Source organism: Dysidea avara, chromosome 5, assembly GCF_963678975.1.
Source record: "Dysidea avara chromosome 5, odDysAvar1.4, whole genome shotgun sequence".
Lineage (NCBI taxonomy): Eukaryota > Metazoa > Porifera > Demospongiae > Dictyoceratida > Dysideidae > Dysidea > Dysidea avara.
The window spans coordinates 36484699-36760290 of record NC_089276.1 but is presented as its reverse complement, the minus strand read 5'-3'; the positions used below and the strand labels follow the sequence as shown (position 1 = coordinate 36760290).

The 275592-nt window shown below is 37.5% G+C and overlaps 13 protein-coding genes, 1 long non-coding RNA gene and 1 pseudogene across 19 annotated transcripts; 7 read left to right on the top strand and 8 right to left on the bottom strand.

Moving 5' to 3' along the window:
• Nucleotides 1-15806: 15806 nt before the first annotated feature.
• Nucleotides 15807-25579, bottom strand: LOC136255237 (uncharacterized; annotated as a pseudogene).
• LOC136256375 (uncharacterized) lies at nucleotides 22032-24326 on the top strand. 5 transcript variants are annotated; one of them, XM_066049313.1, is made up of 8 exons: nucleotides 22234-22551; nucleotides 22600-22698; nucleotides 22889-22993; nucleotides 23246-23310; nucleotides 23371-23399; nucleotides 23490-23582; nucleotides 24028-24092; nucleotides 24152-24326. In XM_066049313.1, exons 3-8 carry the CDS (start codon nucleotides 22983-22985, stop codon nucleotides 24225-24227), a joined length of 339 nt encoding a protein of 112 aa, XP_065905385.1. In that variant the 5' UTR covers nucleotides 22234-22551; nucleotides 22600-22698; nucleotides 22889-22982; the 3' UTR covers nucleotides 24228-24326. The 5 variants fall into 5 exon arrangements, with proteins under 5 accessions (XP_065905386.1, XP_065905385.1, XP_065905383.1 ...); XM_066049311.1 differs by having other exon boundaries at nucleotides 22600-22766; XM_066049315.1 differs by having other exon boundaries at nucleotides 22238-22551; nucleotides 22600-22766; nucleotides 23450-23582.
• Nucleotides 25580-49115: 23536 nt separating the features above from the next.
• On the top strand, nucleotides 49116-54342 carry LOC136256374 (uncharacterized). Of its 2 annotated transcripts, none has more exons than XM_066049309.1 (4): nucleotides 49116-49251; nucleotides 52284-52347; nucleotides 53621-53894; nucleotides 53945-54342. In XM_066049309.1, the coding sequence occupies exons 2-4, from the start codon at nucleotides 52327-52329 to the stop codon at nucleotides 54169-54171; spliced, it is 522 nt and encodes a 173-aa protein (XP_065905381.1). In that variant the 5' UTR covers nucleotides 49116-49251; nucleotides 52284-52326; the 3' UTR covers nucleotides 54172-54342. The 2 variants fall into 2 exon arrangements, with proteins under 2 accessions (XP_065905381.1, XP_065905382.1); XM_066049310.1 differs by having other exon boundaries at nucleotides 52284-52394.
• A 4005-nt stretch (nucleotides 54343-58347) lies between these two features.
• On the bottom strand, nucleotides 58348-62391 carry LOC136256215 (uncharacterized). The gene is made up of 5 exons (XM_066049153.1): nucleotides 62358-62391; nucleotides 60481-60828; nucleotides 60276-60429; nucleotides 58975-59069; nucleotides 58348-58918 (listed from the first exon to the last, which is right to left on the bottom strand). The coding sequence occupies exons 1-5, from the start codon at nucleotides 62382-62384 to the stop codon at nucleotides 58604-58606; spliced, it is 939 nt and encodes a 312-aa protein (XP_065905225.1). The 5' UTR covers nucleotides 62385-62391; the 3' UTR covers nucleotides 58348-58603.
• A 3683-nt stretch (nucleotides 62392-66074) lies between these two features.
• LOC136256214 (uncharacterized) lies at nucleotides 66075-68194 on the top strand. The gene has a single exon (XM_066049151.1). The coding sequence runs from the start codon at nucleotides 66596-66598 to the stop codon at nucleotides 67961-67963; it is 1368 nt and encodes a 455-aa protein (XP_065905223.1). The 5' UTR covers nucleotides 66075-66595; the 3' UTR covers nucleotides 67964-68194.
• A 14693-nt stretch (nucleotides 68195-82887) lies between these two features.
• On the bottom strand, nucleotides 82888-86231 carry LOC136255236 (tyrosine-protein kinase HCK-like). The gene is made up of 4 exons (XM_066047964.1): nucleotides 86207-86231; nucleotides 83901-84063; nucleotides 83025-83857; nucleotides 82888-82983 (listed from the first exon to the last, which is right to left on the bottom strand). Exons 2-4 carry the CDS (start codon nucleotides 83998-84000, stop codon nucleotides 82888-82890), a joined length of 1029 nt encoding a protein of 342 aa, XP_065904036.1. The 5' UTR covers nucleotides 84001-84063; nucleotides 86207-86231.
• Nucleotides 86232-87161: 930 nt separating this feature from the next.
• On the top strand, nucleotides 87162-88749 carry LOC136255235 (uncharacterized). The gene is made up of 2 exons (XM_066047962.1): nucleotides 87162-87381; nucleotides 87505-88749. The coding sequence occupies exons 1-2, from the start codon at nucleotides 87162-87164 to the stop codon at nucleotides 88092-88094; spliced, it is 810 nt and encodes a 269-aa protein (XP_065904034.1). The 3' UTR covers nucleotides 88095-88749.
• Nucleotides 88484-92946, top strand: LOC136255234 (uncharacterized). The gene is made up of 3 exons (XM_066047961.1): nucleotides 88484-88713; nucleotides 91493-92885; nucleotides 92938-92946. Exons 1-3 carry the CDS (start codon nucleotides 88484-88486, stop codon nucleotides 92944-92946), a joined length of 1632 nt encoding a protein of 543 aa, XP_065904033.1.
• An 18703-nt stretch (nucleotides 92947-111649) lies between these two features.
• Nucleotides 111650-210053, bottom strand: LOC136255302 (uncharacterized). Its single transcript, XM_066048029.1, has 23 exons — nucleotides 209785-210053; nucleotides 183977-184261; nucleotides 181974-182258; nucleotides 166486-166752; nucleotides 165089-165355; nucleotides 164780-165040; nucleotides 163971-164237; nucleotides 151434-151700; nucleotides 148539-148637; nucleotides 145188-145919; nucleotides 144890-145138; nucleotides 143999-144798; nucleotides 143738-143788; nucleotides 143361-143684; nucleotides 142066-142212; nucleotides 133840-133950; nucleotides 123537-123758; nucleotides 123283-123450; nucleotides 114489-114573; nucleotides 112667-114437; nucleotides 112245-112618; nucleotides 112144-112194; nucleotides 111650-112091 (listed from the first exon to the last, which is right to left on the bottom strand). The coding sequence occupies exons 1-23, from the start codon at nucleotides 209858-209860 to the stop codon at nucleotides 111799-111801; spliced, it is 7452 nt and encodes a 2483-aa protein (XP_065904101.1). The 5' UTR covers nucleotides 209861-210053; the 3' UTR covers nucleotides 111650-111798.
• A 401-nt stretch (nucleotides 210054-210454) lies between these two features.
• On the bottom strand, nucleotides 210455-223015 carry LOC136255303 (nucleolar protein dao-5-like). The gene is made up of 10 exons (XM_066048031.1): nucleotides 222763-223015; nucleotides 221898-221977; nucleotides 220542-220743; nucleotides 219811-219846; nucleotides 217384-218888; nucleotides 216498-216979; nucleotides 216236-216317; nucleotides 214430-214605; nucleotides 213262-213352; nucleotides 210455-210640 (listed from the first exon to the last, which is right to left on the bottom strand). Exons 1-10 carry the CDS (start codon nucleotides 222786-222788, stop codon nucleotides 210558-210560), a joined length of 2763 nt encoding a protein of 920 aa, XP_065904103.1. The 5' UTR covers nucleotides 222789-223015; the 3' UTR covers nucleotides 210455-210557.
• On the top strand, nucleotides 222951-225107 carry LOC136255305 (ATP synthase subunit delta, mitochondrial-like). The gene is made up of 4 exons (XM_066048033.1): nucleotides 222951-223113; nucleotides 223184-223331; nucleotides 224024-224112; nucleotides 224898-225107. The coding sequence occupies exons 1-4, from the start codon at nucleotides 223003-223005 to the stop codon at nucleotides 225021-225023; spliced, it is 474 nt and encodes a 157-aa protein (XP_065904105.1). The 5' UTR covers nucleotides 222951-223002; the 3' UTR covers nucleotides 225024-225107.
• Nucleotides 225108-225488: 381 nt separating this feature from the next.
• Nucleotides 225489-230595, bottom strand: LOC136255304 (store-operated calcium entry-associated regulatory factor-like). Its single transcript, XM_066048032.1, has 9 exons — nucleotides 230430-230595; nucleotides 228699-228796; nucleotides 227939-228031; nucleotides 227155-227265; nucleotides 226781-226875; nucleotides 226309-226526; nucleotides 226103-226148; nucleotides 225893-226056; nucleotides 225489-225639 (listed from the first exon to the last, which is right to left on the bottom strand). The coding sequence occupies exons 1-9, from the start codon at nucleotides 230491-230493 to the stop codon at nucleotides 225614-225616; spliced, it is 915 nt and encodes a 304-aa protein (XP_065904104.1). The 5' UTR covers nucleotides 230494-230595; the 3' UTR covers nucleotides 225489-225613.
• Nucleotides 230596-239712: 9117 nt separating this feature from the next.
• LOC136256737 (uncharacterized) lies at nucleotides 239713-240640 on the top strand. The gene is made up of 3 exons (XR_010701629.1): nucleotides 239713-239846; nucleotides 240246-240347; nucleotides 240399-240640. It is a non-coding gene; the product is annotated as an uncharacterized lncRNA (long non-coding RNA).
• A 4442-nt stretch (nucleotides 240641-245082) lies between these two features.
• Nucleotides 245083-263008, bottom strand: LOC136256679 (nucleotide-binding oligomerization domain-containing protein 2-like). The gene is made up of 4 exons (XM_066049658.1): nucleotides 262769-263008; nucleotides 247623-247883; nucleotides 247496-247537; nucleotides 245083-247437 (listed from the first exon to the last, which is right to left on the bottom strand). Exons 1-4 carry the CDS (start codon nucleotides 262845-262847, stop codon nucleotides 245183-245185), a joined length of 2637 nt encoding a protein of 878 aa, XP_065905730.1. The 5' UTR covers nucleotides 262848-263008; the 3' UTR covers nucleotides 245083-245182.
• Nucleotides 263009-265035: 2027 nt separating this feature from the next.
• Nucleotides 265036-268436, bottom strand: LOC136255411 (disks large homolog 2-like). The gene is made up of 4 exons (XM_066048164.1): nucleotides 268072-268436; nucleotides 266610-266829; nucleotides 266088-266283; nucleotides 265036-265421 (listed from the first exon to the last, which is right to left on the bottom strand). Exons 1-4 carry the CDS (start codon nucleotides 268105-268107, stop codon nucleotides 265178-265180), a joined length of 696 nt encoding a protein of 231 aa, XP_065904236.1. The 5' UTR covers nucleotides 268108-268436; the 3' UTR covers nucleotides 265036-265177.
• Between the last annotated feature and the right edge of the window lie 7156 nt (nucleotides 268437-275592).

Here is a 275592-nt window from a genome sequence, read left to right as displayed (position 1 = left end):
TATAATACGAAATCCAACTTGGTGTAGCAAGTGCGAGATCGAGATACTCTAATAGAGCAGTCATCCTAATAGAGCAGTCACCCTGAACAGAATTCAAGAGATAAGTTAGAAATAAGTAACCTGTATAGAGATCAGCTACAAACAAATCACCCTGTAGAGAGTTCAGCTACAAACAATTCACCCTGTTCAGACATCAGTTAGAAGAAGTTTTCTTGTAGAGAGTTCAGTTACAAACAAATCACCCTGTTGAAAGATCAGCTAGAAGATGTCACCTTGTGGATAGTTCAGTTACAAAGAAACCACCATGTAGAGAATTCAGCTACAAACTAGTGACCCTGTAGATACATCAGCTAGAAGAAGTTACCTTGTAGAGAGTTCAGCTACAAAGAAACCATTCTGTAAAGAGCTCAGCTGCAAACAAATCACCTATACAGAATTCAGCTGCAAACAAATCACCTGTAGAGAGTTCAGTTACAAACCAATCTCCCTGTAGAGAGATCAGCTAGAAGAAGTTACCTTGTAGATAGTTCAGCTACAAACAAATCATCCTGTAGAGAGATCAGCTAGAAGAAGTTACCTTGTAGAGAGTTCAGCTACAAAGAAACCATCATGTAGAGAATTCAGCTGCAAACAAATCATTTATAGAGAGTTCAGCTACAAACAAATCTCCCTGTAGAGAGATCAGCTAGAAGAAGGTTCCTTGTAGAGAGTTCTGCTACAAACAAATCACCCTGTAGAAAGATCAGCTAGAAGAAATCACCCTGTAGAGAGTTCAGCTTCAAAGAAACAATCATGTGAGAGTTCAGGTACAAACAAATTGTCCTGTAGAGAGATCAGCTAGAAGAAGTTACCTTGTAGAGAGTTCTGCTACAAACAAATCACCCTGTAGAAAGATCAGCTATAGAAGAAATCACCTTGTAGAGAGTTCAGCTACAAAGAATCTATCATGTAGAGAGTTCAACTACAAACAAATCACCCTGTAGAAAGATCAGCTATAGAAGAAATCACCTTGTAGAGAGTTCAGCTACAAAGAAACCATCATGTAGAGAGTTAAGCTACAAACAAATCTCCCTGTAGGGAGATCAGCTAGAAGAAGTCACCTTGCAGGGAGTTCAGTTACAAAGAAATAAACCATGTAGAGAGTTCAGCTGCAAACAAATCACCTGTAGAGAGTTCAGCTAGAAACAAGTCACCCTGTAGAGAGATCAGCTAGAAACAAGTCACCTTGTAGAGAGTTCAGCTATAAGAAGTCACATTGTAGAGCTACAAAGAAACTACCATGTAGAGTTCAGCTGCAAACAAATCACCCTGTAGAGAACTCAGCTACAAACAAATCACCCTGTAGAAAGATTAGCTAGAAGAAGTTACCTTATAGGGAGTTCAGCTATGAACAGATCACCCTGTAGAGAGTTCAGCTACAAACAAATCACCCTGTAGAGAGTTAAGTTACAAAGAAACCACCATGTAGAGAGTTCAGCTGCAAAAAAAATCAATCACTCTGTAGAGAGTTCAGCTAGAAGAAGTCACCTTGTAGAGAGTTAAGCTGCAAATAAATCACCCTGTAGAGAATTCAGCTACAAACAAATCACCCTGTAGAAAGATCAGCTATAGAAGAAATCACCTTGTAGAGAGTTCAGCTACAAAGAAACCATCATGTAGAGAGTTAAGCTACAAACAAATCTCCCTGTAGGGAGATCAGCTAGAAGAAGTCACCTTGCAGGGAGTTCAGTTACAAAGAAATAAACCATGTAGAGAGTTCAGCTGCAAACAAATCACCTGTAGAGAGTTCAGCTAGAAACAAGTCACCCTGTAGAGAGATCAGCTAGAAACAAGTCACCTTGTAGAGAGTTCAGCTATAAGAAGTCACATTGTAGAGCTACAAAGAAACTACCATGTAGAGTTCAGCTGCAAACAAATCACCCTGTAGAGAACTCAGCTACAAACAAATCACCCTGTAGAAAGATTAGCTAGAAGAAGTTACCTTATAGGGAGTTCAGCTATGAACAGATCACCCTGTAGAGAGTTCAGCTACAAACAAATCACCCTGTAGAGAGTTAAGTTACAAAGAAACCACCATGTAGAGAGTTCAGCTGCAAAAAAAATCAATCACTCTGTAGAGAGTTCAGCTAGAAGAAGTCACCTTGTAGAGAGTTAAGCTGCAAATAAATCACCCTGTAGAGAATTCAGCTACAAACAAATCACCCTGTAGAAAGATCAGCTAGAAGAAGTTACCTTGTAGAGAGTTCAGCTACAAAGAAACCACCATGTAGAGAGTTCAGCTGCAAAAAAAATCACCTGTAGAGAGTTCAGCTAGAAACAAGTCACCCTGTAGAAAGATCAGCTAAAAACAAGTCACCCTGTAGAGAGTTCAGCTAGAAGAAGTCACATTGTAGAGAGTTCAGCTACAAAGAAACTACCACGTAGATAGTTTAGCTGCAAACAAATCATCCTGTAGAGAGTTCAGCTAGAAGAAGTCACCTTTTAGAGAGTTCAGCTACAAAGCAACCACCATGTAAAGAGTTCAGCTGCAAAAAACTCAATCACCTTGTAGAAAGATCGGCTAGAAGAAGTTACCTTGTAGAGAGTTCAGCTACAAAGAAACCACCATGTAGAGAGTTCAGCTGCAAACAAATCACCTGTAGAGAGTTCAGCTAGAAACAAGTCACCCTGTAGAGAGTTCAGCTAGAAGAAGTCACACTGTAGAGAGTTCAGCTACAATGAAACTCCCATGTAGAGAGTTCAGCTGCAAACAAATCACCCTGTAGAGAACTCAGCTACAAACAAATATGCAGTGTAAAAAGATCAGCTAGAAGAAGTTACCTTGTAGAGAGTTCAGCTACAACGAAACCACCATGTAGAGAGTTCAGCTACAAACAAGTCACCCTGTAGAGAGATCAGCTAAAAACAAGTCACCTTGTAGAGAGTTCAGCTAGAAGAACTCACATTGTAGAGAGTTCAGCTACAAAGAAACCACCATTTAGAGAGTTCAGCTGCAAACAAATCACCTGTAGAGAGTTCAGCTACAAAGAAACCATTCTGTAAAGAGCTCAGCTGCAAACAAATCACTTGTACAGAATTCAGCTACAAACAAATCACCCTGTAGAGAGATCAGCAAGAAGAAATTACCTTGTAGATAGTTCAGTTACAAACAAATCACCCTGTAGAAAGATCAGTTAGAAGAAGTTACCTTGGAGAAAGTTCAGCTACAAAGAAACCATTTTATAAAGAGCTCAGCTGCAAACAAATCACCTGTACAGAATTCAACTACGAACAAATCTCCCTGTAGAGAGATCAGCTAGAAGAAATTACCTTGTAGAGAGTTCAGCTACAAAGAAACCACCATGTAGAGAGTTCAGCTGCAAAGAAATCACCCTGTAGAAAATTCTGCCAGAAACAAATTGCCCTGTAGAAAGATCAGTTAGAAGAAGTTACCTTTTAGAGAGTTCAGCTACAAAGAAACCATTCTGTAAAGAGCTCGGCTGCAAACAAATCACCTATACAAAATTCAACTACAAACACATCACCCTGTAGAGAGATCAGCTAGAAGAAGTTACCTTGTAGATCGTTCAGCTACAAACAATTCACCCTGTAGAGAGAGCAATTAGAAGAAGTCACCTTGTAGAGTGTTCAGTTACAAAGAAACCACCATGGAGATTTCTGTAATCAATACGTATATGTGACCGGATTTGCGAAAAGGGGTCTTCCACACACATCCAATTCCGTAAACGTTGGAGACCATAACTCAGTGTTCAAGTAACATATTAACCTGAAAATTTCACCATGTATACAGCTATAGTGGTGCTCACCACTGCCCAAATATCAAGGCAATAGCTCTTTCCAATCTGAAGTTATCAATTGTCAAAGTTGGCAAATTGGATGTGTGTGGAAGACCCCTTTTCGCAAATGCAGTCAAATATGTATTATACAGTATATATAATTTGTACATTTCCTGATAAAATATTTAAAGTACATCTACTTCATCTTTTCTTCTTCCTGTAGTAAAGAAAAAAACATAGGTTAAAAAAGTCCCAAAGCTGGTATACAAATACAAAAAGAAATGAAATCTAATCCAAAACAGCCAAGCTGTAAAAAACAGTGTGCGGCCCTCAGAAAGGCTATGGTGAAAAAAGATGTGAAATCCAAGGTGGCGGCCAAGAAATGGCTGTGATGGTAGGTTAATGGTAAAAATTTTAATAAAGACAATTCAGGTGAATTTTTGTGCTGCTTCACAAAATTTACCTAAATTGTCATTATTAAAATTTTTACCATTAACCTACCATCACAGCCATTTCTTGGCCGCCACCTTGGATTTCACATCTTTTTTCACCATAGCCTTTCTGAGGGCCGCACACTTTTTTTTACAGCTTGGCTGTTTTGGATTAGATAATATAGTTACTTATTGTTTTGTTGAACAAGAATGACTAGACTAAAACATGTACTAACTGTTTGTAAGTATTCTATTTAGTTTTATGATGCTGTAAAGTCAATTTATGGTTTTAGCAATGATTTTATTAAATACTATTTTATGTGTTGCAACACCCTAGATCAGGAAATACAGTAGCTAATGAAATAATGAGCTTATTTATTGATTTATTTTTGTATTTATTAAGGTTTTACAGCACAAGTGCTGTTGGACACCTAGTCCTACATTTAGAGACAGGCCATTTGGATGTTTCAGAACTTTACGCTTTGGAGAACTGAATATATCTTCTTTGAACAGCTACCATGATATACATAGGTATAATGTAAAGTGCAGAACTGATTTGCTGGTTCCATGTCCTTAAGCGTCTTAAGTGTGCATATTAACATAAAATTGATATCTTACAAACTAAAGGTATCATACAGTATGGTAGTACTGTATATTATATTATGATGATTCATGAAGAACTGGGCTTTTTCATTCAAAAAAATATCACTGTAAATCACCCTCAATTTCCCTTCACGACAGGCTAGTAGTATTGGTTAGGCACAGCCAAGTCTAAAAAATGTCTTCAGACCAACCCCAAACCCTTCCAAAAGGTTTCTATGAAATTTTTAAAATTTCTGAATTTTATGCTGACTGCATGACTTTCTAACTTATGAGCACAACTACGGGCTTGATTTCTTCACTGTTTGACATTGCTTTGTCCTGAGATGTGCCTTATTGCCAAATGCAGTGCATACAATACACACATCATGGACTTGTCTTTGTCCTCTTTTGTGTTCCAGTTCTTTTCACTGACAACACAAAGTGTTGATTCGCATTAGGACGATGCCACTTCCCTGTATATCTGTGTTGGCTATTGCTTATTTCCTGTATTTTCCATAGGAGCTGGATTGATTACAGAGATGCTTCTTGTACTGTTCTTTATTTGTAACACCATGTAACAGGTGAAGCTTAGCTGGTAATGGCTAATTTCTTTTCCGTTACATAATTGATTGATGTTGTGATGCAGAATTACTTTTATGGCATATCTGCCACCATTAATTCTTTCTTTTAATGTTATAAAAAGGTAAACGAACAAGTAGCATAAGTTATGAATTATCATCATGAACTTAGTGCATTTTGCACCCTTTATTGATATTCAAACTTTTTTTATTCCACTGTGCTTCAAATTTATTGTATCTTCAAGCTTTCGATTTGCTTGATGTCATTCTACACTGTTTCAATTGTGTGTTGATGAACATGAGGCAATGTAAGTAATTATTTATCATCACCATGTATGTAGTAATAGTTCTTGTACATCTCTCAGCATCAATTATCGGCACCTCAGCTACATTTGGGCTTGTAGACGCTACCAAGCAGTGCTCGAATTGAGGGTATACGGGGGTATACGAAGTATACCTTTGATAACAATTTTTGTAACTTAGTGTACCTTGATAACCTAGCTAAGTATAAGGTAGCTACAGTGCAGCTATACTATAGTACCCCTCAACAAAGAATATCCATGAAACATTAGTTACTACATAGTAATACATATTCTTACTTGGTGTAATGTGATTCTTGAGCCAAATGATCCCCCAGAGGAAGCTAATCCCACTATCCTCACAGATTCCTTTTGTGGGGTGTGCATTAAGTAGAATTAAATAAGTGATAGTTAATTCTGCAAGTATGCAATCCACATTAGCCAGATTTATATGTAGAACTGCCCCTCTTGTAAACTGCATGTGTCTACCGAGGAAGTAATTGGTGATGAATCAGCTGATGATGATGAAAGGCAGCAAATTAAAGCAGTAAAGAAGAGTCGTATAATGATGGTAGTGTATATACAGAGCAAGTACCAACTAACAGTGACACATTTACCTAGTTGGAACCGGAAATGTGGCTGGATAAATAACATTCCCACCTTGGCTTATTTGTCTAAATCATAAATTGGGTTACAATCTTTAGGTGTGGCTAAATGCTGCTGAGTACGAGGGGTCACCAACTGACTCGAAATCTCGTACACCTTCAATGAAATCCTGCCTGAAATATGAAAATCTTATGTTCTTATCGTGATTCTGATTATATACTCGTTCTGGTACCGTTACGTAGCTTGCACTCAACTGCTCCTGCACAAAAGTAAAAATGAAATCCGATGTTCCGCTCCGCTTCGGATTTGTATTAAGCGAGTTGTGGAAGCTGCACAAAAACAGGAGCTGTGGGAAAGAAGCCATACAAAACCAGGAGATAATTGCAAACTGCTCAAAAAATAATGGAATCCGATGTTCCGCTCCGCTTCGGATTTGTATTAAGCGAGTTGTGGAAGCCAAACAAAACCAGGAGCTGTGGGAAAGAAGCCATACAAAACCAGGAGAATCCATGCTAACTGCTCGAAGGTTGAAATCCGATGTTTCGCTCCACTTCAGATTTGTATTAAGCGAGTTGTGGAAGCCAAACAAAACCAGGAGCTGTGGGAAAGAAGCCATACAAACCAGGAGATAATTGCAAACTGCTCAAAAGTAAGAATGGAATCCGATGTTCCGTTCCGCTTCGGATTTTCATTAAGCGAGTTGTGGAAGCCAAACAAAACCAGGAGCTGGGGAGGAGGCCATACAAAACCAGGAGATAATCCATTCTGAGTAAGAATGGAATCCGATGTTCCGTTCCGCTTCAGATTTACTTAGCAAACTACACAAACTTAGGCCACTCCAAATAAATTCCGCTTCAGATTTACTTAGCAAACTACACAAACTTAGGCCACTCCAAATAAATTCCAAATAAACTTAGGCCACTCCAAATAAATTCCGCTCCCGCTCCCCTCCCGGTTTTACCAATTCCCATAAATTCTCTGTTTCCCGTCCACCGCCCGCATCTAGTTACTGCCAGCTCTAAATATTCCATTTTTCCGTATTCTTCCATTATTTCCGGTTATTCTTGCATACTGATAGGCTCAGTAAAAGCCATCTTGAAACAGTGTCAGCTCACGTGTCAACAGTGCTGTCAAGTCAGTACAAACTTCACGTTTGTGTTGTTTTTTGCAACTTAGAAAGGAAGGAACAAGCTTAAGCATGCTTTTATGCAGCCTTTTTGGCTGTGCCAGGCAAAATTATGGAACCAACTAGATGATCATATTATACAAGCTCCATCTTTTGATTTATTTAACAATTATATAAATTTGTAAATAAGTAGCTAACTACATATATATGTACGAATATACTCATGATTGAGTTTGTACATTAACATATATATATAATAATGGCTTGAAAAGCTAGCCAATCTTATAATGAAATAATGGAAATGGACCGCCCGCCCGCATGCAAATATGCCCTAGTCCAGGACGGGAAGCAGAGAATTTATTTGGAGTGGCCTTAGCAAAACTTCATAAACTTAGCAACACACAAATTACAAAAGCAACTTTAGCGTACAGATGCTCCTGGTTTTGTGGGATTTCACACCAGATAGGGCTTCAACAGTTGCTCCTGGTTTTGAGGGATTAATCACGGGATTTCCTCTGAATGATTGGCCTTGTATCCTGAGGGCTTCAGCTGCAAGTCACTCTTGGTTTTGTATGGTTTCCTTTAATGGTTATGTCTTCGCTTTCTTCCTGGTTTTATATGGCTTCACAATTCTTCCCAATTTCGTGAGGCTTTGCTCCTGTATGGCTTTCTCCCACTATTTTTTGGTGTTTCAGAACTTGTCACTCTACGCCAACTTGTAATTTAAAATCAGATTTTGCAGCTCTCGTTCGATTTTGTGAAATCCTTTGAAATCTGTGAAATCTTGAGAAATTTGTTCAAAATTTTAAAATCCGTACCCCTTTTTTGTGAGTTAGTGACCCCTCGGCTGAGTATTCATATTACTCATGAATGGCAGTCGAAATTACTATCAATATCATTCTCAAAAAGTAAAATTTTCAAAATTTCCTTGTAGGCTTTATTATAGTATTCATGCTTCCTGCATTGAATTTTCATAAACTTTTATTCAAAATCACTACTAAATTCAATCTCTAAAAGTTGATTATTCAAAATTTTATTGAGAAAATCTTATACTATACAAACTAATTCTGTTATGTAGAGTCAGTATTTTTAAACCAGGCGCACGCCCACAGCCGGCCTTCGGCCGGCTGTGGGCGTGCGCTAAGGTAGATGAGAGCCGGCTGTGGGCGTGCGCCTGGTTTACTGAAATTGTTTCCGTAAAAGTGTGTGTGTGTACCTATCTATCTACCTATCTACCTATGTTTGTCCGTACGCACCTACGTGAGCAAAATCGTTTAATAACGGTAAAAGCAGCTTTTACGTAAGAAGTAAAAGTGAAATGAAGTCTGTATTAAACTTCTGCACAGGTGAACTTTGCTCTGAGGTGGTTTCTTTTCGGCGGACTGAAATACGGGTGTGGTGACTTTCCTCAGACTACCTTCCCCTTGAGGTTTTCAGGCATTTAGCAACTGAAAAACAACGGTGCAGGCCTCGTACACTGCCAGGAATAGCCTATCGCTTCGAGTTGAAAGGGGTTTTACTCTTTTCACCACCTTTCATAACCCTTACGTAATATTAAGCTCAAAAGCATCCAGACTTCCTACTGTAGTTGTTGCTCTCTTTCTTCGACTTTAGGGCACGCATCTAGTAATTGCCGCGAGTAGTCGACTTTAGGGGATGCGTCCAGTAGTTGCCGCGAGTAGTAGACTTTAGGGGAAGCGTCCAGTAGTTGCCACGAGTAGTAGACTTTAGGGGAAGCGTCTAGTAGTGTTAGCGTTAGGGTTAGGGTTAGAGTTCAGCTTTGGTTTCTTCTTCACCTTTAGGGTTAGGTTCTTCTTACTATATACAGCTTATTTCGTTAGTCACATTTATAAGATACAAAAAGAAGGGAAACAAGAGAGCTAGCAGCGGTAGCATAATCGGTAGCACACTGGCCCATCACACTGGGATCCTGGGTTCGATCCCCCTTCAATACTGCACTTTTTTTTCGCCTTTTTGGTTCACCGTTTTTTGTCTAAGTTCTGTAGGGTTATGAAATAGGGTGAAAAGAGTAATACCCGAGTTGAAAGGGGACGTATCCCTTACGTACGCGAACGAGAATGAAGAGCAGCCCTGAGGCCCTGTCGAGAGAATTTGTGGGAAAAAACACGTTAGTCACACTATAAAACAGTTTAGAAGATAGTTTTGTGCGTAATATGTTGGTAAAAGCGGCTTATTTAACAAACGCTTCCTTAGCAGTGCATAGCAACGTAATTGAACGAATTACGAATATTTCATGAATTACGAAATACGAGAAATAGCTAATTATATTATTGCACAACCCAAACTACCCTATTGTAAAGTAGTAATACATAGTTGGTTAATTCATAGTAGTATATACTGTCTATAGTTATTCCAGATGAGTTAGCTAGCTGCATGGCGCCTGATTTTTAGTAGCACAACATCAACTTGTTCATTATTATTATTATTTGTTTACTGTACAGAAACCTCCATATGGAGTATATAGTACAACAGATCAAATTGAGAATAAATTGTAGTGATTGTACTTAGCTATAATTAATACATTGTTTAAATGTGCTTAAGGTAGGTGATTCCACAGTACTGCTAGATAGTATACAGCTACTATTAGCATTCATACTTCTTCCAGCATTGAACTCAGCAAATTTCAGTCACTATTGCCACCAAATTCAATCTCAGAATGTTATCATGATATTTTCAAAATTTTCTGGAGGAGTATGCTCCCAGATCCCCCTACAAAGCTCATGCTTCGCTGTGACATTTCGCAGACTCGAAGCACACTGTGGAATGGCTTCTACCTGTGTGCCCTCCCTTCTCCCAACAAAATTCTGGGTCTGCCCTTGATAGTATACCCTTATGGGGTGCCGTTTGGAACAAAATATATTTACTATACAAAGACAGTCTATTTTTTAGAAAAGCCATGCATTCCATCTTCTAACTAGCTGTAATATCCTATTTTACTAAATAAGACATCCTATTTATTATATAGGACATCCTATTTATTATATAGGACATCCTATTTATTATATAGGACATCATATTTATTATATAGGACATCATATTTACTATATAGGACATCATATTTATTATATAGGACATCATATTTATTATATAGGACATCATATTTATTATATAGGACATCCTATTTATTATATAGGACATCATATTTATTAATTAGGACATCATATTTATTATATAGGACATCATATTTATTATATAAGACATCATAAATATTATATACGACATCCTATTTATTATATAGGACATCCTATTTATTATATAGGACATCCTATTTATTATATAAGACATCATAAATATTATATACTACATCCTATTTATTATATAGGACATTCTATTTAGCAATATGGGGGGGAGGGTTGGGACCCCAATGATTTTCTAATTTTAGCTTGCAAAATATAATCAAGATACTCTAATAAAATAGTCAGTTGTTCTAATAGAGCAGTCGGTGCATGAAATTTCCTTCAGAAGTCATGCATCTTAGAATATAATTTCAAAAATCTCCTGTGGGGACATGCACCCAGACCTCCTCCATAAATTTACTGATAATTGTGTTTTGCACACTGTTGTACCTATACCTCTGCAACCATGCACCTGGGAACAGAGCTCCCCAATCTAAAAATATTTTGCTACACCTATATGTATTTATTATATAGCACATGCATCCTATATAGGTTTCTGGTGAAACCATATGAGTGAAAGTGCAATTGTATGTGAATGCCTCCATTTGATTGTTTTTGTTAATTTTCTGTACCTATTAATCTATGCTGCAGTATGTGCTACCTTATCAATAATTATGCTCGTTACATAATACATTGCAGCATGCTTTATAAAAAAGCAGCACTAAGTTACATAATTTGCAAAATTGGTTTATAAGTCTATGGAAGGTGCTTGGTAGCTTTGGCAACAAAATGTAAATTTATTGTTCCTCAAAAGTTGACTGTTTTATTATATTAGACTGCGTCAGTTAATTGTTTGTACAAGGGTAAGTGACTGCTCTGTTAAAGTGAAGATATGATTATATAATTTTATAATCTTGCATATATTTGCAAAGTAAAGGACATTACATTGCTTATTGAAAATTAATGTAACTGCATTAGTGTCATACGTATAATTGTATCTGCACACACTAAGCCAAGAGAGGCATGTATGCATTTCATCACATAGTTAGTGTAAGAGGTATTTTATGTTACCCAATTCACATGATTATTTTTTTAATGTTAGAACTGAGTCTTTGCCAGTGTATAAACACCATGATGTTTATATGTTAGTTAAGAGCCCCCACACAACCAAACATCGATCTCAATCATGCATCATCGCTATTTGACTGCTTTATTAGAGTATGTCAATCGCTTTCATGAAATGGAGGCAAAGATATAATGTTACTGGGGTATTTAATGGATGTTAGTTAGATGCACGCTGCTAAAAATTAACACTGTATAGCTAGTGATATTATCATAATGAATTGTCAACACAGCAAGAATACAGCTTGCTAGACTGCCACTTTGCTAAATTCGTAGGGGTTTCCGTCAAAACCACATGCAGAAACCTGTCGAGATCTGCACTGATTGAAAATTTGCCGTATATACATACTATACTAGCTATTATACTGATATTATATTTTCAAACAATTTCACGATGCCTTATATGCTATAAAGCCTTATAGCTTTGTAAAAGCTATACTGTACGTATGTGTTGGTTTAAAGTATACAGTAAACAGCAGACCATGCAAACAGATTGAGAGAGACCATATGCATGTTATGTGCACACAGATCAGATGATTACAATGTATGTATATATACCTACAAAAGGTCTACCCATGTATGAACATTGGTAACACGCAGTTGAGAAGCAATGTATTCAATCCAACAGATGGTTTGCAACAGCCTTTTGCAAGTAACGTAATAAGGCTACAGAGTCTCTTGTGGGTGTGTACTGATGACAATGGCAATGTAAAGTTAGTGTACAAGCAGAGATAATAATACCATTAGCAATCATATTAGCTATACTCATCTAGATGTTTTAATAGAATATATGCGACCAGATTTGCAAAAAGGTACCTTTTTGAACTTTGCTACTTCATAAATTATTCTATGTAATTGTGTAAACTTTTCCATGAGAGTAGCTATACAGTATCTGGCTATCATTTGATACAAAGAGCAACTTAATCAGTTTAAGAAGTGATCTGTTATGACATTTTGTTTGCTCAGATGCATGTAAAAATATAATGTGTGAAAAGGTATACCTTTTGACAAATCTGGTCACATAATAAGTTAATTATCATGTTGGCATAATGAGCTTAAAAGACTATAGAAGAAAGTTTAAGTTAAGTACCTTCAAAACTTCTTACCGGTTAGGCTGCATATGTTAATTATACGTAGTTACTAAGCAAACTATTACTTTATCACTGCATGCATGTAATGCATTATCATGGAGTCTTTGATCTATCAAAATTAAGCCATGAATCGTTTGCTTTGAAACTATAACTATGCTCTTTGTGCTCTCCTCAATTTGCAACAATTGCCATCATTATGAGGAATTGAGGAGAACACAAAGATGAGGAATTGGTAGTTGATTGTAGTGGTACAAAGGACAAAGAACATGCTGCACAAGAATTCACATAGTGAGATAACTTCAGAGAAAAGTGCCAACATACCATGAAAGATGTCATACAACAAAAGTATACATATTAGTATCTTGAATGTAAGAAGAATTTTTGAAAAGGCATCATTGCTAATATACATGCAGGGATCGTCACTAATCTGAAGTCCATTAATCCAAACATTACAAGTGACTGTTCTATTAGAGTATTTTGCAGGTGCATGATTTATTAGTATAGGCTCAATGAGTCCATTATAACAAACTCACTAACCAAACACTTTTTGAGAACAGAGCTGTTCGGATTAGTAAGGATCCACTGTATAGCTATGTAACTCTACACACATGCACATGAATTTAATTTTTTGTTGTTGTTGACACTATTATTATTCTATCCCAAAATTATACGTTAATCATTCTACATGCAGTGTCTATACCACAAGGTGATTACCAATTAATGTACAATGCAGAAACACATCTATCAGTTGTACTTTGTCTATAGTTGCCATCTGACAAAATTTTGAGTCAAACTAATTAGTTGTCATCTTAATTCCTAATCAGTAACATTGCAGTTCCTGAATATTTATTGTGACCAGGTACCGTCACCGGTAGCTACTGTATTATTACTAGTACATACAGTACCTGCATGTATACAATTGCTATAAAACTTGATGTGCACTTTTAATGTAGCTCATAACACATATACATGTTGGATCGTAGCTAGCCTAGAAATGTTTACAAATAATGCCTAAATAAGTTAAAATAGGGTAGTTTACAAAGCAATTAATTCATTATAATAAATAGGGTTTAGGTATCCCTTAAGAATGTGAGGCCCCTAGCTATGACATATACACAAGCACACCTCTTTCAGAGAAATTTTGTTACACCCTCTGAGATTGAGTATGGGAGTAGTCTTCACAGTGTAATTATTAATGTTAATTGGACTCTGGTATTAAGGTGACAGCTCCATTAGAATGTCTCAAGCTTGAACTTTATAGTCAGCTTTCTACCAAATATATACCACCTAGAAAATGAAATTAAATATGAGACTTATTCTAGACTGAGAAGTTAGTACTAGTAATTTTTTCTGACTAGTGTATAAGGGTGACTGTTCTATTAGATACTTTCATAGTATATGTGGAAGGTATAGCTATATGAGGCCTCAACAAAGGGAAAAATTGCCCTCTTGGTTGCCCTGATAATAAACAAATGATTGGGTTTTGGGTCTATGAGATTTTATTTCCTTCGCCTGCACAGAAAGTGATGTCATTGTACTACACATAGAGCACATTAGTATTATGCTCATGTATGATGCATAAAAGTCCTACCCACCAATTACAAGGCTTTTACATTCTACCTTACATAACAGTATAAAAGCTTATAATTATGTAAACTATAAGCTTTCATAAATACCCATGCATACTAATTATATAAGTAGTGATCTTTTGATAATATTGGGTGTACAAGAATAGTGAAGGGTAGTTAGGCTTGTGGGAATTATGCTCAAAATTTTCATCATTATTCTATTCCGAAATTCTTTTAAAACCTTATCATTATGCTTTTTATTATTCCCAAAAATACTCATTATTCCCAAAATTATTCCTAATTTTTTAACTTTTTCTTCATTTTAGTAATTAAATTGTACAGCAAGACTTTGAAACAGTAAAAAGTACTAAATCCAGCTGTGTCAATTCATCAGAAAAGCTTTTTTGTTAGCAAGATGCTTACTTACCAGTAGTATTAGTAATGAATTATTCCGCATTGATCGTTCTATTAGAGTAATTGATCGTTCTATTAGAGTAAGTGACTGTTCTATTAGAGTATCTCGATCTTAATTTATTTTTATGCCGATTATGCTCCAAAACTGCATCAAAATGCTGGAATAATGCTCTATTCTATTACCCCATCATTATTCCCAAAATTATTCAGGCATAATTCCCGCATCCCTAAGGGTAGTACAAGTTAGAAGTAATGAGGCTCATTTACATTGGCTACCTTTTACATCCAGTAGATAGTTATATACAATGATACTTTCTTGCTAAAATTCTTCAGGTACATATGTATGTGCTGCATGTGTACTATTAGAATTTGGTGAAAACTTAGACACCTTATGATTGATTAATGTGCTGAGAGATTTTGATAGCAAACAACCTCTGCAAACTGGCACCTTAATTCTTTGAACAACTGCATCAGACTGCAGAACAGCCAATTACACTTAGTACAAAGCAGATATATATATATATATATATATATAACTTTCCAAGTTAAAATCAAGCAAACTTTAAAGTCTCACACTGTGAAAAATGTGGGATATAAGATGGTATTTCCAGTGGCTTATTGAATACAAATAAGCCTTAATATAAACCCTGTATTATACTCATGTTATACTTTAGTATGATGCATACTATACCATTACATATGGTTTCAGTTTATTTACTACAATACCTGAAATAGCTTATATTGAATATAATACCCACACTATACCATCACATATATGGTTTCAGTATGTTTAACACATTAACTAAAGCCTTACATGAGACTGTTAGTATAATACAGGTTATATCAAGCTTTTTTGTATTCAATAAGCCACTGGAAATACCATCTTATATCCCTCTTTTTTCACATTGTCATTACTGACTAAACTTCAAGACAATAGCCTTTTCTAATCTTAAGTAATGAGTTGTCAAAGTTGGTAAACCAGATGTGTGTGGAAGACTCTTTCGCAAATCTGGTCACAAATACAGTAAATCAGCTGGCTATATCAATTATATATAAAATTCATATTTCCACATACACATTAGATCATAATGGTTACACAAGCTACATGATATATTTACAGTTCAGCTAAAGCAGTCCATCATTAGTCATTAAATCAAATAATTTGTGAACTGTGTTTAAATACAACTGTTTTCCAAAATCGTCTGCATCTTGCAATGGATTAATAGTGGCAGCAAGATCTTCTAAACTGGCTTCACTAAGTGGTATCCTAACTTGTGGCACAACTATGGTGTCACTATCTTCATAACCATAGTTAGTAATGTCATCTTCCAAATTCTCTGAGCTTGAATCATTTTCATATCATGATGTACGTCATTATTATTAAACAGTGAGCTGCCTTGTGAGTAAGCAGTATACAACTGCAAAGGTGTCAAGTTATTTTCTGTAGACAATGAGTGGCTATTCCATGCTTCCTTAAATGCACTAAGTGACTCATTGATTCTTGGAACAAAAATGTAATGCAATGAGAATAAATCTGCTTTATTTTCAACATTTAATGCACCATCGTTCTCAAGTTCATGGAACACAGAAACGTATGAAGCAGATACAGATTCATACACATCACGCCAAAGTCTTTCTATTCTGGTATTGTGTACACTCTTACCAGCAATGAAAGACCCTCTTCCTGTGCCTCTGTTTTCTTCCATAAATTGCCATACTGCCACATTTTCACCTCCATGGTCAGTTCTCACTCTTGAAGGCACTCCAAAATCTTATGTGGCACGTGTAAAACAATTCAAAACAGTTTTTGCCCAATTTTTACTGGCACAATGAAGGTATGTAATTACTCGACTAAAACCATCAATTGCTCCATGAATTACAAGGCCCCATCTGATCATTTTGTGATTACCATCCAAGTGCCATAAAGCATTGGGGCCAGGGACGCAATAAACGCGGCGTTGAATTGGTGGATTCCGAGACTGTGAACCACATACTCTTGCAATAGATTTTCTTACACGCTCCCGTTGCACAAATATCTGTATAAACATCAAATAATGCAAATAATGCAAATAATTACGTACACTTGTCAAATTAATAATAGGACTGAAATAATCACGAGTTTTAGTATTCAAGTATAATCATGTACTACCTACTTGTAGTCATGCCTTTTATACCAAAATTGTGACCCAGTCTGGGAAAACTGGTCTTATCCCCCATGTCAGCAGATTTGAATTTTAACCAGAACACAATGCTACATGAATAAACTATCACCAATTTCACTATCAAAATTGAGTGGTCTAGTTTTGCTGGCTGCTATTCCCAAGCCCAGTAGCAATCCATATGTGCGATGTGGGGCCTTAATGGAGCTCTGGTAAGCCTGGGGATGGCTGTATGTGGCTGTATAGCTCGGTGGTATTGAATAAATACCTCTGCTATGAATTTCCTTTCAGTTTTGAGACCTGAATGGCCCACAACTTGGCCTTCATCCCTACACCTTCCTTTTCAATTTTTGAACAGCCTCTTGCCCTCTTGCTGGGTCCCCGCCTCCCTCCCCTTTTGGAGATCACCTGATGCAATCAATCTCGATTCAAAAACTATCTAAAATGGCAGGAAACTTAGTTGTTGGTTACTTGCACAGTGTATGCTCTGGAAGGTAAGGAATTGATGTAAAACATGTGAAAATTGGTACACATACACTGTGAAAAAGGTGGGATATAATATGATATTTCCAGTGGCTTATTGAATACAAATAAGCCTTAATATAAACCCTGTATTATACTCATGTTATACTTTAGTATAATGCATACTATACTATTACATATATGGTTTCAGTTTATTTACCACATTACCTAAAATAGCTTATATCAAATATAGTGTCCACACTATACCATCACATATATGGTTTCAGTATGTTTAACACATTAACTAAAGCCTTACATGTGACTGTTAGTATACTATAGGTTATATCAAGCTTTTTTGTATTCAATAAGCCACTGGAAATACCATCTTATATCCCTCATTTTTCACAGTGATAGCTTCAACCATTGGTGAGCTACAACACACTTAATATTTATAACCAGTGTTTCTTGATACTTTCTTGATACTGGCGATAAGACCGGTTTTCGCAGACTGGGTCACAATTTAGGAGTTCATAGTTTTTTCTTTTTAATAACACACACTGTATTAAAGTACTGATGTTATTGTTCCTAATGTCAATCAAATTCTAGTTTTCATAGTATTATGCCCTGATGACAGTGCATCATGTGAGCTGGGTTACGTGATCTTAACAAGTACTACACTGTATACAAATACCAAAATCCTTAAGTATTTCACTCAAGTATTTCTCTCAGCCCTAATTAATAGCTATACATATTAAAACTTAAGTTTTAGGGTAATGTCAAGCACTAATTCCCAATTTGAATGTCAAAAGGATGAATGGAGCATTTCATGATCACTTCTTGACAGTCTAGAGATGTGTGGTTTACATTACCACCCCATGCATCTTTCTATCTTAGCTCTATTGCTGGATTTCACTGATATGTAGCCACTTTTGCACAGAAATTTAGTGGTGCATGAACAAAAATGTTCAAGATTAATGTCAATATAGTTACAAGCCATAGGCATAACAACCAAGGGGGGATGGAGTCCCCCTTGTGATTTTGTGATTATAAATTTCAAAAAAATATCAAGATACTCTAATAGAGCAGTCAGTTACTCGAATAAAGCAGTCACAGTATTCGGAGAAGCAGTGTAGCAAACTATGAAGTTGTGAATAAGGATTTTAATGTGCTTTATCAATGATACTATCTATATTATTTAGTGGAGGGCAGCCATTTTTAGCAGGTGTTGACCTTTTTTTCTCTTCAACACCAAACTAGAGCCCCCCTATCTAAAAATATCTTGCTACACCTATCCAAGCAAAGATACTGTTGTAATAGGCTATCAGTAACAAGGCAACTTTATGTCAAGAACAATGCCAGTATGACCAAGGGATGACTTCTTCAAGTGGCTGATTGTAAGAGCACGTTGAAACTTTAAATTGTGAGGGTTAAATCATTTTTTTTTTAAATTTATTAATGCTTTACAGCACAAGTGCTGAAGGTCTGTAGGACACCTGGTCCTACAGCCTGCTCAAAGACTTTAGCTACTTAGACTTTAACTACTTAAGGTGTGTTTGAAAAGTTGGAGAAAGGAGAAAAAATCCATGACTGGACCCAGGTAGCCTCGAACCTGCAGCCATCCGATTTACGCTCATTGTTTATCCGAATAAGATGGTTGATTTTACAGAAAGTTACTAGCATCATTACATTCTTTTGATGTTGCATGCACCATTTCAAGCCATATGGGCTCCAGGCTGTGCAGGCATAATCCGAAATCGGTCAGACTATAGTAAGGTAACATTTTTTGATTGCCAAGGTGCAGGACTTGAAAATTCATTAATAGTGGTGCTTTACTTTAATTGGTATCCATATGATTAGTCTTAATTGTTCATCGATAGTCACTGCAAGGTATGTTGCAATATACCTTGGCAACATCACATTCAAAAACGGGCAAAAGATTGTGGAAGTACAATATGATTTTAATTATAATCACAGTCTACAAGATTGATTGATATGTGATTGACAGAATGTACAATTACTATTTAGCTGTGAATTTTTACCCTTCAGGCTTACACCAACAAAGCAATACAACAAAAAGGAAAAGTAACTGCAATTGGTATATAATTATATCTCTGGTCCTTTGAAATTCAGTTTTACATGTAGGCAGGTGGCTATTCAACAACAAAGCAACAATAAGGTGACCGTTCTATTAAAGTACTGTAATGATTTGTTGCTACAATGTGACATATTTGCAGGGTCTTCGGTCAACAACTGGCTGCCCTTTAACATCAAATGTCAAACTGGTCTACTCTGAGGGTCACCTTGACTCAGGCACTCTTGAACAAATTATTCATGCAGTTGCTGGTGTTATCCAGCTGTCCAGCACTGGATGCCCGGTGTTGAGGGTGGTGTCAAGGACGGTCCATCTGACCAGGAAAAAATGATTTACCGACTGTTCTATTAGAGCATATTCATCCGTGCAATGGACTATACCCATTTCTAGCAGGATTATGAAAAGTAAAAATTAGGTTCTGTATACTTAGTTTAGGCATTCGGCCCAATATGAATCTTTGAAATGCCTTTTTTTCAAAAATTTGATGAAGGGATTTTCTCATGTGGCTACTTCTCAGATTTTTTTTTTGGTTAAGCTAAGTACATGGCTAGTAATAAGTATCCACCCCAAAAACACCTTCGCTGTAAAAAAGGCACGCCCAAGAAACTACAAGTACCTGGAACCCAATGTAAAAAAAACAAAAACAAAAATCAGCTTAGCTGAAGTGAAAAGTAACTGGTAACTTAAAGAGCTGATATCTGAAGCGGCCAAGAATACAATTACTAAAGTTTAATCCATGCAAGAACACCTTGGCTATAAAACAGGCGTATACATGAAAGTAACTGGCAACTGAAATGGCTGATATCTGAAGCGGCCAAGAATGAATGGTCATATACAACTAATTCAAAAATTTAACACTGAACCTTTATAATTCAGCTGTGTTCTATATTCACTCTTGCTGCATCGTAAAGTAATTTCTTTTAACTCTAATTGGCTGGTAATTTGGCCGCCTTTTTTAATAGTCAGTATAATAGAGCAAAAAAAGGCGGCCAAATTACCAGCCAATTAGAGTTAAAAGAAATTACTTTACGATGCAGCAAGAGTGAATATAGAACACAGCTGAATTATAAAGGTTCAGTGTTAAATTTTCGAATTAGTTGTATATGACCATTCATTTTTGGCCGCTTCAGATATTAGCCATTTCAGTTGCCAGTTACTTTCATGTATACACCTGTTTTATAGCCAAGGTGTTCTTGCATGAATTAAACTTTAGTAATTGTATTCTTGGCCGCTTCAGATATCAGCTCTTTAAGTTACCAGTTACTTTTCACTTCAGCTAAGCTGATTTTTCTTTTTGTTTTTTACATTGGGTTCCAGGTACTTGTAGTTTCTTGGGCGAGCCTTTTTTACAGCGAAGGTGTTTTTGGGGTGGATATCACTCATTTTTGTCAGTGATAGGCTCTGTACATTTGGTTTAAAAGGTAATTGTTTTGGAAATGAGCAATTAACATTAATGCAGAATATTATCTTGGAGAGTCAGTAAAATCCATACATAATAATGATTGTTTCATAACATCGTAAATTCGGAAGTATGAATTTACGGTGTAGTATGACTGTTCTATTAGAGTAAATTTATCTCTACTGCCTGCACGTCATGAATATATCTCATATCTGTGCATGTTAAATGCTTCAGACACCTAATTAAACTTGCAAGTGCCTAATTAGTTCACAGTTGCTACACAGCTATAAATACATTTGTAATTGTTATCATCATAATCATTTATCATGTCAGTTATAACCATTTTTTAATATTTTGGTCACAACTTCAGGATTAGAGCAGCAGAGAAAGGAATAGAGGACTCAACCATCAAGACTTGTATATGGGAGATGGAACAGTATTGCAATGGACAATGCCGGTACTAACCCCTCAAGGGTGTTGCAGTACAGTATAGATGCAAGACCAGAGCCCCGATCGTCACCTTTTGACTGTGGTCACAACTTCAGGATTGGAGCAGCAGAGAAAGGAATGGAGGACTCAATCATCAAGACTCGGGGAGATGGAATAGTATTGCCATGGACAATGCCAGCACTAACCCCTCAAGGATGTCACAGTGCAGTATCGATACAACCACTCCAACCAGTGCATAAGACCAGAGCTCGATCATCACCTTTTGACTGAAATTTTTATACTTGATGAAGCAATTAAAACAAAAAAGTTGTAGTACTTGTACTTTCCTGAGAGAACATGTCCCCAGAGTCCCAGACTCCCTTGCCTGTTCAGCAGAATAATAGGATTGAGCCTTACTACCACTTTCACGTTATTCTTGGCCTGAATGTACATATCAGCAACATAATACAGTAGCTGTAGATAATGCTAGTTAATGCCCCTAGGCAGAGCTATAGGGGTGGGAATTTTTCCCTACTATCATACTATCATAGTAGTTCTTCTCGCAGTTCTTTGCCTGGCCATCATCAACTGCTGTCCATCAACTGCTGTCAAAACATTAGTCTCGTCCCCCAGACCCTTCCTCAAGCATGCTTATCACACAAAAATAACTTAGTTTAGCAGTGCACAAACAATTATTCATTGACAGCTTATACTACACTTACCGCATTGTTGAACCATGTATACCACCAGAATGACAACTAACACGTGATCTATTTAGGGGAAATCTCGTGGAAAGTCCCTAATTACCTTAAGCCGACACTCATGATACGTGGTTTTAAATTGAATGGTTTAAGAATGTAACTGGATGGTGAGGCGTACTTTAATCGGCTCGACTTTACTGAGAAACTCGAGCCCCTCGTGAGAAACTACATCGCTTGAGCAACGCTTGAAAAAGTAAGAGTCAAGAATACTGACTCTATGATATATTCCGATCTTGAATGCTAACGAAACGAGGAGTGAAGTTTGTGCAACGTGTCACATCGCCACACACTGATTCACCGTGTTAGTGCGATAAGGTTTTTGGACCTGTCCACCAGATGTTGAAAGGAAATTCATTCCATCACATGTTGAAAGGAAATTCATTCCAACTTGTGAAGTTATTGATATACTCATTGTGGTCCATGGGGACATCAATGATCATTTACCAGTCAGCTGTAAGTAATGTCACAACAGAAGGAAAGGAACCATTTCCATACCCCTATGGCATACTGATTTTCCAGGTCAGTTTATGTACACCCAACCACAGAAATGTAGAACTTTGGTTGCAGGTGGAAATTAAACACCTTTTTACTCAGTTACAAGAGATTCACCCAGCTGAGATAAAATGTTGAAGTGAATGTCATTAGTACCTACTTGTGGTTCATCAGGTACGTATTGGACAATTCCAAGTGTCCAGATTATGCAGTTGTCCTCATGTTCAAGTTTACACGTTTAGGCAAGTTCCACAACATCCTATAATCTATTACTATATCAGTGTGGAATAATGCTTATATAATATTTTTCATATTCCAGGCTTTAGGTGTATTGTATTTAACACCTGCTTGTTGGTTTTTGCAGGCCATCTGGTCATACTGGTTTATCCACTAGCAGTTGAATGTGATCATGGTACATATGTAAGTTGAGACCATGCAGGAACAAAGATACAGGTGTCATGAATTTCAGGTCAGTTGACATTCAGAGGAATTGTATTATTGCAATTGTTCTTTTTGTAGTTATCAATTATCAGTGACCAGTTTGTGATAGCGTACTTTTTTTTGACTAATGACCAAATGTTCTGGTTTACATGCTTACTCAACAGTTATGTTACTCACTTAACCTGCATATGGGATATATATTTTAGTTTATTTTGATTATTCATCTTTTATTGGTACAGCCTGGCATATTGATTTCTTGCACATTCTCTTTTTAATTCAGTGCCTGCTGGATTGTTTTGTCAGATATCGAAACAGATGTCTTTGGTGTTGCGACCGATGTTCCAGGTCAGTTTGCATGTGTGTTTAATTTAAGGTTGACTTCAGTGCCTGCTTATTCTTTTACAGGTCTCGGTATTGAGTGTCATGAATTTCAGGTCAGTTGACGTACAGAAGAATTGTATTATTGCAATTGTTGTTTTTGCAGTTATCAATTATCACTGTATACTAGTGATGTGAATTTGCAGGTCAGTCTACTCAGATGTATCAGGCATAGTGTTGATGGGTTCGAACAAGTATCCTGTGTAGACTGTAGTGGCATCAAGGGTGTTAATTTCCAGGTCAGTTTACATGTTGTGATGTTAGTGATTTTTTCCTAGTACCCAGATATTAAGTGTATTGTATTTAATGCCCACCTGTTATGTTTTTAAATTATGGTATATCAGTGTAGACAGTGCAACAGTAAGCCTTCTGTGTTGTAGTAACTATTTGTTTCATAATATTATGCTGTTGTCCCGGAATGGCACAATTTTTGGGCAATCAGTGTGAAGTACAGTGGTACAAACATTGTATTATGACCAAGTTGTGATAGCGTACTTTTGTTTGACTAATGTCCTAATGTTCTGGTTTGACTAATGTCCTAATGTTCTGGTTTAACATGCTTACCCAACAGTTATGTTATTCATTCACTTAGCCTGGGATATAATTTTTGTTCATTTTGATTATCCATGCTATTATTGACACAGCCCGGCATATTGATTTTTTGTACATTCTCTTTTAATTCAGTGCCTGCTGGATTGTGTCATCAGATATCGAAACAAGTGTTTTTGGTGTTGCGACCGATGTTCCAGGTCAGTTGCATGAGTGTTTAATTTAAGGTTAACTTCAGTGCCTGCTTATTCTTTTACAGGTCTCAGTATCGTCATGCTGACATACAAAAAATCATCACTATTGTTGGAACTATTTTTAGTCAAGTCTTGATGTGATGTTAATTAACGTTGTTACACATTGTTGTATGTTTACCATATGGCAAGAAATTATCATGGCCATCATGAAATTTGAATATTGTGTAAGTTGTGTGGACCAACCCCAACTCATACATGGTCCCTGGCAAACCACAAACCACATTCAAGCCACAACACCACCAACTACATTCGAGCAATCCATTACAAAATTTTGTTGCACCATTTGTGTGTGCATAATACTTAATGAAAGCCACAACACAAGCTACATGGTACACACTACATAGAGGTGGTAACCCCTAAAGGCTTGTTACCTTTTGTATTCACCTTATCGGCCTTTGTGGTTAATCTATTAAAAATTACATGTAAATAGAGAATTGAAGAGTATGCTTAAAGCACCTTCGCTAGTGATTTTGTTATAAGACAACTGGCGATTTATAAACGCTCGCATGGGGTGGTACTACATGGAATTTAAAAGATTTCTGCTTAAAACGCCATCCCTAGGGAACTTACGGTTCAGCACGCTGTCACAACTTGTTTATCAGGCATTAGAGTTTGTGTCCACGTCGTGTCTTTAAAAGTTATTGTAGGGATTAGAGGTTGATTGAAGAAAATACGCGTATAGGCAAACCAGGATTGGATAATGTCAGTGCTAGACGGACTATACAAACACGGCTATGTTGACTGGTATAACGTGACAGTAGTTATAACATAAGTTAGAGAAATAAAGTGAAATACGCCTATTTTTTATTTTGCGATGGTTACTTTTTTATTATAGCGAGGTCGCAAGAAAACTATAACGACTCCTAAAGATTTTTTATCACGTAACGCAATACAAATCTATTGAGAGATGTTGCGTAATTTAGGACTAATATTGCGAAACCGGCCCTACACGTAAATAACTCACAGTAGTGGCCGCGCGTCTTTTAATTGGGCGTGCGCTTTGTAGTTTCTTGGCCGCGCGACTCACTACCGTGAGTCTTGATAATATAGGAGTAGTTAGTTGCCTATTATAGTTTCACATTTTTTAGAACGAATTGCTAGATGCTGGCGGTGGACCAGACACATAATTACCAATTGCATGCAGTGGCCTGCTTAGCTACCTTCTGGGAGTTTAAATGGCCACGAATCATCACTTCTCCTGATCTTGGAAATCGAGATTTAATTTCTTGAACTATCTGATCTAAAGAGTCATCACCTATATTTGAATATTTTTCAATATTCCACTCCTTTGCCCTCCTCTGCAACGTTTTTGAAGAAACGGCAACGAGTGATTCGATTTCATTCCATGTGAATCGTAGCGAACGCAAGTACTTTATTTGCTCCTTGTCAATAATCCTTTTTGGCCGCCCTGGTGACCCAGTACCGGTTGCCATCTCTACACATGAGAACTTACTACTTGCACAGGAAGTGATGTGCTGGTTACCCCGGGGAAAAAAAAACAAAAAAAAACAAAACAGGAAGTGATGTACAGCATATACGTAATGGATGCGGTTTCTACTAGACATATCACGTGATCTAGCCTTTGCAATCCTCTCATTCCCAACACTTTACTTGATTTTATCGTCAGCTATATATTACTGCGATATAATAATAATTATTATTATTATTATTATTATTTTCCAAAAATGTGCAGCCTCAGTTTGAGGATTAACACACATATGAAACATGCATACAAAATGTTTTACAATATGATTGATTATGGGATTACTGATTGGTAGGGGAAAGTAATAATAATTTCAGTTGGTACTTAAAAATTTGTAATGATTGTTGTTGGATTAGGTCAGGTGGGAGTGAATTCCACAGTCTAATTGATCTAGGGAAGAATGAATTACTGTACTGATTGGTCCTTGCATAGATATGATGAAATCTTTGATCATGTCCTCTGGTGTTAGAAGTGACAGGGATTAAATCAACTGGGGATATATCAATAAGATTATGAACAATTTTGTAGAGGAGGGTGATACTAGATACTTGTCTGCGGTGTTCTAAGCTGGGAATGTTAAGGTCAATGAGCATGTTAGTTACGCTGCTGAAACGCGAGAAGTCAGCCATAATGAATCTGGCAGATTGCCTCTGTACTCGTTCAAGCTTATCAATGTCTCTTCTTATGTGAGGGGACCAGACAGGATTGGCGTATTCTAAGATTGGTCTTATCATGGCATTATAACATTTCAATTTGATTTGAGTTGGGCAGGACTTAAGATTTCTCTGTAAGAATGCTTTGACTGATAGAGCTTTGGATGTGATGGATATAGCTTTGGATGGATGGATGGATGGATGGATGTGATATAGCTTTGGATGGATGGATGGATGGATATAGCTTTGGATGGATGGATGGATGGATGGATGTGATGGATATAGCTGACTGATAGAGCTTTGGATATAATACCGACATTTGGCAGCAGGCGAAGAAGAAATGTCCAGGAAGCAGCAAAGATGGACAGATGATAGAGATATCGGAAACCGCAACTTACAGCGGACGGCTACACCAGAGCAAGCACCCGATATAAACGCATTAGCAGGAGCTGTTGCAGATGCTTTACAGCCTTTACTGCAGTCGCTGTCATCTACCGGCCAGGGCTCAATTTGTAGTAACCGAGGTAGTAACAGTTCCTTGAGTAGTTCTATTTCTAACGCTGGATTTGGTGGGTCCGCGGCTTATCATGGAGGTGAAATTAGGTCATCTACTACTGGTCGTTCCGAGCACGTCGTTGAATCGTCGCCGCGTGGTGAAGTACAGCGGGATATCCGGCTAAATCAAGCACCTTTTCAAGCTGCATCACAATTTCAACTAGCTGCAAACTTAGGAGGTCTACCTGAACAAAAGCGAACTAAATTCTCTTTTGAGCCTCCTAGTTTATTTGAAAGCGTAAGAAGACGCCGGCTAACCGCCAGCAGTGGAAAACAAAGTGGGAGCAAACAAAGTCGACCAGAGGTCATCAAAGTGACTACATATACAAGAGATATCTTTTTACTTCCCCACGTGTATAAGTCTGATCCGGGGGAAGTGTTCATTCCCAGAGGAAGCCATCGGAGTTTCCTGGGAAGAGCTGCGGGTCTGATGGGGAAGATAGAAATTAACAGTGCCATGTCAGAATCAGATGTGCGCAAAGAAGTTTGCGAAGTATTTGCTACACCAATGGGGCTGACTCAGGAAGATTTGAAACATGGTCGTTATTTCCCTTTCAGTTATTTGCAGAAAGCCGGATCAGGTTCGAGGAGTCTTTGTATACCCTCTGTTGCACCATCCTTTGAGTGGAATGGAAAGCAAGTCGCCACTTTAGGCAAAGCAGGAACATTTATATATGTATTAGCAGAAGCAGTCCTACCAGGATATGAAGCATTGGTAAGTTTATTCTGCATATACTTACATGGAGCACGCATTGCAAATGGAATAAGTACAGTGCTCAATATCTAACTGATTACCTTCATGTTTTTTTTATGAATTGCATTGCATCATACACCTACAACTTTCCCCAGGTATTTTGATTCATCTCCATTCCAGAGTGAATTTTCCCCCCATGTGGACATGTTAGGCAGTTGAGGAGATGATGTGGCAAGCTTCAATAGTAGTTGTACCTTTTTAGCAGATCTCATTCATGGCTTCCTAGAAATATATCAAGTCAGATTTAGATACATTTACTTTTTCTGTGCTTTTTAGTAAACGTGCAAGTCATTTTAATGTTATAATGTTTTTGGTACAGTGTAAATATGCATGCCGTATGCTGGTATTGTCCATGCACTAAAGGAACCTCTTTAAGGAGTGCAATGTCATTTGGTACATGGAGGATCCTTCTTTATGTCAGTTACAGCATTTGAGCTAGTCAATATTTCTGACCCAGTCTGGAAAACCGGTCTTATCACCTATCGAGAAATGCTGGTTTTAAGTATTTAGTGTGTTGTAGTTTGTCGATGGTTGAAGCTATATGTACCAAATTTTCACACGTTTTGTACCAATTCTTGACTTCCAGAGCATTCACTGTGCAAGTAGCCAACAACTAAGTTTCCCATCATTTTAGATAGTTTTTAAACCGTGGTTGACTGTATAAGGCGAGCTCCAAAAAGGGTAGGAGGCAGGGGGCCTGGAAGGTGGGTAAGATGGTATTCAAAAATTGAAAAGGAAGGTGTAGGGATGAATTAGGCCAAGTTTAGGGCCATTCATGTATCAAAATTTGCTAAAATAAAAGGAACTTCACAGCAGAGGTACTTACTTATTCAACACCACAGAGCTGTACAGCCACATACAGCCATCTCCAGGCTCTATTAAGGCCCCACTCTGCACATATGGATCGCCACTGCATAGGCTTGGGAAAAGCAGCCAGGAAAACCAGACCACTCATGTCTAGCTGATGGAATTAGATAGTTTATTCATGTAGCTTTGTGTCCTGGGTGAAAAATCGAATCTGCTGACATGGGCGATAAGACTGGTTTTCCCAGACTGGGTCACATTTAGCCAACTTGCTGTAAAAAGTATGTATAAGCTTGGCAAGCTACAAACTTTTAAATTTGTTTATAATGCTGTATACTTTTCTTGACAGACTATTGAAAGTGATACTCAGGATAATGAGGAGGTATGTATATGGCAGTGAAAAGCTTCATGCTGACATGTTATAAACAATTGGTGTGACATGTAGCAAGTTACATGTTGCAGTTTTGGCATACAAAAGTATGATTTGTGTATACAACTACTGTCAAGTTACTCTATAGTACATCCATGCAGTGGCATTCCTATTATGCATTTCAACTAGTTGTGTGTACATCACTTCAGTAGAGAAAGTCTTGGCTTAATCCGGGACATTGGAAACAGTGGAAATTGAAAACTGAAAGACTGAAACGGAAAAATTGAAAAACTAAAATTGGTCAAAACTTCATATTAACAGCTACCTCTTAACAAAGACCACCTCTATAATAAGACCACCTCATTACAGTAGTTATGTCAAGTAGGTCCAAAAATATAGCTAAGGTGTACTCATAATGTAATAAAGTATCAATCAATCAGACAGTACTTAAAAATTGAAATGACAGCTGCAGGGTTGTACAAAAGGATATACTATCTTATCATGCCAAGACCTAAAGTCCATGGTCATGTCACAAATGAAAATGGAGCAATTGCATGTATAATTGAATTTGATAATGGATTTCTCATGAATATTATTGTGCATGATTTAGGAGTTACATAGTTACAAAATCAACATTAATGATTCTTGACTTTGTGTCTTAATAATTGTTAGGCACACGTAATAAGCATCCTCAAAGATTTAAAAACCTGAGGTGACATCAGTAATTACCGAGGCGTAGGTAATTATTGACAGGTTTTTAAATCCTCGAAGACACCTATCACGATTGTCTAACTATTACCAAGACACAAAGTCCAAGATCATTAATTTAACTATGCAACTCTTAAATCATGCACAATTCATGAGAAATCCATTATCAAATCCAGTATCAGCAGAGTAATTGTGCATACAATTACCCCTTTTTCATTGTGACATGACCATGGACTTTAGGTTTTGGTATGGTAAGATAGTATATCCTTATGTACAACCCTGCAGCTGTCGTTTTAACTTCTAAGTACTGTCTGATTGATTGATTACATTATGAGTACACCTAATGGCCTTTTTGTTGGACCTACTTGACATGACTACTATAATGAGGTGGTCTTATTAGAGGCAGTCTTATTATACGGGTGGTCTTATTACAGAGGTGGTCTTTGTTAAGAGGTACCTGTTAATATGAAGTTTTGACCAATTTTAGTTTTTAAGTTTCAGTTTTTCCGTTTCAGTTTTTCAGTTTCAGTTATCAATTTCCACTGTTTCCAATGTCCCGCTTGATCCACCTTGTTTATCCATTAAAATATTTAAGTGTGAGAATGATGTAAAAGAAACCTGGGCTCCACCTTGTTTATGCTATTGGTTTGATGAATGTTATTTGGTAGACAACCAGACTGTTGGTGGGGCCATTTCCAGTTAATTAGAGTAGATGTGGCAGCTAAGCACCTGCCATCAAACACCTGGTGATGTCAGAAAATTTACCCTTAACACCCCAGTATCAATGCAAAGTATTCTAATGTATAAAACCATATTGACATGTAAACTGTGTATGGAGTAATTCTTAGTCAGCATTTGTTTGTATCTCTGTTTATAGACTGACACTCCAGTTCAATGTCATCATGTTATGCAATAATTTAGTTTCATATAGAGATTCTTACTGGTCGGGTACTTGGGAAGTATCGCACATAATAATGTATTAAGAAACACAATAGCTAGTTAGAAATCAAAGTTTTATTTGAATATCTTGCATATAGATAGTGTAGTTTGAGTGAATAGGTAGTGATGCACACATGTCTTGAAACACAATAATGGCATTTCTGTGAAGGTGGGAATGTGTTGCTTGCCTTTCCTGTTCCATGCCAAGGAAAATGTCTGGCTAATCACTTGGTATACCTTAATTATGTTCGATAAGTAGCTGTGTACTTGTAATCTCTTGATGTGTATAATAAGTTTTACTGAATGTGTCATTTTAATGGTATATGTAGCTACGTACATTCACAACTTACTGGTAACTAGACTAGTGCTCATACATGCAGAGCTATACCTTGAAAAGGTCTTGTGGGTGATCTATGGCTGATTTGTAATACTGGTTGATCCACTAAGTTAATTAATATTTTCTCAACGTTTTGACCAATCAAAGTAATGTGTTATGTATTGATTCCCTAACTTGTCTTGTAAGCTGGACAGTATAATGGAGCACATGTTTACTTTTCACACTTTCTTGTCGTCAGGTTGGCTGAAATGTTCTTGAAAAACTCCATTTTTTTTTACTTGGTTGAAGAGGTTCTGTCACTGTGCAGGGAAGTATATAATAGTATATACAGTACCAAACTGATACTGTCAGGTTGTTACAAAGGAAAGGCAAATAATGTTTAAACAAAGAACAGCCTACAGCCAGCTGCCTGAAATTGGTTTCAAAAGGCATGCGTATGTGTATGTTTGCATGCTTGTCTCTCAGCACTAGGGATGCCACGATATAGAAATTTTTGTCAATTGTCATAGAGAGGTTTCTGTCACGACATATGCAATTCTTAAAATTTCACAACTAAAGCTGTTACTTATGTAACTGTATAGCTATTTTGATTCAAACATGAAAAAATATCAACTTAAACATCAGCAAATATTAACATCAACAACCAACATTGCTCATACTTATTTGTCAAATTTTCTCATATTTAAATTTTATTGTATCAAAATGAATGGAATAGTGTGCATTATTAGGAGATATTTATGTCACGATGTGAAGCCTATATCATATCATGGAGCTTTATGTCACGACATGTTGCATGTCCTGACTATCGTGGCATCCATACTCAGCACCCATAATTTTATACACTTAAACCAGTGACACATAATTAAAGTCCACAGAGATCCTGTACTACACTTCCAGACATGTAAGCTTTAAAGCTTAATTCATACCAGTTTGAAATACAGGTGAAGTGAGTTTGCAAGGATGTTGTGAAAGCCTAACCAAATAACCTCTATGGTTCACAAAACAGCTGATAAAACAACAGAGCTGGCCTCTTTGGTAATCAGGAATACAAAAATGTACATATATTTATTGGATGTATGCAATAATACAAAGTGAAAGCAGTTGGTTAATTCCAGCAAGCTTGATGATCTTTGCAGTACACTATTACAATTTGCATGAATATAGCTAGTAATATTACAAATATATTTAACAAACTTTTACTAGTTTTCGATTTATGTTCCACAGGCAAATAAAGTTTTAGAAGACGAGAGTCAGGATAATAAGGTATGTATATTGTCGTGTATGTGAGTGTGACCCAATGAGTGAAAACTCAACTAGTTAGCTTCTTTTTTTCATACTCCCTTTGGTGGCTTCTTTGTTCAGAAAGAAAACCCAATGGGCTGTTAGCCTTGTTGTGACTAAGTCTTGTTTTACTGTTTACTGGAGCAATTAAAATATATTCAAATTTTTACAGTGTTAATGCAAAAACATAAGTATATCCAAACTGTTTGATATGAGTGCATGTGTAATAACTACCTATAAATATATACCGTATAGCATCTTTTTTAGGGTGAATATTTTGACCATCCAAAATTTTAAGAATAATTTTTGGGATGCTACTGTAGGGCGACTTATTTTTGAAGATATAATTTTCAAATTTTTTTCTTTAAACAAAAAAAATTCAAGGTTATAGGCAAACAGGGAAATTTACAAATTGCTTGATCAACACACACAGTGCATGCGATCTACTTTCTGGAGATGTGTGATCAATTTTAGTAATTACTTGTCAGTGATCTGAGGGCAGCAGTTTCAACTGTAGAACAGAATTTTGAGGATATTATTTTCACAATTTACTCAAAATCCTCAAAGCTTTTCATCCTCAAAAGTAATTATCCCTACACTATTGCCCAAAACTTCAAAAATGCCAGTTTTGACGGCTGCACTGAAATTCAAGAGGAAAATTTCTACCAACAGCTGCCAATTCATGAAAATCATAAAAATTTTCTTGGAAAACCCTATTATGCAGTATAATTATGCTATTAAATTTTTTTGAAAGGAAGTAGGCTAGGGATCAATATAATGCACATGTTATAAAAACTAAGGAAACAAGCTAAAAAATGTTACAACCAAAATAAGAATGATCCACGCAACAAAAACTAAGGAAACAAGTCGAACAAGATTAGATGGGCTACTTGCAAAAAACGAGACACATTTTAATTCCTACTTTTGGCCTATAATAGTCTCATTTCAAGATGTTAGCTGAAAGTAGGCAATAAAAATGTATCTCATTTTAGCTGGTAGCCCCCATCTAATCAAACTTGTTTCCTTACTTTTTGTTGCATGGATCATTCTCATTTCAGCTGTAATATTTTTGAGCTTGTTTCCTTACTTTTTATGGCATGTATATTATATTGACCTACTTCCTTTAAGCTAGTTTGTTTACTTTTTGTGTCTAGCTAGCTATATAGCTATTTTACAAGATCATATCTTTTTACAAGAATTTCAGCACTAGCAAATATTAGTTCATTGAATATTAATTGTGGAATGAAATGGTATGGCTAATAATAGAATAATGTCTACCAAAATAATTCTCTATTCTAATGTACAGTTTTCAGGATGTTGGCCTTCTCACAACAGTGACAGTGTTCATAAAGGCTAAGATAGTGACTCCTTAACTACTACCCGTCTTAGAGTAAACTTTAAAGTACAAAAATTTATTGAAGCCATATGATTTCTTACCGATCCCTACTTATTAAGTACTACTGTATTTAATGATAATGACATGCCACTTATGCAACTCAGAGGTGACTTTGAGGAGGTGTTAGAATTATGTAAAGAAACCTCTTGTTAAAGCATATATCTTAACCCAAGAACATATGTTATAATTTATAGTAAATAACGCATTTCCGTTTTCCAATTATTATATATAAACGTTTCTATTAAAATGATTGCATCCACACTAAACACACCACTTGTGATAGAATGCATTGTATATAGGATGATGACGATAGCTCTGATGATGACTTACCTGATTTTTCTCAAGTTGTTGGAACTTTTTCAGTGTAAGTACTTTTACCCTGCATCGTAATATAGTAGGTTGAGTAATCATCTGTGTGATGTTTTGTGTGTGTTCAAAACTAAGCATGCATACTGTAAATGTGACCGAATTTAGGAAAACTGTCAATATACGCACAATAGTACTTTTGTAATAAAACGCATTTAATGTTGTCACTAACCTTGCCTGGGACAACTGTATTCTGTGATTCTCTGCCACAATCCGTAGCCTCACTTGTCTCCCGAAATCATCTAGCTCAACCACGATCTGTAGTTGATTGTGGTGAGTTGGTAGGTGTGCAAGGCCTCGACTGCTTTGGGTCACGACTTTTTACTTTTGATTAAAGGCCAAGAGTAACATTACAAATTAGGCGACAAATACTTGGGCAGGCAAGAATGTTGGAGCAGGGCCAGCAAAATTGACCGTCCAAATTCTTGCTGCAGAAGCCATCCTATGAATGTGCTTATCAAGCAGTCATCCTAAGTGAGACCTTGCACTATCACACTCCCTCTAGAGGGAATGGAGGTGCTGCATATGCAGCAAATGAAGAGCCTTGGTAAGTGCGATGTATTGGTTAGTAAATAAAGCCTTTTGTTTAAGTATGAAGCAGACTTTGTCCTAAATTGGCTCTTCTTAGTAGGCATACCCGAAGTGGGTGGACCTATATTTACCCTAGTGGTAGCGGTATAGGCCTTGGATAACCAACAAATAGCAACCATCTGCATAAGTGTGAACCAATATTTGCCTTAGTGGCAGCAACATTGGCTCAGTAACCAAGATTGTGCATGTAGTAACAATGAACCAATATTTTCCTTATTGGCAGCAGTATTGGCTTGGTTATCAACAGTGCATATTACAGTAACGGACCAATATTTGCCTTAGTGGCAGCAACATTGGTTCAGTAACCAAGATTGTGCATGTAATAGCAATGAACCAATATTTGCCTTATTGGCAGCAACATTGACTCAGTAACCACAAGTAATAACAATGAACCAATATTTGCTTTATTGGCAGCAGTATTGGCTTGGTTACCAACAGTACATATGACAGTAACGAACCAATATTTGCCTTAGTGGCAGCAACATTGGCTCAGTAACCAAGATTGTGCATGTAATAACAATGAACCAATATTTGCCTTAGTGGCAGCGGTATTGGCCCAGTAACAACAGTGTATACATGTATAAATTAATGAATGTTGCCTTAGAGGCAGCAGCTTTGACATAGATATCAAACAGTATGCATGTAAATACATAATATTATTTGTCTTAAAGTTACCATGTGAAAATATTGAACCCAACATCCATTTTAAAGTTACCATATGACAGCAATGACCAACATACAGTATGTCTTAGAATTACCATGCAAGAATAATGATTCAACACTGAAGCAGCGTCTATCTTAGTCCAGTAGCATTATTATTAGTCTGTGATGCAGAGCATAGACATTGTGACAGAAGCATGATTGGGAGGGGAGGGGATTGGGAAGAGCAATTGCCAACTCGTTTGATTAGTTGCACGTGTTACTGCGCATGCATCAGTATTCTAATTATAGCACTGATACTCTTATTGATGCCCTACTCTGATAGCCATTGGATACTAGCATTTCTTTACCTGCATCACGGTTAGTATTACATCTGTTAGTTTCCAACATTAACTCGTTTTAAATGCTTTAAACTTCATTTAATGTTGTCACTAACCTTGCCTGGGACAACTGTATTCTGTGATTCTCAGCCACAATCCGTAGCCTCACTTGTCTCCCGAATCATCTAGCTCAACCATGATCTGTAGTTGATTGTGGTGAGTTGGTAGGTGTGCAAGGCCTCGACTGCTTTGGGTCACGACTTTTTACTTTTGATTAAAGGCCAAGAGTAACATTACAAATTAGGCGACAAATACTTGGGCAGGCAAGAATGTTGGAGCAGGGCCAGCAAAATTGACCGTCCAAATTCTTGCTGCAGAAGCCATAGAAAGGAGACCATGTGTACATGGGAATCTTTCACCCCAAGAATTCTGGCGCTTGAACTCGATGATGCTTATTGTTATACATGAATGCATAATACAATGTTTACAATTGAACAGTGCAAATTTGAGTTACTTTCTATAAGCTGGGTGCTGTGTAGATGATGTCACTGAAGTGGAGGAAGGTGTTACACACTTGTGTATTATCACCAGGTGAGTTCTTGGACATGCTCTGTGAGGAGTAGAGGGCCAGTTTGCATTCCTCCTCATGCCAGATATGGAAGCATCCCTAGTATGGGGCATACAGGGGTGTCAGTTGCTCCCAAGTAAATTTGTACACCCTGTCGAACAGGTTAGCGTTTGATTGTTTGATAGTGATTTTTTAAAAAAGATTTTTTATTTTTTTTGTTAGGACTCGAGGATATTTCTATACGAGTAGGGTTGATTGGATAGTGTCTGCTTGATACTTAGCATTATTTGGAGAGTGATCGGCAGTCTGACTCTCTGTGGGGAGTCCAATGCTTGAGACTTTTTTGATGCCATGTACAACTAGCTGAAGTCGAGGTGTGAGCTGCTCACTGAAAGATACACTTAGATAGTGGTGCGAGAGATGTTGACCTCAGCTAGGATTTGTGACAAATAAAATTACTGTTGATTCTGATGATGGCATTCGGGAGGTCCTAGATGTTTGCAGAAATGGATGTACTTTTTCTTTCCTGCAGAGTACGTTGTTATAGATGATGAGGTTAGTTTTTTTGTTTTTTTTTTGTTTTGTTTTAGCAAGGAAGTGATCAGCTTTGCTGCTGAGATCGGCTAAATGTGTAACATCCAGGGTAGTGGTACACATATACAGAAGGAGATGATGGTGGTAAACGATAAGGATAACAACATGATTACAGTGCTTGTGGAAAGGTGGGCAGTTGCAATATATACAGCTCGGAGCAAACACGCCAGTATGAGATTCTTGGTCAACTTGCCAGGCCTGCATGTTACTGGTGAGAAATATACATATAAGCAGCTAGGCCAGTGATTATATAGGGCCTTGTCACATATGCAATGTGCATGACATATATCCCATAAATATTATGAATAGGCTCATGCGTGCCCACACACTCGTTATTTGTACATACATCATGATTACTACATATACAGCTATATATAGAAATAAAATAGTACATGGATACCAAGTGCACTAGCGACATAGGTCCTGTTTGAAAAAAATGTGGTATATTCAGTGCAGTGTAATGCAGTTGTGACTAGTAGCAGAGGTTACTGGGGCATCTGGATGACTAGGGAGTGTCGGAGGAACTGAGGCGACATCTAGTTGAGCTGTCTTAGTGACACAATTTGAGCAAGGCAAAGTGGAATTGGCGGTTGGTAAGCAAGTGGCTGTTGGATGAGGAATTGTTGAAGCCTGTTTCTTGACAGCAGGTCTGCTGCCATGTTTTGGACTCCCGGAAGGTGTGAAACTGTGATGTGAATGTCATAGTGGGCTGTGAAAAAACAAAACCTGAGACATCTGAGAAAGTGCATTATTATGTTGTCTTTAGATGCACCTTTCCGAATGGGCTCTACAAGGCCAAGATGGTCACAAAAGAGCTGTACCCTTTTTCTACTCAGGAATCTGCCCCATACGGAACAGCTGAAGACGATAGCAACACATTCCTTGGCCATTATGGTAATTGGCTTCACTCAGGGGGCCAGGGGGGAACTGGAAGCATTGATCTCCAAATCGTACACCACAGCCCCATGTGCCAGAGGCATCTGTCCGTATCCAGTAATCCAACAAAGTTTCCTGAGAGTGGTACAGAAAACTGATGCCATTTCAGGATGTAATGAACAGCGTAAGTCGGATTTGAACTCAGTGGTGAGTCTGATCCGGTGAGACGACTGCTTTACCTTATTTATTATTTTTAAAGCAAGTGTTAATGGCCAACTCTGCTGCAGTTAATGTGCACTTGTAACCGAACTGCAGAAACCAACCTCATGATCTCTAGCCCTCATATGTTGTTACGCCTATGCCTTTATTAATGTAATGGGGAGAGCTGTTGATTTGGAGCTCCACTGGTAAATAGTAACTGTTGATTAGTGATGATGACAGATGTGAGGTGCTAACAATATATATATATATATATATATAGTTGTTAAAGTATTGTCATTTGTTGTTCATAATGTTTGTTTTTGTTTTTGTATCAGCAGAAGGGGTGCAACCTGAACACTTAGTGAAGCATGATGAAATTAACACACTTTGCATGCTTGACAACCGTTAGGGTTTGAACTATTCTCAGCTAACTAAGTATTTAGCAAGTAAATATTACAGTGGTGGAAAGTTAATATGTTTACCACAGTATGTATGTGTGTCTGCATCACCTTTAGGTTATCTGTGTAATAATACAAATAGACTGTAACACAACATAATACCATACCATGGCTAAGCTGTTACTGTGTAGACTTTGTGAGCATGTGTAATGTAATGCTGAATGGTATAACGCTATTATCAGAATTCTGTTATTTTATTTATAAATTAATTTTATTTACACAATTGGAATTTGAAACTAGCATGGTACTGTTAATCGCAGAAAACACTTTTCAAATATTTCTAAAATTTTCCTTGTAATTCAAGGTTTATCGCTCCCCTTAATGGGTGGGAATTTTTACCTATAATGCTGTGTTCAGAGCTTAATTTTAATGTGCCGAATGCACCCGTAAGGGAAAATTCGGTCACATATGTCTTTGCTATTACTTACAGTCACTACTGTGTGGCAAAGGATGATAATAGCATGACCTTGAAATGGGAAATAGGCGGAAAACATCAGCTGTGCATCATTGCATTGTTATTCAGGAAATACACTACTGAATTCTAGGTTAGCAACTCTGCGGCCAATAATATTTGGCAAGCAAGATCCAAGATAATTATCACGAGAAACTTTAGTTTAGGTTGGTTAGAGGCCGAGTGATATCAATAGTTTACTATCAAGATGTGTAATCAGTTTAGATCTTGTAATAAAATGTTTGGTAAGCAAGCTGCATTGACTACCACCCAGCACTACTTATTGTTTAAATTGTCTACACAGAATGACAATCATTTTTTTTGGCATAAAGTTAGCATGTGATCTGCAGACAGTGATTAGCTACTGGGACTAAGCACATTAACAGTATACCTGGGGATTTACATTTAACCATTCAATTAGGTTTCTGTGATCATGTAGCCCCAATAGACAATTACTCAAACCCACAGTTAGTACAATAAGCATGACTGATTATTTAAACCCACAATCGATTATTTTATGCCACCATGTGGCAATGCTGTATCTCTAGGGATGGCAGTTCTAAGATTACACAGGTAAGTGTGTGTACTTATTTGTTTTGATCTGCCTGTATCCTGGGGTTACCATTCTAGTAAGTGACTCAGGCTATCTACATTAGGAATTTACTAGAAAATATGCTAGGGTAGCCATAACAGTTAATACCCTTTTATGAAAATAAAATAAACACATTGCATCAAGGTGAAAGTAGGTATTACTTCAACACTAACTTATGTATGTATGGAGCCCTTTTAGGGGGAGACACTCGTTGTTGTCCTTCATTAATGAGTGGAAGTCAACTCTTCCTTTGGCTGTCGCTCTGAGTTTATTTGCCTGTCTGGTGGGATGTTGTTCGTTGATAACAAATCAATTCATTGCTGTTCCATTTAGTCACTCTCGCTCTACTATCCTTCTGGTGGAGGTCTTAACTGTCAGCCACCTGTCGACACGTCTCCAGTGTTCTGGTAGCGACGTCATCCTGAAGTCACTGCTATCGATTTCAGTAAAGCACGTGGTCTGTTGATTCTTCATGAATCACTATCGCCATCAGCAGGTCGGTACTAATTTCACTGAGGCGTCTAGTTGCCAGGTCGCAATTGAGTCACTCTCTTGATCTGGAGGCTGTGTCAGCAAGTCGATGTCTCTTGCACCTCTAATTTTACAGCGTCTCCGTGACTTTCGTGAACAGCACTCCCCATCTGGCCTTGAGTCTCACAAGAGGTTATGGCAGTGACAGCTGTGGTCGTCGTTGGGGTGGTGGCAGCAATGGTAGGGGGACGCGGCGATGGTGATCCGCCCGACGTAGACGCCACGGTGGTAATAGTGGTTAATCCTTCCGACGTCAATCAAGAGGGTGGTGCCCGAATAGCCGCTATGATTGCGGGGATATCATTCATTGTTAAGGAGCGAGGCGTAGTCGTGGAACGTTGGCTTCGCTTCAGAGGCAGCTCCAGTGTGTCCTGGCTCTCTCCAGAAGTTCAGGTGTTTGAAGGGGATTGGCGAGAAGCTGTAGCTTTCTTCCTCGCAATGGAATTACGAAGAGCAATTGCCAACTCGTTTGATCAGTTGCACGTGTTAGCTACTGCGCATGCATCAGTATTCTAATTATAGCACTGATACTCTTATTGATTCCCTACGAGTCTGATAGCCATTGGATACTAGCATTTCTTTACCTGCATCACGGTTAGTATTACATCTGTTAGTTTCCAACATTAACTCGTTTTAAATGCTTTAAACTTCATTTAAAAGCTATGGGTAAAAACGCAAGCTTCAGAAAAAAATTATGCAAGTTTCTATTGCCTCACTGGTGGGTGAATTAAGCCTCCAGTGGATAAATCCTGAGCATCATCGTGTTCGCCTGTTCATGGAGAGTACAAAAATCTTTGTTTCATCTCCATGCAGGAAACGATTTCAAAAGTTACAAACGTTTGTTTACACTGTGGTTACGAAAGAATATAGCTACCGACAATCGTTTTTCAGTGAATTTTCCTTCCTTCTCGAACACAGAAGCATGCCTGGGGCAAAAACTATACCGTGATGGATGCACAAATTCATGGCGAACACAATGAGCAAAGATTCAATTCCGTACGCCGTTGTATCAGTAAGTTATGATGGTTTATGTAAGCACCTGTAGATTCTTTTCTCGATAGCTTCTGTACATATCAATTTATTTGCTCGTCTGGCTGTCTAGTTCTGTATTTCCAACGCTGCTTTTTTATGAAGCTGAAACTCGGCCAGTCCATTCCTCTGTCCCTGTAGAAAACAAAGAACAAATAAAATGCGTTTTGAAAACTGTGTGGATATCGACTGTTTTCTAATATTAGGTCACAAATATTGAAGCTTACAAGATGTAACATCAAAATCATGAGGTTATGGGAAAATGTCATGGGTGTTGTTAAGCAAGCATGCAAGTAGTTGGTTTATGCTCACCTTCACACCCCAAGTACAGTTTGTAACTGGAGCAGATATCAGCTTGTAAGTTGTTCTATCATAACACCAAATGAAACTTTTATAGGGATTCAGAAAACGTATGGGTTAGCTACATTTGTAAGGTCTAAATTCAAACAGGGAATCAGGCAACCACGAGCAAACTGTCTATACTTGGCTTGTAACAATGGTTGATGTCCTAGTATGTTCACATAAACAGCTTAAATTTTGAACCACCACTGTACCAAATCAGCTGAACAAATTAAGCTTACCTGTGTACAAACTCACGGCACAGTGCTGAACAACTGGAAAAAAATGGCTGGCATGACAAGGGAATTTAATGCAGCTATACTGGCCTGAGTACAGTAAGCAACCTGAATCTTTAGTGCTAGCATAATACAATAACATCATTTATCTATCAGTTATGCACCAGTTATATAGCTACAGTAGTATTGCAAGTCACTGAAAGTACATGTGTAACTAAAGATCAGAAATTTTACATTAGAATAGGGATGATAGGAATAGAAAACAATGAAATAGGGGGATCGGAGGTGATCTATACCTGCAGCTATACTAGTAGATATTTAATTCTTACTTTTTAATACCTAGCCTGCAAAAGTCACTACTGGTATTGTTGCTAGCCAACAAGTATTTCTAGGAGCAGCTATAGCTACTCCGCTACATATTGTACCAGTCCACTGTTATCAGGCCTTCATCTAGGAAATTACTCAATGGGGGATAAGGTTTTATGAAAATAAGGGGAAGCAATGGCTCTTCTGGTGCATTTCAGGTGCCTTAGAATGACTGACTAAGGTGATTACTGTAAGCAGGGGCGGATCTAGGATTTATAAAAGGGGGGGCTAACTCAAGGTACTAATTATAATCTCTTGAGTAGAGCACACTTCCCAGCATGCAAAGCATGCTGGAACTAGGGGGGTCTGGGGGCATGCCCCCCCAGGAAAATTTTGAAAAATAGATGTTAAAATACTGCAATTTGGAGACATTTCCACGTAAAATCCGTAATATTTTCTGCATGTAGATATTTTATATACTGCCTTTAGATTATAGGTATGGCTCGCTGAAGCATTTTACTAATGGAAAAGTTTGGGTAGGTACAGACAACCAAGTACATGATGCACCCCTCTCACAATTGCACAACACTGAATAGGTGCATGTTAGAATAATAATGTTGAAAGTGGAAAATTTTGAAATTTGAACAGTACAAGATTAAATCTGAAAGCATTTTCATTGGAAATTGTGTACCTGAATTAAGTATTGCCACACATATTAACTACGCAAGTAGATGAATGTAGCTCTTTAAACAGGCCATGCACTTCATTGTATGAGCAGATTTGGAAAAATTCCATAACAGAACCAACTACATGTTTTTAGTGAATGTTCTATTAGAATAGTTAGCTGACTGCTCTATTAGAGTATCTCGATCTTGTACAATTCCAATGCTGATCCGGGTCCTTGTTGCATAAACTTTAGCATAAATCCACTAATAATGCCTTGGAAAGATGTTTATAAGGTGGTTTTATGAGTATTTGTATTATTGGTGATCATATAATTATGCTAAGACAAAATTTCAATATAATACTCAGCATATTGATCAAGTGAAGCGTAAATATGAAGGGGGGGGGGCTTCAGCCCCCAAAGCCCCTCCCCTGGATCCGCCCCTGGTAAGTGTTCCTGAAGTATTCTCACAAGAGTTCTCAGCTAATGTGTATGCACAGCACTACAGTATAAACAATCATAATCCTTTAGATTATACTGATCATTCACTTAACTGGTGTTAAGTACTGGCTCCAACATTCTGGATAGGTAGCACTTAACACCACAGTAAGAACTTCAAGGCTTTTTGAAGTTACCACTTGAATGATACCAAGTGCTAGCACTATGAGTATCCAAAGGTACTCATGCTTGCATGTAACTTCATCAAATGGGGAAGCTGTAACCACAGAGAGGAAAACTTACTGTCGGTTGTTAGTGAGCAAGCCTGAAAGTGATATAAAGGCACAGCTAAAGCAACTTGCTTCTCATGCATGGCATGATAAAAACTCTTTTTTTCCTAAGTACACTTACTTGTTTTGTAAAGTCATAATGGCTAAATGTCCATTGGGTTCCACAAGAGGTACTTTAAGGTAATCAGCCACTCTCTAGAGTTCCTGTGAATATAAAGTACATAAAAATAGCAGGAAGAAAACATCTTGATTGCCTGCCAGATTCCTGTAAGCGTTCAAGTGCAAATTGGGTGGCTGTTATCTAGACTCAATCATGGATTTTTTCTCCTTTCTGTAACTTTTTAAACGTACTGTCTTGAACAACTTTAAACAGGCTGTAGAACCAGGTGTCCTACAGACCTTCAGTACCTGTGCTGTAAAGTCATAACAATTAAATAAATAGGTATAATTTGTCTTTACAAATGGGGGTTACTATTCAGTGGACTGGACTACTGGACTGGAACACTGGACTGGACTACTGGACTGACATATTTTTGATTTTTGCACATTCTATGGTTGGATTTATGGAGTCTTGCCAGTAAGTACCCTTAGGGCACCTGCAGCCCACTTCTAAATGCTGAAGACGAACAATGGAATATGCAAAAACTGTCTCTTATCTTGATAATTTCACTACTGTTCATTATGCCACTATACAACACTTATTTCTTACCCTGGTGTGTAGTAATGCTGCAGGCAGTGCAGGGAATTGATTGTGACACAATAGTTAATCAGCAATCAACTAGCCAGTAGATGGTATCCTTCGAGTTATATCCTTAGAGCAAGCAAACTAGTCTCGTTGCCAGACTTCTGTCTCAGTGCAGGGGCTTATCAATTAAAGATTATAAGTGCCCATACTGAAAAATCTCTAATTGGTAAGCCCCTGCACTGAGCTAGAGGTAAGTCTAGAGGTCTGGCCGTGCTGGCGAGATTAGCTTGCTCCTCAAACTTGCTCTAAGGATATCTCAAAAGATATTGTCTACTGGCTAGTTGATTGCTGGTTAACTATTGCTGTCACATTCAATTACTACACACCAGGGTAAGGAATAAGTGTTGTATAGTGGCATAATAAACAGCAGCGAAAATATTAAGAGACAGTTTTCGCATATTCCACGGTTCGTCTTCAGCATTTAGAAGTGGGTTGCAGGTGCCCTAAGGGTGCTTACTAGCAAGACTCCGTAAATCCAACCATAGAATGTGCAAAAACCAAAAACTTGTCAGTCCAGTAGTCCAGTCCAGTGTTCCAGTCCAGTAGTCCAGTCCACTGAATAGTAACCCCCTTTACAAATATAGGAATACAGGATGTTTTGGTACAACATGTGTGTTTCAGAATTTTATATTCACATGTTGTGGTTATGACATCAGTCAGGTAGACAGCAATAGTGTAGCAATGACTGAAGTAGGGATTAAAATTAATGCAGGTATAGATCATCTCCTCCTGTTTCATATTTATAGCTATCATTCCTATTCTAATGTGAATTTTCTAATTACTATTTACAATTGTTTTTCCTTTTTAAGCGTGCCTCTTCAGCGGTCTGAAATACAGGTATGGTGACTCTCCTTAGACATTGTGAATAACTTCCCTTCGGGTATTACAGGCGCTTAACAACTGAATAACAATGGTGTAGGCCTCGTAGACTACAAAGAATATTCTGTCCTTTCAAGTTGAAGGTGGGTGTATCATCTACATACATGAACAGAAATGAAGAGGAGCTTTGAGACTTTGTTGAGAGAATTTGTGCATGGGAAAACACAAAAGTTAAACTAATTCTGTGTTAAAGCTTATTTAACAAATACCTCCTTAGCAGTACATAGCAACATAATTGAAGAATTACAAAAAATTTCATAAATTATGAAATCTGGGAATTACAATAAATACCTAGTTGTTTAATTCCAGATGAATTAATTACCTGCATGGTGCCTGGTTATTAGAAGCAGCACAACATCAACTTGTTCTGTAATAATTCCAAACAATTGCCAATGTTGATGTTACCCTTTATTCTGCATAGCAATAAATGTTCCCTATTACCTCAGTTCAGCCATCTCATTTTGCACACCTTCATAGTTTTCAACAGAGCTCAAGTCAACTTTTCTTCAGACACTAATAGTTCCTTGCAGAGATGAGTGTGATGCTGCCACCCTTGCAACTGTTCCTCTGGTGGCTACTCCTTCCAGACCATCCTGTGACCATCTCTCTCCATCACATCCCTTGCCCTGTTCTCCACTTAACTTGCAATAATATAATTATCTATGTATGTAGACTGCATCAAAGGAACGAATGGGGCTTAACACATGGAGTGATTGCACACCTTGAATATTAATTGCTGGAATATAAAGTGACCATTTTTCACTTTGTTTTCAGCTATGTTCCAGCATTTATTTACTACCTAAGAACCATAAAATATGTACAAGGAAAAGCCTTTCAGAAATCTGCTGAAGTCATGATGCATACGGCAAATCAACACCTGCATAATAGTGTAGAAAGAAATAGGAAACAAAGGAGGCAGGGGCGGATCCAGGAGCTGGCAAGGGGAGGGGCACAAACAAGCTAATTTGTAAGTGGTGGGAAGGGCAGATTCTCTTTGTCAGTTGCTGCATTTTTGAAACCACATATAATCACCTTTTAGTAGTGTCACACTGTTGAGTTTTGCCATTTTGGCCTTTATAGATGGTTGTGAAATTTTAAAGCTGCTTAAAAGGCTGTTTAATGTTTTCGAAAGAATCAAGATGATAATTATTTTTAGAGGCGCTTGGTACACACAATGGTGCTGGGTGACAATTTCACTGCTAGTTTGACTGATTCACTTTGGTTTAGGCGAATTTGTAATAATGAAATGTATTTTCATGGCTTATAAATTGATCTTGGCCTGACATAAAGTTTAGTATTATAATCAAAAGGAGTAGCTAGCTAGCTAAGCTGAGTCCACAACTTTCCACAAGGAGGGGGCATTTGCCCCAAATACCCCATCCTGGATCCGCCATTGGGAGGAGATACATAACTCTATGATGCATGCATTGTAGCTGCTGCAGGTGGCAAAAAGGCACATCTTTGGACAAAACGACATCAGGCAATGAAGAAATCTAGCTCATAGCCTCCTTATCCACAGTTAAGTGATGCTTGGCTGAATGCATCAGTTAAGTCAGTCAGAAGAAAATTCAGTTGAATTAAAAATCTCATTTTTAGAGTGACATTTTTGGGCTTGTCTATGAATACTACCAAGATATTTGAGGCTGGTTTATGGGTGATAGTTTTTTGGGCAAGAAACCCTGGTACTGCCATACTGTATAAAAGCAAACAAGCTAGTGAAAGAAGCTTTTGGCTCAATTAGGGATCATAGAAATAAAAAGTAATGAACCAGGTATACTATTATATAGAGCATAACTATGTCGGATAACTTGTTTATTGGTACATTAGCACATTGCATGTTATCATCTGTTTAATGCTGAAGTAGTGATTTTCCCACATTATAATTATACTATTGATGGTGTCAGTAGTTAGTAACAAGACTGATTTGATTATAATGTGACAAACAGTAAACGTTACACAATGTGAAATTAGGTCAATGTTGTAAGTATAGTATGTATTCTAATGTTTTATTGAGTCCCTGTTAGGCACAGGTTAAGTTACAGTGTTGGGCCTACAAGCGCCCATGCTTTCAAGCAAGAAGGCTGCTCAAGCTAAGAAACAGCAACAGGTACATTACATTTTACCACATTGTGAGCAAACGTTCATAACTCATGTATGCTTAATGGCACTGAAATAAAACTCTTCAGCTTTAAAGATGTGAATCCATTGGTCTATCAAGCACCACACTGTGGTATATAACTGAATCAACTGATACACCATGGAAAACTGTGGTATATAACTGATACACCACAGCAAACTGTGGTATACAACTGATAAACCACGCTTTGTGGTTACGCTTACCATATATGGTGTGACTTCACACATTCCACAAAATCCTTATCTAAACGGTACATACGTCTCTAATGGCAAGCACGTATGTCAACCAAAACTTTTTCACCTGAGCAATTTTCGATGAACTCTTGCATCCTTCACTAACTCTTGTCTCCTCCACTAACTCCTGTTTCCTTCAATAATCGTGAGTAGATGGGAGTGACACCGCTAAAGAGTCTAAAACGTCTGACCCATCAAGGATTTCAAGTCTCTATAATACTGACAAGCGCCTAGAATCATTCACCTGAGTGAGCAAGGAGGATTTTTGATGAACTCTAGTCTCCTTCACTAATTGCGAGTAGATTGGTGTGGCACCGCTATAGAATCTAAAATGTTTGATCAATCAAGGATGTCTACTCATTTCAGTCTTCAACATGCAGATGCTGTTTTACTATAACTTGCTATTTATAATTGTTTCATCACTGGGGTGTAAAATATAGCAGTTATGTACAGTTACTCGGGATATGATTATTATAGGCACTCGCACTCTGCAGGAGCTTGTGCATATATTTTTGTCATATCCCTTGTAGGCGTGTTATATATATATATATATATATATATATATATATATATGTGAGTGGTTCAAGTAAAATCCAAGTATTATTGCTGTATTTTAAACCTTATTTTTTGAAATACAATTCATAATTTAGTCTGTGATGAATCTCATATCAACATAATGAATTATTTAGATAAATTTTGTGCATGGTGAAGTCATAATGATGACATCATAATGCAAAAGTTAAAGCTGCATTTTTTCATATTTGTTTAAAAGAAATAACATTTGGATTTTACTAATGTGAACCACTCACATATATATTATTGTACCTCTAATGTACTACTTTTTACTTGTTAACATACCGTTGCTATGATGAACGCATGTGCCGACTAAGGTTGCTTTATATATTAAAGTATTTTAATTTAGTTAAGGTGACATGGTTACAGATAAGCTGCAGCTGTTGTAGCAAAGAGAGGCAACGTGCTCTGACTGTTGAAGGCTGTGGTCACTATAAATGCTATTTATCTGGCCTTCTACAGCAGTGGAACCACTTGAAATAGTTTTGCATGTTTTCCTTGCATGAATCACCAAGTAATAAACCCTTAACTTGGACCTGCATAGAACATTTGTGTTGATTCACATTTCTGTAACCTAAAACTCTTGCCATGTGTATAGTTTTGATTGTGGGTTTAATCATGTGAGTTATATATATAGCCTGGTATAAAATTTATTGGCGAAGCAAGCGACATTTTACAAATTGTATGGGTCATTTTATAAATGTATTTAAGGGGTTTGTATGTTTCTTTACTGAAAAGTTGTTTGCACAGCAAAATTCAGCCTTACTTTTTAGGGTAATACCTTGGGTACCATTTTAATTATTTTGAGAATGGAAATTGTGTTGCCATGATTAAAGTTTAAGCCCTTCATTAAAGACATGCATATTTTATATCTTGTTAACTGTGTTCAGGCAGGCTAATATAACTGGAGGCTCTAAAGCTTTTGTTGTATGAATTGCATGTATTAGTGCAAGGGATTTTTAGTTATTGCAATGTATTACAATGCAGAAGTACAGAAGAGAGTGGTAATGGAGGAAATGATGCTGATGAAGGTATTGAAAGATCATCATCAATGTCTATAGAAGCTGTCACACCTGAGGAGTTGGGTACACATGCTTCTTCATCCAGCAGTGTCACTGCTATTACACCCTGTACCACATCAGAAGTTGATCACTTGATTAGCATGTTTGAAGAAACTTTCAAAGAAAAACAAATATTAGCTATTTACATAATTTCTGGAAAAAAATATGATCTGAGTCTCCAATGCCTTCTTGAAGGATGTAGCCTAAAAGCAATTCTTTCTTTAATAAAAAGTGATTTTGAAGAAAGACCTGTTGCAAGGTTGAATTTAGATGAAAGTTCTGTGTGGTCTGATATGCTTACCTACTATAAAAGTGGTAGGCCTGTAGACGTGCAAATTCGGGTTATTCAAGCAAATAGCATTGCTGTCGACACAGGAGGAATACGCCAACAAGCTTATTCAACTGTTTTCTATAAATTTGCTGAAAACAGGTACATCCACCTCTTTGATGGAGACAACACCTCCAGGCTGAGACCAGCCACATCAGCTATAGCTCGATCATCTGGTTTACTTGTTCTCCTAGGGAAAATGATCTCTCATGCAATTTATCAAGATGGAATAGGCTTTCCATATCTCTCTCCAGCCTGTTATTATTACCTAATTGGAAGTGAAGACATGGCTATTCCTCATATATATTTCAGTGGATCTAGAGGACTTACCGAGAGACTCAGCTGCATTGGTAAATCAGGTAATTCTTATTTTAGCACGTGCATTTATACAAGTAGTAGAAACTTTAAGCTGGATTAGGGATCAACGAACAAAAAGCAGAGAAGCAAGGGAACAGCTAAAAAGTTGTGGAACAAGAGAGGCTGCCTATACCTGCAGATATACTGGTGGACATGAATTCCCTAATTCAGTCATGGTTGGGATTTCATGTCCAACAGTATATCTGCAGGTATAGGCAACCTCTCTTGTTCCACAACTTTTTAGCTGTTCTCTTGTTTCTCTGCTTTTTTTGTTCTTTGATCCCTAATCCAGCTTAAACTTTCTAATTTTTCCTTCTATTTGTTTACTTTTTTTATAACACAATTATAACTACTAAATCCACGTGTACCACATTAAAAGAAAGAATGGTGCCAGGCATTCCATAAAATAATTTTGTGTGAATGCACACTCCAATAATCAATTACTCACTGAAAAGTGAGGTGGCTGTTAAGATTTATTTGTAGCTATGCTCCGTTCGTTACACAGCGTTACAAACGAAGAACAGTACAAGAAACTGCTGAGCAATGCATCCAATCACTACAGAAAATGCAGTCGAAAAACATGACAAAGCCATAGGGAAGCCATATCATGCTATTGCAAATCAACACCTTGCGTTGTTAATAAGGCTGAAACGGATAGCAACTTTTACTATCCGGATATCCTGAACAAAACCTATCCGGATATCCTACGGATAGTGACATCATCACATGCTATAATAGTTTATTGTAAGCATCCTTGTTTTACTAGTACTAGAAGCAAACAAACATTAACATGATAGCAAAAGGTTTGTGGTAATGTTACAGTGTTACTTTGCACCGTCTGTAACAAGATTGGCAGCTGGAGAAAACATGAATACAAGATGTAGCAGTTGCTACAAGACCTTTTCCAGGTACAACTAGTCGTAAAGAACTCTTTATAAGGCAATAACTATTTTGTTACAACTTCTTCAGCAACATTCACAGCCTCGCTTCGTAATTTATCGATGGACATGGTTGCGAGCAAGCTGATTAACTTACCAGGCTGCTGTTAACTTCACATAATGTAGCTTAGCTAACTCTCCATGATGAAAATTAATTCATCTAGTGATGAGAAGTTGGACAGATAAATGGCTTTAAGTTATTACTATCCGCTTGGCTTCAAAGTACTATCCGGATAGTAAATTATTATCCGGATATCCGGATCATATGGATATCTGTTTCAGCTCTAGTTGTTAACGAAAAGAACTGGAACACAAAGGATAACAAAGGTAAGTCCATGGCACGTGCACTGTACATACTGTGGTTGATGAAAAGACACGTCTCAGGACGAAATGATGCTGAGCAGTGAGAAAAGCAAGCACGTAGCCTTATCCACTGTCGAGTTATGCTTGGCTGAAGGCATCAGTTAGTTAGTTAGTCAGGATAAAAAGGATTTTTTTTAAAAAAATTCCATAGAAAGTTGTTGGAAGGTTTGGGGTCACTCTGAAGGCATTTTTGGGCTGGGCTATACCTAACCAATACTGCCAAGCTGTTATGAAGGAAATTTGAGGCTGGTTTTAGGGTGATATTTCTGGGCAAGCAAGTCCAAAAATACATGATCCCTAATATATGGTACTACCATACTGTATGATAGCTGGCTACAAACCATCCATGTGCTTATTTATGCTATGCTAATGTTGGCTTGTATCTGTACTGGGAAGTATGAACACCATTAATATGTACAGTCTTAAATCATGTTAAAAATAGTTGATTGCTAATGACTTTTGCTGCCATGTTTTACAAGCAAACTTACATTATTGGCTTTGGTGTTCATTAATACTGAGGTGAAGGGTCACAAGATGTGTGTAGTGCTTCCATGATACAGAAAAATGCTATTATCTTCTACCACCAAGGTTCATCTCATGATATGAACTAACAACATTTGCTAGAGAAACACACACATACATACAGCTCCATAAGCAAAAAGTATTCATGTTTTCAGTAAAAACCAGTGGCTGGTACTACGTAGGACCTTAGAACCTTGCTGTTTACTTTGTGCGGCCACCACTAAGCCAACCTAATGAAATGCATATGTCTGGCCTCCCCTACGTCTTTATACTACGTAGCACAACCACTGATATAACTGATTTGCTATAATATCACATCGTATCACCAACTCATCATATTAATATATCATGGAAGCACCAGATATGTGATTATTTGTACTATATGTTCAGACTTCAACAGTGTACTTCTGCATGAAGTCCATTGTGATCTATATTCTTAGCAGTAAGTAAGCAATGGCTGACATATTGGGCTCTTGAGTAGAATTGTTGGTCCATAAAAAAGTAGTAATCATTCAACTAATTGATGCTTTGGCAAGCCAGCATTCTCTTGCTGCACTAGCTGGATTTACATGACAACTGAAAGATAAGTCTAAGCAATTAACTGCAACTTTGTGTAGTAGGCAAATTTACAGAGACACATGACTGGACACATCACAATACATATTGCCTTCTAATCATTGTTATCAGGGGCGGTGGAGCAGGCCATTAAGTGAGGGGGGGAGCAACTTTGGTAAATAAAGTTACACAGTGGAGTTGCTTGCCATTTTAGAGGTCTAGGGGCATGCCCCCATGAAAGTTTGCTGAGATAGTATTTTAGGCTATTTCACAATATTATAACAGGTAAATTTAAATAGCTACTCACAGCTTCCAGTAGACATAAAAAGTGATTGTTCTATTAGAGTACACTGAAACCTCTCTAATCTGACACTTCTGTAATACCTCTATAATCTGACATTGTTTTGTATACCGAAAAGACTTTCTATGTAATACTACCTCAATAATCTGACATCCTTACTAATCCAATGCAATTTTCTTATCCCAATGAGCATTAGATTATAGAGGTTTTCACTGTATCTCAATCTTTTGTTTACAAGCATTGGACGAAAAAAAATAAGGGGCCATGGCCCTCCTTTTTCCACTGCCTATGATTGTTTTAATTGTATTAGTACACTTTTTATGTAACTGTCAAATTTTTTTTCTTTACTATATAGCTACGATGTGCTTCTTCAAATGAGCAAATAGCAGAGATCTTAAATGATGATGATACTAAAGGAGGTTATTTAGACGTGCTTCAGAGATGTGGCATAAGTGAATCCATAACGGTGTGTGTGGTGTGTATGTGTTCGTAGGTATATTAAATATGTACATAGATGAATAAATTCCTTCCACTGCTATATTTCCTGAGACAATACAGGCTTTATGTATACACTAAACTACTCACCATACCTAAATGATTGCAAGGGTCTCAGTTACATTGTTAACATTGTACTTGAAGCATGCATAAATTAATGCTTTTTTGAAACCTGGTAATTAGCTACAAATTGATTAAAACTACTGCATAAACGAATGCTAGAATTGAGCATTCGAATGTTTGAATGAAAACTGCAGATTATTCGAATGTTTCTAATATTTTAAAACCCACAATCAAAATTATTAATATATTGAATCTATAAGGAGTATGACCTATTGTTGTGAGGATTCTCTGCACTTGTTGAAATACTCTTTGATATAGACAGTAAAGCGAGTGTAAACAGTAGCAAAATAGTAGTTTTATCACTGTAATCAACCTCATGTTTTTGGCTTCACATACACCTGACTGTAGAGAACAGGCTGTTATCTAAGTGTAAACAATAGTGAAGTACATGTTGACACCTGGCACGCTTCGTGTCCTGTACCATTTTCAGCTGCACTTGACCTAATTATATACATTGGGCGCCCGCCCACAGGATTCAAATGTTATGAATTTGTATTTGAATACTCTCAAACAAACGAACATTTGAATTTCACGGTATTCATTTATGCACTAATAAAGACATAGCTAACTATACCCACGTACATGTGTGCTAGCATATCGTGTTGCTCTACAACTCACTGTACTGGAGACACTGTTATTAGTTAACCTTGCCCAAACACTCACAGTATTACTAGGCAAATGTATTTGAATAGTTTGGTGCAATACCAGAAGGTGGAAGCCCCACTATTTGGCAATCGTAGAAGTGAACATCAAAAAGGATGATAAGACAGACCTGGTCACATTCAAGATTGAACATAAAACTGTAGAAGTTTTTGTAATACAAACTGATCGAGCAACACAGTAGTACTGTTTAGTAGATATTGGTACAGCCTTCCATCTTTCACAGAAACATTTTAAATTTTCTTAAGAAGAAGCCTTTGGCAAAATCAAACACATACAATGTATGCACTGTTGTCTTATTGTTTTATCTTTGATTCAACATAATTAATTTGTTAATCTTAAAAGGTATTGTACACAATTCTGTAATAATTAGTAGTGATAGTAATTATGTGTGCTTTAATATTTGCATAATAGATGTCTAGCAAGGAAGTAATTGTTGAAGAAATTACCTCATTTGAAGGTATTGGCAGAGTATCAAAGATGCTAGACCAGTTGGTAGAAGGCCTAAAATCTTTAGGAGTCTTTCGCCTAATGAGGTTGTTTCCAGATCAATTTGTGAACTTGTTTGTTCACAGCTGTTTGACGGCACAAGATGTACTTGAGAATATGAAGTTTAGTAGGTTGAGGCAAGGAGATAAGGTCGCTGCAGAACATTTGCAGAAGTTCATAGTGGAGTCAACTGAGAAAGGTACTTTTGCATGTTGCTTTTATATTAATGGATTACATACTTCACTTTAGTGCTAAAAGATTTAATGTTATTTATCACTGGATCCTATCAACCCAGCCCATTTACAGTTTTATTTATAAGTAATGACGATGGTGGACATGTCACTGTGTCAGCACACGCCTGTCCCAAAGAGCTGCACTTGCCACGAGGAGTATTTGAAGAAGAGGATGAAGAGACGTATTCCAAGCTATCTGAAGCATTAGTGGCAGCCATGGATGCTACATATAACACTATTTAAGAGTTGGTCAAGTCTAAAAATTGTTCATATCTACATTTACACTGTTAACTGTCATCTAGTTGTTCATATACACTATCAAGTTGTTCTTATTGTTATCAAGTTCATACCCTACATACACCGTCAACTATCATCAAGTTAACTGTCATCAAGTTCATACCTTATTTAACTATCATTAAGTTCATATCTTTCTTAACTGTCATCAAGTTCATTATCTTACATACATTGTTAACTGTCATTAAAGTTCATATCTTACACATTCATTAAGTTTAGCCTAAAGCTGTTTGTATACTGCATATTACCAGTGTTGTAAGTGGATCAGGTCATAGGATAATCCAGATCATTTTGGTTGCATGTTGTGGGTTTCCTCTACAAATATGCAGGCCTGACCTGAATGAGATAAGCATGATTATTAATAAGCTATGTAATCACGTGCGTGTTTACATGGAACCATGTGCACGTCCAGGCACTATGTAACTACAATCGTCTAAGCTGCATGGTATCACATCCACTGTCAAGCTTGTATGCATCTAGTCAGACAACAAAGACCTGACATACTGCTGAAGCAAATATGCAACCACATCCACATTGATCATGTGTTAAAATACTCAAGCTCTTTACATAGCAGTTACTCATTTCATGCCACTTCTAGGAAATTCATTGTTTCTCATGTTTGCTTTTGATTATGCTGGCATAATTGGCCTGGGCCTACTCCACACACTGCCAATCTGCCCCCTACACCGTGACTAGCAGCACACAAACTGTCTGACTCCCGATAATATACACATTTTATTAACATTTATTACAAATTCAATGTCAAATTAGCTGTGAAATTGTCACCCTGCACCTCCATGTGTAGTAAGCGCTTCTAAAATAATTATCGTGTTGCTGTTCTGTAAGACATTCAGAGTCTTTTAAATTATATAGCTTTTAAGACTTTCCCCTTGCCAGGTCCTGGATCCGCCCCTGGGTATGCTGCCAGACCCCTTTGGTAGAGCATATTGTCTGGACCTGGTTGATCCATTAACCCAAACAGTAATCAGGATGAGACCCAAATCTGATCCTGAAACAGGCATGTCAAGAGCTAGATTTTAAATATCATGTCCTAAGTTCTGCTACTCGAGTAGTTGCTCCAAGAAAATTCATTGTTCTCATTTCCTGCCTACTGACAGGGGGGTTCCATGGAACCCCCTTTTTGAAAGAGCCTCTCTTACTCGAGATACTCTAATAGAGCAGTCAAATCGAGATACTCTAATTATAATGGAGCAGTCACAGTAGTCTTGAGGAGCGGTGTAGCAAACTATGTATACAGTTATAAATAAGGAAATGTAGTTGGTAAGGGGCAGCTATTGTCAGCGGGTGATGACCTTTTTTTTTTTTTTTTTTTTGTCTTCAACTTACAGTTAGACTGAAGTTGCAAATTCAAAGTGGAACTCCCCTTTTTAAAAGTCTGGACCCGCCCCTGCTACATGCAGATTCTCTTTATTCATTATGCTGTTTAATTAACACTTTATTTATTGTTTATCCAGTAATTGCATAATATAAAGGTAGTGTTGAGGTTATCCTTTTTAATGTTTGCAGGCTCAATAGAAATTGATTTGTGAAAAATTTAATTAAAATGTTCACTGGTTGTGCCAGAAAGAAAGGTTCAGTTCATAATGTTACTGCTGAAAGCATGTAAATAAGCTGTTTCTACACAGGCTGCAGAATTAAGATCATGATATTATTCTGAGCAGTTTCAATGCAAAATGCTAATATACTCTAATAAAGCAGTCACTTCTTAAGCATAGCCTTATTTGAATTTTTTACCACTGCTCAAAAGTACAATTGATAAAACTTGAATGTAATAGGCCAGGGCTTATACCTGGCATGCGTATCTTGGTCTTGAGTGCAACAAGTTCAATCAATGCTCACAACTGCAAACTGAATCAGACTATGTGTTGGGATTGTAGCAATTATGTAAAGCCAAGACGAAAAGATTATAATTGAATGACTGCTGGCATAAGTACATACAGAAGCATTTGCTTTGTATTCTTGAAAGGGTACAAGATGTCTGAAGTTTTGTAGTGTACTATTGATACACTTACACAAACCAACTACCCTAGTCATGGTCAGTGACCGACTTAGTACTCATATTAGAGATTCACTGATGGCAGCAATATATGTTTTGAATCATAGCGGATAGTCTGAGATAGATATATATAGCAAGGTTGGATGTGGTGACATTATTATAGCAAGAGTTCATAATGTAAAGAAAGGGGCTCATGATTATAGTATGCATGTGTGTTGAGATTAATAGGATCCAGTTGGAGAAGAACTGTATGGCTAAAGGGCTCCACCCTTACACTGTGATGGAATACTCCAGCCTGTTGCATGGGTTATTTTTGGATGCACATGTGTAGAATATCTCCCAATTAACGCTATAGCTCTCCTGTTATTCAGTGAGCTAAGTATTATATATACACTATAGAACATATTAGTAGACATTTTTTTGTTGGGTATAGTATTATATATCAATGTCAACAATTCATTGAGTTAGTATTACATATATTTCAATGATTGTAAACAAATCTTACAAAGTTTTTCTTTCTTACTTATTTGCAATTTGAATTAGTGGTGTGCTTATTAGGATTCTGACTTTGATATGATATCAATATGATAATGGGTGAAATTTAAACTTCAATTCGATCTCAATATATTTTATTGTGGAATAATTTGTTTATTATCAGGGCAGCCAATGCAAGAGGGTGGGCAACTGGGATAGTTTTTCCCTTAGTTGAGGGCCCTATAGCTACATTCCATACAAATTATGAAACATTTCTAATAGAACAGTCACCCTATTATACCACAGTCAGGGGAAAATTACTAATACTGACTTCTCAGTCTAGAATAAGTCTCGTATTTAATTTCATTTTCTAGGTGGTATATATTTGGCAGAAAGCTGACTATAAAGTTCAAGCTTGAGATATTCTAATGGAGCTTTCACCTTAATACAAGAGTCCAATTAATTACACTGTGATGAAGACTGGATCCTTACTAATCTGAACAGCTCTGTTCTCAAAAAGTGTTTGGTTAGTGAGTTTGTTATAATGGACTCATTGATCCTATACTAATAAATCATGCACCTGCAAAATACTCTAATAGAACAGTCACTTGTACTGTTTGGATTAATGGACTTCAGATTAGTGACGATCCCTGCATGTATATTAGCAATGATGCCTTTTCAAAAATTCTTCTTACATTCAAGATACTAATATGTATACTCTTGCTGTATGACATCTTTCATGGTATGTTGGCACTTTTCTCTGAAGTTATCTCACTATGTGAATTCTTGTGCAGCATGTTCTTTGTCCTTTGTACCACTACAATCAACTACCAATTCCTCATCTTTGTGTTCTCCTCAATTCCTCATAATGATGGCAATTGTTGCAAATTGAGGAGAGCACAAAGAGCATAGTTATAGTTTCAAAGCAAACGATTCATGACTTAATTTTGATAGATCAAAGACTCCATGATGATGCATTACATGCATGCAGTGATAAAGTAATAGTTTGCTTAGTAACTACGTATAATTAACATATGCAGCCTAACCGGTAAGAAGTTTTGAAGGTACTTAACTTAAACTTTCTTCTATAGTCTTTTAAGCTCATTATGCCAACATGATAATTAAATTATTATGTGACCACACTGTAAAAACTGAAAGGTAGATTTAACCCAAAAAAATGGGTAGTTTTACCAGAAACTCAGGTAACCAAAATTTTAGGTAGAAGCAACCATTTATTTTAAAGGTTATAGGAACCATCTATGTGAAGAGGTAACTTTAACCTAAGGTTGGTAACATCAACCAAGATCCAAAATGTTATAACAAATTTGTGTGGGTTGAAAGTACCTCCATCAAGGTAGGTAATAATAACCACCAGGTGTTGCTTTAACTATAGCAGGAATTAAAGTAACCACTTCAGTATTAGGTTAAAAAGCCTGCAGTTAGTGGTGGTGTTAACCACAATACCAGTGGTTAGTTACTACTTACAGAATGAACTATTTACCTTCCTTATAATTAGCTATGGTAACCATCCAGAAAGTTACTTATACCATATGGTTGGTAATAATGACTGTTACAATTGGTTGTGTTGTTGTTGTTTGTACCTAGATGATAACCTGCCTCACCACTGTTTGCTTTCTGTGAATTGGTAGCATATTATAAATCCTTTAGTATTTATCACACATAGTATACAAGTCACAAATCGTCATCAAGGATTAAACAACAGTCTTGTAATTGTTTACATAGTGACAACATAATATTATCTCTTAGTAACAGTAATCATGAACAAATATATAGACTTTTACAACATGGCATATACGTAACATAACTAGTACAGCCTGTAAAGATGTTATATATGGGTACAGTCTTGTTTGTCAATAGATATATTTATGTTCACAGGTTACGTTTAATATCTGACGTGACTGCCAAATATGATGCACTGCGGTCAGTACTATCAGGATAGGAGAAGATATAATCCTGAAGAAACCACATAAAGCTTTTGGTTTGGGTTGAGTACTCAAGGTAAAATGAATAGTATGCTGAAAACGTAAGAAAGATGGCATCTGGCAATGTTGAACACTGACAGAGAGTCATGTTTTCCACAAAAACAAAAAATTGGTCATCTGGACCTACACCAAGGTACCCTCCTATTCGTGGTGCTGCATATGATGTCTGTGACTTTGCTGCATCCTCTACTCTTGTGGATATCTACACAAGAAACAATAAATATCATAGTTGCAGTTTCATTATTCATAGAACCATACTTGATACTCCGTGTAAACAAATTTGATCGTCTCTTTGGCATTTTTCGGAGCTAACAACTCCACTAGTATGCTCAGAGCTAAAATATCATCACCATCTGAAAGTAGAAATAAAAATACATTAATGACAATGGTCATGTGCTTTAGAACATGGCATGCATAGTGTGCTTTGACCATTGGAAGACAAAGAGATCTTACCAGAGGATGGTGGACACGATATAAGCGCTATTGAAAATTATTACCGTTAATAGAATATTTCTAATACCAAGACTAAAATGAAGTGATAAAACCTGTTTAGCAACAGCCACACTAATTTATCTTGTGCTTCTTGTGACAAACGGAAGAAAATGAGTACAAAGATGTCCTATTTCCTGCTTGATTCTCCATGAGGACACGCTAGCGGCGTCCGCTTTCCTTTCTTTAATTCCATGGGAGCGAGCATAGGAGGCATATTGTATATCATAATACCTTCTTCAACGATTGTTGGGCTCGAATAGAAGCTTATAAGGTGTCTCTAGAGTGCAACGCATCGATTCCACCGACAAACTTACTGCACACGTGATCTTCTATAAATTCAAGGGCGATTTACGTGTTGGGAATAGTGGGGAAGAGTGGGGCAGACCAGCTAAATATACTAAACGTGAAGCACACTTTCGAATGGTACCCATTTAAACTTCGCTGAAGGCTTGGTTATACTTTTAATACAAATGTATGCACTCACGTGCGCTTGTCCATCCTCCTCTGAGATCTTACAATCCACAAAGAGACCTACTAGCTGGCCATAAAAATAGTTTGACACCTTCTGAGTAATTTTATTTAGACTTCAAACACATTCACTGTATACTATTTGCAAATTGTGTTTTAAACCTCATGTACCAAGTACCTATTAAAACTCTGTAAAACAACATGACTTCAACAAGAAATAAGACTTTGAATTGTACCAACAGATAGTGATGCACCGATTAATCGGTAAAGCATCAGAAATCGATTTATCGGCCAAATTTTGGAAATATCGGTAATTATTAGTAGATGTTTTGGCAGATTAATTTTGCTGACCCTAGCAACATTATATTTAAGAAATCAAGACAGAAATTAAGGAAATATATTGCAATATTGCATAAAACATGTAGAAATTGAGTAAATATAGACATCGGATCGGTTATCGGTATCGGCCAGTATGTAATTCAAGTATCAGATAATCGGTTAAATCTCTTATTGGTGGATCACTACCAACAGACATGGTCATAAGATATTACTTTAAATACAGACTTCTATGATATGCAATAATAGCAGTCACACTGTACCTTCTTCACGAGCAGTCTTCAGCACTTCTTTGACGTTCTTCTTAGAGCTTTTTTTGCCCAATGCAATGATAGCTGGAACATATCGAGCCCATTCCCTCAGAAAAGAATCTTTTACATTAGCTCTCCCTGTTATCATAGCTAATTCTTGCTCCAACTGTATACAATAACAACATAAACATTTAACAATATTACTGTACATGCTTACAATTGCTGGAAATTTGAGGCATGGATATTCAGTAATGATAGACTTAACACTGGTGGCATCTTTCCGTACATAAACCCATCGATTCTGAAAAGTGGTTTTCATTAATGGAAGCAATACCCGGTCACGAGGAGTACGATTTTTCATTTCTTCCACCATAGCCTTGTTGTGTTCTTCAAAAGTCTCCAAATCCACAATAGGTGAGTTCTGAGTTAGTGGGTACCTTCTTTGAAGTTTGTCCTTGTTATTACTTCTTTTTGGAGCAGGTGATTGATCAATGGAAGCTCCTCTCTTTCTGTCCAGTTTGATTAAATTTCGGATTCTTTCAATCATTTTGTCCACCCATGAAGTCTGCAGCAATAAAACTTTCACATAAGAGCAAATTCATACATCATACAAATACAAGAAGTATATATAATATAATTTTAAAAGATGCCATCAAATTTCAGAAAATTGTCAAAATAAGCATGAGATATGCTAAAGATTTAACTGTACATGGCCGAAGTACAAAGTTCTTACTATTAAAATTGTGTTTCTAGTAGGGGTGTACTGATACACCGATATCATATTGGTTGCTGGTACGGAGACTTTTGTCAATATCGGTAGGGATCAATATTACTGCCAAAACCGATACGATATACCGATATACAGTACAACTGGGCTGTCTTAAAGACAGTGTGCACTGACTATGCGATGTAATACAGCTAACAAGACTGGGAAACAGTGACTTTCTTGCTTATTGCAAAACACTATGCTACGAGAAGCCATCTAAGTGCACACACATGGCTACTGTTTTATTGTTATAATGTTTACCAATCATACAATCAACAATCAAATTAGTGAGTTTTAAAAGCAACCATGGAATGAACCAGAGAATACAACCTAGAACAACCAGCCATTAAAATGGAGAGTAATCTTAGCAGGAGTATCCATTAAAATATTTGTTGTCTGGGCCACATAATAGAGGCCACACCACCATAGGCAACGAAGCATTGCCAGTGATCTTACAGTGGTTATAAGTGCATAAATATAGTTTAATTTGACATCTCCATTTGGTTTCTAAATTTATATCGGTATATCAGATCAGTATCGGTGTTTAGATTCAACATATCGGAATATATCGGATAGGTTCAAAATTTCTGTATCAGTTGGCTAATTGCCACGTAAGAAGCCATACCATGCTCTATGCATTTTACTCTCCAATGTTGCAAGAAGCAACCAATCCACTGTAGCGTAAATCTGCAGTACATGTATACAGTCCACAGTACTTGTATTCTTGCTTATTATTTTAGCTCCAATATTCGGTATAGCTGTTCTTCCATACAAAAACGTACACAAACTAATTACAAAAAACGAAATACAAGTACAAATATAGTGGATGGAAACTTGGAGGACAAAACATCATCATCTAGTAATCATTCCACCAGTGTTCAGCTGAATATAACCATGTGGCAAATGCTATGCATTGCTAGAAAATGCCAGAATTTAATGCACTATAGCAACTTAGATTGCACACGTGAAGTTACAAAAATCACTACCATATTGTGTACTTTGCACGGGAGGGTCAACGGCGGCAGTTGTACTCCATTGGCCATACAATGACAAAATGTGTGTTGTTCTGTTAATATGGCAGTTATTCCATATATATGTGGTAAACAAACTGTTTTATCTCTGAATGAGTGCATACAATATGCACGAGTATTTATACCCATTGTTCCTCCCATGCAAAACCATCCAAGTATTAATTAAAGCACCACAAATTCGTGCTGTATGGAAAACACAGCACTCAGGATAGGAAAAATTAAAAATAGACAGTTATTGCTATTTAAATGTACAAATTATACTCTTTAATATGTGTACAATTGCATAACATAACTTACATAGCCATCACCTATATCATCCTTCATATATGGATATTTAGTCTGGCAACCTGCTCACAGTTGCTTCTGGATGGCTTCGAACCCACTTTAGAAATTGTAAGAGTAACCAAGGTTCTAACAATATCATTCCGACTTTCTCGTGTTAGCTCCTTTCTCTTAATACAGGCATCCGTCTCTGGTCTCCAGTGAGAAGGTATTTCAAAACTGCTTGTGGACAGACTTCCTGATGTACACGAAGCAACAGACTGTGTTGAACATGTCGAACCTTGATCACTACATGGAGTTGGACTGTACGTATCAACAGATGACAAAGCAGGAATATCATCCTATATAAAAATCATATTTACAATTACTGCAAACTTTTCATGAACACTACATACATAATATTATGTCAACAATTAAACTTCAAGCAATCAAATACAGCCTCAACTCACAATGTATATACGTAGCTATGTGGGATGCCTAAACATCATAAAATTATCATACATGAGTACCGTTTATAGCAAATACAGAGTACGGGTCAGTGCTAATTCTCAAGATCTTGCTAAGTAGTTGTGAAATACATGGTAGTGCAATGATTTTCCTATAAGAGTATTGGACTGCTCTATTAGAACATCTTGAAATCTCCCCTGGTGAAGACGATATTGGTTATAGCTAAAAATTTAACACTGAGAATAGCCATGTATCACCCACTATAGTATGTTCACGTTGAGCTGAATCCTCAAAAACATTAAATAATTCATGGATGCAATTACACATGATCTTGAAATTTGGCTCATTTGTAGTACTGCTTGACCCGCTAAAAATATTTCAAAATCTTTTTATTCAAATGTTTGACATAATATTTATGGCCAATCAAAATTTTCACAATACATTTCCTATGGGGAAGCCATATAAGTACAGTGTCCATTACAGTCCTTTCCCGAACTTGTAATGGAGCCAAAACGTATGTGTCTGTTGTTGACACCTTTGCTGTTACCAATAATCATCTGGTTGGCTGAAATGTTAACTCTGTTGAGAAAAAATCCACTTTTAATTTTTAGCTGTTTTTCAGGATTCAGCTCAACGTGAACATACTATATTACATGTGCTTTGCAAATATTCTAATAAATTAGTGCACATGCAATCTTTTTGATTTATACAAAAATTGTAAGTTAATAGTCTCTCCAGCTTTAGAAGAACCAGATAATGCCTGGTTTAGTATAGGTAAGACATGCAGTGCTAGGATTCTTCTGAATCAGTGGATAAACAACCCAAAGAATAATCACTGATGCAAGCCGAGGCTGATTATTACATCATTCCTGAGGGAGAATCCTAGCAATGCATGTCTTAGCTGTTTAGACAATGGCCCATGTGACTGAAATCTTAAACTTGTTAGGAATCTAGTATGTAATCTATGTGTCAAAGTTTGTGGCAAGGTGTCTTACCAGAGTAAAAACCCTGCATACCTCAAAGCATTCTCTGCATGCCATTGTCTAATTGTTGAGAGTCTGTTTCAAGCCTAGCCCATGAGACCAGTCACAGATGCAATAATTAGGTAACTTAAGTATGGCTTTACACTGGAATATAGTTTGTTTCTTTTTTCTGATACTGTAATTAATTTTATGGCTTTCAGTGAATACTTGTACTGTAAAACATTAATAAATAAATTTAAAAATATACCTATAAATAAGACGGCTACTACATACACCTAAAATACCTTTGAAATAAGCCTCAACAGCTTCTTTACGATGCCTATGGCAGGTATCATTTCCTTTAAGTCCTGCTGACTCAACTGTAAGAATTCTTTACCATCAATGTAATTCTCTACAAAAAAAAAAAAAAAATCACATTGCTGTATAATGCTGTACACATCAACAAGCTACATGTATACTGACAAAGTGGAAGACACTTGCCGTGAAAGATGGCAAGTTGTGTGAACAATTTTTAAAGCTATGTGACAAGACCGGGTACTGTACAATGTTTTTAGGCAATCCAGTCCGTTAATGAGACCTGGAGAGTACAGCCGGGGCATCCAACAGGGCTGCTAGTAAGTTTTGACTAAGTTTAGAACTGCTGTTGTCACTTCAACTAGACAGACATAGTCTGCAGCTACGCCGTTCCTCGCTGTGTACCAAATGAGTTAACCTTTAGTAGCTAGCTAGTTACGTACCTTTCAGAATTTCACAAAAAGACTCCGGAATGCCTTGGTTTACGTTCAGGTAAAACACAAGTTCGTCAACTGACATACTTTCGTTGAGTTCGTTCGGAATCTCGCTCTGAAGCTGGTCAACGTCAGTGGACGACATCGTCTCGGACATTATTGAGCTACCAACGAGGCCACCAAGCTTGAACAAATCTACCAAACTTGAAAGCACTAAACCAAAAAAGGCGGCAAACACCATATGAGCGCCAAGTTACACCGCCAATTTTTTTAGCTATCACGTGTGCATGGTAGCCTATAGTTACCTGAGAGCAGTGGTGATGATTGTCGTGTTACCGATAGAAACTCCAGATGGCGAGTAGTTCTAGCGCCGGTACCAGCGGGCAATATGCAAGGTTTAAGTGCCCCCTTTGTGTTTTCCAGGCACTTAATATACGACTAGTTTTAAGTCACCTACGACTAGTTCATTCTAGTGATCCACGCTTTTCAGTTGTGTGTGGAATCGGTGGTTGCAGTAATACTTCCAAGTCATATTCAGCTCTCTATCAACATATCTACAAAAAGCATAAAGATTCCGGCATAATTCAGTCTCGAGTTCATAGAGCATCGCAACAGTTGAATTGTTCCGATGAACCTGAGATATCCTCTTTCAATTTTCACGATGACGCTTTCCAACAAGGTTTGTGTATATAGTAGCTATACACTGTATGTCAGTCTCCCATGCAGTAACGGTGGTCTAATATGGTTCCTGCGATAGTGTACACACAATGCACATATATTATAATTTGTGCTTGCTGTACAGTACATTAATTGTGTCAAAGTTAATAGTGGAGTACATATGCATTGCAACTATTGCTTTATACTGTCATAGAGTTATAAAAGTGGGTCGAAAAGATGATCACATCATATAGTTTACTGTTCCAGTAGCTAGTGGATTTAATGATCCCTTGTGGCAAACCAACTTTTGTGAATACTTAGCAGCACTCATGCAACTTGTGATGCAGTAACTAATCCCAATTGCTTTAATAAAGGCATCACATTCTAATGAATCATTAATTAAATACCATTGTATATAGGAAATGAAGATTTCAATCCAGATCTGGAGCATTTGCTAGGCATTGATGCGATTCGTCAAAAGAAAGCCAGTGCCCTTTATTTGTTGAAATTAAAAGAAAACCATCATTTGTCTCAGACAGTGATCGATGATGTTATGGAAGGGTCAAAGACTGTTTTTTCCCACACAGTGCAAATTCTTCACAGTGGTATTCGTGCTAAGCTTGCTTCACTTGGAATAGATGATACACAAATTGACAGTGTGTTTAAAGACTTAGCCGATCCTTTTGTTGGCTTGGAAACAAGATATAAACAAGAGAAGTGTTTTGTAGAAGATCTTGGCTTAGTGGTAAGTTTGAACTAGTACATAATACTCTGTTGAAGCAGTAACTAAGATTACTATGGTAAATGCATTAATGCAAGTATTTGGTAAATTCACTTATAAACATAAAGTTTTAAGGACGGTGAATGAACGTACACCAATCTGTTATTTTACTATATGAAACCAGAGGAGATTTTAGTTGGTGAACCTTTTTATGCTGCAAGGTTTTCAGGAACTAAGAGATCGCTAGTAGAACAACGCGACTCTTTTCAATATATTCCTATTTTTAAGACGCTTGAAAGACTACTGGGAGATTCCAGTCTGTTGGAATTCATTGAGAATCCTCACAGGAGATCAGATGATAAACTTGAAGATTTTTGTGATGGAGAATTAGCTTGCAATCACCCATTATTTTCAAATGATCCACTTGCACTTCAAGTAATTGCCTACTTTGATGAGCTTGAAGTTTGTAACCCCCTAGGCACACATACCAAGAAACATAAATTAGGCATCATTTTATTCACTCTCGGTAACATTCCACCTAAATTTCGATCTACATTAAGGAGCATTAATTTAGTTGCTTGTGCAACACATCCTGTAATTCAGAAATATGGTATTGACACTATTCTTGAACCATTTATAAAAGATTTGAATACGTTAACTACGCATGGTATTAATGTTAACATCAGTGGCCATCAGCGCAACTTTAAAGGAGGTTTAATGTGTTTTCTGGCTGATAATCTAGCTAGTAATCTTTTGGGAGGATTCAAGGAGTCTTTTTCTTTTTCACATAGATTTTGTCGTACTTGTATGGTCAAAACTACATCAAATAAGGACAAGTTTTTGTCAAGTGATTTTTGTCAACGAACTGCTGAAATACACAAGAGACAATGTGATGAGTTGGATGCAGCTGAAGGAGATCTAAAAGATCATTACTCTAAAACATACGGAATCAATCGTCGTAGTAAGTTGATGTGTGCAAAAAAATTTTCCATGTTTGATGGTGGTTTACCACATGATGCTATGCATGATATCCTAGAAGGTGTTGCTCAACTTGAGGTCAAGCTACTGGTTAAACATTGTGTGAATGAGAAATATATTACTGTAGCTGAATATAATCACCGTATTGAGAATTTTGATTATGGCAAAAATGAGATGGACAGGCCAGGACTAATAACTAGAGAATTGCTGGGGTCTAATGATAAAAAATTTCATTTATCGGCTGCCCAAACATTACTTCTTTGTCAAATTATCCCTTTGATAATGGGAGATTGTGTTCCTGAAGGAGATGAACACTGGCAGTGTTTTCTTTTACTGCTAAAAATTTTTGATATTGTGTTTTCTCCTGTTGTACCCAAGGGATATTGTGCTGTCCTAAAACTACTGATTGCGGAGCATCATTCTCTTTTCAATTCATTACATTCAAGTTCAATGATTACACCCAAGTTTCATTTTCTTGTTCATTATCCTGACCAAATTGTTGCACTCGGACCAATGACCAGGTATTGGACTATGCGGCATGAAGCTAAACTTAGCTTGTTTAAAAAGGCTTCTCATTTGGGGAACTTTAAGAATATTGCTTACACATTAGCAAGTCGACATCAGCGATGGATGTGTTATCAGTTGGCTTCTGATAACATGCTTCAGTCTTGCTTTGAGTGTGGTCCGGGCAGTAGCCCTAGTACAATTGGACAACAGCCACACCAACTAGGAAGCATCATCCAGCGAGCCATACCTTCAATAAGCAACGATGCCACTGTTTTCCATCCTAAGTGGGTTAAGAAAAACAGTATAAACTATTGCAATAACAATTGCTATGTTATAATAGGGACAGATGGAACTGATCCCTTGTTTGGTCATTTAATTGATGTCTACGTTGTTGGGGGTGATTTGTTACTGCTACATGTGTACCATTGTCAGACTATTTACTTTGACGATCATTTTCATTCTTATGTCATCAGTGACACCACAAATATGTCGATTGTGTGTCTTCAAGATCTTTTAAGTCCTTTTGTACTTCATGGGCACAAACTCTTTGATGGAAGATCTGAAACTTACATAACCATGAAACATTTGATTTTTAGTTAACCTAACTATCATATGAACATAACTTTTAATTTGGTTATTTTGACATTTTTGTAGTTTGTTTTAACCTATTTACACAGTCAAATGTACCTAAGTTATAAGAAGGATAAACAACCAATCTGTTTGAAAGTTATTTCTACTAAGTATGGGTTGAAATTACTCAAATAGTTAAATATATCCAACAAAGTAGATTTAACTCACTTAATGTTGCATTAACCATATATTATCTAGGTAGTTTTTACCATTGTGGTTATTTCTACCTTGCAGTTTTTACAGTGCAGATTTGTCAAAAGGTATACCTTTTCACACATTATATTTTTACATGCATCTGAGCAAACAAAATGTCATAACAGATCACTTCTTAAACTGATTAAGTTGCTCTTTGTATCAAATGATAGCCAGATACTGTATAGCTACTCTCATGGAAAAGTTTACACAATTACATAGAATAATTTATGAAGTAGCAAAGTTCAAAAAGGTACCTTTTTGCAAATCTGGTCGCATATATTCTATTAAAACATCTAGATGAGTATAGCTAATATGATTGCTAATGGTATTATTATCTCTGCTTGTACACTAACTTTACATTGCCATTGTCATCAGTACACACCCACAAGAGACTCTGTAGCCTTATTACATTACTTGCAGAAGTCTGTTGCCAACCATCTGTTGGATTGAATACATTGCTTCTCAACTGCGTGTTACCAATGTTCATACATGGGTAGACCTTTTGTAGGCATATATACATACATTGTAATCATCTGATGTGTGTGCACATAACATGCATATGGTCTCTCTCAATCTGTTTGCATGGTCTGCTGTTTACTGTATACTTTAAACCAACACATACGTACAGTATAGCTTTTACAAAGCTATAAGGCTTTATAGCATATAAGGCATCGTGAAATTGTTTGAAAATATAATATCAGTGTAATAGCTAGTATGGTATGTATATACGGCAAATTTTCAATCAGTGCAGATCTCGACAGGTTTCTGCATGTGGTTTTGACGGAAACCCCCTACGAATTTAGCAAAGTGGCAGTCTAGCAAGCTGTATTCTTGCTGTGTTGACAATTCATTATGATAATATCACTAGCTATACAGTGTTAATTTTTAGCAGCGTGCATCTAACTAACATCCATTAAATACCCCAGTAACATTATATCTTTGCCTCCATTTCATGAAAGCGATTGAGATACTCTAATAAAGTAGTCAAATAGCGATGATGCATGATTGAGATCGATGTTTGGTTGTGTGGGGGCTCTTAACTAACATATAAACATCATGGTGTTTATACACTGGCAAAGACTCAGTTCTAACATTAAAAAAATAATCATGTGAATTGGGTAACATAAAATACCTCTTACACTAACTATAGTACGTTCACGTTGAGCTGAATCCTCAAAAACATTTAATAACTCATGGATGCACTTACACTCGATCTTGAAATTTGGCTCATTTGTAGTACTGCTTGATCCGCTAAAAATATTTCAAAATCTTTTTGTTCAAATGTTTGACATAATATTTACGGCTAATCAAAATTTTCACAATACATTTCCTATGGGGAAGCCATATAAGTACAGTGTCCATTACAGCCCTTTCCCGAACTTGTAATGGAGCCAAACCATACATGTCTGTTGTTGACACCTTTGCTGTTACCAATAATCATCTGGTTAGCTGAAACGTTAACTCAGGTGAGAAAAAATCCACTTTTAATTTTTAGCTGTTTTTCAGGATTCAGCTCAACGTGAACATCCTATATGTGATGAAATGCATACATGCCTCTCTTGGCTTAGTGTGTGCAGATACAATTATACGTATGACACTAATGCAGTTACATTAATTTTCAATAAGCAATGTAATGTCCTTTACTTTGCAAATATATGCAAGATTATAAAATTTTATAATCATATCTTCACTTTAACAGAGCAGTCACTTACCCTTGTACAAACAATTAACTGACGCAGTCTAATATAATAAAACAGTCAACTTTTGAGGAACAATAAATTTACATTTTGTTGCCAAAGCTACCAAGCACCTTCCATAGACTTATAAACCAATTTTGCAAATTATGTAACTTAGTGCTGCTTTTTTATAAAGCATGCTGCAATGTATTATGTAACGAGCATAATTATTGATAAGGTAGCACATACTGCAGCATAGATTAATAGGTACAGAAAATTAACAAAAACAATCAAATGGAGGCATTCACATACAATTGCACTTTCACTCATATGGTTTCACCAGAAACCTATATAGGATGCATGTGCTATATAATAAATACATATAGGTGTAGCAAAATATTTTTAGATTGGGGAGCTCTGTTCCCAGGTGCATGGTTGCAGAGGTATAGGTACAACAGTGTGCAAAACACAATTATCAGTAAATTTATGGAGGAGGTCTGGGTGCATGTCCCCACAGGAGATTTTTGAAATTATATTCTAAGATGCATGACTTCTGAAGGAAATTTCATGCACCGACTGCTCTATTAGAACAACTGACTATTTTATTAGAGTATCTTGATTATATTTTGCAAGCTAAAATTAGAAAATCATTGGGGTCCCAACCCTCCCCCCCATATTGCTAAATAGAATGTCCTATATAATAAATAGGATGTAGTATATAATATTTATGATGTCTTATATAATAAATAGGATGTCCTATATAATAAATAGGATGTCCGATATAATAAATATGATGTCCTATATAATAAATATGATGTCCTATATAATAAATAGGATGTCCTATATAATAAATATGATGTCCTATATAATAAATAGGATGTCCTATATAATAAATATGATGTCCTATATAATAAGTAGGATGTCCTATATAATAAATATGATGTCCTATATAATAAATATGATGTCCTATATAATAAATATGATGTCCTATATAATAAATATGATGTCCTATATAATAAATATGATGTCCTATATAATAAATGTGACCTGATCTTGGAAAACCTACCTTTTTGGCACATGGGTCAATTTTCTGTTTTATAGCTTAAATTAGGTACTAGGTGCTCATCTATCTTGTGTTAAAATTTCAGCTTAATATCTCTAAGCATTCCTGAGATATGGCCGATTTTCTGTCCTGTACATTACAAACTAACTTTTATGGTAATGTATTGAGTTATGTGAGTGATTAAGGGTGACTAATGGTGACAAATCACTTTGTTTACTAATAATTCCATTCTTACCATCTAAAATACTTTAAAAGACATTTCTGATAGTTTAATGAAGTATTCTTGGTATTTTTCTGCAATTAAATGGCATGTATCATTGTCTAAGACTAAGTTTTAGCTATTCCAGCACCTGAACAAATCACCCAATTTGTAAGTTACTTGTTGTCCCACGCATGTGAAATTACTACATGGTCTGATATAATCATCCATATTTCCTAGGAAAAAGAAGCTATGGGTATGAAACTTTACAGCAAGAAGGTTTAATAGTTGCTTTATCCAAATGTGCAAAAAAATTAATTTAAAAAATATTGTTGAAATTTTCATTCGAGTTTTCCCAAAAAGTTAGCTTGTGCCCAAAAGGTAGGTTTTCCAAGATCCGGTCACAAATATGATGTCCTATATAATAAATAGGATGTCCTATATAATAAATGAGTCATTCCATGTCAAATCAACAAGGAATTTAGGGTCACCTCTCGGATTTTGATGAAACTTGGTGTGTTTGTAGTACCTGTGGTGCTTATCACTCATGCAAATTTTTAGCTCCATACATTCCATAGTTTCTGATTTATGACCACAAATATTTTGAATATTTCATGAAAATTTGGTCCATCTCTGGTTACAAAATCAACTGTAACTTTGTACTGTGTAAATATTTTTAAACACAGTTTTCACTGATGGAAGACTGTTGATTGACCTTTCCAGTGATCCCTAAATTATGGGATATCTACTTAATTATGGTTCAACAGTACTTCATTGAAAACTTTAATCCTTTATATTTTGAAAAATGCTGCTTGAAATTTTTCAAATTCTTTTGTGAATAATGATTGGGTCATAGTCTATGTTTGATAAAATTTTTGTGGTGGGACCACAATGGTCTCAAGAGATATAATGAATTATGTTGTGGTATGCAGTGGAATTTGCAGGCTATTATTGCTGTATTGGAGTGTACACCTCCAATAACCACTCACAACAAAGCCATGCCAAGTTTGTCTTACAGAGTGAAGGTGTCTAGGTACATTGAAACCTGTATTAATGACCACCTGTATTGAAAGACCTTCTATAAGCTGCAGCTAATTTATACTTTAATTGGATCTTAATGAATAGCACCAAAGCATCAATCTTTTCTAGCAAATCCAAAAATGGTCCTTATTAGACAGGTTGACTATAAATGAGATCATCATGCGTCCATAAACACATTAATGTTGTACCATCTCTTCAGTTATACCTTATTTATTAAGTAAAATCTTGCCATAGTGCACTTACATACATATCCCCACTCTACACTATGTAAGTTACGTACATGGCTGCATAGGTACAACAGACCTCCTCAAAAAGGATATCTGGGTACCTTGATAGCCTCATGATCTCACTTTATAATTGTATGTACATTTTGGACCCAAGACAAGTCTGTGGTTTCTCAAAAATGAACACTTTATCAATGGTCCAGGGAATAGAAGAGTTACACTGTATATAGTAGATGCATTACTTGTACCAAGAGTTTTTATATTATTAACACTTGCTTGCACCTCAATGCGTGATTTATAGTACTGTAATTACTATAATTAATGGTTTTTCAAAGTATTTTGTGTTCATGTTTTTGAAGATCAGTACAGGTAAATGGTAAATATGTGGCCAACAGGTTTACTTCCTACATGAGTATGTGTATGAATTTATGACTTGATCTTCAAAGTGGTCTTGAATGTAAAGTAATGTAGTAATTAATTTCACACATTGAGGTACAATCAATGCATGTACGTATATGGTAAAACCCCTCCATTGTTAGGACCATAATAAAGTGCTCATATTACAGAAGCTACAGAAGTATCTTGGTCCAAATGTATGTGCACCGCTAGAGTGGGAGTACAGTGTATAAACAGGTGTCCTGGTTATCAAGGTATCCAGGTATCCCTTCTGAGGAGTCCTGTTGTATGTATCTATGCAGCCACGTACGGAACTTAAATATGGCTAAATCCACTACAGTGGGATTCAACTTAATAAAGAAGGTACTTGTGAAGAGATGGTACAACATTTACATGATGTTTAGGGACACATGGTGGTCAGATCTATAATTTATAGTCAACCTGTCTAATAAGGACCATTTTTGGATTTGCTAGAAAGGGTTGATGCTTTTGTGCTATACATTAAAGAAGTATAATTTAACTGCAGCATATAGGTGGCCTTTCAATACAGGTGGTCACTAATACAGGTTGCAATGTACCTAGACACCTTCACTCTGTAAGACAAACTTGGCATAGCCTTGTTGTGAGTGGTTATTGGAGGTGTACACTCCAATACAGCAATAATAGCCTGCAAATTCCACCACATACCACATCATAATTCATTATATCTCGTGAGCCCATTGTGGTCCCACCACAAACATTTTAACAAACATAGACTATGACCCAATCATTATTCACAAAAGAATTTGGAAAATTTCAAGCAACATTTTTCAAAATATAAAGGATTACAATTTTCAATGAAGTACTTTTGAACCATAATTAAGTAGATATCCCATAATTTAGGGATCACTGGAAAGGTCAATCAACAGTCTTCCATCAGTGAAAATTGTGTTTAAAACTATTTACACAGAACAAAGTTGCATTCAATTTTATAACTAGAAATTTTCATGAAATATTCAAAATATTTTTGGTCACAAATCAGAAACTATAGAATGTATTGAGCTAAAAATTTGCATGAGTGATAAGCACCACAGGTACTACAAACACATCAAGTTTCGTCAAAATCCGAGAGGTGATCCTAAATTCCTTGTTGATTTGACATGGAATGACCCAAATATTATGATGTCCTATATAATAAATATGATGTCCTATATAATAAATATGATGTCCTATATAATAAATATGATGTCCTATATAATAAATATGATGTCCTATATAATAAATATGATGTCCTATATAATAAATAGGATGTCCTACATAATAAATATGATGTCCTATATAATAAATATGTGACCGGGCCTACGAAAATAGGGCATGTGGGCACAAACTACACCCCATCACATAACATGTCATATTGCAGTATTGGGATAGAATATTTTCATTCTGTAACTTGTATTGTAAAGCCAACTAAATTGTTAATAAGTGCTGAAAATTTCATGGCTACCGAGTCATGGAATACAAAGTTATGACACGTCGAAGTTTGAAAAAGTAGGCAATTTTTATGTGCCCACATGCCCTATTTTCGCAGGCCCGGTCACATATGATGTCCTATATAATAAATATGATGTCCTATATAATAAATATGATGTCCTATATAATAAATATGATGTCCTATATAATAAATATGATGTCCTATATAATAAATATGATGTCCTATATAATAAATAGGATGTCCTATATAATAAATATGATGTCCTATATAATAAATATGATGTCCTATATAATAAATATGATGTCCTATATAATAAATATGATGTCCTATATAATAAATATGATGTCCTATATAATAAATATGATGTCCTATATAATAAATATGATGTCCTATATAATAAATAGGATGTCCTATATAATAAATAGGATGTCCTATATAATAAATAATATTATGATGTCCTATATAATAAATATGATGTCCTATATAATAAATATGATATCCTATATAATAAATAGGATGTCCTATATAATAAATATGATGTCCTATATAATAAATATGATGTCCTATATAATAAATATGATGTCCTATATAGTGTTGTTTCAGTTAACTGTAACTAAAACTAAAAGTACTTTTAGTAAGGTGAATATGTTTAAGTTAACTAAAACTATAACTAAAAACAAATGTATATAATCACTAAAACTACAACTATAACTAAAATCAAATCAAATCTATATTATTACTAAAACTGCTTACAATATAGCAAGTTGATCTTATTACTGAAACTGTAACTGCTTGTTAAATGTATTTGATACTACTTCTAAAACTATATGCAACTAAAATATTTATATCATATAGTTACGTACATACTATTAAATCTATAACTAATAAAAACTGTTTGACCAAAATTCACGAACTCAGTAATGTAGGTACTAGGTAGTAGTGATGGCCTATAGTATGCTAACCATTTTTGTTAATGGTCACTGTAATTTAATGCTTTTAGCTAATGGCTACATTTATGCATACCTGCATGCTTCAACAGCCCCTATTGAAAGAGTATTTGTCTACAAGTGGAGAATCGACATCTGGCAAACGCAACAGACTTACTAATAGTAACTTGGAAAGGGAAGTTCTGCTAAGAAAGAATGAGGAATACCTGTGACAGAGATTGCGTCAAATGCACTGTATTAAGTGTTGTATTAATCTATATTATAAAAAAATTGACAGGTCTTGTAATACAAAGATTTTGTATTACTAAGCTGGAAAAATGGTACTGAAATTATAACAAGAGTTTCATTCACATAAAATATAGCTTACTATTAAAGCTAAACAAGGTTTTCTTATGCACAACTAAAACTATAACTAAAAGGTTTTCAGATACATAACTAAAACTGTGTCTAAAACTAAAAGGTTTTCAAGTTTTTAACTAGAACTAGAACTAGAACTAAAACATTTTCATGTACATAACTAAAACTGTAACTAAAACTAAAAGGTTTTTATGTTTTTAACTATAACTATAACTAAAACTAAAAGGTTTTCATGTTTCTAACTATAACTAGAACTAGAACTAAAAGATTTCGATGTACATAACTAAAACTGTAACTAAAACTAAAAGGTTTTCATGTTTTTAACTGTAACTATAACTAAAACTAAAACATCAAAGAGTGAATAACCATAACAAAATCAATAACTAAAAAGAATTAAGAAAGATTACTATAACTAAAACTAAAACTAAAATTATTGATGAAACTAGCTACAACTATAACTAAAACTAAAACTAAAACTCCATACTAAAACAACACTAGTCCTATATAATAAATATGATGTCCTATATAATAAATATGATGTCCTATATAATAAATATGATGTCCTATATAATAAATATGATGTCCTATATAATAAATATGATGTCCTATATAGCTAATAAATAGGATGTCCTATGTAATAAATATGATGTCCTATATAATAAATAGGATGTCCTATATAATACATATGATGTCCTATATAATAAATATGATGTCCTATATAATAAATATGATGTCCTATATAATAAATAGGATGTCCTATATAATAAATAGGATGTCCTATATAATAAATAGGATGTCCTATATAATAAATATGATGTCCTATATAATAATTAGACTCTATTTAGGCTGTTTTGGGTGGGTAATAAATCTCATATACTCCAAATTGTTTTCTAATATACTCCACGCCAGCGGCGGAGGAAGTAGTTGATATGAGGGGGGGCTTCGCTGAGCTGACCCAGACTTATTTCTATAGCTAGTTTGGTAAGGTGAGACCAAAAAAAAAAAAAAAAAAAGGTCACAACCAACTGACAAGAGCTTTCCACCTCACCAGCTACCATTTCTAGCTGATAAACTACATAAAAATCCTTACATAGCTCGCTACACACTGACTACTTTATTAGAGTGATTGCTCTATTAGAGTATGTCGATCTTTATCACGGTTTTCAGCCCCACTCCAAGAAAGATAATTTCGGTGTGATATCATTCTGAGGGGGGGCTAAGCCCCCCCTCAGCAGACCGAGGGGGGCTTTAGCCCCCTAGCCCCCCCCCTTCCGCCGCCTATGCTCCACGCCTTTAAGCACAATATGACATATGCTCAAAATCGGATTTGTCCAATCGCTATGCGTTGTTCGCGTGCAGTGATTTAACGAGCGCGATTATTTAGTCACGTGAGGACACATAGTTGCCATGGCGCTAGTATTATCGTAAGAAAACCAGCCGCTTTTGCCGAGCCTACAGCAGATTATAACTAGCAATTATATGTATGTACTGTATGCTGTAACTTATTATTTATGAATAGTAATTGTAATCAACACATGCACTGTTTATTATTAGTAATTGTAACATACACATTGTAGCATACATACTTTAACTCATTGATTGTAATGTGTTCTGTGATTTACATCCTAGGCAAAACCAGCTGTGCTGCCTGCCTAGTAATTAATAATAAAGATAAATAAAGAAACAGCCATGGATGAGGTAAGTGATCTGAGTGTAATGTGAAATAGAGTCTAAAGCAGTTATACGGGCACAATGTGGAGTCTATGAAATTTATAAACCCTCAGGCCCTTAGTAGCGCCCTCGCTTCGCTCGTGCGCTACAGCCCGGGCCTGAGGGTTTATAAATTTCATAGACTCCACATTGTGCCCATATAACTATTATTTAGACTACAACAAGTTTGATACTGAAATTTGATTGGCTGAAAACGTGGTCTCTAAATCTCGTAGAGCCACGGTCATGTCCAATAGAGACCACGCTCTGAGACGATACGAAACACGATAATTACGCGCCTGTAACATTGGCAACGCATGGGCGTTTAAATGGCTAGTAATAGCCTTACTGAATTAGAGGGAGGTGTAATGGGCTTGTTTGTACTAATTAACACTACATTACTTGCTTACAAGCAGCTGTCGAGGTACAACAACAGCAACAATGAGTTGTAGTCCAGTCGCTGAGTCCAGTACTTCGATACATATCACGCGCCTGTAACATTGGCGACGCATGGGCGTTTAAACGGGTAGCAACAGACGCACTGAGGTCCCGCCATGTAGGGAGGTGTAGAGGGCTTGTTTCTAGTAATTAGCCATGCATTTCCCATTTACAAGCAGCTGTCAACTCAAGGTACAATAATGAGTTTTAGTCTAAATAAGTTAGACGTCAAGAACCACTGGGTCCTACGGGATTTAGAAAACCCTCGGCCCTTAGTAGCGCCCTCGCTGCGCTCGGGCGCTACAGCCCAGGGCCTTCAAGTTTTCTAAATCCCGTAGAACCCTGGTTCTTGACGTCTAACTATTATATAGGATGTCCTATATAATACATATGATGTCCTATATAATAAATAGGATGTCCTATATAATAAATAGGATGTCCTATATAATAAATAGGATGTCCTATATAATAAATAGGATGTCCTATATAATAAATATGATGTCCTATATAATAAATAGGATGTCCTATATAATAAATAGGATGTCCTATATAATTTCATTAAATTTGCAACTGGTCACACACGTCTAGCTTCTGGAAACAAGCTACTCCAAACAAGATCACCTGACAATTCCACTAGTAACTTTTATTTTAACCGGCTTCCTCGCATCTGGAATGCCCTTCCCGTTATCAACTACCAGGACAACCCACTCAAGATAAAGGCCAAACTTTTAGATTATCTGTGGAATCATTTCACTGCCAATTTCACCTCCAACAACACCTGCTCTTTTTCATTTCTATGTCCATGCTCAAAGTGTTCAAAGATCCCTCACCAACCTAACTTCAACTCCCTTTAACTGTTAACTTCCCCCCTTTTAAGTAATCTTAGACTAGTAAGTAAACTTTGTAGCTAATCACTACTACAATTTAGCTTCCGGCCACTGACACAGGATGTCAGTGGACCATCAGTGTGCTGCCATATGTCCCAATTGTATCATACCAACATCTGCAACTTGTATGTATGTAGGTATATGTACACTGTAAAGTTTATTATTATTATTATTATTATTATAATAAATAGGATGTCCTATATAATAAATAGGATGTCCTATATAATAAATATGATGTCCTATATAATAACTATGATGTCCTATATAATAAATATGATGTCCTATATAATACATATGATGTCCTATATAATAAATATGATGTCCTATATAATAAATATGATGTCCTATATAATAAATATGATGTCCTATATAATAAATAGGATGTCCTATATAATAAATATGATGTCCTATATAATAAATAGGATGTCCTATATAATAAATATGATGTCCTATATAATAAATATGATGTCCTATATAATAAATAGGATGTCCTATATAATAAATATGATGTCCTATATAATAAATAGGATGTCCTATATAATAAATAGGATGTCCTATATAATAAATAGGATGTCCTATATAATAAATAGGATGTCTTATTTAGTAAAATAGGATATTACAGCTAGTTAGAAGATGGAATGCATGGCTTTTCTAAAAAATAGACTGTCTTTGTATAGTAAATATATTTTGTCCCAAATGGCACCCATATACCCTCATATAAATTTACAATTCGAGCACTGCTACCAAGCATGGATGGTCACTCTGGTATCCATATAGGACTTTAGCCATGGTACCAAGGAATCTAAAATGATTTCTATAGTTGGGTGCAATTACAGCACACTTGCATAATAAAGATTTTAATCTGTAAATCAAGACACACAGTAGTGTGTCGTGCGGCCCAAGAAGCCAGCGCACCACACCATGAGTATATTAACAGGAAGACAGAAAACGCAATTTTCACACCTATGTAGCTCTTTGATCCCTAATCCTATTGGAACCAAATTTGCTACAAAAGTGCTGGCCAGCTAGGGGAGGCTACATACCAAATGTGAAGAAATTTGCTCAAGCAATTTCCGAGATACGAGCGAACAAACTTTCATTTAATTTCTTCGTTTTTTTCTTCTTCATTTCACACACTTTGCAAAATCCGCCATAAAACACGAATGCGTGCTCGGATCAGGCTGAATTTGGCTCACTTACAGGGCTCATTAAGGCAGATCTTAGTACCAACATTGGTAGGAATCCAATGAACATTCACGGAGTTATGACTGATTATTTGCGTAAAATAAGGTCAAAGGTCTGTCATGCCTACAGGGTAAACCCCTTGGTGGAATGAGTTGAGAATTGTTATGTAGATGGAACAACCATCGTAGGAGTGCCTTTTTGTGGTTTGAAAGGAATTGAGGTAAAGACCATGGATATATGACACAAAACCCAACCTGTGTCAAAATTATGCGATCAATTTTTATGAATAAAAAAACTATTAGTTTTCACGTCTACCAGGCAAACGCTTAGAGCAATCAGCTGGAAATCAGTATGTAGCTGGAATAATCATCATAGAAAATCATCCTTGCAGTAGTACAGAAGAATTGGAGTACAAACCACTGAGTTATGATTCGAAAGGCAACTACGTGTAGCCATAGATTATAATGCGAGATCGAGATACTCTAATAGAACAGTCACCCTAATACAGCATTCAGCTACGCTTATAAATTAAAATTATATTACATAAGTTATTCTGTAGGGAATTCAGCTACAAACAGTTAATCTGATAGACAATTCAGCTGCAGGAAAGTCACCCTGTAGAGAGTTCATCTAAAAACAAGTCACCCTGTAGAGGGATCAGTAAGAAGAAGTCAATGGTACAAGCAGGGTAAGTAAAAACTGAACTGCTACACAGTACAGAATGAGCAAAACTGTTGTTTGCTGACCTGTTGGTATGGAATGAATAGTCCATAGCTGGTTCTAAATCAATTAAACCAAGCTGAAAAAGAGGAGTTAAGTGAAACACAGAAGATGGGTTATTCAGTGTAGTAGAGAAAGGAATCTTTAAGCGGATAAGAAACCAACAGCTGCAAGAGGCTTCCCAGAATTGTTCTTGTGGAGGGAGATTATAGACACTTAATGGACAACAGACATTTCACTGCTGTGTTGAAGGTGTGAAAGAAGTACGGCCTGACAGAAAGACCAGGCCTATATACATTTGATGGAAACTGCTACTATATTGGCAATGCTGCATGTATCACAGACTACCACAGATTGTTAAAAGGTGTGTTATTATTCATCAGGTCTCATTCATTCTATGCACTGCTTCTCTCAAAGGAAAAATACACCTAGCAGCAGTCCATCACATATATTATTCACTGTTTTGCAACTCTAAGTGTTTGCATGTTATCGCTAGTATTCCAGCTTCCTTTTAGTGTACAACAAGCCTGTTAATTAGTGCAATAACTGTAAACCTCAATAATATTCTATGGACTAAGTTGCTGAATACTGAGTTCTGGGGATTATGTTGGCCATTCCTGAAGATTGTTGACAACAAACTGTATTTTAATTACTGCCATAACTGTACTTTATTAAGCACTGAAGTTTTATAAAGTACAGTTGGTGGGCAATAAAGTACGATTCACACCTCAACTGTACTTTATGCAAATGAATTTGTTATATGATCAAATTAGACAAGCCAGGCTTCAGTTTTATGGCTTTGAGTGATCATAACTTCATGTAGGAAAATGCCATCAGCTTCAAATTTTGAAATGTGATTTTTGTAATGTCATGGAAGCAATGCATGAAATTTGAGGTTGATAGCATGCTGGAAGGTGATGTTGCAGTTAGTCCAAGTCAAACAATTGAATGTGTGTGGAAGCCCGATTTGGTCAAATATGTGACCAGATTTGTAAAACGGGGTCTTCCACACACATTCAACTCTATGAACTTGGGAGACCTTAAGAACTAGCATATAAACCTGAAAGTTTCTCTATCCATTATACTATATCGGTACTCTCTACTGACCAAATTTCAAATCAATAGTTTTTTCCAATCTTAAGCTATTAATAGGGCTGGGCGGTATTGAAATTTTACTATCACGATATATCATGGAAAAATATCACGATATTACTAATTATCATGATATTCTTTTATTATTTTGACAGGTGCTCTACTATCAAACTACACCTGCCCACATAAGTGACATAATACAACAGCATGAATGGATTATATAATACATATGGCATGTACCATTCACTGAACTATGCATGGAGATACAGACATCAGGAAAACTTCAATTTTGCTACAATTAAGTGTAGTGAGGACATGTTTAAGTGCATGACATATATAAGTTCAGGAGTTCTATGGATTCTCATGCATTCTGCTGACTATAGCAATAGAAGGTCATACTCAGTTTTGCATCACCCGGTCACTTAATATTACTACAGTGTGTAGAAATCTTCCTTCCTTAATAGAAATCCAAGCAATAAAGCTGTGCCTTATTACAATGACAAATCTGTTATTGAATCATGATGTTCAACAAGCTATGGCAAATCTGCATCAGTAACAGCAATTATACCATCGACACAGGATTGGACATGAGTTTGCTTCTCTGCCCACAGTTTGAACAAGGAAAATACTTCTGTTTTCTTTTATTTAGCTATTTGAAATGCTGTATTTGTAAAAAAATAAACAAACAAAAAAAACCTGTTAGTAGCTACTATCATAATTCACATGACTGTTTATTAGAGAATTGGTGGCTGCTCTATTAGAGTATCTTGATCTATCCTTACCACCCTCCAATCTGGATCCGGATCCTCGATCCCTTTCCTACAGCAGTAGTGGCGTGATGCCCCACCATGTTTAGATGGATATAATTGGGGAGAACACCGTGGTAATCTTGATATCGCGATAATATCGTTTCTAAGAATTTTGTACGATACTGGTATCGTTTCAACAGAATATGGTTTTACGATATAACTGAGATACTGCCCACCCCTAGTTATTAATCGTCAAAATTGGTTAATTGGATATGTGTGGAAGACCCTTTTTGCAAATCCAGTCACATATGACAAAATACACTGTTTTTGGTTGACGTTGCCCATGCAAAATTCTACAGTAGTTACACTGATTTGTTCAAAGCTACAATATGCACTTTTAGTAGCAATTCAATTGTTGTTAAGTGCTAGTCATACTACTGTGGTAGACGTATTACTACTGTATCTACTCCCTCTTAGAGTAGTGCCTACTGGTGCTTCAAATATAATTACATTTCTATAAGGAGAGTGTCTATATGAAATTTTATCACCTTTGTGTAAGGGTTTTCAGCAAAGATGTTCGTTGTTGTACAACAAATGATTTTTTAGTGGCAGTATTTTGGGGGAACTCTTTTATTTGGATCTATACAGTACTGTATGATAATAATACATGTTCATACACACCTTAACATGATGTAGAGCACCAGACATCACATTCTGGGGACTGTGTTTAGCAATGTTGATACGACTGCACAATTGACCAATAGAGGGCCTGGCTAGTAGAATGCTAAGACATTGTATTATCACTGGTAGTAGAGGATTGCCAATAATGTCATCTAGTTGTGGTTTGTACCGCTGCACTTCAGTTAGTTCACCATCCTCTATCGGAGCAGGAGGAGTTTGAGTGGCTACTTGTAGGAAAAGTATTCCTAATGAATATATGTCAGAAGGTCTGGACCATACTAGAGTGTTCTTTATTGCTTCGGGTGACATATAAGCTTTAAATAGTGGAGTTGTTTTCTTGTTCAATTCAGTAATTTGTGGACAGACATAATCGGATATCTTGGGTTGTCCATCTGTTGTGATCAGCACATTTCCCCCATGGAGATTGTTGTGTATCACTCCATCATCATGCAAGAACTGTACGCCTCTAGCCATGCCATAACAGAGATCAAGTTGCACATGAACGGGTAACTTTCCTTTCATCTTTGCAGTAAAACTGTTGAGGTTATCAGGCAGTAGTTCAGTTAATAATATGGGAGGACTATCAGTAGCTGGTTGAGCTACTATGAAGAATTTCTCTAAATGAGGATGTTCATAAGAACTAAATGTGGCAGAGACACTCTCAATGTCAGCTACAAACTGGTTGATCTGGTCTACACTCATATCAAGATATCCTGGTAGGAGGGTCTTGTGGATGATCTTACCTGCATATGTCTTGTCACCATAACTCATCCTCCACACCTCCCCATATCTACCACTTCCTAGTAACTCCTGCTGGACCAGCTGGTCCTGTAGTTTACATGTTAATATTAATAGCTATTACCATTTTTACCTAAGGTATTGTCTCTCTCCTTTTCTTATCTTTCCTCTCTCTGAATTGCTTCACCAACAACTTGTTGTCCTCTTTGACTTTTGTTAGTTCATTCCCCTTCAGCATCAATTGTGAAGTTGTCTCAGATAACTCACTATTGAGTTGAGCAATTACAACTTTGTTTTCTTCCTGTTGTGTACATACAGTAACAGTGTTAAGACATTTATGATTGTTATATACAATGAAATGAATAGGTAAGTGCTTTACCTGTTGTAGTTTTATATCATTTTTAATTTGTTTAATTTCGGTGTATGATACAGTTAGCTTAGCTTCAGTGTCAAGGAGCCCTTTCTTCAGATGTGTAATTGTTTCTTTACTATCTAACAACTCAGTTTGTAACAATTTGTTGTCCTCCTAGACTTTTCAAAGTTCATTCTCTTTCATCACTAGCTGTGAAGCTTTTTCAGACAATTCACCAGTGAGTTGACTAATAGTAACTTTGTTTTTTTCCTATCAAAAATGTAGACATTTGAATATCCAGTTCTTTTGCAATTAGTTATATAGTGTAGTAGATAGGTCATTGAGTCGTACAGTTGTATAGCCACTAGCCTTGGTACATACCTTCTCTACGTGCAGGATAACTAAAATTCATAAATGGGAACTAAGCATTAAACACCAGCACAATTCATGGAGCCAGAGACACATACATGATGATGTCATGATGATGTCACTTTTTAAGAACACATACTAAAATGATCTACAATACCTGTAGTTAAACAGCAGAGCTGTGGGTAGCTAACTAAGCTAGTAGTATTGTGCAATCCTACATATATATGACCAGCTCTGAAACAAGTAGATGCTATGGTACTTCTAAAAACCAGGCACCCTTGCCGTTAACCATTCTAACTTAATAGGCAATTAATCAACCATGTATATGCTATTGCTATTATTAATTCTAGCTGGATTTGTAAATACTGTAATTGATATATTTTGTAATCGATTAATTATTTTGTAATTCTGTAATTATGTTGCTATGTGCTGCTAATGAAGAATAACTATAACAAAAAATTACACACAGAAGTATCTTCTTGACTGCTTTATGGCATGTCTATCATGTTTTCACACAAATTGTGTAGAGAAAGCCATACTCGTGCACTGAGCTAAACAGCTTCTTAACAGTTATCCAGGCATTATCTAGCTCCTGTACCACTGGAAACACCATTATCAAGCTAAAACTGCTGAAGCTGCTCTTCCTACAAAGTCAGAGTTCGCGAATGCACTAATTTAATAGAATGTTTACAAAACATGTGCACTTGTGCATACTAGCAGTGGTGGAGGCTATTGTAGTTGCGTAGGATTAATTCCTTTGCTGCTTTACTGCTTAGTACTAGCGGATAGGCTACTGTGAATGACCAGAAGTAAATACTTAGTGATGTAGTTAGTATTGCGCTATCCGCTTAATGCTGCCTGCTCAGCTAGTTTACACCGATCTACAAATATGTTGTCACTATATAGACCGTGTAGAAAAGGCTATGTGTAGCCTATAAACTACTATTTATGCACTATTATAATGTCTTGTAAATATTCTAATAAATTAGTACATACGCGATATTTGTGACGTTGTAGGAAGAGCAGCTTCAGTATTTTTAGCTTGACATTAGTGTCTACAGTGGTACAAGAACTAGAAAATGCCTGGATAATTGTTAAGAAGCTGTTTCTAGCTTAGTGTGAGTCCACTCCACAAAATACATTAGGCGTATTAGTAGCAGGTTGGCAGCTATTCTTGAAAACTAGCTCCTTAAGTGGCTGAAATACAGCAGAATCAATACCAAAATCTTTGGCTGACCGTTGAAGGCCATCCACCACTGATTCTCATGAAGCGAGGTCCTCATGTCAAAGCCAGAAAAGGTGACTAGAGCCTGACAGGGCACCCAGAAAACATAACCTCAAGAAACCAGTTTTGAGCATCAGGATTGCCGGATAGTTTGATAGTGTAGCTACCCACTAGAGGTGGTCGTTAAATTTCCCCTGGTGTATAATTTGGATCGCTTTCTAAAATCAAGTTACAAATAATGGTAAAGTACTGTGTGGTATTATGTTCAATCCAAATGCACCTGGGAATGCATACATACTACTCAAGGTACTACTTAGCACAATTACTGTAGGCAAGATATGAGCAATGTAGGACATAAGGTTACAAATATTTTGAACAGGATGTCTGTTTGTGACCTTGTTTAATGATATACAACAGAATAAACACATACTGTACTACAAACAAATAAACAAACACATAATTACAAACAAGACTTGTAATCACAAAAGAGAACCTCACCTACAGACCAGGTGACACATCAACGACATTCAGTAACAGCTCAAAACTCAGTTGTAGGTTGGCATCCTGAGGTCCGAGTGACTTTTTCAACAGGTGCTATAGTCTTAATGATGTTCACCATCTTGGCAAAGCTACCATTCTCTTAATACATCTGGTGATACATTCTACTGACGAGTAACACTATATTTATCTCCAGACATACTACTCTATTGATGAGTGCGATTTTGATAACCTGGATATAATAAATATTTGTGTACTGGACTAGGCGACTCTAAATGATGCCTACCTTGTTTTCCTACACCGAGTTGTAGTAAGAAGAGCTTGCTTGTTTCCTCACATTAGAAGCAGTGGCAATACCATTCCTTTTCACATACGCATATAGAATTATAGCTGTTAAGGTAGGCGGGTGATGTGCGAGTAGTGACTTGAGTCCAGAACCCCTCGAGTCGAGACGGCCGCTTCACTGGCATTTTTTTATTTCACCACTTGCTTACGGAGTCTTCTCTTTCTCTATGTCACAGAAGAACGCTTCGATTCTCTCCAACTTTCTGCCAGCACCTGCCAACGTCGCCATTTTTAATGTTCCCGTGCAGCATAACAAACGCCTCAACTTTTGTCAGAAAAAACTATTAAGTTGTGCGCTTAGTAAAATCGCGACTAAAATCGATCGGTTAAAATCGTTTGAGAAATTCTTGCTCTTTGCTAGGGTCCGCAATCCAAAAAATCAACTTTCACAAATCAATCCCCCTACCATTGTGGGATGTTCATTGTAGTATCCCATTGCCAGATCCACCATGAAACCAGAGGCACGATTGTTGTCTTCACAGAGCTATCGCTGTTGTACCGTGGCGTTTTTAACGGTACCACCAAAGGCCAGTTATTTGTTATAGCAGTACGTGCATTTGTCTCTGTCTTTAGTCATAGTGGGCATTAATCAGAATTGCGGCCGCTAAGCATGGATAATGGAGCTGTAAAACGAGGGAGACAGCCAACCGAGTCACCAGATAAAGGTAATAGTCAAAGTAAAGACGTTACTAAGAAAAGGAAACAAGGTGAGGAGTATATTTGTCCAATTTGTACTGATATCATTATTGAGAATACCAAAGAAGTGGATGGTCATGATGCTATCTTTTGTGAGGGTACTTGTAATTCTTGGCTGCATCGCCAATGTGCAGGTCTGTCTAAGTCTCTGTTTCAATCCCTTGCTAAGTCAGAGAAATCATATCATTGTCCTCACTGTCAACTAGCCAGTTATGAATCAGTAGTAGACAACATGAAATCTATCATTTCCTCCCTAGAACAACGAGTTAAAACTCTCGAGACTAAAAATTCAACCAATGCAAATATAAGCTATGCTTCTGCTACAGCTAGTAGCATAAGTTCTCAACCAATTCCTGCTCCTCCAAGCTCTGTGACCTCACCACCAAATGATCACATCACAACAACTGTTTCATCATACCTTAATGAGGAAAAAGAGAAGTCTAAAAGACGACTAAACCTTATTGTGCACAACTTGAAGGAGCCATCTTCTGAAGATGGTGCCACACGTAAGAAGGAAGACATCAAACAAATCAATGACTTACTTCAAAAACATGTGGAAGTGACTCCCTCTATAACTAATGCAATCAAGCTTGGGAAACGTGGAGATAGACCAAGGTTACTAAGAATCACTGTCTCCACTGAATCTGAGAAGGCTAATGTACTAAGGAACACATTCAAGTTGCGTAGAGAACAAGAAACCAAGAACATATTTATTTCACCTGATATGACACCTAGGGAACAGGAACTGAACAAGAAGTTGCGGCTTGACGTGAAAGAACTAAATGAAGACGGAAACCGATACCAGATAAAAAACGGCAAGATTGTGCAGCGGAAGGGGCAGTTTTAGCTCCCCTCCCTGCACGGATCCCCCATACCCTTGACTTTGATAACAATGTTGAGCACATATCTAATCAGGAAAATAATCCGAAACCCCTTTCCTTTGATTATGAAAATCACTGTACTCCCTCAGATGACCCATCCTGTTTAACTTCTCTAAAAGTAATCAGCTTAAATTGTTGTAGCTTAAGAAGTTTAGGAAAGAGAGCTGTATTGAAGGCCATGGTTGATGAACATAAGCCTGACATTATTATAGGTTGTGAAACTCACTTAGATGAAACATATACGAGTAGTGAAGTGTTCCCACAAAGTTATTCCATCATTAGAAAGGATTGATGTTGTGGAGGTGGAGGAGTGTTTCTGGCAATATCTCAAAGTATTCCTTTCCTTAATGTGTCAATGACTACTAATGCAGAAATGATCTGGGCAAAAGTTTCCCCAGTACATGGAGAACCCATAAGTATCTGCTCATTTTATAGACCACCTGACAATAATGTTAATCCTATGGAAGATCTCAAAACAGCCCTAAGTATGGTAACCAACGTTAACAATCTAATCCTAGCTGGAGATTTCAACCTACCAAGTATAATATGGAAAGACGGCATTGGACAAATTGGAGCAAACCCAGTGTATGGTAGAGAAGTAAATAGTATGTTTCTAGATATAGTAAATGAATTTGGACTTGAACAGCAAGTCTACGAATGTACTAGAGAAAATCACACATTAGATCTTGTGTTTGTATCCCAACCTATTATAATAAATAAAATAGATACAATTCCAGGTATGTCAGATCATGATGCTGTGAGCTTTGAAGTGCTCACTAGTTTAGAAAAGCACAAAATACAAAGAAGAAAAATATTCCAATTTCACAAAGTTGACAAAGATGGAATTATATCAGAAATGCATGAATTTTGTGAAAAATTCTTTGAACACGATCCATACCGTCGAACTATCCAAGATAATTGGCATCTCTTTAAAACTAATATTATTGATATCATCGAGAAATTTGTACCCACTAAAGTAATTAAGCCTCATAAAGATGTTCCTTGGCTAAATCAGTTTATCAAGCAAAGAATGAGACTCCGAAACAAATTATATGTTCATGCTAAACACACACAAGTAGGATCAGATTGGTCTGCATATAGGCATGTGAGAAACGAGGTTAATAACTTAATGAAAGATGCCTATCATAATTATTGTACACATCTATTTGATGATTCTCATACTAATAATCGTAAAAGATTTTGGTAACTGATTAAACATCAGCGGAAAGACTTCTCCAGCATAACATCCTTAGAAGCATGAGTTTATAATATATATATTTAGGAGAGTATCCAACGCCTGTATTACCCCTTCAAAACACACTGCATAATAATTGTGCAACATTGTGTAACATATCTGAATATTTTAGTATAATTTCAGTAAACTCCAACACATGGCTTCGCCATGAAAGACTTGTTGATAGGCGTTGATATACCAAAGGGAAGACCTGCAAGCACTTCAAGGCCCTTGTAGCTCTTGAAGCAAGTTAGCACCTTTGGTGATGATGACTATTGCATAACATTATTACGCAGTGCGTTTTGAAGGGGCAATACAGCGTTGGATACTCTCCTAAATATATATATTATGTACTCTTGTTAGAAGTTGATGGGCAATGCATTACCTCTCCACAAGAGAAAGCTGAAACATTGAACAACCAATTTTTTACTTTCTTTACAGATGAAAATACTTCATTCTCAAACTTAGAAACCACTTTTCCACTAATTGAAAGTCTTAGTTTTTCTACTGAAGGAATTGAAAACGTTTTAAACAATCTGTCTACTAATAAATCTCCTGGACCTGACTGTATCCCTAACTTTGTACTAAAACTCTGTAGCTCAATCATTGCTCCAGTACTACAGGTAATTTTCACTCAAAGCCTTAAAAATCAGACACTTCCTACAGACTGGCTATCTGCTAACATTGTACCGATCCACAAGAAGGGTAACAGAAACCTGGCATCCAACTATAGGCCTATTTCTCTTACATCTACATGTTGTAAAGTAATGGAGCATATTGTATTTCATTTCATAATGGAACATCTCAACAACAATAACATAATAAGCATCAACACGGTTTCAGGCCTTCTCATTCCTGTCAAAGCCAGCTACTGCTACTAACCCGTGATATTCTTAAAGCTATGGACGAAAAGAAGCAAGTAGATCTGATCTTTTTAGATTTTTGCAAAGCCTTTGATAAAGTGCCACATAGACGGCTATTAAACAAACTAAAGCACTATGGAATTACTGGTAACCTTGTTAAATGGATAGAGCAATGGCTGACTAAAAGAAACCAACAAGTAACTCTAGAAAATCATGTGTCAAGTAAACTACCCGTAAAGTCTGGAGTTCCACAAGGAACCGTATTGGGACCTCTCATGTTTTTGTTGTACATTAATGACATTGATGAAAATATTTCTTCAACTGTTCGGCTATTTGCTGATGATTGCGTTATGTATAGGATAATTGATTCCTTAGAAGATTCACTGTGCCTTCAAAGAGACCTCAGTATCATTCTTAACTGGACTAAAAAGTGGCAGATGCAATTGAACATTGACAAATGTGTAGTATTAAGGTGTACAAGATCAACATCTCCCATTAATTATGACTATAATTTAAATGACGAAACTCTTCAATTAACAGAACAACATCAATACCTGGGACTTATTTTTCATGAAAGCATGCAATGGTCGCATCATATTCAAGCTATGTGCATTAAAGCAAACAGATCCTTAAATTTTCTTCGGCACAACTTAAGTAAATGTAATAGTAATGTCAAGCAAAATGCCTACATTACCATCATAAGACCATTGTTAGAGTATGCAGCTTGTGTCTGGGACCCTTATCATGAATACTTAATATATGACATAGAAAAAATCCAACGACGTGCTGCAAGATGGGTCCTTTCTGATTTTAGTTGGTACAGTAGTGTGTCAGATATGTTGAACTTCCTTGAATGGCCAACCCTACAAGAGAGAAGACACATTAATAGGTTAAGCCAATTTCACAAAATCGTTCATCAGCTTACTCCTTCCATACAGCTACCATCTTATTTCTTACCAACTCAGTATCCAACTAGACAGCTCCATCAACATCGATTTATAATCCCAGTCAGTTCCACTGTATCATATCAGAAAAGCTTCTTTCCGAATACTTTAAGAGAATGGAACACTTTACCTAACAACTTTATTGAAGAGCAATCCACAGAAATTTTTACCAACCACCTTGTCATCACACAATAAATAATTTTATGTATGCATGTATATGTATATGTTAAATGTTTTTTTTGTCTGTAATTACCTGGGTCAATTATCAGCTGTGCTGTCTCGACCCAGTATATAATCATAATCATAATCATAATCGATTTTAGTAAATCAGAGCTTAAGACCGCTACATCTTCAGAACATTCTACCAAGGCATATGCCGATGATGCAACTTTAATCTCTACATCTAAAGAAGTTCACACTAAAGTGCTAACTGAAATAGACTCGAAAGCTGGTGATGTTGGCTTAAAACTGAAGCCATCTAAATGTGTTTCCTTATTGTTTGATGGCACAAAATTTTGTTCTTGTGGAATAACTCTATCTGGTGGTACTACCAAAACTATCTTAGATGGCCCGACCAAATTTTTGGGGAAGTTGATTGGAGTTTCTGCTCATGCTACCAAAAGTGCTTCTGGCAAAGCTATGTTTGCTAGGTTTTCTGACCTTATACAGAAAGTTGATAGTTTGCCATTAAGACCTGAGTACCAAGTATGGATTTATAGGAATTATGTTCTCTCAATCATCAGATTCCATCTCACTGTTGATAGTGTTGGACCATCCACTATCAATAAAATGGAAAATCTAGCTACTAAATACCTGAAACGTTGGCTCTGTTTACCTCGCAGTGCTACTCGTGTGATCTTGAACTATCCAGGTGTTTGCTGTCCTAGTGTGCGTTCAATTTCAAAGCAGTGTAAACTTAGTTTACTTGCCAACATCTCCTCCTCATCAGATCCGATGATTAAGGAGTTGGCCTTACAAGTGGATCTTTCCTCCAATTTCCTCCAGATTAACAGTTCTCATCAGGAGTTACTCAATGAAGCCAGAGCTCAACTGGACTCTATTCCTACGGCTCGCAAGCTCTACACAGCTAGCAAACACTTTGCCATTTCTAGAGAATTGACACTATGCAAAGAGAAGCTGGACACTCTCTCTGTTCAATGTAAATTTGAATCAAGTGCTGTTCTGGAAGCTGACTCTAAGCTGTGGAATCGACTCCTGTTGGGTTTTCATCCAGGCCAGCTTTCGTTTGTGCTGCGAGCTTCATCAGATACATTACCAACTCCGTTAAATTTACGTCGCTGGCATATACAAACTGGTGCAACTTGTTCACTTTGTTTGTCACCTCGTCCAACTTGTCACCATGTGCTAAATGGGTGTCCTGTGGCTTTGCAGCAAGGCAGGTTTACTTTTCGTCATGATGCTGTTTTATTATGTTTGATGTCTGAGTTGCAAGCTTGTTTGGATAATGTAGAAATATTTGCTGATTTGGATGGCAAACGTGCGTCTGACTCTCCTCCTGCCACCATTCCCCCTGCTGTACTAGTGTGTTCTCACCGACCTGACATTGTTATATATAATGCAGAAATGAAATCTGTTGTACTTCTGGAACTTACCTGCCCATTTAATTCTCGTGCTGACCTTTCTGCTGCACGAGAACGTAAGCAGGAGAAGCCAGAATATCTGCAAATTATTGCTGAGCTTGACCGCTTGGGTTTTGTTAGTCATTACCACACAGTTGAAATTGGTTGCCTTGGCCATTACCTTACAGAGACAGTAACATCTATGAAAAGAGTTTCAAATCTGAGTTTTTCCAAGACGAAAGCATTGCTTGATAGAGCAGCTGCTGTGGCTATAACTTCCTCTCAGAGAATCTTTTATGCACGTAGTAATCCAACCTGGACACTTTAAGTTAAGTTTTGTAGTTAATTATTTTTGTATGTATCCTTGCCATGCCTACGCGGATCTTATCTTTGTAGTCGCATGTGTCCGAGGCTCTGTATGTAATTTTGTCATTTCATCATTAGGCCACTCCAAGTCATACCTTAGTTTCTGGTCACTCCCTAGCCAACAAAAGGATGCGGGCGGGCGGATGATCAGGACTTCAGGACTATCATAGACTCTTACATATACACCAGTAATACTGTAATGTTATTAATTTTGCTCAATTTACCCATTTCATATTGAGTTTACAACCAAGCTTAACCAACATTCTTATAGCATAAGTATAGTTAATTATGCTTCTGCAAAGTGCACCAGGAAGATTGTTGATGGCTAGCTACACTGCTGAGCACAACAATGTGTAGCTAACACTAAGGAAAGGTCTGCTCATGTAGCTACTTTTGCTTTACAAATGAAATGTTTCATTAGCTATGTCAGGAAATTATTATTTATTAGCTAACTAATATATTAACACACCAGAAACTCTTTCAAATGTGAAGTCTTAGTCAACTATATATGCATGTGTTTCCAGCCTTCTATACAGTAAACCTTCAGTAAAGTAGCTGTCAAAGTTTTGAGTTGAGTTGTTGAGTGCTCCAGGCTAGTGTTTTTCAGTGATCATGTGGGAAAGCTAAGTTAATGTTTTAACTAAGGGATGCCATGCACTTGTTAATTTAGGATCATACTTGCAATTATTTAATCATGGAAAAGTTGAAGTTTGAGCTCACCAAATGTTACCAGATTTCTAGTCAGTATATCAGTGATCAGTGATAAGGAAGTCCAAGTTTAGATCCACTAGAAGAGTTACTAGATTAATCATTAGAGGACCACATCTGAATTGTTAGGAAAGTTTAAGCTATAGTATATCTGATCATTAGGCTACACTGTTAAAAATGAAGTGCTATGATAGCACCTAAAAATGCTATGGTAGCACCAAAAGTGCTAAATTTTGACTGCTCCGGTCAAAAAATAGCACCTAGAGGTGCTACCATAGCACTTCATTTTTAACAGTGTAGTGATCAATGCTACATACATATTGTACTGAAGTTACTTACTGGCAACAGAAGCATTACTAATAGCTATATAGCTAATCAAGGAGAAGTCAAAAACGTTATAGTAGTATCTAGTATTAAAGTTAAGGGTAGTGTGACTGCTCTATTAGAGTATCTCGATCTTTTGCAGTGTTTAAAAATCACTGTCCTTGGTCACGTACACTTAAACGCCTGTAATATTAATAATAGTCCTCATAAACTGGGGTTCCAGTTTTCCATGCGGGCGGGTGACCAGAAACTAAGGTTTGACTTGGTGTGGCCTTATTCTGATGGTTTCAAAAAAAAAAAAAAAAAATTCGTGAGATGCAAAAATTATTTTTAAAATTTCGTGCTCCACACAAAGAACAGGATAGAACTTGCTGCTTAGCTAGGTATTATCTAGAGTTAATGTAGTTCAAAAGTACGCACAGTAATAAGCAAATTATTCACTGGGTTTAATTACCGACACAGGGTTGCTTTCTCTCAAAAAGCAGAAAACAAAACACGAATTTTCAAATTCAAACTTCCCTACCAGCCAAGATAAGAAAAGCCAACTCTCCCTCATAGTGATGTGATAAGGTTGGATGCATAGTCTGTCTATGCTGTTAGTCTGGAAAGGATCTGAGACTTCTCACCATCTGGGTGAAGAACGTCAAAATTTTCGTGCGTCATTTCAAAGGATTCTCTCAATGGTACCAAAGTGCTTTCCAGTACTTCTGATGCCACACTAGCCACTTAAATTTGTTTAGAATGATGATAAAAGATGGTTCAAAACGTTTGGTAGTAGAGTAAAGTATCAATTATCGGACAATATGATGTTCGGACAGCTGCCATTCACTTCCTGGGAATCCTGCAGCTTTGGTTATTGTACCAAAAGGTAGGCTACAATAAGCAATAATTATCCTCCAATAATCAGCTTTGCATGATTAAAAGTTTAAGAGTTACAGCCAATAGTATGCTTAGTCCGATAAAATCTATGCTCGGATAAAACTATCAGTTGTCGGACTTTGATTTTTACTACCAGTAAACAATGTCCAATTTATTTCAAATTTGTATGCAAATATACCTGTACTCATTAGCTATTAATGGCCAAAAAATGGTTTCGTTATCTTTAGCATAGAGGGAGTACGAGCCTTCCGATTTTTAGCGGTATTGTCGGACGCCCTCCGCTTTAATTCAGCCATGCCCACTAACAGAGTTTGGATGCTTTTGCAACAAATGCACCAGTGCTAAACCACAGAAGAAGGTAAATAAATATCTTTCAAGAGTAGAGGTGTGTTTTAAAGTTGATATTCAGGATATTTCTATTGGAACGCAGTATTTTTGGCTCCTAAATGAAGGAGATGCACGCTAGGTGGAAAAATGAAATTACGAGGCACAACTTTCTTACCAACCACATTTGTTAGTCTTGGTGCCGCAATCGCGAATACCACCTAGAAATGAAAAGATGTTCCATTTTCTACCTTCTATGGATGCACAAAGCAACATTTTCGTCCTTTTTGTTTCACCCATACAAGGTAGAGAAAGAAAAGCTTTTCAATTTCCGTGACAGTATTTGTGATAGGACACCAAGACTAGCATATGTAGGTGGTCAGAAGGTGGTTTTGCATAACTTCATTTTTCCACCTTGCGCGCATCTCCTTCATTTAGGAGTCAAAAATACTGCGTTCCAATGGAAATATCCTGAGTATCAACTTTAAAGCACACCTCTACTCTTGAGAGATATTTATTTACCTTCTTCTGTGGTTTAGCTCTGGTGCATTTGTTGCAAAAGCATCCAAACTTTGTTGGTGGGCATGGCTAAATTAAAACGGAGGGCGTCCGACAATATCACTAAAAATTGGGAGGCCCGTACTCCCTCTATGCTAAAGATAACGAAACCATTTTTTGGCCATTAATAGCTAATGAGTACATGTATATTTGCATACAAATTTGAAATAAATTGGACATTGTTTACTGGTAATAAAAATCAAAGTCCGACAACTGATAGTTTTATCCGAGCATAGATTTTATCGGACTAAGCATACTATTGGCTGTAACTCTTAAGCTTTTAATCACACAAAGCTGATTGTTGGAGGATAATTTTTGCTTATTGTAGCCTACCTTTTGGTACAATAACTTAAGCTGCAGGATTTCCAGGAAGTGAGTGGCAGCTGTCCGAACATCATATTGTCCGATAATTGATACTTTACTCTAGTAGCTGTAGTTGGTATTCTGTGATTTCATATGATGCAGTGGCCCAGGACCGGAGCCGACCGGCCGAACCACTTTTCAGCCACTTGAATTTACAAAATATCGAGATACTCTAATACTCAGTTTAGCTTCACAAAGGGTTGTTCCACACTTCAACAGATGTTAATTCTAACTGACTTCATCACTAACACTTCTTTGCAAACTGATGTTATCTACCTTGACATCAGCAAGGCCTTTGACACAGTATCACACGTGATTTTACTTCAAAAGCTATGGTCAATTGGAATAACAGGCCCATTATGGTCCTGGTTCAAGATCTACCTGACTAACCGTTATCAAAGAGTCTCTATTAATAATGTCTACTCTGACTTGTTACCAGTAGTTTCAGGTGTTCCACAGAGGAGCATCCTCGGTCCGTTATTGTTTCTAGTATATATCAATGATATGTCTGCATATATCCATCAATGCCAGCTTCTAAAGTTTGCAGACGATTCCAAATGTTTTAATCACATTAAATCGGTTTCTGACAAGGAAGACCTTCAAGATAACATTACCGCTCTTTTCGCCTGGTCACAGGACAATGACTTAAATTTCAATATAAAGAAATTTATTCACTTATCATTCAAACGCAAATTCCACACAACATACTCAATGTCTGATTCCATTATACCTCATGCAGATTCTCACAAGGATCTTGGCGTGATACTATCTGAAGATCTGAGCTGGGAGAAACATCATAAAACCATCATTGCCCGTGCTTACAGAACACTTGGTCTAATTCGACGGACATTTGTCTGCAATCATTCACCTACTACCTTGGTTAGATTGTACGTATCCTTGGTAAGATCGCAATTACTTTACTGTACTCAGATCTGGCGACCACATTTGATGAAAGACATTGTTAACCTTGAGAGAATCCAACGCCGAGCCACTAAACACATCCTTAATGACTACACCAGCTGCTACAAAGATCGTCTAATTAACCTGAAGCTCCTTCCCCTCATATACATATTTGAACTGCAGGACATACTGTTTGCTATCAAGTCACTAAAGTCACCAACCTACCAGTTCAACATCAACAACTTTATCAGTTTCAACTCTTCTACTACTAGGGCTGGAGCAAGCAATAAACTCTTGATACCTCAACACCTTAACAACACAGCTCGACATTCTTATTTCCATCGGTTACCATCTTTGTGGAATGCCATGCCGATAATGGATATAAACACATCATATTCTACTCTCAAATCTAAGCTTAAATCATTCTTATGGAATCACTTTCTAACGAATTTTGACGAGAGCAACAACTGTACCTTTCACTTCCTTTGTCCTTGCAGAACCTGTCATCAATCCAGACCTCCAGTCACAAACTTCAAACATTTATAATTAATCAACATAACATTGTACAATTGTAGATAATTTTGTATTTAGGCAGGCTGATGGTGCAAGTTACCATCAGACCTTTGGTGTCACTTTTCACCATAAAGCATTAAATAAATAAAAAAATAAATAAATAAAAATAGAGCAGTCATTGCATTATACTCTAATAGAACAGTCACGGTGATAGTTAGAGCATTCGGTATAGAATATCAATACTCTTATTACACTGGTTGATCTAAGCCATTATATCCATTTTAATTGTTTTCAAATTACTTTCTAATGAACCATCTGCATAGAATTGCACAATAGGCTAATTGATAATACATGTTATGTATTAACAATTACAATCAAAATTGCTTCTGTATCTCAAAAGAACTAAACTCACTTTGTTTCGAAAGTAAAATTAGCTACTAGCTATATATTAAATTGAATTAATTGGTATACAGTAGCACAAAATTACCTGGATATATTCTTGGTGTAAAAAACAGAAAGAGTCCGTGTATGTAAAATAGCTTCCAGGTGCCATTTCAGAACATGTATTTTCAAAAATTTTCCCAGGGAGCATGTCCCCAGACTTCCTTAGCTTAGCATGTTAATACATGCTGTAGCTAGCACACACAAAATACATTACAGTAGATAATGTGATTTAAATTTCAAATCAATAAAATGTAGTGTGCATGACTATGACCTCCATTGTAGTCCATGAATGGCCTGACCACTCAAAATCTCTGGGCTCCGGCCCTGTGCAGTATACCAGCAGCTCACCAGGAGCTCCACCCAGCTCGAATCAAAAATGAAAGATTTTGTGCATTTTTCGGTTTGTTTTGGGATGTTTTGAAGCATAATGGTGATGTAGGTTGATCTAGTGAAGATTTGAAGCTGCTGTGGAGCGTGAGAGGTGAAGTCAAATTTGGACGATTTTGCTACCTGCCTTGATGCATAGCTTAGAGCGAGGCGTGGAAGCTGTGGATGAAACAATAATTGACAACCGCTATTACCAAACGTTCAGGGACATCTTTTGCCATAGTTTTAGTCTATAATTGATGATTGTTGTGGCTGCAAAAGCGCTGGAAATGGCTAGAAAGCGCGACACAATTCTTTGATGCTGCAGAAAATTTTGACGCTCGTCACCCAGATGGTGAGAAGTCTCAGATCTTCGCAGATCTTTTCCAAACTAACAGCATAGACAGACCATGCACCCAACCGTATCGAAACACTATGAGGAATAGTTGGCTTCTCTTGCCCTGGGTGGTAGCTAGGGCAGTTTGAATTCGAAACTTCGTATTTCTTTGTTTGTTTTTTCAAAGAAAGCAACCCTGTGCCGGGCACCCAGCAAATCATTTACTTATTTCTGTGCGTAGTTTTCAACTACAACAACTCTGGATACGATTTGGCTATGTAGCAAGTTTCATCCGGTCCTTTGTGTGGAGCACGAAATTTTAAAAATAAATCTTGCATCTTGTGAGATACTGAAAATGATATTTCCGTGAAGACAACAATCGTGCCTCCGGTTTCATGGTGGATCAAGCAATGGGATACTACAATGAACATCCCACAATGGTAGGGGGATTGATTTGTAGAAGTTGATTTTTCGGATTGCGGACCCTATCTTTGCGACCCACCCAACCCTTTACTCTAGAAGTATCTTCCCTCATATTATGTACAGCTAGCTAAATATTATACGTAGCTAGCTATACACAGGAAAAGTTGCTGATAAATAACATGCAAGATTTTACAACAAATATGACTATCCACATACTCTATGGAATTGTTGGCCAATTGAATACACTATAGCAAGTAATATCACCTAAGGAATCTATTGTGATACTTATTGTAGAATTGTTTATAGAATTTGCAATGCATTTTTCTGTGAATCTTATCACAAATCATCTGACAAACTTATTGTACTTCATTTGCTAAATTTTCTATAAAACCATTGAAGAATTCTCCATTGCAGTTTTACTACTAATTTTGTTATAATTTTTTATGACACAAAAAACTTACAAAATACAACCAAAACTAAAAGCATACAGTAATACAACATGTCCTGCATCAGTACATAGCTATAGTCCTGTCCTTTAGTAATCATATGTTCTGTCTGTTAAGTGATCAACAAATGTTCCATCTGTTTAGTGACAAATGTTCCGTCTGTTTAGTGATCAACAAATGTTCCGTCTGTTTAGAGATCACCAAAATAATGTTCCATCTGTTTAGTGATCAACAAATTTCCGTCTGTTTAGTATTCAACAAATGTTCCATCTGTTTAGTGATTAGCAAATGTTCTGTCTGTTTAGTGTTCAACAAATTTCCGTCTGTCTAGTGATCAACAAATGTGCTGTCTGTTTAGTAATCAACAAATGTTCCATCTGCTTAGTGATCAACAAATTTAGTGATCAACATAAAAATTAATTATGTTCCGTCTGTTTAGTGATCATCAACAAAGGGTTAGGGTGATGGCATCACTGAAGAACTATAACATCTCCTTTACTTATGCCATCAAAACGCCCAGACTTAAAAGAATACCCTCGTGAAGCTTAGGCCTTCTCTCAAACATCCTGCACGACGTCCACGTCTTCATCAGTTTGAACTGAGTTCCCGCCGTTTCTATCACGTGGTTACTGTCATGGTGACGATCACGTGAATTGCTCGACTCTCGGAAGTTCGTCGTTCTGGAAGCCTTTGGTGATGGTTTATGCAAACAGCAAAATGTTTTCAGTCCGTGCAGAGACATTTCAGAATGTTTGGAAATGAAAACAGGAAGAAGTTTCACAAGAATACATCTCGGAATACATGTATGCTCTGTGCGCATGCTTACAAATCATCTATGTCTATGACCTGATTATTAATATTTTTTTTTCCCGGGGTGCCTGCACCTCTTGCCACCACCCCCAGCACCAGATGGTAAAAGTGCTGGACAAAAAGACTGTAAACTCAAAAAATCAATGAGATGGCAACACTTGACCTTCCGAAATAGCAAGGTCAAGTGCTCCAATGGTCACAGGGCTGCCACGGTGTGACCTTGCTCCACGCAAGTAGGTCACTGCTGACCTGAGCAAAGAGAAGCTGGTGGAACATTTAATCCATGACACAACACTGCTGTAAGATTGGCCCCGTTGAGTAGATAGCATAGAAGTTAGAAGTTTATAAGCAACTGTAGCCGCACTACCCATCCCTCCAAACGTGGAGAAAACCAATGGAGTGAATGAGCCCATTTCAACATCTCTTATTCTCTGTTCATACATCCTTTGTTTATCTCTTTCAAACCTTCTGTACAAGGAAGAAACCACTGTGTTTCGATAACTGGGAGAAGTTGGATTGAAAATTCTAACATCAAAGAAAGCCTTCTGATGACGACTTCCCCAAAAACCATGTGCACTTACATCTAAACGTGCCTCATCCTCCACATTAGCTGTGGCATAGTGAAAGGACTCACCAGACAGGGGTTGCAGCACTGGTTCAATGGCCACATTATGACATACTTCGGACAAAGCAGCAGCAGTGAAGTCCTTAAGTTCATTATGACGTAGAGTAGGGAAACCACCTGTAGCACAATTCATTGCATGATCAACAGTAAAGCCATGACCACAGACACACTTAGCAGGTAGACCATTGGGCAACCAACCATATCATAGACACAGTGCATCCCTAAATGCACCTTTATGGAGTGCAAAACCATGTTCTGCAATAGGAAGCACTGATAACCATGATGAGGCACCTTTCTCACTAGATAAAGAAACAATACGACGTAAACTAACTGGCAACTGTGGTGTGAGTTCCGATTGCTTACAAACCAGCTGCCGATGTCTCAAAGCTATAACATCAGCCTTAGCTTGACGCTGGGCACTAACCACTGACATCCTAAAGCAAGTCTGTTGTTCAATGATCTCCTTGGTTAAAGATGAGGTAACTTGAATGAAAGAATCAAATTCAAAGTTAGCATTAGCAGAAGGGTTACACAGACCCAGGCCTCCCATTCGTGCTGGAAGAGAAAACAATTCTCGCTCTAAATCACTGACAAATTTTCCAGTAACAGCAGGAATAAATTCTGTAAAAATAGTTGTTTCAAGAGGTTGAAGATAGTCAGAAATTCTGGGCAGCGTTCGTAAAAAATATGTCCACTTACTAATAAGACCATGCATGAAAGCACAATAAGCAGCATGAGGGTGAGCCTTTGCAATCACACTTAACTTCCGCACACAAGACACCCAATACTCAACCTTCTCATTCACATAATGCCGGACAAAGGTAGGAGATCCTATAACAGCGCCAAGGTGACGCTTACCCTCCACTGTGATACCCACACCACATCCATCAAAAAGATTCTTAGCTAAATCTAGATGTTCTGCTTTCACAATCAGCCATGATTTAGATGGTTTTACATTATAGCCAAATGCAGGACCCAAAGACACAAGGGCAGACCACCACTTGCGCAACCCAGTCAAAGAGCCAGCAGCAGTATGATCATCAGCAAACCAGGCCTGTCTTATTTCACAATCACGTATTGCATCAATTAAAGGGACAACACTAATGGTGTACATTGCCATTGCTAATGGATCGCCTTGTGTTGTACCCTCAGAAGAAAATAAATGTTTACCATCAATAAACAGAGGAACTTTAGCCCTATAGGTGTTAATTAATATAACAGCTAAGGATGGACACAGTATAGATATGTTACGGAGGGCAACTTGACGGTTTAAACTATTAAAAGCGTTACTTGCATCAACTAGCAATACGGCCTCTGTATTCTCCTCAGCAAACAAAGAACGCGTTGCATGTATTGCAGCTTCACAGCCTGCATCCTGACCAGCACAGAGTTGAAGAGGCAAGTGGACATGGTGTGTGTAGGGATCACATCACTACAATACTAACACTAATAGAAAGTACTTTTACACGAGTCTTTATCACGATCCGTATAACAGTAATCACGCGATGGCAGCTGGTTCCCGTTCGCCAGTGAGTTAACCAGAGTTGTGACAAGCTAATAGTTTTAAAGCGTGAATAAAGTTAGTTGTATCAACAAAAGTAGCTGGGTGGTCTGACAGAGCTTGTTCTGTTAGTCAACTGAGACGCTTCGCTGTGGTCTATGAATTTCCGCGTTTGTTCGCGCATTACCACGAACATGCTGTACAATTAACTTTGTGCGGCTGCCCTTAATCGGTTCAGCACCACCTTAACTCTCTGCAAGGTAACTTCTTCTAGCTGATCTCTCTACAGGGTGACTTGTTTCTATCTGTTCTCTCTATAGGGTGATTTGTTTGCAGCTGAACTCTATACATGGTGGCTTCTTCGTAGTTGAACTCACTACAAGTAGGCATTCCAGTATCCGAGATTTTTTAATAAAAAAATTCTCCGTATATTCCCCAATAGAACCCTGGCACAAAATGACAACTCGTGTTGAACTTGGGATTGCTCCGTCGTCCGAGCTCCAATGAGGGTGAAAATCGCTGTGGGGTTTGTCCACACGCTGATCATCATGAAAATCTTAGTTTTATCGTGCGCGTTACCTATAAGTAAGTTTTGTGTTGTTTTGTAATCTTTTCAAGCCTTGTAATGTATGTAGAATACTTTAAAACTTTAAAAAACGTACGGTCGGGTGGAAGGTAGTCACTGGTGCTTACTTTAAAGTGCGTAGTTACTTCGCTTGGGTTAGCGATTTTCAGCTCCAGAGCAATTTTCTGATGGTTGTGTCATCAGCTCAAAAGTATAAACCACTTGAAAGTCGGCATAACAATGCCATAATTGAAACCACAACTCCACCTTAGGTATTGTTGCATCATTGTGGCACCTCCACTTTAGTTGTTTACCTTTATAAGTTGTTAACTTGATGTTTTTACCAACTTGAGATAGCCACTTGCCTATGGGCATACACCATTGTATTGAGAAGTGTGCAGTAGGTGAAACATATTTGCTCACCACAAAGCATACAAAGATCGCTGAGATCCAATAAGACCTGAAGTTACTCTCATTACATGTACAAACTTGCAGCTAGAAGCAACTGCAGTTTCAAGATAGTCCAGATTGCTAAATGGCTTCCTGATTCAATTGTGCCATCTTCCCCTGTAAAATGTATGGGGAGCCCTGGAGAAAAAATATACCTTTTTTCAGTTTTTAAGCAGTGTGCATGCCAAAGTAGCTAATTCCAACCCAACAAACTATATATTTCTGAGATCGGCAATCAATACTCTATCTATTGAGCATATAAAAAGCCCGTTTTTCCAAAATTTTAAAATCAGTCTGGAATGCCTACTACAAGGTAATTTCTTCTAGCTGATCTTTCTACAGGGTGATTTGTTTGTATACGTAGCTGAACAATCAGCAGGGTGATTTGTTTGTACCTGAACTCTCTACAAGGTGATGTCTTCTAGCTGACCTCTCTACAGCATGACTTGTTTCTAGCTGATTTCTCTATAGGGTGACACGTTTCTAGCTGAACTCTCTACAGTGTAATTTGTTAAGTTTGTAGCTGAGCTCTCTGTTGTTTCTAGCTTATCTCTCTATGGAGTTATAACTTGTTTGTATAGCTGAACTCTTTACAGAGTGGTTTTTTTTGATTGGTTGCTGAACATCTCTACGTGGTGACTTGTTTGTACTACAGAGTGACTTGTTTGTAGCTGACCTCTCTACAGAGTAACTTACTTGTAGCTTAACATTGTATAAAGTAAGTTGTTTGTAGCTGATCTCTATAGGGTAGCTAACTGGTTTATGTAGATGAACTCTTTTGTGGCTGAACTCTCTACACAGTGACTTGTTTGTAGCTGAATTCTCTACAGAGCAACTTGTTTTAGCTGAACACTCTACAGGGTGACTTGTTTATAGCTGAGCTCTGTTCTGAATCTCTACAGTGATATATTCGTAGCTAAACTCTCTTCGGGGTGACTTGTTGTAGCTGAATTATTTATAAGATTAACTGTTTGTATCTAAACTCCCTACAGAATAATATGCAATGTTATATAATTCTATAATGGAACAAGTTATGATTTAATACTTAGAAAAGTGTTTCTTATTTCTAGCAATTTAGTATGCTTATTTTCAGGTATTCATTCTAGCCTTAAGCGCATTAAAAATTTAGAATTAAACATCATGAGATAAAATTTAGCGTAGAAATTCTTACTGTTAGCAGTCTACAACCTTATATTTAGTAACCTAATTCAAAATACACTTAACCTACTAATTTTTGGTGCAGTGGTACCAGTTTTTAGTATGTTTTTCTTGTGTCTAGCAATCAAGGTACTTATATTCAGTATTTATACTACAACTAATTACTGACATGATGAAAACAAGAATAGTGTTTTTGCTGTGTTGATCTTTAAAGTTAAAATGGCTACATGTAGTTTCTAGTGAGCTGTGCCCCCTATACTCTACCACTTGCATCAAAAATTAATACCAAGGCTATACTTTGTGCTACCATTTATGTAGTATCTGTACATGTATGAATAGTATGAACTGGTCATGAAAGTGTTTAGTAACAAGTTACAATTACCTGTTTCCCCATCCTTATTATCAAGACATATGGTAGTGTGTCGTGCGGCCAAGAAAACTGGCGCACCACACCGTGAGTATATTTACAGGAAGAAACAAAATGCAGTTTTCACACATACGTAGTTCCATGCTCCCTTCTCGCATTGGAACCATTTTTATACTGCAAACGCCCTCCACCTTCTACCAAATTTGAGCAAGATAGCTTAACGCAATCGTGAAATATAAGCCTTCAAAATTTGGCTTAATTTCTTCGTTTTTTTCTTCGTTTAGGGGGCTCGGGGGGGCTTAGATTTTTCTTTTCGAACACTTTACAAAAACCATTATAAAACACAAATGTGTAGCTCAATTGTCTTGAGGTTTGGTGTACTTAAAGAACGTATTGCGGCACAGTCATGTACCAAGGTTGGTGCAAATCTCATTAATATTCATAGAACTATGGACAATTATTTGCGTTAAAATGATAACTTGTTGTCACACCTACAGGATAAACTACTTATGGGAACAACTTAAAAATCAGCGTGCACGTAGGTTAACCACCATAGCTCAAACCTTTTGTGGTTTAAAAGAAATCGCATTGACAGCTACAGAGTTACAAGGCAAAAACCAAACAACTGTAAGTCGCGGGGTCGAAATACTCTAATAGAACAGTCACCGCGGGGTAAAAAAAGGTGCATTAAAAATGTTGAAAAAAAAGTTACTTACCGGCGTTCGAACCAGAGACCTCCATACTGAACACCCAAATCCTTAACCACTGAGCCACTGCTATCACGGTTGATTACCTCACTTTATTTCTACTTTATAGATGAAAATTCTAGGTACAATCTACTCAATAATCAAGTTTCATAATTTCATAGATCTTTCATAGATCTACCAATGGATAATCTAGATTGTTCTAGAACATTCTACAAAAATTATGAAAGCAGCCTTGTCGTGCGGCCCGGCATGTACAGCCAGTGTGGGCGGACGACATACTCGTTTTACGGAACCAAGAAACACCGTTTTCATTTATTTTATTTATTTATTTATTTATTTAGGCTTTATGGTGTAAAAAACAAAAACACCAAAGGTCTGTTGGTGGAAACCAACAGCCATAAATACGTACAATTAATACTAACTACTTAAGTAATTACATAGTTACATGGTTAAGATTATAAGTGATTAACATTGGTAGTTGGAGGTTTAGTTTGGTGACTTCTGGAGCATGGACATAAGTAATGTAGAGTGCAGTTATTGTTTTCATCAAAGTTGGTCAGGAAATGGTCCCACAGATATGATTTCAGTTTAGATTTCAGCCAACAAACTGACATGTTTAGGTCCAGAATTGGTATGGCATTCCACAGGGATGGTAAACGATGGAAATAAGAATGTCGTGATATGTTGTTAAGATGTTGAGGTAACAAGAGTTTGTTGCTGGAGCCTGATCTAGTATTGGTAGAGTTGAAAGTGATGTAGTTATTGATGTTGAACTGATCAGTTGGTGATTTGATAGATTTAATAGCAAACAGTATGTCTTGAAGTTCAAATATGTACATTAAAGGGAGGAGCCTCAGATTTATCAAACGGTCTTTGTAACAACTAATGTAATCACTCAAGATGTATTTAGTGGCACGACATTGTATTCTTTCAAGGTTTAAAATGTCTTTCATTAAGTGAGGACGCCAAACTTGCGTACAGTAGAGTAACTGTGATCTTACCAATAATACATACAGTCTAACCAATGTAGAAGGTGAATGAGTGGGGGAAAAAGTACGGCGAATTAGTCCAAGCATTTTGTATGCTCGAGCAGTGATGTCTTTGTAATGTTTATCCCAACTTAGGTCTTCAGATAATGTTAATCCAAGATCTTTATGAGAATTGACATGAGGTATAATTGAATTGGACATAGAATAAGAGGTGTCGAGTTTACGTTTGAATGATAAATGAATAAATTTCATGCATCCTTTACAGGTGAGAGCCGGCCTTCGATACGCCACAGTTAATAATGAGGATGGAACTCGTTTAGACGTTTATGCTTCAGGATTCTGGGGAGGTAAGCAAACATCTGAAGGCGTTCTTTAATGTCAAGGTTAAGGCTACTGCACCTTCATATCGTGCCAAAGTATCCTCACCCGTGATACGGTTTATTCGGATGTTTTGAATATGAGAAGCAACGGAAATGAAGTTGAGAAGGGTTCTTTTACCCCACTTGTATTTTCAACATTAATGGGTGGTATGGGTCATGCTGCTCAGTGCTGTATTTTACAGAAGACTTGCACTCCTTGTCTCTCTTCAGAAGGAGTAGTTTCATATAGTCAGTCTGTGATGTCAGGGTGGAGGCAAGAGGTGCTGGTAACCCTGGGAATAATAAAAAATCTAAACAATATGTATCTGTAGCTCCAAAGTGCTAGAATGGTATAATTAACCATTTCTGCAATGGAAGCTTCCTCAAGGTAGGGCATCTCCCATTCTTAGTTTGAGTCATTGGGGGTATAGCTACGCATTTTCAAAATTCATCTTATTTCAGCCAAGCAGTCTTCAATGATATCTGTAGAAAAGGGGAAAAAAATTTAAATGAATTATCAAAGTCAACCGTAGGCTGGCTTTGGAACTTGCAATTACAAAAAGAAGTGATATCCGCACAAAAACAGCCAAGCTGTGAAAAAGGTGCGGCCTTAAAAAGCCTGGGTGAAAAAAGTTGTGAAATCAAAGGTGGCGGCCAACAAATGGCTACAATGATGTTAATACTAATAAATTTTAATAATGCGCACTTTTTAAGGCCGCACCTTTTTTCACAGCTTGGCTGTTTTTGTGCGGATATAGTTATATAACAGGCACAAGTGCTCTGCCTGATATAAACGCACGAGCCTGAGAGCCATCAGGCCTGAAGGCAAGTGCGTTTATACAGGCAGAGCATGAGTGCACATTGTATAACTTATGTACTACTCACCTAATAGGTTGGGAGAGTCTCACAAGACAGCTGTGACACTTATAAAGGCTAGGTTTCTAACATCGATTGTGGGTAACCAAGTCGAATGTTGTGATGATGCTCCCTCTACAGTAATGCAGCCACCTGAGATATTGAAAGCTAGTATGCTATGGGTTATATCACTAACCTGCATTTGCTGTTTGACTCTCATCATGTAGTGCTCAAAATGCCAGCGTGATCACTCAATCGTCATATAGACTAAGCGCCAGAATAATTGCCATAGTGATTTTCTTGAGTGAAAAAAAGCAGCTAATAGACAGTTTAAGTAAACAAAACCAAACTACTAAATGATACTAGTCTAATTCTTACTATTCACACTGGCTAAACTCGAGTCTGGTGGCATGACAAAAACTGGTTACCACAGTCAAAAGTAAAGGTGAGTATTATTTAGAATATAATAGTTTTATTGAGTCATTGTCGAAGTGGACTACAGCTTATCACTGTGAAAAAAGCTCAGAATAATAAGGTCTATAACAGTCTTATTATGTTAGTATTGGGATGAAATAGTACAGCATATATTAATAGATTAGGACTTTACTATAACAATCTTATTGAATACATTTAAGACAGTCATATATTAGAGATTAAATCACTAGTATAGTGTGGTGTATTATCAGACTATACTAAGCCTATTTCAACCATATATTGGCTACTATACTACTGTACTTTTTTACTTTCCTATAATCTGTGGCTACTTTAATTAAATAATTTCTATAATTATATTTGTAATGAATTTAATTCTTTAAATATGTTAAAACCACAATAGGTACAGCTAGTAAATCAATGTCTCCTTGGCCATGACAGTATCAAATCAATTTCGTCATTTATCAGTCTTTATCCAACTGCAGCAGGTAAGACAGTAAATACAATTCACAAGTTCCATTACAAATTACCTGTATTATCATCACTATGTAGAACTCTGTGACAATCTGTTAGTTGTCTGTTAGAACTGTCCCACAGCTCTAATACAAAGATGGTAAATGTAATGTGTATTCTGGACAATTGTTGGAATTACAGTTTGTAACAATAAGAATCTCATAAAACCAAGACCTTGTCTGGAAACCAAGTATTACCATGTAGAATGGCGGCTAGGTCCCACAACTCTATTAAAGATGGTAAATATAATGCGTATACTGAACAATCATTGTACTTACAGTTTGTAACAATCTTTTAAAACTGAGACCGAGTCTGAGACTGACAATCCATGTACAACTAAGACAAGTCTGATAAGACCAGGTCTCACAACCCTAAATGGAGGCAAACATAATTCATATTCTGGATTATTTGGTGTACTTACAGGTGTTATCAGTGAGTCTAACCAGACATAAAACAGCCACTTAGTATGTGACTTTGTTGGGCTAACGTGTTACGTAAGCTCACAAGAAGCATCTGATACACTGATAACCAAGTCCAAGAATCTTGTAATCACTAAGTACAACTGAAACAAGACTAAATATAATATAATTTGCATACTCTCAGTGAACTTACTTTTGTTAGCAATACGAGCATGGTCAGTGAAATAAAGACAAACAAGATGGAACAGGATCTTGAAAGCACTCAACTCATTTACAGTGCCAGATGAGGTAGCAGCCGTCAGCTGTTGATAAAAAGTATGAAGAAATGAGACCGGTTCCCAGAAGAAATGAGACCAGTTTCCACAAACCTAAACGAAGGTAAATATAAATTGTATACTGGACACTCTCAGTATACTTACTTACAGATGTTAGCAAAAAGAAGAATCTCCTAGAACTGAGACCAAGTCTGTAATTCCTACCCTATTGAAAAGAAAATGAATAAAAACACAATCAGGCTTAATGCACTTACAGCTCTAAGTAATTAGAAGATGACGTTGAACAACTCCGTGAAAACAGAACAAAACTGCCCACATATGGTCGCTACCAGATTCTTTAAAGGAAGCAGCTGCCATTGAAGGAAACTAACACTGCAGATGTTGTACACTGACAGCCTGTAGAACTAAGAGGTTCGACAAGAAACTGTACCTCTGAAGAGATAATATACAAAATCATAACAGCAGACCATGCATACTCTTACCGTTGATGGCTGATGAACTGTGTCCACTCGTCATCCGCCATAAGCTGAGATAACAGGATATAAAACATGCAATACGTACACAGCAACACCAAAGTTGAATCATTTGCAGGCACTTGTCATGCAATACACAATAAACAATTTAATACGGCTAAACCTATCGTACAAGCTATCATTTTAGTCTAATACTTACTCATCTAGAGCTGTTTTTGATCGCTTCCATCGAAGGAATTGTCCACTTGGCCGCGCCACTTCACCACTGGCTACAGCCAGCCACGGGATGTACAGTTGTGGTCCATAACTATCATCATGGCTCATTGGACGATGGCGCCGATCGCGCATACTCTCTCCGCGAGTTACACCGTCATATCAATCACATTTACAACCTCTGATACAATAGCGACAAAGATGGCGACTTAATTGCATCTAATACGCATGCGCACACCACTGACCCCTTCAATTTTAAACAGGCATTACTATGAACTTTCGCAGGTGTGCTAACTGTGCAAGAAAATCTAGATTTGTATGACTCTTAGATTGAATAATTAATTTTTCTGGTATTATATGCTTTACCGTATGAAAATGTGTGTGTATAAAATTATCACAACAAACTGAAGCTAGTTAGCTAGATATAGTGATTTACAGAGTGTAGAAACTTATTGTAAAATCATCATGACTTTGTTTGGTACAGTAAAAAAAATCTTAAGTCACATGAGATGGTTATGCTAAAAATGAGACAATAATGAGATCTGATGGTGAAGCTAAAAAGTTATCACATTTAGTTAAGTAAACAAAGCCATACAAAGAATGTGTAGTAAACTAAAGTATAATCTGTTTCCCATAATATAAGATGGGGTTTATACTAAAGTATAAGATAGTTAGTATAATGCAAGACTATACTGAGATTATTTGTATAGTTTAAGCCATTAGATATACCATCTTATATTCCTCTTTTTTCACAATGTATTCTGGGCTAAGAGGCACCAGACTAGTAAGGTGTATAAGTACGTTTATATATATGTAGACTAGAGTTGTGGCCACCGCGTAGGCTTTTTCGATCGCCATTGGCTGCTTGGTAAACATTATACGTATTGGTGACGTTATGGCCCACTATCGACCTTTACATGTCACGCTATAAAAGAATTCGAGTGATCTGTAAGGTGTCTTTCCACCTATTAGGTGAGGTGTCATAGTGGTCTCGGCTGTCGGCACTTGTGCATTACTGCACAAAACTGCAGCCAGTGCAATATCTGTATATTGCACTGTGGTCGGTGCATTATAACTTATAATGCACTTGTTGCGGTCTACAAAACCGCAACCAGTGTGTTATAAGTTATAATGCACTCACTGCGGTCTGCAAGAGTGCCATATACAAATTATAGCACTGGCGGGGCCTTTGAACTGCCCACACAGAGTGGTACATAAAGAAATTGTGATACACTGACTATTGTATAAGCTCCAGTAATCAACACATGTGACTCAGAATATAGTACTGGTATGTGTACCGTAAAGCATTGACACATAATCATACTTGGCTATACATATAAACCACATGCACACAAAAGTAAGAATTATGCAGCCTAAGCAATACTGTTTATAGGATTCCTAACAATTTCAGTTGTGCTTCAATGTCCTCAGTAACAGCAGCCAACTGTTCTATCTCTTTAAGGCTTTCTAGAAGTGTAGCCCAGGTCTTTGGCCCCATACCATGGTTAGTACTGAGCCAATCCCTGAATAAGGTATCACAACACCGTTCACAATCTCTTGGGTGCTTTTCTTCAATTAGTTCAATAGTTTTAATTTCATAGCCAAGGAAATTAGCCACATCCTTCCACCATACAGCTATTTTAGGGATAATGTATTTAGTAATAAATCTCATTGTGGGTCCTACAACATTGCACAACAATGTAATATGATAGTAGTTTGTGAAGTAGCTCACTTTGATCAGGTGTTGGTATATGTACACTTCCAATGAACTGGGTAGGATCACCTGTAATTAAATGATAATTTACTGACTATATATATACAAGAAGACAATACCTTTAGATGATAACACTTTATAGTATGTTGATGGCAAGTAACAGAAATGTTTTTTAGTGGGACAATAACAATGTCCAGTGCTAGGAAATGACTCTAATTTAATGTGACGCTCATCACAACCAGGACAAGCAATGTAACATTCAACTGGAGACTTTTCAACAGCTGCTGTTAAATGCTCTTCCATGAGATCATCAATGAACCCCTTCACTGCTGTAATTAACTCTCTGCTCTCCTTGTATGACTCCATCTCATATTCTGGAGGCATTGCAGGGTCAGGAATGATAGTCAATTCTATGTAATGATGCTGATCAACTGGCTTCACTTCATACACTTGATATTGTCCAAGGTTAAGACACACCCAATGGTATGACAACCTACACCAAATCATCAATCAAATAAATTACAACTACACAACTTCTCACCTTAACACATCATAGTGACGATCATTGTTCCATTGAGCACACTTGACGATCAAGTGATGAACAAGATTGTCTGGAATGAAGTGACCAGGGAAGTAGAAAAGAAACTTAAGAGAAACAGCCTTAGATGGTGGAAATACTTCAAATGGTAAGAGATGAGGGACTAAGAATAATCTCTTCCCTTTACCTCTAGACTTTTTACCAGCTAAAGAAGACTGGGTTACATCAACAATCAAAAGGAATTTAATAAACAATTCCACTACTGGGACACCTCTCAGGTCGGTAGCAATGCGGTTTTCAGGAGATTCACTTTCATTGAATTTTTCAACACTCCAATCAATAAGCTCCTCTTCCAGTAAGCCTTCCTTCTGTCTCTTTACAGCACATTGAACTAGGTTTGGTTCTCTAGGCCAACAAGCTAAATTAGTCAGAACATATGTTAAAAGCTTGGCCAACCAGTGGGGAGATAAGATGATGGTATTGGAAAGAGAGGGAAGATTATGATAGTGTAGCAGAGCTCCTATGTGGTGGGAGTATTTTATCAGCTGTAACAATTTCTCGTTGTCAGTAGGTAAGCCACAGCTTTTAGCAACTTCAACCAACTGCCTAAGTTCTATAACGTGAACATTTTCTAGTGTAGAAAGCAGCAAAAGCTTTCTCTCCACTTCCAAATATCGGATTGGTCGGGTTTGCCTGGTAATGGAAGCTGACTGCATGACAACCTGCTTGAGTTTAGTAATGACACCACGTACACGCTGCATGTTGCAGATGAAGAAGAGAGATGGCGATTCCTTTTCAAACAGATTGCCCTTTTTTGATCCAGCAATGTGTAGCGTAAATGGCTTATCAAGAAGTTCCTTCTTGAAAAGAGGGACTAACATTTCGAATGCAATCATTTCTGCTATAGCCATATCATGGTGTAGCTTATCAATATGAGTACCAACAAGAATGAAGGTTGGAAGGCGAACAGAGTGATCCTTGTCACAAGTACTAAGCTTGCTCAAACGAGAGCTAATTAGTTCCATCCAATAACAGATTGTTTGGAGGACAGTTCTACGAGGCGTGCGATCGTCTGAGTAGCGGCGTTCAGGTACCTCATGCAATGCCAAACTGGCATCAAATACTATTAAGCAGACAACCTCTTCTGATACAAACATTCCATTGGTATGCTGAAAAATTTCCTGGCCTGCAAAATCCCAGATTCTAATATATTTTTTGTTGGGGTTGTAATGTATTTTAGCATCCCTTAAGGTTTTCAACTTATCTAAAGAAAAATAAGCCTCACTGGCATGACATATTGTATTAGAACTATTTATGGATGATTGTTGGTGGTTCAAAGCTTGTGGTGAAGGGTATAATGATAATGCTTGTGTAGGCATTGTGAGAGAAGAGACAGGAACATCACCTGGTGATGTTGATAATGTATCAAATGAAGATGCAAAGGAAGAGGTAGTGGTGCTATCAGGTGCAAATATGGAGCGCTGTTTTTGTTTTGTAGCTGACACAAACATGGCTTCTAAACATTTCTGCTGTTCAAGTTCATCTAGTTTTTCTTTGTTAGTTAATGGTCTCCAGTCAATGGTACTCTGAACCGCTATCTCCATGTGGTCAACTCCCTTGGTAGGAGGTGTGTTCTGGTAATCTTTTCCTACTAGAGTATGGGACAAACAGGTTTTTCCGGAGCCCTCTGCTCCAAACAAAGCAACACGCACATCTGATCCCAGTAACTCCCCATCCATATAACCCTCAGTGACATCTTCAACACTTAGATGATCTAGTTAAAACAAAAATAATAATTTATTGAATCAGTTATCACAACTTCTACCTGTGTTAGCTGATGACTTATGTGAGCCACTAGTTTCCTTGTTACTAGCTTCATCCAACAGCAAACTGATCTTTTTCTGTGTATCCTGTACACATTAACATGCATGACAAATTTGTAATTCTAAAATATTTCACAGAGAGAGGTAAACAAAATACATTTATTTTATGGTGCACATCAGTTTGCAGATTACATTGTACCTAGACAACATTTTACTCAACCAACATTTGTAGAAAATGCTTAGCAGGAAGGGAACTTACAATCGTTGTGCATTGTTCCACCAAACAGAACAAGTGCACATTGTACAGGAACCTAAAAATACAAAATTTTGTGCCTTTATAGTCTCTTCTCCAGGACCATATTCTCCGTGGTGGTGCTTATTAGAGATTGTAAGCGCCCCCTTTAAAGGGTCTGGTGAAATGCTGATACCTTTTGTCAGAGAAATTACTAGCTTTGGTTCACAAATAGTAATTGATGTTTAATAACCAAGAGATGATGATTAGAGGTGATATTTGTTTTAATAAAGCCTGCATTGCACAGTTATATTGATGATGCTTTACTGAACACATCTTGTAATATCTTGCATAATTAAAAACATCAATTATCACTCCAGAGAATTGATGATTACTCAAACAAAGAAGATAATATGGCATTTCACCAGACCCTTTTAGAGGGGATGCTCATAATTGACAAGTGTCAGCCCGGAGAATAGGGTACGTATGACTACCATAATTTCACTATGTCCACATGAAAACAGATTGTTAATCTGTGGAAACCTGATGACTATACCAGTACCTGTTAAGTGTAGATTTTGAAATGTTAATTACTATGGAAAAAACTAACAGAGATATATAGCTGGTAGCAGCAGCTCATTTGTTACCTACATTACAGTAGCAAATCCAAGGGGAGCATGGGGCATGTACTTTCTCCACCCCCACCCCTTTTCCAAAAACACCTTATAATTATATGAAAAGTTGAGATATTCTAATAGAGCAGTCAGTAAATTTCCTTTAAACCGTCACCACATGTAACACTATTAAGAATCCTCCAAAGTTACTGAATATGGAAACTTGCACCTGTAGCCTGCTAAGATTCAAATGAAATGCACATGGTCCTTTGTATGCTATTTCTGTATGACAATAATTACTTCAGGCTCATAACTGAACTATGTACTCATTAATGTCACTGATCCTTATATAACCTTTAATCAGTGCAGACCACTTAGAAAGCACAATTTGTTTCAGTTCTGAAACATCAAGACACATGTAGTCCGTCATGCTGCCCAAGAAGTTGAGATGCCACACTGTGGATACATTGACAGGAACCAAATTTGCTTAGAGATTCCTGCATCCACATATCAAATCTGAAGAAAATCTCTCTAACCATCTCCAATATATGAGTGGTCAAAGTTTTGGTTTTTTTCTTTGTCCTACTTATTCCTCTTCTTCATGTAGTTTGAAAAATCCACCATAAACACAAGCATGCTCTTCGAACAAGGTAAACTTTGGCACATGTAAAGGGGTTAATAAAGCAAATCTTGGTACTAATTTTGGTAGAAATATGATCAAGATTCACGGAGTAATGACCATTTATTTGTACAAAATAATATCAAACTTCTGTCATGCCTACAGGGTAAACTGCTTGAAGGAATCAGTTAGAAACTGGTCTGTAGTTACATTAACTATTGTAGGAGTACTTTTTGGTGATTTGAAAGAAATCAAGATTATGACCACAAAGATACAACGTAAAACCAACAGTGTGTAACAACCACACGATTGAGTTTTAGTTCTTTTGTTAATGAAAAACATTTAGTTGCCATGCAAGAGGAGAAAATCAGTGCATAGGTGGATTGATCATTATAGAATAACCTTCAGTGGTTTATGCTGTGTATATTGGTCACTACATAATAATGATAGACTAGCTATGCACTTATCAATGTCATGCCCCAACCGTTTTCTTGTGGAATCAAAAGGGTACCAAATCCACCTTGTTGTATAACAAGACAAAAGAGTCGTGAAGATATAATATGAAGCTATAAAATTTCTCCTGTATTTTGCTATTGGTAAGCATGCACACAGCATTTTGCAATCAAGGGGATTTTGCAATAAATCAAGCTATTAACAACAAAAGGTTTTAAAGAATGGCTGCAATGATGTTGATGCCTATTATTTTTAATGACGAGTGTTATTAAAAATGATAGGCATCAATATCATTGCAGCCATTTCTTTGGACGTCACCTTTGATTTCATTCATCCCTAGCTTTTGGGGTGCATCATTTATTCACAGCTTGGCTGTTTTGGTCTAGACATTAAATAGCTACATTTAGCTTCTGGGGATTGTGCCCCCAGCTACCCTAGTGCACTCCATTTTAATTCAGATATTTATACCTTGACAGTTTGCTGGGGACTGAAAGATATTATAAGCAGTTTGTCTTGTGAAACCAGTAATGAATGGCAACCCGAATGGAACATTATTTTGTTTTGAATAAAAAGGTAATACTGTACTGTATAAGCACTGGCAAGTATTCTAAAGTAACAAGGTTGATTATGTTTAGTCCCAATGGTAGAAATGCAATCTAATTAATTAAAATCCATTTGTTACCTATTATTTTATAAACCACAAAACACAATGGCTTGTGGGACATTCGTGTGAAGGCCATCTTTCAATTAACACTAAACAAAATGTATCACTCAAAAGACTCTTTTTATCTTATTTATACATTTAAAAGATTTCAGAGCTCACGTGCTGTGAAGCAAAATGAGTAGGGCTGTATTTTCTTCACGTGAAAATAAAAGTTACACCACCATCTTGTTGCTGAGTGTGATAATGTCATACTGTATATCAATGGAATTTCCATCACGTGAGAAATCATTTAATCCTTATCAGAATAGCGTACCACCACTGCGACAAATGTTATGGCCCATTTTTCACAGGTATATAAATATTACACATTTTTTAATCTTGTGCATATTTTAAGAAATGTTTGTTTCCCTGGCTGGTTTTCTTGGCTTCACATGATACACCATTCAAAACACCTGGGCTCCTTTAATTAATTGACAGTGGTTTTAGCCATGTAGCCCCTAAGGTATAGAGAGAAAAGGCCATTTGGATGAGACAGGCCATTTGGATGTTTCAGAACTTTACGTTTTGGAGAACTGAATATATCTTCTTTGAACAGCTACCATGATATACGTAGGTATAATATGAAGTGCAGAACTGATTTGCTGGTTCCGTGTCCTTAAGCGTCTTAAGTGTGCATATTAACATAAAATTGATATCTTTCAAGCTAAAAGTATCACAGTACGGTAGTACTGTATAATAATTATTATGATGATTCACGAAGAGCTGGGCTCTTTCATTCAAAAAAAAATATCACTCTAAATCACCTTCAATTTCCCTTCATGATAGGCTGGCAGTATTGGTTAGGCACAGCCAAGCCTACAAAATGTCTTCAGACCAACCCCAAACCCTTCCAAAAGGTTTTATGAAATTTTTTAAAGTTCTGAATTTTATGCTGACTGCATGACTGACTAACTGATGAGCACAACTACGGGCTTGATTTCTTCACTGTTTGACATTGCTTTGTCCTGAGATATGCCTTATCGCCAAATATAGTGCATACAATACACACATCATGGACTTGTCTTTGCCCTCTTTTGTGTTCCAGTTCTTTTCACCGACAACACAAAGTGTTGATTCGCATTAGGACAATGCAGCTTCCCTGTATATCTGTGTTGGCTATTGCTTATCTCCTGTATTTTCCATAGGAGCTGGATTGATTACAGAGATGCTTCTTGTACTGTTCTTTATTTGTAACACCATGTAACAGGTGAAGCTTAGCTGGTAATGGCTAATTTCTTTTCCGTTACATAATTGATTGGTATTGTGATGCAAAATTACTTGTATGGCATACCTGCCACCATTCTTTCTTTTAATGTTATAAAAAGGTAAACAAACAAGTACGAATTATCATCATGAACTTAGTGCATTTTGCACCCTTCATTGATATTTGAACTTTTTTTTATTCCACTGTGCTTCAAATTTATTGTATCTTCAGGCTTTCGATTTGCTTGAAGTCATTCTACGTTGTTTCAATTGTGTGTTGATGAACATGAGGTAATGTAAGTAATTATTTATCATCACCATGTATGTAGTAACAGCTCTTGTACATCTCTCAGCATCAATTATCGGCACCTCGGCTACATTTGGGCTTGTAGACGCTACCAAGCATGGATGGTCACTCTGGTATCCATATAGGATCTTAGCCATGGTACCAAGGAATCTAAAATAATTTCTATAGTTGGGTGCAATTACAGCACACTTGCATAATAAAGATTTTAATTTGTAAATCAAGGCACACGGTAGTGTGTCATGCGACCCAAGAAGTCGGCGCGTCACACCGTGAGTATATTAAAAGGAAGAAAGAAAACACAATGTTCACACCTATGTAGCTCTTTGAACCTTAATCCTATTGGAACCAAATTTGCTACAGAAGTGCTGGCCAGTTAGGGGAGTCTACATACCAAATTTGAAGAAAATCACTACAGCCATTTCCGAGAGACGAGCGAACAAAGTTTCATTTTAATTTCTTCATTTTCTTCTTTATCTTCATTTAGCTCACTTTGCAAAATCCACCATAAAACATGAATGCGTGCTCAGATTGGGCTGAAATTTAGCACACTTAAAGGGCTCTTTAAGGCGGATCTTAGTACCAACATTGGTAGGAATCCAATGAAAATTCACGGAGTTATGACCAATTATTTGCGTAAAATAAGGTCGAGGTCTGTCATGCCTACAGGGTAAACCCCTTGGTGAAATGAGTTGAGAATTGATATGTAGATGGAGTAACCATCGTAGGAGTGCCTTTTGTGGTTTGAAAGGAATTGAGGTAAAGACCATGGAGATATGACAAAACCCAACCTGTGTCAAAATTATACAATCAATTTTATGAATAAAAAACTATTAGTTTTCACGTCTACCAGGCAAACCGCTTAGAGCAATCATCTGAAAATTAGTATGTAGCTGGAATAATCATCATAGCAAGTCCTTGCAGTAGTACAGAAGAATCGGAGTACAAACCACTGAGTTATGATTCAAAAGGCAACTACGTGTAGCAAATGCGAGATCAAAATATTCTAATAGAACAGTCACCCTAATACAGTATTCAGCTACATTTATAACTTACTCAATTATAGAATTATATTACATTGCAAGTTATTCTGTGGGGAATTCAGCTACAAACAGTTAATCTGATAGATAATTCAGCTACAGGAAAGTCACCCTGTAGAGAGTTCATCTAGAAACAAGTCACCCTGTAGAGAGATCAGCTAGAAGAAGTCAATAGTACAAGCAGGGTAGTAAAAATTGAACTGTTATACAGCACAGAATGAGCAAAACTGTAGTTTGCCGACCTGCTGGTATGGAATGAGTAGTCCATAGCTGGTTCCAAATCATTTAAATCAAGCTGAAAAAGAGGAATTAAGTGAAACATAGAAGATGGTTATTGTAGTAGACAAGGGAATCTTTAAGCAAATAAGAAACCAACAGCTGCAAGAGGCTACCCAGAATTGTTCTTTTGGAGGGAGATTATAGACACTTAATGGACAACAGACATTTCACTGAGCAATATTTTGCTGTGTTGAAGGTGTGAAAGAAGTACGGCCTGACAAAAAGACCAGGCCTATATACATTTGATGGAAACTACTACTATATTGGCAAAGCTGTATCACAGACTACCACAGATTGTTAAAGGTGTGTTATTATTCATCAGGTCTCATTCATTCTATGCACCGCTTCTCTCAAAGGAAAAATATACTTAGCAGCAGTCTATCACATATAAATTTCACTGCTTTGCAACTCTAAGTTGTTATGCAACTCTAAGCTGTTCTGCATGTTATCGCTAGTATTCCAGCTTCCTTTTAGTGTACAACAAGCCTGTTAATTAGTACAATAACTGTAAACTTCTATGGACTAAGTTGCTAAATACTGAGTTCTGGGGATTATGTTGGCCATTCCTGAGGATTGTTGACAACAAACTGTATTTTAATTACTGCCATAACTGTACTTTATTAAGCACTGAAGTTTTATAAAGTACATTTGTTGGGCAATAAAGTACGATTCACATCTCAGCTGTACTTTTTGCAATTGAATTTGTTACATGATCAAATTAGACAAGCCAGGCTTCAGTTATATGGCTTTGAGTGATCATAACTTCATGTAGGAAAATGCCATCAGCTTCAAATTTTGAAATGTGATTTTTGTAATGTTATGGAAGCAATGCATGAAATTTGAGGTTGATAGCATGCTGGAAGGTGATGTTGCAGTTAGTCCAAGTCAAACAATTGGATGTGTGTGGAAGCCCGATTTGGTCAAATAAATTATGTGACCAGATTCGTAAAACGGGGTCTTCCACACACATTCAATTATATGAACTTGGGAGACCTTAAGAGCTAGCACATAAACCTGAAAGTTTCTCTATCCATTATGCTATATTGGTACTCTCTACTGACCAAATTTCAAATCATTTTCCAATCTTAAGCTACTAATAGGGTTGGGTGGTATTGAAATTTTACTATCACGATATATCATGGGAAAAATATCACGATATTACTAATTATCACAATATTTTTTTCATATTTTGACAGGTGCTCTACTATCAAACTACACCTGCCTACATAATACAACAGCATGAAAGGATAACATAATACTAATACATATGGCATGTACCATTCACTGAACTATGCACAGAGATACAGACATCAGGCAAACTTCAATTTTGCTACAATTAAGTGTAGTAAGGACATGTCTAAGTGCATGACATAAGTTCAGTAGTTCTATGGATTTTCATGCATTCTGCTGACTATAGCAATAGAAGGTCATACTCAGTTTTGCATCACCCGGTCACTTAATATTACTACAGTGTGTAGAAATCTTCCTTCCTTAATAGAAATCCAAGCAATAAAGCTGTGCCTTATTACAATGACAAATCTGTTATTGAATCATGATGTTCAACAAGCCATGGCAAATCTGCATCAGTAACAGCAATTATACCATCAACACAGGATTGGACATGAGTTTGCTTCTCTGCCCACAGTTTAAACAAGGAAAATACTTCTGTTTTCTTTTATTTAGCTATTTGAAATGCTGTATTTGTAAAAAAATAAACAAACAAAAAAATCTGTTAGTAGCTACTATCATAATTCACATGAATGTTTATTAGAGAATTGGTGACTGCTCTATTAGAGTATCTCGATCTATCCTTACCACCCTCCAATCTGGATCCGGATCCTCGATCCCTTTCCTACAGCAGTAGTGGCGTGATGTCCCACCATGTTTAGATGGATATAATTGGGGAGAACACCATGGCAATCTTGATATCGTGATAATATGGTTTCTAAGAATTTTGTATGATACTGGTATCGTTTCATCAGAATATCGCGGTTTTACAATATAACCAAGATACCGCCCACCCCTAGCTACTAATCATCAAAATTGGTCAATTGGATGTGTGTGGAAGACCCTTTTTTGCAAATCCAGTCACATATGACAAAATGCACTTTTTTGGGTTGATGTTGCCCATGCAAAATTCTACAGTAGTTATTCTGATTTGTTCAAAGCTACAATATGCACTTTTAGTAGCAATTCAATTGTTGTGTAAGTACCAGCTGGTCCAGCAGGAGTTACTAGGAAGTGGTAGATATGGGGAGGTGTGGAGGATGAGTTATGGTGACAAGACATATGCTGGTAAGATCATCCACAAAACCCTCCTACCAGGATATCCTGATATGAGTGTAGACCAGATCAACCAGTTTGTAGCTGATATTGAGAGTGTCTCTGCCACATTTAGTTCTTATGAACATCCTCATTTAGAGAAATTCTTCACAGTAGCTCAACCAGCTACTGATAGTCTTCCCATATTATTAACTGAACTGCTACCTGATAACCTGAACAGTTTTGCTGCAAAGATGAAAGGAAAGTTACCCATTCATGTGCAACTTGATCTCTGTTATGGCATGGCTAGAGGCATACAGTTCTTACATGATGATGGAGTGATACACAACAATCTCCATGGGGGAAATGTACTAATCACAACAGATGGACAACCCAAGATATCCGATTATGTCTGTCCACAAATTACTGAATTGAACAAGAAAACAACTCCACTATTTAAAGCTTATATGTCGCCCGAAGCAATAAAGAACACTCTAGTATGTTCCAGACCTTCTGACATATATTCATTAGGAATACTCTTCCTACAAGTAGCCACTCAAACTCCTCCTGCTCCGATAGAGGATGGTGAACTAACTGAAGTGCAGCGGTACAAACCACAACTAGATGACGTTACTGGCAATCCTCTACTACCAGTGATAATACGATGTCTTAACATCCTACCAGGCAGACCCTCTATTGGCCAATTGTGCAGTCGTATCTACATTGCTAAACATAGTCCACAGAATGTGATGTCTGGTGCTTTACATCATGTCAAGGTGTGTATGAACATGTATTATTATCATACAGTACTGTATAGATCCAAATAAAATAGTTCCCCCCAAAATACTGCCACTAGAAATCATTTGTTGTACAACAACAAGCATCTTTGCTGAAAACCCTTACACAAAGGTGATAAATTTTCATATAGACTCTATCTTTATAGAAGTGTAACTATATTTGAAGCACAAGTAGGCACTACTCTAAGAGGGAGTAGATACAGTAGTAATACGTCTACCACAGTAGTATGACTAGCCCTGTAGTTTACATGTCAATATTAATAGCTATCACCATTTTAGTAGGGACATACCTGAGGTATTGTCTCTCTTCTTTTCTTATCTTTCCTCTCTCTGAATTGCTTCTCCAACAACTTGTTGTACTCCTTGACTTTTGTTAGTTCATTATCCTTCAACATCAATTGTGAAGTTGACTCAGATAACTCACTATTGAGTTGACTGATTACAAATTTGTTTACTTCCTGTTGAGTACATACAGTAACAGTGTTATGACATTTATGATTGCCATTTACATGAAATAAATGTAATATAGAGGTAATTGCTTTACCTGTTGTAGTTTCATTTCAGTGCATGAAACAGTTAGTTTAGCTTCAGTGTCAAGGAGCCCTTTCTTCAAACGTGTAATTGTTTCTGTACTATCTGACAACTGAGTTTGTAACAATTTGTTGTCCTCCTTGACTTTTCCAAGTTCATTCTCCTTCATCACTAGTTGTGAAGTTTTCTCAGGCAATTCATCAGTAAGTTGACTAATAGTAACTTTGTTTTTTCCCTATCATAAATGTAGAATGTGAATATCCAGTTTTTGGCATTAGTTATATACAGTCGATTGCAAGTGCGTTTGAACATTGCATATAGCAATAATGGTTCCGTGTCGTTCTCAAGTGTAACTGAAGTGTTACTGTACACTTGCTATTCTTTGTTTTATGAATTTGAACTTTTCTAGTGCTGTTTGCGTGACTGTGTAGATCTTGTAGACATGCCAGACGGATTCACGCACTACACAATGTTCAAACGCACATGCAATCGACTGTACTGTAGTAGATAGGTTGAATTGCACTATTATATAGCTATTAGCCTAGGTACATACCTTCTCTACATGCAGGATAACTAAAATTCATAAATGGAAACCAAGCATTAACATTAGCACAGTTCATGTAACCAGAAACATATGCATGACATAGGAGGCAGAAGGGTGCTACAGTTGGGGGTGCCCAAAGTTTATGGTGGTAGTAGTAGGTGTGTTTTGCATGCAAAGCATGCTAATTAATTCTAGAAGGGTCTGGGGGCATGCCCCCAGGAAAATTTTGAAATTAGGTGTCAGGAGATTGAATTTGGAGGCCTTTTCGGTGGTTTTAGTTGTTAATCAAATACTAGTACTTTTTAATACATGCTTAACTGTTGTATTAGGGTGACTGCTCTATTGGGGTGACTGCTCTATTAAAGTATTTTGATCGTGATTGACAAGTTTCTGGAAGTTCACGTGACAACTATTGCACAATACAGCTTTGAGTTGGGGGTGCTCAGCACCCCCAGTAAAATAGTTAGGGGTGCTGGAGCACCCCCAGCACCCCCTCTTCCGCCGCTTATGCATGATGATGTCACTTTTTAAGAACATCATATGTATACTGAAATGATCTACAATACCAGCAGAGCTGTGTGTAGCTAACTAAGCTAGTAGTATCGTGCAATCCTGCATATATATATGACCAAGTTGATGCTATGCTACTTCTAAAAATAAGGTTCCCATGCTGCTATTGCTATTATTAATACAGCTAGGCAATTTGACCTAAAACAAAAACAGCCTTGGGCTGTAAAAAAAGGGTGCTGCAAAGTAAAGTAAGATCAATCAAACAAGTTTATTCAACATGACTGGTAAGAACAAGGACTGATATCAAGTTGTGGCCAACTGTTTTATAGTGTGTCTATCGTGTTTTCTCACATGAATTTGGTAGAGAAATAGTTGAGGCTGCCCTTCATTTTCGTTCACATTAGTACAAGCAACACCCCTTCCCTTTCAACTTGAAGGGTACACTATCTCTGGTAGCCTAAGAGGCCATCAACATTGCTTTAATGCTGTTAAATGTCTATAAAACCAAAAGGAAAGAGCATTCATGAAGTATAGGTAAAAAGTGTCGCCATACCCATATTTCAGACCTTTCAAAATAAATCACCGCAGAGAAAAGTTTATGTGTGTGGAAGTTTGATACAAACCTAAGTTAGCTTTCAGTTCTTATATCCTGGTTCGCTCACATGGGTGCATATGGACAAACAACATAGGTAGGTAGATAGATTAGGTACGTACACCACACACAGACACACAGACACACACAAACACACACACTTTTACAAAAACAACTTCAGTAAACTAGTCTTATAGTCTTTTTAATAGTCTGACTTTAAAAGAATGTATTTTCCATCCTGTGTGGTCTTCTGAAATGATAATGGATCATATCATAGCAGATGTTCTTGTAAAAATTTCAGTCTAAACTTATGCTGTTGTGAAGACAAATTGTGGGAAGTGCTATAAGACTAGTTTTACAGAACCGGTGACAGTTATATTTATTACAGGACTGAGCATCAAACTTTTTCTCCGTTAAAAATCACTTTAGGCTTCCTGAAATCCCTATTGATTTTATAATGCCAACTAGTTGAAGATACCTTGTCATCAGGATTTTTTAAATCTTCCAACACACCTTCAGGGATACATGCCTATGGAGCTATGTCATGCACATACATGTACACTATTATCACCATTTCTTCAGTTTTACATTAACCTTCAACTCCATATGTGACCCGCTGAGGGAAAACTCAACTATAGTACGTTCGCATTGAGCAGAATCCTGGGTTGTTGATTAAGAAGCCATACAAGATCAAAGGCTTTAAACGTTATGTTTATGACGCATTTATTCGTAAGCCCATGTTATGGGCGCGCACTTAATTGTTGAGAATATGGCGTCCAATGCACCGTCAGCGAGTGCGGAGCGAAACTCTCTTGGAAAGAAGTTAAACAGCCAAACGAAGTATCTACTTATGAAACTATGGGAGTACTTTAAGCAAGAAGTGAAGAAATGTAAAATTTCTATCAACATCACAGAGAGAATCTTGAAGGCCACCGGTTTTGGCATACATTACGCCATACAGGTATTTAAAGGACATCCATTAGAATGGAGCACTGAAAGAAAGGCGGTTTATTTACGCCAAGAAAAAGGTACAAAATGCACTTTGCACAAGCCCACTCAATTGTAATTGTCAGGTACAAATGTTCACAAGTCCATGTTGATGCAGACAGTTTTGACCCAGATACTATCAGACAAGATCCATTCATTGTATGGAAGGAAGGAAATCTATCGCTCTCAAAGATTTTGGTAAGTTAAATTTTGAAACTTGGAACTTTGTCACGCACTCCATCTTAAGCCAAACTTAAGAATGATGGTGTTTTCTCTGGGGGTAGACCATTGCTTTAAAGAGTGTTGAGTGATATGGGATTTAAGTACAAGACAATTAATGACAAGAGGTTAGCATTGAAACTGTTTGTGCTTTAATGTCACTACACGTATATGCAGGGTATGCTATGAACAGCCCTGCACAGTCCATCAGCATCATAAATATTAAAGACGAATGAGGTACAACAGAACTGAAGGAAGACCAGTTGTGTATTTGGATGAGACTTGGGTAATGAAGAACTTCTAGAGCAATTCCTCATCCAAATCAGCAGTGATAGTGAAGACGGTGATGGTGGTATTAATGAATCTTCCACTAGCAGCAGCGGGTCCAAGTCTTCTTCTGGCTTACTTCATCTGGCTTACTTCATCTGATGTAAGATTGTTTGATATTTGCAGCATTGGTGTTACAACTTGATTTTGTTCCCCAGGAGTCATCAGGTAGCTGCATGGGATTAAACTCTGTGAAGTACATGAAAATACAGATGAAGTGTAAGGGTGTGCACTTTAATAAAAAAATATCATCGCTTTATTGTGCTAGCAGAAGTTGAACATACCATCCCTTGTATATTTAATCTGTGCAGGAGTGTTTGGAAGACACTACAGGTGCTATCAGCCCAAATTCATACAAACAGTATTATTTCATTTGTTGAAACTTTTAGAGTTTTTTGGGAATGTAACTTCAAAAACAAAATGCTGGCTGGAAAAACTGTGTACATGTGTGGCGAAGTGATGAGAAAAGGATTAAAATGACAAATTGACTAAATGGGAACAGAAGATGATAGTCAGCTGTGGTGAATGTGAAGTAAAATACATGTTGTTTAGCTCACTTGCAGGAACACCAATGCTGCATAACATATTTTGAGCTGTTATAATTTGGTTTTTTTCTCTTTTGAGGCTGAAGAAGTTTTTTACCTGAATATAAGCAGGCCACTTATCTTCTAAATACAGTGCAACAGTGGCCCCAGCTCTTCTACTTATGCAACTCTGTTTTATACACACAAAATCTGTTTTATTTTTCTTTTAAAAGTGTATTACAGCCTCTTACATAACGGATGGTGAAATCATGCGTGTTGAGGGCGGATGTGTGACATCTGGCTTCGCCACAAACAAGTGTCAACATGACCATCAAAGGGTCACACTTTAGAGGCTTCCCCATTGAAAATGTATGACGAAACTTTACAGAGTCATAACTGGAGTGTCTTACATTCGCATGAAGCGCTTTTAATATATTTTTAGCGGATCGAGAAACGCTATGTATCGAGCAATACAGGAGGCCCATGCGATGTAGCAATCGTAAGTTATTAATCGTTTTTGAGGGTTCAGCTCAACGCGAACGTATTATAATTTGCATAATATATTAATTCAAGTTTTGAACTAAATTGTAATATACCACTTTGAAAGGAAACCATAAGGCTATATTTCATGTACTTCCCTGGCCATCAGGGTGATATCACGATATCTCTCTGTGGTTAGAGCAATATCATGATAAAAGCCCTGATTACAACTGCTTTTGATGCTGAGGCAGCTACAAAGCATCAGTTCCTTTTGATTATTGGATTTGAATTTAGCATGTTGGTTTAGTTAGACTATATTGTTTTGAAAGAAAAATAATTGAGTGAATCAGCATTGCATAGTTCAATTACTAGGCATTACTATATACGTAGTTGTTTTCATGATGTGAGGATCATTTTCTACACAGCACAATTCAACCACATGACAAGATGGCTCAAACATTCTCAACCTATACTCCTAAGTATTTATTTTAGCACTTTAGACATTCACAAAGTGGTTATTCGGTTAGAAATGGTATCACTGCAACCAGTAAAACCCACAATTGTTTCTTTATTGCGCCCACAATTTAAACCCACAATTAATATTTACAAGCCTGTATATAAAAGTAATGTGGTGAACGCAGGTTTGTCTTCCTTAACCTATTAGGTGATGAGTATACAGAAGCAGTATTTATCACTTATACCATGGCCACTCGGAATTTGCCTGATGTATGTACTCCTGCACCCTCGGGCTTGGACATATATATATATATATATACAAGTACACAAAAAAATTGGAATTTTCAACTAGAGTAAGGACCATAGCACATCGATAACAGTATTGAAAAAAGCTGGAGTAGCGCACAATATTAAATTACAGTAAAACAATAAGAAATGTTATATCCCTACTGTGCTTTTCCATTATGGTATCTTGAGCACAGTAGGGATATAATGCTTCTTATTGTTTTACTGTGCTTTAATATCGTGCACTACTCCAGCTTGTTTCAATACTTTTTATCAATATGCTATGGTCCATAATCTAGTTGAAAATTCCAAATTTTTGTGTATTTGTTTGTTAACCTTTTGTCAATATTATTATGACTGGTGAACGCATGCATAACGCATCTGAAATTGTGCCGTGTGCCCCATTATATCAATTGTTGTCTGAAAAGTGAAGTATCCATTACGCTTGGTTGTCAGCCCATTACACAGCATTTCGGATTTAGAACTGCTCAAAAAGCACCTCTGCAATCCATGCATACTGAAAGAAATGGTGCCGCACACTCCAGTTATATCAGTTGAAAAGTGAAGTATCCATTACGCTTCATTGTCAGCTATGTTCAACCCATTGCACAGCATTTCAGATCTAGAATTGTTCGAAACACACCTCTGCAATCATGCTGAGTGCCCCAGTTATATCAATTATCATCTGAAAAGTGAAGTATCCATTACGTTTTGTTGTCAGCTGTGTTCAACCCGTCTTGTGACTTACACTGTATGATTAATTGAATGGGTGCCTGTAATTTATTTTCCATGTAGTCACTGTACAAGTTGACTGTTTTGCGCTTCCTGCTGTGTATTGCTATAACTCTAAGTATAAGGCTGAAACTTTAGCAGTCCGCTAGTTTTTTTCCTCAAAGAAGTCATCAAAGAAGTTTAAGAAATTGCAAAATAGTTGATTTTATGCTCAGTGAGTCACATGTGTAATAACAGTCAGGCCTGTATGCAAGGGGGTTCAACAACCTATTTTAAACTAATTTTTTTTTACTGGAAAACCATCTTTTCAACTGTAATCTATGTTCTAGTATTCACTACACGCCTTCCATGGCTTCTACCGGCTGAACTACGTGGTTTCCAGGTATTAACTATAACACTTCAAGGTTATCTGTGTAAATAGAAACCACTTTAATGATGCATGAATACAGACAGTGGTTTTCTCTCTATCGCTAAGGCTTCTATCATTCTACTTACAGTATCTTAATAAGGCTATTATGATCATTCTGCACTGAGAGCTACTATATGTTTCAATTAATTCCAATTGTAATTTGTTAAATAAGAACCCGGGATAGCAATGATGAACACCAGACAGGAGGAAAACTGCAACCGATAGACTGTTAACTATAACATAAGTAAGCCTGGCTTGTTGCATTCATTGATATCAATTCTAAGTGTCAAGTGTGTGAGTCTGTCAGTTGTTTTCATATTAACCTTATTATAGTTACCATCCAATGGTGAAATGTAAGGTTTAGCTTATAGCTCAAATGAATGACCCTGAGCAGTCTTAGAAATGATGGAGTGTACATGCACTACAACCATATTTTAATCTCTTGTTTGTATTAGTGTGCGATGGGCCCATATTGAGAGGAATTTGTGTCAACACAATGATGTGTGAGAGGTTTATTTAATCACTGCATGCATTTCTGCATTTAAACAATCTGAGGCTATTCTCAGGACATTGAATATTAAACCTTTCTCATTGTCTGGCGCCCCAGATCCCCGCATTTGGGATCACCTACCACTTCAATTTAGAACCTTAAATTCCTGCGTATGGGCCTGACAGTGCATTCTAACGTACCTTATGAATGAATGTTTACCAGTTAGTACTGTAGCTAACTTTATAATTCTGTTTATAATAAGCACCAGATTTTTATGGTTGCTCAGTAAGGCATGCTAATTGTATCTTAAGATATATTGCCTAAGGTGTGTTGGAAGCATCTACATGAAGCTAAATGTTCCTGACCAAAAAGCCACACAAATTTGTTTTGATCATCTTGTAGATATGGTGATACTTTGTTTACTGTTGAAATTTCTAAGTTGCCATCATAGAGAACTTGTAAGGCCTTGCGTACATTTTCTGTTGCTGTAATTAATCAGTTCCTTTTCCTGTGATATGCTCAATAAGTTTACAGGCATTTTATTCTGATATGAAAGTTAAGTAAATATCATACAAAGTGTACTACTTTTATCAAAATTTGGAAAACTTGTGACTTACCTAATGCACAATAGGTATCCATCATGCTACAGTTGATTTGCTTTTGCACTACTTCACTATACTAATATCGAAGAAAAAAGTAGTGAAACAATGGAATAGCTAAAAAGTGGTGAAACAAGGAAGGTTGCCTAAATCTGCAGGTATACTTGTGGTCATTAAACTTCAGTCTATGACTAGGGCCGCACTGATTCTAGTATATCGGTATTGGGCCAATGCTGCTATTGCTTGTACTTGCAGATACTTCCCAGCTGAGTACTTGGCATTTGAAGTATCGGTAAAGAGTGGAATCGATACAGTTCCTGTCTATAACCATGACTGAATTAGAGATTTAATATATCTGTAGGTATAGGCAACCTTCCTTTTTCTACCACTTTCATTTAGCTATTCCTATGTTTCACTAGTTTTTTTCGTTGATCTCTAATTCAACTTAAAATTCCTACTTTTTGCTTCTACCTGGTTGTTTACTATGTCTATACCCAATGAACCAGCAATATCGCAAGAATGGTGTTAGGAATGCCATAAAAGTTCGCATCAAAACCATGCACCTCAGCAATCAATTACATAATGGAAAGGGAGGGCTTTGTTTTCAATTACGCTTCACCCGTTACACAGTGTTACAAATGAAGAACAGTTTGAGAAACGTTTCCGAAATCAATCCAGTTGCTACAGAAATGCTAGCCAACACAGCCACACAGATGCCACATCACACTATTATGAATCAAAAATTTGCTTTGCTAGTGAAAAGAACTGGAACACAAAGGAGGACAAAGACAAGTCCATGATGCATGTATTGTATGTATGTACAGTGGTTGGTGAAAAGGCACATCTTGGTACAAGGCAATGTCAAACAGTGAAGAAATCAAGCCTGTAGCCTTATCCATTGTCATATTATGCATGGCTGGAGGCATCAGTTCATTAATTGGTCAGTGTAAAATTCTATAAATTAGAAAATGTTTACAATTCCTTAGAAACTTTTTGGAAGGGTTTGGAGTTGGTCTAAAGACATTTTTTTGGCTTGTTGTGCCTAACTAATGCTGCCAAGCTGTCATGAAGGGAAATTGAGGCTGGTTTATAGTGATAATTTTGGCTAAGAAGCCAAGTTCTTCAGCGCAGTACTACTGTACTGTATGATAAGATTTCTCTGGCTATCTGAGATAATAAGGCAACCCAAACAATGTGTTAACAAGTTGGCTTTTACATACAAGTGGATCCTATCATATCAGTGGCTAAAAAAACCTATTTTTACAACTATCCCTAACCTGAGACTGGGGGGAGGTGGGGGTACACATTAGAGATGCAACGATACAGTGTGCAGACATATTGATATATTGCCTCTGGTGTATCATGATGCAATGATATATTGTGCAATACAAAGAGGAGTCTAAGCAATGGTCTATGTTGTTTTTTATGCTGATTTTTGTTTTTAAGAGAAATAAGTGAGCTAATTTTTCTTTGAGAAGCATTACATACTACTCAGTTTAAGGTTATGGTATATCGCAAATTTTAATTATACGCTTTCTGCACAAACTACAGTTATGGCACAAAGACCCTACAAGTTACACACTAAACTTAGATTGTACGTGAAAGAGCAAAGTGTTCTCTATTTGCAACTATAAATTCAGGTAACTGTGGTTTTTATTTGTCGAGTTATGCCGCAAGATAATTGTGCCTTCAAAATAATAATTTGGCGTCAACTAGCAATAAAGGGAACTTGAGTCAAGCCATCATTGCAACACTGTATGTTAGTATGAGGTACTAGTTAGTAACCAGTAACAAAGAAGGCTAGATAGCTTATAACACAACGGCACTATTAATCATTAAAATTTACAAGACATTCGTGATGTTGTGAAACATTGTGTGTGTTAGCAACAGACGCTGTTTCTTTATACCACTGGTTACTACGCCTACATATATTACACAAGCCAGCACAAATACAGAGATCTTTCTCACTAGTATACTAAAGAAAACTGACGCAGAAGTGCTCTACTCACCGTTTAGAATACCATACTAAAACCACAAGTTACCCTTGCCGCAAAATTTTTGCGCAAATGACACGAATGCTCTTTCACTGTCCTACTCACTTGTATAATTGTCTTCTTTACTGTTACTTACTAAACAACAACTAATTGCTTCTTATTACAAACCTAAATGTTGTAACACACAGTGTAGTCATATTATTATTACGTAAATGTAATCATGTGATGCAACAAAATGAATTTTTGTGGTGACCATATGGCTTCTTTTCATATGGCTTCAAATTAGCTAAGTTTCCAGTACACCATAACCGTAACCACAATGTACAATAATTTGATTGTCAGCCATAGCCACGATATGTCGATATATCATGATACGCGGTATATCGATATGGTTTGACTTTGTATTGATACAGCGATATTGTATTAAAACAATACGATACGTGATATATCGATATATTGTTGCATCTCTAGTACAGATAGTGTTTGAAGTAAGTTCCTGTTGTGTGTTGTGCTATATTATCCACAGAGTTAAAGTAAAGAAAGGGCTTGTGGGACAAAGTGCCAGTGAAGAGGAAAACTGTGTAGGGATTTCTGACTAAACAGCTAGCGGGGTCTGGGGCATGCATACTCCCCAAGGAAAATTTTTGAAGCGTAAGTGTGTCAATATTGAATCTGGAAGCACCTTTAGAGAAACGATTGAATCTGGAAGTAATTTAAGAAAGTAACAAACTGAAGGAACAAAGTTTAAAAGTAAGAGCTACAACTTTATTTTAACTAAATTTTTATAGTTGACTGTAAGAAAGAAAACTATAACTACATAGTTGGATTTTAAAGCAAGTTTTAATCAAAGAGTGAATCACAATTTGAATTATTTTTTGAAAATAGTTATCTCAAGGTTGGATCTTCGGGTACATTTGGTCAAATCCCTCTAGTGAATTGTAAAAGAGTTAAGATGTACAACATGTAACATTGACTTTACACTTCTCTGTGGTACAGCTGGCTATTTTTGTCGAAGTTTACAACTAGCCCAATCGCCATTTACAACTAGCCACAAGTCATTTACAACTAGCTTTTTGGCCACAACTAGCCCCCCTTTTTAGTCCCTGTATCACATTTGAACAATATTAAATATATATATATATATATATAGACACAAATTAGTGACTACCTTTTGTGTTATCATTTCTTGTGCCTGGGTATACTTGTCCTCTAACTCATCATATTTTTCTTTACAGTCAGTTAACTCAGTGTGCAGCCAGTTTACCATTGTTGACCATTCCTAACAAATAGAAATTTATTCCCAACATTTTCTTACATTTGCAGAATACACATTATATTAACAAACACTCAATCAACACATGTCTCTAATATTACTTACTGACCAGAAGAGTGCATGGTTTATTTGCTTCTAATATCTAATATTTTAAATTTATAGCAACTTACTGGAAGCATTTCAGGTTGCACTGAAGGCTCATTTATAAGCTTGACTACTGGACATAATGAAGGTATTGTGAAGCCAGTTACTGGTGAAAAGTTTTTGCAAAAAAGCACAAACCTTCATGATCCATATTATACATTATCTTAATTTTAACACCAATTTACTACAAAAGGCCTGCAATTGCTGTGAGCTGCACTGCCTTTTGCACTATATACTAACATTTCTATGCTGTGCTCCCAACAATCAAAGATGCATAACTGATATTCAAATATGCTATAGAGGGTACCATATTTATTTGATTTGTGCTGCAAGGGACCCTATTATTTTGTGACTAAAAACAAGGATGAAACCCTTCGAGTAGTACTGTACTGTGGTATTATTTGAGGTATGCTGCAGAGTACAATATAACGGTTGGCCCTCGGCCATTTTCCGACCAAGTAATGCTGTTGACCAATCAATGTAGCTGTTGGTCGGCCATTTGAGCCGATCAATTTTTTTACAACTGTAATTCTTTATTATTAGTCTTTATAACATGTAATATTATAGTTACTATTATTGTCGTATCGTTAACTTTCCTTACCGAAGCTATTTAATCACTACGTGAAGTCTCAATCCCGTCGAAGCATCGACTCGATGCACATGCGTAAGCTAGAGCACTGCACCTCGTATTTACCCAAATTATTGATTGTGGGTTACTGTCGATGCTGTGAAGAAGCGATCACTACACTGACTACACGAGTGGTGCCTTCCAAGAGAAGAAAAGAAAGTAATGTTGGCGAAGTGGAGGTACGATATTAAGTATAAGATGGCCATTTCGTGGTTATATCTGTAGAGATGCAGTGGTTGGAGAAAGTGGAAAAGTCACGTGATAAAAGTGTTCTGCACACGGAAAGTTCGAGAGTAAGTTTTGATCTATTGCTATTCACAAGAAAAACTTTAGCAATAGCTAGTTGACAATTCAATCTGTGCTGACTCAACACCACTTGTAACAAAGCATTTAGCCTAGCTAAGTCTACAAACTGGCTGTACAATACATTGATTCATAGTTTTTTTTTGTAAAATATGTATGCAGCAGCAACACAAATTTTGTACATGTATTACTAATAAACAATTAATTCTCTGTAAAATGCATGTGCATAAAGTCAAGAGTTCATAATATATAGAGGGAGTTATGAACTCTTGATAAAGTTCAGTGATAAGTAGCTGAAAGTGGTCTCAGATTCAATCTCAGAGTGATTCTTTTTCAAAAATTTCCTGGGGGCATGCCCCCAGCCCCCCTAGAAGGCTTGTGCTTCGCACACTAGGCTAGTACACCTCTATCTTATGGCCATTCTGTCCGAGCAATAATTTTTCCTTATATTGTACACTGTGCTGCTAATGTTTTAAGACTGCTGCTACTAGCTATATATTCTATAACATTATGGTTTAGAACAATCACAACATGTTGCTGCTTACTTCTACACAAGCACAACCATGTCATGCCTTGTGTTATGCAGTCGGTTTACTAACTAATATCTGGAATTTTGATTATGTGACAGTTTGTGTAACAGCCGTTTAAGTTACCCAGGACAATGCCTACCTTAAATCGAGATGGAGATGAATACTATCAATAAGTGAGCACTAGTAATGAGTATAGTGCAATACTATTTACAATTACAATTATTTTCAAAAACAAGGATGAAAACAGGGCCATTAAACTTGTTGGCTTGTACCACAGAGTTAACCCAGTCCTGCTCATGAATTGGCTATTAATATACGCAACTCACTCAGCATAGCAATTTTTCCCAGTCTTTCTTCAATGGTGCACAATCGTAAAAAGTTTCATTTTCTCACATTCATTGATTGTTGCCAAAAACATGGCATCTAGTAACCATTACTAGCTTTAAATGATGTAAGCGGATACCCTCTATAGAGAGGGAAAACTCTCTATCATTGTTTGCATGATTCAGTGGCCTTTTTAGCTCATCAGGCAAACAGTGTTATAGAGTGGGGTGACATGTGTGCTTTTATGTCTAGTCGTCTTTTTGCTCTTGACAAGTGTCCAGGTGTCCACCCTATTGTAATTGAAGAGGCTCTACATAGAATTTTGGGCAAGACTATTGCTATGATTACTCAATGTGATTTGAAGTTAGTGTGTAGTGCAGATCAGTTATGTTCTGGCCTCCTAGATTATCGAGAGAGGAGACAGAAAACTATCACGTGACTCATTAAAATTCATTTTAAAAGTCAGCCCAACATGATTCTTTATCACTATCTAGTGGAACGAAATGGTTTGTAGTACTCTCTAATAATGCTCACTTGTGTATCTAGGCGTTCCATCTACTATCCGCTGCCTGGTCGAGTTTTATTCCCATGTGCACTCCTCACCTACACCAGCCCACGAGCTTGTGGTACACCTTACCAGCAACAGGAATGGAATTGGATAATTCTTGACAGATGTAACCATTCACTGATGAATGCCATATACCCCGAAACGTATTAAAATTTCGACGAATGAGTCCTTTGGTCGTTATAACTGAAAGTGGTGAAACATGTTCAACTTCAAAATGATTCATGCCCTTTGAAGTGCGAATTAGTGGCACGGCTTACTCCTCGACAACAATGATTAGGCTACTCTGCTTCGAGTTATGGTCACCTTGTGCTATTGTACACCCCAAAGAAAATTTTTCTCTACAAGCGTTTATAAGAGAGTTTTAAAAAGGTGTAAATGGAACTGTAGGTGAGGAGTGCATGCATAAAAATTAGTTTTATCCCCTCTCTCTATAATTTATGGTTTTGTATTGCTGCACATTTAGATCATTTAGCTAGGGTTCACCATGACATTTTAAAGAGAAAGGAAGAATGTATCTAGGTGACTTTGACTTCAGTACTGCCTTCTCTGTCTTTGCCAGCCCATCAATCTGTACAAAGAGCTGCTGATTTTCAAACACCCGGCTGGTTGACAGTTTTGCCAAGTGTAGAGCTGCTGAGAAGCGTCATGCCTCTTTTTCACCATTTGTTGTGTCAATTGATGGGGCATTGGGTATGAAGCTGTTGTGTTTCTGTGCTGTTTGGCTAAGAAACTGTCAGTTAGATTGGGATAGTGTTATAGTGAGATGTTGGATGTATCAGGGCATGGCTGTCATTTGCTGTCATCCAAGCTGAGAGGATTGTGGGTGAGTTGGAGATCTGGCACAGGCATTGATGATGCAGCTGGTCTCCCAGCTGCTACTCCCGTCGATCTCTAAGTGATGATTTAGGTTTAATTACAAGATTATTTATGATTATTTCACGAGTGATGACCTGTTTTGATTTACTGTTTAGTGTGATTAGTCTGATGTGATTTTTTTATAATAAATTATTGTATAGATCTCTTTACATTAATATATAATGTGCCCATATACTCCTGTTTTCTAAGTCTGGTGTGCCACACATTACTTTGCATAATCTCCTCCACCTTATCCTTCCACTTTCATGTTTTAAAGCTCTTCAAGGTACTATACAGAGCTGGTATAGAGAAGCTGTTAAAATTATTAGCGAAGCTTTAAGGAGTATCTTCCCATAATGCTCTCCAGCTAACTACATAAACCATCTCATCAATAGAGCAGTCATTAACTCTAATTGTGCAATCATTACGAACCTGAGGCAGTACTGGATCAATATCAATTCTATAACCAAGCCCAAAATTGCCTTCAGTCTGACCTTAAATGCTTCCAATAGATTTTTATGAAATTAAATAATATTTAATGGAGTTTTGTACTGACTACCGTACGACACAAAATTTTGGCGGGACAAAACTTTGGCGAATTAGCTGCTTGTAGAATTTGGCAAATAATATTTTGGCGAATGATTGTAATGACGGGCGCCCCATGACACTTAATAATTAGAACCTGAACGCTGCTCTTTAACTGCGACAGTAGCTATGAACCGCGACAGCAACTATTAAGTGTACATTGCCCGCATGGGGGTAGTTGGGTGAAACGTGGATGCATATTAATCCTAGACGCTGTTCTGACTATGAAACGCCAAATGTGCCAGCGTGCAGTGATAGACTACCGAGTTTAGTATGCTGCTTAACTATTATAGATGTGTTACATAATCGCTGGGCTGAACAATACCTTGTTCCAAGTCGAGGCATGGACCATATGCATTGGGATATGCATGGACCTGCATCATAAGCGCCGTGCCAGCATAAAACAGATGCGCTTATTTAAAATCACGTGATGATCTAGAGCCACCTGTCAGCATAGTCAGCACTGGTATCTTCTGCACATGACTAAACAGATATGGAGCACGTTTTTGACATCGAGTCTATGGTTCGCGGTTATCACGAATACAAAGATGTCTGGGATTCCCCAGTTGGCAAAATATTACAGTGTCAAAGGGAGATTGGTAATGTCATGACACGTTTGCTGTCGCAGTAATGAGGGGCGACACAATTGTTGGCCTTTGTCCCCGAAAGATTTCTGCCATTTACTTCATATTTATCAGACGTGGTGATAGAATCACATGTCAGATGACTGGTGGAAGACGTCATTCGTCAGATTTACCTCAAGGAGGACTGGAGGTACCTTGTGTGTTGAAATTTCAAACCAGCAGCAAACGAGACGCAGAAAAGACAGAGAAGTTAATTAGAAATTCTTTGAGCAAGAACATCAAGGATATTCCACACACTTCTGTTGATTCAACCTTTGGCCAGGATGCTACCTCAGCAAGTGGCCTTTCAGCTGATAGTGGTGCTCCTATCAGTATTGAAAATGATGAAAACCCAGCTAAGAAACTGAAGCTGATAAGCAAAGAATTTGAGGGGGAAGAAATAATCATGGGCAACAAGTTGTCAGATCAGCATATAAACAAGGCACAAAATCTTTTAAAAGTTCAGTTTCCTCAATTAAATGGGCTTACTTCTTCGTTGTTGCAAGCTAAAGAGCTACAGCCAACAGGAAGTGTCAAGAACAAAGTACAAATAATCCATTGTAGTGAGCGCCATCACTGGGTAGTAGCAACGACAGTCAATTGTAGGGATGGTCAAGTTCTTGTGATTGACTCGGTGTACAGGTCACTGGACAATGAGACCAAAATCACTGTTTGTCGCCTTTTGTTTCCAAAATGACTCGAAGCATCCTGTAACCAAGGTAATTAGTCCACAGAAGCAAAAGGGAGGTAAAGACTGTGGACTTTTTGCTATAGCTTTATGCCACGGCCATTGCTTTCAGTCAGTTCCCTGCCAAGAAAACTTTCAGGCAAGAATCGCTGCGTGTTCATCTTGTTACTTGTTTTGGCACAACAAGATGTCACCATTCCCATAGCAATCTACAAACTTAACTTAAATTGTGATTTAGAATTATGATTATTTACATTTAAAAAAATGTTTGTTTAAAATCATGTAGCTGTCATTATTTAGAATAATTGTCATTACTAAGAACAATTTACAGGTAATAACACAGTTAACTACAACTTTAGTAATCCAGCTTCCTTAAACCCGTTACGGATTATTTCTGGTTTTCCTTTTATATGGTCGTACCAGTCCACCATCCACTGAACACCTAGTAGTTTGACAATGCTCAAACGAAGATCTATTGGCGGTTCAGTGGTTGCTCCTTGTAAATGAGAACAAACTTGTTTGGCATGTACCACTCATGAAATTTTCTTCTCAAAAATTCTTTTGCAGCTTTATTCACACTCAAGTCGAGTGGCTGCAACCGGTCTGTACAGTTGGGAGGAACAAGAATCACACTAATATTGTTGGTGTCAAGGAATTTTAACAGCTGTGGTGTGCACTGTCCCTTAAAATTGTCAAAAATGAGCACCACAGGTTGGTCAACAGCAACCTTAAGTTCTTCATGTTTACAGTGAATATATGGCAAAATAATCTTGCTGATGTACTGACGCATTGTAGTCTCATGGCACCAGTGATTGCTGGTATAAGCAATGTCCCAATCCTCTGGAAACTTGAACTTTGGCAAACACTTGCCAGTTTTACCTTGATATACCAGGAAGAAAGTCCCCAGACATCGAACAAGCAAACAAAGCAGTCAGCTGTCGTTTGTCAACTTTGCCCAGTAACTCCACCCTCTTGGTCCCTGCTTGCTCCATAGTCCAGGAGGAGACAGGTACATAATTTATACCTGTCTGGTCCCAGTTAATCACTAATTGCTCTGGAACTTCGTCCATTTCGACAGCGTTGTTAAACTCTAATACATAAAGTTCATTTAACTCATCAAAACGTTCCACCAAAACCTTAGATTTCGTGTTCACTCTTCTTTTAACGAACCCCATTCTTGAAAGGAGATATCTCGCCCAGTACTTTTCAAGACTAATGTGGCCACCATTTTCCACCAGCAAATTTGAGTCTTTGTTTATCACTAGCCCCATTCCAACTGCTATCACTACGTGAGCATTTATAACTACACCAAACTTCCGTAGCTCCTTGATATACTCTCTAACTTGAGCATCCAAATCTTCACCAACAAGCAAAGGCCGACCTCTTTTTTTTGGAATTAACTCTCGAACAGTGTCTTCTGAAGTTTCTTCGTGCTGCTTAACTCTTTTTTTTAGGTCAGCTTAATAATCAGTCTTAAATCTTCTAACCGATGTCTCCTTGAACTTCTCCTTAAGCTCAGGATAATGCCCAACATAGTAGCGAATTGCAGCAGTCATCCCTACCTCTGCTGCTCTCTTTCCAATTTCATACTTCTGGGCTGGAGTGAATATGTGGTAAGAGCCCCTACCACTACTGTTATCTGCATTATCAAGCAGTTGACTTAAAGAAGCGTTCGCGGAAACTATGCTGGAAGAAGGAATTCTTTGCGAAAAATCTCCGTTTGGGTCTGGAAGCGGCTGTCTTCCGCTTTTCAGCTGAAAATATCTTAACAAAGCCATAAATCCGATCTCCGACGTACACCTTGGTTCACCTTCACCTAGGCCTCATGGCAATACCGCATACTTTCTAATTAGCCGAATCTGGTGAGCAAATTATTGGACAAGAAAATTTTGGCGAATTGGAATACATTCGCCAAATTCGCCAAAATTTTCTCCCACCAAAATTTTGTATCTTACGGTAACTGCCTGTCTGATGCCTTCAAGTAAGCATAACTCCATTACAGCTAAGACTAAGGGCTTAATTTAATTACAATTTGATGTCACTTTGTCCCGACATGTGCCTTTTAGCATACCGCAGTACATACACAATGCATGCATCATGGACCTACCTTTGCATGTGTAAAATGTTTTGCTGACTGCTGAAGGTGCTGTGAATAGCCCAATGCATGGAAATTGTCTGTCTTATCCGTGGTGACAGAATTGATTGCAGAGGTGCTTCTGATACTGTTCTTCATTTGTAATGCTGTGTAGCGGACTGAAAATAGGTGAAAGTGAAGTGTAATGGCCATTTCACTTTTGAGTCAGTAATTGATATTTGGGGTGCACAAATCATCCGTATTTTCCATGAGGACAGGAATGACTGCAGAGGCACTTCTCCTACTTTTCTTCATTTGTAGCACTGTATAGTGGGCTGAGCATAACTAAAAGCGAAGCATAACGACTACTCTTCTTTTGAGTTAATAATTGATAGACGGGGTGCCCGACCAGACGAAACATTGACTGTAGGACCATCCTTTTCTGTAATATGGTATGCGTTGGTTCACCAGTCTTAATAATGTTACAAAACAGTAATCAAACAAGTATAAGGAAAAACTGTGAATTTTAAGTTCGATCAGAGATCATAGAAAGTAGGGAAATAAGGGAGGCTGCCTGCACCTGCAGACATATGTACTTAGTGAACATTTAATCCCTAACTCAAGTCATGAGTATAGACTGAAGTAGGGTTCACTAGTATATCTGCAGGTGAGATGAACTCCCTTGTTTCCCACTTTTTTCTATGATCCCTAATCAAATTTAAAATGTTTATTTTCCTTATATTCAATTTGTTAATTTAAGTCACCAATGATGTTGTACTGCATATACGTTGATACGTACCTCCACATTCATCAAGTTAATGCTCAGTTTCTTTAGTTGGGTCACTAATGGACTTGTTTCTTCCTCTAATTGTAGTACTGCTAGTGTTCCACTGGAGTCTTTCATTCCTTCTTGATCCTTCATGGATATCAGTGGACTTTTTGAGGTCTACAAAAGTATATTGTAGTGGCTTCATAGAAGAACTCGTAGATATGTATGTGCGTATTTGTGAGTTGTGTTTGTCATCTTACCATTGATAAACCTCTTGCTTTGATGAAATTACTTTTCAAATAGTAGGCTGCTATGTACTTGATAAATAAAACTCTATCTAATTTAGTCCTACACTTTAGAGGAGAACCAATAATTGGACCATCTATCAGTTATTGACTATAGTGGCCTTGTTTTACTTATCGGTATCGGATTGGTAACATTTGTAAACAAGCAGCAGACACAAATACATATAAACATCTATTTATGTGCATTCTTGGTCTATTTTTGTAATTAGTAATCCAAATGAGAGTTTCTAAATCTCATGTTTTATTAAGACCCCAGTTTGCTGTTGTACCTTCAGAGCTACTTGTGACATGGCATTTATTAGTAGAAACAAAACCAACAAACGTTGCAGAGACACGAATCTATAGAAACATAAACATGATTTAGGTATCTGTAAGTAGCAGGGATGGATCCACGGGGGGTTCAAAGGGTTCCATGGAACCCCCCTTTTGAAGGAGCCCCTCTTACTCGAGATACTCTAATAGAGCAGTCAAATCGAGATACTCTAATAAAGCAGTCACAGTAGTCTTTTGAGGAGCAGTGTAGCAAGCTATGTAAGTATGTATATAGTTATAAATAAGGAAATATAGTTGGTGAGGACATCTATGGTGAGGGGCAGCTATTGTCAGAGGTGATGACCTTTTTTTTTTTTTTTTTGGTCTCCAACTTACAGCTAGGCTGAAGTTGCAATTCCAAAGTGGAACCCCCCTTTTTAAAAGTCTGGATCCGCCCCTGAGTAGCCCATGAAATTCAAGTGTTTTGATCTTGCTGTACATGGTCTAAAGTTAGAGTAAGAATTGTTAGAGAATAGGTCTATGCTACTGTACCATATTGGATCAGCTTTTTTTGATTGGCTTGATAATATTATTTATATTGGTTATCAGAATATTGGCCAAAAGTCACATTGGTGCATCTCTATTGTATTTATTGCATCCATCCATTACATCATTTATTTTCTTCTGATGGAAATGTCTGACCATGTAGTACATATAGTACACGCTTGTATAAACACTTGTGTATGTGACTAGTTCTGTAGCATGTACCTGTTCCATCCAGTATTTCCATATCGCTTCAAACTTCTCCCTAATAACAGACACATCCTCCATTTGCAACACTACTTTGCTTGGTTTGGTCATGGTGTCTTTGTCAAGTAATCTTGTTGGGGTTTGTGGCTCTTCACTCTTGTCATGATCTTCTTGTTGTGATGTGTCCAGTAGTAATTGTGATGACTTGTCTGTTGACTGGGAAACTTGTAACTTCTCAAACTTTTCCAAGAGGATAAAATATTTCTCTTTCTCTCTGAAAATCTTCTTATGTAACTTCTGCTGCAAATCAGTTTGTACCCTGTCAATCACTTTAGGAATCTCCTATACATTAAGCACACTATAATATTAACATACGTACATAGCAAATAAATTACCTCCAACTGGTAGAGTTGTGTATTAACATTATCACTTGTGTTACTGGATACCTGTAGGGGATGATGAGCAACATTATATAGTATTTAGCTATGTAGATCACATCAACCTAACTGTAAAACAGGAAGGGAAACAAATGACTTAAGTTTAATGCTATAATTGGACCATTCATATAATTATCATTACACATAGTTTTCTTAAATTACAGGTTTATTATGCACCCGATTAGTGGTATCTTGTACACTGTTTGCTACTATACTCACTTTAGTAAAAAACAAGAATGGTCCCACAGTCAGAGCACCAGCAGTGACAAATATTGTTCCTGGGTAGACTGATACTTGTTGTATACCATTCTGGTGAAGGTCACTCTGGTATTGTTGAACTTTTGAAGTTATGAGAGAAGCCACATGTTTAGGAATAGTCCAGTAGATGATTGTGTGGCTAGTCTTTGCTACTGCCAGTAGTTGTAAACAGTGAGGAGTGACCTCACATTTCTCTTGTATCAGTGATCGCGTATCAATTACACTTTGGAGTGTTGAGTGTTGCAGTTGCAAGTTAAGCTGAACAGCCAGTACAGTGTGTGTACTAGTATCATATGGTACCATGTGATGAGATGGTGCTGGTATGGGGTACTTCATGAGTGGCTGAGATGTATCTATATCAGCATCAAATTGTGTGAGGAGTGCTACAGCTTTAGGAACATTACAAACTTCAACTATTGAGTTGAGAATGGAGTGGTCACTCCAATTTGTAAATAGTGCTATTTTGCGAAGCACAGCTGCAGCATTTGTACTCTCCTTCAGCACTTTCACAAAGTCTGTAGGAAACAGAGGAATATTGGCTTGTACACTAGCTCTCAATGACCCACACTGGTTAGTAATTATCTTAGAATCAAGTGACTGTAAAAATGCTGTCAACTGGATTTTCAAGCCTGAGAACTTTACAACAAGAGAAGATGGCTCAAAACTGTTACTGTTACTGGCAGTGCCTTTGTCTATTTCTCCAGTAGTAGCTGTAAAGTTATCCTGTTCACCAACATTTGTGGAGTTTGAACTCTGAAATGCTGAAAATACATATATAAGTGATTATACTACATGTATGTGTCTGAATAACCTACAGGAGGTATGTCACTATCTACATGGATGTTAACTAACCATTTAACAGCATCTCTCCTATCTGTTTTTGACTGGTATTTGCTTTCAGGGTTTCACAAAATGATACCAGTGTTTGCCCATCTGTGTACTGAACTCTTTCCAGGATGAGACAGTTCTTGTTGTAAAGACTTTGAGCTGTCATAACAATGTCTTCAGTGAGTAGCTGCTGGGATATCATCAACTGTACAACCACCTCAGCATCCATGTTGACTGACAAGTAGTCATAGTAGTGGTTGATAAAACTCTTTACTGCAGAAAAAGAAAACATTACAAGTTTGCTATTATCAACTCAACTTACCAGTATTAACTTGAAGAACTGGCAGAGCTATAGCAAATTGATGTGATATTGATGGGTCATAGATTACTGGATAGTTTCCTATCTGAAGGTGCTGTAAACCAATGCTCTTGAACTGGTCACAGTTTTGTAGAGCTGACTGATATGCATGATCAATACAACAAGTAGGAATGTACCAGTACAGCTCTATGCAACCTCTCTCCAAGTGTTCTAATATGCAAAGTCCATTTTTGATGTCCATAATCACTTTCTCTAGTTGTTGACGAAACTCTAACAAATCGTGCACAGTGACCTCATTGGGATCTTTATTCAACTTGGACACAACTTTTTGATAGTACTCTTCCTTGATCTCTTTGCTTGGAGAATTGGGTAGCAAATCCTTCAGTTTCTTTGTGAATATAACTTTTTTGTAACTTTCAAGCAGAATATCAGCTTGCTTAATATCTGAAGACACAGCCATAGTCTCTAACAGCCTAACATCAATCCAACTCCAGTACGGGGACCTTGCAAGTATATCCAACAGTACATCAATATTGTGTGATTCATTTATGCCATCAACATCTTTCTGAGTAAGCTGGGCACCATCAGGTGTATTAATTTGCTCTATACAAGCTCTACGTACTATAGAAAAATCTGCAACTCGCAGCAACTTCGTCATTTTAGAAGTAAGACATATGAATGCCCTTGAAACACTTGAAAATTGATGAAAATCTACTTGGTGAGTATCAGCATCAGCTGTGTACATGTAAAATGTATAGTAGTATAATGTACGTAGCTAATTTTTCAACTTAACTGTGTACATAAATATTGTGCATAAATAAATAATTATATATATTTATAGAATTTTGTGTGGGCAGGATCAAAGGAAAGTGTACGTTGAATTTCATCAAGTAAACTTTAGGGAATACAGTGCTTTATTGCCCACAAAGGATGCTTTAATCCTATAATAAAGCACTCTTTGTGGGCAATAAAGCACGGTTGCCCACATACTCTAGTGCAGGCTAATAGCCCACGGTGCTAATGCCAGTACAACTAATCATCCGAGCCGGTGAAGACTGATAGCCCTTGTCACGCTGAGTGGTCAATCACCCCAGCCAATATGAGTTCTACCACTGGATTGCTTTATAGACACACTAAATACTTCGATGATGGGTGGGAGAAGGTAACACTGCTGTTATGTTTGTTAATGTAAACGGACAAGTCCTGGAGATATCATGGAAATACTTCACCATGTATCACAATAGAATTGATTGTGGGTTGTGACCAAAACCTGTCAAAATATGTAATGTATGTCTACCATGCCAAACTACGGTGAAATATGTGAGAGTTACTTTGTTAAACTAGTTTGTGTGCATTAATTCAGCCTGCTAATAATTCATGCAACGTGTGTTAATTATGAGTCCTAGTGTATGGCTACAAGTTATGACTAGAAAGTTCCATTCGCCTCATGCTTTATTAGCATCTCAGCCACACGCCTTGTGCTTTATTTTTCATGCAGCACTCGAGGCAATGCTTTAACACATACAAATATATTATGTATGTATGTTGATTGTGCATGAGCAATAGGCAATAGATCTACAGGTACATCAAACATGAAGTGCATGTGTAGTATAACCTACATACAAACTGTATTCAGCAGTTATGGAGTTACTAGTTGATGATTATAAGCACTTCTTATACACCATTCAGAACAAGATTGTATTGTACTGTAGGAAGCCAAGAACTCTATAAATGGAATCATGTTAAAGTTTGCATAAGAGTTCTATCTAGGAATTGATTGAGTGATTATACTTTTAAATTTTATATAGCAAAAATCCTGCCTATTATTCTTAAAATTATTCCTGGTAGACATTAATTATTTTCATTTGCACTTTGAGAAACAACAGGTATAGAAAGATTAAGACTAGTAAAAATTGTCAATTTATGTAGGAATCTATGCAATAAAAAGTAATGAAACAAGAGATGAATGATGGTATTTCAGCATAACTTGGTGGAAAGTTCCTACTTTGGCACATTAGCTATAACAATTATTTTATTCTGTACCGAGCTATGCTGTAATACCATCATTTTTCAGTACTTTTTATTGCATAGAATCCCTACTTCATTTTTAAATTAACAAGTTTTTCAAATACTAGTTTATTTAGGTTTTTGTTGTAGCTCAGCTAGATTTGTGACTGTTCTATTAGAATATTATAAATGCACGCCTGTTGTATTAGAGTGACTGTTGTATTAGAGTATCTCAAGTCAGACAAGGGGTGTGTAGCTAGCTACAGGACTAAACCAATATAAGGTCTTGTTTTCTGCTAAGTAAATAGTTAGACTGTGAAGAGGTGTGGTCTCCATACTCTATTGCGGCTAGATGGATGGTCACAAACCTACCACGAACTAGTCTGGCGGAGCCTGCCCTTTTGCATGGTGCTGCCAGACAAATCGCGAATGGAATCCCAATCACAAAGTTGCAGTTATCTAGCTATGTATACCTCTTATAGTAGCGCCAGGACTGAAGTGCTTCAAAAATCCAGCTTTGAAATAATTCTGTGGCATCTAAATGTGCTACTGAAAGAAAGTGTTGATACAGAAAATCATTGCCTCGATATGGTTTCATTGGATGAAGAAGACAAGCAGCCTGAATGGAGATAAAAGAAAAGATAGGGCCTACACTCGTCAGAACCCCAAAAAGCACATCCCACTAGTGAGTTTGTTATTGTGGCGTAAAATGGTGGCCGCGTGCTGCTTCATTTAGGCTCTAGCTTTGCGACTGTGGTCAGTGAGGCAATGAGACTAAATTCGAGTTATCGGCAATTTTTAAAAATTCTATATCCGGCCATCTGTAAGTGTTTGTTATATTTTATTTAGTATCATATGGACTAGTACAATTCATAAAGGCGATTTTCGTCACGTAAGATGTCTCTAGGGTGCTTTTCAGAGGCAGAATTTTGGCCAGCGTGCAAAAATTTCTGGGTGATTCCTACATAAACAGCACTACCGTACTGTTTGATACTCTATTAGAGCAGTCACATAACACATAAATGATTGTATTACACATTCTCTATTAGAATATCAGCTGGTTTTATGTTAGCAAAGTTATAGGTGTCTTAGCAACCTTTTGAACTGTACTGTAGTAAATTAAATCAAAAGTTGTTCCTGCATTGATTAGATGATTATTTTGCCCAAATTTATTCCAACATGAATGGCAATTCCCTACATTTGTATCAAACATAGATATAAAACATTATCTTACTCTGGCACAAAATTAAAAAGAGAGAATGTACACCACGCACAGTGACAGAAAAATGCACAAATTGTTACATATGGTTAAAATATTATGCTAGAATACACATTATAGTAACTCACACTTTGCAGTAAACTCTTGTCTGACTTCAGTATGTTGCTTAACAACTTCATCATCAGTGATTCTGTTTACCTCACTTGATGCTGTATTCGTAGGTTTAACTATAATTAAACACATATGTTTATGTATAATAGTAGCAAAGATATCATACATTGTGGTAGTAGAGGTCATGAAGATTTGCACTTACATGCCATAAAATATATATATATCACTTGAAAACCAGTTTCTGTAATCATACAGTACAATAGTACTGTATAGTAGGGACCACAAAGGAGTAGGCATGGCCCACAAAATAATATCACCCAAAAACCAGCCTCAATTTTCCCTGACGACGATGAGACAGTATTCGTTAAGTTAAACTACGCCCAAACAAGCCTTCAGATTGACCCGAAACACTTTCAACAAGTTGCTATGGAATTTAAAAAAAATTATTTAACAGAATTTTCTACTGACTGAGTAACTGACTGACTGATACCTTCAGACAAGTGTAACTCAATAACAGCTAAGGCTACAGGCTTGATTTCTTCACTGTTCAATGTCGCTTCAGCCCGAGAGGTGCATATTGGCATACTGCGGTACGTACAATGCATTCTTCATGTACTTACCAGTGTCCTCCTTTGCATCCCATTCATCTTTGCTGAGAGCCAAAAGTGTCAATTTGGTGGTAGCACTTGATGGCTTCACTTTGTAATGGAAATCGTCCGTATTTTTCATAGTGACTATTTTGGTTGCAGAGGTGCTTTTCGAACAGTACTTGATTTGTACTACTGCGTAACAGGTCGAACATAGCCAACAACGAAGCATAATGGATACTTCACTTTTCATGATAATTGACAGCTGGGGCACACGGCACTAATTCTTTCAGTATGCGTGGATTGCAGAGGTGCTTTTTGAGCAGATCTTGATTCAAAATGCTATGTAACGGGTTGAACATAGTGATAACGAAGCGTAATGGATACTCCACTTTTCAGACAATAATTGATATAGCTGGGGCACATGTCACCAGATGCAGTATGCATGGGTTCACCAATCATAATAATTCTTTATAAAAAAGTTAGCAAACAAGCACACTAAAACAATTGGAATTTTCAACTAAAGTAGGGACCAAAGTACATCAATAAAAAGTACTGAAACAAGTTGGAGTAGTGCATGATATTAAATCACAGTAAAACAATAAGAAGTGTTTGTCCCTACTATGTTCAAGATACCATAATGGAAATGCACAGTAGGGATATAACACATTTAATATTGTGCACTACACCAGCTTGTTTCAGTTACTTTAATCAATGTGCTATGGTCCCTACTTTAGTTGAAAATTCCAAATTTTTTAGTGTACTTGTGACAACTTGGCAGTAATGTTTTGCATAATCCAACCCATCAAAATATTCTGACAAGTCACTACAGAATTTCTAAATTCTATTTATTAGCTGGACTTTCTATAATGGAGTGCAATGCTACAAAGTTATATGTTTGGTGTTATTAGCTCTGAGATGTACTATATCACTGCAGCTCCAATGCTTTTATCATGGATTGACCTACGTATATATCCTCCTTTACAGTAGATTTCTTTCTCCACTGGTACTGAGTATGTGGGTAGCGTGGTAGTGGTTGTAGCTATGCTAGTTATCATGAGAATAACATGTAATGTCTGTGGTGAGTGGATTAATTGCACTTGCATTGTTCTTCATATAAATGTGTATAAACAGGTGGAACATGGCTCAAACAAAGTGGAATGGGCACATCTGTTTTTAGTAATTGATAATTAGGAAGTGCAAATCTGTAAGGTACCATTCTTCTTTGGAATTGGTTCACCAGTCATAAATTATGTAACAACAAGTATGTATAAGCAAAAATACATTCTTGTAATGGTCATAGGAATGAAAGGCATACACCTGAAGATACACTAGTGAATATTTAATAATCCCCTAATTCAGTCATGGGTATAGACTGAAGTAGGGATTTAATGTTCACTAGTATATCTGTAGGTGTAGGCAACCTCAATTGTTTCCCTAATTTTTATTTCTATGATCCTTTATGTAATATTTCTTTTGATGCCTGAGGTTACTAAATTCAATGAAAACCTGTGGTGGGATTACTTAATAGTAATCTGTGGTCTCACCGGTAGTCGTTTACTACGTTCATCAAACGAAAATTGGTGAAACCAAAAACAAAATGTCCTTACTGTTAGCTTACTTTCTGGACAAGACAGGCATCATTAGCATTCAGATAGTATGGTGATTCAATACACCAATGTCGGGCATGACCATAGATAATATGCCACTTATTATCTATGCACTGACACAATAAACTCAAAGAATAAATCTTACACCTACAGTTTGCTCATTCTTAATAGCTTACTTTCTGAAAAAGACAAGCATCCTTCTAGCCCAGCACAGTAACCACTTGATACTGGCACTCTGATTGTCACATAATGTTATAAATGCCACTGGTGCAGTGGCACTAACATGATTGACTTGACTTAAAGATAAATCCAAATGCTAGCACACACAGTTTGCCACGTTTTCTAACTCGTAACATGGAAAAATTTTCCAGGTCACTTGGAATGAATCAACATTGGTTTCTTCGCTATTTAGAGCTCCTCAGATGATGTGTACTTGGCTACCCACAATTAATTACCTTGGCCTGCAACTCCAGTAATTAAGTTTTTGGGTAGCCTTGCTCATATTATCCTTGGGTCTCTAAATAGCATATAAACCTTGTTGACCTGTTATAAGTAATATTCCTTATAGCTACTTTTTAAAATTATAAGCATTGATGCACAGTATATGCAAGCATTAGTTTTGTAGGCATCCCAATTATCTAAACAATTTTTGAACTTTCTAGAACAGCATTATTTTTGTAATGAGACCTTACTATACAGTATCACTTATCATTACCTTCTAAACCTATGACTCTTCCAGGCAATGTTGCAAATCCAATGTTTTGCAATGCTATTGCTAATTTCTCCTGGCTTGCTTGCAGATCTGACTGAGTCCAAAGTTGATACATCTCTGTGCAGCACTGTTCCACATCTCCTGGGTGATTTGCCTTTATGGTATTCAGTTTATTGACATCCAGTTTCAACTGTACTCCAAGATCATGCCATTTACTAGCCACCACAAGTCTGATGTATCTGTTAAACTCAGCTAAATCTGGCGGCAAGCCTGTGTGTATTATACATATAGTAACACTTGTATAATAAAAAATTAAATAGTATTCAGGGGTGGATTTAGGATTTGAAAAAGAAGGGGCTAACTCAAGGTACTAATCTCTCACATGAAGGTGACCTCCCAGAAACTAGGGGGTCTGGAGGCATGCCTCTCAGGAAGTTTTTAAAAAATAGATGCCAAAACACTGCAATTTGGAGACATTTCCACATACAAATGCTTATAATCTGCCTATAAATATTTAGATTAGGTATATAGCCAGGTTCACTACGTCACAAAATACACTTTCGCTCAAAGTTTATGGAGATTAGCAAACCTATACATTGTTGGAAAGCTTAGAGCATGAGGAATCTCAAAATCAATGTTTACATTTGCACAGATTCCTGCAAGGTCAGCATTTTTTTAATTTCAAAGTGACAGCTAATAAAATAAGAAAACTCTAATATATCAAGTTAAATTTGACATAAAAGTTTAATAAATGAACTCAACAAATTCTCTGGTGACATTTTTACACCTCTTTTCATTAGAGGTGAGACAGTTAATCATGAACAATTGAAAGTTTTTACAAAGGGAATAGAAGAACATCTATTATACTGCAATAATTCAGGAATAATTTATAGTGAAAAGAATTAATGAATATTCTGGATTATTTGGAGTATAACTGGTGCAAAGTATAGCTAGTGCAAAGTATAATATGACTTCTACTAAAACAGTTCAAACCTAAAAAAGCCGAAATTTTAGATACTCTAATAGAGCAGTCGCTTAAAAACAGTCAACTTTTGAGCCCTTTTTTTTTGCTAATCTGCTTACGTATGTTTAGCATAATTAGCACTAGATGAATTTTGAAAGAATTTTCATTTTAAAAGTAATTGGAATTAGCTCTCTCCTAAAAGGGAAGTTTCCTTTTTACATAAACAATGATTTCACCATGATCACCAAAAGCAATTTTATGCACCAGATAGACATGCACCAACAAGTTAAAATTGATACGTGATCTTGAAAATTAGTATCCACTGTTACCTAACTGTTAACCCAATGTAAATTTCCTTTCTGGTGACAGAATGATTACCATCTTTAAATAATCCAAATATTGCAATTGTCGATGGAGTGATTCTTATCCAGAAGATGACAAAGATCTAGCCAAGATGTTTTTAATGGCAGGCTTACAAGTAACTGCTCCATGCTATAATGCTAGTGCTATTGCAATGATTTACCTTGCACAGAACTGTGTTTGTGTGGTACAGATGCACAAGTGACGGAGATTTATATATACATACAAGTAGAAGGAAAAATGAAAATTTTTAAAGTTGGATTACGATCAAAAAAGTAGAGAAACAAGGGAATTGCTAAAAGTAGTGAAAGAAGAAAGGTTGCCAATACATCTGCAGATATACTAGTGGACAATTAATCCCTATACTTCATTCAGTCTATAAATGACTGAATTAGGGATTAAATATCCACTGCAGCATATAGGTAACATCTCTTGTTCACTACTGTATAGACTGAAAATAAATGTATATAGGACTAACATAATTATGACTGGTGAACTTGCACATATACTGCATCAAAGGAAGAAGGGCACTTGGAAAACTATACGCCTGGACACATGTCCTAACTATCAATTATGTAGCAAAAAGGGAGGTAGCCATTATGCTTCATTTTCAGCTATGCTTTTCACGTTACACAGCGTTGCAAACAAAGAACAGCGTGAGAAGTGTCTCAACTATCAATTATATTGCTATGAAAAATACCGGCGATAAGCTAACACAGCCACAGTTAAGCTGTATCACATTATGTAGAGTAAATTGACACCTTGCATTGTCAGTGAAGAGAACTGGAACACAAAGGAGGACAAAGGCAAGCCCATGATGCATGTATTGTACATCTACAGTTGGCAAAATCAAGCCAATATGTCAAATTATGCTTGGCTGTCAGTCAGTCAGCATAAAATTCTGTTGAATAGAAAAATTTTAAAATGCTATAGAAATTTTGTTGGAAGAATTTGGGGTTAGTCTAAAGACATTTTTGAGCTTGGCTATGCCTAGCCAATGTTGCAAAGCTGTCATGAAGGGAAATTGAGACTGGTTTTAGGGTGATATTTTGAACTAGAAAAGCTCAATTCTGCATGATCCCTAATATATATATATAGTACTATCGTACTGTATAATACATCAAAAATGACAACAGTGACAGTGCTGATCATTGTTAGGTTCATATCTTTGAATTAACTGTAATAGACATAAGGTTCATATCTTTGAATTAATCGTAATAGATATAAATACATGTATATGTACATACGTACATAGCCGTGATGTCTTTATACATAGCTGTACTCTACATCTCAATGTAAATAATTCACTTATTCACTTTGTTTCATGCAATAACTATTTGCCAAATAAATTGCTTTTAAGTTACTTAGCATTTTAGAGGCTATTAATGGATTCTATATGGGTGTGAGAACATAGAAATAGTGTTTGTTACAATTCTCTGTCAATAAGAGGCTGATATATGGAGAAATTTGCACCATATGGACTGCTATTTTTCAAACTGCTAATTAACTAACATGTAGGTATCTGTATAAATGTAAGCAATGATCTCCATGCTCTAAGCTTTCTAATAATAATTATGTAGGCCCATAAATTTTGAGCAAAGTTATATTTGACATAGTAAACAGTGTCAATGCATGCCACCAACTGGTACATGCAAAAGTGCTCTTGGATCTGGTCAGGGTGAAGTCATAGTTGCCAATTGCTAATTAACAAAGTTCCTTTTAAGAGAGAATACTTTATGCAAATGACGATTATTCTTTCAAACCTAGTATTAGCTAATCTCCTGAAATTTATGCCTAACATAAGCACACTAGCTAGGAGTTTCATAAAAGTGACTGCTACATTAGCAATATGGACTCAAAATTGACTGCTTTATTAGAGTATGTGACTGCTCTATTAGAGTAACTCAATTTTTTCTGGCTTGAACTGTTTCAGTGAAAGCCAAACTTATACTTTGCTCCAGTTATACAAAGATCTCATTAAATTTATCTGGAATATTCCACAATTCTTTTTGCTTAGAACTATTCTTGAGTTATTGCAGCATAATGGATGCTCTTCTATTCCATTTGTAAAAACTTCTAATTATTCATGATTAACTATCACCTCTAATAAATAGAGATGTAAAAATGTCACCAGAGAATTTGTTGAGTTTATTAATGAACTTTTATGTCAAATTAAAATTGATATATCGGGAATTTCTTACTTTATTGGCTGCCATTTTGAAATTTAAAAATGCTGACCTTGCAGGAATATGTGCAAATGTAAACATTGATTTTCAGATTCCTCATGCTCTAAGCTTTCCAAAAATGTATAGGTTTGCTAATCTCCATAAACTTTGAACAAAAGTACATAGTAAGCCTGACTAATAGTTCTGCAGTTTTTGTTAATGGGTAGCCAATACCCTCTCACAATTGCACAACAACAGATAGTAATAATGTAATTGAAACTGAAAATTTTTGAAATCTAAATGATACGAGATTGGATCTGAGAGCATTTTTAGTGGCATGTGTATACTTGAATTTAAGTATTTCCATGCATAATGACTATACAAGTATAGATGAATCAGCCATTAATGAAGGCCTTTAAATAGACCTATGCACTTCATTGTTTGTATAGACACATCTTTACATAGGTGCAGATCGATATTAGTGGCGGATACAGGGGGGTTGCAATGGTTTCAGCTGAAACCCCTCTGAGAATAGCATGCGCCCCAAATTTATTGACGACTCGTCGTGTGAGTAATAAAATCACCACAAGTTATACATAGTGTGTTATAGTAGGACTTTCTACTGGCGAAACTTCACACTTTTGCCTTTGAAATCACAATTACAGCATTGAAGAGCAGCAGATTGTGACCTATTTTTTGTCTTTGACTTTGCTAGGCTGAAGTTGAGTGAAATCTGAAACTCCCTCTGAAAATTTCTAGATCTGCCACTGAATATGGTTAAATTTCATAGTATTATATATCTGCTGAATGTTCTATTAGAGTAGTTAGGTGACTACTCTATTAGAGTATATCAATATTGTGTGCTGATCCCAGTGATCCGGGCCCTTTTTAAATAACTTTTAGCACAAATCTAGTGATAATGCCTTTAAAAGATGGTTATAAGTGGGTTTAATGAGTATTTGTATTATACTATTAGTGATCATTCCAAGACACTAAAGTTCATTATAATCTTCAGAAAATTGATCAAGTAAACTCTAAAGTGAAGGGAAGGCTTCAGCTGTCCCTCCCCTAGACTTGCTCCTGGTATTATGTTGCAGCATTCAGACATCCTGTATACACAGATTATATACAGTGTTATATGTTACCCAGTCAGTCTTTCTAAATAACCGAGTTTGATAATTGATAACTTTCTATGCCTCACGTGTATGTATTATCTGCTTGCAATATTTCCACATAGTTTTTCTTTATTTACAACAGTTTCAAGATGTGGTTATTCATAAGACAATTACAGTATTGTCAACTCATGCTAAATGGAAAAGCTATAAGGTTGGTTTATTAGACTGGGTCACGTGTAATACAGTATATGTGACTGGGTCTGGGAAAACCAGTCTTACTGCCAATGACAGCAGATTTGATTTTTCACCAAGAACACAAAGTTATATACATTAATAAACTATCAAATTTCATTATCAAAATCAGCTAGACTTGAAGGATCTGCTTTTGGTGGCTGCTTTTCCCAAGCACAGTGGCAACAATCCGTACGAGCGGTCAGAGGTACCAATGGATCTCTGGCCACCCTGGGGATGGCTGTGTGTGGCTATACAACTTTGTGGTGTTGAATAAAGACCTGTGCTATAAAAGACCTTTCATTTTAGCCAGTTTTCAAACCTGAATGGTTCATAACTTGGCCTAACGCCTTCCTCTTTAATTTTTTAAACAATCCCTGTCCATCTCTGGCCCCTGCCCCCACCCTTTCTGGAGCTTGCCTGGTAGAGTAAACATTGAGTTAAAACCTATCTAAAATGGCGAGAAACTTGTGTTGGCTACTTCTACTGTGAATGCTTTTGAAGGTAAGAAATTGGTATAAAATGCGTGAAATTTTGATAAACGTAGTTTCAACCATTGGTGAGCTACAACACACTAAATACTTAAAACCGACATTTCTCAATACTTTTAAAAAGGCAATAAGACTGGTTTTCCCAGACTGGGTCACATATATGCATATGTATGTACATGTAAGTTTATCATGGAACCTGACTAACAATTACATCCTATAGGGTGAGGGTACACATACATATCACAAGGGAACATATACAATCGATATGTATCACTTGTATTGCAGCCATTATGAAGGAACAATTACCCAAGCTATTAAGAGTGCAACTATTGAATTTGTTTTATAATTATTAAAGATGGTAGCCATGAAATTGTTACAATGATGTTAATTATATAATAAAGTTAAACAGTGGCTTTACTCTTTTCACTCAGACTTTTTGAAGGCTGCACTATTTTATGCAGCTTGCATTTTCACTTATTTTTGTATTTTAAATATACACCGCAAAGTCAACCATAAGCTGGTTTTGAGGTTTGGTACAAATCATTGTTTTTCTTATGTACAGATGCAATAAAGATGATATAAGACAAATTACTGCTCTACCAATACAGAAAAATACCTACTGATCCAATACCAAGGCCATTTTATATACTGATATAATTTTGTGCTTGCTTGTTCATGGCTATGGCTATGTTATAGTGTTTGTATTAATTTTGTAATTTGCAATAGTGTTTTACAACAAAGTAAATTCCTTCCAAGTTAGGCATACATGATTGTACTATTTGTGTATTTGGATTCCGCAGTGACTGTTCTATTACAATATCTCGGTTTTGCATGCAATTGTGATACTGTAGAGTCAGGTTGTTAAGCGCATGTATCTATTAAGTGCATATTATTTGTTAAGTACATACACATTTCTTGTAATTAACCATGGATGATAAGCGCACATGGCCAAATGCAATGATAGGGCTACACACAGCAAGAGACGGCAAGAAAAGCTGAAAGTACTGAAAAATCAATGTCTCTTCAAGCACTTACGCCTTCCTTGGGGCCTCTCTTCACTATGTATATAGTCAAAATCAGCCATCTGGATAGTGATAATCTCATTCATCACGAAGGATTTCACCCAGAAATGGGGTCAAATATCCTTACATACTGGTGTGGTGACCGGCACAAACTATTTATTAACTACTCTATTACAACGTAGTGATTCTGTGTTACACTCACCATAATTATTTATTAGGCGTATGTGCCTAACAGATGGTATGATTTTTACAAAATATTTTCTCCGAAAATTATAAGCACATGCGCTTAACAACCCGACTTTATACAGTACATTGCAATTACTCAATATTAGCAAACTAAACCTTTTATGCTAGAATACAATTTCCAGCCTGTTGTCACAAGTTCTACTGGCATAGCACTTATTATGATGATGACGATTGGCGTGAGTAGGTCTTAATAGTAGTATACTACCCTGCCAATCTATACCAAAACGGATATAATATCAGTTTTGATTTGATAAATTACTAGAGAAGTTGCAATAGTATTGTATTGCAGAGTTTATTTGATTACTTTTGTAATGCTCTAATAGAACGCAGTTTTTTTTTTTGAGGATTTCTAATAGAACACACATAGAATGTTCTAGAACAATCTAGATGTTCCATTGGTAGATCTATGAAATTCTGAAATTTTACTGGTGTTTACAATTGAATTTGTCACTTTGGCTAATGAATTCTTCCCCTTGGCAATTGAATTCATCCCGTTGGTAATTGAATTCGTCTCTTTGGCAATTGAATTTGTCACTTTAACATTAGAATTCATCCATAACAAGACTGGTACCTGGAGAAAACATGAAAACAAGACGTAGTAGCTGCTACAAGACCTTACAACTGTAGTAAACAGCTCTTTATAAGGTGATAATTATTCCATTACAGCTTCTTCAGCAACACTCACATCTGCACTTTTCCATTAGCAATGGGCGTGGTCACTTGCAAACAAGCTAATTAATTTGTCAGATAGCTATCAGCTTCATGTCAAAGACAATTGATTTTTAATTATGATGAAATCTTGTGCCAAAGTGATGAATTCAATTGCCATGATGATGAATTTAATTTCCAAATGGCCGAATTCATTTGCCAAAATGACGAATTCTTGTGCCAAAGCAAGGTATTCAAAACCTGTATTATTGAGTAGATTTTAGCTAGAATTTTTGTTTGTGAAGTAAAAAATGAGGTGAATAGTCGTGATAGCAGCAGCTTAGTGGTTAAGGATTTAGGTGTTCAGTATAGAGGTCTCTGGTTCGAACACTGGTACGTTATTTTTTTTAGACATATTCCATACAACTTTTTTACCCCAAGGTGACTGTTCTATAGTTTGACCCTGCGATTTATTTGTAACTCTATCACGGTCAATACAATTTCTTTTAAACCACAAAAGGTTTGAGATATGATGGTTAACCTATATATATATATATATGCATACCGATTTTTAGGTTACAGTGGATTTCACGTGCATGTGAAAACTGTGTATTGCATTTACACAAAATATACAGTAGTGTGTCATGTGGCCACAAAGCCAGCATGCAACACCGTGAGTATATTGACAGGAAGAAAGAAAACACAATTTTCACACCTCCGTACAGTGCAGGTGCACGTAATATAAACATGAAAAGGGTCTAAGTAAACATGAAAAGGGTCTGAGTAACTTAGACACCTCCAAAATCCACCAAATCCGCCACAAAAAAGGTCTAGCCTCTAACATCAAGCCTCTTGTACTTTTCTTGAATACACCTAAGCACTAAAACATCATCTATCAAAAAGGATTCCTTGTATTATGAGTACCTTTGATCCATGCACACACTATACCACAAAACTAGGCCTGCGTCAAATATGTCAGCATAACAAAAAGCATAATAGGCGGGGTGCTATACCAGCATAAAGCTAGCATATTTCAAATCATGGAGCTTAATTCTATGAAGACAGATCGATGCTCCCTAATAGAGCAGTCAGTACAAACTGCAAAAGAGCACTCAAATATGTGGTCTGTAGATAATACTCTCTAATAGAACAGTCACTTTTATAGTGAAATATTCTAATAGAGCAATCACTGCCCAAGATAATTGTAAGAAATGTTGCTAACCTAGAAGCATAATGGGAACACTATTATGCTTCTAGGTTAGCATAATAGTGATAGAGTGCATAATAGTGATAGAGTGTGGAAACCATACCTCTTAACAATCTAGCTATTTACCTAACAGTAAACAAGATGACCTCACCCCTTATTGGTCTAGCTAGCTGCACACCTCAAGATACTCTAATAGAACAGTCACTCTACAACAGTCATGTAATAGAACAGTCACAAGTTACCCTGTAACTAGCTGTGCTATAACAAAAAACTAAACAAACTATATAGTGTTTTAAAAATTGTTAATTTAAAAATGAAGTAGAGATCTATGCAATAAAAAGTAATGAAACAAGAGATGTATTACAGCATAGCTCGATGAGAAAGTCCCTACTTTGCACGTTTTTTAAAATACATAATAAATGTATCCAGTTGCTGCCCTGGGTGATTGATCGCCCTGTGCAGACTATCAGCCTTATATGGATGGGAGGTGTTGCATACCCTTAATACAGGGCATTCAGGCTTGATATGTACCCTTGGGCTGTCAGCCATAATTAATATCAGGTAAAGCACTCACACCCATGTTACAACTATTACATTTACACCAGTGAAGCACAAGGTTACATGACACAATTGATGTGTAATAACCTAATCACCAGGAACTGAAAAAAATCATCCAAGCTGAATTCATTTTAGATAGGCATGCCTGAAATTGATTATGGATTACCAGCAAATAGTTTTGTGGTTAGGTTTGAGCCAATCATTCCAACAATTGCAGCATGTCTTCGTCAGGGAAGGTTAACTCATGAAATTCTAGAGACAGCAGTTGGGAAACCAGTAAACAAATCCTATTGCATGAACCCAAGAAAGCTGCTGCAGCAGAACAATAGAAGAATGCAAACCCAGACCACCTAAATGGAAAGGTAAAGTAGCATGAATCATGTGGAAGGCTACATTGTAGAATTCGACTCAAGCAAGTCTGAAGATTAAGGTCCAAGTGTTCAAGAAATGAACGCAATATAGTGAAATTACTGTATGAAGAAGATGGACAGTTTTGCAGCTACCTAAACAACTGGGTAAAAGATGAAGCTCAACCTGGGAGTCCTCCGAGATGGCAATGGTATCTTGAGCAGCCACAACCTTTGCTAGGCTAGAAGACAGGAACTTATCAAAATACTCAGTTGTTCCCTAAATTGGGGATCCTAAGAGCTCTAAGCCCTGGTTTACACATTTTATGTTAGTTGGAAATTCAGCAAAAGGGTCACCAGATGGCCAAAATAACTCACACTTGGACATATTTAGGTGAAGACCAAATTGAGGGTCATGAGAAGTGAAAATATCCAAAAGCTGCAGCAATGAAGATCTTGAACCAATAAATGTCCCATCATTCAATTACCAAAAATGTAACTTAACGAGGTTATGAAGCTTGACAAATCAATGGACTGCATTAAAACTACAGAGAACAGTAAAGGACTTAATGGGTCACCCTGCTGCACTCCAGAGGAGGCAAGGATGCACCGTGAGCCAATACATTGCTCAGCAGGTTGTGAGTAACAACCTAATCCACACAACAATTTGGTATTGTTTTTTGTGAACAATTGTTAATAACTCCTCGACTGTTTACCATATTCCAGCCAAATCCCAAGATGCGCCTTTATATCCCCACCCCCCTTCTGTGTTTCACATTTCAAGGTAATCGGATATGGCATTTTATGGTAGTTTTTGTAAGCTTGCAAAAAGAGAAAGAAAAACAAGAAGACAAAAAATCAAAGAAACTAAGCCATTTGTTGAAGTCTAGGGACGGATTATGCTGGCATAATTTTGAGCATAATAGGTACCTAAAAGCATTGAACATAATGCCAGCATAATAGGTTAAATATTTGTACGATAGTGTAAATTCTTGCTGGAAAAATGACAATTGCAAAATAAGATCGATATACTCTAATAGAGCAGTCAGTAACTCTAATAGAACAATCATCAAACTGACTGTTCTATTAGAGTATATCGATCATGTCTCTTACATGCAGCAAGGATTTATTATTTGTGTTCCAGCCACTCATTTTTTTCTTTCTATACAGTGTTAAACTACTAGCAAAGCATATGAACTAAGGTATGAACATTGAGCATAATCGAGCATAATAGGTAAATATTGAGCATTATTTTAAGCATAATAGGTGAATTTTTGAGCAGTGCAGCATAGCATAATAGGTAAAATTATGAGCATAATCGGCGGGTCCCTATTGAAGTCACATATCTTGGGAATGCCTGAGGCAATTTTGCTCAAATTTATGGTTCATGGCATTTCATTAAGAAATTCACAAAAACAAATACACACAAAAAGCAAACAAGTCAAACATCTTCCTCCACAACTGGGTGGAGGGCCCAGTAGCGGAGGACAGTATTAGCATTATAATTACATATTTCCAAAAAATATGGAGAGTTACTGGATCAGATTCCTAAAAGTCCTCTTGGTATGTGGACTAGTCCACAGCAAAAATCGTTTCATTTCGTAAAGGCATCACGGAGCTATGAATACGTGAAAATCGCATTTTCTTTCTTCCTGTCAATAAACTCACAGTGTTGTGCGCCAACTTCTTTGGCCACACAACACACTACCATGTGGCTTGATTAGGTTTCCAAATGAACATAGATTGGATACTTATTAACACATTATTATTAACACATTGGTTACCATTGCAGAGACTAAATCAGATCAATTGAAAAGTGAACCTACCTGTACAAGAAGTAAATTTGTTTGAGAATGGATTTTATCCTTGTAATATGCATATAATAGGTCATAGACATGAAGAATGACATGAGAAAGAAAGCTATATAGTTGTTTATCACACAGATTTTCCTGTAGATCAGTGAAAAAACAATATGACAAAATGGCTTATTTCAGTTTTTCTAAAAGTACTATTAGCTATTGACTTAATATTTTCCAGTGTGCCTATACTTCATCCAAATTAATTTCTAAGGTTTCTTTTGTGGTTGGGGAGCTTTCTAAAGTGGTGTTTAGGTGAGTGTTCTATTAGGATTTTGGCAACAAAAATAATAGGTGTTCTTTATTATGAATTTACAATAACAGAAACTTGGTGATCCAGAAAATAAATCAGCTTTACCATAATTATGGTAACTATTGCTTGGTCTTCATGAATCTGTTAACAGCCAAGGACTGATTGCTTTAATGGGTGGGTGCATTACATTAGGATTGGCTGCATCAGCAAATGGGCTCAAAGTGAACAGCTCTCCTGTATGATACCAAGCTACGTACATACTAGCAGGTTGCACCTGAAAATCACCACCTGTGAAAAGGGATGAATGCAAAGAACACAGTTTTTCCATAGAGTTTTGCCAGAGGGAAGTCACATGATGCCATTCAGTTTACCTGAGATATGTGTAAGATGGATGATCAAGTACATAGAGTATAGTGTGAATTGCGAACAAATCACCCTGTGAAACAGTTCAGCTGCAAACAAATCTCTGTGTAGAGAATTTAGCTACAAGCAAGCCATCCTGTAGAAATCAACTAGACACAAATGAATATACTTGGATAGCTCCTCTCAAATGTAGACTGAGATGTCCTTTCCTGGTATGTAAATATGTCATACAATTTGCTGAAAATTATTTTCATAATTATGACTGGATAATTTACCACTTCAAAATGTGGTTATCATTTCAATCTCCAATAGACAGTGGCAGGAAGTAAGAGAGAAGAATTTACTGATACTAACATTAAGCTGATGAAGATTACATCATCCACAACACTTACACTCTAAATGGGAAGAAGTAAAATGGCTGGGCTGAATTGGCATTGATTTACCGCATGCTCGATCACACAAAACTCAGTTGCTAATGTATTAGTTAATGACTAAGACAGTATCAATACATATATATTCCTTGGTCATAATTCTTGGCAATAAGTAATGATATGCTATACGTTTCTATATTACAAAAGGTACCTTTGATCTGCACACAAACAATACCACAAAACAATTAAGTATGTAGTCCTCAAGCATCATGTTTACAAACAGGTATATACAAAATTTACAGGTGTGTGATAACTATTACTTGTTACGTGTTAACTTACGTACCAGTAACCGTTAGTTGAACAGGATCTGATGTAACACTACCTCCATCATTACTAATTGTACAAGAGTAGGTGTTATCATCAGATGACCACACATCTGGGATCACCAGGGTATTGGTGTTTATACCAGTCACTTTACTAGGAAATGATCCTGATCCAATTGTCCATTGGTACTTCACATCATCGCCAGTAGCAGAACATGTGAATGTGGCAGTTTGTGTGAGGTCTGCACTTTGTGGTGATGGTGGTGTTGTAAATGTTGGAGCTGTGACTACATATAAATGGGAAACAGATTGTACAAATGTTAAAAGAATCAAGCATGGTACATGTAGTATGCATGTGGAAAGCTTACATGCTACACTAGTGTGTTGTATTCAGGGAAAATAATAACAAGATTTATATGAAAAAGTTTATCCAATTGGAGCAATCACTACGGTGGAGTTGACCATCAGGTAGGAGTCCTTGTAGTTACATTACCTTTCCCATTAAATCCAGCACATATCAAAATCAGCCCAGTATTATTAAGCTCTTCAACTCTTTAAAGGTTTACAAACATTACTATGAAATACAAGCTTATAATTTGATTACTTTGAAACAGGGGGAAATCTAAGTACCAAGGTTGCTATGAAAATGTATGCTCTAATAGAATGATACATATTCAAAATGTAATAATATTCACAACTAATGTTCAGTTACACTGAATTATCCCTATTATGATTGTAAAAGATAAACAAATATATAGATAAAGTCCCTTAAAAAGAGATCGACCTATGTTTTAAGGGCTTGCAAATACAAAAACACCTTTCCTCTTACTTGTAACAATAAGTTCTGCAGAGGACACATCACTGTATCCATACTGGTTCTTAACAATGCACTGATATGAACCCCCTTCTTTCCCAGTTATATTGGTAAGGTTGAGAGTGTCTCCAGTTTCTCCATTCATCTCTACTCCATTATGTTGCCACTGGTAAGTGAAGTTCTCTACTCCAATGCCACTCACTGTAGTAGTAAACTTGGTGGACTGTGTAGTATTAACACTCTGACTGGATGGCAGTACGTTCAATTTTGGTAGACCTGTTAACCAACATAATAAATTAAAGTGTGACCTGTTAACTTACGTACCAGTAACTGTTAGTTTAACAGGATCTGATGTAACACTACCTCCATCATTACTAATTGTACAAGAGTACGTGTTATCATCAGATGACCTCACATCTGGGATCACCAGGGTATTGGTGTTTATACCAGTCACTTTACTAGGAAATGATCCTGATCCAATTGTCCATTGGTACTTCACATCATCACCAGTAGCAGAACATGTGAATGTGGCAGTTTGTGTGAGGTCTACACTTTGTGGTGATGGTGGTGTTGTAAATGTTGGAGCTGTGACTAAATGGGAAATAGATTGTGTGTAAACGATATTGTGAGATGTTACGGCTGCATATATTTTATAGTTAGAACACGCTTACAAGGGATATGACAAAAATATACGCACAAGCACCGCAGGCGTGAGTGCGTATATTTTTTCATATCCCAAGTAACCGTGTTATAACTGTTATATTCTACACCCCAGTAGATGAAATGATTATAGACAGCAACATATAGTGAAACAGCACCTGTTGAGTAGACATGATTGATGGATCAGACGTTTTAGATTCTTTAGTGGTGCCACGCCCATCTACTCGCGATTAGTGAAGGAGACAAGAGTTCATCAAAAATCCTCCTTGCTCAGGTGAATGATTCTAGGCTCTTGTCAGTATTAGAGGCTTGAAATCCTTGATGGATCAGGCGTTGTAGACTTTATAGCAGTGCCACACCCACCTACTCATGATTATTGAAGTTATAGTATGTTCACGTTGAGCTGAATCCTCAAAAACATTTAATAACTCATGGATGCAATTACACACGATCTTAATTTGGCTCATTTGTAGTATTGCTTGACCCGCTAAAAACATTTCAAAATCTTTTTGTTCAAATGTTTGACATAATATTTATGGCCAATCAAAATTTTCACAATACATTTCCTATGGGGAAGCCATATAAGTACAGTGTCCACTACAGCCCTTTCCCGAACTTGTAATGGAGCCAAACTGTACGTGTCCGTTGTTGACACCTTTGCTGTTGCCAATAGTCATCTGATTGGCTGAAATGTTAACTCTGTTGAGAAAAAGTCTACTTTTAATTTTTAGATGTTTTTCAGCTCAACGTGAACATACTATAGTGAAGGAGACAAGAGTTCATCGAAAATTGCTCAGGTGAATAATTGTTGGTTGATTTATGTGCTTGTTATTAGAGACTTGTTTACCGTTCAGATAAGGATTTCGCGGAATGTGTGAAGTTACACCATATATCATGGTAGGCATAGCCACAAAACGTGGTGTATCAGTTATATACCACAGCACGGCGCTTTTGATCTCAACCACAGGTGTGGTATATATATATACACACATAATTCACAAGGTACTTGCTACACCTACAGATGTATGTAAAATTAAAGTGTGATGTGTTAACTTACATACCAGTAACTGTTAGTTGAACAGGATCTGATGTAACACTACCTCCATCACTACTAATTGTACAAGAGTAGGTGTTATCATCAGATGACCTCACATCTGGGATCACCAGGATATTGGTGTTTATACCAGTCACTTTACTAGGAAATGATCCTGATCCAATTGTCCATTGGTACTTTACATCATCACCAGTAGCAGAACATGTGAATGTGGCAGTTTGTGTGAGGTTTACACTTTGTGGTGATGGTGGTGTTGTAAACGTTGGAGCTGTGTCTAAAATGGGAAATATATTGTGTGTAAATGATATTGTGAAATGTTACAGCTCCAAATATATTACTGTAATAAGTTGACTATATCCCTTATTCATTAAGAAGGCCGTATAGCATCCTCATGCAATAAACCTAACATCAATTATTATTATTATTATTATTTATCTAATTTGTCAAAATGACAGGGTGGCACCAAAAGGCATAGCCTGTACAAGGGTGCTTCCCTAAACACATACATTACAAAAATAACACTACAAGGACAAAGAATAACAACACAAAAGTACACTACAAAGAAAAGAAACAATAGTTACAATGAGCAAAACACACACAGAGACTTAAAAAGCTACGTACAAAAAAGATGATAAATGGAGCGACGAAAATAATTTACAGATTTAATAATGAGTGTATCAAATGATACAGTGTTCCACAAAAATACAGTATTCACAAAAAAAGAATAACGGTGACTGTTGATAGAAGATAGTAAAGGTACAATAGACAGTTCATGGGCTCTGGTGCAGGAAGTATTACAGCGATAGTAATCATAAAAGTTAAGAGATGTTCTGTTGTTGAGGATATCATACAGTGTTGACACAGACAGATAGTTACGACGATCAGTGAGACTAGGCCAGAGTAGTGAATTAAGACAATCATCAGATAACTTACTCCATTTCCTGGAAATAGGATCCCACTGGCTCCCACATGCCCACCTAGCAGCACGACGTTGTACAGACTCTAGGCCAGATATATCACGAGCAGTATGTGGACTCCACACTTGACAAGCGTACTCAAGCAGTGGTCTAACTAAAAATTTGTAAGCTACAGATTTTGCAGCTGTGGTAGCTCCCCATAAACTGTGACGCAGATGGTTTAGTGATCTCCTGGCCTTGGCAGAAACAACTTTACAATGATGAGACCAAGATAAGGTAGATTGAATGTGAACTCCAAGATATTTAACAATAGAATTCCATGAGATGGTGATGCTGTTGATGTTATACATAAAATTGATTAGTTTCCTCTTGTTTGAAATTAAAAATGCCAAACACTTAGATGCGTTTAGACGTAGCTGCCACTTGATTGTCCAAGAATAGATGTTATCAAGATCTTGCTGCAGTAACAAACAGTCAGCAGGATGTTTTATTTCTCTATACAATGCAACGTCATCTGCAAATAGTTTTAGTGGCTTACAACATTCTGCAAATCATCTATGTATAATATGAACAGAAGGGGGTCAAGAACAGAGCCTTGTGGCACTCCTGATGTAACAGGGAGCCAGTTGGAATAGCTACCATTGATGATCACTCGTTGGTATCGGCAAGTTAGAAAAGATCGAATCCACTGCAATAACTGGCCAGTGACACCCAAACAAATCAATAAAGATTTAGGCATGCTATATGTGACCGAATTTGACAAAACAAGGTTTCCAGACATCTTTTTGACTTTGAAGCACCTGAATTTAATGTAGGAATATGCCAATAGTTTCAAATTTTGACCTGGTATTTTGCAATGCTATGGAAGAACAACTTACTGAGTAGTCAAGTTACAGTTGGTTAAAACAGAAAATTGGAAGCCTTGTTTTGTCAAAGTCAGTCACATATAACATCGTTCATGCATTAAATTGAGCAATGCATCTATTCTGAAATGGACACACCCACACATATGGGACAAAGCAAAAACATTCTTTATGATTTATTACAGGTTTTTGCAATTGAATTCGGCGACTTTGCAATTGAATTCGGCGACTTTGCAATTGAATTCGTCCCGTTTGCAATTGAATTCATCGGTTTTGCAATTGAATTCGTCGCTTTTGCAATTGAATTCGACGGTTTTGCAGTTAAATTCGTCCGTAACAAGAATGGCAGCTGGAGCAAACATGAAAACATGATGTAGCAGCTGCTACAAGAACTTGTTCAAGTACAACAGTAGTAAACAACTCTTTATAAGGCAATAATTCTTCCTCTACAGCCTCTCCAGCAACATAGTAGTGTAACAAGAATGATGTCATCATTAAATTTACCTACCCTCGAAGAAAGAAGAAACAAGTCTAAGATAACTACAATGTATAAGATAATTAATGGAAATCTAAGTATACCTACAAATGATCTAATACCTAATCATCGTCCATCAAGGGAAGGATATTATAAACAGCTTGTCACTATGATTGACTCCTATAAATTTTCCTTTTTCCCTTCTACAATCAGACTCTGGAACACACTCCCCCCCTTTGTAATTCACTCCCCTACCTTAGATGAGTTTTGTACCAACCTGAACATGCATTATGATCACACCTGTGCACAACAATCTTTTTGATTTCTGCACAGTAACAAATATAATATAATAATAATTCCAAACTCTACTACGCCATTCGCGATGGGTGTGGTCACTCGCGAGCAAGCTAATTACAGGTTTTTGCAATTGAATTCGGCGACTTTGCGATTGAATTCGTCGGTGTTGCAATTGAATTCGTCGGTGTTGCAATTGAATTCGTCGGTTTTGCAGTTAAATTCGTCCGTAACAAGAATGGCAGCTGGAGCAAACATGAAAACATGATGTAGCAGCTGCTACAAGAACTTGTTCAAGTACAACAGTAGTAAACAACTCTTTATAAGGCAATAATTCTTTCTCGACAGCCTCTCCAGCAACATTCCAAACTCTACCGCGCCATTCGCGATGGGTGTGGTCACTCGCGAGCAAGCTAATTAGCTTGTCAGACAGCTATCAACTTCGCGTACTACCAGCTTCAATTACCTTCTAGTGTCTCAAGTGTAACTCTCCACGGCATAAATAATTCATCTCTTAATGAACGGGTTGGTTTCTTGGAACCGTTTTGTTTATGACGAATTGTAATGCAAACGCGACGAATTCTATTGCAAAACCGACTAATTCAACTGTAAAACCGACGAATTCAATTGCAAAACCGACGAATTCAATTGCAAACGGGACTAAATCAATTGCAAAACCGACGAATTCAATTGCTAATACCATACCTGTTTCACTGCCCATACAAAAGTCTCAATAGTAGCAGTGAAATTTATCCCGTATTTCACTGACAGCAGTGAAAAAGTTGTAATTGCAATTTCATTGGCTAGAATTTATGTTAACAATGTAGCGCCAATTAGTGTCGACGCGTGTTTAATACATAGTGACAAATTGCGTACATGGCAACGCTAATGCACAGCATGCGTATATGCAGCGAGTATGGTATTAACTGGGAATAGCATGGGTAGCAGTGAAATTTGGGATAAATACCACTCTTGTTGTATTGGAAATGGCAAATTTCACTCGGCTTCGCCTCGTGAAATTTATCCCCATTTCCAATACAACACTCGTGATATTTATCCCAAATTTCACTGCTACCCATGCTATTACTAGTACAAACGGAACGAATTCAATTGTAAAACCGACGAATTCAATTGCAAACGGAATGAATTCAATCGCAAAGGCGACGAATTCAATTGCAAAAACCTGTAACTTGTCAGACAGCCATCAGCTTCGCGTACTACCAGCTTCAATTACCTTCTAGTGTCTCAAGTGTAACTCTCCAAGGCATAAATAGTTCATCTCTTAATGAACAGGTTGGTTTCTTGGAGCCGTTTTGTTTATGACGAATTGTAATGCAAACGCGACGAATTCTATTGTAAAACCGACTAATTCAACTGCAAAACCGACGAATTCAATTGCAAAACCGACGAATTCAATTGCAAACGGGACGAATTCAATTGCAATACCGACGAATTCAACTGCAAAAACCTGTAATAATTCTGTTCACAGTTAATTTTTGTTTATTGCATCTAATTATGTATGTGTGTATGAAAGTAATTGAATGAGTGTGCAGGCTTTTTGCCTCCACCCAAATCACATCATAATCATATACACATACATACATATATACATACGTACCTATATACATACGTACCTACATACATACATACATACATACATACATACGTACCTACATACATACATACATACGTACGTACGTACCTACATACATACGTACATACATACATACATACATACATATGCAGTAAACAAAAATTAACTATGGAGTATAATTATTAATAAATCTAAAGTCATAAAAGTAATTATCTATAGCTGATTTAAAATTATTTAATGAAGAATTCTCCACAATATCACTTGTAAGATTGTTCCAGGCTTCCAGTCATTAATTAAAGTAGTTAACTTGACGTGAATGGTGGGCAGGGGACGTAAGTAATTTGTATGCATGACCTCTGGTTTAAATGTTGTGAGAAAGAGTGAAAAGCTGGAGTGATATAGATCAAAGTAACCATATAACAGCTTGAAAAGAAATATTAAGTCACTACGTCTGTGCCTGTACAAAAGAGATGGTAAATTCATCGATGTTATGAAAGACTTGTCTCTTAAAGATGATACAAGTTTTGTAGCACACACTGTTGCACACCCTCAAGTTTGCATTGACTAAATACATAATGGGGTCCACACAACAGTTATACTTTGTATCTTGACATGTTGGAGTTCATATGTATTCCATGGTGCTGAAGACTGTTTTACTTTGTAAGCATAGTGAAATTCAGATTGATATTGACCATGTATTGTGTGAAATTTTGAGCTTCACACAATTGACAAATCTCTTACAGAATATGCATACAATCCATTTGATTACAATTGCATCACTATTACTACAGACAAAGCAGTATACTTAACTCTTTAGGGAGTACCCAGCTACCAAGAAGGTTTCACTCAACAGATGAGCCCAAATTTTTAATTCCTTGAATCTGCACTGCCGCCAGTTAAAGTCACCATCAACAATACCAGTCCCAGCCAGCCTTCAATCCTTGGGTCTGGACTTGTAAAGCATGAATTGCAGTCAGTAGACAGACATTCTGTATCAAATTGTGAGTGAACCACCAATGACTTATCCAAGGTTACAAGGTACAATTCTTAAGTCTCAATACTTTGTGTTCAGCAACACATATAGGCTCTACAGTTTCACTCCATAGAACAGTATAAACTAGACTATTACTAAGATCATGAAACCAGCAATAGTAATGGTGAGGAGGTTAGGTATCCGAATGATTGATAACCTGGCAAACTGCAAGAATGCAACAAGGATGTATGTGTGGCCAACTTATGGCCAAAGAGAGCACCCCAATAAGAGAAATTTCCCAGATTTAGGCAGCTTACTCAGCCAGCCCTCTCTGCATTAAGGGCAACTAGACAAAAGCAGGGACTCCTACCAGTTTTCTCTATGACTACTACTAAACAGATGCTAACAGCATTGTGAGGTGAGTCTGAGTGTGAAGTATTGACTGCAGTGAAAAGCTACAAAACTTACCTAGGGAGTTGCCTATATGAATTCCGTACAATATTCATGCATAAGTATTTTTTTAAATTACTGACACTTATGTATTTGGTACAGATAGCATGTATGTGTAAAACTATACAATTATAACGATGATGTAATTCACAGGTGTAGTGAGTCAGGGTCTGCAACTGTAAGCAGCTCATCATTTCTAAGGTAATCCAGTCTGATTCATGGTTATCACTGCATCAGCCTATGAGAAGCTTCTCCAGTGGGCTGGCCATTCATCTTCAGCATCACTATAATTTTATCAATGCAAAAGCATGTGTGCTACTATATCTAAATGAATTAAATACTTTACAGAATGGATCCATGTTGTTGTCACCTGAATATAATTTAGGTGCATGTTTATCATTACTGCATGTTCATGATATCTAGATATAGAAGCATGGCACAGACAGAACATTTTACAGCTTTTGAACAGAACAGGCTCTTCGATGTTCTATATAGTCTCTGTTTCTACACAATTTCCACCACCCCTCTTCAGATGTTACTGCTCCTTCCTACGTTCCTCCCTATCCATGGAAAATGAGCAGTGAGTTTAGCACTGCACCATCAATCATTTACATCATAAAGACTATACTAAACCTTTCATATTAGTGGAAACTTTAAAAGGTGCCGGGAAAGATGCATAAAATTGTCTAGACATGCAGCTTTCTTCGATGGCTATTATAGCTACATTTGCCACTTGAAAGCAAAAGTTAGGTTGTAATATTGGAAGAGTTTGTAGACTGATTTTATGTGAATTGCAGCCTCACTACTTTTATTCAGCACCAGCTCCTAAGCAAACTAAAATCATCTATGATTATCAATGTTCAAGCCACAGGGCAGTGTACATGGGGAATCACATAACCACATGGACAATTCAGTCTATTTTCTGCTTTGCATCACAAGTATAGCTCCATTTTAACCAGGTAGATTTGTTTGCTGAGACACATGTTTCTGCATACATCTTTTCTTGAATCTTGAGTTGTCTTGCACGCTGCCTATTCATATGGCACTCTTTTATCTACGACATGCAGTAGCTGAATGTACTTGATACCCCCAGCATGATGGATTTCTAGATCATCAATATAATTATGTCACATATAAATGTTGTTTGGAAGTACGGCACACCAAAGATGTAGACTGTTACAATATTTACACTATGCTGATCTACCCTATGAAATTGTCATGGTCCCTGCAAGTTTAAGGGCAAACAGGTCAAAACTATGCTCACTGGGCACTGCATAAGCAACCTAAGAGAAGCCAAAGGAGGAACTGCTTTCCTTACCCCTATTTTCTTACATGCAGCAAGCCAGAGAGTGGGAGATATGGTAACCTTGGAAATACGCAGTGAACTTTGAATAATACAGCAGATGTGAATGCCATTCTGGAGTCATACTCCCCAGGAATATGTTATAGAAGGTTTGTTTTAGCCGGTTCTTACTATGTTTTTACTGACAAATTATAATTACAGCTTTTTAAAGGAGATATACTGTATGCACGGTTCTTTTGCAATGATATTTTCACAAATTGGCAAAAAGCTGATAATTCATATTTAACTTTTTACAAATCACTGTTTTTTGCTCATGCATGTGAATAAAATGTACCCATTTTCGTTAGCAGCATATGAGGATTCCATATCTATCAGGCCATCTGGACTCCAGTTTACAGAGAAGTGTTGAAGTGTGTTAGAGAATTGCACAAAAGAAGCAATAGATTTGCAGTAGCAGTGCAAAAGGAAGAGACAGTAGTTGGAGGCTATTTCCCTATTGGTGGCTCAATAGTCAGCATAGTTAATGGTCCCAGATGCTATTCATGTAATTGGGAAAAGAGAGGCTTGGAAGTACCCTGTATTTATACACTTAGTTATAAAGGGAAGCATTGTGAGTTTATGGACAAGACAAAGGAGCAACTGGGAGGGTTAAAGGCAGTTACAACAGAAATTATAGCTAATACCAGTGAAAACAAACAAAAAGCTCATGGCTACAACAGATGACAGTGCACCATATATGCAAGCCTCAGAAGATGTGTCAGCGGAGGAACATGATGTAACATGGGTGATGACAGAGGTGATGGCTCTTGGTGGAGAAAAGATAATGGATCACCACATTAATAGTGCCCAAAGATTAATAAGTGCACAATTTTCCAAACTGAATGAATCAGTTTTGTCCTTGTTACAAAACCAACCCCTGATAGGTGCAACCTATAATGCTATACAAATATTTCATGTCCATGGTGATCATTGGTTAGTAGCTATGACAGCCCCTGGTAGCAAGGTGGTTTATGTGTATGACTCCACTTTTTCCTCTCTTAATCAATTGTCTTTCCAAACTTATTACAGGCTTTTTTCATTGCAGTCCCTGTAACATTAGATGGTGGATGTACAGAAGCAAACATGCTGTAATGAGTGTGGCTTATTTGTAATTGTAATGTCCAGTATGACCAATGGCGCATGAGAGATCACCTTGTAGCACGCCTTATGCAGCAAAAGATGAAAGTCTTTCCTTCCTAAACTGTATGTATAGTGTATGTAGGAGTATAGTATCTTATAGGCTTCACAGTCTAGAAGTTTGACTGTGACATTGTTATAATTATTAGTGGTTTACATAATTATGTTTATAGCTATAACAATGTGGCAAACTGTAATTGTGACTGGATTTTGAAAAACGTTCCAAATCACACATTAGAAGTTTTGAGATAAACAGTTTTAAAGAATTCAAGTCAGCATACCTTGCCAAGGGTAGTAAGTACACGTATGAAATTTACACAAAAGCTGCATCAATCTATTACCTTTCAGACCACTTCTAGTACTTGTAGCTGCTTGTAGAGTTTCCCGCCAAATACGATAGAAAATCTGAGCAGTTGGACAAGCGAAGTAGTATCATTAGTGCTCACAAAGGAGTGGGGGTGGTGGGGTGGGCAATGGATAGACTTCAAAATGGAGGCAGGCTACGATTGGAGTCCAGACATGAGATTACAGGGCTGTGCTGGCTCCTTAGTGGTTGATATATAGCAAAATTAACACAAAAACGTCTGGCCAACATTACGAGGCTGTCCACCAGTAAACCAGTGATTCTTGCTAAGCCAGGTCCTTCACAAGACTAGAAACCACCATTCAAGCTCTACACAACACCCAGAAAAGACGTCTGTTGAAACCAGCCTCGAGTAGTTTGAGTAGTTGTGAGGGTCAAAACTATTAGTACGATAGTGTAGCTATCCACTGGAGGTGTTAGTTGAAGTGCAATTTGGATCGGTTTTGTAAAGTCTGGTCACAATTGATATAATTGTAAATATAATAAACTAATGCCAGCAAACATACAAGCATGTTCTACAGGTCTTTCACAAACCATTTTGTACTGTTAACTCAGCCTCAGATCGATTGATTTGTAAATGCCATTCTGTTGCTGAATACCAACTTGAAAATAAGCTCTTCATTGTAACTTTAATAGATTAGTTGACAAGTTGACACTTATGTACATCCAAAGCTTGCAGCAGTTTGGGGTCACATTAATAACAAATATATTGTTGAACTGCAAAACATTTTGCACACGGTCTGTCAAGTGGCCTTTGAAATGATCAAAAATCATTAGAATTTCAACTCTTTACGGGTGTCCACTACACAAGGAGGGTATGTTGTAAATGTAACCTAACACAGTAATCTCATTGGCCCAGATTTTGGCTGTATACTTTACACACCAATCAGATGGAAAGGGTATTTTGAGGATGCAAGCTGGGGTCTTGCCTTCGTAGATTATCTGTGCTGGCAATAATCTTTCACTTTTACTGACATTCAGCGTAGCAGCAATTTGCCACTTATCACTTCCTGCAATTTCTACCCTCTTGCTTCCTTTCTGCTCTTGGTTCCAGTTTGACACTGGCACATACTTAATAGCTGTCTGGTATCAGTTGATGATCAGATCTGGAGTCTCCATTGTAATTGTATATCACTAAGGTACTGTCCTTGTAGTTCTTTGAGCTCAGTATCTACTTTTGCACCTGTTGAGGCTTTATGTTTGACAAATCTCATTCTGCTTATTATTCTCTGAGCCCACTTCTTAGACAAGTCAATTTCACCACAATTCTCAGCAAGCAGGCTTGTGTCTTTGGCTAGCATAATTCCTGTAGCAATTGCTAAAGTTACTGCAGTGTTGACTACCCCCTCATGATCTCTCAACTAATGAAGAAACTGTCTAACGTAAAATTCCACATCTTCACCAATGACTAAAGGTTGACCTCTTTTCTTCTAAACTGGTGACATCTTCCATAGAAGACAACAGACCAAGAGAAGCCACAATCTCTTTCAACTTCTTCACCCATCCTTGAAAAGCAGGCTCCTTTAAATCAGTAGTTTCTTTAAAATGTCTTTATTGCCATTGCTACACCATTCTCTGTAGCAAACATATCCACCTTGGCTTTATTGCCTCCTGTATACATCTCTTTTTGAGCCTGTCTTTTCATTATATTATACTCTTCAGCTTTCCTGACTTCCTTTTTGCTGACTGTATAATGTTAGGTGGTAAACTGGATTTGCAATCATCCTTCTTGGTTCCGAAAGATTTAAAAACTTGGTAATAGTTTTAGACATAGTTGCACAAGTAGTTACAATAATTGCTAATTTCACAAATTAATTTTTACAAATAAAACAGGAATTTGTAAAATTCGTGAAAACTTAGTGTTGTGAAAAAAAAAACTGCATACAGTGTACTATTAATGGTTGACTGCTCTACTAGAGTATTGCTACAAGTAGTGACCATTAATAATGGAGGCATGGCACCCCTTCTAAAAATGTTTCAACAAACCTGCAGAAAAAAAATGGTGCTTTTATCTGCTTCGTAGTGATTTGTTCAGAATTTTCTGCTAAACTCCCTCATTATTATAAACGGGAGTGCTATAAGAGCTATAACATCAACTTCAATTCAATGGAATAGTACAAGAGAAGTTACAATAGTATTGTAAATTTCAATATTCTAATAAAGTACACATTTTTGAGGATTTCTAATAGAACACACATAGAATGTTCTCAATTTTCCATTGATAAAATTATAAACTTTTACTATTGAGTAGATTTTAGCTAGAATTTTCATTTATAAAGTAGGTGAACAGCTGTATGGCAGTGGCCAAGTGGTTAATATTCAGTAGAGAGGCCCTGGTTTAACCACTGGTAAGTTTTTTGACATTTTTTCATGCACCTTTTACCCCACAGTGACTGTTTCATTCAAGTGTCTCAACCACTCAATCTACAGTTGTTTAGTTTTTTCCTTGTAACTTTATACTTGTCAATGTAATTCATTGTAAACCACAAAAGGTTTGAGCTATGATGGTTAGGTCAACCTACATATACACATACAGCTTTTAATTTATTCCCATGAGTGGTTTACCCTTTAGGCGTGACAACGTGTTGGCCATTTTAATGCAAATAATTGTCCATAGCTCTATGACCATTAATCAGATTTGCAACAAACTTTGTACATGATTTTGCTGCAATATGTTTTTAAAGTGCACTAAAGTTTAAGATAATTGAGGTATGTATTTGCAGTTTATAATGGTTGTTGTAAAATGCACAAAAAGAATAATCTAAGCCTTCCAAGCCCCTTAAATAAAGAAAAAAATGAAGAAACTAAGTTGGATTTCGAGGGCTTGTATTTCATGATTGTGTTAGTCAATCTTACTCAAATTCGGTATGTGAGATGCTGAAAGTGGAGGGCCTTTGCAGTATAAAAATTCAAGAAAGATCACAGAGCTACATATGTGTGAAAAGCGCATTTCTTTCTTTATCATACAGTACAATAGTACTATATAGCAGGGACCACAAAGGATTGGGTGTGGCCCATGAAAAAACATCACCCAAAAATCAGCCTCACTTTTCCCTGACGACAATGAGGCAGCATTGGTTAGGTAAAATTATGCCCAAACAAGCTTTCAGATCAACCTGAAACACTTTCAACAAGTTGCTATGGAATTTTTTTAAAAATGAAACAGAATTTTCTACTGACTGACTGAGTAACTGACAGATGCCTTCAGACAAGCATAACTCGATAACGGCTAAGGCTAAGGGCTTGATTTTTTCACTGTTCGACATTGCTTCGACCCAAGAGGTGCCTTTTGGCATACCAAATTATGTACTATGTATTCTTCATGAACTTACCAGTGTCCTCCTTTGTGTCCCATTTATCTTTGCTGACAGTGAAAGGTGTTGATTTGGTGGTAGCACATGATGGCATCCCTTCATAATGGAAATTGTCCATATTTTTCATAGTAGTTATGTTGATTCCAGAGGTGCTTTTCAAACAGTTCTTGATTCGAAATGCTGTGTAACTAGCTGACAACGAAGTGTAATAATGGACACTTCACTTTTCTGATAGCTGGGGAGTGCAGCACCATTTCTTTCTTTTGATACAGTATGCGTAGGTTCACCAGTCATAGTAATTTTATTTTACAAAAAAAAATTAGAAAATAAAAATGGAAGTTGCACAAACAAGCTGGGTTTTTGCTGAGACAGTTACACATGGGACCACAGATAATAAGCTCTAGCCTACTGTGCTCAATTTCTACCAGTTAAGCTTTTGAGTAGTACTTAAAAATCAAACTTATTATGCTCAATATCATGCTTTCAGAAAAAAGATTATACTCAAAAGCTGACTGTCAAGAGATATACTTCAGAATGGAGGCAGACTAAGATTGAAGTCCAGACACAAGATTACAGGGCAGTGCTAGCTTCTTAATGGCTAATATGTAGCAAAATCAACAGAATATATGTTTGGCCAACCATCCAACAGTACACCACTGATTCTTGCCAAGCCAGGTGTGGCTGAACTCTCCGCAGGGGTAATTATGACCAGTTACCAAATTACACATCAGACAAAATCAAACTAACATCACCAGTGAATAGCCATGTTATCATACTAAAAGTTTTGACCCTCAGCATTACTTGAGGCTGGTTTTAAGAGATGTCTTTTCTGGGTGGTGTGGCAAGCTCAAATGGTAGTTTCTGGCCTTGTGAGGGAAACAAGTCACCCTGTAGAAATTTCAGCTATGCACAAATCACTCTGTGGAAACAAGTTACCCTGTAAAGAGTTAGCTGCAAACAAGTCACACTGTGGAGTGTTCAACCACAAACAAATCATTGTAGAGATTCCAGTTATAAACAAATCACTATGTGAAGAGATCAACTACACATAAGTCACCCTGAAAGTTCAGATACAAACAAGTCACCTGTAGAGTGCAGCTACAAAAAGTCACCCAGTAGAGTGTTCAGCTACAAAACAAGTCACCCTGTGGAGAGTTCAGCCACAAACAAGTCACTCTGTAGAGATTTCAGCTACAAACAAATCACACTGTGGAAGGTTCAGCCACAAACAAGTCACTCTGTAGAAGGCTCAGCCACAAACAAGTCAGCCTGTAGAGAGTTCAGCTACAAACAAGTGTGTTCTACTACAACAAGTCATCTGGTAGAGTTCAGCTACAAACAAGTCACCCAGTAGAGTGTTCAGCTGTAAACAAGTCACCCTGTGCAGCGTTCACTCACAAACAAGTCATCCTGTAGTGAGTTTAGCTACAAACAATTCACTCTGTGGAGAGATCAGCTACTAAAACTCACCCTATAGAGTTTAGCTACAAACAACTCACCCTGCAGAGAGTTCTACTACAAACAAGTCCCATGGTAGAGAGTCCAGCTACACAAAAGTCACCCTGTAGAGAGTTCAGCTGCAAACAAGTCATCCTGTTAAGATTTTACCTATATACAAAGAGAACACCCTGTGGAGAGAGTTCAGCTGCAAACAAGACATCTGGTAGAGAATTCAGCTACACACAAGTCACCCTGTAAAGAGTTCAGCTACAAACAAATCATCCTGTGAAGAGTTCAGCTACCAACAATTCATACTGTAGAGAGCTTAGCTGCAAATGAATCCCACTGTGTAGAGTTTATTAATACATATGTTATCCTGTGCAGAGTTCAGCTACAAACAAGTCACCCTGTAGAGAGCTTAGCTACAACAAAATCATCCTGTGGTGAGTTCAGCTAAAGGGACGTCACCCTGTAGAGAGTCAAACTACATCTATAAACAAGTTACCTTATAGAGATTTCTGCTACAAGTCAGCCTAGTTGTTGGCCAACCTGTAGGAGAGAGGACATGTGTGATAACTTACATACAGTATTAAATTTTGCAAAAGAAAATCATTAGAATACACAGAATTTAGCTCTTGATCTCTTCCTCCTTTCTGCAGTAAAGGAAAAGACAAGCTCCAAAGCTGGAGTATACAAATACGAAAGAAGTGATATCTACCATATACCAGAACAGCCAAGCTGTGAAAAAAGGGTTCAGCCTCCAAAAAGCCAGGATGAAAAAATATGTAAAATCAGGTGGCCAATAAATGGCTGTTAGAGAGGTGGCATTACAAACAAGTCACCCTGCATGCTGGCAAGTCACACATATGTGACTGGATCTACAAAAACCGGTCTTATCGCCCAAGACAGGAAGTTCAATTTATTCACACAAACATAAAGCTTAATGAATGCACTATCAAATTTCATTGTCACAGTCGACCAGAGTAAAGTGGTCTGCTTTTGCTGGCTCCTTTTTTCAAGCACAGTGGCAAGCCGTGTGAGTGGTCTGGGCTCTTGATGGAGCCCTGGCCAACCAGGAGATGGTTGTGTGTGGCTGTACAGCTCCGTGGTATTGTACAATGACCTGTGCTGTAAATTTCCTTTCATTTTAGCCAGTTCTGAGCCCTGAAAGGCCATAACTTGTCCTAATTCATCCCAACACGTTCCTTTTCAATTTTTGAACACCATCTTGCCTGCCTTCCAGCCCCCCCACCTCCCACCCTTTTGGAGCTCACCTGATACAGTCAACCACGGTTTAAAAACTATCTAAAATGGTGGGAAACTTAGCTGTTGATTACTTCTTCATTAGATGATCTGGAAGGTAAGGAATTGTTGTAAAATGTGTGAAAATTTGGTATGCATACCTACCACCATTGGCCAGCTACAACACCCTGAATATTTAAAACCGGCATTTCTCAATACTATTAAATGAACAATAAGACCAGTTTTCCCAGAGACAGTCACATATAAACAAGTCACCCTCACTCTACATGGTTGTTAGGGGTGGCCAAAAAATGGCTGAAATTTCAGCCCGATATCAACACTTTTCCTTGAACAGAATATTTAAAGCGCTTATGCTCAGTAGATACCTCTGATTGGATTGAGGCCATGCCCATTAATGGATTACAAGTGATCTAGTGCAAAGACTACTTTTAAAAATCTATTTACATGATCACAGTGACCACACACCCTATTTATTAGTCTAGCAGTGATAGATAGCACAGTATTAGTGACATACACCACGGTAGGTAAAAGGCTGACTCGAGCTACTCTAACACAACAGTTGCCCTATAGAACAGTCACACATGTATAGCTGTATGCTATAACAAAAACCAAACAAAATAGTATATTAAAAATTCTTAATTTAAGGAATCCAAGCGATAAATTGTTATGAGACAAGAGATGAATGATGGTATTAGAGCATAGGGAAAATCCCTACTTTGGCATTGAGCAAAATGATTGGGGTGTTGTAACATACCAATGTAGGGATTTCCTCACACAGCTATGCTGTAAAAACATCATTTATCTCTTATTTCACTACTTTTTATCACTTAGATGCCTGCTTCACTTTTATAATTAATAATTTTTCAGTATCTAGTTCACAAGTCAAGTTATGGGTTCTCTGTTGCGTGCAATTGGAAAGGTTATAACATCCTTTTTACAGGTTGCCAGCATATAGTTGGCTGGGATCTAACTATTAAGGTATCCAAATGGCATTGTGCCTTTATTGAGGTGTCCGCTATATGCACTATAAGAAAGTGATTAATACAAGATGAACATTTATTGTGTATACCTGTAAGTTGTCCTTCTATAGTTGTAGCCAGTTCGTTCATCTCAACACCTGGTGCCCTCAGTCCAGCCACTAGATCATTCCAAGTGACATCGGAATGAGTTTCAAGCCAGTAACTTAACATTTCAGAACATTGTCTTGTTAATTCATCACTGTCTGCCTTGATGACTTTTAACTGCCCCACTTGGTCATCATCTAGTAATGCTATTCCAAGCTCATACCATTTGGAACTCACTGCAGTAGAAATTTTCGCAAACTGTAGCTGCTTCAAAGTTGGCCTAGAATCACCTAGAGGACAAAATCATCAATGGTAAACTATCAAACCATACAGTAGTACTGTTTTAATAGGGATCGCCCTAACATTATGGGTGCCACCTAAATGCTGCCTCTAAAAATCATTCTAAAGACATCTTGCATGATGAAAATCATCTTTACGGAATCATACAGTATGGTAGTACTGTATATTAGGGATCATGGAGGTTTGGGTCTTTCTTGCCAAAAAAATTACCCAAAAATTAGCTTCACAATATCATCCTTGTGCCTTATCAGTATTGATTAAGTATAATCAAGCCCAAAAGTACCTTCAGTATGCTGCTTCCAATACATAGCTACAAAATATGTTAAAACAAAATAATTATTCATTGGAGGTTTCTACTGACTGACAAACTGCCTGCCTGCCCGCCCGCCCACCCACCTGCCTGCCCGCCCGCCCACCCACCTGCCTGCCCGCCCGCCCACCCACCTGCCTGCCCGCCCGCCCACCCACCTGCCTGCCCGCCCGCCCACCCACCTGCCTGCCCGCCCGCCCACCCACCTGCCTGCCTGGTGCCTTCAGACAAATGTAACTCAATAACGGTTAATTGATTTTTTTCACTGTTCAACATCCAGGATATGTCTTTTGCCAATAGCAGTACATAAAATGCACGCATCATGTACTTACCTTTGTCTTCCTTTGTGTCCCATTTCTTTCTGCTGGTGTCAATTCACAGTAGCACAATGCATGACTCACCATTTGTAAACAGGAATCGTCCGTATTGTCCATATTTCCATAGTAGCTGGATTGCATAGGCGCTTCTAAATACTGTTCTTCATTTGTAACACAGTGTAATGGGCTGAAAATAGATAAAAGCAAACCATAACGGCCATTTCACTTTCGAGTCAGTAATTGATAGTTTAGGCATGAGAATCATCCGTATTTTTTGTGGTGAGGTGCTTCTCCTCTGTTCTTCATTTGTAGTGCTGCGTAATGGGCTGAACATAGCTGAAAGTGAAGTGGAATGGCCACTTCACTTGAGTCAGTGATTGATAGCTGGGCACGCATTTAGATGAAAACATTAACTCTGGTGCTATTCTTTCTTTTGATGTGGGTTCATCACGCAGTCATAAACATTTCACTAGTATATTTGCAGGTGTAGACAACCTCCCTTGTTTCACTACTTTTTTCTATGATCCCTAATCAAACTTGACATTACCTAATATATTTGTACATAATATTAGTCCATCTATCATCAAAATTAATCCAGCATTGACAAACAAGAAAACTCAAACAATTGGCCAGTTATTGGAGATTAAAATAATTGCCATTTTGGTCTGCCAGCCTGCCTACCTGTCTGACCACAGTTGCAAGGCAAGAGGTCAAACGACACATCATGCAGGCAGGCAGGCAGTGATTTTTTTTTAAATTCTATATCCAGCCACCTGAAACTATTTGCTTATTTTTATGGTGTTGGACTAATATTATTCTGTAAAGGTTTTCACTGCACAATACTACTGTACTGTTTAATAGTGAGTATGATCTTTAAAATATGATGGGATACTGAGCTATAAATGTAGGTATCCCATGTGCTAAAAAGTTGTGAATCAACAGATACTTCTGTCTAACAAATGTAGAGCTAAACTTGGACTTTACCGACATTACTATGTTATAATCCACATTTATTACTTTTCACATTGATTACAAACTAGTGCTTTAACTGCATTTTATTATTACAAATAAAATAATCTACCTGCAAATTGTTTTTCTATGGTGGCAGCAAGTTTATTCATTTCTACACCAGGTGCCCTGAATCCAGCCACTAGATCATTCCAAGTGACATCAGGATGAGTTTCAAGCCAGTAACTTAACATCGCTGAACATCGTCTAGTTACTTCACCACTGTCTGCCTTGATCACTTTCAACTGTCTAACCTGATTATCATCTAGTAGTGCTATTCCAAGCTCATACCATTTGGAACTCATTGCTGTAGTGATTTTGGCAAATTGTAACTGCTTTAAACTTGGTCTGGATTTACCTACAGTAGATGCATGATAATAGTAAATCAAAATGTGCTTGCTGTTAAGACCAATACGCTGTAGCAGTATCATCACATCATGATGCACTTATTTGTTGTTATCAAGTATATAGTGGCATACATACAAATTACTAAATGAACAAGATGTTACTTATCAAATAGTGTTACATACCAAAAAGACATGATTTTGTATACATGTACAGTAAATATGCTGCACTAAGGTTATTTTATTGGTTTGTTGCACACTAAAAGTCACTGGTTTATGAGAATGCTATTATGTACACAAAGATGTACCGTATTATCAAGTTTAACTTTCTGAAGTGTGAGTTGATCCTGAGTGACATGCCGTATTTGTGGTAATTTCTGCTGTGCCTGAGCAACACAGTACCACCTTTCACTATCAGGAGACAGAGCCTCCAAATAGAGTAAAAGGATTATACTTATTATGCTGGTGTTGTATGGACTGACATACTGGTCCAAAGTGTTAATTGAAATACATGCATGTATCTTATGTTGCAGGTCATATGTACTACTGCAGTCAGTTTCCAACACAGAAACTTTCACTATTCCGATGCAGAGTAATGGATTTTTGATTAAAAGGATCTCTGCTATCCAAGCACTTCAATTATCATGACTTCAATATAAGTTTGTTGGTGAGATTTCTGATACAGCAAAGAATTGACTGTTGTTTCTTCCCCTGGTGACAATGTGTAGCATTGTTGTGTATTGCTTACCAAATGCATAACAAAGTGTGTATAATTTTCAATGTAACGATTTGCTACATTACTCAATGTGCTGTGCACCCAGATTGTGTCTTCTTTACAACATATGTAAGCAGAGAAAGTGTGTGTATTTGTTTTGCTTATCTCAGAAAAACAGAAGGGTATCTCTTAGATGAAAAGTTGTTAGTATTTTGTTGTTGCTACATATTCTTTGGAATATATTTATATATATATGTGTGTGTGTGTGTGTGTGTGTGTTCTTATGGTGGAGTTACTTGTTCTTCATTGTGCAACTGCGTGTTGTTGCCGTACAATCTATTAGAGAGTGGCTTAATGTACATTTTTATAGCAGCTCCAATTAAAGATATGTTGCACAGGAAGTCTATGTAGCTCAAAATCATGTTAGAGCAGCCCTTTAATATTGTCTGGTACAGATAATAGCAAATCAGTAATGTGTATTCTCACTTGAAAATCATGTGGATAAAATACTATTATGCAAATACTTGTTATTCTGGGACAAAATAAAATGTGCAGACAATGTGGCATATAGTGCATGGCATCATTAAAGGATTCTTACCTGGTTAGTACTAAATTTTTACACGCAAAATAATGTTTATAAATTTTACCTAGAAGTACTAACAAAATAATTAGTGAGTTTGATATAAAATTGGGGTAAAATCTAGGAGTTTGTGTTTGATGAAAATTTAGTGGCTCCAGTAAACAGAGTAAAACAGGAAGGCTGGAGCCATAATAAGACAGCTCAGGGAGTTTCAGACAAGTTCATACGTAGCTTCCTTTAGAAGCAAGACAGTCCAAAGGAGAATCTCAACAGTTGAATAGATTGGAACCAAACACGATTGTTAGATTGACGTAGTACCTATCCAAAAAGCATTTGACCAAGAAGCATGGAAAAGTGCCTGAAAATAGTTTGAGAATAGTTACATTTATATATTAAACTTTTGTTATAACATTATTTGTGTAGATTTGGTGGAGACTTAGTCAGTCGTGTACTGTAGATAGATGAATGGACCGGGAGGTACGTATTTTTGTTTAGGGAAATAATTGTTCAGTTAACAAAACACTAGGCAACATGATCAGTCTCACAATGAATCAGAGCTACATAGTCATCATTTGACGATCTTAGTACTACTACAGTGATGAGAACCATCATCTAGTTCTCTAGGCTGAGGTATTCCAAGGCACCACAACTACAAGTAATGAACTTTATTCTAAATTCAGAGAGAAGGTACAGAGTGAGTTAGAGCATGCGGCTTAGATTTATCTCTCAGGAAACAATGTCCCATTGAGCCGTCTTAAAAGGTTGCTTACTAAGATCGAGTTACCCTAATACAGCAGCAGTCAGGTAGTACCATATTTACTTGATTAAACAACACAGTGTTTATTACTGTGGCTCCTAAAATCAATGCAGCGATTATTTGATTTTGACCACCACTTGATGCTTGAAAATGATGCTAAAGCCCTTATATTCAAAATCAATCACTCAAGTACAGCTACTATTGAAGGTGTAGCATTTAACCAACTAAATACAGTATATTCTAATACAGTAGTCATATAAATATAACAGATTTATTGATATGAGGAGGAACTTCATCACTGCAATAATGTTGAGCGTTCAATTGTAGGGTTATCATTTCCATTGCATAAAGAATTTTATTACACCAATGTATTTTATAGACGATGTAAAACTGAGTGTGAGCTTAATACTTAACTGTGTGTCTGCATAATTTAGGTTATGTGGATAAGTAGGCTTCCCTTACTTAATTATATCACTTTGGTATATATGCAAGATAAATTTAAAATATGTATACTATAAGTCAAAAATAATAATTGAGATATTCCTATAGGGATACAGCAATTATGCTGGCATAATTTTGGGCATAATAGATATGCGTAGGAATCAGGAATTATACCAGCAATTTGAGGTGATAATAGTGGAAATTTTACTATTAATAATCCAACAACTGAATGTGTTACTGTATAATACTCTCAATAGCAGCTTGACGTATTATATTGAAGTACGTCAAGCGATTAGCCAATACAATTAGTATTACACTTGTTTGTCAAGGTCCCATGACAAAAATCTATAACACTAATTTGATTGGCTAAAATAGTGTGGTGTGTTTATATTAGAAATAAATGTCCAACTTGACAACTATTGTTACCATAGTGATAGATGCCCCCAGGTATGACACAATGTGGTTGCTTAGCAATGGTTGCTAGGTAACCATTGCTATATTAAATATCATTTTGAGACCATAGCAATGGTTGCTAAGTGTGATATGTCTTTTGCAATGGTTATTTTTTTGAATTTCTGTTGCCTAGTAACAGTTGCTATGGTTGTCGGATTAATTTGCAATAGGACGGATGGCTGTTGTATTCGGGATTAATAGTTCTCGCATTGTAAACAGGAAGGAAATAGTGCTCAGCTTTGCCTCGCACTATTTTACTTCTTCCTGTTTACAATGCTCACACTATTAATCCCAAATACCACAGCCATCCATCCTATTACATATACAAATATTGAGATACTCTAATAGAGCAGTTAGAAATTCTAATAAAACAGTCACACAATATTACTACTCTAATAAAACAGTCACATACATACTTAAAACAGTCACATACATACTATATCAATCAGCTAAAAAATAAAACACAGAAGCAAAAAAATCAGTGTAAATGGTCTTATACATGCAAAATATTGGCCATAAATTGTGGCATAATTTGGGGAGAATTGAAAGCATAGTGATTTTTTAGCACTGCTCAAAAGCATAATGCTCAATTTTTGGAGCATTACAGCCTCTTCTAGTTATTCCATCAGCAGTTTCTTTTCAGTATGTGTGTTCCCTAGCTACTGTGGGTTATAGAAATATACATGTAACTGATTTCCTTCATACTGTACAAGAAATAACAATCTGTTAAACTAATAAAATATTCAAAGTCTCTCATCTGCTGAGGGCTACATTTCTGGACTTCAGCATCTGGTAACTCCATGCTGTTGTTAGAAACTTCCTTTGAAAATACCTGACTACACCCCTGAAGTAGTAATGACAATTTAAAGTGTGCGTATATAGTTGACTATCTCTGACCGTGGACGGACAGATGACCAAAGTAGAGTTGTACTAATTATCGGATTGGTAATTTGTAAAGGCTGATAATTGGTCATTCTGCAGTAATTAGAAACCTGTGGTATTAGCTGTGACTAACACACTGTTAACCTCATTAAATACTTCAGTCCAAAATCATTATTAATTATTTTCACCATCTCAAGGTTCAGCATAGTGTCGTACCGATTCCCACTTTTTAGGCAAGGCCAATATTTTTTGCCAATAGTTAACCGATACCTGATAGTAGGTTCCAATTGACTTTGTGGTTACTACAAAACGTAAACAAATTACTTAAGTACATGGCGGAGCCTTTGACACCAGCCCTCCACTACTACTGTAACTGAATAGGCTAATTATCTCCTATTGCAACTAATTTCTGATTATGGTACAGTGCTCCCTTGATTATCTGACCTCCCTGGGACCAAGGTGAGACCAAGACATGTTCAGATAATCAAAGCCCATTCATTTGTACACAGGGTCCTGTTCAAATACTGTAATAGTGATATATAATGGAATATATTATGTGTGTGCATTGCACATGTGTGATAGTCCTAAACAGTAAGACTTGTTAAGTCACTGCGTTGCCATTGTACTCCTGTTGAATCTGTCTGAACCTGTCCTGTAACAGACTTAAAAGCTTGTCCGGGAGCAAATAAGGAGAGATACCTTTACTTTGCTGCTCTTGTTGGTTGTCATTGCTATATCTCTTCTTGTGGTTCACAAACCCCTAAGCCTTGATCCTTGGTACCGGATTAATGATACCTGATTAGGTGACACTTGTCCTGTACAGTAGTAAAGCGACTTCGTTGTTTCCATTTTTTTAATACAGGACTCCAAGAACAGTTACTGAATGAACTTCTCAGTGAGCACTAATTGGAACTGACTTTGGAAACTTGTTGAATTCATCTTGTTTTGAACTATATGTCACTACATATCGAATCCTTCACTGCTGAGCCATCAATTAAGGCGTTATCTTTGCTAAAGTGAACCGAGTTGGCACGAGTGGCAGAGCACTACAGCGGCATGAAGGAGGAAATTTGGCAGATGATTATAGATTATTTACGTGAGGAGGAACTTATTTCTGATGAAGTAGAAGAACCTATAGAGTCAGTAACTGCCCTTCGGTAGTTAGAACTGGGAGAGAGCTAAAGAAAGGGAAGCAGAAATAAAGGTAAAAGAGCTACAGTTAAGAGAGAAAGAGTTGGAGATTCAACTAAGGTTAAAGGAACTAGAATTAACCAAAACAGTGCCGGCTGTGCTTCATCCTACAAGTTCAACAGAGACAGGGAGTAGAGAACCAATTTTTGACGTGGGTAACATAGTTCTCAGTTTTTCTGGAACTGAGGTTGACAAGTACTTTGTGCACTTCAAGAAAATAGCACAAAGCTACCTAAGGATACATGGACATTGCTTCTACAAAGTGGTCTTGTAGGAAAAGCCAGAGCGGTTTACTCATCCTTAACTGTACAAGAAAGTTCCAAAGGTGGAAAACCTCCACCAGGCTACAGTGTTGGCTGATGATTATCATAAATCTGTTCATACATTCTGGGGAATCACAATCTTGTATTGCTCTCAAAGGTAGTTCTGGTACCATCCCAACTGGTGGTGGTAGTTCTCAAACATCTGGGTGCACCTTTACTGATCCAGCAGTCTGGAGAAGCCAACAATTTTCAGCTGATCCAACCTGCTACTACTATAAGAAGAAGGGCCATGTGATGTTGGAATGTAGAGCCTTAGAAAAGAAGAATCAAAGGGTAGATCCAGACTTAATGATCACACAAAAGGCTATTGAAAGTTCAGCAAAGGAAACCAAGAAGCAAGAGAAGTTGACTGTAGCAGAGAGCAGTCTGTCACCATTTGTGTCAAAGGGATTTGTTTATCTCGAGGGAAGTGAGAAGAAGATACCAATCAATGTGCTAAGAGACACTGGTGCTACACAATCATTAATTCTGGACAGTGTGTTCCTCAGCTGGAGTTAGTGTACTACAGCAGGGTGTCAAAATGGGAGTCATCAGGGTACCTCTACATTTAATTGGTCTGCATTCAGACATAGTCTCAGGTGCTGTTTTTGTAGGGCTACAACCCACCCTACCTGTGAATGGTATTTCAATGATATTAGGGAATGACTTGGCAGGAAACAAGTTAAGGTCCTGGGTGACCCACAGGTATCAGATGTTTCCTGTATGGCCACACAGAGAAAACAAGTCAATAACTTATTTCCATCATGTGCTGTAACCCGTGCAATGGCCAAGGCTGAGAAGGCAGCACAGGATAAGAGTAGACGAAATGAACTTTCAAATGTGTCTACAGTTAATGAAATGGTTAGACAGGAAACAAGTAGAGAGCATGAGTCGACTAAACAGTCAGGAGATGATGTAGAGCAACCAGGATTATCTCCATCTAAGTTAGTTATAGAACAGGAACGAGATCCAGAAATATCAAACCTAAGAAAGGAGCCCTGCTATTTTGTAAATAGCTGTACTGTGCTCATGAGAAAGTGGAGGCCACCTAATGTTCCAGCCTCTCATGAGTGGAGTGTAGTTTACCAGATCCCGCCACCTTATAGAAGAGATATTTTAGTGTTGGCCCATGAAACACCTTTGGCTGGTCACCTTGGTGTTGAGAAAACTCATCGTAAAATTATGGGTCACTTTTATTGGCCTGGTTTGCATGATGTTGAGAAGTTTTGTAAAACGTGTCATGTAAGTCATCTTGCTAAGAAACCCAACCAGAACCCACCTGTATCTCCCCAGCTATGAAGGAACCCTTTAGTTGTATTATTGTGGATTGTGTAGGGGCAGGAAATCAGTATCTCCTCACAATAATGTGTTCCTCCACACGATTTCCAGAAGCCATCCCTCTCAGAAGCAAAAGGCAGACAAGATTGTGAAGGCTTTAAGCACGTTCTTCACATTTGTAGGGCTCCCAAAAGTAGTACAGTCAGACCAAGGTTCTAACTTTATGTCTGGGTTGTATCAGAGTGTTATGGTTCAGCTAGGTATTCACCAGGTTAAGTTCACAGCATATCACCTACAGAGCCAAGGGGCACTTGAAAGGTTCCACCAAACTTTGAAAACTATGATGAGAACCTATTATATGACACAAAAGTATAACTGGGATGAGGGTATTCCCCTGCTATTGTTTACAGCCAGAGAATCAACTCAAGAGTCCTTGAGGTTCTCCCTGTTTGAATTAGTTTATGGTCATCTTCCCCAAGGCCCACTGAAGCTGCTCAAGGAGTCTTGGCTGAACAATGATAATGACTCCTCAGAGTGTTATTATGCATATCTCTGATGTGCATGAGAGACTGAGGGTAGCTAATAAATTAGCACAGAAAAACTTGAAATTTTCACAGGATCAAATGAAATTATGGTATGACAAGAAGCTAGATCCTGTACCTTTCAGCCAGGAGACCGAGTGGTGGTGCTCTACCTATGCATGGCCAGCCATTACAAGCATGTTACTGTGGTCTGTATACTGTAGAGCAAAAGGTTAATGAAATTGACTAGTTAGTTAAGACTCCTGGTCGATGGAAGGAGAGAGACTGTGTTGCGAAGAATGATGAGCAATATGTTACCACACAGGAGTGTGAAGTGATAGGGAGAAGTCCAAGACTGAAAAACTCTATTGTATTGTTGAACTTGGAGCAGAAACTAAGCCACTTATCTGTACAAGGTAAGGAGATGCTGAAAGAGTTATTGTGTGAGTTTGCTGTTTTGTTTCCTGGTGTACCAGGGAAGACCAGTATTGCCATCCATGATGTTGATGTGGGTAATACACCACCTATTAAGCAGCACCCCAACAGAGTTAACCCAATGAAGTTGAAGCTAATGAGGAATGAAGTAGACTACATGTTACGGAATGGAATAATTGAACCCAGCCAAAGCCAGTGAAGCTCTCCATGAAAGTCAGATGGCACATCCAGATTTTGTATTGACTTTTGAAAGATCAGTGACATTTCTAAGAGTGATTCCAACCTGATTCCCCAGGTGGATAAATGTATTGACAGAATTGGTCACGTAAAGTATGTGAGTAAGTTTGATCTAGTGAAGGGGTACTGGCAAGTACCATTGACCAAGTGAGCTCAAGAGTTGTCAGGGTTTGTTGCAGTACTGTGTCATGCCATTTGGCATGAAGAATATGTGCCAGCAACCTTCCAAAGAATGATGAACAGTGTGATCTCTGTACTGGATGGCTGTGATGCTTACATAGACGACCTGGCGCTTTATAGTGGAAAGTGGGAGGATCACACCTCACTGTTAATCTCTCCAAGGGTGAGTTTTGTAGAGCATGAGTCGTGTTCTCTGGCCATATTGTATGCCAGGGAGAAGTAGCTCCAGTAGCATTGAAGGAAGATGCCACTGTGAATTTCCCTACCCCAGAAGACAAGCGTGAAGTAATGAGGCTCTTGGAGATGGCAGGATATTACCACAAGTTTTGTTTATAACTTCTCAACTGTTGCTAAACTGCTTACCACTTTGCTACAGAAACAGAGGAAGATTGTGTGAAGCACAGAATGTCAACATGCTTTTGAAAAGACTAAATTCTTGTTATTGTCAGCACCTGTGTTGAAGGCTCCTGATTCTGAAAAGCCTTTTAAGCTCCAAGTTGATGCCAGTGACATTGGTTTTTGTTACAAGAAGGGCATCGTGGCAGTGATCACCCTGTATGTTACTTCTCTTATAAATTTAACAAATTACTCTACCATGGAAAAAGAGGCATTGGCTCTTTTGTTATCGCAGCAACACTTTGATGTGGACTTGGGCACCACCATAGCTCCAGTTGAAGTTTACGCAGATCACAATCTCCTTGTTTTGATTGAGAAAATGAAGAACAAGAACCAGAGGCTGCTCCTGTGGAGTCTTGCTTTTCAAGAGTACAATTTGAGAATCCGCCTCATCAGAGGGCGTGACAATGTAATTGCAAATGCTTCAACTGGAGCCATTGTTTGGACTCTTTGCATACACTCCAGTATCATATTTTCTAGGTGTTTTTGTATTACTTCACTTTTGTTCCAGGCATCATTCTTTTTGTAGAGGGCAGTGTTATGTAGTGAAATATATGTGTGTGCATTGTGCACTCGTGAGAGTCCTGAACAATAAGAGTTATTAAGTCGCTATGTTCCCGTCGTGCTCCTGTTGAATCCGTCTGGAACCCATCCTGTAACAATAGAACATGCATCTTAGACAAAGTTATTCTAATAGTTCTACTATTCGGATTACCAAATGTTCGGATAATCAAAGGAGCACTGCATTAATTACTTGTTTTCTAATCCAACTATTGCTATGCACAACTCTACTCTGGATCTGCCTCTGCTGAACAAGATGACTACATCACTGATACAGAAGACTCCTTTTTCAAGCAGTGAAAATGTACCAGGGAGTGTTCCATTACAGTGGAACCTCATTTATCCAAATACCTTGGTGGTCCATAAGTCTGAAAAGACCACATCTCTGAAACTGTGTGTAAATGACCTTAAAGAAAATTTATCAGACATTTTCTGTCATGTATTAGTTATTATTACACTATCCTAATAGAACAGTCACTACTCTTATAGAGCAGTCATTTCTGTGGTTTAGTCAGCTGCGAATCCGGATAAGTAGGGTCCGAGGCCCCACTGTATATCTATGATCTAGCAACTTATAATGGAGACTGATAGACTGATAGAAATGAAACCTGACACCAGATTTAAACTAAACACAAGATGGACAGGTAGGCTGCAGCTCAAAACAAAGTGATGCGATTGGTCTTATGGAGTCTCTACAGCTGTACCACCAGTGGGAACAGCCAATAATCAATGGTGGTAGTTTGTACTGTAAGGTGAAGAGTTGCAATGGCACCAAATTGTGGCTGTGCTCAGGCCTATGAAACATAGAATGATTATCGCATGAAATAGTTCATATGTGCATGAAATGCCATAACACAAACGTTGGTGTAACAGCTGTCAAATCATAAAAATCCACCACCGTCAATATGTAAACATTGCAGAGGGAATGGTGGAAAATTATCAAAGTGGTCTATAGAACATGAGGTTTATTACAACTACTCAGTAATTATTAAATGTACAAGAAAAAATTAAGCTAGATTAGTGATCAGAGAAATAACAAGTAGCAAAACAAGGGAGGTCACACACCTGAAGATATACTAGCTGCCATTGAACCCTATAACCACAACTAAATTAGGAATTACAATATATCTTCAAGTGTATGCAACCTCCCTTTTCACCACTTTTTCTTTGATCCCTACTTGTGCTTGTTTGATTACTTTTTTTCAACATTATTATGGCTGATGAATCCATGCATACTGCATTAGAAGAAAGAATAGTGCCAGGCTTATGGTTTTCTTTTAAGCACATGCCCCAACTATCAGTTGCTGAAATAGTAAAGCGGCCATTACATTAATTTTTGGCTTTAGCTATGTTCAGTCCTATACAGCATTACAAACTACCGTAAATCAGGAAAATTTCAGCATAGAAAATATTTTTGTCTATTAAAATTTCGACGCAACATATTTTCGTCACTGGCACAATTGACAAAAAAAATTTTGATGGAATAACTACACGTTAATATTAGTATGTGCAAATTTTTTTGTATAGGTGAAAATAATTCGTCATTTTAATGTTCATGTCAACAAAAAATTTTTGACAACAATCTTTTCCTCATTTATGGTCACATATGAATGACATAAATGAAGTCGTAAATCTACAGTTCGATTGTTTGCTGGTGACTGCGACTGTGTTTTGGTACTGCTACAATACCACAAGATACGTACAATACAATTACAGGAAGATCAAGAAACTCCATACACATCTTGGTGTATGAATAGCGATTGATTTACAATGTCAGACTGTTCTTTTACAGGTTTTTGCAATTGAATTCGGCGACTTTGCAATTGAATTCGTCCCGTTTGCAATTGAGTTCGTCGCTTTTGCAATTGAATTCGACGGTTTTGCAGTTAAATTCGTCCGTAACAAGAATGGCAGCTGGAGCAAACACGAAAACATGGTGTAGCAGCTGCTACAAGAACTTGTTCAAGTTCAACAGTACTAAACAACTCTATATAAGGCAATAATTCTTCCTCTACAGCCTCTCCAGCAACATTCCAAACTCTACTACGCCATTCGCGATGGGTGTGGTCACTCGCTAGCAAGCTAATTAACTTGTCAGACAGCTATCAACTTCGCGTACTACCAGCTTCAATTACCTTCTAGTGTCTCAAGTGTAACTCTCCAAGGCATAAATAGTTCATCTCTTAATAAACGGGTTGGTTTCTTGGAGCCGTTTTGTTTATGACGAATTGTAATGCAAACGCGACGAATTCTATTGCAAAACCGACTAATTCAATTGGAAACGGGACGAATTCAATTGCAATACTGACGAATTCAATTGCAAACGGGACGAATTCAATTGCAAAGGCGACGAATTCAATTGCAAAAACCTGTAGTGTCAGATGGGCAGTTGTTCAGGTTTTGTTTAATAAAATTTATTACTTCAATTGCTCTATTACATGCTGTTTGCACGATTTAATATGTGGTGATCATATTTAATATTATTTAGATGTAAGCCGCCCCAGTCTGGGATCTGTATTACAAGTTACTGTAGAATAGTACATAGAAAAGCTGCTTGCTGGATACCCTAGAAAAACTAGTGTTGCATCATTATATATCAAGGAAGTAGTCTGAGGGTTTACTTGGTTTAGGCAAACCATCCGTTTTCAGTGGCAAAATTTAAAGTCACACTAAACTGTCAGTACTGGAGTTCATTAGTAGCTACATGCACACTGGTGCAGCTCTGCACTACTCCTGGGTATCGAATTACATTTATGGTGAATAATCGGTGATGAATGAATAAATCAATGTTAATGAATGTTAAACAAGCCATGGAGTTGACAGTTGAGAAGGCTTCAGGAGAAGAACTTCACCAGGAAGGACTCTGAAGTGCTAGAGAAACACATCTCAGGTGTCATTAACAAGACAACAGACAGCCTTTTATGGCTACAGCATCCACCTTTGAATACCCAACCAGGCTAATCTTCAAGCAGTTCATCGTTGAGCCGTAACTTTATTCCCATGGTTAAGCTTCCCCCAAAAAGGGCAACAAGCCTTAGTGAAATGTCGTGAAAAAAATGAAGGACCAGTATCATTGATATGGTACACCGAGGGTTTTCATCCACAGCAGCATCTAAGGAGCTGCCAATGGACCAGTGTCCTCCCATGACAGACCAGTGTCTCCTCTGGACCAGTGTCCTGCTGTTCAAAATCTCCTCCAGGACCAGAATCTTTATGAAAAAATGTTTTCTAAAAGGCAAGCCAGAATTCTAAAAGAAAAATGCTGGCCATCTAAAAATTTGCCCTCTGTATTCAGCAGGAGGCAGAAGCTAGACCGATACAAAATAATGTGAGGTGAGGTAATTGTACAGGCATGTCGACCATTATCTTTAACACACTAAAGGGGATGATTAGATTGTTGAAGGCTTGGCTTCTCAGCCTAAAAGGGGTAGATGAATGTGTTATTGGATGTTTGTGGCTTAGTTGGCCCTCTATAGTATGTTCATGATCACCTGATCCCTTTTTAATCACTAATGCAAGAAGCTAGGAACTTCTGCATACATAAGTGGACACTAAGCTGCACAAAACAAAAAGGTGCAATGTTAAAAAAGTTACACTGCTTTAAAAAAAGCACACTATCGCTATAAGTATATTTGTGGTAAACCCAGATCATGGTCATCCAACACAAAGTCAATGATTATAATTGTGACCGAATTTGTGCAAAGGAGTCTTCCACACACATCCAATTCTGTGAACTGGGAAGACCATAAGTCAGTGTTCAAGAAACATATTTAAGCTGACAATTTCTCCATCCACCATGCTATGTTACTGACCAAATTTCAAACCAATAGCCATTTCCAATCTGAAGTTATGAGTTGTTAAATTGGATGTGTGTGGAAGACCCCTTTTTCACAAAATTTGATCACAATTGTCTGCCAACAGAGGATCTAATTTTTATTTTGATTTCTATAAAAAAATCCATCCATGGTGTAGCGCTCTTTGCAAGAACAGCTCAACCTCATCTCAACTGGTAGTCATAAATTGTAGGCAAAATACACAGCATTAGTGCATCACATGCAGAGAAATATTATTGAGGGCTTGACTGGTATTTTTTGCAGGCCTGGATGGAGCAAGTTTTCCCCAGCTAGATCCCATGGGATTGCCACTGATCACAGATACTGGTTCCAGACAGCCGGTACAGAGGCAGGATCTGCAGGACAATATTAGGGAATTTGCAGCAACAAGTCTGGGAAACTTCCTATATACATGCTCTGGATGGCAAAACCGTGGAGGGTGATAAACCCCCAGGAGCTGTATCCTGCTCTCCCCCCAGTGCTGACAAAGCTGGCCAACAAAATAAGAAAGGGAGAGTTTGTAGAGATGCAGGACGTGCTCACAGATATGTAGCTGTCTGCTGGCAATGGGGAGCAGACCTCTCAGAGGAGTCGCTGATGTACCATAGATATAAGAGTCCAGGCGTAATGCTTTGCTACTTACATAAGGGTCATTGCAGAAAGTAAGCCAGAGAGAGTACCACACCTGCTGGGATATATAGTAAACATTAAGAACCAGCCAAGGGGTTATTGTGGCTAGCCTATGATGACACATTTAGAAGACAAGTGGCAGTCTCCAGCAGCAAATCCTAAGGCACTTATAACTTTTCCTTATTTTCTATGTGCTTCACTGGAAAAGCTCAGATGCTAGGAAAGTGTGACTTCAAAGACCATATTTTCAGGCCATGTCCAAGAGGAGACATCATTGGAACACTTTAAAAACAGATGTTTCAGAACATCCACCTTTGTTTCTGAATGATTAAAATATTTCTGAAGTTAACTCAACTAACATTCTTGGTTTTACTTTTGACTCTTCTTTTACAAGTGAAGATCATATTGTGAAGGTGCTGACTCATGGAAAGCAACAACTTGATCAGCTACATCAATGTCATAACTTTGTTAAAGTCTCATGACTTATCCGTCCTCTACAATCCATGGGTGAGACCAACAATTGAATATGGATATGTTTTGTGTTCTGGTGCAGCACCATCCCATTTACACATTTACATCGTCTCAATGCTTTACAGACACGCATTGAACATAATGAGTTCCTCTATATTTCCATCCTTATGTAACCACACAAATGCTGCAATAATGGGCCTTGTTTGTCAGCTGTTAGCTGGTGAAGGACAAGGTAAATTTGGTAATCTATTGACTTTATGTCCTAAATTTATCACCACTACCGCAAGAAGATCACAGAGACTTCAATGATAATGATCCTGCTAACCATTTCAGAGTTCAAAACTCTTGTGATTTTAGAATCCTGTGATCGGTTCATACGTACAGTGTAGCTGGTAGGTTACAGCTGTATTACTGTGGAATCAACTTCCTGCAGGTTTATTATTACATAGAGAGAGGGACGGGTGGAGAACTATATTTAAAGATGTACAAAGACTTTTAATAATAATGACTGTGCACCTGTATGTATTTAGTTGTTGAGTATGAGGTTCATCATAAAAAAAAGTATGGCCTCATTGCTGACACTTAAATGAGGGAAGATATAAGGGTGTTGACTACTCATATCATCACATATGCATAAATTACGGGGGACGGGGGTTGTCATCCTGCAATACATTGCAAACAGGCTGGTAGGGGAGTCAGAGTTAACCATCTCTGTTCATACTGAGAGTCAGGGCTGGAAAGTGAAGCAGTTGATTTGCTGTACATGCTTGATTGTAACAATTGCAAGTACACAATAATGGAATTTTCAACTAGAGTAGGGACCATAGCACATCACTGAAACAAGCTGGAGTAGTACATGATATTAATATAACAGCAAAACAATAAAAAGTGTTATATTCCTACTGTGCATTTCCATTATGGTATCTTGAGCACAATAGGGATATAACACTTCTTATTGTTTTACTGTGATTTAATATTGTGTATATACCACTCCAGTTTTTCAGTACTTTTTATCGATGTGCTATTGTCCCTACTCTAGGTGAAAATTCCAATTTTTTTACATACTTTTGTTTGTTAAATTTTTTGTAAATAATTATTTTGACTGCTGAACCAACGCATACTGCATCTGAAATGGCACTATGCACCCCAGCTATATGAATTATTGTGTGAAAAGTGAAGTATCCATTACGCTTCATTGTCAGCTATGTTCAACCCGTTACACAGCATTTCGAATCAAGTACTGTTCAAATGCACCTCTGCAATCCACGCATACCGAAAGAAAGAAATGGTGCCACGCACCCCAGCTATATCAATTATTGTCTTACACAGCAGTACGAATTAAGAACTGTTTAAAAAGCTCCTCTGCAATCAAAATAGTCACTATGAAAAATACGGACAATTTCCATAACAAAGGGAAGCCATCATGGGCTACCACCAAATCAAAAAAATGAAATAGTGCCGGGCGACCCAGCTATATCAATTATTGTCTTACACAGCAGTACAAATTAAGAACTATTTAAAAGCTCCTCTGTAATCAAAATAGTCACTATGAAAAATACGGACAATTTCCGTAACAAAGGGAAGCCATCATGTGCTACTGCCAAATCGACACTTTTTGCTGTCAGTAAAGATGAAAGGGACACTGAGAAGGATACTGGTAAGTTCATGAAGAATGCATTGTACGTACTGCGTTAAGCCAAAAGGCACTTCTAAGGCCAAAGCAATGTCAAACAGTGAAAAAATCAGGCCCATAGCCTTAACTGTTATCGAGTTACACTTTCTGAAGGCATTAGGCAGTCAGTCAGTCACAAGAAAATTCCATTAAATAATTTTTTTTTTAAATTCTGTAGCAACTTGTTGAAAGTGTGTCAGGTCGATCTGAAAGCTTGTTTGGACTTAGTTTTACCTAACCAATTCTGCCTCATTGTCATCATGGAAAATTGAGGCTGGTTTTTGGGTGATGTTATTTTGTGAGCCACGCCTATTTCTTTGTTGTCCCTACCATACACTACTATCATACTGTATGATACGTGAGTATAATACATGTAGTTCAGGACTTTAATAATCATTGAATTTGTGTGAATTAATAAAATTTATGTCATACAATAATGATGGTGGATTTTTTTGAGAGCTATAAATACAGGCAGTACCTACATATGCAGCTCCCCTGCTTATATGTATAGATTAATCTGATATCAACAAACTCTGGCAGCTGGAAAGTTGTAGAAGACCAACAAATTGGGTGACCCCAAAGTTCTTGTGTTTTAACTCATCCCCACTTATTTAGCAGGACTGGGAATGGCATCTAGTGTGTCACCCCAACAAGTCACTAGCCCAGTATGTAGTTCAAGAAATCCGGCAGGGCTTCAGGCTAGATTTCAACTAACAAAAGCACAAGACAAAAAGATCGCATAGCAATATGTACTCAGCAGCAGAACACTCCTGGATAGCCTAGGAATATGCCTGTAAACAAAACAGTGCAAAGAGGGTAAAGTGGTTGGACTCCTTGATCCTGCATCAGGCACAAGTGAATCAGGCACAAGTGAGTCGGTTTAGGGTGATCACTAAGAAGAATGGCCAGTGGCATCTAATCTCAACACCATAGTGTTTAAGATGGAATTAAGGGAGATTGGTGCTTCCTCTCATATGTAAAAGTAGAAGATGCAGCAAGGGAAATCTCCCACCCGGAGAGGGTGCAATCTTAGCTAAAGTGGATATTAAGAATGCTTACTGCATAGTACTTTTTCATCCAGATGATCGCCCACTGCTAGGACAGAAACCTGATTGTGGACTGTGCCCTCTCCTTTGGCCTAGGTCAACACAAATAACTTATTCATCTCTAGCAGATGTGCTGGAATGGAGGCTAACATTTGAAGGAATTCCATTTGTATTGCACTATCTAGATGATTTTTTTAAATCACATCACAGCCTAAAGCAGAAGAAGGTACTAGACACCGGCAAAAACTGCTTGCTCTGTGTTAGTGACTGAAAGTCCCAATTGCTCCTGAGAAAGTAGAAGGCCCAACAGCCCTGTTTACATTCCTGGGTATTGAATAGGCACAAACCAAATGATTCTCCGTTTCCCACATGTGGATATGAAGGCCCTGGTGACAAAGTGGCTGTAAAAGTTCTCAGATGAAAAGTCATTTTGCTCAGTAAAAGACTTACAATTACTGATAGGCTCTCTTTCTCATACTTGCAAAGCAGTGCGTCTAGGCAGAATGTTCCTGTGAAGGATGTTTGAATTACTGAAAGGGTGCAAAAAGAACCAACAGGGGTCACCTGAACCTGTATTTCTTAATAAGATTTGGTGTGGTGGCATTTGCTTCTGGAAGACTGAAACAGTGTCAGCTTGCTGGAGAAACCGGTGGCTGGTATACCAGATATAGAAACACATTCAGATGCTTCAAGCTCATTTGGCTGTGGGGCTTGGACAGGTGATTTGAGGCTTCAGCTGCAATGGCCTGACAATGTATTGCACTGGTCAATTGCAGCCAAAGAGTTAGTTCCTATAGTGATTATAGCATTATGAAGGGGTGACCGGTGGGGAAAAAAATTGATTCTGGTCCATTGTGACAACCACACTGTAGTGGAAGTCATCAATTCACAGTCGTCAAAAGATGATATCTCAATTATGTACCTACTACAGTGTATCTTCCTTATATCAGCACATCACAATTATGCTCTAAACCTCCCGGGAAAATAACATAGCAGCTGGTGCCATATCTATTAATAATCTAGCATTGTTCTTTACCGAGATCCCAACAGCTCAACCACCCCCATCCATTATCCCTCAACTGGCAGTGGATCTAGTGATTTGTCAAACGCCAGGCTGGTTTTCTCCGCACTGGTCAAGAACTGTTTACATCAGGTACAGTGTCCTCTACCAAGAAGTGTACTGTACAGGAGCAAGCCATTATGTAAAGTTCTGTGAGGCCCCTCGCCTGATTGCCTATCCAAATGGCAACTGCAAATACCCTCATACTATTTGTATCCCACCTTCATAGTCAGGGCTTAACCCCTGGTACTATTAAAGCTACCTAGCAGTAGTTAGACATGACCAAATTAGTGCTACAGTTGGAATATGTATTAAAAGGGGTCAAGAGACTGACAAATCCAGGATTTTATAAATGCCTTCCAATTACTCCGAGAGATGAGGAGAGTTTGGAAAGAGAGGCAACCAAGGCTGATATTAAGATGTCATGGGCAGCCTAATGCCTCTGTTTCTTTAGTTTCAGGAGAGGCAGTAGCCCCCAAGATAGGAGAATACAACCCCACCGTGCACTTGTGCCAGGGAGACATTCAGATAGATAGCCTAAAAATCCTACATTTCTGCAGGTACAGATCAAAGCCTCAAAAATGGACCCATTTTGACAAGGGGTAACACTTTACATCGGTGCTATTGAGACAGACTTATGCCCAGCAACTGTAGTTGTCAGTTACATGATGGCTAGAGGTACAAAGCCAGGCCCATTCTTTATTCAATCATATAGAGAACACATGACAAGAGAATATTGTGTGACAGCAGTTAGGGTAGCATTATCAAAAGCAGGCTTGCGGCAAGAAACTACACAGGCTAAAGATTCCGAATCAGAGCTGCTACAACAGCTGCTCAGCAGGGACTACAGGACTCATTGATGAAACCCTTGGGAGATTTCAGAGTTCCAGAACTCCCAAAGACATCCTTACAAAGGTAACCAAAGCTTTGGTAATCAGTAAGGAACATTGATAATCATACATATATATTATAGCATACGTAGATACTATAACTAAAGATGAGAACTTTTAATGCTGATTATGGTGTAGTAATATTGGCAAAACTTTGTGTGGGGATATATAAATAGTATACATGTATGTTGCATGTGATGATGTGGAAGATACCAATAGGAGAGGTTTGGAAGTAACTTTCAGCTTGGATGAACTAAGTACCCAGAGGTTAGAATCCAAGGGGCAGGAACTCACCTTGGATGCAGTGAAAGGAGGGCCTCTCTTACTCATTCTCAGAGCAATTTAGCTATTTGATATAGTTATATCTACGTGATCCAGCTCCCTACCCAAGCCAAAAGGGTAGGGAATAAATTGGAAATAAGAGGGGCCCACCAAAAGTGAGATGATCTGGATCAGCCTACACTTGGCTGCCGAACCTGCTAAACCTGCCAAACCTCCTCAAAGAGTCTAGGTAGGATGTGATAACAGGTGAAGAAGGTTTATATGTGCCTGGTGCAAATGGCAAAGGATTGATGTGAAATTATCTGAGACTAGTTACAAGGCAGCATCTGCAATAAATTAATGTTGTCATATATTATACAAGTAGAAGAAAAGGTTAGGAATTTTAAGCTGGATTAGGGATCAAAGAACAAAACAAGGGAACAGCTAAAAAGTTGTGAAACAAGGGAGGTTGCCTATACCTGCAAATATACTAGTGGACATCTAATCCCTACTCTTCAGTCTATAACCATGACTGAATTAGGGATTAGATCTCCACTAGTATATCTGCAGGTATCGGCAACCTCCTCACAACTTTTTAGCTGTTCGTGCTTATTTCTCTGCTTTTTTGTTCTTTGATCCCCAATCCAGCTTAAAATTCCTAATTTTTCCATCTACTTGTTTGTTTGTTTACTTTTAAAGACACAATTATGACTACTGAGTCCACGTGTACCACATTAAAAGAAACAATGGCGCCAAGCATTCCATAAAAATATTTTGTGTCTGAATGCGCACCCCAATAATCAATTACATACTGAAAAGTGAGGTAGCCATTATGCTTCATTTGTAGCTATGCTCCACTTATTACACAGCATTACAAACAAAGAGCAGTACAAGAAACTTCTGTGCTATGAATCCAGTCGCTACAGAAATGTTGGCAAAAAGCATGACACAGCCAGAGGGAAGCCGTATCACACTATCGTAAATCAACACCTTGCATTGTCAGCAAAAATAACTGGAACACAAAGGAGGACAAAGGTAAGTCCATGATACGTGCATTGTATGTACTGCGGTTGGCAAAATGGCACGTCTTGGGATGAAGCGATGTCAAACAGTAAAATAATAAAGCCCGTAGCCTTATCCATTGTCGAGTTATGCTTGGCTGAAGACATCAGTTAATTAGTTAGTAAGTTAGTTAGTCAGAATAAAATTCTGCTAAATTGAAAATTTTTTAAATTCCGTAGAAACTTGTTGGAAGGGTTTGGTTTACTCTGAAGGCATTTTTGGGCTTGGCTATGCCTAACCAATACTGCCACACTATTATGAAGGAAATTTGAGGTTAGTTTTAGGGTGATATTTTTGGGCAAGAAAGCCCAAAACTGCATAATCCCTACTATACTGTACTACCGTACCGTATGATGTCAGGTCAGCATAAACTGTTGAATAGTTTATGTATATTTACCACCATAATGTATTAACGTTTATGTTTTGGGTGTGTGGTGGGCACATGATTTCTTGAATGTACTGGAGTACAAGAGTCAAGACACCTGGAATTACTTTGTCAATAGTTGACCATCAACAGAAGGACCAAGAATACGTATAATGTTAGAAAGCTTCACCAGCAGAGGGACTCAGATGTGGAGGGAATCAGTGTACTAGAAAGTTGGCCATCAGTATGCATGTGAAGATTAGTTTAAAATTATATCAGTTTATAGTTAGGTCCTCAGAACGATACTCTCTAATAGAAGAGTCACTTTGTACTGAAATACTCTAATACAGTATTTGCTGATTAAAATAAATTATTCCAAGATAATCGTAAAAAATGTTGCTAACCTAGGAGCATGCAAGCATCTGAAAAGCATAGCATAATGAGTGAAATTTTGGGGAAATTCCAGAAAGCATTTTGGGCAAAATTTTGAGCATATCTCAGGCCTTTTTATAGTGTCTTTAAATTGCATAAACAGGTTTTAGCTAGTTAGATGCACGCACGCATGCACACGCACGCACGCCCGCCCGCGCACGCACGCACGCACACACACTTTGAAATGAATTATCTGTATTTTCTGCAGTGGCTGGATTGATTGCAGAGATGCTTCTCACTGCTTTTTTCATTTGTGATGTTGTGAAGTGGGTAAAGGCCACTCTCCACTTTTAGTAACTGATAGTTGGGGGGACACTTACAAATGAAAGAATTAATTCTGGTGCCAATCTTAAGATTTAAGATTACTCCTACAAACATTGGGAAACAATCGGCATACACTACCATGAATTAGGCCTATTTGAAAAGTTGATGCTTGGACTCATTTTACAACAAAACGGGTCAACTAGTAGGGATGGCAATTGTAGAAGAGAGTCATTGATGTAGTAATCAAAAGATAATGTTGTCAATAGCCTACTAGTACTACATCGCAACACAACACTATAGAGCTTATGCAGGGGGCGTGGTAATTATCTCTAAGCGCCCAGCTCTTGCACTCGTTAGCACCGTTCCGCCATTTGTAGGGTGGAAACGTTGATTAGTGAAACTGCTCATGGATAGTGCACAACGCGTAAACCAGGCGTTTTCTTATTCACAGTATTATTTAGAACAGTCAGGAGACACCAAGGATCGATGTCTCGATAAATTGAAGTTGATTTGTTGCGAGGAAGATCCCTATTGCCGACTAGAGAAACCTTCATCGTTTTCAGAACGTGCAATTGAGTGGAATGAATGGCCAGATGTGATGTACAGAGATGTATATAACTACCTAATACGGACACCTAGTCTTTACACACATGAACAACTTAAAACTTACAAAAGTCTGGAGGCTTTCAATCAAGTTGTGAATGGATGGGTGAGTGATGTTATTTGCAGTGTCAGTCGATCCAGTAGTACCAAGCTTTACTTGTTTACAGCACTTGTTAAACATTCATAAAGCCTTTCATTACCCTCACTGAAGGTATGGGTTTCAGTTAAACAGAGTGGAGAAGTGTTGTGTGCTCACTGTACATGTATGGCTGGTGCTGGAGAGGCTTGTTCACACATTGCTTCTGTGTTGTTTATGTTGGAGTTAAATACTCAGATGAAGCAGCAGTTTTCATGCACATCATTGCCATGTTCATGGCTACCAAGCACTTTTTGAAGTGTCCCATTTTCTGAAATTGGTAAAATAGACTTCACTACACCAAAGCATAAGTGCAAACAAACTGTCACTGAAGGATGTGGAGACCCATCTACGAAAAGCAAAAAGTTTTCTATTCCTAAGTCTACTGATTCTGATTTAGCCACTTTTCGTAATGAAATGTCTCAAGGGCTGGGGAAACCAGTTGTGCTGTCATTGATGGCTGAGTATAATGATTCTTATGTTCCAGAAACAGAATCTGGGGTTTTACCCAAACCTTTAACAGAGTTGCATGATCCGACGGCAATGGAGCTGGCATATAATGATCTTTTGACCAAATGTGAAGATATTTACGAGACTGTGTCTTTCACATTTAATCAAGCTGTCATGGTGGAGGAGCGCACAAGAGAACAAAGTAAATGTCGAGCTTGGTTTGAGCAACGTGCGGGTAGGATAACAGCTTCTAAGTTGCGTGAAGCTTTGCATACTAACCATTTTCAACCATCTGTTTCCCTGATCAAGGCTATATGCTATCCTGAGCAGTGTAAATTTACTTCTTCTGCATGCCAGTATGGGTGCAAGCATGTGAAGATATTGCCAGGGTAGCATATACAGAAAAAATGCAAGCTTGTCATGAGAATTTTATGGTAATACAATGTGGCCTTATTTTGGATCCTGAATTTCCATTCTTGGGTGCCACACCAGACGGCCTTGTCTGCTGTAAGTGTTGTGTTTTAGAAATCAAGTGTCCTTTCTCCTGTAAGAATAAAGCATTTTCAGAAGCCATTCTTGATAATTCTTCCTTCTTTTTAGAAGACGACAATGGCAGACTCGTGCTTAAGGAAGATCATATGTATTATTGTCAAATCCAACTGCAGATGAAGCTATGCCGCATGCAACATTGTGATTTTGTAGCTTGGAGGGAAGGTGAAATATTTCACCAGATGGTAGAGCTGGATTCTGATTTCATTGACTCGGCTATACATGACGTTGAACCATTCATTAAATTGGCCATATTACCTGAACTAGTAGGAAAGTGGTTCAGCAAGCAACCAATAATGCCACTGCAGTCATCAAGCAGTACAGCTGCTAGTGGTGGTGCAAGCTCCAGTACTAGCGTGTCTGTTGATGCAAGTGTAAACCAGGTGGATTCCACAGACTCTCACATTACTAAGGTGGATGCTACTGCAGGCTCGAGGAGCAATGATGTCCATAATTCAAGTTCTTCAGATGAACAGGAAGGATACTGTTATTGCGGTAAAGGAGAAGACTATGATAACATGATTTGCTGTGATAACAAGGATTGTTTGATAGGATGGTTTCATTTTTCATGTTTAAAAATGACCAAAAAAGATGTTCCGAATTGGAAATATTTTTGTCCAGACTGCCACAATCAGAGGAGTTCTAAGAGATCAAAGAAGGCAATGAAACATCATTAATATACTGTACCGTACATGCACTTTCATATCCTAAATGTAAATAAAATGAATGTTACGTAAATATCAACAATATTATTTATTACAATGACAGGTACAACTTAGTAAATAATTTAAATGGTACTACAGAGTCACAACAGTTACATAGCGCACAACATATTACAACTATTTTATCAACAGGAGACACACCCTCTTCGTCACCTTTGAGCATATTAATAGACAGAGTTGATTGTAATATGGAATATTTTTGCCTTACTAGCCCAATAACTCTTTCAACATGAATTTTAACATGAGAAAGCTGGCGAGCAGTGTCAACTTCTAGCTTACTTAACTGCTTTTTCCCTCTCGTAAAGGGAGGTACCTTGACTTCTGCACAATACATTCCTGCAGCCTTATCTATTGTGAAGCCACGATCTGCTAAGATGACATCTCCAGGTAACAGTTTTGAGAGGAGACCACAGTTCTCAGTTAAATGTACATCAGATACCCTTCCGCCCCAGCCTTTAGATATAAACGATACTGACCCCTGAGGAGTGATGCCTATTAAGAATTTGCATGTGTTGTGCTTCTTATAGTTCGACCATGTTTGAGCCCTTGCCATCAGTGAAGTTGGCCTGTCTATGAACACTTCAAGACAGTCTATAACAATCGCACATTTCCGAAAATTTTTCCTGAAACATGTTGGCATTGTCTTCCGTAACTGATCCCTCTCTGGCCAAAAAATCAACGGTGATGACTTTACATGAAGTACATCTAGCCACTTGGTAATGCATCGGAAAACTGTAGATTGGTTTACACCAAAGCGATACGCCAAATCTTGATCAGGAATATTAAGTCATAGCTTAATCAAAGTAATCAAGAGCTGATCAAACATGGGACAGCCAGAAAAATGACATTCAGGTAGACCCTTTATCACCAAATTGTATATGGCTAGCAAAACTGCAAACGATGGTAGGCCTGTATAAAACTTCACTTGCTTATCGTTCTCTTCTAAGCTCTGTCGACTTACTATCCTTGTCTGCAACTCATCAACCTTTGTATTCAGTTTAGATTCTCTTGTTCTTAGCTGTTCAAGCTCTTCTACAGCTTGGTTGTATTTCAGGAGTAGGTCATCATATTTCTTGAGTAGTTCATCATACTCTAGTCGTGTCTCTTCAGCTTGTTGCAATCTGTTCATTTCATCCAACCTCTTTTGTTTGGCATCTTCAATCTCCTTTCTTTGTTCAGCTTCTCTCCTTTCTTCTTCTCTCAACAATCTCTCAACAATCTCTCCCTCTCATCTTCTTCACGTCTTTTCCTCTCCTCCTCTAACCTTTGCTGTTCTTCTATTTCTTTCAGCCTCCGTTCTTTTTCCAATTTTCTTGCTTCTTCTTGCCTTTTGCTAGACTCAGCAAGCTCTTGCATTCTGCTTTCCTTTGCCTTTTTCTGATCAGTGATCTCGGTCTGTTCTATCCTCCGTTTTCTGGAAGCTGTTCTTCTTCGAAAATCCGCGACCTGAGCTTCCATCTTTCGTTTCATAGGACTGTCAACGCGTTGAAAGATTGTAGGGGTGTAGTTCGGTGCAAACTGGTTGTTACTCTTTTGTCCATCAATGAAATGTTCACTACATAGCTATTTATACCGTGTGCTCGGTTGGGTACCAGTTCTTCCTGTTTACAGCAGCAATCCATTTATTTCTTCGATCTAGATCCGCTGGGAAGTATAAAAACTTAATCCACTCCCTCTTACACACAAATTGGAACAATTCACAGCACAGCACTCCTTTGGCATCTTGTACCTGTATACCCTACAAATGGCGGACTGGTCCTAACGCGTGTCTTAAATTGGTAAGAGCTAGGCGCTTATAAATAATTACCACGCCCCCTGCATAAGCTCTATAGCCTTTCAAGTTTGCCTAGCCATATAATCAGAAAATTCCACCGAACAAATTAATTTTACTTTTGGAGCAACTTAGCATTTTGGGTCCTACTGAAAAGGCAGCTATCTGTCAAAGCACCATGAACGTATCGTGAGGCTGGTTTCCGGTCAATTTTTGTGAGAAGTTGCAAACAATGGCCGCTGTATGTGAGTTTGAGTTGGGGTGTGTCATGCGGGCGTGGCGTCCTATCTATGCTGTACGGTACAGCCTCCAAATTTTTATACGGAGGTGCAGCGTGGAAGGTAGCAGTCGCTATGAACTATGTACATTACGGAGAAAAAAAATCAACTCACCGGAAATTTTCTCCATGAACTGAAGGCGTGGTACCATCCGCGAACTAGTCCCGCCAGGATCATGATCAGCAGCCATAATGAAAACTGATCTGTTGAATACGTCACAGTAATCCTGCCGTACAGAACTCTAGATCTAGTATTTTATTGACTGATCAGTTAATCCGAAGAATCAATATCCAAGTAATAACCACAATCGATGTCGTTATGCACCTATCAATGTCAAGCCCCGCCTACCCCAGGTCGGACAGAGGTGGGGATTTGCAAAAGCTAAACGACAAACCCCCCACCCCTGGGGACAACTTCGAGTTACAAATCCCCTATTATTTACCTCGGGAATCACTAACAATATGGTGAGTATTGGTTATTTGTGTCGCAAATGCCCCTACCCTGGGTACGAGTTCGGGTGATCCTAGGTGGGGCGTGACTTTAATTGTGAAGCATTTGCAGTACAAAAGGGGTGTGGCTTATCATGCAGATCCCACAGCTTGATGCAACTACATGTTCTTTTTTGTTGTAAAGAGGACCATGCAGTCAACGCAGGATAAATGGTTTACCAATGCACCCGAAGTCTTGCTTCTGTGGTTCTTTCTCCTGTTCTATGTAATAAGCTCATTATGTGAAGATCATTGGACTTGTCATTGTGAAACTTCTGCGCCTGTATAGTCCCATATTTATACATTACTAGTTACACTTTAACTTATACACACAAAGTACACAACACAAAGAACATATACACATATTGATTTTAAATAATACATGATGTATGCATAGTGTCATTTGTCAGTTTTCCGCTTGTTTACAACATATACCATCACGGCAGGTGAGTGCTGCAGGTTTTTCAGTGAGTAGCTTACACCTACAAGAAATGTTAAGCATAACACTCAAAAATGAATCTCAGTAAACTATATGTGACCGTCCCAGCAAAACCCCACCTAGTTTGCACAACTTTTTTTTTTCTATTTCTGATTATCTTAGTGTCCAAGGAAAGGACCACCAAAGTTTCATGGTGAGAGGTTATAGCACTAAAAAGCAATGATACAGTGTGCAAGAAACAGTGTGTAGACGTGTCGATATGTTGCTTCTGCTGTATCATGAAATAGTAATATATTGCACAATACAAATGGATTCTAAATAATGGTGTGTTACTTTTTAAGAAAAATGAGTGACCCTTTTCCCTTCAAGATGCATTACATACATGTACCATTCAGTTTAACCACAATGTACAACAATTTGATTGTCAGCCATATTAACAAGCCATGATATTTTGATATATGTGACCAAATTTTTGAAAATCATCGATCTACGCACACAACAGTGGAGTTCACTTTTCACCATGAATGGATAGCCACACCAATACTCTACACATTTGCACCATAGCCATGCCTCTGGTTTTATCAGGCTGCTTTTCATGAGGAGATTTCTAGAGATGTGTGCCAGCCACTGGGAACGATCCGGAACCTTGTAATGCCACTGGCCAGCTGAAACACAAGACTACAGACATGAACAGCATCGGACAGCTGTCCAAATATTTTCTACATGACATCATATTTACTCGCTTTGTGCCCCAGGGGTACTATTATTTTTTGGCCCAGAAATAAGGGTGAAACCCTTCAAATAGTGCCGCACTGCGGTATTATTCAAGGTGTGCTACTAATGTTTTATACCTGTAGCTATTCCCCATTATAGTTTATAAAACAATCACAACACGTTGCCACTTACTTCTTCTATACAGGACCTTTCTTTCATTCAAGTACTTGTAGTACAACCATGTCACACCTCGTGCTACGTGGTCAATTTACTAACTAATATCCGGAATTTCAATTATGTGACAGCCGTTCAATTTTTACCAGGACAATGCATTCCTTTTACATCAAGATGGAGACAACAAGGATAAAGGCCTTCAAATAGTACTGCACTGCGGTGCTATTTGAGGGTGCAGCACAAATTAAGTAAATACAGTACATTTCTTTAATTTTCAATGGCACAGGCAGTCTTGAGAACCCATATTAAGGCTGAAGGCACCATATCACCCACTCTGCCATTTTCTGTTCATATATCAATTACCCACCCACCACCCATGGTGACGTGCTTGTGTTACAGACACCGTGGAGCTCAAAATCATGGTTATATCAATAGCTAGCTTGCTATAGATTGAAGTGAAATAAACACTATGGTTGGTGGCTACTTTCATGGTGAAATTTCAAACTTGTTGCTTTTGTCCTTCCCAAGCTATACAGGATTGAAATGTTTAAAATCGCGTATCTCACAATCTATGTACATTGCAAATTAGGTCACATATCATGATACACAATATACTGATATGGTTTAACTACATTTCAGTACAGTAACATACAATACGATATGCAATAATCTCTTCTAGACAATAAGAAGAGCAAGGAAATCCATTTGTACAGCCACAAAACTGAAAATAACTACTGGTACTTACATTCGCAGAGATTTGGTTTAAAATGTTAGTTTTATCCTTCTAATCACTTGCGCATACACATATGAAGGAAGTGTTATTGAAGAAATGACAACACTCTTGTTTACATCTACTGCACTGTAAACGACATGGGGATACCAACGATTTTTGAACTCTCCATGAGCAGGAGAATAAGATGGTATTCGAATTAAGTCTTGCTTCTCTGAGTAATGGCTCAAAAGTAAAACTCTAATTTTGTAGTATGCATAATTATTTAAAACTTTGGTACTCTCAAAACACATAGTTGGTTTTTGCTGAGACAGTCACATATACTAACTATTTTGTGGACTTGGTATCTGACAATTTTCAAACATTCTCAAGCAAAACCACAGTAGATCCTCAGTTATCCAAACACCTTAGTTGTCTACATGCATAAAATCATCACTCAAGTACCATATATTTACAGGCCTACATGGGCAATCATACCTGGTGCCCAGGCAGCAACCCTGTGCCAGCCACTAAACAAACTATAAATATAATATATACTTTCTTTTATGGAGGGTCTTGTTAATACAGTACTTTTGCTAGAACAGTTGCCGTATATCATCAAAGATCGCCTATACTCAACAGTGCACAATCATTCCTTCACCGATTTAGTGAAACTTCAACAGCATCATGTGATCTTATTTTAAAAAATTAGTGATACTGCTTAGTGGGCAACAGTACTGCATAATAAATGGTAGTCTGATCAAAAACAGACAAAAGTCAATTCCTACCAGGCCAGGCATTTTGAACATATAGGGTGGGAGGAGCTTGTGCATATTTGTAATAAACACAACAGAGAAAGTGTTCTGCCTGCAGTGTGTGCTCTATTAGATTAACTAAATGGAGCTTTTCATAAACTTCATTTATCCACTTATCTGAATACTTTCCCCTAATTCTCAGAACATTGGTGTGTTCAGATATCTGACGGTTCACAGCACCATGACAGTATCATGTGTTCATAACAGATTCCAGCCTATTGAAGGCTCTTAGGGGTGACTTATATTCCATACCTTCTGGGATATACATTCTAGACCAGACTGGTGGGTGGAGTTCCAGGTCACCGATCTTCAACATGATTTCCCCACTGATCAAGAAGAAGTACTACAACAACATAACGTGCTAATGATTAGTGTGTGTGTGTAGTTATACATAAGCATACAGTGTTACTGTTAATGAGGATACTACAAATGGTACACTATTGGTTGGTCCCAAAGTATTCATATTCTACTGTACAATACTTTACATTGTGAGCCAGTCACCCCACTCCAAATTTGTAAATATTACAAAACTCACGCTTGCTAAATGGATAATTATGCACATAATTTTGGCACAGTTTCGTAAAGTGAGGCATTGCACACCTACCCTTTCACAGGAGGGTACTACCGTCATCTCTATGCAAAGAGGTAAACACCACCAGACTGCAGGCATTAAAGATAAGAAAACAGTTTTACAAACATAGAACTACAACTCGTATTGCCACACCCTCACAATTACAGTGGAGGTGTATGATAATCAGATTGGCTACCATAGAGTTGGGTTGTTCAGTGCATGCACTTATAATTTTTGGAGAAAACTTTTGTAAAAAATCATATCTGCTAGGTACATGCACCTAAAAAATAATATTATGGTATGCTTAACATGGAATTAATACGTTGTAATACAGCAGTTAGTAGTTTGTGCTGGTCACCACGTCAGAGTGTGCCGGTGATGTATAAGGATATTTGACTCCATTTATGGGTGTAATCCTTTGTGATGAACAAAAATATTACAATCCAGAAGGCTGACTTGCTGTATACATAGTGAAGGGAGACCTCAAGAGAGACATAAACACTTGAGGAGGCAGCTTCTCTTCCGATGTGTAGCTTTCAAGTTGTCACGTGTTGAGCCTCACATTTGGCCAAGTGTGCTTATCAGCCATGGTTAATCATAACAAATGAGTATGCGTTTAACAAATAGTATGCACTTAACAGACACATGCACATTGGTTATCAGCAACAAAAAAGCAGCAGATACAGGTATACACAATTGTTTTAGAAAAAAAAAAATGTGTTAATGGGTAACTAGCTGTAGTGAGTATACCATAAAACATATCTATTGCAAAAACATTTACAATGGACATGCTCTATGTAGTGCACACCTCAGCACACTACATCCAGACAGACAACACCCACAACATACCACTGAGCTATCCCTTGTGAATTGCTCTGACTTCTCTCCCATCTTGTTGAGGATAATGCTGCCAAAGTTGAAAGACTTCTGTCGTACCAGTATGGCCATGACAAAGGGATCACTAGGGGAGGCAGGCTTTCCATCATCAGTCACTAACTGCATCGACTGAAGAGGCTTCACCACATCTATAGACACAACACAGTGTGATGGTCCTTAGCAATAGCCAACAAAGATATTCATTTGAAAAACAGCCAATGACCTCAACAGCAGTACCAAATTCCCATGGTAGCTCAACTACCCTCAGTCCCTCACGTATACAAACAAACTGGCCTACTGTTATGTAGGAGGAAAATATGGTGGTACAAGACTTTGGTGAATCTGCAAATAATCTGATTGGTAAAAAAAAAAAAAAACTTGACAGGTCACCACATTTTATTATGTGGCAATACACATTGCATATAGCTAATGATGGCTGGAAATATACTTCGGTAGAAAAAAAACTTAAAGCACATTCACCAATGTTTAATGCCACCAAGTTTTCTACCATACAGAAAATGGTATGGCAGTATAGAAGGTAGTCTGTAAGTTATACCAAATAAGTATAAGCTATTGCACATATACAAGTGTCTACACTATGTATTTTAGAGACCAGAGAGATGGTATAATAATAAACTTGGGATTCACTCTCAAATGACTATTGTACCATTCCAAAGATAAATACAATTATCTTTGTAATCCAGTGATGCTTTCAATGACATCAGTAAAGATGATTTCTTGTGACTGTTGTGGGCTAGGCACATGACACACATGACAAAGCATCATCACAGGTATTTAGATACTTACAGGTACAGTATCTACATACTGTAACAGTAAGACTTTGAAACACGTACAAGGTTTCTATGAAATTTAGTACCCTGAAGGCCCTGTGTTGTGGCACACGAGCGAAGCAAGGATGCTACTACAGGGCCTGAGAGCTAATTCCGTAAAACCCTGTGTTTGGAATTTTCACGCATTTAGACCACAGCTCTTGTTGTACCTACACTATTGCTTGTTATACCTTCACAGCTGCTAAGTGTAGTGTTCATTAGTAGAAACAAGCCCACTACACTGCTATTTACCATGTATTATATCGCCCCAGAGACAGGGATCTATTGAGATGAAAACAAGGGATCTACAAGATTTGGATACCTGTAAGTAGCTGATGAAATATGAGTGTTTTATCTTGCTGTGGTATACATTTTAAATACCTCATTAAACATTAAACTTCAAAGCATACTATGCGTTAAATAGTCTTAATACCCCAGTCATTACAAGTGTCACATCTCACCACACCACATCGCTCTACGAGAAAATAAAGTTTCGCTTGATCAAAGTGTGACTGGTACAGTGTACCTTGCACCAGTTGCTAACACTGTACAAACTGCAGTTCAAACAAACTTGTAACTTAGAGCATTTGGGTATTTTACTTTGCAAACCAATAGCAACTATCAGGGTAAATAGCAGACAGCAGTAGTACATCAGCGGGATATAAGGTGTCAGCAGGATACCCGTAAGGTAGGTGGCTAATTGATCACTTAATATTTAGTCAGTATACAAGGTATAGTACTCATAGGTGCACCCAGCTCAACATGGCCATGTGACAGTTCTATACCAACACACTGAATTCTATGTCACCAAAACCTTACAAGCACTATGAAGAGTGCTGATGGGCTGCTCATATGCTACTAGTGACATCTAAAAAAAGCAAAATCTCAAATGTCATCATGTGTAAAAGGAATGACAACAAGTACAAGTACGTTAACTTATATGACATACCAACTGCTGCTCTAGCCATACCATCTCCATCTATTATCTCTACTGACTCAGTACAGTGGATACTGGCTGGCTGGAACATTGCCTGTATGTGGGTAGGGAAGGGGAAATGGTGACCCTTATACACATTACTTACACTACAAATACATACAGTACACTACATGTCCACAAACTCTGTACACACTTACGCATTCATGTACACACACAACATGCACGCACACACACACACGCACGCACGCACGCACACACACACACAATCACTCACCTTCATCAAGGAATTTCCAAGATTCTCTTTGGCTCTTGGTGATTCTGGTGGTACTCTCCTCACATGTTTTACATCCACAACAGCAGCCATATCACTTCCTCCCGGCCTGTCATCTTCCATCATCAGCTGATCAACCATCATCCCTTCATTCAACATCGCCACCTCTCTCAATGGTGACTGCTCTGCCATTGCTGCCTCTTCACTAATCACTGCTTCATCTTCCTGCTTCTTTTCTACTACCTGTAAACGTCTATGCTGATTAGCAAGCTTTGCCTTCTTGTGTGTCTTGTCTTTCTTTGGCGGCTTCTCTCTCTTTACTCTCACCATTGCTGACGCTGATGTCTTAGGTCTTTCAATGTCTGTCTTTGGCTTTGCTGGAGCTTTAGGTTTAACTGGTTGTCTTTGGTGCTTTTGCTGTTGATAATGTGCTGTAATAGGCTCAACTTCATTATGTCTGATGACTCTATCTACCACGTGACCACCTGTAGACACAAAAGATTGGTATAACAGGACCAGTGCTTAAATGAGGGGTGCCAAATGAGGTAATTACATGTAGAGGTGTTTAAAGAAAAGGACTCGGCGACACTTGATCATGTCATACCACATCACCTTATACTTACTCTTAATTTGCAAATCAGTTGGGATGGAGCTAAAAACAAGAACTGTAGGAGGAATTTCCGAACATCTACACTGTGCATTTCATTGTTGATTTCATTGATATCTTCTAAACAAAACCATACCATGTATCTAGAAATGCCTAGCCTAAGGCATTAGGACAAAACAGGTTCTACAATTGTGAAGATGCAACTTATACAAACAGGACAATTGTTGAGGGGAATTCCCCAGGGGAATTCCCCAGGGGAATTTGTATCAATAGACTATTTACCTGATGGTGAGGCTACATAAAACACCTCCTCTCCAAGTAGTCGGTTGAGGGTGGGTACTCGTGTTCTCTTGCTACGTCTCAATCCATCTGCTTCATCATTCTCACCATTCAACATTGTTTTGTCCTTTAACACCATTTCTGTAACTAACTGTCTTTTCTTAGCTTGGCGAGATGATTTCTTCTTAAGTTTGGCTTTACTTGGAGGAACCTTTGTCACATTGTTACTCACAGCCTTGCTTTTAATGTGCTTAGACTTGGCAGCTTCTTTCTGAGGTACTACATCAGGCACTACATCAGGCACTGCATTGTCACCACTTTCAGCTGACGAGTGTGTGGTATCCCTTTGTTCTGTTTGGTTTGGAACTTTGATAATTTTCTGGCGTTTGGTTTCTGTATCAGTGTCATTAGAACCTACATGTCTCTTTCTTGATGATTGGGGTACTGTTACTACTGCTGGTTTAGTAACAGAGACATTAACAGTTTGTTTGTGTTTCACGTTGCTGCGGGTTAATCGTTGATTCTGCCCTGCCGATGTGAACGAGACGTTTGGTCGTGTTTTCTCCCCTCCACAATTGGTTATGTCATGCTCAAGCTCTTGGTCGCCATTGTCATACATAGTTTCAATAATTTTGCTAGAGGCATTTCGTAATGACGCAAATGACTTTTGACTAGTATCTGATAATGAGGCATCACTTTGATCTCCCATCTTGCTGCTCTTAGTAACACTTGACGGCTTTCTTGTTGGTGGTACAGCCTTGGTGTTCACTTTAGTGGATGCTATAGATCTCCGATTTTTGAGTTTTGGATTACGCTCAGTTTTTACTGCCCTAGTTTCATTGTCAGTTTGGCTCTCACTATCTTCTCTCTCACTGGCTGCGTCACTTGCCTCTTCAACTACCTCTTTTGTTTTCCTTTTCTTTTGATTCACTTTAACTTGGACAGTTTTGTTTTCTTTTTTTATGATAGCTTTTTTCTTTCTGTCTTGCAGAGGTTTGTGTTTAAAAGACACAGTTTTTTGCATGTCTTTGTGAGTGTCTTCATGACGCTGTGTGTACTCTGATAATTTAGGAAGACACATCAGTGTGTTTCCACCGATCGGCTTGACAAACAATGACCGTTTAATGGTAGCAACATCTTCATCAGATTCACTTGAGGAATCAGAAAATGTTCCTAATTCAAAAGCTCTTTGTCTAGTGGCACCATTAACAACTCTGGTAGCTTTCTGATGAGCAGGTTTAGGCGATGCTTTGTGTTTAGACTGTTGAGTGACTGCTGTTCTTTGCTTAGGGGAAATTGCTTTTGATGTTGATGGAGATTTCCCAGGGGACTTCTGCTGTTGTGAGTGTCTTAATGATTTAGAACTTTTGTCTATTGGTGATCTACTTCTGGGTGATGGTTCAACGTGACTGACACCAGGTAATGTCTCTTCATCATCAACATGATCGTCACTGTATTCACTCTCTGACACTGACTCCTTCACCTCATCATCCATCTGTGTGTGTGTCCTGTATGTGGATGAAACATTGAATACATTTGCTTTTATATGTACTATTAAAATTCAACGGCAAGTGGGCTGCTCATTAATGACTTATAGTCAGGGGGGAATGAAGCACACAATGAGTGCATTGAAATGCTGTGTGGTTTGATCATCAAGCAAATTACATTTGGTGAATCAGTATTTTTTTTGGTTGTGTCCAAACTCTTCCAATTTTTAAACAAGCAGAGATATTCTAAACACCAATCATTACTCTTATTTACAAACTGTTGACAATGGCTTCAAAAGCTTGTGTAGGTTGCCTACATTAAAGAAGGGGTCATGACATGATTTAGAAACATGGATATTGCATACAAGTGGCTGCTAACATCTATAGTTATAATGGTAGATGCCACTTTCGTTTGTTGTGACTTATATTATGTAAAGCAACTGGATCTGCAAAAACATGTGCATTTTTCAAATTCCATTTTTTTACATTCCTTTTATCTAACATACATTAAAGTTTCAGCCCTAGAAGCCAAGAATTTTCAAAGCTACAGTGCTACAAAGTGGTAACAACAAAAAGATAGATTTGTAGAGACAATATGGAAAATTAAACACACTTAATTAAAGGTGAAAACTCAAGGAAAAATCTGCTCATCCAACAGGAGGTAAACTAATGCTCGTATCTTCTGTCTCCTTGGGACACACACACATACACACACACAAAAGATTTTCAAGCTCCTCTTGCTTTGGGGAACACAATGCTACCACGGATTTCACTATTAGCACCTTCCTTCATTGCAACACAAGTGTTCAAAATATTAAGGAATTTTTTTAATAGTTCGTAATTATTTCAGCAATATAATTGTGCTGTAAAATTACTTAAAGACGTGGGATTCTTGTAGATCTGGTCACAAAGTAATGTACAAATCATATCAATGTTCACTTACTGTGCCTCTTCACTGGATTCTGTTTCAAATGTTAACCTACAGAAATACAAAAGAAAATTGGATAATCATGAACCACGCACACAGAACCTCCAGCATGCATAGGTAAAGATTGGTACATTTGCTTAATGATTAGCAATTTAGAGTAGCCATAATGTATGTTTGTGCTACTCGAGTTGCTTCGTGACAAATGAATTAACTAGAATACAGGCACTAAAATCAGCTTTTTGGCTATGATTCACACTGGGTAATATCTTATTTATCACCTTTGTACTGGGATATAACTCTAAGATTCTCAAGCTTCCTGGCTCTAAAACAAATTTGTGCATGTATGTATGTATACGTTATAAAATAGCTTAGCTGTGTACATTGGAACACGTCAAAAATATGTTTAATCAACCTCTGAACAAATCACCACAAGTGAGCAACACTAGTACATGCATCAATCAATACATAATTATGGTAATGAACATGTCACATCCGGGATCCAGTGGCACCTTTATTATCAGAACACCTGAGTAACAGCTAATTCAATCACAAAGTACAAATGAAGCCCATCCACTGAAATTGGAGTCCTCCGTTATTTACTCTTGCTGGAAAGCATTCAACTACTCTAATAGACCATACACTTACTCCAATACCCAACATACACACACCAGTTGGCAAAATACTCTAATAAAACAATCACTTCTAATTGGGGGCCTACTGTACTATCTCATATGCAGTCAACAGACCTTTTAGGGTGTACAGCCATCTCAGGCAGCAGCCTGTTGTCAGTTGCAGATGGTGAAGGAGAGAACTTCTGAGTACTCCTTGTTTTAGTTACTGTACTGCCATGGTGACGAGGTGATGTGTGTCGCTTGGGGTCTCTCCCTAGGGACAGTGTGAAGCTATTCACAGTACTGCTGTTAGTACTGTCTTCATCTGAAGAGATATCTGTGGAAATGAGAACCAAAACACTGAAATGAATTATGTACTATAATAGTGTGTTACAGAACCACCTCAAATTTACTTTGTCCCTCCTAAACTTAGCCATACTGGAGAACGACCCAACATCATGTCAGAGGAAGTAAACATGTCCACGTGGATGAAAGAGTGTGTACGCAGAACAGCAAATATATTTTGATTACTGTGTGACAAAGTCCCCAGTCTTTTTGTCAATTATGACATCATGTTTCTAAGATCCATTGGATAAGGATAAAGTCAAGCCATCGTGAAAGGGTTAACACACTTATGAATAACAATTGGCACATATTTTCTAGCAATACTCTCCTGAAATAGAACCGGCTTTAACAACATGGAGGATCATGGAGCCATTGGATAACAAAGGTAAAAGGCTAGTAGACATGTTGCGGCAATGTGAAATAGGCCAAATGTACACAAATTGCATGCATTCATGTGGGAAGTAAGAACACATGTATAGCCGCAAGCATTGTCATAGCAAAACACCATATCTCACAATATCCATCTGTACAAAGTCCCCACACTAATGTGACACTATTGCCGCTACTTTTATGATGTAAATATGAAAAGGTCTATTCAATTAGACACTTCCTAACGTGACCAAGAGTTAAAGCGAAGGACCAGGCACACTGCCAAAGGTAGATGAAAACTATCCAGGGAGCTTGCAACCAAATTAAGAAATTATTTTTAACAAGTTTTACAATTCAAAATCACCTTCCAATAACACTTTACATATATTTAATCAAAACACTTTCTGATAGCATTGGTTATTGGATCGTACCTTCTCTAGCACTAGTGTCAAAATTGGATAAAATCTGTTATAGGCTTAACTATTATAAATTTCCCAGGGGTAACCCCAAACCTTCTAATTGGCCCATATTTAGACAGCTGTATACAGTGGAAGCCAGTCACCTTCGGGCCTAACATTCTTCATCTTAATAGCCTTATGGCCACTTTAGACAGATGGATGACTAACATAACTACATGTGTTTACTGGCAGCACCAGTACCATCTAAACACTGCAGGACAGGCAAGGCAGGTCACTACATTGTTTATACCACTAGAGACACCTTGGATACAAAAAATATTTTAGCTTATGGCTACCATGTACAGAGCATTGTATTCACCTTGGAAATAGTTCTCTGCTTGTTCAAATCCATGACTATCACGAGGATATGATTTACGACTCCTCTCTCGTGCCTGGAGGCTACAAAGAATAGGTTAGATTTAACCCTAAATAACATGAACACCAACCTACCAACCCCTTGACTACGTACACAATGCAGTATTAATAGACATGTTGCAGTATCCAATATTCTCTATAACAAGCTTTTAGCAACAATTATCTATACAGCACACTGAACGAAAAGGACACATTATCCCCCTAAGGTGTGGACATCTTAATTTAAGTTCTGTGAATTTTGCAAAATTCATTAACTAAATATTTGAATTTTCATGTACGACACTTTCAATTTGAAGGGAACAATACAACCATTCTGAATAGAGTTTGTTTAGCTTGTAAAAATAATTTCTACATGCGTGTGATTACAGAAAAATGACCTACTTTTTCTTCTTTTGTCATTGGGTCGGGAAAGTTTCTTTTGGCCACTATTGTATAGTAGACATGGAACTAAGCCCCATTTACAGATCCATTCAATGCATACCATGCGTATACTTCTTCACAACAGACCTCTATAAAACACTCAGTCTAGCTAGATTATTGTGCCATCTTCACTGTCAATAGCTACTTGCATAACACTAGTAGCAAGAGTTCATAATAGAGTGTCCGATGCAGTAATAATTTACCTACATCTATGCCTCCATATTATTAGCACTAACAAGCACGGAGGGTCAGACAGCAACTTGTGTTGCAGCTTTTGTACAACATCTATGGTGTTAACTTGATTGCTGCCAGATCGGTTAATCATGCATTGTATTGGATCATTAAAAGATATAATGCACATTACCGATAATGTGTTACATTTTACATACCTTAATTCTGCGATATCGTAGTCCATCAAAGAGTTTTCTAATTAATGCCCACCTAACTATAGTGTATGGTGGTTATTATAAACACCACAGATTCATCAGTGTCAATGATACTAAGATACTATGTTACTCCAGTAACGAACACTTTTTAATCGCCACAATAGTTAATTCACTTGCAATATATTTCGCGCTTAAATTGCTCGCAAAGTTAACAACCAAAATCATCACGTGCTTCGTTCGAAAATGGCGAGCTTCTCTACTCGACTGTTGAGGTCCACTAGAAGACTTGGCATGTTCAAGCGAGGCTTTGCTGAAGAAGCAAAGTTCCCTCTAACCTTCGCGACACCATCAAAAGTATGTTTTAATAGCCAACGAAAATATTAGGGTCATCAGTCGTTTTCACAAAAGCATACCTCCCTTTTAGGTATTGTTTAACGAGGAGCCAGTTCGTCAAGTCGATGTGCCAACCTTCTCCGGATACATTGGTGTGTTGCGTGAGCATGTCCCCGTCATAGCTATGCTGCAGCCAGGGGTAGTAGTGGTGCATGGTGAAAAGGAACAGAAATATTTTGGTGAGTTGTAATATATGTAGAGTGTGTGTTTGCATAGTCTCTTGTGGCCAGACTGCTATCTCATCGTGTCACATTGATGAGTGAGATGGCAGGGTAAAGTCTGGTGAAGTTCTATCCACAATTCCATGGATTTGATTTTGTTTGCTGACATGGCAGAACATAAACTTGTCTGTATAGCTTCACACAGCACTAATACGTAGCATTCTGCATAGTATTTTCTCGGCAAGGAGCTATGGTGATTGTTTAACTACAAACACAACTTTGTCTATAAAACTTTGCCAGACCCATATCCATATCTTGCAGACCAAGATGCTAGTCTGATCATGTGACACTAAGTGATATGTGCATGTGAAAAATAGAGCTATGCAATAATAGTAATACCTATCTATCTCCATGTGGAATTCATGCACCTTGCTGGAGTACTTCAACATGTTAATACGTAGGTACATATGTGACCTGAAAACTCAAGTCACCCTGATAATCAGGACACTATTAGTTGCCAACATGGTTGGTCATATTACACCAGAGCCTGTTAATGTGGACACTCGAGGACACCTAGACACTTACCAAAGTATCCCTTAGTACATAAACTGACCTGGAAAATCAGGACACCTTGTTATTTGGTTGGTCCTAAGGTGTTCCACTATAATACTTGCTCAGTGGTTTATCAATTACACTGTTTCTCATTGTAGTCAGCAGTGGTTCTCTTTCTGTCAACCCTGATAGTTCAGTACAATTGTTAGCTGAAGAGGCATGTGCTGTTGAGGACATTGATGTGCAGGTGTGTGACCCCCTGTGTGTATGCTTGCTTTTGTGTGTGTGTACATGACTAGCATGCTCGCATGTCTACTGTGTTTGTTCTGCACTATTACAATGGCAGTGGCATATTTGTGTATAGTCAAATGAATGTATAGATTTGTCGTGTACAGTAATATAGGCACAAAAAAAACTTTGTGACTGTTCATGAATGCTTCTCCAAGTGTACATCATGACATGCAAGTGGTGATCTGCGTGTGAACTCTTGTGAATCAGTTACTAAAATTGACATAGAGCTATTTACAGCTCTAGTGTTTCTTATCTGAAATTCACAAAGCCTAGCTTAATAATGAACAGTATGCAGGGTTGTTGTGAAGTGAGGCACATTTTCATGAAGGCTTGTGAAAGAATAGAGGGGAGGCATAGCAGGTCCCTTAATTCACTGATATACACATCTTGAAGTGAGACACTTCTTCATGAAGCAAGACGGAAGATGCACTTACCATGTCTTGAAAAGATATGGCTTCAAAAGTGGATATATGCACTTGTTCTGCTGTTTGTGATCAGTATTAATTTTGATGAATGTCGTAAAGTTTTTTTTGTGAATTCTACCATACATACTGCAAAGGAAGCATAGTCATAGTGTAATTCAGCTATCCAACTTATTTATTTTAAAAATAGACACCTGCCCACAGTACAGTTTTGAGCATTGGTGGACGAGAAACTTAATGTGTGATCATTATACGTATGATTTGTATTTGTAATGATTGTATTAAAACATTTCTGCCTCTGCTTGTGTCTTCACTACAGGCAGCTCAACGAGGCATGGAGACAGCTCTGAAGCAGTTAACATCGGCCAGTGATGAACAAAGCAAGGCTGAGGCACAAGTTGCTGTAGACTTCCATGAGGCCTTACTACAGTCAGCAAAGGCATAGGAACACTAACTACTAAATGTGTATATTATATGTTAGGTACATATGTAGCCTGTGACAATTTTCAAATGACTATATTTAACATCAGCCATATCTAAAATAAGGTTATATGCACTTCATTAGGAGCCCAAAAGAGCCACAAGCACTGACTTCATATCCAAGATGTAGTCCCACTCTTGATCTTGCATTAAATGTCCGCTTTAGTGCTATCATACTGAGATGTCTGGTGGCACTAGCCCCTTTACAAATAGTATACTGAAGGCTACAGAAAGTTGTGTGTACAAATAACAGTGACACTACCATACCTATTTCACACACTACATGTGCTGAATATAGCGTGAAGACCTTGTGATAACTCACACAGCCACGTGAAGCAAAAAAAATACTGCAGTGTGCTGTGGTAAACAATCAAGTTTACTGGTAGGATGGTCAGATTGAAAGTGTCCGCTGAGTGTTATTCACCAAGGGTACAGTGTAATGTGATCAGTATACAAATACAACACCAGATATACAGGTAAAGTGTAAAAAAAACTTGTGTGTATAATACGTATTGCACAATGAATGAGTCCAAACAATTCTTGTACCATGAGGCTCTATCGGCGACTGGTTCCTCCAAACCCTGTAAGACATGACCTGTAATCTACACTATATTAGTTTGTTGATGTATAGCATATGTAAAGACTACAACTGCCAGGAAAGGTAACCTTGGACTTTTTAACTTCTCTTTAATATAACTGCAAGCCACAGAAGTGCAACTACGAGTGATATTTAACTCTACAATGCAGTACTACGTAAATGGGTCCCAAATCGGGAGTTTTCACAAGTCTGCCCATTAAAGGACTCGCACTCCTATGATTGGGACATTTACAAACCTGATGTGGTATGTGATCCACTTGATGATCTGCTAGAACTGCTCCTTCCACCAGACGAGCCCCACCCACTGCTGTATCCTGTAGAGCCCCATCCCCCTCCACCGGAGCCCCACCCACTCCTCCTGTAGCCAGACCCCCATCCTCCACCATATCCACGATTACTCCTATTATTATTATTGATGATGTCATAGTGATGTAATGAGTCCTGACCTGGAATTGCCAAACAAGTAACCTAGTACTCCACCAGTGGCTGCTCCTGTATGGGGTAAATGACAATAACATACTAGACAGTGATATGGTGGGACATCTAAGGGACCCTACAACATAAGGACATCTTACTTCTGAAAGAGTACAATATACACACGCTGAGTTCAAAAAGTACACGTTTGCTGTAGCTACAGTAATACACACATTACCTGTCCAAAATCCTCCTCCAGTTCCACTGTTAGCATTGTGTGAAGAATAACTAGTCCCTGATGGATAGGATGAGCTAGTCGGGTAGGTGCCTGACTGATATGATGATGATGAGGAGGTGTTACGGTTCCTGCCACTAGCTATACAACTCTTGTATATAGCATAACCAATGGCCACCAGAATGAGCAGAACTATCATGTCTCCAAATGAACTACCTGACCTATAACATGGAACAGTAAATTATAAAGTGTATCAGCCCCTGAGAGAGTTCATGGTGCATAAAATATCAGCAAATTCTCAGCAGTCACTAAGTACCATACAATATAAGGCTAGAAATTTTTGAGAGAATAAATGTCATAAGCATACAAAATTTTATTCCTAATAAAGACATGTAGCTGCAATTTTTACTGCCAAAAACTATCTTTCTACCACTTCAATACTGCTATACAGTAACTGCACAAGTAACAAACAGACCTGCTACTATGGCGGTGATGATGTTGTTGATGATGATCATGTGATCCACCACCATAAGATCTTCCCTCCTCGGTGAGGTCTATCTCATACTCCAGCTATTGACCACCATAATAGAGAGTGTAGAGTACAAATACAATAATACTGAGGTCAGTTTATGTACTAGTGGGACCTTAACTAAGTGCCTGGATATATCCAGGCACTTAGTATATGTACTCAAGTAACATGTTCCAGTGTAATAGTAACAACCAATAGTATCCTTGTTATCAAGGTGTCTTAATTTTCCAGGTACAGTAAAAAAATAACTTAGGGATACTTTATCCCTGCCAAGTCCTAAAGCGTCCGTTACACAGAGGTACCACTGCTACAATACTCACCCCACATGATCCCTTCAACACATATGGGTCATCAGGATAATCATATCCTTCACAAGACACTTGTATCCTGCCAAACTGGTAACTCTTGTCCATGTCCGCCTTACACTCCCACTAGTGGTACAAATAACTGATATAACATGCTTGTATTGTGTCTTTGTATGTCTGTAATGTGTGTGGTTGTGTGTGTGTGTGTGTGTGTGTGTGTGTGTGTGTGTGTGTGTGTGTGTGTGTGTGTGTGTGTGTGTGTGTGTGTGTGTGTGTGTGTGTGTGTGTGTGTGTGTGTGTGTGTGTGCACATGCAGTGCAAGTGCTAGTTAAAGTTACCCACATAGCTCTAGTCTACCCAGCTGTGTTAACTGGTATGGCCAAATGTTTGGACACTCATGGTTGATGTGTGTCTGCCTGTGTAGCTGCATGTATAAACACTTTAATTTACCAAGCATTGAATCAGATATACTATCTAGAGGGAATTCATGTAGCAAAGTTAAACCCACCAATAAGGTTGAGTTTGAATTTGCCAAAGTTTATTTCACCAAATACACTTGTACAAGGCTATTACCAAAGTTTTATCTACCGTAGAGCATAATAATTTGACAGGAGAAATTTTGACAAATTTGATTGGCATTCATCAAAATTTTCCTCGTCAAAGTTCACGTGACTAGTTACTTAGAATACTTCTGGTGCAGGACATTTGTCAATATTTTCCTCATCAATTTTCAAAAGATAAATAATTAATCATTACGCTATGGTGTAATCATTAGCATTCATTTCTAATTAATGCTCACCTGTACATCATACCCATCTGAGCCTCTATTATAACACTGGACCACCCTCGGCTTGTGGGTATGACAACCAGCTGTACCACCCACACACTGCAACTACACAATGGATACAGTAGAATTAAGTCACAAACCACTCTTCTGCAAGGGGTTAACAAACTCACAATCATACACAACATACTAGCAGCTCACACATACTACCTGTATCTGCAGGCCCATAAGGTGACCCAAAGGAGGCTAAATCATGCATATAACAGGGAGCTGTACATTGAATGTAGAAGACCAACTGGGATCCCAATATTAACCAATGAAATAGCTAGTTACCATTTATACCTGGTAAGTTGTAAACCAGTACAATTACGTATGTGATCTGAAGCACTGCCAATTAAAACACCTAAATAAATGCATTCCTACCATATGTAAAGCAATACCAAACATGACTGTGTATAGAGTGTGTATGTACTGTATGGAAATTCACTGATCCTTGTGGCTGTGTGAATCCATGATGACTGTTAGTATTATTGTGAGTATTGTTTCAACTTCACTGTGTTCCTCTCGTGAACCACACCATAGTAACAAGTACTGGTGGTTCATACCATAACACAGAGCAAATTCTTGGTTAATATGTGAGAGGGAAGTACAGCTATATTATATGCTATAGACATACATAAACAAGATATACACACACACACACGCACGCACACGCACACATACACATGCTATACTACACACGTCACTATAGTACAGTGTAATGATGACATCATACCTGAGGTACAGGAGAAGACCTCCTTCCTGTAGTCAACTTGTCAGAGTGTAGAGTAATGGTAGACACGTCAGTGAGTCTCACTTTATCTGATGATCCAACTAGTAGAGAAACACCACAACATGTAACTAAATGTTCTCCATTACAATATTCTAAATAACCAAGCACGTGAAAACCAGACATGTGGACACAACACGTGATCACATACAGTAGCAGGCACTTCCCGATAAGCTATATCTATTAGTCTGGTGCTGCCCGCTCCTTCACAAATAGTAAGGGACTAGAGAAATACAGTGGAACCTCTCTATTATGGACATTTTGGGAACCAGAATTTTTGGCCACTTTTGCTGTAATATAGAAGTTTTCCTCTTTCAGAAGTAAAAAAATGTATTAACCAGACCTGTTGGGACCAAAATTTTGTCCTTATTATGGAGGTTTTTCTATTGTGTCCTTAATTCAGGGAGTTTGTTAAGAAAGGCTCCACTGTACAGATCCCATATCATTTCTAGCACCCAAACTCCATGCTAACCAATCAATGATGTTGACACAGAAATCACCATGGCAACACAATGCTTTTTATTCAAATTGGAGAGCATCATCTGATGTAACCAGCAGTTACATACATACGCTGTCTAATTGAATTCCTTTGAAATGATATGGGATCTGCATTTCACCAGACCCTTAGTTATTTTGCAAAGGGGCAGGCAGTGCCAGACTACCATACCTGATGGTCCTTTTCACAACCTGAAATAATGATCAATAAATATCATGTGAGCAAGTAAAAGACAATTGTAACTTTATAGTGCAATTGTGAGTGGGGATTAAAGTTCTAAACATTTAAAAGACAAACTTAAAAGGTAAAGATCTTCCAAACAAATTAGTTTCTTAGCGAACACTCCACTATATATGCTGGCTTTTTCTGGTAAAATATTACCTTTATTGTTATCAAACAGACCTATACCTACCCTGGGGTCTTGCCCATACAACATAAGATCCAATAGGAATGGCCATACTAGCAATCCGAAGGTTATGGGTTGAAATGTTTTGGTATACTGATCACTTGTTGTGATTAAACAATTTTTGGTCCTGTCATGGAAAGTTTGGTACCACTATTGTCTGTTCCTCTTAGTCCATTTTTACATATATGTATGATGGTACAATCATGCAGCATGCAGAGAAACACTGACAGAAGAGAAAGATAAATCCTGACTCCATCAGCTTTGTCAAATTATGTTGACAAAAATCAAGAAATCAAAATAATCACATGCTTATAAAGGCACTTATTAACGTTTGATGTATTAAACGTTGACAAATTGATACCGTTGACTAACTCATTCTGTCAAAATTCCCTGACTTTAGAAACAAATTACATTAGGACCATACCTCAGTTCAGCATAGCTGAACAAAATATCTGCAGTCAGTAATAGCCAATTAAAAGTTTGTTAAGGAATATATGGCAATTATAAAACAGTTGTTTATTAGTACAAAAGTCTGAAGAGGTGATTTTATGTGTGCTCATGTCCATGCAGTTTTACACATGGTAACCTGTTTTTGTGTATAAAGAGATGGCCTCAAGACACCGGTCTGAAAAATTGTTAACACTTTCAAAACAAAAGTGTTCAATCATATGGTGCCACTAATAAAATAATGACAGTTTTACGTACAGCACATAAGCGTCCCCCTCGTCATCTCTGGACTAGTACCACCACGCCCACACACCACAAATAAACTTACAACATCTTCCATTCCGGACTAAACTGAGGGTTACAACGAGGACTAACAGAAACGAACGTTCCATGTTTCCACTTCAGTGAAATATGATGACGCCACTCGTGACGACTTCGGATGACACGGCGAATTTAATCAGTAAGCGTCTACAAAATTTTTCTCAAAAAATACCTTGTAGGCGCATCTTCGTGACCGCCCACTCCGCGTGATTGAGCGCGTGGGTGGCTGGCGAGGTGGTTGGGGATCAAACTGTAGAGGGGATAGAGGTACTGTTGTTGTTTTATCTTTACTAGTTAGAGCGAACACTGGATAGTCTGGCGTGGCCGCCCCATTACCTGGAGCCAGAGAACCTAAACGAAAATCGTTGACGAGAGATTACTATTTGAAAAGTTGTTGCTCGGACAGATATTTAGGCCATACCTAGCTATTTGAAAAGTTGTTGCTCGGATTTATTTTACAACAAAATGGGTCGGTCGGTAGGCAAAAAACAACAACAACAACAAAAAAACAGCTAGTTATAATTTTAGATGTGTACACGCTAATGACTTCTGGTTACAAGCCATATACTGTAGATCAGTAAGTCACATTAAAGCTGTATGCAGACTTATCAAATCCCTTCTAATACATAACTATTAAAAACGGATAAACATAGCTAGCAGTAGTTCAACGAGCACTGCACCACTGCTATCATAGATTTTCTTCGTTAGGAGTGAGGAACACGTTGGTTTTACATTTACAGGTAGCTAGCATTATATTTGTGATTAAAATTGTACCAACCGACTGTTCTATTAGAGTATCTCAATCTTTTGCAGCAATATTTAAGGTGTCACGTGATCTTCTTATTTTCTTAATGATAGCAGTAGTGCAGTGCTCATTGAACTACTGCTAGCTATGTTTATCCGTTTTTAATAGTTATGTATTAGAAGGGATTTGATAAGTCTGCATACAGCTTTAGTGTGACTTACTGATCTACTATATGGCTTGTAACCAGAAGTCATTAGCATGTGCACATCTAAAATTATAACTAGCTGTTTTTTGTTACTGTTCTTTTTGTTTTTTTGCCTACCAACCGACCCATTTTGTTGTAAAATAAATCCCTGCAACAACTTTTCAAATAGGTATGGCCTTAGCTTAGCAATCAACAGGTACTCCTTTATTCATAGTGAAATTGGCAGTACGCCGGTTGACACCGATTTAACCTCATGATTCAGGTTCTGGCAGTGTTGTTCACAAAACACACAAAACAGCTCAGGATCAGTGGCCATGTTGGAGCTGACTTGCCTTTGGACTCAGTTCAGCATTTAGAAGCTGCCAGGGATCACAAGTAAGGAAAATGAAGCATTAAAAGATCACTGAGAGCTTGGGCTGGGCTCAGCTTGGGCTTATATTGCCAAATTTGTGATAGCTGTACGGCATGTCTCAAATCACATCATAAGGTGATCCACACTTCTAGTTCCATACTTCTATTGTACAATTTGCAAACTCTACCCCTTTTGTATGCACCAAATATAGACCATAATACTGTATGTTGGATTCTTCAAAGCCCTCAACATGGTTCCTCACTCCTGCCTTGTCAGCCTATTACACAAATTAGCATATTAATGGTAAGCTACTGTACATGTACATAATGGCTAACAGCAGGCTAAGAGAACTCAACAAATTGTAATAGATCTACGCACAGTATAATTATGTCCCCCAGAGTACAGTCTTGGACCCAAATCATGTTTTATTGTGCATAGCTTAATCACATCAAAATATTATTTTGCTGATGCATATGATTGGTTATTAGATGCCCACACTGTACGGAAAGACCTTGCCAGAATATCCAACTCAGCAAATACCTATAGCAGCTGAAATGTAGTCCTTCACTGTTCCAGACTGTTTAGCATTAGGCCACTCCAAATGATGCTGTACTAATTTTGACAGAAACCCTCTTTTAATATTAGCTCAGTGGAAGTCTAAATACATAAACATTGTTGTACTGACAATTTGTCATATCAAACAACTATATACCACTGTGTTTCAGTAGCATGCATGCAGCTGCACTTAACTGACACCATTTATAGCTATTAAACCCTCAGCAACACTTCACTTTTCACCTTCCACTGGCCACTGCATTAAAAACGATCGAGATACTCTAATAGAGCGGTCAAGTAACTACTCTAATAGAGCAATCAAAGCTACAGCTTATAGTCACCACCTTTGCCCTATAGTTAGCTATAGTATTTACAGTTTTAAAGCATTGAATTTATTATAATTGCTAACTAAAAGTAGCCTAAAATCCAACCTCAGAGCTTCTAAAATCTCAAAAATTTCTGGAGAAATGTCATCAGATGCCTTGTTCAGCTATATCAACTTTCAGAAACCCCCTTTTAAAAATCCTAGATCTGCCACTGAGATACAGCTAGCCAGAGAGTCACAAACACAGGAAGCATGTAAGGAAGTCAATGTCAAGGGAAGAGCTGCTTTCCCATTCTCGATCTCTTTTTGCATGTCTGTGAAATCCATTTTGGTCGAGACCAATATGGCTCTCACTCAAGAAAGATGTAGAGCAACTATCATGGTCACTTTCCTCAATTGCTGATCATGATCTGTTGCTTGACAAAAGAGCACGAATTCAAACAATTCATTCTTCGAAACAAGTAACCAAGAGTATTGCTGACAATCTTTCTCTCTCATACATAGACAAGTGCCATCAACCTTCTCCTATTCTGTCTTTGATTTCTGATGCAATTACTCAGATAGAGCCAAACACACCTTTGGATCTAAGACCATAGCTACCAGACAACCACAGGAGACGTTATGAATGGACTCAAATACTTCAGCAAGGCCTTAACATACCCATAGTACATGTACAGTACTCGCAATATTGGTGACTTGCACTGGATTTTGCAGTGTACAGCTGCAAACTTTCATGATACTTTGAAAATTTGTCACCCCATTATTGAAGAAGGACATTTCACAATATCACACCAGAGCAATGAGAAAAGATACTATATTTGGTTTAGTATCTCTGAATGCCAAGAAATCTGTTGTTAGACGTCTATAATATAAAGAGCTTGTGTGTGATTTTTCAGCTGCAACAAACTTGTCCCAAGAAGAAATTGAACATCGTGTTCTGACAATGCTTGATTTAGAGGATGCCTCATTTGTATGACCTCAGGACGTATTATGGCAAAAAACTAATTTGATCAATTTTAGGCTTGTACAAAAGAATACATTGAGGAAGAAGTTGGCACAGCTGTTGATGACAGACAACATTCTACAGTTGTTCATATAGCCAAGGCAATATCAGTACAAAATCTTTGTGAAAGAGTAGTCAAGAGATGCCCACTCAACACACCTGTGCCAAGTGATAAATGGATACGTTTACAGTTCTCTCCTTCTTGTCAGTCGAGTCATACACAATTATGATACACGGGTTGTTTGAAAGTAAAGCACATGGTTCAACAGAGGCAATGGAGTAAGCAGCATGAAGACTCTCATTACACTGCATGTCTGTTTCACTATGAAAGGGAATATGTTTTACTGGTAAGAGACCATGCAATTTTTGCTTGCATTGATGACAAAAAGGTGGGTGAGCCAGATGCTCTAGTCTCATCAGCTGAATGGGGAAGGCAAGTAATTGTACACTCAGGTATATCCTTACAGAGTTCAGATCATGATTTCACAACTTTCAGCATAATTCCATCAGTTGTTCTATTGTGTGAAATTCCTTCTGAAATAAGTGGATAATGGTATGTTGGAGAAGGTTAAAGCAGGGAAATTTGAACCATCAGCACCTTTAAGACATTCAGCAGAATTAGCAAACACCATTGCTATACTCAAGTGACAACGAAACCAGTTTTGTTCATCTTCTCTGATGGTGGTCCAGATTACAGCCGGGGTAAATTACATATCTGTGAAGACAGCATTGCTAATTGATTGCACTATTCTGCAAGCTGGATCTTGACTATTTCTGTGTTGTAAGAACAGCTCCCTACCATTCATGCAGATATCCTATTATGCAATTTTTAACATAGGTTTGCAAGCCATTACTTTGGCTCAAAAAGAAATGCCACAGGAGATGGAAGCAGAAGTGGAGAAATGCAACTCTATGAAAGCCCTCTGAGCAGTAGTTGAAAGAAATCCATCATTCAAGGAAGCATTATTGGACTCTATTTTACCAGTGAAGGTTGTGCTCACCAACATTGCTAACAGATTGGAGTTGAAGAGGTAGAAGTTCAGTACATTTACAGCAGCAGGTGCTCTAGAGCTGGATGGCCTATGGACTACACTTTTAACGATCGATTAAGCATTTTCCCACTCAAGAAAGGATAAGTTTAGTACCAAAGAATTGAGCCAGAAGTTGATTAGTTTATTGAGCATTCGTGTACCCAGCGACACTACTTCTATGACACAATAAAATGCGGTGAATTAGACTGACATCTGTCTACCACCAAGACTTGCACCTGATGTGTTTGTAAAGCTTAATCATCTTCCAGACCCTGTTCCAGGATCACTCCTATTCCAGGATCACTACAAGGAGTTTACTGACACTTTTGGAACAAAATCAACCGAAGAGCACAGACCTTGAAGCAAGAAAAATCATCAAAAGACAAATCTCTTCCATTTTCAGCTAGCATTCAACATGTCAAAACATTGACGTGATGCTGTTGTGCAATGAGTATGACATGTGGCATCTATTATACGTGAAGCGGAAGCTGAAAAGGCTGGAGAAAATTGAAGTGGAACAAGGACTGAATAGTCTGTCTTTTTCATGTGGAGCACAGCTTTAGGATTCTGATTTCTAAAAAAGATCGTATTTGTATGTAAACTCACCTGTGAAGACCCAGTAGAAAGCTAGGCTCTACTATTCAGCTAAGTTCAAAGATATATGCATACACTGCTCTGGTCCAGTGGATCCATGGAGTAGGGTTGGAAAGAATGTACACAAATACATCTTCTGAAGCTTCTTTTGAAAATGTTACTGAAGCTTCGAAGCTTTGTTACAAACATCATGTCAACAATTAATGAACATAATTGATGGTTCTTGGGGTGTACACTGTAGTACAAACTCCTACATTCTGTAGTGTAACCATTGTTTAAACTATAACTATATCAAAAATATGTAAATGGCAGCTTCCACAAGGAGTGACAACACTTGTGCAACTGGTTCAACATGTTAGTATCCATGGTAACAAAGCTTTGGTGGGGTAAAATAGCATACGAATGTTATGACACTGAACAAAGCTTCGAATTATATGTCTCAACCCTACCATGGAGTGATACTCAACCATTTTATCCACAGTGCAAGTCATGTGAAGATAAAAGTAAAATTCCTAACACAAAGAATAGGAAGCATAACAAACTGTAGCTAGCTACTGTGAATTGTGAGTACTGTGAGTTCAGTGTAGCTAAGTGTATACTTTTTTTGAAATTGTGTTTGTACGTAGTTTATATTCTCCTTTCTATATTGAAAACCATTGTTGATGTAATAATGATATTAAACCTCCCTCCCTCACCAAATTTTGAACATTTTCGGACAGGAAACTATATTCTCATTTCAAGTGGCCTTATATAGCAGCTCACAATAGCCGTAAATGAATAGCTCTATAATTCATCCTATCTTAGAATGCTGTTTTTCAGTGTGGATCTCAGTATAGCTATTAGAAAAGATATAGAGAAAAGCCATAAGATGGACAATTTAACTAGTATAAAGCTCTGTCACTTATATGCTGGAATCATTATAATGGCCCACCTTTATAAACATGCAGACATACACATGCCATGTTTTATAAATCTATAATATGATCTTATAAGCATTACAGATCCCACCATACTTCACTAGAACTCAATGATCAACTCCCCTCTCTACTTCATTATCCCTGTTATACCACCAATGGTGCGGTGATTACTACATAATGCTTCTTCCCAAGAGCATTCCAAGATTAGAATCATTTACCTGGTGATTTGACTGAAAGCGACACTCTGGCCTTATTTAAAGTTCAAATCAAAGCTGCTATCAATATATAACTAGTGTAAAAATAGTTTTTAAAAAAACATGGGAACAAAGATCGCTGAAAAAAAGTAAAGAAACAAGAGTCAAACAAGCCAGCATGATAAACACACAGAGATCTCTATTTGGAGTCAATGGATATAGTAGAAACTAAGGAAAAACAGTAGTTTCTTCATAAATTAGGGGCAGGTAAGTACTGAGAATGTATAAATGTTAATTTGAGCCTAAATAATAGATATCTCTGTGTGTTTAATATGCTGGCTTGTTTGACTCTTGTTTCCTTACTTTCTTCAGCGATCTCTAATTATTTTTACACTACTTTTAATAAATATGGATACCTAACATGATAATAAGATGTGCTGGTGGTGCTTGATATTACTCAGTATCAAGTCAGACATCATGTACATATATAGCAGTTAGCTAATACTATCAGTGTTATTAACACCAATGTATTGTTTCCTTATTATTGAATGTATACTTTGTACTACACAGCTTTAACTATAGGCAACATATGGCATGTTGTGGGTAGCAGTATTATGGCTTCAGTTAGGTGGTCACAATAAGTCAAGTACCCAGTGGTACACAACAACATTGCTGCTCTTAATATATACTGCACATGTGGTTAATAAAATGTAGGTAATGATAAGGTTTCCAAATAAACATGTTAATGTGAATAAATTGGATACCTGTCAACACATATTAACATATTGGTTACTCTTGCAGAGACTAAGTCAGAAGATCAATGGCAAAGTGAACCTAAAAGAAGCAAATTTGCTTGAAAGTGGATGTTAACATTGCAATATGTATTTAAAAATAAGTCATGGACATGAAGAAAGACATCGGAAGGAAACTTAATTATGTAGTTTTATTCACTCGCATTAATATAAATAACATATAAACTTTGTTAATGCATGCTTTCAATGCATCTAAAGGCCCAATATAGCTCTCAGTTAAGTGACTTCAGTCACCAATAGTTGGTGAGGCAACTACCTCACCTGCATGCCTAAATTGTAGCTACACCTCTGATTGGAACAACCTATATAGCTACCAGACCAATTCTATACTTTTAATATTGAACAATTTACTATACACCAATGTTTATGATAGTGTTAATTCTATTGACAACTTCCTCACAGGCAAAGTTAGCACAGTACAATGAGAATAGTAAAGTTTTGCCATACTTACAGGTACAACTAACCATATGCAAAAGCAATTACTGTGCACCTGTTATGCACATCTATTATAATGTAGTTGTTGTAACATGGCACAAGTGATTTTCCTGAAATATATGCATGCATTGCACAAAGGGAACAGGCAATACATCATACTATCAATTATATTTGATCCACTTGGAACAATGAACAATCAAAACTTCCTGCATGCTTATGTGCTGTTGCACTGATATGTTTGGCCTCAGTATAATACCTGGTTGTTATTCTTACATAGGTGACCCAATTTTGGAAAATCGGCCTTAATGTCACACATGAAATAATTAGAAATTCACAATTCACTGTGTTGCCGTTAAGACAGTTTGGCATCTGTTACATTATTTCACAGAAGCGATGAAGTTGTAGTAATTCAAGTTATTGACTAATAATTGTAACACTGATTAATTGCTTGAAATTCTTAATTTTGGTCATAAAATATTGATTTTCCAAAATTGGGTCACAATTCACGATCAAAATTCACATGGCCAAATATACTGTAATACACTCACATGTTTCCCATACTTGTAGGTGAGTCAGGATGAGCAAATAGGCTCAGAAAACCAAAGTGTGATTTGACTATATAAACTGAAGTTGTGAAGATGTTTACAAAGCTTAATGGATAAATCCATTAAGTGTCATGATGTACATTGCACAAGGTGTCATTTATCAATCAAAACATCAATATGAGCGTAAAACAATGAACATTATACTACCTTCATTTCCAATTCCACAACTTAACCACAAAACTACCAATCCATTCCCATGAAGTGTCGTATTGTTACAACAGAGAATTGATGGAAAAGTTGTCATCAGAAAACTGATGGCTTCTGGAAATGCCTTGAATGCATTAACAAAAAAAATTAATGAAGGTGTGATAATTAGGTGTAGTATGCACAGGTAGAGCTAAGAAATCCACAAAACAATTATACTACTAACAACACAAGTATCAAGAGTTCAATTCATATTCAGCCACGTACCACTTTCACACCTCACTTCAAAGGGAACAGAATGGAGCACAGTGCAGTGCACATGTGAGTGATTGATTTAAGACGATGTACAATATATAGGTACAGTGAAACCTCGTTAATAGGGCCACCTATGGGACCCATGATAAGTGGCCCTATTACTGAGGTGGCCCTATTACCGAAAACCTTATTAATGCAGCCATAAAACAAAATGGCCTTATTATTGAGGTTTTCAACAAACCAGCAACTGTAACATCAGTATACAATTGATCTAACTAAACACACTATGTAGAGTTTATCACAGAGAAAGGTAGGAGCATACGATGTACCAATTATTCCAGCAATACTTGAGACATAATGGTTGGAAAAGCATGAAGTATACTGCCAGAATAATGGGTACCACTTTCAGTAGTTAAAATGTGCACTTAAGAGCAGCAACTTTTGCAGTGATACCTTGACTGCCTGCTCAGCTGGCCTCTTTACTGAGGGAACATTGTATTAGTTTTACCAGTGGTATGTGGTCACTGGCCTTTATAATGAGGTGGCCCTATTAACGAAAATTAAATAAATGTAACATAATGGAGAATACATTTGGACTTTCTGGACCTGGCCACTATAATGAGGTGGCCACTAAGTGAGGTTTCACTGTACCAGGCACTGAGATTAATTGTGATTAGCTTTAGCATGGCTGTACTGAGAATGTGTGTAGTGAATAATCTGTACAACACTAATTAAAGAACTAATTGTCTTTTCAAAGAAAACATGTCTGCATGGAATTAACTACAAGTACGTACATTGTATAACTACATTACACATGTCAATTATTACAAAAGTACTTTTCTTAGAATATTGTAAACTTTTGAGACTTTGACTTTGTGGTCATATCACATGACATACATGTAGCTAACATCAATTACAACACATCATACATATAACCATATAAGTGACCAGATTAAGAAACTAGCTACTTAACAAAGAAACTCATGATCAAACACTGATATAATGCTGTACATATGACATCTTCAAACATAAAAAAGTTCCTTTCTTAGAACTTGTGTCACAAGCTGTTCCATTGTTGTGACAAACATGACATCATAATTATTCACAGTAGCTATAAAAGCACTTCTGGCAGTGTTGGTGTGTATAGTGGAGCAGCTCTAATATTGTGATATACTGACCAATAGCAGTTGATTGTTACTGAGGACTGGAGATGAGGCCAGCTGATGACTATACTCAACGTTTAGTTGATTATGTATGGAAGTAGTTACTATAGTAATGTATCTTCCTAAATGTGACTTACGTTTAAGGTCTAGCTATATCTATTATATTCCCTGGCAGTATATACTAAAGTGCATGTCAATGGGTGAATAGCATAATATGCATGTAATGACAACATGTGGTGATTTAACTGTTGCGATTAATCTGAGAAAAAAATGAGTATGTGATGAATATTTCAGCAGTATAGGCTGTAGGATGCTTGATGCTATAATATGACTGTGTATGTTATTAAGGCATTGGCAGGCATGGCTAGTAACATATATAACTCAATACAGCATTCATAAACCCATTGCAAAGTAACTGTTTCTTACATGTAATACATATGTATACACATATAGCTACCTGACACACTTTTGTTGGATTAACTTTTCAGGTGAAGTCCAGTGTCGAGAAAAAACTTGGTGAAAAGTTTGACATGTACAAAGCTATTGAATTTGATGAAACACAAGGCATGATAACAATGCGCAATGTTCGTGTAAGTAATTATTATTTAATTTATTGGCATTTTTAATAGACTGTGTTGCAGGTACAAATATCAACCGAGCCCAAATACATCCTAGTGGAGGTGGCTAAAGGACCAGATGGAAAGATTCTTTTACGTAGTGCAAGTCGTGTTTAGCTGAGTTGATAAATGAAGACACTTGATTTAGTATAGCCGTCTTAATAATAATGCAGCTTGTATTTTGTACAGAATATGATAAAACTAGTATAATAGCTATGCTGCATAACATGTGCGTGGTGATCGGTAATGAGTAAAAAATTAAAAGTGCATAATTAGCTATAGAGACCATGTATCTATATTAAAGCTGAAACGGACAGTAATTTTATTACCTGGGCATCCTAAACAACATATTATAGTGACACCATCACTTGCTGTAAAAACATTGTATATTTTATCGTGAACATGCTTGTTTTTACTAGTACTTAATTAGAATAGAAACAAACTTAACATTCACATGAAAATTAAGTTTGTAGTATTGTTAAATGTGGTAGATCTGTATCAAGGAAAATTAACATAAATTTGCTTTAAACTATTAGAAACTATCCTGATTCACTATCCAGATAATAGTCATAATATATATAGCTGTCTGTTTCACTATATCACTCCATGGCTACACACATATGTTTGTATATATCACTTCCACACCTCAGATCAAAGGGAAAAGCCAGGGTCTTGGAATGTTAACGTGATACCACTAGCTTTAACACTCAAGGTTATATTTCACATATTTCCTTTACTAGAATTCACAAGGATGTAATAGATTCGTTACATAATTTTACCTTGAACAGGTTTCAGTGTGACGGTCAACAATTGAAAGTGACTTGACTGGATTATCATCTGGTGATCCTCAGGAGACTGTCCTTGCTCCCGTATTGTTTCTTTAATTCATCAGTGACCTGCATAAAAGATCTAGAATTACATCTGAAATGAAACTTTATCTAGATGTGTATGCTATGATCTGTTTGCAAGATGTAATGGCTGCCACAGATTACAAGAACAATGAGAAGCTGGCTGGAAAATGTTGTTCGACACAAAAAATGTAGAATCACTAACAAAACTCTCCCAATATTACCCTGTAAAGTAAAACTATAAAGGAACCTTAAGGAAGTAATACATGCCATAGGTGCTGATTATCCTGGACAGAGCTAAACAAATTACAGCCCTCCAAGTCAAAAACAACTGTCAATATTAAGCTAACCTGTCTTAGAATATGCAGTCACCCCACATACAAAGAGACATTGATGTCATTAAAAATGTGCAGCTGAGCAGCATGAGGTTTGTAATAACTAACAACTATTCTTGATACATATTCCAGCATCACTAAAATGCTAAATTTAACTAGCCAGATGCAGAAATGACCACAGAGCAATTTGGTTAGGTAATCTATGATTACATTGAGACAGCTGTCTACTACTAACCTATTAACGTAATAACTCCATTTCAATTGAAGAACTTTCTCTGAATACTGTCACAAAAATTTAATCCTACAGAAAATGTGACTTACCATAGCTATATTTTTCTTTCCTAAGAGATAGCAGAGAGATTGGGCAGACAGCCCAGCTGATGTGCCCAAGGTAAAAGAAGAGACAGGATTACAACAAGATAAAAATGTGCACTAAAAAGGAGGCCATTTTACTAGCTAATCAGAGATAAAAGGATTTATAAAGAATGTAGCAACATTGAATGTAGAACATGAGTAAATATCCAATGATAAACATTTGTTTATTTTATTAACATTCGTTCTTGGTTGCTCCAACTAGTTAGCTATCAGCTCATTTAGTTAACAGTTACTTTGTTGTCTTGGACGCATCCTTTTCCTATAGCTAAGATGTTTTGGTGGGGATATACATGTACAGGTAAAGTGACAATGTAGACTATAGGTTTACTTTACTCACATAAATGTTAAGATGACTTACAATGCTAGCTCAGTTGTGCCCGACGATTGTTCTATTAAAGTATTTGACTGCTTTATTAGAGTACTTTGATATGTAAACACTCTAATAGAGCATTCGGTGTGTATGTAAACACATATCTGTACTTAATCTTTGTCTCATATATGTAATCTGTTTAAAATTACTGCAAAATCCATGCATATTGTTTTTATTATGGAGTAACTACTACTCTATAACTGTGACCAGTTGAAATTAATAATTGTGTGCAGACTTTTAATAAAGAACACGATGATAGTATTTCAAACAAAAAATGAAATAGAATCTCATCCATATAGGAAGGTGGGGGCCTCTTTAATACTTCACAACCATCTGCAAATGGTAAAATCAGCTGACACAATGTTTTTATTTATTTTTAAATAAAGTAAGTTTAAATATGTGGATATTTGCATTAATGTTAGGGACCCGCCGATTATGCTGGCATAATTTTGAGCATAATAGGTACCTAAAAGCATTGAGCATAATGCCAGCATAATAGGTTAAATATTTGTACCATAGTATAAATTCTTGCTGGAAAAATGACAATTGCAAAATAAGATCGATATACTCTAATAGAGCAGTCAGTAACTCAAATAGAACAATCATCAAACTGACTGTTCTATTAGAGTATAACGATCTTTTCTCTTACATGCAGCAAGAATTTATTATTTGTGTTCCAGCCACTCATTTTTTTCTTTCTATACAGTGTTAAACTAGTAGCAAAGCATATGAACTAAGGCATGAACATTAAGCATAATTTGGGCATAATAGGTAAATATTGAGCATTAATTTAAGCATAATAGGTGAATTTTTGAGCAGTGCAGCATAGCATAATAGGTAAAATTATGAGTTAATGTTCTCTACACTTACAACAGCTATTAACTACAGTCTTATAGATACACCCGCAAACAAATTTACCAAGACCAATTTCTTGCAGTGAACTGCTCAATCAGTATAGAATAGTTTCAAAAGTTAAGTAGCTATTGTAGTTAAACTTCAAGTTAGAAATAGTCAACTATCAACAGTGCTACCCAGGGGCGGATCCAGGAGCCAGCAAGGGGAGGGGCACAAACAGGCTAAGTTGTAGGTGGCTGGGGAGATCCAGATTCTGTTGCTAGTTGCTGCATTTTTGAAGCAGCAAATAATCACCTCTTAGCAGTGTCTCACTGATGATTTTTGTCACTTTGGCCTTTGAAGATGGCTGTGAAGTCTTAAAAGCTGTTAGAAGGTTCCAAACGTCTTCAACAACACTATAATTAATTTTAGAGGCGCTTAGTACGCACGAAGGTGCAGGGTAACAATTTAACAGTTAGTTTGACATTGCTTTACTTCAGTTTCAGGTGAAATTGTAATAAGTGCTAGTAAAATGTGCATATTTTCATAATTTATATATATAGCTAAACTGATCTTGGCCTGACATAAAGTTTATTATTTTAATCACAAGTCGGTATGGCTGGCTCTTCCTGGGTCTTCCACGAGGGGGGGGGGGGGGGGGGCATTTGCCCCAAATGCCCCATCCTGAATCCGCCATTGCTACCTTACATACCAGTAATTGCTATAAAATTATGTGTTACAGTCATTATTGCTATATGCATATGCTACCAATAAGTTACCATGTGATTAGATTAGTTCCAAAGTGGCACAAGATCTGTGCCTTTGCCCCACAACACATGTTCTGGTAAATCATTTTTCACATTCTTTACATCACAGTAACCAGTTGTAAATAATCTTCTTTTGGAAAACATCTTCTTGAGGGTGAAATTAAAATGTTTCACACTTACATTTATTCTAGCAGCACTCAAATATAATGTTAACAGTTTGGGTGAGTTTCTTGCAAGAGATGTAATTCCTTCAGCTGTCAAAGATCCTACATTCATAACTACATGTACTAGTCCAGTCCACCATGGGCTGAAACGGAGGTCATAAAGTCATCAGGAACATCAGTGGTGATTGCCTTAATGCCTAATTGTTGTAGGTTGTTGTTGTGGACTAAGTTGAGCAACAAATTCCATGCAAGTGCTCACACACATTTGACAGTTACTTACCATATCTTGCACAATAGTTGGTGAATGATCATTGGAACTTCTTAGGTAACAGATCATTAGTTTCAAATTTTGACCTAGTATTTTACAATGCTATGGAAGAATTGTGTGAAAGTTTTAGGCCAATAGCTTACTGAGTATTCAAGCTCAGTTGGTTATAAAGTCAGAAAATTGGAAGCCTTGTTTTGTCAAATTCGGTCACAAATGGAGATGTAATATTTATATAGGAAGCCTTCTCAACTGGATAGAATAAAAAGTTTATCTCTGGGCTCTTTGTGGTAGGACTATATAGTACAACTAACATTAATTATCTTTGTCCCTCCATGGTAATGATAGGCTAAAATTTATATATAGTACTTTTAAATCAATAGTTAATCTCTGGGTGTAACCAGGTATAGTGTAATTTCCCGCAGCTGCAGATACAGATGCTAGAGTCTGCCTATAGCAAATAAATCAATTAATGCATAATATGTTTGACAAGCACAACAAAGGTTTATTACCATGTTAACTGTAAATAGAAGTATACATCATCATTTTCAAAAATAAATCCTTTGATGATGATCTACAGTTTATACATTACTGCCAATCAGGATTATGTGGAAGGATATTATAGTCATCCATTTGTTTGTGATGAGTATTTTAAATCTACACTATATAAATGCTTCTGTATTATACAGTGCCCCCTGCTTCTGTAGTTTGATTCATTACTAGTTTTAAAAGTCTGATTAGTGATTACCCTCTGGATATATTACTAGGGGTCATCCATTGCTATAATATGTTGACAATGATGTTTTGACAGTAAAAATATACAATAATAAAAAAACATAACAACTAGCCACTAAAATGTAATGTGCAACTTTGTTTCGCATCCTCTGTTTATTCTTGCCTTATTAACTTCTCTTTGTAGAAACCTAATCTTCCTCTTTATAAACCAAGGGTAATCATACAGTGCAAGTTCCTTTAGTGTACTGTTATGTCGCAGAGCTTGAACAATGCGTTGTGCAGCTTCTGTACTGATGTTACGGTCCCACAACACCAGTTGAGTAAGAGTAGTATTCTTTTTCATTGTAGCTGCAATAACAGAGCAAGTTTCATCTGTGATGTCATTATCACCAATGTTAAGTTGTTGTAATGTATTGTTGTCTACTAGTATAGTAAACAGGACAGCAGCTGCATCAGATGATAATGCAGTTTCCCCAATATATAAAGTTGTAAGCATTGAAGGAGAAGACAACATGTTAAAAAAAGTGTGACCCTCTCCAATGGTGTGGTTGTCATTGATGACTAACTCCTCAACTCTACAATGAATAGCTAGGTCACTAATAGAGAAGGAAGACAACTTGGTAAGGTTATTGTTTTGCAACCACAGCTTTTTAATAGAAATGTCACTAACAGCCAGTCCACGGTAGAGCACATGAAAGCCATGATCTTGGATATGACAAGCCCACAAGCTTAGCCACTTCCACTCCATGTTAGGTGCACAGGTAAGGAAACGTGCAATGCACTCCAAATCATCGAGATATAGCCTAGTCTCAGAAAGATCAATTATGTTATTTTGAAAGATTTTTGAATTTTGTATCGACTTGCACATCTTTTCATCACAAGCCTCATGAAAGCAGCGGAACAAACGAAAACACTTTAATTGATCTTTTAGAAAAGCTTCAGAAATGGGGATTTCACAATTTCCACATGATAGGAATTCTTTAAAAGCATGCTTTTGTCCTCCAGTGATTGATGTGTACATAGCAAACATGTTTGAATGAAGGGGACTCCAGAAGGTTTTCTTAAGTATTTGCAGTTCTATGCTTGATGGAAGGAGACTAATGTAGTGAGCAGCTAAGAACTCCTGAATAGAAAAATGGATAAAGTTAAATGTCATTGTTTCTCCGGTGAGCTCAAAATGCCGTACCACCTGTAAGAGTCCAAAACCATTTAGTGCTCCTGGCAGAGTTACAATATCCTGGCACACCTCTTTGACTTCATCAGTGGTAAAGATTAACTTGTTTTTATTAAGTGCCTCAAAGGACAACTGTGAAAGCTTTTGAACAATTGTGTTGCATGGCTCTGGTAAGTCTGCAAGATCAGTGATGGTGTTATCAAGAATTTGACCAGATTTAGCAAGATGTCGACAAATCGTAATACAGATAAAATGATTGTACAACTCAGTAGAGTTGCTTGGCAAAGAAATTCCCTGCTTGCATAAATACATCAGGACTTTCAGATTAAAGGGGATAAAGCACAGTGAGCATATAGTTGGATTACATGCAAGATATTCAAGGACTTCTTCAACTTGATGAGGCTTTTGTTTCAGTGAATGCTCAATGTACAGTGTTTGGTCCTCCTTAGAAAAGCCTAATACGTCAACTATGACAGTAGCATGTTGTCGAAGTTTTACTGATGCATGTGGACGAGAAGACACTAATAAACCACTGTATGGTAGCACTTGACGTTTGAGGATATCAACAACTAAACTATCTCTTTGTAGGTTTTCTGGGAATTCATCAAAACCATCAAATAGAAAAACAACATCCTCACCACCATTCTTTAGTAGGTAGTCAGTGCATGCCATGGAAATTTCTGCAGCTTTAACATCTCTTTTGCAGAATAACTGAAGGAGATCATTTAGATATGCTGCTTGCTGCACAGAAGGATCACGTAACTGCACAAGTAAAACTAGCTTAAACTTATGTAATAACCTTCCTTGCCCCCATTTGTTAGAAATTTCTTGCAAGAGTGAGGACTTTCCTATGCCAGGCAATCCCTCCACTAAAATAAATTGTGAATTGCTTTTGGCATCATAATTTTCTAGTGGAGCTAAGATATCTTCTAATCTACTTGTTACTTTACTTTCCAACATTGCTTCCATTAGAGGGATCATGCTGTTGTGAGGAAATGCCATAGGATGAGTTTCTTCTGATTCAAGTTCTTTAGCTAGTTCAATTGCAGTTGATTGTTTAAGAGTGTATTGACTTTCATGGTGGATCAAAACAAGTGGCATGAACTTGTTGGGTTGGTTTGGAGGCCAAGCATCCTCATCAATATTAAACTGTACTTTGCTTACCCTTTCAGATAGTATAGAGATTCCTTTAGCTCCTTTAAAAGAAAATGACCATATATAACATGGAACACAAATACGTTAAGTTTACATTACCTGGATCAGTGATACTGGCTTGTTCCATGCTATGTGGTGAGGCTATACAATAAAATTCAAACCAAACATAATTGAAGCTATATAAACAATCCATCTACCAAATCAATTTATGCATGTATATAATTACCTTTCTCAGGAGTATGACCACTGGACAGTGCAGGTGACTCAATTACTGCAAGCAACTTCTTCCAACTAGCACAAGGATCCATTTCAAGCCACTTTTCTAACATTTGATTGCAACACCATTTTACATTGGTAGGATAACCAGCCTCTATGCTCTTTAGTTCTCCACTGGGCAAACCCAATAGTGCTCCTATTACTTTCCAATCTGCAGCGAAGTGTGGAGTAACATGTGCATAGAGATCTTTCAGCAATGGAGTACTGAACACTGTAAAAAACAGTAGATATATCATGCAGTATGGTATCATACAGTACAGTAGTACTGTATGTACTATATATTAGGGATCATGGACATTAGGGTTTTTCTGGCCAAAAATTTCACCCAAAAACTAGCTTTACAACACCATCCTGGCACCTTGGCAGTATTGGTTAGGTATAACCAAACCCAAAAGTGCCTTCAGTACAATCCTAAAGGCTTCCAATAAATTGTTACGAAATTTTAAAAAATTTTATTCAATGGAATTTTCTACTGACTGCCTGCCTGCCTGCCTGCCTGCCTGGCCTGCCTGGCCTGCCTGCCTGCCTGGCCTGCCTGCCTGGCCTGCCTGCCTGCCTGCCTTCAGGCAAGCATAACTCGATAACGGCTAAGGCTATGTAGAGTAACTCACCTAATATCGGATGGGCTTCAAAATCGAACGGGATTACTCGAGCTACAACAGGAATTTTTGAACAACTCTTTTGTCTTTAGATAGTTCAAGGCTGTGGGACTTTGCACAACAAGTATCAGCTTTCTCGGCTTCTTTGTCTAGTGGCAGCAGCCTTGCAAAAGTCATTTCCGATTAATATGTATATTCTGGAAAAACAGTCGATTCACGGACACCCACAGTTTACAAATAACACGTACGTCCAATCAACAGTTTTACATGTTCACCTGTTAGATCAACTCATCTACTTTCTAAATATCACCAGTTTATTTAATCAAATCGTTTAAATCACAAATTACAAACCAAATGAAATGAGACATCACTGGAGTAATGATCACACTATGATTTTAAGTATATGGAAGTAAATGGTGTTTGTATAAGTATACGGTGTACTTTTCCCATAAACGTTTCTCAAACAACGTATACTTAATCAAGTTTCCGTATACTTAAATTTATGGTGCGATTATTACTCCAGTGACGTCTCATTTTATTGGATTAATAATTCGTGATTAAAAGGATTTGATTAAATAAACTGGGGATATTTATAAAGTAGATGAGTTCATCTAACAAGTGAACATGTAAAACTGTTGGTTGGATGTAAGTGTTATTTATAAACTGTGGGTGTCCGTGAATCGACTGTTTTTCCGGGATATACGTATTAATCGGAAATGACTTTGCAGGGCTACTGCCACCAGACAAAGAAGCCAAGAAAGCTGATACTTGGTGTCCAAAGTCCCACAGCCTTGAACTATCTAAAGACATATGAGTTGTCCAAAAATTCCTGTTGTAATTCAAGTAATCCCGTCCGATTGTGGAGCCCGTCTGATATTAGGTGAGTTACTCTATGGGCTTCAGTGATTTTTTCACTGTTGCTTCGTCCCAAGACGTGCCTTTTGGCATACCGCAGTACGTACAATGCATGCATCATGGACTTACCTTTGTCCTCCTTTGTGTCCCATTTCTTTTTGCTGACAGCCCAAAGTGTCGATTCGTAGTAGCGCGATGCATGGATTCCCTATAGTACGTTTGTTAACAATTGTCCGTATTTTCCGTGGTGACTGGATTGATAGCAGAGACGATTCTAACACTGTTTTTGTTTGTAACACTGTGTAATGGGCTGAAAATAGCTGAAAGCAAAGCGTAATGGCTGCTGTACTTTCAAGGCAGTAATTGATAGTTGGGGGCATGCAAATCGTCATATTTTCGTGGTGACTGGATTGTTGCAGAGGCACTTCTTCTACTGTTTTCATCTGTAGTGCTGTGTAACGGGCTGAACATAGCTGAAAGCAAAGCGTAATGACCACTGCACTTTCGAAGCAGAATTTGATAGCTGGGACACGCGTTCAGATGGAAAAAAATAATTCTGCATGGCGTCATCCTTTCTTTTGATGTGGTATGCATGGGTTCATCAGTCATAATAATGTTGCAAAAAAAGTTAACAAACAAGTTTAAGGAAAAATTAGGAATTTTAAGTTTGATTAGGGATCATAGAAAAAAGTAGGGAAACAAGGAGGTCGCCTACACCTGCAGATATACTAGTGAACATTTAATCCCTAATTCAGTCTTGGTCTTGGGTATAGACTGAATTAGGGATTAAATGTTCACTAGTATATCTGGAGGTGTAGACGACCTCCTTGTTTCCTTACTTTTTTATTTCTATGATCCTTAATCGAACTTAAAATTTCTAATTTTCCTAAAACTTGTACTATCAAACCGCCGATTACCCCTAAAATGACTAAAATTCCACTTTTAAAAGTCACCCTAGAGACATCTTACACAAAAAAATCACCTTTACACAACAAAATTAGTTCATCTAACATCAAATACAGCATTAAAAGCAAATAAGCACTTACAGGCAGTCAGACATATTAGATTTTTTTTAAATGCCAAAACTTGAATTTTTGTCTGCCTGCCTGACCACAACCACAAGGCTAGAGGCAGTACATGGCCACCATTTTATGCCACATAACAAACTCACCAGTGGCATATGCTTTTTGGGGATATGATGAGTGTGTGCCCTCTTGGCCTTGTCTTTCCTTTTATATTCAATCAGGCTTCTTCATGCAACAAAACCATACTCCAGGTGCCATATAACACTTTCCACGAGCAGCATATCTACTGTAGATGTCCCAAAATTATTTAAAGCATTTAGCTATGCTACTGTAAAAGGTACAGGACACTTGATCCAGGCACCTGGTAGATACCTGTAACTTCACAATAGTTATGTTGATACCATGTCTATTAATGACCTAGGTTGATTAATAACAAACAAGCTCTGGAATAATGCTTCTCAACAATCTGTTTACTTGAACATAATACCTTACAGGCTTAGCTGTATTTACAATAACAGTACAGTAAAAATAAGGAATGGTATAAATGTCCATTTCCATACTCTAATACAGCAGCCACCCTAATAGAACAGTCACACATGCATAGCTATCTGTATGTGACCACTAAAACCTGTCTAGTTCGCACAACCTCTGAATTTTTTTAGCATTATCTGCATTATCCAAGGAATGGTTCACCAAAGTTTCAGTCTTCTGTGGTGAGTAGTTTGGAATTACAACACTAGAAAGTAGGAAGAACAAGGAAATCGATTTGTACAGTGACTATACACTACAGGCGCTTGCATGCACAGCCATAACTTCCATTTGGATTAGTCTACAAAGTTGTAGTTTGGCTTACAATGTTCACCATGGATTGGCAGTTCAACCAAGGCATAGTTTTAGCCTTGCAGTCACTTGTGCATAGGTATATGAAGGCGGTTTTGTTGAAGAAACGGCGATAATTTTGTTTACATATACCGCTTCGTAAACAAACGTACGTCACACGCAAACCATTGGGGCTACAGAACTGAAACAAAGATTTTCGAACTCCCCATGAGTAGGCAAATAAGATGGTGTATAGGTTTAATCGATTTGAATCTTACTTCTTTGAGTACTGGCCTGATAGTAGCATGCATAATTTTACGAATTACTTTTAAATTTAGATTCTCTCAATATGCATGCTTGTGCGAACTAGACGGGTTTTCGCTGAGACGGTCACGTATGCTATAACAAACAAGTTGATGTTGTGCTACTTCTAAAAACCAGGTGCCATGCAGCTAGCTAATTCGTCTGGAATTAACCACTATACATTACTGTTTTAACCAACAGGTTTTTGGTTATGCAATGATACATAATTTATTGTAATTCTCAGATTTTGTAATTCAAGTAATTCTTCAATTACATTGCTATGCACTGCTAAGGAAGCGCTTGTTAAACAAACCACTTTTAACAACACATTATGCACAGAAGTATCTTCTAAACTGTTTTATGGTTTGACTATTGTGTTTTTTCCCACAAATTCTCTTGACAAAGCCTCAAAGCTGCTCTTCATTTTTGTTTGCGTACGTAAGGGATACACCTTCTTTCCAACCCGAAGGGATAGGCTATTCCTGGTAGTCTACAAGGCCTGCACAGTTGTTTCTCAGTTGTTAAATGCCTGTAAAACCCGAAAGGAAGGTAATTCACAAAGTTTGAGGAGAGTTGCCACACCCGTATTTCAGACCACTGAAAAGAAACCACCTCAGGGCAAAGTTTACCTGTGCGGAAGTTTAATACAGATTTCATTTTGCTTTTACTTCTTTTGTAAAAGCTGTTTTTACCATTTAACGATTTTACTGACGTGGGTGCGTACGGACAAACATAGGTATATAGACAGATAGGTACACACACACACTTTTATGAAAGTAATTTCAGTACACCAGACGCCCACAGCCGGCCAAAGGCTGGCTGTGGGTGCACGCCTGGTTTAAAAAATAAAGAAATTAGTGTATTAAAAATATTAATGTAAAAGTGAAGTAGGGATCCAAGTGATAAAAGTAGTGAAACAAGATGAATGGTGGTCGGTGACTACTTTGGCATTGAACAAAAACAATTGTTTTAACATGCCAAGAATATAGTAATAATATTGTGTATTTATACCATCAAAAACCAAGTCACATTTTGACAACATTTCATTGAAATACTGTTGCAAATATATTTGCAGGATTTTCTGTTGCATGTATAGCTACAGAACAACTATGACTGTGTAATATGTAATAGTTGTAACATGGGCACGAGGGCTTTGCCTGATATGTATGCCCGACGGCCCAAGGGCCTACATGTCTCCTGAATGCCCTGTGTTGCAGCTAATACTATATGTAACACTTCCTATCTGCATTAGGCTGATAGCCTACACAGGACAATAAATCACTCAAGCCAATACGAGTGCAACCACGCACTGGATGTATTATATATGCATGCCTAAAAATTTCAATTATGGGTTAGTAGCTAGTACATTCTGGTTACATTCGGACGGACAAATCCTAGAGACATTACAGAGAATTTTGGTTATGTAAGTTTAATGTTATAATTAGTGCTATTGAATCATGGAACAATTATGGAGTTTACTAAAGGCCTAGGTAGGTAAGCTTGCTTACAGAGTGGTAACTTCGTGATGGGGTGTAGTCCGTATTTGAAAACATGTGGTGAATAAGCTATAGTACTAGTTCTCACCTTAGCAGTCATTCACTTAAATTATACGAAAATATTTTACATGAAAATTTTTATTGCAAACATTTTTTACACGGAAAAAAGTGAATTACGGTAACAAAACACTCTCTGCCTAAGTGATTTTCATGGCAAAATGCAAGTCGTGCATACTAATGACGTGGGTATTAATCGATCCCACGATCAATTTTTGGTTTAACGTCTATATAATTGTAACCTGGTCTACATTCAGATGTAGTCCAGGAAAAAGTCGCCAACTGCACTACATGGCGAATGTAGCCCGGCCAGCTCCTTTGATCTGAGGTGTGAAAGTGATATACATATAGAAGCTAACTAACAGTGACTTAATGATTTTACAACGATATCCATAATTCATATAGCTGGTAATGGTGCTTCCACATAAAACACCTTAAGGTCACATGTACAATTACCTTGGCCTGTTTCAAGTCTTGTACTTTCATGCTATTTCTATAGCATAAGCAACTCTTAAGTGCGGCAACTATTAACAAAACTACCTGTTGTGTACTTACTTTGTGTTTTATAGTATATCAGTGGCAAATTTAGGGGGGTTTCAAGGTTTCCACGGAAACCCCACTTTAAAAACGATTACACAACAGTTAAGTATTTTAATTAATTATTGTGGCATGCGTCTATAAGCGATGTGTATGCTCAGTAGACTCTGTAAATATTTATTTTACACATATGCCAAAATTAATGCATTTTCAGAGCATCTAAATTTCAAAAATTTCCTGGGGGAGGGGGGCATGCCCCCAGACCATAGGCAATTCTAAGGGGGGCATGCCCCCCCTCACTGGAAAATAACTTTTACAGTGGAACCTCCCTTATCTGGACCTCTGTTATACAGGCACCTCCATTTTACAGACAGCCCAAATTGGTCATGTGGCTTGTAGTCTATTGACCATAATGAAGTTTGGTTTAGATGACAGCACAAGGAGAGAGCCTAAAGGTTGCTGTTTATCTGTTTGGTGGCTTGTTTTTTCTACTAATAATAACTACCACTTGATTGCTAGGTGATAATGAATTTTACAGTCCAGAGGAGTGACCATGAATGTTCTGTAGTGACTTCCCCCTCTGCCCACTAAACTGCATAGCACTAACTGATGGCAATAACAACATTACTTGTATGTAAGTTAGTCACTTTAGCATAATAGCATGTTATTCTTAGTTACAAACATTTCTGAGATACGGACAGTAGTATGTATCAGACATCCCAGATAAGAGAGGTCACACTGTAATTTAAAAAATCTTGGGGAAAAGTTGCAGTATAGATTGGCATTATTATTTTCATGTTTTTAGCATCAATTTTAGGCTGTATGCAAACCTTCAAATTGCAAAAATCCTGTACCCCCAGACCCTCCTGAAATTCTACAGCCACACAACAATAGTCATGCTACTTGGCCCCCCTGTAGATCAGGTCTAGAATTGCCACTGCCCCAGACCCCCCCCCTAGCATTCGCACACTCACTAGTGTATATGTCCTGGAAACCCCCTTTAAAATTTCCTAGATCCGCTACTGTATATTCACTGCACTGTGCACTAAAAAGAAACTGTGATGGTAGATATATAGATTTTAGAGGCGTGTAGTGCCTCTAGGCGCCTCTAAAATCTATGGTAGATGAGACTCCATGATCATCATTTCAATTGCTTCAAACCCACATAAGTTTTGCACTACAATAGTTATTTCATGTGCAGACCAATTTTCAAGCTATTCTGTCAAGTGGCTTATCCTGTAGGCGCTTTTGCATTTTTGAAAAATCATGCAAAACTCCATTGTTATTTGTCTGATCTGTACAAAAATTGGAAAGTAAATGTACTGCATGATTCCCTTACTGCTCTCCAAATTTGAATAAATCAACCTAAGCATGCATGGGTTATTCCAATTTTCTAAAGTGTGTAAAAAGGAAAATACTTAAGAAGAAATTAAGAAGAAAAATACGAAAAAAATAAGACGAACTTGGAAGGCACATATCTCAGTGATCGCTGGACAGATTCAACTCAAATTTGGAATGGGAGGTGCCCTACCTACCTACCTAATGTAAGTTTTATAGCAAAAAAATGGGTAATTTCTATCCAGGAACTATTGAAATACAAATACATGAAAATTGGTTCCTGTAAAATACACACTTGTCTGTCGTACGTCCGTACTGCCTGTATTTGGCCACATGGCAAACTATCGTGTGTCACAATGTTGTAAGCAGTTAGTCATGCATGTTCGTAAATGCACTATGCACAAATGTCAAGAGCTGGTACAAACCAGTTTACTTTTGGACCTTAAAACAGTAATGTATCTTTATTCCAACACTACAAGAGATTTGAATGGTATCCAACAACTCATGAGCAATCAATGACACAACGCATCATCTTAGAGTCAGTTATCCAATCTATGGTTTTCTTGCATCCTGTCTACTGTTATCTGGTAACTAGTACACCTACTGTATTGCCAGAAATTTTAGAGGGACGGAACTATTGCAAAACTGTGTAAACAACGATTGTAACATTTTTTAAAGTCTAGAAAACAATTTTACAATAAATGAAATTGCTATATGTAATCTCAAACATTTGACAATCAAGCTACACAATACTGGCATGCCACATCGTGGGCATATTGACATTGTTTGACTCACTGCAATAAAACACCTTGATTTCTTTCAGGTTGTTGTTTCACACAAAGAAATATAGTGGTGAATAAAAGGGCAAGGGTTAATAGCTTGTTAATGGTAACCATACAAGTATCGATGGTCTTGAACTAATCATTTTGTTATGTAGCTCCATGGCCCCTCTCCAAAAGCACACCATTTTTGCATTATAGCAGTCTGCCAGGTATGGTAGGATGCGCAGAGAATTTGATTAAATTTTGCACCAGCTATTTGCGACATATGAACATTCAAAATTTTGAATATTTTTCTTCTTAAACCAGCTTCAATTTCTTTTTGTACATCATGTACCTTTTGCAAAAATTGTTATAAAATGCAAATGTGTACTCAATTACCATGAACTTCAGCACAAATTAAGGGTGAATTAATGTTCTATGTTTGTTGTGATACTGATAAATATCCACGGAGTTATATATGTAATAGTTATACCACGGGCACAAGTGCTTTTCCTGATACATACACACAAGCACAAGGGCGTTAGCCCGAGTGCGAGTGCATATATATCAGGTAAAGCACGAGTGCCTGTGGTATATGTGCCATGTGGGTTAATCACCTACATGTGTAAGAAACTGCTGGCATGCTTCACAAGTGCATTTATATTGGGCTTTGTGAATTTTGATAGTGGACACTGGAAACAACGTAAGAATAACGATAAGGAGTTGCTGTGCTAAAAGTTCAAACGTGCGCGCAATGACACAAGCATATGAAAAGTTCGATTGTGGGTTTATACAGTGAGCAAGGAGACACAGGACATCGAAACGCGACTTTATAATGCTGGTTTAACACTGGTATAAGTACTCCCAGGTATTCACTATAATATTCGTGAGTAAATTATAGCCATTAGTCGTGCATGAATACTACTTCACCACCAATGGCTCAATCTATTTAGCACGCAGTGCGTAACAACAAGACACAGGACATCGAAGCCCGACTTGACAATGACGGACTGATGGTTTATTTATTTATGGGAAAAGGGCAGACAGCAAAGCTGATTTAGCCCAAACAATTACAAATTATAAGTGCTGTACAATCAAGTTTGAAAATGTAGCTAAAGTGTTCATTTCAATTAGTTGTGGTGGCAGTGGATTCCATTCCCGGATGGTTCTTGGAAAGTAACTTGTCATGTAGGTGGTTTAACGCTGTTATAAGTGCTTCCAGGTATCCATGAATAAAATTAGTCACGCATGTATACCATACCACTTCACCTCTAATGGCTCAATATACTTAGTGCGCTTTACGTAACATTGAGACGGGCTGGAGTTAACGAGATATATGCACTGCCTTAAGACAGTGTGTATATCTCGTTAACATTTTGAGCCAGTGCAATATCATACAGTACTATCGTACTGTATGGTAGGGACCACAAAGGAGTAGGCGTGGTCCATGAAATAACATCACCCAAAAACCACCCTCAATTTTCCCTGATGACAATGAAGCAGTATTGGTTAGGTAAAACTAAGCCCAAACAAGCTTTCAGACCGACCCAAAACGCTTTCAACAAGTTGCTACGGAATTTTAAAAATAATTTATTTAACAGAGTTTTCTACTGACTGCTTGACTGACTGACTGACTGACTGCCTGACTGACTGACTGACTGACTGACTGCCTGACTGACTGACTGCCTGACTGACTGACTGCCTGACTGACTGACTGACTGACTGATGCCTTCAGACAAGCGTAACTCGATAATGGCTAAGGCTATGGGCTTGATTTTTTCACTGTTTGATGTCGCTTCGGCCCAAGAGGTGCCTTTTGGCATACCACAGTATGTACAATGCATTCTTCATGGACTTACCAGTGTCCTCCTTTGTGCCCCATTCATCTTTGCTGACAGCGAAAAGTGTCGATTTGGCAATAGCATGTGATGGCTTCCTTTAGTAACGGAAATCATCCGTATTTTTCATAGAGGCTGTTTTGATTGCAGAGGTGCTTTTTGAACAGTTCTCAATTCGTGCTGCTGTGTAACGGGTTGAACATAGCTGACAACAAAGCATAATGGATACTTCACTTTTCAGACGATAATTGATATAGCTGGGGCATGCGGCGCCATTTCAGATGCGGTATACGTGGGGTTCACCAGTCATAATAATAATAATATTTATTTAAAAAGCTAACAAACAAGTACACATAAAATTTGGTATTTTCAACTAGAGTAGGGACCATAGCACATTGATAAAAAGTACTGAAACAAGCTGGAGTAGTGCACGATATTAATCACAGTAAAACAATAAGAAGTGTTATATCTCTACTGTGTTGAAAAGGAAATGCACAGTAGGGATATAACACTTCTTATTGTTTTACTGTGATTTAGTATCATGCACTACTCCAGCTTGTTTCAGTACTTTTTATCGATATGCTATGGTCCCTACTCTAGTTGAAAATTCCAAATTGTTCTGTGTACTTGTGTGATATATATGCACTGACTTTCCTTGATCTGAGGTGTGAAAATGGTACATATATATCAATACATAAAATATCAAAATTTTCTCATATCTACAGGCATGGGAATAACTTGAAAATCAGTGTGTAGATAGGCTGATCATCATAGCAGTACCCTTTTGATAGTTTGAAAAACAATGGAGCTACAGCTACATAGTTATAAAGTAAACCCTACAGAAGTAAAATTGCGGGATCGATATACTCTAATAGAGCAGTCCCTTCAGGGTAAAAAGTGCACAAAAGATTTACCAGGGTTCAAACCAGGACCTCCATACCTAACATCCACATCCTTAACCACTGCAAACTGAATCACTGCTATCTTGGCTGTTTACGTCACTTAATTCTACTTTAAAAATGAATATTAAATCTGCTTCATGGGAAATATTTATAATTTCATAGATCTACCAATGGTTGTTCTAGAACATTCTTTGTGTATTCAAGTATGGATATACACCATAGTATTGACAAGTGTAGCTGTGCAGTAAGTGAAACATAATTAATTTTTGCTCACCACAGAGCATATCACAGAGATCCAATTACTCTTATTACATGTACAAACTTGCAACTAGAAGCAACTAGACAGTCCAGGTTGCTAGAAGGCTTCCTAATTCAATTGTGCCATTTTTTTCCCTTAAAAATGTAGCTATAGGGAGCCCCAGAGAAAAAAATGTACCTTTTTTCAGTTTTAAAGCCCAAAGTAGCTATTCCAACATAACAGACTATATACTTCTGAGATTGGCAATCAATACTCTATTTAGCCTAAGTTGCCAATTATCAGCATCATTTTATCAAGCGATTGTAATTCTTCACTGAACTTCAGTTTGGATTAATATAATTATACAGCAGTCCTTAGCTCACCAAATTTTAATTATCTGAACATTGTACTATAAGTGAAACCATGAAGTGTTGTATATGCAATCACTAGACTGGGCTGGTGGACTGGCTCGGATATTCCCCTTTTTACCAGTACTCTCGTGTGACAATGTTGCATTTGACCAATACCATAAGTATGTTAATCTCATGTAGTTAGACCACTTCCCCACACATAAAATTAATAACCCACACACACAAAAGAAAGTTGTGATCATGCCAACATTTCCCAGCTGCAGCTATTTATCCGCTATGGAATAGCAAGACAGTTAGCTGTCACTACTTAATCTAGGAACAATAATTACTGAATGAAAATGAAAGTTAACTGTAAGAAATGTTTTAGAGGGTAGCTATAACAGCACACAGTGCAGCTTCTATATGTATACTCCGTAGTCTGTATACTTTACAAGTGCCGATATAATTGGTGACTTATATGCTACTGAACACACATTCTTTTCATTGCTGAAGTAGCTATATTCATTATTCAGCAAGGCCAGAGGAGACAGTCTGGTTGGTCAGGCCTGAGTCAGACCAATAATCTGGAGCTGGACCAACTAGCTGACCAATTTGAACTATATTATTCTCATATAATCTATGGATGATCATATCTACAAGTACATTTTACAGATGTTGTTGAAAATGCATGGCATGAGTAGTTAGTGCTTACCTATAGTTTCTTAGCCTAACTAAAGCACAAAACTACACGTATAGTACTTACAATTACCTTACAGCACAGCATAGCACTTGCATTGTTTTGTACAGAAATGATTGTGGATTCTATGTATCACGTGTGCTGACAGTTGGCATGTGGGAATTGTCACACATGTATGGCAGGTGCCTTCTTTGATTCTAAACCAACACACTTAAATCACAATTCAACCTTCATAAAATAATTATCAGCATTTCTTGGCTTCTTTTACTGGGTGAAGGGACAAACTAGGTGCCTCGTTCTGGCGGCAGGAAGCTGTACACCCATACATCACATGGGGGCCATCTGGATGAGAATCACTCCTCTTCAACTACCCACTCGTTGGTCGAGATACTGAGCAAACTCTCGGTCTCACCCCACATTGTGCCATTTTTGAATAGTGATTGGTCTCGTGATTGTCCACCAGTATAATTTATGTGATGATTTGTTCACTTCATTACATACTCTTGCAGTATAGTATACTGCATTTTCATAGCTGTGTAGCCTTTTTACTATAGCTGTGTGAATTTACTGTATACAGCTAGCTGCCTAATTAATTAGTTTCTATAAGGGGTCCATGCTGCATGGGTTCCCTGTAAAATTTGGGGGGGAAATCATTGCTAGTTTTATTTGCTTTTAGCATCACTTTTAAGGCATTTTTAAGCCTTTAAATTGCAAAAATTCTGCGGGATTGCACCTCCAGACCCCCTTTGAACTTCTAATGACTATAACTATACAGCCATAATAGCAAGTTTCATGCTGTGTCCCAGGTCTACAATTACCTAACTATTGTATGTAGTATAGAAAGTCTGAATAACAACAAGGCATAGGCTAGAGCATATCTATAGCTAGCAGTGAAATATCACTAAAATCTGAAGAACAACAAGGTACAGCTTGCGGTATGCAATTTAACGTAATTTTGTGATGTAAAAGTTATCGCTCTATAGAGCAGTAACACCTGATGTCACATGTACAGTAGTTACATAATCACTTCTGCGGGGCAGAAAATGTACGCATGCTATTGGAGCACAAGTTGAGTATATTGATCCCGCAGTTTGTTGAGACTGTCTTTCTAAATGAAACCACGTTGAGCAAGGAAGAGAGTAGTATAACTGATATTAAAGTAGTGCAGGTTAGTTTGATCCGTGCTGGGTGAGTTACGGCTGATAATTGGCAAAAAAATGCATGGACACAAGGATTTAGACATTTCGAAAAGTATGATAGAAGAGTCCCACAATGTTTATATTGACAAATCGACGTACAATAGTTCATTATTGATCATTCTTTCTTACTGAAATGCTGTTTGTGACAATCGCTTTTTTGAGTTGAGCCCAAAATAGCCGTTTTTTCCCTGTAACTTGGGTAAAGCCAACCTGGTGCTCAAATAATATTTTTCATCGTCTTTCCCAACTTCTGTTTTATGTCCTGTGTAAGTTTCATGTGGAATGAATCACCAGAAGCCGAATTGTAACCTCTTGAAGGAGCCCGCCATTGACTTTGCCCCACTTCTTGTCCCACGGAAGTTGCGGTTACACATTTTAACGTAATTTTGTGATGTATTTTAGAGACTTTCAGTAGTATTAAAGTACAGACAAACCCCGACAACATCATTGACTGTTGGCTTGGAAAATTCCAACAAAATCAACCTATAGCTAGACCACAACCCATCTTAATTAAGCTCCTGCATACTATTGATGTAAATGTCATTTTAGCAAACAAAAGGTCCTTACCTTCTCCTTTTATTATTAAACCTGACATGTCACTCAGGAAAGAGAAACTGAGTTGGCCTTACTAAAGGAATGCTGGTCCCTGTTAAGGGCTGGTCACAGTTGCGAACAAATCAAATTTAGTAACAATCGCATCTACATCAATGACCAACTACATGGTGAAGTGATAAATTCAGTTTTAAAATACTCTTTTTATCTTCAACCTCAACCTCATCAGTCCAATCAACAGTCACCTCTCATCCACAGCAACCGCAACATCAAGACCACCAGCTCCCCTGATATCTACTTAGATCGACTTAACAAACGGTATTCATAATTGATAGGCACCTCATATTTGCAACAACTGAGATATCAGGGCCCCTGATGATTGCTCAATAATGAATTTGTAACTGTATCATAATTATGTAATTATATTTTCATTGTCTTTTTTTCCCCAGCACGAAGTGCTGCCTGCTCAGTATATAGCTCAGGGGCGGATCCAGGGGGGGGGGGGGGGGGGGGTCTTTGGGTTCAGGTTGAACCTCGAACAGGAAATCTAAGACAGAAAGTGCACGGAGGAAAGCAACAGATCGTGAAAGATTGATATACCCTAATAGAACACTAGCTGTTTGATATAGCATCATGTGATGATAGTTCATGTGATATGGATTGTTTAAAGTTCAGCAAATGGCGGAAGGCACACGCTTACTGTGCGTAGAGGAACTGGCAGCTGCAAGGGAGCAATGGAGTTTGTAATCACTGATATTGTTGTAAAGGTACGTCTGATTTGTATATAAAGAGTGTTTTACTGCCGGTACTTTTCTTTTGTGGTAATACACCTGACTCTGCCTTTGGTCAATATGGGCACGTGATATCACTTGGCTGTTCCTGAGACCTCACCCAGAAGACACAGAATGCCGGTCCCCGCCTCGACAGTATGAATTACAAAGTGTCAGTAGTTCTTCAACTTGTTCGGGAAGACCAACTTCACTTGCACTTACACAAGGTTTACTTTTTGTGCCACTTCTGCGAGGGTGCTGGATGGAAAGCAAGAAATGTGATCGAAAACCTGGTGTGATGAACAAGTGATCCATCATTCCTCATGACTATACTGTGTGCCAGGAAGTTTTGTATGTAGTAAGCTATAAGTCTATGATAGCATAGTATAGCAATAAGCTGCACAAACAGCAGTGTAGGTTTCCAGTTAGTTATAGCTAGATATACATATCGTGCTCGTTAAAGTTTGCCTAAGGGCACATTTTATGTATGAATGCTACGTACAACCGTAGGCCGGATGTACTGAGTTAAATAATTGCGTGAACTTTATGGGGGGGGGTTGTCCTCCACCCAGCTCAGAGACCCCCTCTTGAAAAATCCTGGATCCGCCCCTGTAGCTACTGTAACGAAATGAAAAGTCATCACTCTGTACATATAGGGTACAACAACTCAGTGACTAATAAAACTACTGGCATATTTAAACATAGGATAACTATCTAATTACTCTACATACTCATAGATATTGATTATTACGGTACTCACTCTTCTCAGGCGTTTGAAACTGCTTTAGCTGCCGGTTCTGATCAGCCCGCGTTATCGAGGTATCCTGCCGTCTAGCCATCTTGACTTTATTAGTATCCAGTACGGATCTGTATAGGTATCTTTTAACAAACTAATACGCGAACTGCCTTCTGTGTGCACCCTCCAGCGCTGTGCCTATAGTACTTCTCAGGTAGCTGTAAATAACCGAAATAACGGGCGTGACTTAATTGTGATAAATCGAAGCCATTCATAGCCAGTTCCGGTTGTTATTGGTGAAAAGTCCCTAAGCGGATATGTTTGTAACTGGAGATTTAAATTATTTTGGTCAGTTAGGATATTCCCTGCATGATGCATTCTCATACGTAGACTTAGCTGGTTTGCTAACGGGTAAAATCCCCTTAATATAGTATAGGAGGGATTATTTTGGCTTTGTGTAGTAAAGAAGGTGGCTTGGTTTCCTTGTCCGGTAAGGGCAAATTACATGGTAGCTAGCTAGGTTTTGCTCTACACAAGGGTGCTTTTTGTGATCCATATGAGGCTTCCTTTTGAGTTGCCTACCTAATGTAATTACTGCATATGTAGAACCTCCATCAGGGAGAACGCTAGCTAGCTAGCTATAAGCGCATAGGAAAAAAATTACATTTAATTTCGTACAATAGATTAGCTACAAACTAGATATGTTTGCAATCATTTCATGAACAGTACTGCCCATACATGCCTCTTTACCTTATCGATTCCTGCTTTACTTCCCAGCAATCTCATTATGTGTTGCTATGATTTAGCTGGCTATTGCAATGGTTTGGAGTCTCAACTACATGGTGGAAATGTACCATAACACCTATAAAACTCAAGCCAGGGAAGTGTTCTTACAGCACCCCTGAAAATACTAAATATCTTTAAAGTTTGTTAAGGGTGTGGTGTTTCTGAGAATGAAATCCCACAACTAAATGTTTCTTTGGTAGTCATGTTATAAATACAAGTGTGAAAGACAGGCAAGTATGTATTTGTAATCCCGTTGAATTACTGTATTTGCAGGTCATATGTGTTTCCTGATAAATCATTAATGTTAATGAAGAGATGAAAAGGGCTCCACCCATTCGGAAATTTGCAATGGATGCTTGCTGTATCATTCCTATAGTACCCTAACACTCTGGATTTACACCTATTGTAGAACCTTCACACTTAATTGGTGTTACACTTATTACAACACCTTAGCACTCACCCTGCGAGCTCTTTTCAGCATCATTTTTAACACTCGAAAGGAGTTATTTTTTAAACATGCAAGTGGACACCCTCAAGGTGTTTAATGACTGCATCCAAATTTTAACAGTATGAGCCTGTGAGGTAGCTACAATCTACATGACGAAGATGATCAACTACAGAGCAGCGATAAACCAAACAGCGCTTGCAACAGTTATATATATAGCATAGTTCACGAATGCATGAAAAGGGGACTTAATTACAATTATTACAAGGAGCTAGCATTGTACCACTATACATTAGCTATGCTTTTAGAAACTCTCCGAATAAGGTTTGTAAATCTGTCTACGTAAAAATGATTTATTGCCAGTTATATGCTTTTTAAAGGTTTATTCACTGAAATAATTTTTATTTAATGTTTTTTTTCCCTTTCTTTTTTAACACCGGGGAAGCAAAACTGTTTTTCAGCTATGCCCTGCACACAACATAAAAACACATGCAAAATAACTATATACTTAAGTACAAATTAACATTACCGAAACTTTGAAATTGATTGCTGGCTGTATGAGGTGACCTCGAAGATGTTGTTTATAATTATAGATTTAGAATGTTAGAGGTATAAATTATGCTTAATACAGACAAGTCCATGCCATGGATTATTGTAATTTTGTACATCATTTAATTAGCTGCATGGTTTCTTCTAACATGTATGCTTGTAACACTCTGGTAGTTTGAATAGCAGTTTACAACAAACCTAGCTATTCGCTCCCAACTTTAACAAGTTGTATGCCATTCTGACACTGTGGCTTCTAAATGTTTATATTATTAATTGTATACTTTATATTAGTTGGACAAGTATTGAAGTTGTCATGTGAAGCCAAGTATAGTTATATACTGAGCTTGCTTTTTGATACCAAGTTTGCTTTTTTGAATATATTTATACTTAGGAGGGCTAAACCACATAATTATTCCACCTGTATATATACCCAGTCGAGATCACAAAGAAATCAGGTTTTAACCCAACCAGAGATATACAAATAACAACTGACAAAATAAATGTTCAAAGGTGGTCAAAAGAATGACTTTTCAAAAAATGATGTATAAAAAGTAATTACATTATATACATATACACACATGAATTGGTAAATTGTACAAGTGAATATCATTAGCATAAACGAATTTTAAAAAGTACATAGTAATAAATCATTTTTAAGTGGACGGAATTATTGTCAATGTCACTTCACCATGAACTTTCTTTAAAGTCTCTAGGGCATACTGGTACGACACTCCTTGCATGTTAATCCCATTAACTGCAATCAACTGGTCACCACTCTGTAGTCGACTATCCTTGTCAGCCACCCCATCCTTGGCTATGTTGTTGATGTAGATCGGTACCTCATTTCCACCGGCTATTGCAAAACCTAAACCACTAGACCCCTTGTGTAGTTTAATCCTGTAATAATGAAGAATATACACATAATATGTTGTCAGTTATTAGTTAAAGAAATAAGACAGGAATTGGCAAGGTGGAGAATAATACAACATAAGGTAAAGCAGAGTGCAGTGACAAATATAACATTTTTGTAGTTGACCCACCACAATGTCCTACCATGTGTAGTTTTGAATGGACATGGTAGAGCATGGCAGGACACTTTAGTTGTAAGTATGGATGTAAACACGATTGTTAACAGTTTTGGCATAGCCTGTATATGGGAACAATGGTGACAGTGTTGCTGTGGGCTACATGGCTGCTGCTAATTGGCCGAGTACATTCATGGACCCCCCCCCCCCCCCCCCCTTAGTTGTAACAATATAGATCTCCTAGCAATCAAAGAACAGATATGAATAGCAGTCAAAACCATAAACCGAATAGATAAACTGAGGCTCCTTTGATGGCTAGGACATTATGGCTGACCAAACTTCATTGATGCTATTTGTACAGCAAATGTCCAGTGATTGACCATTACATTTATCTCTGGAGTGTAGCATCAGTAAATTAATGTATACACACTACAGGCAGACATGCACACAAATACACATATTACAGATTCACTCTACACACACAAACACACATTACAGACTCACTCTACACACACAAATACGCATATTACAGACTCACTCTTTATGTACTGATGAATCTTGTGAAGTAGTATATACATGTGGATCACCAGAGCCCATGTGATGCTGCTGTACAGAAGGATATGGTGGGGGATTACGAGACATTTGAGGAGACAATCGTACTGGGGGTGAGGAGGAGTGGTACCGTAATGGATATGTGTCATGATGATAGGATAGATCGGAATTGTAATGATTTACTATAAGAGACAAGACGAAATTAACTACAATTACTATACAAGTGATTGTTAACAATACGTGTTTGGGAGCTGTGTATGCTACAGAGATTTCCCTAATTGTTTCCCATCAAAATCATAATACATCTCTACGTACTGAAGAGTACACACACACACACATACACACACACACACACACACACACACACATACTACACACATGTGCATTCCCGCGCACGCAAGTACACTCACTCACTCACTCACTCACTCACTCACTCACTCACTCACTCACTCACTCACTCACTCACTCACTCACTCACTCACTCACTCACTCACTCACTCACACACACCAGATGATGATGACACTTTCAGTGATGATGAACTCCCGTTAGGTTCCATGTTGTCATCATTATTATAGCCAGGATAACTTGGAGGACTCTTCTGAGGATGATGGACTTCCACAGGTGGACCAATTAACAGAGGGAACTTGCTGAGATCTGGTGACCTGTCCTTCACAGGTGACATGCCGACTGCATGTCCAACAGTAAGGGAAACCTTTCCTTTACAACTCTGAGGGGAAAGAATACAAAAGTAAAAACCAACTATTTATGTACAGTGGAATCTCAGCTTTCCAAACACTTTTGTTCCTATATGTGACCCTATTTTGGAAAACCATACATTTGGGCACATGATTAAACTCTCAAGGATCTCTTTTCATCCATTTTAGAATGTAAGAATGAAGATCTTTGTCAACAAAGTGATTTGTCAATAATTTGTCACACCTGATCACTATACAGTCCTATAAACTGATAATGAAAAGTTAATTTGTTATGTATTAGACAGTAAATTAGCCATATCTTTGGAATGCTTCATTATATCATCACAAAATTTTCACACAAGGTAGATAATCACTCACTGATTCATTTTAGCCATAAAAAAAGAAAATTTACCTATGTGTCAAAATGTATGTGGAGTAATCGATTATTGTACGAGTTGTATATAATCTAGTCTTGCAGCAGGATAAGTACTTCTGTGAGCCACACCCACTTTAATATATCGGGAAATTGTATGGTTTTCCAAAATAGGGTCACATATAGTCAGTTCGCATTCACCTGAGCCCCTGCCAAACACAGTAATATCAAAGAGGTGAACACATGTTCACTCCCAATGGTTTTGTACTGGAACAAGTATGTTTTCATGTTGTAACCATGTTTACGCCCTGAAATTGTCCATACTAAATGTATGGGATATTTAAAAGCCTCATAACTCATTTGCTCTTGCCTGTATCAAAGTGCGTTATTTGTTATTGCCTATATTAAAGTGCTTTTTTGATTAACAGGCATTTGAAGAACTGGGAAGCTAGCCCATGTAACAAGAGTTATTAACAAGAAACGATGGCTCAGGTAAAGGTAAACGTGAACTGACTATAGTTAGTCTAAAGTATAAGTGAAATTGTTTGGATAACTGAAGCCCATTGATTAGTGTACAAAGCTTTGTTCAATTACTCTAATAGAACAATCATTTACTCTTAATAGGGTGAACACTAATGACTCAATATTCTAATAGAACAGTCACTTTTGGAGTTCAGATAATTGAGGTTGAGATAATTGAAGTTTGGGATCCATTGCACTTTAATACCCCTCTAATTTGAAGAAGACACTAACATCAGGGCACTTGCCACTTTGTACTTAGAACCCTGAAACCAGTATTTAACATGGTCCAAGGGTTCCCAGTATGGAGGTGTTCAACAGTACAGTTGTATAAGGGACAAAGTTCTGTACACATAGTGACTGCAACATCAGTATTTTGTACCTGTAAGGTGGCAGCTACCAGGTCTTGTTGAGACATGGACACATCTTGTCCATTGATGGCTAATATTTTATCTCCAGAACGAATCCTGCCATCTTTACGAGCAGCTCCTTTAACAACTTAATATGAAGTAATCAGTTTAAACAAAGCAATACATTGACCACATACAAAACGCAGTAGTGCTTGAAAGCCATCAAATGTACATCTTTAAACAACCAACCAATATCACACATGCACTGGTACATACATATAACTTCACAGGATCGACTGTGGGTTATAGTTCTGTAAAGCTGAGCCAGAGTTAACCTGTGGATTTGGAGAAGATATGGTTCATTGCTTTTTACTGAATGAATGTCACAGGTGAGTTCTTTGATTTGATTATAGATACCTGACATGATGTTATATATGGTACTGGCATGGCATTTAATTTCGCCATTAGAAACAAATTTACTACACCCTTTACGTAGTTACTTTAGTTTACTCATGGCTAGTAAAGTAAGTACTTTAGTGTACTTAAATGAGCTCACATTTTGTCATTATATTGGTGTTTTGTAGACGTCTGGTGTGATGTCACTCATGTATAGTACTGGGCATGGCACTTAGTTGATTTGGCCATTAGCTCTGTAAACATACTCACTATTCCATTTTTTTCATGGTTAGTAAATTAGGTACTTTAGCTGTGCACTAGTACAAAATGATGTAAAAAAACAATTTGTATACTTCTAAGCTTTCACAGTTATTGAACTTTTGACAGCAATACACCAGTCTGATCTTGGTTGGACACTTGTACCTTCACCATCAAATGCAAACTGACCAGCCATCAAACACCCATCATATTCTGTGCCATTGCCATCAATGTGAATTGGGACTGATATTGCTCCCGATGGAATTTCAGCTATTTCAACAACTGGCCACTCTATCTTCACACCACCAAAGCTTGCAAAAAATCTTCGGTCTCCTTGCCATTCTCCATATTTATTAAACATGGCAAACACACTAATCCAGACACTTATTGAGGAAGTTCCATTACCACTTGAAAAGTGGCAAATCTTCTGCCAGAACTTGTCATTGGCCACTCCACTCTTTGTCTTGATGAACTCCTCAAGCACACCAGTCAGCAATTGATGCCATTTCTTCATGTCACCACCTTCATGTCACCACCTTGATTGTCGAACTCCAACAATCGGTTGACTTTCTGACGTACAAGTTTCCAGTCATCAACAGAGCCAAGAAGAGTAGCTAACTGATGGTAACCCACACGACGTACGAATTCTGAAGTCAAAATATTCCTTGAGAATAGCCATCATGCTCACGGAAGCCACTATTCGATCATTTTCAGTTGTGGTTGTGAATTTTGGCAGGATTCATTCTGCGATAGTTGGGTCTTTTATGTTTTTAATGATCTTTTCATCCACCATCCTCTTAGCAAGACAACCGAAGTCAACAGTGTACAATGTACCCAATGTCTCAATTGTCAGTTCCCGTTTCCCCTTGAAGTCTACAAACTTGTCACGAAGTGCCTCGGAATTCTTCATCACGTACAAGGAAAACTGAGTGAGGATAGCTTGCCACACATCGTCAGGTCGCCACACGAGATCATGGTGTTCGTTATACGCTATAGTAACAACATCTACGAATCTCTTAGGAGATGAATAAACGAGTTGCTCTTTCGGAGCAGACAACTGAACTACATGACCAGACAATTCAGCGATCTGGTTACATTTGATACTTTGCTCAAGCGAGGTAAGACAATGTTTGTTAACGGCCTTCGATACAACATCTTCAGTCACGCGTAGTCGCACAGGATGGTCGTCCCCTTTGTCCATGCTGTAGTCTTTCAAACACGGAACACTTTTGACTTAGCTTATAATAATGTGAAGCCTTACAAAGTTAATTGAACAGGATTTTTGTGGTCATTATACGGAAAGTATCAAAAAAAACAAGTTGATGTTGTGCTACTTCTAAAAACCAGGCGCCATGCAGCTAGCTAACTCATCTGGAATAACTATAGACAGTATATACTACTACGAATTAACCAACTATGTATTACTACTTTACAATATGGTAGTTTGGGTTGTGCAATAATATAATTAGCTATTTCTCGTAATTCATGAAATATTCGTAATTCATTCAATTACGTTGCTATGCACTGCTAAGGAAGCGTTTGTTAAATAAACCGCTTTTACCAACATATTACGCACAAAACTATCTTCTAAACTGTTTTATAGTGTGACTAACGTGTTTTTTCCCACAAATTCTCTCGACAAAGCCTCAAAGCTGCTCTTCATTTTCGTTCGCGTACGTAAGGGATACGCCCCCTTTCAACTCGAAGCGATAGGCTATTCCTGGCAGAGTACGAGGCCTGCACCGTTGTTTTTCAGTTGCTAAATGCCTGAAAACCTCAAGGGGAAGGTAGTCTGAGGAAAGTCACCACACCCGTATTTCAGTCCGCCGAAAAGAAACCACCTCAGAGCAAAGTTCACCTGTGCAGAAGTTTAATACAGACTTCATTTCACTTTTACTTCTTACGTAAAAGCTGCTTTCACCGTTATTAAACGATTTTGCTCACGTGGGTGCGTACGGACAAACATAGGTAGATAGGTACATAGGTAGATAGATAGGTACACACACACACTTTTACGAAAACAATTACAGTAAACCAGGCGCACGCCCACAGCCGGCCTTCGGCCGGCTGTGGGCGTGCGCCTGGTTTAAAAAACACGTCACAGTATCCAGCGCTAACCCCATTATTATCGGTGGGGTCATTGATAATAGACACATCCACTATTATCTATGGTGGTTAGCTATAATTAAGTAAATAGAAATCCTATATGGGAGAGAAAATTTTACCTATATTGTACAACTCCAAAGGAAAATGAAGAAAACATACAGACAAATAGTACGATTACAATAAGGTGAATTATAGATTTAAAAAACTATGAATTAGAGCCTTTAGATCGTAATTATTGTTCCAAAGCAAAATTGTAAATGGGAAAAAGCAAAGACTGGTGAGATCTACAGTGGTTGGAGATTAAAAAGGGTATTAATTTCTTGTTCTGGAATATGTTGCAAAGTGGAGCCGGGTACTGGGATATCAATTTCATTATGAATAATTTGTATACATAAATAATCTAGCATTAGTTATATTCATTTGTCCTCCACTTAAATTTGCTACAGTGTTGGTACATTGGCAGTCTACCTTGAAATCTCAACTCTATAGAGTAGATCCAACACAGAGCAGCCTGTTTTATAACAAATACATGTGATCCCACCGTAATTTCATGGACCAGCTGGACTGGGAATCACTTGAAAATAGATGGACAAATTAACCTCCTTTGTATGCAGTGAAGCAAGTAAAATGTTTCACTTAAGAAAGGATTCTTAGGTGGTATGTAATTAATGTGAGTGTCCAATTTCAGGTCTGACTAGATACATTGAATTAACACACACAACTTGGTCCAAATCACGTTTGCCTGGTGGTATGAGCATGGTTTCACATGCATAGAAGGCTTATGATTGAGATCTTGTTGATCTTGGAGTTTTGGCATTTAGCCTGATTCAAGTTACATATACTGTGTAGAGGGAATTCATGTACAAAGTTACACCCACCAATTACCTTTTGAGGCGTGGGCCATATATATAACGCCTCCAGTGGGGTGTACTGGAACACCCCATATTTTACAGTGAAGGAGTAAACTATATAGGACTGCCTTGTGGTCATGCATACAATAACCAATGATGGATGGTTTGTGGCAAAAATGTCTATACCGATAATGTATTATTTCTTCTGGTTGGAAGTCAACCATTTTTTGTGTACATCCATTAAAGGTGTTAGCATTAATACAATGTTTTCCCAGTTAACGTTCAGAAGATTTATGTCTCCACATAGGAGAGGTTTTATGCAGCATTCTCCGGTGTGTCACATAAAGTTTCCATTAGGGAACCGCCGATTATGCTCATAATTTTACTATTATGCTATGCTGCACTGCTCAAAAATTCAACTATTATGCTTAAATTAATGCTCGATATTTACCTATTATGCTCGATTATGCTCAATGTTCATGCCTTAGTTCATATGCTTTGCTACTAGTTTAACACTGTATAGAAAGAAAAAAATGAGTGGCTGGAACACAAATAATAAATTCTTGCTGCATGTAAGAGAAAAGATCGTTATACTCTAATAGAACAGTCAGTTTGATGATTGTTCTATTAGAGTTACTGACTGCTCTATTAGAGTATATTGATCTTATTTTGCAATTGTCATTTTTCCAGCAAGAATTTATACTATCGTACAAATATTTAACCTATTATGCTGGCATTATGCTCAATGCTTTTAGGTACCTATTTTACTCAAAATTATGCCAGCATAATCGGCGGGTCCCTAGTTTCCATGTATGAAAGGTCACGGTGGTCAAAGCTAGGTTAATTAGGTTTACAGCAAACAGCTATATAGTTCGGCATTTGTTCAAGATTGTGTTCTTCCATTTTGACATGCTATGAAGTTTCCTCCATATCCATCACTTCTATATCTTTTCTATACACTGTATATCCAGCTGGAAATTTTTTTTTTGCAGAAGAGATACACAGCCAGCATTGACATTAATTTTGGTGAGTACTCTGAAACAAAGGTAATAAAGAATCCTTTGTAGCAGAATTATTACTACAATACTATAGCCATGTAGCTAGAGTTGGTACTATGATTTGTTTTGTGGACATGCAGGTGAGGGGTTCACATGTACATGTGTTTAATTGTTGGCATTGTTATGAGAATACTGTAACATTGCTTGGTGCTGCCACACCTCCAATATGCACCATGTGGGTGACTGCAGTCTTGTTTACATGCATGTCCCACATGCAATTTGTCATCTTTCATTCAGATTTGTTCTGCTAAAAATCTATTCAGTACTAGCTGTGGAACTTGGTTACTTTGTTTCCTGCACTGGAGGGTGTACACAGAAGGCAGAGCCTGTTCGAGGTATTTACCCATAGCCTAGGAGCCTAACCGAAAATATTTGAGTTAAATATCCTAAAGTGAAACGGAACAAATATAGAAGGGCTGAAAAAAAGCCAACCCCATCATGACTTGCATGATCTGCAGGCCACCCAGATTCCGGCCAAGCGCCACGCTCGGAGCCAACTTTGGGGAGGCCACCTAAGAGTGTTTTGTTTTATGTATATAGCCATTTATAAATGTGTGTGCATGCTTAACGTGTTGTCTTTCTTCTCTTTATTAATGTTTATGTTTTTTCTTGAACATTATATTATTATTGTTGATTGTAAAATACTCGTATGTGTTTGTATTATTTTATGCTTCTGGTAGAGAAGAATATAGCTATTGCCAATTGTCTATATATAATTATTAAATACACTACACACTTAACACTGTACCGTAGAATGTTGTGCAGAAGTTCTCTGTCAACCCTTCAGTTATCTTTTTCAGTTAACTATTACCAATGGCTATACTTACCATCTGAATGGCGTACACATTGGGTCATATATTCCATCTTCAAGTGTGGGTACCGTGCTACCACTACATGTATATCTAACTATCATCCATATCACTAGAATTAATTTTTATGTATCATTTCAAAGGTTTTTGAGAAGATCATTTTAATGTATATATATTAAAGTGTTCTATAACTACCCAATATAGAACACTTGTGCTTGTAATGCGAATATATAAAGCAAAAAAGATATATATAAAGAACTTTGCATGGGAGAATCAAAGCAAAAAAGTGTTCTATATTCGCATTACAAGCACAAGTGTTCTATATTGGGTAGTTATAGAACACTTTAATAGATCACAGTTCTATATCAGGTAGTTATAGAACTGCCTGGTCTATTTTGCAGGCTGATAGCCTACTTTGAGTGAGTAATCATCACTCATTCTGGCCAGTACTGACAACCAATCGACCAAGCTAGTGTAGGCTGATAGCCTGACTGCGCTGGCCGACCAGTCAACCCAACCAGTAAGAGCAAAACCACTGGATTTAATTTATAGGCACACTTGAAGATTTCAATGATGGTTGCTTGTGGTCAGCAGCAGTAAACGTTCTTACTATGTTTTGTTCAAAATAAATGGATGAGTCCTAGGAATATCACGAAAAATATGCTTATTAAAAAAGTACCACAATCGAAAACTTTTAGTATTGAGAAGACAGACTAGACTCACTATCCTGATCATGGTGTGCCCCCTTTGTCAAACCCTGGATCTGTCCCTGTCACTGCAGACATTCAATTGAGAAATAACTACAAGATAAACAAGAATAAAATAATAAGAGGTAAATTAAACATTATATGCAGCAGCCCCTTACATGATCTTTCTAGTTTTCCACACCATTGCACATACCACCTCATTCCAGGGGCGTAGCCAGGATTTTTTGAAGGGGGGTTCCAGCACCAGCATTGAGTAACTAGAAGCAGGGGTCTGGGGGCGCAGCCCCCAGCCGCTGAGAGACTTTCAATATTTTAATAAATCAAAACTCAGCAAATCGCTATATTTTATGCAAAAAGTACATTAATTATGATGCATTAAGTGGCCCTGGGATGAAGGTACTGTAGTACTAGATAAAGTCACCTAGTGGAAGCAGACAGCATAACACATAGAGACACATATAGCTAGTAATCTGTAAGTGATGGTTATATCTCACTGTGGTATAGGAGCCATGAATCCACTGATACAAATGACGATCAAACAATATAACTATACAAATATGCATAGCATGAATTCATTTTGCATAACACAAGTGATAAATTACTGGAGCTCTATATCTTTAATGCATACCAAAGCTATAGCAGTATAAGGTCATGCTAAGTTTGCATTTAATGTTGGAATGTCTGAAAAACTTCATATGGACATGGATATTTACATGCATGTTCTATTAGAGTATACCTGACTGCTCTATTAGAGTATATACCTGACTGCTCTATTAGAGTATATCGATCTTTTTAACAAGTTTTGAAGAGGGGCTCATGTTACCTCTGTAAATCCTTCCCTGAGAGATGAATGTAAGTTTTATCAATTGTTGTGCTGTGCCATTACACTATATTGCTCACTCATTTTGTCCTGCCACACTAAATGGTGTGTTAGGATCCTGCTTGCAGAAGTCTAAATTTTACAGGGGGGTTCCTGAACCCCCCGGAACCCCCCCTCCCTACGCCCCTGCATTCATCACTGCAGTTTTAGAGCTTGTAATGGATGCAAAATAATTCACCGAATTACCTTCACAGAGACTATCACGTGAAGGCACTTCTAACCTCCCACTGCACAAATAAGATCAATGCATACGATCTAAGGTCACTTTGTGCAGGCAACAAAGGTGGAGTGTGGCTGCCAGTGTACAGGTGTGCTAAAGGGACAACATCCCTGGAATCCTTTCATCTCCACCTGATAGCATGCATGCATGAGTGCATGCACACCAAATAATATTACTGAAACAAGACAATATTGTTGATAAAAATATCAGGCTCTTCATGTACATTTTCATGAAGACACAGTACATATTTGCTGGAGGGCCTGTCTAG

What these genes read in the sequence shown, in the direction of transcription:
- LOC136256375 (XM_066049314.1), top strand. An exon ending in TCAAGGGTGTTAATTTCCAG is followed by an intron (nt 23,583 to 24,027) that starts GTCAGTTTACAT and finishes CTTTTAATTCAG; the next exon opens with TGCCTGCTGGATTGTGTCAT. An exon ending in TGTTGCGACCGATGTTCCAG is followed by an intron (nt 24,093 to 24,151) that starts GTCAGTTGCATG and finishes ATTCTTTTACAG; the next exon opens with GTCTCAGTATCGTCATGCTG.
- LOC136256374 (XM_066049309.1), top strand. Translation starts at nt 52,327, where the DNA reads ATGATGATGATACTAAAGGAG. An exon ending in TGATGATGATACTAAAGGAG is followed by an intron (nt 52,348 to 53,620) that starts GTTATTTAGACG and finishes TTTGCATAATAG; the next exon opens with ATGTCTAGCAAGGAAGTAAT. An exon ending in AGTGGAGTCAACTGAGAAAG is followed by an intron (nt 53,895 to 53,944) that starts GTACTTTTGCAT and finishes ACTTCACTTTAG; the next exon opens with TGCTAAAAGATTTAATGTTA.
- LOC136256215 (XM_066049153.1), bottom strand. Translation starts at nt 62,384, where the DNA reads ATGAAGGATGATATAGGTGATGGCTAT. An exon ending in ATGATATAGGTGATGGCTAT is followed by an intron (nt 60,829 to 62,357) that starts GTAAGTTATGTT and finishes TTATTGCTGCAG; the next exon opens with ACTTCATGGGTGGACAAAAT. An exon ending in TTGTTTACACGGAGTATCAA is followed by an intron (nt 58,919 to 58,974) that starts GTATGGTTCTAT and finishes TTTCTTGTGTAG; the next exon opens with ATATCCACAAGAGTAGAGGA.
- LOC136256214 (XM_066049151.1), top strand. Translation starts at nt 66,596, where the DNA reads ATGTGTTTTCTGGCTGATAATCTAGCTAGTAATCTTTTGGGAGGATTC.
- LOC136255236 (XM_066047964.1), bottom strand. Translation starts at nt 84,000, where the DNA reads ATGCTGAAGGGGAATGAACTAACAAAAGTCAAAGAGGACAACAAGTTG. An exon ending in GAAAAGGAGAGAGACAATAC is followed by an intron (nt 83,858 to 83,900) that starts CTTAGGTAAAAA and finishes TAACATGTAAAC; the next exon opens with TACAGGACCAGCTGGTCCAG. An exon ending in GTGCTCTACATCATGTTAAG is followed by an intron (nt 82,984 to 83,024) that starts GTGTGTATGAAC and finishes AGTACTGTATAG; the next exon opens with ATCCAAATAAAAGAGTTCCC.
- LOC136255235 (XM_066047962.1), top strand. Translation starts at nt 87,162, where the DNA reads ATGGATAATGGAGCTGTAAAACGAGGGAGACAGCCAACCGAGTCACCA. An exon ending in GCTGCATCGCCAATGTGCAG is followed by an intron (nt 87,382 to 87,504) that starts GTCTGTCTAAGT and finishes TTTCCTCCCTAG; the next exon opens with AACAACGAGTTAAAACTCTC.
- LOC136255234 (XM_066047961.1), top strand. Translation starts at nt 88,484, where the DNA reads ATGACTACTAATGCAGAAATGATCTGGGCAAAAGTTTCCCCAGTACAT. An exon ending in CAAATTGGAGCAAACCCAGT is followed by an intron (nt 88,714 to 91,492) that starts GTATGGTAGAGA and finishes AATCGATTTTAG; the next exon opens with TAAATCAGAGCTTAAGACCG.
- LOC136255302 (XM_066048029.1), bottom strand. Translation starts at nt 209,860, where the DNA reads ATGGCTGCTGATCATGATCCTGGCGGGACTAGTTCGCGGATGGTACCA. An exon ending in AGTTCTTCAAGTTAATACTG is followed by an intron (nt 145,139 to 145,187) that starts GTAAGTTGAGTT and finishes CTTTTTCTGCAG; the next exon opens with TAAAGAGTTTTATCAACCAC. An exon ending in GGAAATACTGGATGGAACAG is followed by an intron (nt 142,213 to 143,360) that starts GTACATGCTACA and finishes ATACTTTTGTAG; the next exon opens with ACCTCAAAAAGTCCACTGAT.
- LOC136255303 (XM_066048031.1), bottom strand. Translation starts at nt 222,788, where the DNA reads ATGGACTACGATATCGCAGAATTAAG. An exon ending in TACGATATCGCAGAATTAAG is followed by an intron (nt 221,978 to 222,762) that starts GTATGTAAAATG and finishes TATTCTTTGTAG; the next exon opens with CCTCCAGGCACGAGAGAGGA. An exon ending in TTATGTAGCCTCACCATCAG is followed by an intron (nt 216,980 to 217,383) that starts GTAAATAGTCTA and finishes TTGTGTCTACAG; the next exon opens with GTGGTCACGTGGTAGATAGA.
- LOC136255305 (XM_066048033.1), top strand. Translation starts at nt 223,003, where the DNA reads ATGGCGAGCTTCTCTACTCGACTGTTGAGGTCCACTAGAAGACTTGGC. An exon ending in AAAGGAACAGAAATATTTTG is followed by an intron (nt 223,332 to 224,023) that starts GTGAGTTGTAAT and finishes TTCTCATTGTAG; the next exon opens with TCAGCAGTGGTTCTCTTTCT. An exon ending in TTGAGGACATTGATGTGCAG is followed by an intron (nt 224,113 to 224,897) that starts GTGTGTGACCCC and finishes TCTTCACTACAG; the next exon opens with GCAGCTCAACGAGGCATGGA.
- LOC136255304 (XM_066048032.1), bottom strand. Translation starts at nt 230,493, where the DNA reads ATGGAACGTTCGTTTCTGTTAGTCCTCGTTGTAACCCTCAGTTTAGTC. An exon ending in CATCACCGCCATAGTAGCAG is followed by an intron (nt 226,527 to 226,780) that starts GTCTGTTTGTTA and finishes TCCATGTTATAG; the next exon opens with GTCAGGTAGTTCATTTGGAG. An exon ending in TGGATCACATACCACATCAG is followed by an intron (nt 225,640 to 225,892) that starts GTTTGTAAATGT and finishes CATGTCTTACAG; the next exon opens with GGTTTGGAGGAACCAGTCGC.
- LOC136256679 (XM_066049658.1), bottom strand. Translation starts at nt 262,847, where the DNA reads ATGGCTAGACGGCAGGATACCTCGATAACGCGGGCTGATCAGAACCGG. An exon ending in GTTTCAAACGCCTGAGAAGA is followed by an intron (nt 247,884 to 262,768) that starts GTGAGTACCGTA and finishes TGTTTTTTACAG; the next exon opens with TGTTCAGTACTCCATTGCTG. An exon ending in AGCCAGTATCACTGATCCAG is followed by an intron (nt 247,438 to 247,495) that starts GTAATGTAAACT and finishes TTTCTTTTAAAG; the next exon opens with GAGCTAAAGGAATCTCTATA.
- LOC136255411 (XM_066048164.1), bottom strand. Translation starts at nt 268,107, where the DNA reads ATGTCTCAACAAGACCTGGTAGCTGCCACCTTACAG. An exon ending in TGGTAGCTGCCACCTTACAG is followed by an intron (nt 266,830 to 268,071) that starts GTACAAAATACT and finishes CTTTCCCCTCAG; the next exon opens with AGTTGTAAAGGAAAGGTTTC. An exon ending in GAAAGTGTCATCATCATCTG is followed by an intron (nt 266,284 to 266,609) that starts GTGTGTGTGAGT and finishes TGTCTCTTATAG; the next exon opens with TAAATCATTACAATTCCGAT.